We start from the raw sequence: 288,358 nt of genomic DNA, 5'->3' as shown, positions 1-288,358 counted from the left end.
TCTTCACCTATTCCATAGGTTTCCTTTTAGGTTTGTTGATAGTTTTCTTCACTGTGCAGAAGCTTTTTATTTTGATGTAATCCCAATAGTTTATTTTTGCTTTTGTTTCCCTTGCCTCAGGAGACATATCTAGAAAAATCTTGCTGCAGCCAATGTCCAAGGGGTTACTGCCTGTGTTCTCTTCTAGGATTTTTACGGTTTCAGGTCTCACATTTAGGTCTTTCACCCATTTTAATTTATTTTTGTGCATGATGTAATAAAGTGATGCAGTTTCTTTCTTTTGCATGTTGCTGTCCAGTTTTCCCAACACCATTTGTTGAAGAGACTGTCTTTTTATCATTGGATATTCTTTCTTGCTTTGTCAAAGTTTAATTGACCATAGAGTTGTGGGTTTATTTCTGGATTTTCTATTCTGTGCCATTGATCTATGTGCCCATTTTTGTGCCAATACCATACTGTTTTGATCACTAAAATTTGTAACATAACTTGAAGTCTGGAATTGTGCAACCTCCAGAGATTTGTGAAAAATGCTGTTGGCATTTTGATAGGGATTGCATTAAATGTGTAGATGGATTTGAGTAGAATAGACATTTTAATAATATTTGTTCTTCCTATCCATGAGCATGGAATGTCTCTCCATTTCTTTGTGTCCTCTTCAACTTCTTTCATCAGTGTTTTGTTGTATTCAGAGTACAAGTCTTTCACCTCTTTTGTGAAGAATCTTTTTTATTTTTAGTGCAGTTTTAATTTCTTTCTGCTGCTTCATTATTAGTGTCTAGAAATACAACAGATTTCTGTATGTTGGCTTTATATCCGAAGACTTTACAGAATACATTTATCAGTTCTAGTAGTTTTTTGGTAGAATATTGTAGGTTTTCTGTATATAGTATCATGTCATCTGGAAATAATGAAAGATACTTGTTTCATACAAATTTGGATGCCTTCTAAAATTTTTTTCTTTTTCTCTTTTTTTTTTTTTTTTTTTTGTCTGACTGCTGTGGCTAGGACTTCCAGTACTATGTTGAATAAAAGTGGTGAAAGTGGACATCCCTGTCTTATTCCTAACCTTAGGGGAAAAGCTCTCAGTATTTCCCCACTGAAGATGAAGTTAGCTATGGGGTTTTCATATATGACATTTATTATGTTGAGGTATAGTCTCTCTCTAAACCTACTTTGTTAAGGGTTTTTATCATGAATAGATGTTACACTTTGCCAAATGCTTTTCATGTGTCTATTGAAATGATCATATGGCTCTTCTTATCCTTTCTTTTATTGATGTGATTTGATGTATCACATTCACTGATTTGTGAATACTGAACTACTCTTGCAACCAAAGAATAAATCCCACTTTATCATGGTGAATTTCTTACATGTATTGTTGAATTAGGTTTGCTAGTACTTTATTGAGGATTTTTGTATCTATGTTAAACAGAGATATTGGCCTGTAGTTCTCTTTTTTAGTGGTGACTTTACCCAGTTTTGCTATTATGATAATGCTGGCATCATAGAATAAATATGGAAGTTTTCTTTCCTTTTTTATTTTTTTCAAAATAGTTTGACAAGAATAGGTATTAACTCTGCTTTAAATTTTTGGTAAAACTACCTGTGAAGCCATCTGGTCCTAGACTTTTGTTTGTTGGGAGTTTTTTGATTATTGATTTAACTTCTCTGCTGGTTACTGGTCTGTTCAAATTTTGTTATTTCTTTTTCAGTTTTGGTACTTTATACGCTTTTAGGAATTTATATAGCCATTTCTTCAAGGCTGTCCAATCTGTTGGCATATGGTTTTTCATAATATTCTCTTAAAATATTTTGTATTTCTGTGGTGTTGATTGTTATTTCCACCCTCTCATTTATAATTTTATTTATTTGAGTCCTTTACTTCAGAAGTCTGGATAGAAGTTTACAATTTTATTGATTTTTTTCAAAGAACCACCTCCTGGTTTCATTAATGTGTTATATTGTGGATTTTTGTTGTTTTTGTTTGTGTGTTTGCTTGTTTTTAGTTTCTGTATCATTTATTTCTGCTCTAATCTTTATTATTTCCTTCCTTCTGCTGGTTTTAGTATTTTTGTTTTGTTGTTGCTGCTGTTGTTCTTTGTCTAGCTCCCTTATGTGTAAGATAAAGTTATTTATTTGAGATTTTTTCTTGCTTTTCGAGGTAGGTCTGTATTTCTATAAACGTCCCTCTTAGAACTGCTTTGCTGCATCTCAAATGTTTTGGACCATTATGTTTCCTTTTCATTTGTTTCCACATACATTTTTTATTTCTTCTTTGATTTACTTGTGGACTCGTTCATTGTTTAGTAGCAGTATGTTATTTAACCTCCATGCATTTGTGGTATTTCCAAATGTTTTCTTGTGGTTAACCTCTAGTTTCAGAGTGCTGACACAGTCTTGATTCTATTTTTCCTATGGTAGTTTTCCCATACCAAAATATGATATAATTTATTTATTATGCTTATTATTAGAAGTCTCTATGTCCTACTTCTAGTGTGATCATTATCTTTTCTCATTTTGCTTGGTAATATATGATGGGACCCTAGAACATTGTCTGGCATAGAGACATTCAAAAATGTTTGTTGCACACATGAATGTAGTATTTAATGGCTTTCTGAGTTAGGATCCAGAATCATAATGCATATCACACTTCGATCATTTCTTTTCTCAATGTCAAAGGCATCCATTAATATACAAAACATTTTTTTGTTTGTGTTTGTATCTGGAAAAAGAATGATGGATATATGATGAGGACAGTGACAAAAGAGGGTAATGTGGCTTTTATACTGGTTTAGGCTGGGATAAAAAGATGGTTTTGACACTCACTACTTCCATAAAAATAATTTCTTCCTTTTGAAAGATATGGTCTTTTTTGTATTTATTCCTACTCAAGTCTTCTGCATGGCAGATCTTGCACTTGTCATCTGATCAAAACCATTATCATTGACTTTTACATTTAACAGCTAGGATATTGAATTAATTGTGTGAACAGAAATTTGCTTTATAGAAAAGTTAAGAGTGCCATCCAGTTTCCATGTAATAATGAACATCTTTACTTATATCATAGGTTGGTACCTGACCATGGTTCTTTGAGCTCTCCAGAGTTTAATCTCTACCTTCCTTTTTCTTTCAAATTGGAAATGAGATAATAAGTATGCTCTCAGACCCAGGGTGATTTGAGGTACCTTAAAATTATTTAGAATAGGCAAAAAGGAAAATAAATTAGGAACCATGATGCCATCTGTGTGCTCTTTTACTCAGCCTCCCTTTGCCTGTGGGGCAAGGTTCAGCAAAGTCACTTGGTACATTGGTATGTTCAGGTTCATAGCTGATGGCTTTGGGTTTCTGTTCTCACTTGATATTGTGAGTAATAAGCCCCAGTTTACCAACTGATGAGTGACTTAATAGAAAAAGGGAGAACAAGTGTCAACAAAATTGAGAAGCTACCCACAGAGAAAAGAAGCACTTTTCTTTTTAAGTCTAATTTGGGTTCTATATTTAAAAAAATTGAGTGAGAATCTTATCCCACTGCTCTCAGCTCAAGAAAGAAATGAATGCCAAGTGGCAACAATTCTCCTTAATTTTTTTTTCCTTTCTTTACATCGAATGGGTGAAAATTACCCAATTTGTACATCTATTACAAGTTGCTTGAGTGATTTCCAGAGAAGTGAGCTATATTCCTCTTTCCCTGCACTATTGCACAGTGTTTCAAGGCAGTACAGATGGATCAAGTGAAGATCTTTGACAAAAATACTTGCACTGCTAAGAGTTTATAGAGGTAGCTTTAAGCTGCTTAAAAGCATGCATATGATATGAGCTTTGACTAATTAGAGTTATTTGGCCAAATGCCATGACACAGGGAAAAAATAATAACTTGTTGTCTAACCCATGACTTTACATAGGAGAAAACTGATTTACAGATAGCTCAATATATATAATAAGAGTTTTGTAGATATATACAAATAGCATATTCCACCCCTTTTCTGTTATCAAAGGAGATAGTGTAGCGCAGTAAAGGAGCATGAACTTTAGGATCAGAGTGAGAAAGAGTTATGTCACTATTCTCCAATTTCACCGAGAGGGATTACTGAAGATCTCTTACCCTCATCAATAAAATTAAAGTAATGATTCTTATATCTTGTGATATGGCAGATAACTACAATAAAATTAACAACAACAAAAACAATAATAATTAAATAAGTACATATTCCAGGCATTCTCATAAGTGTTTTACATGTACAAATGTCCCAACAACCCTAAGTCTATCATGTTATTATTATTCCCATTTTATAGATGATTAGCTAGTCATGAAATTAAATGGCCTATGTAAAGCAATAGGTATAGTTCCTGATATATAGTATAAGAAGTTTAAATTGCCATTCCATCATTGCCATAATTATCCTCATTGTCATATTATTATCCACATTTTATTAATATTATTTTTATTATTATGTAGTAAGCATTTTTCTTCCGTTTACACACTCTCACACCATAAATGATCCCAGGCTCTGGAGCAGAAAATTGTGGGTTTGGAGAGGAATTCTCCATTTACATCAAAGTTTCCACTATAACAAATACAACACCTACTCATTAGTAAATAATCATTGGTTTTAAATTATTCATCTCCTTTTATAATTTTTTACTCTATAGCTTTTATTCTAGGGAATAAGATGTGACTCAAGATGTCTCCTGATACTTGACTTCATACACACACACACACACACACGTTCCTTTCACTTCACATTACAGTTGTTTCTTACAGGATAGGTCATATTCATGATGGTGCACAATGGGATGGCTAATGTAGATTTGTGCAGTTCTCTTGGGATATGCATGTTCTCAGTGAACATAGGACCGTGCTGAATGCTATGTTCTAGAAACCTTTTTGTAGGTCTCCTCTTCCCTGTCAACCATCTACAATTGATCAAAGATCAAGATATTGTGGTGGAGAAGAGGAAATAAATACATTATCAAGCCATTCTTACTCATTAATTTGGTAGACAATAAAAGCACATGTCAAAATCTTAACTTTCATTCCTTCTCTTCCTCTAAGAGTTATTAGAGTTATTTGGCCAAATGCCATGACACAGGGAAAAAAATAATAACTTTTTGTCTAACCTATGACTTTACTGAGGAGAAAACTGATTTATAGATAGCTCAATATATATAATGAGTATAGAACTTTGTAGATATATAAAAATAGCATATTCTACCCCTTTTCTGTTATCAGAAGAAGATATGTGTGCTTCAGACTTCATACTTATCATTATCTAGGGCCATTAAAAGTACACAGAGTGATCAGGACAGAAAAGTATTGATGAAATGCTATTTAACTTCCAAGTGACACATCTATTTAAGCTGTGAATAAAACTATATTTCACACTTGATTTTATTTTTTATATCTTTTTAAAGGCTATTTATTTTCAGAGAGAGAGAGAATGAGCAGCAGGGAAGGGGAAGAAAGAGAGTGGGAGAGAGAGAGAGAGAGAGAGAGAGAGAATTCCAAGCAGGCTCCACACTGAGCTTGATCCCATGACACTGGGATCATGACCTGAGCCCAAATCAAGCATTACTGAGCCACCCAGGCATCCCTCACACTTGATTTTAAATCTGCTGTTGTTAGGTTCACATTTCAATTATTCCTCATTTTCCTAAAATGATACATTTGGCTTATAAATTTCACAAGCTAACAGCTTTTGGAAACATTTTAATTAAAACCTATGTCTCAATACACTTTCTAAGACAAGCAGAGGGAACATTTGGGAAAAGTTTATCTGATTCTCTTTAAGAGTACCAGTTTTCTTGGGGTGCCTGGGTGGCTCAGTCAGTTAAGCGTCAGACTTCGGCCCAGGTCATGATCTCACAGCTCATGAGTTTGAGCCCCGTGTCAGGCTCTGTGCTGACAACTCAGAACCTGGAGCCTGCCTCAGATTCTGTATCTGCTTCTCTCTCTGTCCCTCCCCTGCTCATGCTCTGTCTCTGTCTCTCAAAAATAAACATTAAAAAAAATTTTTTTTAAAAAGAGTGTTAATTTTCTTGTAATAAATTTGGACAATGCAAAATTCTAGTAGAGACCAGGGTGATTTGACCAAAATAACCCTAATTATTAGATTAAAAAATCAAGGAAAATATAAAGAAGCAGTAAAGCTACATTTTGACAATTTATATGTAGAGGGGAATTAAGTCATGTTAATTACATAAAATGGCTTCTTTCTAAAAAAGAGAAGATATCAAAACTTAAAAGGGACCTAAAAGATTAAATCCATCCATTATATACAGGAGAGGACACTGGAAAGTTTTTCTGTGCCTTGACAGGCATGATCTTCTTAGTTCTGAACAAATGTTAAAGAGGGAAAACAAAATACAGAGGAATGAACCTAGATTTTGGCTCTGACATTTCACAATTCGGTTAGGTTGAATTCTAAAGCTCAGTTTACTCATCAATAAATTGGAAAAGAAGCACACTTCATAAATATTTGTGAAGCTGAAAATGATATATACCATACATTTACTGGAGTCTCTGTGCAGAATAAGCAATAAACATATTACTGCTGCTGTGGGTTATCACTTTTGTTACATTAATCATCTCATCCTCCTGAACTGAATCTTGTATATTTCTTTTGTTACCAAGTCAATAACAACATTGTATTTTCTTCCCTAAGGATCTAGGATAATATTACAGGTACTGTTCAATGGAGAAGGAATGGAAAAAAGTAAAAAAAATTCAAATGTTTACAATGTTAATGTTGTATGTTGAACGTTCAATGTTTACAACCTTAAGGTCAAACACACACACACACACACACACACACACGCACACACACATCTCACAAATTTGCGAATCAAAATAGTAGAAAGAAAAGACCCTATCACATGGGAAATATCTTCTGTTTATACATATATTTATTTTTTTTTTTTAATTTTTTTTTCAACGTTTTTTATTTATTTTTGGGACAGAGAGAGACAGAGCATGAACGGGGAGGAGCAGAGAGAGAGGGAGACACAGAATCGGAAACAGGCTCCAGGCTCCGAGCCATCAGCCCAGAGCCTGATGCGGGGCTCGAACTCACAGACTGTGAGATCGTGTCCTGGCTGAAGTCGGACGCTTAACCGACTGCGCCACCCAGGCGCCCCGTGTTTATACATATATTTAAATACACTAGAGGAAACTACAGAAACATGTTGAGTAAGAAACTCCAGGCAAAAAAATAGTATGTTTATCATTTTATTTATATGAATTCCATTTTTTTATATCATGTATTACAAAAACTACCACACAGTCTTACATGTCAAGGAAATGATTGCCATAGGTAATATTATAACTAGAAGGAAGCATGAATGCTCAAATATTCTTTTTCTTCATATGCATAGTGGTTCTGTGGGAAAATAGAATTTTTTATGATATGTGCATTTTTTCATATGGCTTCACCAAAAATGTTACTTAAAATTATGTGAGAGGAACTAATAAAAGTGAGGCCCAAGAAGTTATCAACTGATTGACCCTCTTTGAAAGTTACTAAAATATTTACTAAAGCAGGGGAAACACAAAGCAGGAAAGGGAACTGAAAAAATAGAAGATGGTGAAAAAAAAAAAACAATAGACATATTGAAAATGTAACAGAAGAAATGTTCATACCATACTGAAAACTCTTTTTCAAACAAAGACTTTTGACATCTTTATTACAACAGGACAAAACAGGGCCCAACATTAATTTAATGTTTGGATTATATAATACATGGTTTGATTTAGTCAAAGAAACAATTTATGTGTTTAATGTAGTGGTGGATGCCGAAAGTATATTAAAGAGTTTTTGAAATACAGAGAAGTGTGAGCTTAATTCAAGGAAAGAGTAACTGATCTGGCTGGCTAATTCTTTGGAAAATTTTCTAAGTCCCTGGCCCTTAGTGTGAGGGCAGGTCTCACTCCAATACCATTTATATCACTTGATTGTCAGAAAGAGGAAATTCTGGGGCGCCTGGGTGGCTCAGTCGGTTAAGCGTCCACTTCAGCTCAGGTCACGATCTTGCGGTCCGCGAGTTTGAGCCCCGCGTCGGACTCTGGGATGATGGCTCAGAGCCTGGCGCTTGCTTCTGATTCTGTGTCTCCCTCTCTCTCTGCCCCTCCCCCGTTCATGCTGTGTCTCTCTCTGTCTCAAAAATAAATAAACGTTAAAAAAAAAAAAAAAAGGGGCGCCTGGGTGGCGCAGTCGGTTAAGCGTCCGACTTCAGCCAGGTCACGATCTCGCGGTCCGTGAGTTCGAGCCCCGCGTCGGGCTCTGGGCTGATGGCTCGGAGCCTGGAGCCTGTTTCTGATTCTGTGTCTCCCTCTCTCTCTGCCCCTCCCCCGTTCATGCTATGTCTCTCTCTGTCCCAAAAATAAATAAAAAACGTTGTAAAAAAAAAAAAAAAAATTTAAAAAAAAAAAATTAAAAAAAAAAAAAAAAAAAAGGAAATTCTGCCATAAACCTAACAGGCTATCACTTACTAGTCTTTCAAGATTTTGTTGGTCCTTGCTGGGTCTCTGCTTAGTTCTTGAGTTCTCAGTGCAAACGGCTCAGATAGCCCTCAAGGATTTTACTGCAACCTGGTTTGTGTTTGTATTGGTTTTATTATCTTGAACTATGAAGACAAAGCAAGTTTGATTGTTTAAAGCCCATTGTCTTTCTTGAGCCACAAGCAAATATTGAAGAGCTGTTTGATTTTGTGTGTTTTCTCTAATCAGTATGTAGATTCCTATTTCCCTCAAGGTGTTTGTAATAAAATTTGCCAGCTATTTAATAGTAACTAGGATACCTTGTAGAGCTCTCTCTGTTCTTTTATTTTAATCCTGGTATTAGATTTCTAAAGGCCTTTGGAAACCTAAATTGCTATTTTTTGAGGCCTGGTAGGTCTTTATGCTATGATTTTTTTTTTTTTAGGTAATTCTAAGCAGGACAGATGAAGTCCTCAGAAAATCTTCAGCTGTCATTTCCCTAGCTAGACTTCTTATATTATTATCAGTAAAGTCAATTGTTCTGTATACATAGGACTAACGTAATTTAAAAAAAGAAATTATATAACATTGGCATTTACTGATAATTACATTTTACAAGTTTTATTATATTTAATTATTTTCAATGATTAAATAATTCTTAAATTATTATAAGATTATATAGTATATAATTATATATAATTATAATTATAATTCTTAAATTATTATATTAAATTAAATAACTCTGTTAAAAAGGTAAAAATATAATACTGCTTTGGGTTTATACTTACATTAATAATTTACTGTTAGTAAGTCTGAGGATGGCCTTGATGATGAGTTGGGTGAACTTCCAAAGTTAAGAAAACACATACATAACATATCCACAATAGACGAAAAATAAAAATAGAAAGCTCTTGCAGAGATCAAAACTCATAATTATTTCCCCTACAGACAGTTTTGGATAGCATGCTGCTAAATAGGTTAAAGAAAGAACTTAGGTGAAAGAATTCTAAAATACCATCTAAAGCAGACTCCAGCCAAATATCTCAGGCTGTGAATTCATCAAATTGGAGCCAACGAAGCAAGACTGAAATAACTAAAAAGAACCCTGAAAAAACTGCCTTTTGGCAAAGGTGACTTTGCATTTTTTTACTTTCTCTAAATCAACAACCACTTGAAATTTAAATTTAAAGAAAAATTAAGATAAAATAAAATAAAATAAAAATTCAAGGTTTAATTATTGAAGTGCTTTTACAAATAACATACGGTTTGTTACCTTCAAAATAAGCAATAGTAAATGATTAAATGTTAGAATTTTCCTACAGTATCTTTTGCAATTCTTGATCTCAAAGTATATTCTTTTGTGAGATATTCAATACATTGTTACTCTATAAAATAGTTAGCTTTTGATGTTTCCAGAAATTTGAAAATTCATATTTGACTAGGAGCAATCTGTTGAGTCTTGGAATCCTTCAAGAGAGATGTTAAATGGCAAAAGTTTTATCTCTTATTCATGACTTGTGGTGAATGTTTTAATGATTTCAATATTTTCTACACTGAATTTCAAATACAAAGTCTTTAATCTATTTTATAAAGAAATGCTATTCTATTCTATTTCCCATTTTTTATTTGATTTCTTATTCCCTATTTTTTCCATGATTACAAAATAAAACTAGGTACAAAATGTCCAGAATATGATGAAAAGAAACAAAGTAGAAGATAAAAGAAAGGAAAACTTACATTTTCCCTTCCTACCATATATTAAGTGTAATTGCTTGCATTTTTTTCACTTAATTCTCACAATAGCTCATAATAAATCAATTTTATTTTCATTTTTTACATGTTAACACTGGCACTTAAAGCAGGGAAGAGTAAAAGTGACTTGTTCACTTTATAAAACTGTAAAGAGGGGAACCTTGGAGTCAAGATCAAGTTAGTTTGATAGCAAATTCTTATACATTTCACAGCACTGTAATCTGTAGTTTCTGAAGTAAATTTTGGTAAATGTTTATTTGTTTGCTGTAAAACAAACAAACAAAATCTAATAAAATCACCTCTGCTACATTTTTGAGAAATATTATTTTAATTTCCCTTTGGTAATAGAACAAAGAGGATCGAATTCCTGCTTAATTTATTATGGTTTGTGTAGAGAAAGAGTATTAGAGAAAATCTGACAAAAAGTTAATTTATTTTAGAATACACTGGTGTCAAAGGAGATGAAACCACATAACCTTTTATATTTGATGTTAAAAATGGAAGGGTGGTTGATGTTCACACTTAGTGTCTTGAATGCTGAAGATATGAGGAATAAAGATCCAGCTAAGTTACAGTAGATTTTTAGGTAACAGAAAGAAGTAAATGCTATTTAAGTAATAAGAAGAAGTAGAAGATGAAGGGGTGAGGGAGGAGGAGGTAGAGGAAGAGGAGAAGGAGAACAGTAAATGCTATTAGAAGATGGTTTAGGAAATTTTTGGAAGTAATTTTGGAAGTAACTAAATTTCTGGGTTTTATTTGTCTACAGCATGCCATTCAAGGGAATAACTGAAGATTCCTTTAGTATCCAAGCATAATAGTAGGATGTCAGAATTATAGAGGACGGCTAAATCAATCAAATCTTTACAGATTAGGTAGGGAAGTTAAGAAATAACACATGTTTACTTACATGTGTGTACTTTGTAAGTACACAATGGATTATAAAGTGAAGGCACAATCACAAAGCTGATGTCCTCATAGTAAGATGGAAATCTTTTTGACATTCAACAATGCAAAAATAAACAGAAGACAGGCAAGCAATGAGGGATGGTGTTTTCAGAGGTGACTTTGAGAAATAGTGATGGGCAAGGAGAAATGAGTAGAAGACGAAAAGAGGCCATGCCAAGCAAATGATTCCTTATCTTGAATTGCTTATATCACTGCCTGAAAAAAAATGTGATTTTCCGTTATCTGTGTTGTCAACTAGAACCTGAGATTAACTTTCAGAAAACCATTATGAAAATGGCATCACGAATCGTAGGCTTTCATTACTATAAATATATTAGATAACTAGCATCTATAACAAAAATTACATGACGTGGTCTTTTTAAGTCTAGTACAATTATCCACACATCAGTGCAGAAAAGAGGTATCAAAGCATACCTGAGATAAGCGAAGAAATGGAAAGACAAGATAAGCAAAGAAAAAGAAAATTTTGGAGGAGCACATTAGGAAACATATAGCAATTATAGTACAATGTCAGGTTTTACCAATTGACAAAAATAAACAAGCCAAACATACAATGAGAGAATGCTACATGAATGTATTAGTTGAAACTGGAATTCAGTTTTAAAGGGTAATTTCTGGAAGAGTAAAGAGTGCAAGGTGGGCTTTAGGAATAGGAGTGTGATGGAGTGGGATGTTTGGAGAGGCTTTCTTCCATAATTTCTTATTTTCAAATATACGGGAGTAGATAAATGGCATTTACATTAAAAATATGTCAAAATGGCATCTAGCCCTAGGATAAGAAAATAGTCGTTTCTCCTCTGGAAAAGAAACCAAAATTGACAAGAAATGACATTTCACAGATACCAAGTGCAGCCTAGTTACAGGCTGGGCATATTAAGTGAACAAAAATGAGACTTTTATAGGAAAGATGTCGTGTATTAGATACAGACAATTTCATTCAAATGATTTAAATCCTTTGCCTATGCTTAAAACAGTGTCAGATTAAACAAAAAAGATACCTAAAATCTTAAATATTTCACACATTACATCCCCAGAAAACCCTTGTCACAAAGAGATCACACTGAAGGGAGGAAAGGTCCCAACTTTACCACTATTCTTAGAGTGCGCCCCTTAAAAATGTAAAAGAATAAGGGTATTTTTGCAGCATGGAATGGATAAAAATGTAATAAATCTCTCTCTTTCTTCATATATAATGTGGGTGTTTTTCTACAAAATATTTAAATAGTAATGGGGGTATTTGCATGTTCCATTCTAGAGTTATCTTAACAATTTTCTTAAAGTAAATGATTACATGCAATTACATATGATTTTTTTAATTTCTTGATTTCATACTTTTTTTTTTTTTTAAATACACAGTCAAATAGAAAATACTACAGATTGGAATCCATACAAATTGCTGTAAACCCCTTTCTACTCATTGCTCTTGGACCTTTCTTGTCATTAGGGTCACATGTATGAAATGTAATGGTTTGAGGTGTTTGCTAATTTATTAGCTGTCAAAGCAGTGCCTACCAATATGATTATTTTGGATTAAAAAATTAAAATATTTTTATTGCCCTTAGGGCAACATGACATAGGAGATAGTTGTTAAGGTCTAGCCCAGGCCACTGGTTGAATGCCAGTGGGGGTCAGAGGCAAAAGAAAGCATCCTATATGAGAGTTGAAAATACACAGTAAGAAAAAGAAACATCTAGTTCATTTTTTGAGCCTGAATCTGTAAAGACAATTTTATTGCAGTGATAATAATCAATAGTAAAACAGCACTCAGTAAACTATGTGATTTCTCAAGGGGTAGAAAAAAGAAAGGTTAATAATGGTGAAATGTGGGAATCTTTATCCACCCCTTTCTAGTAATTTTGATTAGCCCTTGAACATTATATCGGTGATAACAACAATGACCCTTCTGCAGGAATAATTAAAACATTCAAAAGAGAAAACATTTTACTAATTTCTTGCCCTGGCATCTGAGATGGCCCCTCTCCCATACTGCATATATCATTCATCTCAAAAATCTCTTTACAGAGTTCTCTCATTGATTCATTATAGCTGATTCAGCAAAATGTTAGCAAAACCAATGTTCAGAAATGCCTAAGACTTGAGCATATAAAACTCTCTCGTGCACAAGGACACACTGAACTCATTAGGCTGGCGATTTTAACCTCAATCCTAGGCATAAATTACCAAAGATATAGTTCAGAAAACATTAAATAGCATATCAGAGATTCAGGGTTCATAATGACTCATAAGCTTTCTAAAGAATACATCTGGTAAAATTAATCTTATTTCCTTCATTGAGAGATAAAAGAAATTGTCTAGAGAGACTATGGCTTCAAAGAATTGTGAAGTTCTATTCCGGTATCACTGGGAATAAATCAAAGTATGGGCGGTTATGTCTGAGAACTAGTAAAAAATTATAAACTGATTTACAAATATTAGTATCACAGTTACTATTAATATAACCCTTAATATGCATGAAATGCATTTTTACACGTATCTTGAACCAGAAAGACCTTGTGCCATTTAAAATCTGAACAGGGTTTCTGTTGAGTCTGTTGAGAGCAGCACCACCATATGTAAAGCCATTTGTCCAGGGGTAGGGGCAGGGAGAACAATACTGTCCCTATTGTAACATTCAATACATTCAATGGGTGCTTTGTTGAAATCAAAGGCTATCTTTGAATGGCAAAGTGCGAGTGAGAGAAATAGAAATAAGAATGTCCATGTTGTATTTATTCAAACATGATTGAACACTTACCTTATGCTAGGTTTTGCTTTCATAGCATTACTTGAGAATTGCCTAATTACCTCTTGAAAGGAAAGGAGATGCCTTGTTTATAGATTCTGCTGGTACTTTTCTTTGCAAGGCAACACCTATCAATGTATTCATCTAGCTAAGAAATTCAGGTCTGACTTTAAATTCAAAGCTTTTTCTAAATGTCTTTAGCATTTTTCTTTAGTATCTGAAATATCTTAAAGGCTGTTTATTGTAATTCTTGAAAGCCAATTAAAAGCTCTCCTGTTGGCTCCCATAGAGACCTCCTCTGTGCCTCCAAAAAGTTCCTGGTTGAGGAATACTTTAATGAGAAAACAGCAGCGGGTTTCTAACTATTACAAGTGACATTCACTGGGCAGGAAGGAAGGGTCATTGCTTGCAGGTGTAAAGGAGACGATCTGTTTCATCTCTAGTAATTTTTTTTAAATTTTTTTTCAACGTTTTTAATTTATTTTTGGGACAGAGAGAGACAGAGCATGAACGGGGGAGGGGCAGAGAGAGAGGGAGACACAGAATCGGAAACAGGCTCCAGGCTCCGAGCCATCAGCCCAGAGCCTGACGCGGGGCTCGAACTCACGGACCGCGAGATCGTGACCTGGCTGAAGTCGGACGCTTAACCGACTGCGCCACCTAGGCGCCCTCTAGTAATTTAATATTTAGTTCATGTCGTATAATGGTGTTGAGCAGATTGAGGGGAAAATAAAAACCATTAGAGTTTTTTATAAAGCTAAAAACTAAGAATTTCAATCACAGGCACTATACCCCAGAATTACATTGGTCATTTTAATCCATTTTATAATATTCCAAAATGTTTTCATTTCACTGTGTAATTTACTCTTTCTTGAAGACCCAAATTGCATGCACATTATCATATTTATTGCAGTGAAGTCGTAGTCAAAGAAGGTTAAGGTTTTTTTTTAAACCAAATTCCTAGACTTTTTAAAAATACCAACCTGTGATACATTCTATTAAGGAAATTTATAAAGATGTACACGATAAAAGGAGAGTCCGATAGCAACGGAATAGGAAGTGTTGGCACAGAGGTGGGGCAGGGAGTGGAAACAAATGAGGTTTAAAAGAGAGATGATGCTAGACTAGTCTGACAATTGTCATTACCTTTATCTTCATGCAAAGGACAAATGGAAGTTATTAAACATTTTTAAAAGGGTGTAAAAAAACCAAAGTTGAAATTTAAGAAGATTGTTCTGGCTGAAGTGCAGAGAATACTTTAGTAGCTAGAGGGGAAGACGAGGAACTAATTAAGAATGAAACCTTGGCCATGGCTGGGAAAACTGAGTGAAGAACTTAAGAAGAGAGGGCCTAGGAACGAGTATTGAAGAATCTAAATATTTAAAGTCTAAAGAGAAATAACTAAGAAGTGTCCATAATTATGGTAGAAAAATCAGGGGAGTGTGGTTTCGGTGAATCCAATGGAAGAGAGTGTTTTTACCTTGTGAGATTTTAGGAGAAAATAAGATTTAGGGATATATTCATCTTATTGCACTCATGGTCTTGCTCACAACTTGTCCCCTACTTGCATCTCTTCCTGAAATCCATTCCACACTGCTGTCTTTGATTTAGCTTTCTCCTATCCTGTTTTCAGGACCGCAGAATTCATCATTGAATCAGTTCACAAACAATTGCCAGATGCTAGCTAGCTATGTGCCAAACATGAAGTCAGACAAAACAACAGTTTCAGACTTGAGAGCAGTATATGTCCTGACCCCAAGGTGCCTACAGAGAATTGGGAATTCAGACACGTTTTTAAATATTTATCTATGTATCTGTTTATCTATTTGACAAGTTTTAAAGTAGTTTTAGGTTCCCAACAAAATTGAGAAGGTACAGAAATTTCTCGTATATACCCTGTCCCCACATGTATACAGTCTCCTCCATTATCAGTATCTTCCATCAGAGTAAAACATTTGTTATAGCTGATAACCCTTTATGAACTCAAAATTATCACCCAAAGTCCATAGTTTGCATTAGGTTTCACTCTTGGTTTTGCACATTCTATGGGTTTAGACAAATGTATCTACAACTATAGTATCATACAAAGTAGTTTCATTGCTCTAAAAAAAAACCCTCGGGGCGCCTGGGTGGCGCAGTCGGTTAAGCGTCCGACTTCAGCCAGGTCACGATCTCGCGGTCCGTGAGTTCGAGCCCCGCGTCGGGCTCTGGGCTGATGGCTCGGAGCCTGGAGCCTGTTTCCGATTCTGTGTCTCCCTCTCTCTCTGTCCCTCCCCCGTTCATGCTCTGTCTCTCTCTGTCCCAAAAATAAATAAACGTTGAAAAAAAAAATTTAAAAAAATAAAATAAAATAAAATAAAATAAAATAAATAAAAAAAAAAACCCTCTGTGCCCCACCTATTCATTTCTCTCTTTACCCTAATCACTAGTAACCACAAATCATTTTATGGTCTCCATGGTTTTGCCCTTTCCACAATGTCACATAATTGGAATCAAACAGATTGGCTTCTTTCACTTAGTAATATGCATTTAAGTTTCATCTATGTCTTTTCATTGCTTGATAACTCATCCTTTTCAGTGCTGAATAATATTCCATTGTCTAGATGTACCACAGTCCTTTTGTCCATTCTCCTACTGAAGGACACCTTGGTTGTTTCCAAGTCTGAGTAATTATGAATAAAACTGTTGTATTGATTAATCTGGGTTCTCCAAGTAAATAGAACCAACTGGAGAGATGATGGATGATGACAGATAGATAGGTAGATAGATAGATAGATATAGATAGATCTACTGAAGTGAGGGATATTATGAGAAATTGGTTCACCTGATTGTGTAAATTAAGAAATTACATAATCTGCTGTCTGCAAATTGGAGACTCAGGAAAGGTAATGGAGTAGTTCAGTCCAAGTCTGAAGGCCTGGGAATTAAGAGATGTAATTACTTAAATTCCAGTGCAAGGGCAGAAGATGAGATAAGATATACTAGTGCAGCATGGAGGAGGTAGGACAAAAGGGGCAAAATCCTCTTTCCTCTGCCTTTTGTTCTATTCAGGCCCTCAGTGGTTTAGACGATACCCAACACACCAGAAAGGGCAATTTCCTCTACTCAGTCCACCAGTTCCAATGCTAATCTCATCCTGAAACACATCCAGAAATAAGGTTTATTTAATTTGTTCCCTACCTAATGCCCATAGTAAATTCAGTGAGTTATCCCCATACTTAGTGTCATAAATCCAATCTCAAAGTTGTACAGTATATGGAATCTCAATTTATCATCTTGGTAATTATACTTTACCTAACCCCACATACAGTCTTATCCTATGTATGTGTATGTTAATGTTTAAGTAAAGATTTAAAAAAATTTCTGGTTGGATTTCAGGAACTCCTTTTCTGCATGGCTCTGGTATTTTTTGTTGTTGTTGTTATTCTGTCCCACAAACTTAAAAGTACCAGTTTTTCTTCTCAGTTCAGGGTTACCAATATTAGCTACTTAAGTATCCTTGTTCCCAAGCTATGGTGTAAAGAATGCTACCTGGTAGAATGTCGGAGCAATCTGGGTAGGATGATGACCTAACTTGTCTCCTTTTTCTCTGAGATTATAATCTTGTACATTCTGTTGTCCAATACCTGAACACATTTGTTTTATATGTTTTGTCCAAATTTGGGATAGCTAGTCCAAGAGCAGATACTATTTTTATGTTTCCTGTTAGAATATGATCATTCATACACACTTGAGTAAATTTAGACATCGTGTATTAAAGAAATTATCTTTCTTACCTCTTCTTTCTCAGAAAACTCTTTTCACATATCTCATTTATAAATTATATAACACAAACCAAAACTCAGTGTTTATCAGCTGGTCATAATCTTACCTGATCATTAGTTTATCTATGAAAAGGCATTTATTATGGTTGATTCTAAAGAACAATTCCATTTTCAAATTCTAATATCTAAGCTTCTATCCCTTGACACCATATCTGACATTTAGGATAGAATAGAAAATGAGAGGGGCACCTGGGTGGCTCAGTTGGTTAAATGACCAACTTTGGCTCAGGTTATGATCTCATGGCTTGTGAGCGCAAGCCCCACATGGGGCTCTGCGCTGACAGCTTGGAGCCTGCTTCAGATTCGGTCTCCCTTGCTCTCTGCCCCTCCCCAGCTTGCACTGTCTCCCTCTCTCTCTCTCTCTCAAATATAAACATTAAAAAAAGAAAAGAAAGAAAAGAAAAGAAAAGAAAAGAAAAGAAAAGAAAAGAAAAGAAAATGAGACAATATGCTAGTATCTACTTGTTCTAATTTTGTTGAAATCTAATATCAGCACTGTCCATCATACCACACCTCCCTTTCATTTTCCCAATATATCTGGACACACAGAGCATAGCACAGTGAATGAGATCAAGAGTTTTCAAGTCAGTTAAAGCTTAGAATCAACATTATATATTTTGCCAATTGTGTGACATTGAGAAATTATTTAATCTTTCTAAAAATAGTTACCTCTCTATAATATTGATAATTAATCCTAATCCTTATGATAATTGTGAAATATAATTCAATTAATTTTATTCATTTTCTCTCATGTAACGCCTCAATAAGGGATATCAATTATGATCATTTATAGCTATGAACTTAACAAAACTTTACCTCAGTTTAAATACTTGAAAGAGGCTCCGATTCTTTATTACCGACATTTCACCTTGTTTGGAAAAATGCCAGGAACACTGTTCTTCATATTATTTAATAGGAGGGAAAAAACAAAATGATTTAGAAGGTCAGCCTTTTCCAGACATGGCTATGACTTCCAGTATACACATATGCAAAAAAAAATTTTTTTTGATTTGTTCCTATTGCTAACAACTCAATACTGTAGAGGTTGTTTAATAAAGAAGGCTTGTTATGCAGAGAAATAAGTGGAGGTATTTGGATAAAGGCCAAATTGGTTCATTTGATACTTTTGTATGAGTTGTCAAGTCACAAAAAAGTCAGTAGAAAAACTAGAAACCTCTTTAGAATCAATCACTAGCACCTCAAGTACTTGACTTTAGTCATGACCTTGACTATGGAACAGTTTTCACTGCAAAGACCGTGAAACTGGAGATTTCAGGCCGTGTGCTTTTTGTACTCCAAATGTGATTTTCTAATCACCTATTGACTGTCATTTCCACCATTTGGTGGGAGAACAAACATGAATCAGGCAGAATTTGTATCCCTAGAACACTAATGACTGTATTGTAAGGAGATTATTAGCAAGAGCACATTTGTTTCTATGAACCTTCAGACCCTCTCAATTAAGTGTTTTAAAAGGAGATGATGAAATCTGCAATGTTAAATTTTGTTTAGCCCCATCTCTTTAGTAATAATCCAATAAACATGGCAAAATCGCAGGACACTGATAACAACACCTGCTGGCCAGCTTAGGCTGTCTGTGCTAATAAGAGTTATTTTCAAACCTGCCTGACGTCCTGCCAATTTTGAAAGTGTACCTCCCTTCAAACACATCGTTAAATTAGTGGAAGTAGAATTCTGAGGTACAACTAAAGACGACAGGTTGCCAGGGCCCATCACTGTGAATTTGACAATGTTCTTTGAAGGGGCTCATCTCATTCCCAAATTAAAACCATGAGAAACTTCATCTTCAAGGATAAGAGTTGTAGAAGACCATTTAACTTTAGGAATATGCTTTATGTCTTTAACTGCAATAAAATTTTGAGAACTACATATGGGATTATATCCCTGGGAGCATATAATTTACATTCATTCTTTCCGATCAATCTGGAAATGAATATCTATTTTTCCAATGAGTTTAAAATTTGCTTCCAATCTCCTCTGTAAATAAAATTTGCACAAGTCAAATAAAATTTGATATACTTGAGATACTCACTGTCATTTGATGCACTCTAAATATATGTTAAATTTAATATACTTTTCTGCTCCAGATGAAAGCCATAATTATTAGAGTGCATGCAGCTGTATGAACTAGCTATGAAAATAAATTATATTATTATTTATAAAAATAGTAAACTTGGAAAGTGCCTTTAATTTTAAGCAAGTCTCTCACTAAACATATAGACTAACATATAGTTATAGACTTTGGGAAATTTATTTATTGTTATTAAAATAATCAAGGTAAACTAAGAATTATTTTTAGTCAGACATATAGTTCACCATTAACTTCATTTTTACCTTTCTAAAAAAAAGATTAGTAAACATTTTGTGGGAAAATATCTAATTTTGTTTAAAGCACATTTTAAGCCCTTTTTTCATGGTCAAATGATACAAAACATGGGGGGAAACCTGTTCTAAACTGATGTCACATTTATGACTCTTAGGTTTGCAAAGAGTAGAAAATACTACTTAAATTATGACACAGTAGGAGTTTGGGCAAGAAGTTGCTTTATTGAATAGGTAAACTTGCACTAGCAATAAAATGGAATAAAATCATTTTTAAATATAAATTAAATCTAAAAAAAATAGATAAAATAAAATAACATAAAATCAAACATGCAAAAGCATAACACCAAGCTTCCTTTCTAATTTTTCTCCTCCTTTCTGGTATGTTATTTACCCCCATGTACTTTTTCTGAGTCTGCTAGAATTTCTCTCACAACTCAAAATGGCTTCCTTAACTTTTGAGTGTGAAATAGAGCCTCACAATTAAGTGTCAACACCATTTCACTCCCAATTCTAATTCATGAGAGGAATCCATTTGGAGCACTCCATCACTACTCTAGATTAAGAAATCCTTGTTTCCTTAGAGCCTATGGATGAAATTCTTTTCAGTCAGATTCCTTCTATCCAATCACCCAGAAGTTAGATGTGGATCATTTTGTACAGGTTCCAAAGTATGGAGGTATACATTAAGCAGGACTACTTACAAGGGTGAATTCTCTTCAGAAATTGATGAGAGTTCAATGCACATCTAGGATGTTTTATTTTTTAATTTTTAAACAAAGGACAAAAATCAAGCAAACTGTCTAGGAGTAAGGAATTGTTGTTGTTGTTGTTGTTGTTGTTGTTGTTGTTGTTGTTTTTAGTGATGCTACCAATACACAATGGAAAAATATTTAGTAGCAATGCAGATTAAGTATAAAAATTATGAAGGGACGTAGAAAATTATCTGTGGCTAAAATAATCTCATATCTCAGTTTGACTAGAATAGGGACCAAGATGATTTTAAAGTTTCCCTCAGTTTAACCAAATTTTGGGCAGGCTTCCTCGTGCCTCTAGGCTCTTGATCTCCATTTCCTTAGAGCATTTACTTTAAGAAACTTATAATTGCAAATTCTTTCTCTTCCACTTTGAGATGTAAATTGAAAAAAAAAAATCCTTTTGCCAGTTTTCCAACAAGGACTGTCATTCTCTAGGGCCCAAGAGCCATCTCTTTGAAATGTAATCATCAAAGAAGATAACACCCCTATTTCTCAGTCTCTGTGGGAGGGTAGGAACCTGACTTCAGAGGGTTCCCTCATTCATGTTGTACATCTACCTTCTTTCATGAAGATATGATACAAGAAACTTTACTTCTCTTTTGGGTAAGGCCAAATAACAAACATGGCAGCTTGTGATGCCCACACCCCCCACTCCAGCTCTTAAAAACTCACTTTGTTTCAGTGGAGTTGAGTTTAGATTCAGTTCTGGCCTCTCATCCCTATTGCAGTAGTTTTGTAAGAAGTCTTCCTTGTAAGGAATTCTCTTTTTAATTCTAATTCAAAATCCATTAGAGATCTTAAGCTTAAGTGTTCAAGAAATGGAGTATAAAAAACTTTAGCTTTGAAGATTTAATTAAGGGAATTCAAATAGTATATCATTAAAATTTATGCTTACAAAGTCAATGTAGGAGGCAAAAAATTAAATTATAGAACATTCAAGTGATTACACTTTTTATTTTGAAAATTTAAAATATATTGAGTTGTAGAGTATACTAGTCAGGGTTCTCCAGAGAAACAGAACCAATGGGATATATATAGATAGATCTATATATACAAGAGGAGATTTATTATAGGTCTTGGCTCACAGGATTATGGAGGCTGAGAAATCCCACAATCTGCTGTCTGAAAACTGGAGAACCAGGAAAGTTGATGGTATTACTTAGTCTGAGTCTGACGACCTGATTATCAGAGGAGCCAATGGTGTAACTTCCAGTCTAAGGCTAAAAAGGTTTGGTAGGTGAGGGCCAGTGGTAAAATCAGTGAAAATATTTGTGCTAAAATACATATACATTTTAATGTAAAAGAAAGTAAAACTGAATGTATCTTCCAGTTAGCAAAATCCAATCTGTGTTTACAAAATACCACACCAACAGTACAGACAGAATTATTTCAAGTAAAAATAGTATACGGTCTTAGAAGTAATTTTCATCAAGCCAAGAATCCTGCAGCAACTAACTGGAAGAACAAAAAAAAAATCACAAAAGTTTCATGATTAATGATGTTAAAGAGCTGAGGAATGGATGAGCATTAGAACAAATAAAATTCAGAGAATGGAAATTATTTCAAGTTTGGCTAATGGTCTGTAGGCTTTGTTTTTTTTCCTGAGGACATTTTCCAAATTACTGTGGGGTAAGAATTTGGTCTTTTCAGGTGGAAAGCTTCTTCTGGAAGGAAAACAAAACGAAGACAAAAACAAAAACAAAAACAGAAACAGAAACAGAAACAGAAACTGAAACTGAAACTAAAACTAAAACTAAAAACAGCAGACATTTGGGGCTAGAGTGAAAAGTTGAAAACCACAGAGGCCTCAAACAATTCCTAAACCTGTGGTGAGTTCAGGGCTTTATGGGGAAAAGGGGATAGAGTTTAAAAGCTTCTAAAGAGTGGAGTGAAATTCATAGAGTCCCAGTGCACAGAAAATGAGATCCTGCTGGAAGTGGGTCCACATCAACCACACCATGAATATCCACTGAATTTTTTTTTTCCCAATTTTTTCTCTTGTTTGCAGTGATAGTCTGGGCTGGAGTCTCTGGGTTGGGTTTCTCACAGGTTTTCAGGGCTGAAAAGTCTGTAACCCATCATGCTCACAGATAAAATGCTAGATGGGGGAAATTCTACATAGCATGAGTTGTATTAAGCCTGCAATTTAGAGTTTCAAGTTAGGTCCTGATTAGATCGGGGTTGCTAAAATCTCCTGATTTGCTTACCAGAAAAGATAACCTCACTTAATGCCACTATAGTTTTTTTTTGTTGTTGTTGTTGTTACACAATGCTCAATGTACAATAAAAGACAATACACATGTAAAGAGACAGAGATACATGATTTGCAATCAATAGAAGCAAAGAACATATGATTTAGATACTGGAGAAGGAGACTTTCACATTGATGATCATGCTAAACATAGTATAAGAACAAAGGAGAAGGTCAATGTAAAGATTTTGAATTTCACTAGAGATTTTAATTTTGAAAAATAATAAAAAGAAATTTCTGGAATTGAAAAAATGCAATATCTGAGATTAATATATTAATACATGTGTTTAAACATGTTGGACACAGAAGAACACTGAATAATTAAAATTAAACACAGACTTATAGAAAATACACAAAATGAAACATAGACACATGGAGAGAGCAAGAGCGAGAGAGAGAGAGAGGGAAAATAGCAATGCAATAAAAAGAAAAGCATAGACCAGAGTTTAAGAAGCATGTGGTAGATGTTTGTAGAAGAAAAGAGAAAATATCAATCCACAGATGTAATGAACATAGCGAAGCACAAACAGGATAAATCCAAAGGCAACATTTTTTAAGCACATTATAGAATAAATGGAGAAAATCAAAAACAAGGGGAAAGAAACTGAAAAGGCCCTAGAGAAAACAAGACATATTGCTTTCAATAAATTAAAGAATAAGATTGGCAGATGACATTTCAATGGACAGGAAGAAAGACAAAAAGAAATGTAATGATATTTTTAAATTGCTCAGAGACTGTAACTGCCAACCTAGAATTGTATACCTATAGAACATATCCACCAAAAAGTAAGGATAAAGATATTTTCAGATAAACCAATAAGAAGACGATTTGCTGCCAACAGTTCTGAGTAAAAGATAGAAACTCATTTCAAATAGTAATGGGTATGTAGAGGTAATAAAGAACAATATAAACATTAAACCGATGTACACATGTAACTTGTCTGTACAACACAATTGTAATGTCTTTTAAAAAATTAAATGATGCAAATAAAATTAAAATGGATGACAAAATGATTCAAAAATAGTGGTTTATACATTTTAAGGGCTCTAATATTTGTGCAGCCTAGAGATGGGAAACTAAATTATTTGTATTAGACAACAGTAAGTCAAGAATGTACATGCTAATCTGTAGGGTAACCATTAAAAGTATAGTAAAAGCTTGCATAACAACAACAAAAAAATTTTAAAAAAATCATAGAAATGTTTGATACTGTAAAGAAGGCAGGAAAGCAAAAGCAAAGAAACAAAACAAACAAGCCTACACAGACAAAAATAATAATATGGTGCATATTAGCTAAATTTAATAGTAATTGCAGTAACTAAATCACATGTAATGTGTAAATGGAATATGTGCACATGTATATATATATGTGTGTGTACACACATATATAGTTGGGTGTTTATAGTTATACACATCAGATAGATAGAACTTCAAACATCATTATATTTTATAACAATATAAAAAGGCTTATTTCTTGAATGCCCACTTGAAATACAGCTTAAATTTAATTGAATCCATTTTTCATCACCCTCACTCAATGTTTTGTGTTTTAGGACAGTAATTTCATTTTATTTTGATCTGTCTCCATTTTTATCCTGCCTCAAAGGATTCTCTCACATATTAATGATTAGGGATTGGAGCATTTGATATTCATCCACTCCATTCCTTTAGTGATCATATTCCCTTTTAGTTTCCATCTATAAAGACTTATAAATAATGGATTCTGTTTTTTGGTTTAATCATGTAAAGGGAATTTTGGTTACTTCTTCAGCTGTTCACTGCATTTTTCTCCCACTTAGGCATAAGAGAAAATAGTCTTGAAACTTAGAGCATATTACAGAAATCTGGGTACATATGCTGTGTTTAAAACCATGCACTATCCAGTACTGGATGATTCTTTTTATCCATTGTGGCACACATGATCCTTAGTTCCCTCTCATGGGTTATAACTAAGCTCGGAAGCTCTTATTTTATAAATATAACTTAAATCATTTAATAAGTATAATGGCCTTCATTTCATACATTTCAATTGATTCATTTCATAATGAATTCTAGTTGTCATTCTTTTATCTACTTTATCAGATAGGAAGCTATTCTTCCTTTTTAGCCTTAAACATCTTGGGAGTTTCACTATTTCATACTGAGGGACCCAGGCATCTCATTAGGAACACAGTCACTAGTTTGTGATATAATGAGAAGAAAAATTTATATATGTTAAATCACTCAAATTTCAAGGTTGGTATATTACATTGATTAGTACATTGATTCAAAAGAAATTAAAAATGTATGGATTATTAATCAAGAAAACACATTTTCATATGATTTCATCTTACCCACATCATCTTAAAGAAACTTAGTCTCATCCTTGCTATGCTTTCGGTAATGCTACATTAAAAAACACTTAAGATGTTTATTAAATGGAAAAGAATATAAAGTATTATATGTTTATCTCTTAGTTAAATAAATCATTCATTTCATATATATGCTGCATTATTTCAGCCATATTTCATGGTGATAATTATTACTACTGGCCCAAAGTTAATATGACATGCAAAATCTCTAGATTGAATTGAGGGAACAAAAACTAAAGGAGATAGGATATCTCTGCATGTGTGTCCCAGGACTGTAAAAGAGTCTCTGTGAGTTCTAGCCCTGCATCGGGCTCTGTGTTGACAGCTCAGAGCCTGGAGCCTGCTTTGGATCCTTTGTCTTCCTCTCTCTCTTCCCCTCCTCTGCTCGTGCTCTGTCTGTCACTCTCAAAAATAAATAAACATTAAAAAAAGTTTTTAAAACTGGGTAAGTAATATGTTTAGGCAGAGGAACTTGAAAATGGGGCTCACAGAAATCCTACTTTTCCCAAAAGTAATCAGAAAGTAGTGCAATAATTTCTCACATGTTGTGTAAGTGTTGGGAAGTTCCTACTCTAAGTTCTCTAAGTTCTTGTAGCCAAAGAGAAACACATGAACCACTTGAAAAAAATGAACTGGCCTGGAGAGACATAGAGGTGAGGCAGAGAGGGATGAAGTAGTAACATTTACAGACCAAAACATAGAGACATAATAGGGACAAATATTAGGTACCAGAAAGGGGAGAGAGACATGGACCATCCAAGTCAGATCCCTGCCACAACCTTGCAGGATGCAGTACAGACAGAACCCCAGGATGGTAGAGAGAATGCTGATTTAATTGACATGTAAGTCTTGCCACATATTGAAGTTAAAAAGTACTTCAGTTAGCTAAAAATAAAAACAACCATACTAACTGAACTGAACTGAAGGAATGTGTACTTTGAGATTTTCTCCTATCCACAGTTAAGTAATTAGGGGAAAATGGAATAGTTAATATATGCATCATTAATCAATAAGGGAAAGATACCACTAGGGTTTCATGGTGGAAGAAAATTATTGACACTCAGTCTTTTAATCATTATTGAGATCAAAATACGTTCTTAAGATGTATATATGCCACAGTCACTTACATGAAACATAACTTTGTCAAAAGTGATAGATTATAAATATATGAAAATTATTGTCTATAGTAAGAATTTTTGTTTTAGCAGTGTTTAAATAATGGTTGTATATGTAATGGGGTATAAAATTTAAAGATACCATTTTCTTGATAACTTTTATAACATGAGATGTCAATTATGATCAAAAAAACCTGCAAAATGCATTAGATCAAGTAATTTTCATAATAAAATTAAACAGCACGTCAAACATTAAATCTGTAAAGTTAGTATTTTAACATTCCATTAAGACATACACAGTCAGAGCTTGGTTGGTATGAATTACACAGCAATTTACATATTATAAAAATTATCATTAAAATATGATTGCAAGGATACAAACTTTAACTGTGGTATATTTTACCTATTTATTTTGTTAGATTTTTGCCATAGCTCTATGACATTTGAATATACTTTAATGATTGGTTTTATTGCAAAGTTAACTATGTTCATTGTTGAGAATTTGGAAATGCAAAAAGCAAACAAAATGAAAACAATCATAAATTTCTATCACTATCTACATTTCGCGGGCAATTTTTTGGGAGATACTTGGGCAAACAATTTTACTTTAAGCCCAAGATTTTCTAACCCAAAATGTAATAGTATAAACATCTTATGAGGTGACATAAATAGCCTGGGAACTCGTGTCTGTTGACAGTCCTGAGCTCTGGGGTTCAGTGCATAATGCTGTAGCCTCTGTAGTCAGACTGCCTGGCTTCCATCATGGTTCCATCACTTACTCGCTATATGACTTTAGGCATATAACTTAATCTTCCTATGCTTTGCTTTTCTCATTTTGAAAACAGTGGTAATAATATGCCTAATTCATAGTGTGTGTGCAATCGCTAGAAATTCAATATTAGAATTTTGTTAGAATGCCAAGTACACACTACCATTGTTCAGACAGGGATAATAATATAACAAATAGGATGCATGAGGATTAATCACAAATTAGATGTTAAGAGTTTATGAGTGCTTAGTACATAGTATAATGTTCTGTAAATGGTTTTAAAAGTTCATACAATTTCTGTTATGTAATTAGTACCATTAATATTAATATTATTAAAGTTATACCCTAATCAGTAGACATCTACCAAAATAGCCTGCTTATCTCCAAATACAGTGAACATTAGAACTCCAAATATCTTGTGCTTTTGGCACATTTCTTTAGAAATTATTCATACTCTCTTTCATATTTTAATCATTTGGATATTTAAATAATTCACTATTTAATAATAAGAAGAAACCAGACTTTCAATGTCCAAAATCAGGGAAATTAAAATTATGTTTGTAGGTTACCATAGACTCTCACTTTCTATTTTGAGAAAAAGATAAAGAGGGATAGACCATTGTTTACTTTTCAGCACCTCTTAATCTGAACATTATTATCTTAGCTTTGAAGAATAATCATGAAGCCTTTATCATCTGTTCTTGGTCACTCAATGAGAGATGCCCTGACAACCATTCAGCAGATTAAAAGGTCCACAAATGTCTGGAAGCAAGGCCATGATTTTTGGATATTGCTCAGCCCTGCACCGAATAAGGAAGAAACTATTTATAAAAACCCCTGACTGGTTTCATGGCATCCTTTTATTTTTGATTTAATATAGTCTGAAAACAATAGGTTTAACAAACTCTAAAATATTATTTTCCATGTATAAAATATGTTTTATTGGGGTGCCTGGGTGGCTTAGTTGGTTAGGCACCCGACTCTTGATTTCAGCTGAGGTCATGATCTCACAGTTAGTGAGTCAGAGCCCCACGTGGGACTCTGGGCTGACAGCACGGGGCCTGCTTGGGATTCTCTCTCTCCATCTCTGCCTGCCTCTCCCCTACTCATGTGCTCTCTGTCTCTCTCTCCAAATAATAAACTTTAAAAAATAAATGAAATGTTTTATTATGTGCTCTGTGTATGGATAACACATACACAGATACATACGTTGCAAAATTAATTTTGATACATATTTTACTTATATTTATATGTCTTTATATATTTTGAAAAATGGGTGTGTATATACCCATTATACAGCATTATGAATAGTTTGACAAACAGTACCTTTCAGTTGATTATTTGAAAAAATCTTCAGAATGAAAACCATTCAAGGATAAAAGTGTCCATACAAATTCTGAAACTATACAAATGACAGGTCTAAATGATGTGACCAACTAGCTAAGTGTCCCTCAGTGGAGTTACTTAACCTCAGTCTACTTTTCTATATGTGTAGATTATTTGGTTCAAATGACATATACCGTCTTGGTTAAGAGAGCAGGCCCTAGTTTTAGACTTGTATAAAAGCTGAATAATATGATTAATTTTCCTACTAATTGTGTAATCCTGTTTATGTCAGACCCTGTGCTTCAATTTCCTCATCTAAAAATAGGGAAGGGGTGCCTGGGTGGCTGAGTCAGTTGAGCCTCCGACTTCGGCTCAGATCATGAACTTGGGGTTTGTGGGTTCGAGCCCCGCGTTGGGCTCTGTGCTGACAGCTTGGAGCCTGGAGCCTGCTGTGGATTCTGTGTCTCCCTCTCTCCTGCCCCTCCCTTGCTCTCTCTCTCTCTCTCTCTCAAAAATAAACATTTAAAAAAAAACAGGGAAAATAATAGTGCAGGTGTAATACATGTAATATGCTTAGAGCATTCATTAAAATGCTGTTAAAGTATTTACCGAGAACAATGAACTATTTTGCTCAAGGTCACAGAGCTTCTGACTAAGTCCTAGGACTAAATACCAAACTGTTAACTTCCATTCCATTCCATGCAGTTCCCATAATGCCTCACACAATAGTCTATATACTATTTTTTTGTCTCTAAAACTTATTAACACCATTAAGAAAAAACAAAACAGTGTTTTAAATTATATAGTAAGGTCATCAGTAATCAATAATCTAAAAGTTTAGCTAATCATTATAGATAGATTGTTTTTTCATTGCTTCTGAGGTGATTTAAAGATGTCAGGCTCAATGTACTTTTTTCTTAGCACTTATTTGAAAAGTATCTGAAACTGTTTTCTCTTAAGGATTTATTCTGATTCTTTTAGGAGAACTGCTACATTTTAGAAGCTCAAGTCTTATCCAGTTTGGGAAAAAGAGAAGACTGACAAACTGATTCTTCAAATAGATTCTCTAATACCTTTCAGTGATATTCAGCATAAAATGGGTTTATGACACAGGCTAAGGCCAGAAATCAACAACCGTAAGCCAAACACGAAGTAGAAGAGAAATTCCCTGGGGGTATCACTATGGAAACCAAAGAAGCTCAAGTTAACAATACTGAGAAAGGAAAGTACTGCACAGAAACAGAGCCACAAACAAATTAAACCAAGCCCTGTAGTTGCAGCTAAACTGGTTATTTATAATCCCTTACAATGCATGCCTTCATTTCAAATTTTTTATCCCAAGATGGTGCTAGGCTCTGTAAACACCCCTGGCCAGCAAGACTAGGCATTCCAACTCAGAATCACTACTTCATAACAAAACTTATTTCAAGCTACATTAGGCTTCCCCAGCTGGGCTAAACACGACTGTAATATAATGTTTGTTTCTAAAAAATAAAAAAAGGACCTTTCATTCAGTAGCCAGTGAGCTGAGACTGCTGTCTCTTAAAATCTCCAGTGAACTTCAGAGTTATAAATTAGCCCTCGGTCTTCAGAGTTATAAATTAGACTCTGGTTTTCCCTTTGCCTTAAGAGAATTCAGGAGAAAAGACTCAAATAATTTGAGGTAGTTTTAAGGAACACCCATACCCTGAGAAATGGTTTTGGGAAACAATTTGTGTCTAGAGATATCTTAAAGGGGTAAATAAAGATTTTGATTGCTGGCCTTGTATGCAATTCATGTTGGCTGGCATTTTCACCAAGGTCTGTGCATTCTATAATCCTAAAATCAGGGATACTGTATGACTCTATTAATTCCTAGCAGTAAGGTATGTTGGTACATACTCAATTCTAAAATAAAAACTTTATCTGAAACAGCAGTTTAGGAAAAATATATGGTATGCTGTGCCTTATTTTAAAAAACTATCACTCAAAGTCAACACTTAATCTTTCTATTAAACACAGCTGTGTGTTTCTGTGCATACGTACTTGCATGTATGCATGTTTAAATGTGGAAAAAATATTCTGAAAGGATAGGCAAAACACATCAATGCAGTTATTTTTATAAAACAGTTGGGATTGAGGATATGATTTAAATCCCTTCTTAGTGCTATGTGTAATGTTTCAAAATATATAAGGAGAATTCTGCGATGGATAACTTAAGGAATTATCTCTCTGAAAAACTAAAGGGCCAGTGTACTTATAACCAAGCTCTGTGGGCATAAACTGCCACACCATTCTCTATTAGCTGTATAGTTCTGAAAAATTCTTGGATAACTTTTTCCTCTTGGGAGCAAATACAAACAATTGTATTTACTTCAATACTGCTTCAGTTTCTCTACCTTGCAACCCTTACATCCTCCTGAGAAGTCTGCACACGTAAAATTATTTTCTCAGATCTCATTAGTCTCTCAAATTACTTTATGATTGGGTGATCTATAGCAGAACAATGAATTCACCATGTTAAGGATCCCGGGGTGGCTGGAGAAGTGAAATGAGAGTTTAGTTGGAAGGCTTAACGACCAACTTTAGAACACAAGTAATGTTTCTCAAAATTGATAGTATTGCCTGGTGCATATAATAAGTACTTAATTTCTAAGGCAAAATCTCATTATTTTATAAGAATAAACAACATCTCAGCTATTATCTAAGTATGCTGTATATTCACATACAACCAGAGTATATTGTAACTGAACATTATATGCAAAATCTCTGTTTTGCATATTTTTTCATATATACATTATTCCTCTATAACTGATATGTGTCTAGTCACACACATCTGGGTATATAACATATATAATGTGTTAAAGGCTCATGAAATAGACCAAAGCATGAATCTCAGCATGTGTTGCACACAGTTTTTGTCAAGTTATCATATATGTCCCTTTTAATTACTGGAAAAATCCTAAAAGAGTACTGCTTCCAACAGAGGGGTTACAGAAACCCAACATGATCACAGAAGATTTTGAAAAATGGCTCAAGAGCTTTGAATATTTGTGTTAGATTCATTTTTCATCTAAATCATGAAAGGACTGGAATAGAGCATCTCTAAGACCTAATCTTATGCATTGTCTGTGAAAGGAGATTCCAGAATTGAAGCATTCACACCTTCATTCACACAGGTTGAGGACACTGAGGAAGCAGGGCTTATACACACCTCCCTTTTCAATTCTTAAAACATCAGGAACTCTTGACTTCTGTCAGTTACAACTTGTCAAATGCATCCCTTGATCACCTCCTAGAACACATCCTTCTACTCTGCACTGAAATGGAGATAACGTGACATCTGTTAGCTGAATAGCCAATCCTGTATCAGATAGTTTAACACTGTCAGCACCAATCATAATTATCTCAAACAAATTATGTAACCTTATGGGTTTTACCTTTGAATTTCAGGCAACTCTGTGCCTCCACAATTACAATCCCTAACCACAAATAAACACGATTAGCTGCTTTACTGCCTCTTCTTGGTTGACCTCTAATTCCAATAGATATATAGTGCAGTGTTAATTAAACAAGGAGTCCATTAGACTGAGCTGACTCTAATGTTGTTTTAAACAGAATTTTTATTCCAGAATAGTTTCAGATATACAGAAAAATCGCAAAGACGTTCAGAGAATGTTTCCATATATCTGTCACCCAGTTTCCCTTATTAACATCTGACATTACTGTGGTACATTTGTCATAGTGCATGAACCAATACTGATACATTATTATTAACTAAAGTCCATACATTATTCATATTTTTGTTTTTAGTTTTTATCTGTTGTCCTTTATTCTAGCATAGGATCCATGCTAGAATATAATATCATTTTTGGTTGTCCTGTCTTCTTCAGCTCCTTTTGGCTATGACAGTTTCTTACATTATTTTGTTTTTGATGACCTCACCAGTATGACAGCTAGTAACCCCATGGGAAACACCTTCATAAAATAGAGAATATTAAATATATACATTGTGTTTACTTTTGGTCTCATTTCTAAAGTTACTTAGGATCAGCAACTTGTTTCCCCCACCTCTTTCAGCGAGACAGCCTCATATATTTCTAACAAATTAGATTTTCTTTGTCACAGTCTATATTCTAGCCTGGGACTCCCTAACCTCCTACATAATTTTTTCTTTCAATTTGCATATTTTTTACAACTTTACTTTTTTTAATGTTATTTATTTATTTTGAGAGAGAGAGGGACACAGAGCACGCACACATGTGCATGGGGGGAGGAAGAGGGAAAGAAGGAGGAACAGAGGCAGAGTGGGAGGAAGAGAGAGAGAATCCCAAGCAGGCTCCACACTGTCAGCACAGAGCCTGACATGGGGCTCGAACTCACTAACTGTGAGATCATGACCTGAGCCGAAATCAGGATGCTTAGCAGACTGAGCCAGTCAGGTGCCCCTGAATTTGCATATTTGGATGTATACTCTTTGTGTTGTCAAGTTCTCTCTAGTTCTTTGTCAAGTTACTTTCACAAATCCCCCAAATTTTCTCTGCTTCACATTTTAAACCTTACTACCTCCACACTCCTAAACCTCTGGTAACCAGTTATTTCTGGTAACCAGAAAACATCTCTACTGTTTTCTTTTTACAGATTCCATATAAATAATATGATACAATATATAGCCTTTTCAGATAGGCTCCTTCCACTTAGCAATGGACATGAAGATTCATGTCTATTCATGGCTTGATGGCATATTTATTTTCTAGTGATAAATAATGTTCCATTGCATAGATGTACTACATTTCATTCATTTATTCAGGAACCTACTGAAGGGCATCTAAGTAGCTTTCAGTTTGGGGCAGCTATGAATAAAACCGATACAACATTCATGTCCCAGTGTTTGTATGAACTTAACTTTTTAAATAAATTGGGTAATATGTAGGAGAATGATTGCTGGATCATCTTGTAAGACTACATACCTTTGCAAGAAACCATCAAGCTCTCTTCCAAAATGATTATAACATACTGCATTTTTACCATAAACAATCATGCCTTCTGCAAACAAAGATCGCTTTATTTCTTCCATACTAATGTGTATACCTTTCATCTGCTTTTCTTATTATATTAACTAGGACTTCCACTACGATGTTGAATAAGAGTAGATAGCTTTGCCTGGTTCCTACTCCTAGAGGAAAAGCCTTCATTTTCTCACAAGTAATTATGATTTTAGCTGTTTGGTGTTTTGTTTTGTGCATGTTCTTAAACAAGTGGGGGAATTTCCTATGTATTCCTAGCTTTCTGAGAGTTTTTAATAATAAACAGATGATGGATCTTTTTCAAGTGCTTTGTAAGTGTGAATTTATATAATCATACTTTTTTTTTATCTTCTTTTAAACTATAAAACTATACTCTCTTAGAGATCATAGGGAAAATTAAAACCAGACATAATTTTTAATAACTCACAATTAGTAAAAACAAATAAATAAAAATAAATAAGTACTATTGACACAGACCAATGAAAACACTTATACATTATGGATGGGTGTATAAATTGGTACAGTGCTTTAAAAAATAATTTGACATTATCCAATGAAGATGAAGGTTTAGCAATTTACTCATCAAAGAAGCCAGATGCATAATTTCTGTAGCAGCTGTGTCTATGAAAATTTCAAACTTAATATCCATCAGAAGTAGAATGAAAATGAAGTACAACTTTGAGCAGAAGCACGATGAATCTCATGAACATAATGTTGAATGAAAAAAATTCAAGACACAATTAATTGTCAACTTGATATAAAACTCAAAAACATGTGGAACTGAAGAGTACACTTACCATGATGAGGACTGAGTAATGTATGGAATTGTTGAATCACTACATTGAAACCTGAAACTAACATAGCATTGTCTGATAATTATACTGGAATTAAAATTAAAAACAATATATGTAAATGCTTTTTTATCTTCATGATATGGTAGACTGCATTAATTGATTTTTGAATGTTAAACCTGTCTTACATACCTAGAATAACCAACTTGGTTATGGTATATAATTATTTATCTATATTATTGGATTTGTTATGGTAATATTGGTTGATAATTTATGCAACTATGTTTATGAGGGATATTGGTCTTTAGAGTTTCTCTTTTGAAATGTTTTAAATTTGATTTTGGACTAGTGTAATGCTGGCTTCATAAGAACGAGGTAAGAAGCATTCCAGTTGCTTCTATTTTCTGGAACAAAGTTTGGACAATTAGGATGATTTCTTATTTAAATATTTAGTGGAATTTGTCAGTCAAGCCATCTGTGCCTTGTACTTTCTTTATTGAAAGGTTATTAATATTTTATTCAATTACTATAACAGAACTATGTAAGAACTTTCTGGTTATCTATTTTCCCTTGTTTGAGTTTTGATAGTTTGTGTCCTTCAAGAATTGTTCCATTTCATCTAAATTACCAATGTGTGGAAATATATTTGTAGAAAACATTCCTCTATTGTTGTTCTAATGTCTGTGAGGTCATCCTTTAATTTCTGATAATCTGTGCTTTGTTTTCTTCTTTCTGTCTCTCCTGATTTTCTCTCTCTCTCTGTCTCTCTTCTTTTCCCAAATGAGTAACTTGAGTACAGATACATCAATTTTATTGATCTTCTCCAAGAACTAGTTTGAGTTGTTAATTTTCTCTATGGTTCTCTTGTTTTAAATTTTGTTGATTTCTCCTCTAATTTCAGTATCTTGTTCTTCCCACTTACTTTCGGCTTAAATTGCCCTTCTTTTTCTAGTTTCCTCTGATGGAAACTTAGGTATCAATTTATGTATTTCATCTTCATTTTCTTAAGTATGCATTTAAAGGAACAGATTTCTCTATAAGCAATGCTTTTATTTCATTACACAGATTCTGATAAATTGTGTATTCCTTTTCATTTGGTTCAAAATATGTATTTTTAAATTTCTGTTGAGAATTCTTCTTTGATCCTTGGGTTATTTAGAAATATACTATTTAATTTCCAGATATTTATGTATATTCTGGCACTCTTTCTCTTACTAATTTCTAGTTTAATTCCATTGTGATCAGAGAACACACTTTGTGTAATTTCTATTTGCATATGTTTCCTAGGAAGGCTATAACAAAGTACCACAAACTGAGTGGCTGAAAACAACAAAATTTATTCATTCACAGTTTTGGGGACTTAGAAGTTCAAAATCAAGCCATGCTTCCGCTGAAAACTCAGGGGAGGAGTCTTCCTTGCATCTTCAAGCTTCCAGTAGCCCCTGGTGTCTTTTGGCTTGTGGTTACATAACTCCTATCTCTGCTTTCATCTTCACATGGCTGTTTACTCCCTATATGGCTCTATCTTGTACCCTTCTTATAAGGATACTGGTTGTATTAGATTAGGGCTCACCCTAGTATTCTTATCTTGATTTGGTTGCATCTGCAAATCGCTATATCCAAATAAGGTCAAACTCATAGGCTCCAGGGGTTAGAGCTTCAATATGTCTTTTCAACCCTAAACATCATTCATTTAAATGTGTTAAAGTGTGCTGAATGACCCATTATGTAGTCTAGTTTGAGGGACACTCCATACAATTTTAAGAAGCATGTGTATTTTTCTATAGTCAGAAGGGGTATTGTATAAATGGCAATTAGATCAATTTAATTGATGGTTCTGTTCATGTAATTTATATCTTTATCAATTTTCTGACTACATGATATAGTAATTACTAACAGTGTGGATTTTGTGTCTCTGTAATGGTAGATTTGTCTATATTTCCTTTCAGGTCTGCCAGTTTTTGCCTCCTATATTTTCATGCTTTCTTGTTAGGTACATACACATGGAAGATTTTTGCGTTATCTTGGAGAGTTGACTCCTTTATCATTATGAAATGACCCTCTTTATTTCTGATAAGCTTTCTTGTTCTGAAGTCTGCTTTGTCTGAAATTAAAAAGGCTATTCCAGATATTATTATTCTTACAATTATTATTATTAGTTGTAACATAGTATGTCCTCCTCCCTCTCTTTACTTTTAACCGAGGTCACTCTTTATATTTAAATATACATTTATATTTATATGTTAATATGTTATATGTTATATATTTATATTTGTATAATATTTATATTTATATGTGTTTCTTGCAGAAAAACATAGTTGTGTACTATGTTCTAATCCACTCTAATGATTTCTGTCTTTTAATTGGTGTATTTAGTCAGGTCATGTTTATAGTGATTATTGATGTAGCTGGATTATTATCTCTCATGTTTATAATGTTGTATACTCATTGATTTTAGGATTTTCTTTTATAACTTTATTATTCTTTTTTTCCCATCTTATCTGTTTTTAGTTGAACATTTCCTTCCTCGACCCAAATTCTTGATAAAGAGCTCTTTAAGTGAAGACACTCTCTTTTGTCTTCTATATAAAACTTGAACAAATAAAGACAAAGAACTGTAGAATGTTGCCCATGGCTATGGAAACTGTGTCTGCCCAGGCTCCTTTTACTGTCCAGGTCATGAAAGATTCTTGTTCATGAACTGCCTCTTCACAAAGCAAGTCCAGTATTTATTGGGTTTATCATTCTGAGGGTCAAACACTTTCTCACAATCTTAGTCCAGTACAAATGTTGGACTCTAATCCCCAGTGTAATGATATTTGAAGGTGGGGTCTTTGGGAGGTGATTAGATATGAGGGTAGAACATTCAAATGAGATTAGTGCCCTTATACAAGACACTCTAAAGAGCTTCCTCTCCCTGTCTGCAACGTGAGGACCCAGTGATACGACAGCTATCGGGAACGAGGAAGCAGGATCCCACCAGATACCAAATCTACCGGTGCTTTGATCATGTACTTCCCAGCCTCAACAAATGTAAGAAATATGTATTTGTTGTTTATAAGTCACTCAGTTTACGGTCTTTTGATATAGTAGCCCAAGCTGACTAAGACACATAATTTATAACATAACTTTCTTCTTCTCCTTCTCCTCCTTCTACTTCTTCTTCAAGTTTATTTATTTTGAGAGACAGAGAGAGAGAGAAAGGGAGAGAAAAAGAGAGACCACATGGGGGAGGGGCAGAAGGAGAGGGAGAGAGAGAGAATCCCAGGCAGGCTTCACACTTTCAGCATGGAGTCTGATGCAAGGCTCAAACTCATGAACTGTGAGATCATGACTGGAGCCGAAATCGGATGCTCAACTGACTTGAGCCATCCAGGCATTCTTAACATACCCTTCTTCTTAAGAATTTAAGAGACTTACCCAACTAAAGCCACCACAAGAAGTTCAAGCTAAAACCCAGGCTTTCTGCATTTCCAACCCCATTACTTTTCCCTGTGGAGATATCACATGGCTAACTAAAAAGTGTATGATACCATCAACCATTTCTACCACTTCCTTAGCTCTTACATCATTAATGAATACTGTGTCATCTTTAGGGTGATCCATTCAGAGATAGCACTCAAAATCTCCTCAGGATATCTAGCAAACTGTTCTTTATAAGGTGAAAAGTTTGCTTCATAACTGATTGTATGGGTATAAAGAATGGGGATATGCAAAGACAGCCCCAAGGACTGAGTAGCTAGTTAACTGATGTCAATAAATCCATTGATTGGGGCCAGGGGGGAGGCTGAAAGGATAAAAAGTTGTGTTTTTTTGTTTGTTTGTTTTGTTTGTTTTAGTGTTTATTTGTTTATTTATTTATTTATTTAGAGAGAGAGAGAGCAGGGGAGGAGCAGAGAGAGAGGGAGACAGAGAATCTGAATCAGCTCCAGGCTCTGAGCTGTCAGCAAAGAGCCCAACATGGGGCTTGAACTCACTAGCCATGACATCATGATCTGAGCCAAAGTTGGATGCTCAACCAACTGAGCCATCCAGGTGCCCTAAGAATAAAAAGCTTTAAAAGGGTGATTTAACTAGAGAAAAAAAGAGGGCTCAAATATAATAATGCATATATGGTCAGAAAAGAATTGTCTGATTCTAGTTTTATTTAAACCCCACATTCTGAGCATTTAGTTTGAGTAACTGAGTTGTTTTAACGAGGCTGAATTTGATATAGGTAAGTTTATGCCTCCTGCTTTCTGAAAACCTGGTTAAAATAATAAAGGTAGAACTCTTTGAGCTAACCATTTAGTAATATGTGAATAAAGGACGGTTATTTTATAAATCTTTGTGGCTTTGCTTTAATTTTTATATGCCTTAATTCTGTCATTTTGAGGTTATACTCAAGGGTCTTCAGAGTTAAGACATATCTTGGGTTAAGCTGTTAGCAAAAGGACCTCATTTAAACAAATGCACATTCAGAAAACAGAAAAATGTGTATTAAGTTTTGTTGTGTAACTCGAAATTAATTTTGTACAGTGTTTGGTCATGTTTTAAATTGGGTTAATAATCTCAACCTTAAATGATAATATAGAAACAAAACAACTGATGATATTTCAGCATGCTTAATATCTCAGAAGAAGTGGATTTCCATAAATAAATCTCATGCTTGATGTTATAGTGAAACCAGCAATGACCACTGGTGAATACTTCTTATGTACTAGGAGACCATATAGCATATGTCACTCACATTTCTGCACGTCCTGGGATCAGAGGCACTGACAGCCTTTTGTTCTGGTTGATCTTTTCAAGGATGTCTGTACAGCAAATAGCCTTGGAAGATAAAATAGTGTTTCTTTCTCTCTCTCTTTCTATATTCTATATATATAATTTTCTTGGCAAAATTTGGGCAGATGGGCAGGTTTATTTGTAGCCAGTTATAAAAGATTATAGATTCTAAGCTCAGGATTGGAAATGCAGCCCACTTTGGAATTGTGTGTGCAATACTGAAATCCTTTATTCCTTAAATGTTTATTAGTATAAGAGTTGTTATTTATGGATTATATGTACAAATCAGAACAGTAGTTTTTTCTCTAGGTAAATTTCATTGTTCCATTTCTTATTTGAATTGGTAAGTACAATTATTTATTCTCTTTCTATTTTTATAAGCATTAAGTATTTATAACTACTTTTATAAGTATTCAAGAATTAGCAAAACTTATTATAAAAAAAATAAGTTCCATTTACCCCCTGTACTTATTCACTTCTAGGGAGATGTTAACATATTGAAGTTTTGAGGATATCTATAATTTCTCTTTTAGCTTTATTTAGTAAAAAGTGAACCTTTTTAAAAAAAATGCTTTGTCTTGCAAATATCTTAATGCCTGAGCTATGTAATTCTCATTTAAAAGGATAATGACTTTACTTAGAATCAATTTTTATTGCCTCTAATATAATTTAGGGAAGATGAACAAACAATCTCAATCATAAAAATGAAGAAAAGTAGCTGTGATTTACTGTGTTAGCTTTTCAGCGTTCAACAACCGATCCTGTAGATGAATGTGTTTAAGCACCTCACTCAAAGGGCAGCCAATTCCCTGAAAACTATTTCTTCAGCATTTCATGAGTGGATACCAGTTTCTTTCTTCTTTATTTCTTCTTTCTTTCTTTCTTTCTTTCTTTCTTTCTTTCTTTCTTTCTTTCTTTCTTTCTTTCTTTCTTTCTTTCTTTTTCTTCCCTTCCTTCCTTCCTTCCTTCCTTCCTTCCTTCCTTCCTTCCTTCCTTCCTTCCTTCCTCTCTTTCTTTCTTTCTTTCTTTCTTTCTTTCTTTCTTTCTTTCTTTCTTTCACTTTCTCTCTTTTTTTTTCAGGAGGCTTCACATCCAGCATGGAGAACAACTTGGGGCCTGAACTCATGACCTGAGCTGAGATCAGGAGTCAGATGCTTAACTGACTGAGTTACCCAAGCACCCTGAAGCTACCAGTTTCTTGAACGTAACTATCCTCTCTGCTGTTTTGCACGTAGGGCCAATCACCACTCCTCAAACTCACAAAATTAATGTGTGTGTGTGTGTGTGTTGGTGTGTGATTTACATTGAGCCTTTATTTATAAAGATATTATAAACATATACCATATTATTATTCTCCATTTACTTCAATATAATAATATATTTAAAGATTTAGTCATATTAGAGAATTTAAATATATATAAACTATGTTCCTTTTGAAGCTGTACATGGCAGATATGTGGAACTTACTACAAGAATACCTATGTTTTGGTTACAGTATATTTAAAGAATTTATATATTTTGTGCATTTTATATGCCCATGACAGTATTGCCAGAGTAATTTTTCTAATATACAAATTATATTAGTCTACTACCCTACCTAAAACTTTTTTGTGATTCCCCATTGCATTCAGTACAAATACCATAGTTAACATAGACTGTGTCCCAAGAGTCATGCTCTCCCTGCTTTTACCAGCTCATCTCAGCTCTAACTGCTGAGAAGATCCCAAAACACCGACCCCCTGGCAACAAGGAACATACCCAACACCTAGACAGTGATTTCTAAATACCTTCTTTCTCAGAGGAACAAAGGTTCCAGTGATAAAGGGTTCCAAATTACTGAGTGTTAAAAATTAATACTCAGGTTTGATAAATGAAAAGAGGCTTAATGGCAAAGATCAAATGAAGCCTGTGGAGATAAGTGTTTCTTAAGAACTCTAAAGACTTAAGAGTTAAGACACACACACACACACACACACACACACACACACACACACACTTCTAAAAATCTTAAAGGAATCCTCACAGCATCCTGCCATGTTCAATAGAGATATAAGTTGTCTCAAGAGAATTGAGGGGACATCTTTTTTGTTTGTTTGTTAAATGGAGTAAACTATAATTTGAGAAGCAGAAACACCATAAGAGTGTTATACTAGCAAAGCACCATTAACATGGATGAGAGGGGGCTGAGACCTTTTAAATTTTAAAAATATTACTGGATCTCCAAATTTTGAAGAGCAGGAAGAAGATTAGATGGGAGGACTCGGATGAGGATCATTTTCTTCTTTAACCCGAATGTCCGGTCTCTGACACTTTCAATGCCCCACCTGGGAATCATCTTACCATGGTTTCCAAGTATATTAAGTACACGGTCTGTCTTCAAAATTCCTTAAGGCAAGAATTTTACAAATATTTTTCACTACCAATACCCAATATTTTATCATCATTTCCATACATGAGTAATGCCATTGTGCTCTAGTTGATTTCAAGATTTTATCATTATTTTGTACTTCAGCTTTTTTTAAAAAAATTATTTTAGAGAGAGCACAAGTGGGGAAGAGGGGCAGACAGAGAGACAGAGAGAATCTTAAGCAAGCTCCACACTCAGTGCAGAGCCCGACATGAGGTTCAATCTCAGGATCATGAGATCATGACCTGAGCTGAAATCAGGAGTTAGATGCTCAACCGGATGAGCCACCCAGGCATCCCTGTATTTCAGGATTTTGACTATCATGTGTCTAGCTATGGTTTTCTCTGTATTAATCCTAATTAATGTTTGCTGAGCTTCCTGAATCTGTGGATTTAATACTATATATTTATATTTAATATTTTATGGAATATATAGTACTATTAGCCATTGTTTCTTTAATGTTGACTGTCCTAGTCTTTCTCTAATATTCATCCAGTATTTCGCTCCGACATATGCTTGATGGTTTAATACCATGACCATGGTTTTAGAGTTCTCAGTATTTCCAACCCACAATTTCTAAATCAACTTGGGTAATTTCTATTGTCCTGTCCTTGAGTTCATAGACCTTCTTTCTGCATTGTCCAATCCACTATCAAATCCTTCCAATTAAATTTTTGATTATTGAATTTTTCAGGTTTAGAAGTCCTTTTAAAGGTGCTCAATTTTTTAAGGTAAATGCTAATCCCAACGTGGGGCTCAGATTCACAACCCCAAGATCGAGAGTTGTATGCTCTACTCACTGAACTAGTCAGGCACCCTCAGGTTTGGAATTTTTATTTTACACATTACACAATTTTTATTTTACACATTATTTTAGAATTTCCATTACTCTCCTGACATTTTCATGCATTTGAAAACTCTGATCTCCCAGTCCTCAGTCCACTAAGTTTGCCTCTTTCATCTTGAGCTCTATTCCTCATTAGACTCGTGGACTGTAGAGTTCCTTCAGGGAGAGGTGAGATAAATGCAGATCTCACCCCTTGCGTTTCCTTCATTTTAAGAGGTGCTTCACTTATTGCTTTTGTCTCCTTTTGTGTGCATTCCAGTGCCTTCAAACAATTTGTTTGATTCTTCCCCAAAGTTTATATATATATATATATATATATATATATATACACACACACACACACATATGTGTGTATGTATATATACATATATATGTATACGTATATATATATTATATATATGTATACATGTATACATATATACATGTATATATACATGTATACATATACATGTATGTATACATATGTACATATATATGTATATATGTACACACACACACATATATATATATATATATATATATAATTTTTTTTTTCATTTTTGAGAGACAGAGAGAGACAGAGCACCAGTGGGGGAGGGAAGAGAGAGAGGAAGACAGAATCTGAAGCAGGCTCCAGGCTCTGAGCTGTCAGCACAGAGCCCAATGTGGCATTCAAATCTATGAACCTTGAGATCATGACCTGAGCAGAAGTAGGATGCTTAACCAGCTGAACCACCCAAGTGCCCCATGATTCTTCCCCAAAGTTTCTAGTTATTATAGGAAGAGGGTGAATCTGATGGAAAGTACTTGTTGAAAGCTAGAACTTTAGAGACATATATTTAACTTTTCCTTATTTTTTGAATATTAATTTCTTCACATTTGATTAATATAAATAAATTTTATAGGAAGGCGTTTGCCTATTTATCTATATGCAGTTTTTTTTTCTTAGAATACATAGAAGGGAAACTGCTTGATTAAAAATATAAATATGTAAAATCATTTTGATACATACTGTTACATGTTGCTAAGTTGTTTTCTATAAAGAGTTCATGAGTTTGCATTCTCCAACAGCAATTTAATAACTGCTTACCTTTTCCGCATTACATGAAATATTATAATTTCATTATTTTTCCTAATATTATAGCTAGATTATAATTGCTAATAAAATTGGCTTCATATTAAATTTCACCTACTTTATTATTAATAAGATGAGGTTGCTTTCTTGCCTGCTTCTACTGATTACTGAGGTAGAACTGATTGGCCAAACCAGATATTTCATTCACACATTTGCTTTAATTTTTTTTTTTTTTTTCAACGTTTTTTATTTTATTTTTGGGACAGAGAGAGACAGAGCATGAACGGGGGAGGGGCAGAGAGAGAGGGAGACGCAGAATCGGAAACAGGCTCCAGGCTCCGAGCCATCGGCCCAGAGCCTGACGCGGGGCTCGAACTCACGGACCGCGAGATCGTGACCTGGCTGAAGTCGGACGCTTAACCGACTGCGCCACCCAGGCGCCCCCACACATTTGCTTTAGACAAGGCATGCTGTTTTTAATCTTTTCAAAATTGTAAAATTTTCACAATCAATCCAGCTGACAACATTTCACTTTGGGTTTCTATGAAGGCCTTTCACAATGGGGAATCATTCAGCAACTGTAACCTAACAGCTACCACTAGGTCAGATGATTGAAACAAAAGACCTAAAGAGTGATAAAGCAAGACCAAAGTTGCTAAATAGTCAGTCATTATTTCCACAGCTGGTTAAACACAGTAAAACAAAAAGATGCTTTTGATAGGAGGTGTGCAGAAAACAGGACACAATGTGACATTTTTTTTTTACTACCATATTGGGTTGAATCTACAGAGAACAGTGATTTATTACATGTATAATGTTTGTTAAGTTGCCGATGGGTTACAGAATGCCTTAAATCATAGGATACAGGCCAAAGAATTAAGTGTTTTTCTAGGTGAAAGAAGCTGAAATAATATTAAAGCAACAATTTTATTTTTTTTATTTTTTTTTTCAACGTTTTTTTATTTATTTTTGGGACAGAGAGAGACAGAGCATGAACGGGGGAGGGGCAGAGAGAGAGGGAGACACAGAATCGGAAACAGACTCCAGGCTCCGAGCCATCAGCCCAGAGCCTGACGCGGGGCTCGAACTCACGGACCGCGAGATCGTGACCTGGCTGAAGTCGGACGCTTAACCGACTGCGCCACCCAGGCGCCCCAAAGCAACAATTTTAATCTTCAGTACCTTTAACATTAAATTATAGGTACATTAATTAAATAGCCAGATAGTGAACACCAATTATGTGTCAAGTATGTTTGCTTCATAGTTTTCTATATATGATTTCAGTTAATCATCACATTGAAGTAGTTATCAGCATTATTAGTATTATTAGTACCTATGTATAGGAAAGAACTGAGGCCCTAAAAGTCCTTAGTCACTGCTATCACACAGATAATGGAATTTCAGGATTCCATCTCAAATCAGTAGCTTTGAAATTAGAATCTGGGGCGCCTGGGTGGATCAGTCGGTTGGGCGTCTGACTTCAGCTCAGGTCAGGATCTCGCAGTCCATGGGTTCGAGCCCGGGTGGGGCTCTGGGCTGATGGCTCAGAGCCTGGAACCTGCTTCCGATTCTGTGTCTCCCTCTCTCTCTGCCCCTCCCCCGTTCATGCTCTGTCTCTCTCTGTCTCAAAAATAAATAAACGTTAAAAAAATTAAAAAAAAAAGAAATTAGAATCTAATAGCAACTTTATTATATGATGCATAAAAATATAGCTTAGAAATACAACTTTCTAGGTATAGACTGAAGCTGTTCCTCAATTAATATGTGAGTGACCTTGAATTCTCCCCCTGTGCCTGTATGTCTAATTATATAAGTACTCATAAATGTGTGTGTGTGTGTGTGTATATATATATACACACACACACACACACACACACACACACAATGAATATATATGTGTAATATACATCTAGCATTAGGTATTTAAGTGAAATACTTCTAGATCTACAAATCTGTCAGCTCATGGATACAAATGGGATCAAATTTGGAATCATAAGTCAATTTTAGATGTATTGGAAACCCTCTGCCTTACTGCACAAGTATATACCTGTCTCTCAAAAATATCTGAGGGCTCAACAGGAGGACTTACTGGTCCTAATAAAGGACTTTGTGTCAGCCAAGTGCTGTTGCTGTCCTATCAACATCCTAAGTATCTTCAAGCTCTTGAGGGCACTCTACCATATCTGCTCTCTATGATTTCTGCTTAGTATCAATCTCTTAAAGCTGATAATTCTTAAAATAGCATGCAATGCTATATTTTCTTCAATCCTTCCTACTTTACTGATGTCATTTAATTTTACATTTAATATAGTAAAATGTTCTCTTTCCCCTTTCTTTGGACAACTTAAAATTTGTATTTTCCCCACCCTGTATCCAAATATAATCTATAATACTTTTATAGATGTTCTTCTCCTCTAATTTCTCCCCCATTCACTATTTTAAAATATCACTATTTTTCTTAGGTTTTACCTTTCTACTAATTCAATATTCAAATTTTCCCTTAATTTTCCCTTATTTCCCTTAAATTTTCAAATTTTCCCTTAAATTTTCACCTTAAAAGAACCTTAATTTTCAGTTACTAGAGAGGAGATAATTTTTGAACTATTCTATTTCACACCATCTCTCTCTTGACATCTTGTATTTTGTAAGTTATATTATTCCTCCATTTAGACCACATAACATAATGTTTGTATTCTATCTTGCCAACCTTATACACATTACTTGATGCCTTAGATTTACCTCTAAAGATATCCATTGTTGAGGCACCTGGGTGGCTCAGTCGATTAACTTTAAGCATCTCTCAATGTCAGCTCAGGTCATGATCTCATAGTTCTGGAGTTCAGGCCCAGCGTCAGGCTTTGAGCTGCTTGGGATCCTCTCTCTCCCTGTCTCTCTGTCTCTCCCCCGTGATCTCTTGCTCTGCCTCTGTCTCTCAAAATAAATAAATAAACTTAAAAAAGTAAATATACCCATTGTATATCACTAGTACTTTTTAAAAAAGGTTTCCTCTGTCGTATTTTGTTAACTTCAAATTTGTCCTCTGGGAGTTTCTTTAACAATGACTCATGAAAAATATTCCCCAAGCTCTTCTGTTTTAAAAATAATTTTTTAGTAGTCTTTTTACTTGAAGGTTAATTTTCTTTGATATAAAATCTCTGACTCACGTGGTCTTTTTTGTTCATATTTCTAGTGTTTCAGTATGGTGTGAGTGTGATACTAACTTGACTTATTTTTAAAAGTCAAGCCACCACACATTCTGTTTTATGCCTGTTATTCACCATAATTATCAGTAACATGAAATTTTAATATCAATAGTTTCCCAATTAGATAATAAATAATATGGCCATGCTATTACTTATTCATTTTGCCCACAGGATTTTTTTTTGACTCAGATGTTTTTCTTAATTTTAGGGAAAAATAATACTAAAAGCCTGTTTCTCACTGCTTACTATTCTGGGTCTTGTTTAAGTAAAGTTAGGAAAAGTTATGCTTAAAAGACTTATTCTATGGGTTTTGTATATCTCATATGAATCTATTACTAAATGTTTTTATATATCTTTACTTCAATTTTTGTTCAACTCAGTATATAATTATTGTTGTATAAACAAAACATGTATTTTGCATATTAATTTTATGTCCTTCTGCCTTACTAAATGTCTGTATCACGTGTTACTTTCATCATTTATTCTTTTGACTCTTCCAGATATGCATACTTATGATAGACAGAGACAGTCGTATTCATTTTTCAATTATTACTATATATCTCTGTTTTCTCTTATATGATCATATTGGTTAATATACAATATGATGTAAATTATCGTGGACACAGTGGAATCCCTGCCATGTTCCTGACTCAGTGGAATTGTGGTGGTTAGTTTTATGCGTCAGATTGGCTAGGTCTTTGGTCAAACACTAGTTTAGAGGTTGCTGTGAAGATATTTTTTGAATGAGGTTAATATTTAAATAGGTAGATTATGACTAAAGAAAATTACTCTCCATGATGCAATGGCCTCATCCAACCAATGGATGGTTTTAAAAGAATAGAAGACTGATGTCCTTCCCAGAAGAGGGAATTCAGATTCCAGTCTGCCTTTGGACTCACACTGCAACAACAGCTTTCCCCTGGCTCTCCAGACAGCTGACCTACCCTGAAGATTCTGGATTCAGCAGACTCCTCACAATCACTTGAATCAATTCCTTGAAATAAATCTCTCTCTTTCTCTCACTCACTCTCTCTGACCTCTCCTTCTTCCCTGTATCTTTGTCTCTGTTTCTTAGGTTTCTGTGGTCTGAAGGTGCACCCCAAATTCATATGTTGCAACTCTAATCCTTAATGTGATGGTAGTCTCAGGTGGGGTCATTGGGATATGATTACTTCCCAACCTCATAAATGGTTTTCTTGTGTGTAAAAAGAAAGGTTAGATATGATACTCATGGCTTGCTATAGGCTTTGATAATGGCTAATAATTTCCTTTTTTTTTTTAAATTCCTTTACCTTATCTGCACAAGATTTAATAATACAACAGCCAAAACCCAAAAATGACAAAACAAAGATTTGGGATATTACTCCATAGTTTCTACATTGTTTGTGTTATGATTTCAAATCCACATGTTTGTGACCTAAGTGAAGTTGTTTTGATCTACACGAAGTGGATGTGATTTGGTTATCACTTAAAGTTTTTTCTTTAATCGAGGGGTGAATTTGTTTACATTCAGGAGGCTGTGTCAGCATGCTGTCATTGACATCTGTTATTGTTGATAAGCACTCAGTAGCTCAACTGTTGACAGTCACCACTGGGTACTTATTGATAAACATAGGGAAGAGTAGCTATAATGTAATGGACACTTAAACTTTAAATATCAAGAATTTGTGGGGCACTTGGGTGCCTCAGTCAGTTAAGTGTCCAACTTGGTATCAGCTCAGGTTGTGATCTTGTGGTCATGAGATTGAGCCCTTCGTGGGGCTCTGCACTGAGAGTGGAGTCTACTTAGGATTCTCTCCCTCTCTCTCTCTCTCTGCCTCAGCCCTGCTCATGTGCACGCTCTCTCTCTCTCTCTCTCTCAAGATAAATAGATAAATGTAAAAAAAAAATAAATACCAAGAATTTGTGAGGACTTACCAAGAGTGTTCAGTCTGTGCAAGGCTACCCTTTGATGATTTAAATAGGTCTCTGATTACCTTGGGCATTAATTCCTGCTGTGCCAGCCTACTATGCCAGCAGTGCAGAAAATCACAAAGTGGCCCTATGAAGGAAGTCATCTTGCCTGTTAACGCCAGCCCCTCCATTCTTCTGGCAACGTGCTGTAGCAAAAAGGGACTTTTGCTTTGGGCTGGTAGTTGTAGACATCAGCTTTTAATTGACTAAGCTAACGCTTCTGAATATGAACTCCTAGAAAGGTATACCTCAGTTGAATTTGGACTTTATTTCTTTCATTTCTCTTTGGTTTGGAACAGTATAATCAATCTGTCACTGGTTTGGAGTATGTTACTTCTTCACTAACTTATTAAGTGATGTTATACTGTATGCTATTGGTTTGTGAAATATTATTATAATAAATTATAATTCCTGCAGTGAACCTGTGCTAAATAAATTATTGGCAAAGACAATCTCAGTTTCTGAGCATAATTTGCCTAAAATAAAACACAAATCCATGAAATTGGACAACTCCCTGACAGTACCTCTTTCACAGATGAATCGATGAGTCTTCACTCAGCTTGGTTAGGGGCAGTATGTGTTTTCACACCCTAGGAGTCAAGTGATTAGCAATCCCAGGACAGTCTAATGGGCCATTTGACTCATTAATTTTAGACTGAAGAGAAGAAATTCCACTGTCAACATAGTTTTCCTTAGCAGATGAGTCATGAAAAACTAGTGCTATATATATCACTTTCTCTTTTATAAAGGAATAGAATTAAGTGGAAATAATATATTCTTCAGTGTAAAAAATATGATACCAATTCATGTACTGAGGTTAGAGAAGTCCTATGACTTCTCTGGGTCCTAATTTCCCATTCTGTAAAAATGGATGCTCTGAATATCAATGATGGGGCTGAGTGACTGATTCATTGCTTGGCATATAACAGAAAAACAACTTTCTGAAAACTGCTGCCATTTGATGCAAAGGGAACATTAGGAATAAATAAGTAGACAAGTACATACTCACTAAAGCATGGAGTAAGGGGGGGATAACTACTCCCTATTCATTTTACAAATTCTTCACTAGTTAGTAGCAAATGCTTAGTTTGAACCAGGAATCAGTTTCCCCTCCATTTTCATTATGTATGTATGTATATATGTATGTATGTGTGCATGTATGTATGTATACAGTATACATATGTATGTCAAGCAAACTACAGAAGGAATTGGTGTTGGTGGCAAGACGTCAAAATAATGTAATCGAATATGAACCAGACCTTAGACTTGCACCTCCTTTGAAAGTTTAGCAATTTTCCTTTGTTAATGTTTGACAAAGGGTGCAAAAGCACACAACTTCAGAGGGATGGAGAAAACAGTGACATGACTGCAAAAGAGGGGGAAAAAAGTCTAACATTTGTGGTTGCTGAAAGGCTAGGAAATGCCCAACAATGCCTGAATAAAGATGAATTTGGGAAAAGCACATGGGCTTTGATGTTGCACTCACTTCAAGAAATCTATTAAATGTTGGCTTTGTCAAGGCAGAAAAGATAACAAATAAATATTTTGTATCAGACACTTTCAATTCCCAAAGTCAAAAACAGTATTATTACATTGGCTTATAACATAAACCAAGGAAAAGATAAAATAAAGAGTCAGAAAAACTTTTTATTATTATGTTTTTGGTTCTGATTTGGGTGTGTCTCTTTAATAAATTGTGTCTGAAAGGAAGAACAATATTATAAATGTCCACCCACCTGGCTCAGAAGAAAGAGAATGAAACTCATTTATCTCAATTGCTCGATAAGCCAGAGATATTTTAGGCAGAAGTTATAAACTGATGGGATTTTTTTGTTTATCTGATGTGAATAATAAAAGGAAAATACTAGATGCCAGGTTTGCATACAGAAAGAAAACTATGTTAACCATTGGTTTGATGCTAGGGCTTTCAACAAAGATTTAAGAAAACATAACTCTGTTCTGAGAAATGAAATAAACATCACTATTTCAGGTAAATACTTTTTGAAGCAAGTGGGGTGATTTCTTTTTCATTGTGTGACAAGGGTGGATGAAATAGCTTAATTCAGGGCAAGCTGCAAGGATATAGCTTTTGAATGGTTTGCTAGAGTTCAGACAGAGAATATTACATAAATCTTACTGGATCTTCAAATGTCAGGTCTAATCACACCTCACTCCTGCGGTAACAATCTCTTAAAGAGGATATTCCTCTCAGGTAAGAAAGAACCCTATTTGATGGTGGACTAGTACTATCTTCTTTAAGAAACATGATTTCATTTTTCTATTCCTTGGTTTGTAAAAGAATATCTAGGGAGTGACATTCTGCAAGATTTCTGTAAATAAAATGACACCATGGTCAAATGATTTCAGAAACTAGTGCATACTGTCCCTCCTATTTGGGGAGTCATAATGCCTGGTATATTGAATGCTCTAAAATGTCTTATGGTCACTGCCTATTTAAGAGGTTGTACAAGACATTAGTCCAAAGGATATATTTCTAAAAGTGTTTTTCTTATGTTCTGTCCATAACACAGTTTCAGCACAAGCCCCTTTTATTCCAAAAAGCATGATTAGATAGAACACAAAGGAATTCCAAATAAACCTTGAATGGATTTGAACATGAAGTGAAAACACTCTTCCTTTCTTTAAAGCTACAAGGATTTGTGAAGGACTGACATGTGTAGGATGTGATGATAAAAGACACTGGAGATCAAAATAAGGAACTGGGACGACGAAATAAATGTCCCAGTATTTATCTCTCTTGTCAAAAAGTCATGCTAGTGGTTTCTATTACTTCAGGGAATCTTTGTATTATAGATAGAAAATGTGACTGTTCAGAATATAGTAATTTACCCAGAAGGCTCATCCCTGCTAAGGCTTATCCCTGTCTCTCAAAAGACAGTTTGGGATTAAATGCATCAGGCAAAAAAACCCAAAAACACAACTTTTCAAAAAGAGAAGCAAATGGTTTGTTAAGGGCTACAAAATGTACTAGAGGGTTAAAGTGAATTAAATTTTACATCTTTTAAGGGAATAACTAAATTTGAATTTATTTTGCAGTATAAGATGGCTAGAGAATAAAACATCAAAGAACTGAACAATCTTTTTTTTTTAAAATAGGGTTTATAGTTTTTGAAAAGGCACAGAAAACTTCAGTAAATACACTAGACAAAAAGTATAAAAGGAATAATTATTCAGTGTATCTTATGGTTGACAGATGACAGGTATTTGGAGCTAAAAGTCTGAAAGAAAACATTGCTTTAAAAATTTAAGGAACTTACTAGGAAGAAATTATAGTCCATTAAATAGCAAGGTCTTTTATAATTAAATTTATATTCTCACAAAGTTAAAAGCATAGATTAAAATTCAATATGTTGGAACTAAATATGGCTTAGGAGGTTTCTTCATATTTATGTAATGTCTTTAATTAGCAATTGTTCTCGAATCTACACATGAAGTAGATTATTACAATAATATTGTACCTTGTATACTATAGATAGTATTTATAATTTATAACTGATGAACTTGAGAGTAACGAACTTGTTAGGTTGATTAAATCTGCATGATGCATCAGTTAAAATAGGCTAAATTATGTTGACATAACTAAGGATCACAAAATATGAGTGGCTGAAAACAACTGAAATTTATTTCTTCTTTGAATTGCATACTCATCTTGGGTTAGCTAGAGACTACTCCACATCATCTTCAGTTGGGATCTCTGACAGAACAACTCCTACATGGAATGAGCTGGTAAATAAGGAGAAAGAAAAGAAAGCAACATAGCTCCTCCCCAGAAATAGTACAGGGCACTTCTGCCCACATTCCCCTTGCTCTATCAATCTCATGGCTGATTCTGAGTTATCCAAGGTCAAACCTTATAGTCTTATCTCAGACAAGAGCACTTCAGAAAAGAACCAAAGTATGTGATGTTCAAAAATTAAATCTAGCCAACAGCTAGTAGTAAAAAATAGGGTTATTAGGGTTGGAATCAAAAAACATTTGACAATTAATTTGGGTAATTCAGAGTGTTTTGCCTCACTACATGTCTATCTCAATATTTCAAGTATATTGTTATATGTTATTTGGTTTTATTAGATGCATTTAATACGTGTCATATGAATTAGAAACATTAGTAAAGTGCACATTAATTTCACCCTACCAATTTGTTGCATTTAACATAAAGTGGGGACATTTTCATTTATATTCATGAAAGATAATGTGTAATGATAAGTGCCCTCCTGCTCTAACAAATAAACAACTGAACAAAATATATGAAACGGCTATTTGGGGACATTGGATAACAGCCATTGCAAGAAAACAATCTCAAAGGGAAAACCCACAAATGAGGTAAACCCTACAATTTCTCTAGCTTATTGCCTGAAAGCACTTTCCAGCTTCAGCAAAACATGGGGAAGCTAAGCAGAGACCAGAAGACTCATTAAGACAAGGGTACATAGATAGGTCAGCAAGGAAAAGACAGGTGAACTATTGCAGAGAGGAGTCTTGAACCGAAAGTCAATATACATGTATGTCAGAAAGGACACAAGTTGGTTAAGAAAAAATGTGAAGAAAATAACAGTTAGAGAAAAGCTGTAAGTTGAATAAATTTCTGAACTTCCACAGGTCTGGGAATCATTCAATTCCCTGTAGCAATTACAGAACTATCAAATATGAACATTAAAATTGTGCATACACAAGCATATTTCAAATGTTCAATGAAAATGTGAACACAGTGAAGAGTTAAATGGAATTTATTAAAACAGACCCAAACAGAATATCTAGAGATATAAAATACATATTTAAAACAAACAAACAAAAATATATGCCAAGTGAGATTTAACAACTGAGTAGAAATAGCAAAAGTAAAAATTAGTGAACTTGAATATAGAGCAAGGGAAATTATTTGAAATGAAATGCAAAGAGTGTAAAAAATTAAACTGCATATCAATGACCTGTGAGCCAATATTAATGGGACTAAAATAAATGCCAGAAGTAAGAGAAAGTATATATTAATTAAGGGCAAAAAATTAAGCAAATAAAGCAGGAAGGAAGAAAAAGAGAAATAGAGCAGATAGTATAAATAAATGAACAAATTTTAATTTAAGTGGTAAACTTGAACCAAAGTGTATTGGTAACAAAGCACAATCTATTTATATGCTGTCTACAAGAAACATTTTATAAAATACATATATAGGATGAAAATAAAGTTGGAAAACACATGCCATGCTAATTAAGAAAAACTAATTAAGAAAAACTGGATTGTGTATATTAACATTGAAGTAGACTTCAGGAATAAGGACCATTGTAAGTAAGTGGTAAAGAGACACGTCATAATGATAAAGAGTCAATTCAACAAAGAATATTACAATTCTAAATGTGGATGTATCTAATAACAGAGAGTCAATGTACATGCAATAAAAAATATGAAACTGAAGGAGAAAGAAGGAAAAAAAACTATGTAATGATTTGAGATTTCAAAACTGTCTTCATTAACTGATACAACAAACAGACAATATGAATGTTTGCATGTCACTATCAACCACTTCTCTTCAAAATTTATGGTAGGTCCTGGATTGCAAAAATAGACAAAATGTATAAAAACTGGGGAAAAATAAAACCTTTTTTATTTGTAAGTGATAGGATTTTTTATGCAGAAAATATTAAGGAAACTACAAAAATCCTATCAGAACGAAAACATGTACTTAACACTTCAGAATACAAGGTCAAAATTTTGAGAATCAGTATTATTTATATACAGTAATCGATAATCATGAGGAAGCTGAAGCAGAAAAAGAAAAGATGATGTCATTTACAACAGCACAAATACTGTATGCAATGATATAAAAAATGAAATATAGGTAAGTTTAAGAGAATACCTGGAAAACTACACATTGAAAACTGCACATGATATCTGGGAGAATTTAAAGAAAGCCTAAATATATGGAGGAATGTGCTGAGTTTATATATTACAATACCAAAATATTGTAAGATATCAATTCTCCCCAAGGTGATTTATAAATTCAACATTATCTACCTTCTTTCTTTTCTTTCCTTCCTTCCTTCATTCCTTTCCTCCCTTTCCCTTCCTTTCCTTCCCTTCCCTTCTTCCCTATCCTTTTCCTTCCTTCCTTCCTTCCTTCCTTCCTTCCTTCCTTCCTTCTCTCTCTCTCTCTCTCTCTCTCTCTCTCTCTCTCTCTCTCTTTCTATCTAGAAAGTCAATTTATTTGTGACAAATAGTTTAAGGTAATTTAATGGGGGAACAATAGTCTTTTCAAACAATGACACTTGAACAATGTGTTATCCAACTCACACCAATCACAAAATTGTTTCAATAAACTTCAATTTATTGAATCATAAACCTAAATGTGAAAGTTAAAACTAGCAAAGTCTAGAAAAAAACCTACCGGGATATACAAGTGACCTTGGGTTAGCCCAAACTACTTAGAGCACCAAAAGAACAAATACTTTACACCAATTTGGGTGAAATTGGAGTACAATTTCACCCAAATTGATAACTTGTACACTTTGTGAAACGCTGCAAAGAAACCCAACAATTTAAACCACAAAATGGAGGTGGGGGACTTTCGCAGCACATAAATCTGATGAAGGACAATATCCTGAATATATAGCATATCCTTACAACTCAATAATAAGACAAACAACTAGACAAAAATAGGAAAATTATTTGAACAAAGACTAAACCAAAGAATGAGCAAATAAGTACTTGAAACAATGTTCAACCCCAGTAGTCATCAAATAAACACAAATTAAAACCACAGAATAATACCAGAAAGCACGTACTAGAATTGCTGAAATGGAAAAAGCATGGCAAAACTGAGAGGCGTTGTGGTACAACCGGATCCTTATATACCACTTGTGGGAATGAAAAATAGTTCCATCACTTTTTAAAACAGTTTGACAGTTTCTTATAAAATTAGACACATAATTACCAGGAATTCTATTCCTATGTGTTTACCCAAGAGAAACAAAACGTGTCCCCGTGAAGACCTATATACAAACGTACAACACCTTTTTTCATGATAACCAAAATCTAGAACATAGAAAATCTATGTGCACTAACAAGAGAAAGGCTAAACAAATTGTGGTATATCCATATATGAATATTATGTCCATCCAAAAAGGAATGGACTATAATATGTGCAACTATATGGACGGATCCCAATATCATTAGAATGACCAAAAGAAACCAGATACAAATCAAACTCAAAAGGACATAAAGTAGATGGTTGCCAGGACAGGGCATGATTTGCAGGGAAGGGGATGGACCCTGAGTGGGAAATTCACAGATAAACTTTTCTTTTTGAGAGAGAAAGAGAGAGTACACACTTGACATGAGCAGAGGAGGGGCAGAGGGAGGAGACTCTTACACAGGGTCCACTGCCAGTATGGAGCGAACTTGGAGCTCCATCTTATGATGGTGAAATCATGACCTGAGCCCAAATCAAGAGTCCGATGCTTAACTGACTGAGCTGCCCAGGCGCCCCATGGAAAAACTTTTAATGTGGGAGAAATGTTCTATATCTTCATGTGTGGCAGTTGTTATACAAGTGTATAAATTTGTCAACATTCTTAAAAACAGATGTATTTTAGGGGCGCCTGGGTGGCTCAGTCGGTTAAGCCTCCGACTTCAGCTCAGGTCACGATCTCACAGTCCGTGAGTTTGAGCCCCGCGTCGGGCTCTTTGCTGATGGCTCAGAGCCTGGAGCCTGCTTCCGATTCTGTGTCTCCATCTCTCTCTGCCCCTCCCCCGTTCATGCTCTGTCTCTCTCTCTGTCTCAAAAATAAATAAACTTAAAAAAATGCTTTAAAAAAAACAGATGTATTTTACTTTTTTTCAACTGTACCTGAATAAAGTTGATTAAAAATAAAATATTAATAATGCAGGATCTAAACTTAGGTATTTAACAGTTAATTATAAGAAATGTTTTAGTTCCCTTAGTGTATGAGAAAAAAACACCTGTGTTTGAGGCCTCACCTCATTGCACTTGCTTTCTCTGAAGACAGTGTCATTTGGGAGATCACACCCATTTTACTCATTAAGTTGTAGTTAGTTAAGCCACATTGTGCAGATGGAAAATTAAGCCACAACCTTTCCCACCCCCCATTTTATATGGCTATTAAAGACAATAGAGCAAATTTAAAATGAATTAAATGCCCTTATTAATCTTTAAGAACTTGTTTATCAAAACAGTTCTTCAAGAAAATTATAGGGATTAGAGTCAACAGGGCAGAGAAGTAGGGGGAATACATACGTCCCCTGTCTCTCAAATAAAGAAGTGTAGAAGCCAAAGGACTTTGAACACCAGAGCCTGGGAGGAAAAGAGATTGAATCTATTAGGAAGAAAATGGGAAAGCTGGAAAAAAGATAGGTGGGTAACTGTGAAATAGGGGAGATTAAAAAAAGGCTGCATGGGCACAGAGGGGAGGAACCCCCTTCTGTGGAGAGACAAAGGGAAGAGAAAGAGTGGCTAGGGAAGTGCAGGACCTTATCTGGACAGGAGAAAGACCTCGGACTGAGACTGAGTGGGATCTGATCTCTAACTGCAGGGCTTTCTTCGGACTGGAGCCGACTCCCTATTCGCGTAGCTGGTGAGGAGAGGAGCCAGGCCTGGGTTAGAATCTGGTCAGAATCTCAGTCCGCAGCTAGAGAAAGTGGTTCCCTCCCTGGAGGGCTGTGCAATACACAGAACCTGCCTGCATCTGCCACCCCAGGGAGCAGTGGCTGGGCCTTGAGGGCACAACCTGCAGGAGGAAAAGGCAGCTGTCTCCCTGGAGTACTATGGAAAAAGACAAAGACTGCCTGCATCCACCACCCTGGGGTTTGCGGGGGCGAGGGCGGCTACTCTCAGTCCACAGTAGAAGGCAGTCCTCCCTGAAGTGCTATGGCACAGACAAAGCCAGTCGGGACCACAAATTGTGGTACTGAGAGGCGCATCCCCAGGTCCAGAGCACATGGAGTGGGACTTTGAATCCTAGCCAAGGGCAGGGTCAGGGGAGTTGGCAGAGAGAGAAACCCCCTGCCCCCCCCTGAATCTGCACCTGTGGCACAGTGAGGACAACTCAAACTGAGTCCACTGGGTCCGGCTCTGTGGAGAAGACACTGGGGGATCACGATTTGCCCCGACCACCACCACCACCAAGGTGGGGCCTCAGGGATCACTCCCGGGCCCATAGTGGAGGTGGGTTCGGAAAACATCAAGCCACACCCCTTTGCACTGGGTAACTGTGTATGCACCAGACCGGCACAGACTCTGTGGACAGCTCCTCCTGACAAGCAATGCAGCATTGCCTGGATTAACTCTAGGTCAATTCTGGATAAACAGATATATTCTCTTCCCGCCCCCCCCCCCATTTCGTCTCCTTATCTCTTCCCACCCCTAGGCTGATTACTCTGGTTATTGGTCTGTCTAAACAGACATATTTAATCCATTGTCTTGATACATGTTCTACACCTCCTTCTTTACACTCATTGCTCTCTCTCTGGAAGAATCTAGCCATATAGTTTCTCTGTCTCGGTAATTTTATCTTCATTTCGTTTTGCCCGCCTCCTTCTTTATTTTCCTTTCTCTCTCTCTGGATTAAGCCTTTTAGTCTCACTGCCTAATCAGTGTTTATTTTTTCTTCCTCCCCCCACCCCCGCTCCTGTCATTTCTCTCTTTGTATGTGCCCTTCCATCAGCACCGCCTCCACCCTCTTCTTTCCTTGTAGTCAGAGTTTTGGGGTTGTTTTTAGACTTAAGGTTTTGTTTTTGTTTGTTTGTGTGTTTGTGTGGTTTTGTCTCCTGTTTGTCTATCTGTTTTCCTTTACGGGGCTACTCCAAGGAACAAATCAAAGCACACATGGTAGTGGGTCCAAAATATTACTATGAGTAGGGTAATAAAATAACCAAAGTCACAACAACAGAGAACAAGTAACAATCCCCGAAAAAAACACCTCCTGAAGGGCCAGGCCCTGGACAGTGTATGACCCTCCTTTAATATAGCAGTGCTTTCAGGTGCAGAGCACACAAGCTTTTAAAACACTTAAGGGACAGAAAACTAACCAAAATGACAAAACCGAAGAATTCTACTCAAAAGAAATTTCAGGAAGTAACAACAGCTAACAAATTGATCAAAACATGTAAGCAACATAACGGAACAAGAATTTAGAATAATGGTCATAAAATTAATCGCTGGGCTTGAAAAAAGCATAGAGGACAGCAGAGAATCTATTGCTACAGAGATCAAAGGGCTAAAAAATAGTCATGATGAATTAAAAAAATGCTATAAATGAGGTACAAAATAAAATGGAGGGAGCCACGGTGTGGATTGAAGAGTCAGAGAAAAGAATAGGTGAATTAGAAGATAAAATTATGGAAAAAGAGGAAGCTGAGAAAAAGATAAAAAAAAAAAATCCAGGAGTATGAGGGGAGAATTAGAGAACTAAGTGATGCAATCAAACAGAACAATATCCATATCATAGGAATTCCAAAAGAAGAAGAATAGAAAGGGGCTGAAGGTGTACTTGAACAAATTATAGCTGAGAACTTCCCTGATCTGAGGAAGGAAACAGGCATTGAAATCCAAGAGGCACAGAGAACTCCCTTCAGATGTAACTTGAATCAATCTTCTGCATGACATATCATAGTGAGACTGCCAAAATACAACGATAAAGAGAGCATTCTGAAAGCAGCTATGGATAAACAGGCCCTAACATACAAAAGTAGACACATAACAGCAGTAGCAGACCTATCTACTGAAACTTGGGAGGCCAGAAAGGAATGGCAGGAAATCTTCAATGTGATGAACAGAAAAAATATGCAGCCAAGAATCTTTTATCCAGCAAGTCTGTCATTCAGAATAGAAGGAGAGATAAATGTTTTCCCAAACAAACAAAAACTGAAGGAATTCATCACCACTAAGCCAGCCATACAAGAGATCTTAAGGAGGACTCTGTGAGCGAAATGTTGCAAGGACTACAAAGTACCAGAGACATCACTACAAGCATGAAACCTACAGATATCACAATGACTCTAAACCCACATCTTTCAATAGTAACACTGAATGTAAATGGACTAAATGCTCCAACCAAAAGACACAGGTATCAGAATGGATAAAAAAAATAATAAGGATAAAAAAAAATATTTACTGTCTACAAGAGACTCATTTTAGATCTGAGGACACCTTCACATTGAAAGTGAGGGGATAGAGAACTATCTATCATGCTACTGGAAGTCAAAAGAAAGCTGGAGTAGCCATACTTATATCAGACAAATTAGACTGTAAATTAAAGGCTGTAACAACAGATGAAGAAGGGCATTATATAATAATTACAGGGTCTATCCATCAGGAAGAGCTAACAATTGTAAGTGTCTATGCATCGAATACGGAAGCACCAAATATATAAAACAATTAATCACAAACATAAGCAACCTTATTGATAAGTATGTGGTAACTGCAGGAGACTTTAATACTCCACTTATAGCAATGGATAGAACATCTAGACAGAGAATAAATAAAGAAACAAGGGCCCTGAATAATATATTGGATCAGATGGATCTGACAGATATATTTAGAATTCTGCATCCCAAAGCAACAGAATATACTTTCTTCTTAAATGCACATGAAACATTCTCCAAGATAGATCACATACTGGGTCACAAAACAGCCCTTAATAAGTATAAAAGAATTTAGGTCATACCAGGCACACTTTCAGACCAGAATGCTATGAAACTTGAAATCAACCACAGGAAAAAGTCTGGAAAACCTCCAAAAGCATGGAGGTTAAAGAACGCCCTACTAAAGAATGAATGGGTCAACCAGACAATTAGAGAAAAAATTAAAAACTATATGGAAACAAATGAAAACAAAAATACAACAATCCAAAAGCTTTGGGATGTAGCGAAGGCAGTCCTGAGAGGAAAATAGGCCTATCTCAAGAAAAATCCCAAATACAAAATCTAACAGCACACCTAAAGGAAAAAGAAGCAGAACAGTAAAGACACGCAAACCAAGCAGAAGAAGAGAAGTAATAAAGATCAGAGCAGAAATAAACAATACAGAATCTATAAAAAAACAGTAGAGCAGATCAATGAAAAAATGAGTTGGTTTTTTGAAAAAAATAAGCAAAATTGATAAACCTATAGCCAGGCTTCTCAAAAAGAAAAGGGAGAAGACCCAAACAGATAAATTCACGAATGAAAACAGAATTATTAGAATCAGTCCCTCAGAAATACAAGCAATTATCAGGGAATACTATGAAATACTATATGCCAACAAACTGGACAACCTGGAAGAAATGGACAAATTCCTAAGCACCCACACACTTCCAAAACTCAAACAGGAAGAAATAGCAAATTTGAACAGACCCATAACCTGTGAAGAAGTTGAATCAGTTATCAAAAATCTCCCAACAAATAAGAGTCCAGGACCAGATGGCTTCTCTGGGGAATTCTACCAGAAATTTAAAGCATAGATAATACCTATTCTTCTCAAGCTGTCCCAAAAAATAGAAAGCGAAGGAAAATTTCCAGACTCATTTTATGAAGCCAGCATTACTTTGATTCCCAAACCAGACAGAAACCCAGCAAAAAAAGACAACTACAGGATAACATCCCTGATGAATATGGATGCAAAAATTCTCAACAAGATCCTAGGAAATCGAATTCAACAGCATATAAAAAGAATTATTCACCATGATCAAGTGGGATTCATTCCTGGGATGCAGGGCTGGTTCAATATTCACAAATCAACGTGATACATTACATTAATAGAATAGATAAGAACCATATGATCCTGTCAATCAATGCAGAAAAAGCATTTCACAAAATTGTAATAAAAACCCTCGAGAAAGTCGGGATAGAAGGAACATACTTAAACAGCATAAAAGCCATTTATGAAAAACCCACAGCAAACATCATACTCAATGGGGAAAAACTGAGAGCTTTCCCCCTGATATCAGGAACACGACAGGGATGTCCATTCTCACCACTGTTGTTTAACAGTGTTGGAAGTTCTAGCATCAGCAATGAGACAACAAAAGGAAATTAAAGGCATCAAAACTGGCAAAGATGAAGTCAAGCTTTCACTTTTTTCAGATGACATGATACTATACATGGAAAACCCGAAAGACTCAACCAAAAGTCTGCTAGACTTATACATGAATTCAGCAAAGTCGCAGTATACAAAATCAATATACAGAAATTGGTTGCATTCTTATACACTGATAAGTAAGCAACAGAAAGACAAAGAAACTGATCCCATACACAATTGCACCAAGAAGCATAAAATACCTAGGAATAAACCTAACCAAAGATGTAAAAGATCTGTATGCTGAAAACTATAGAAAGCTTATGAAGGAAATTGAAAAAGATACAAAGAAATGGAAAAGCATTCCATGCTCATGGATTAGAATAAATATTGTTAAAATGTCAATACTACCCAAAGCAATCTATACATTCAATGCAATCTCAATCAAAATTGCACCAGCATTCTTCTCGAAACTAGAACAAGCAATCCTAAAATTTGTATGGAATCACAAAAGACCCCAAATAGCCAAAGCAATATCGAAGAAGAAAACAGAAGTGGGAGGCATCACAATCCCAGACTTTACCCTCTACTACAAAGCTGTAATCATCAAGACAGCATGGTATTGGCACAAAAAAAAGACACACAGACCAATGGAATAGAATAAATACTCCAGAATTGCACCCACAAATGTATGGCCAATTAATCTTTGACAAAGCAGGAAAGAATATCCAATGGAAAAAAGTCTCTTTAACAAATGGTGCTGGGAGAACTGGACAGCAACATGCAGAAGAATGAAACTAGACCACTTTCTTACACCATTCACAAAAATAAACTCAAAATGGAGGAAGGACCTGAATGTGAGACAGGAAACCATCAAAACCCTAGAGGAGAAACCAGGAAAAAAACCTCTCTGACCTCAGCCACAGCAATTTCTTACTTCACACATCTCCAAAGGCCAGGGAATTAAAATAAAAATGAATTATTGGGACCTCATCAAGATAAAAAGCTTCTGCACTGCAAAGGAAACAATCAGCAAAATTAAAAGGAAACCCACAGAATGGGAAAAGATATCTCCAAATGACATATCGGACAAAGGGCTAGTATCCAAAATCTATAAAGAACTCATCAAACTCCACAACCAAAAAACAAATAATCCAGTGAAGACATGGGCAGCAGACATGAATAGACACTTTTCTAAAGAAGACATCCAGATGGCCAACAGGCACAAGAAAATATGCTCAAGGTCACTCTTCATCAGGGAATTACAAATCAAACCACACTGAGATGTCACCTCACGCCGGTCAGAATGGCTAAAATGAACAAATCAAGAGACTATACATCCTGGAGAGGATGTGGAAAAACGGGAACCCTCTTGCACTGTTGGTGGGAATGCAAACTGGTGCAGCTGCTCTGAAAAACAGTGTGGAGGTTCCTTAAAAAATTAAAGATAGATCTAGCCTGTGACCCCACAATAGCACTGCTAGGAATTTACCCACGGGATACAGGAGTACTGATGCATAGGGGCACTTGTACTCCAATGTTTATAGCAGCACTTTCAACAATAGCCAAATTATGGAAAGAGCCTAAATGTCCATCACCTGATGAATGGATAAAGAAGTTGTGGTTTATATATACAATGGAATACCATGTGGCAATGAGAAAGAATGAAATCTGGCCTTTTGTAGCAATGTGGATGGAACTGGAGAGTGTTATGTTAAGTGAAATAAGTCAGGCAGAGAAAGACAGATACCATATGTTTTCACTCATACGTGGATCCTAAGAAACTCAACAGAAGACCAGGGGGGAGGAGAAGGGGGGAAAATGTTACAGAGAGGGAAGGAGGCAAACCATAAGAGACTCTCAAATACTGAGAATAAACTGAGGGTTGTTGGGGGGGGAGTGGGGGGGGAAAGTGGGTGATGGGCATTGAGGGCACCTGTTGGGATGAGCACTGGGTGTTATATGGAAACCAATTTGACAATTAATTTCATATTAAAAAAAAAAACATTATAGTGCCCCAGAACAGGATCAACAGAAATAAAAGCTGGATGATACACTCAGCTTATGGTTTTTCAGCCAAGATTATTCCCCTCATAACTATACATATACTTCACGCCTCTGAAATATGTAAGGTATAGTCATCAAACTCTCACATTATAGTTTTGGTTAGTTTTCACTTCAGTTTGAGACATACTGCCTCTTTCCCTCTTTAAATGTATCTATAGCTTCATGTTTAACTCATTTCTGCTTTGTTACATTTAAAGAGTTTATTTTCTTAAAATCAAAGAAATGGGAAGTTAATATATAGGCAAAAGGGTGTGAAGGAAAATAATAATTAAAATTTTGGTGGAAGAAATATAAGAAAAAAATGGTATCATTATAGGCTAATTCTTTTTTTAATGGACTTTTTATAATGAAGGGGAAAGTGAGGTATTCCAAACAAAACCCTCTTCCCTCTCTTCATATGCCTGAAGCCTTGATTGCTCTGAAAACCTCACTGTTAAACCACCACCAGTCACCACTCTAAGTGTTGTCATCATATTGTTTCAAAGGTATAGGGGAAGCGCACTCAGCATAGAGAACCAAGATCTGATTGTGTCATCCTGGATATGCGACCTTACACATTGGTTATATGACACCCTGCTTATTCTGCTTACATCATGAAGTTGTTAAGTGGGTCTACTTAAATAATGAATGGGAAAGTGCCTCTTCTGATGCCAAGATTCCTTCTGATCTGCAAACACACACATCATACAGAGACAGAGGCACACATAACACTTCATAAGAATAATTATGGTCATCTGACAATCAAGGAATAACCACTGGCCACAGGACAACCATCAGGCCATGGGATGCAGGCAAATCCCTGTGTAAGCCTGACATGGAAAGAAGGGCTTAGCAAAGATTTTGGAGCCTAACTTTCACTGTTGCCTCTTGTTATCACCATTTTCTATCCCACATTGAGCAGAATGACAAGTTTCTGATGAAATCTTGTATCTTAGCCTTGTCTCCTGCTTTGCTCATCCAAAGTAACAAAAGATTGTCCAAGGTAGCAGTAATTTGAGTATGTTGCTCTGATTATTTGTTTCTTTTTATTCTTGTGTGGCCAGAAGATGCATGGCAGACAGACCCTATAGTGCCTCCCTCGTGCCTCAAAAGTGTCTATTTCCACCATGATTTAAATTTTATTTTATTTTAAACTTTTTAATGTTTATTTTATTATTTTTGCGAGAGAGAGAGAGATACAAAGAGAGAGAGAGAGAGAGAGAGAGAGAGAGACAGAGACAGAGACAGAGAGACAGCATGAGCGGGGAAGGAGCAGAGAGCAAGAGGGAGACACAGAATCGAAACAGGCTCCAGGCTCTGAGCTATCAGCACAGAGCCTGATGCGGGGCTTGAACTCACAAAATATGAGATCATGACCTGAGCTGAAGTCAGACACTTAACCAACTGAGCCACCCAGGCACCCCTCCACCATGATTTAGATAGGTCACAAAAAACCCTTTCCCTCTATACAGAGATCACATTCTTCTTTTAGCGTCTACCACTCACTGCAGAGCTAAGCCAGATGCTCTGCTTCTCTTATGTGATAATCTTCCCTCTCATGTTTTCCCTGACTTCCACACATTTAATCTCAAATGCTGACCACTGTCTGTACTGCCTCCAGGATAGAAGGAACAAGCCCCTACTAGATGTCCTCATAGTCCTCATAGGACTAGGTGTCGTGCATTTATCTATGCAGTGGCTTTATCACAGTTCATTGCCTGGTTCCTTGACCACTTCCTCCATCTGAAACTGAGTTCCTTGACTATAGGAACTGTATCTTATTAACAGTTACACCCCTAGCCTCCCGCACAGACTTGATATATAGTAGGCATTCAATAAATGTGTTGAGTAAACATATAAATAAATGAACAAAGTCAAACTACAAGTATTTGCTCAGTATTCCAAGATTTATAACATCTTTTGAGCTTTGCAACAGTACTAAAAATACATGATATTCCCATTAGAGATGTAAGGCTTAAGAGTTAAAGAGAAAAAGTGACTCACCCAAGAGCACTGTTATAGTTATGGCTGCATAATAAATGAATTATTTTGTGGCTGAAGCCAGCAACCACTTTATTTTGCCTACAGTTTTATGGGTCAGGAATTTGGGAAGAGCTGAGCTGGGCAGTTTTTGTTCAGAATCTCTCATGTGATTATAGTCAAATCCCAGGTGGGCTGTAGTCCTCTGAAGATACAACTAGACTGGACTTCCAGAATGGCCCACTGGCAGAGCTGGCAGTTAATGCTAATTTTTGGCTTGGAGCTCAGCTGTGGCTGTTGACTGGTGCTTTGATAATGGTCTCTCTGACATGATAGTCTCTGAGTACTCAGACTTAGGTACTGACTGGCTTTTTTCAGTGCAACCCTCCCAATTGAATCAAGTGAAGTTGCATGACCTTTTCTGATTAAGCCATGGATGACATATAGCCTCATCTCTACCATTTTCTTTTGAAGAAAGTAGTAACAAGCCCACGAGGATTCAAGGAAACTCCACCTCTCAATGGAAAGCTATGTTTAAAATCCCCATAGGATTATAGAATTAAAGAACTAAGACTTGGGGCACATAGGTCGATCAGTGAATCAGTAAGGGTCCAACTCTTGATTTCATCAGGTCATGATCCCATTGTTCATGAGTTCAAACCCCACTTTGGACTCCGTGCCGACACTGTGGAAACTGCCTAGGATTCTCTCTTTCTCCCTCTCTCTCTGCCCTATCCCCCACTCTCTCTCGCTCTGTCAATAGAAATATATAAACTTTAAAAAATAATAAAAACCAAGACTCAAACTTAGGTATCCTGACTCTAAATCTATTTTTTTTTCTTTAAGATAGAATACAATTCAGAGCTAATGCAGTATATCAACGAGGACCTCAGTTTTCAATGGGCTAATTCTAATATCACAATGTTTTGATAGAGTTTGCAGAGTTTACAACAAACGAGATCCCTTTTAAGGCAAATTCACTTACAATCTATCTAAATGAATACATGCTACTCATTATAAATATTTTATATTCACATCGTATTTTAGTTTATTTGTCCTCTTCCTCTGCTGAAATCCTTGATAGCTCTTGCTTTTGCTGACCCTCAATAAGAGTCTGAAAAATAGTATATGGAATTAATGAATGAATAGACAACTAAAATGCTTCATGTCAGAATCAGGCTACCTAACTGGGAATACAGGAATGAATCTTCTGTTTCAGAGGTGGTTTACAGAGGAGACACTGACTAAAAGCTAACACTTAGGGGCACCTGGGTGACTTAGTCAGTTAAGCATCCCAGAGCTTGGGACTCTCTCTCTCTCTCTCTCTCTCTCTGCTTCTACCCGACTTGTGATCTTTCTGACTCTCTCTCAAAATAAATAAATAAACAATTTTAAAAAAGCTAACATCGAAATTTCTGACTTAGGTCTTCCCCATTTTGTGCATTTAAATCCATCTTCCTATCTAAGTTTCACAGAAAATTAGCCTCCTGTGGGATGCTGATGGATGTTTTGTTAAGTAGTGATCATGGTCAAGTTCGATGGGGATATTCAGATTATCAACAATTATAATGAAAGTTAGAAAGGTTATTTGCAGTACAAATTGTCAAACTTTTTTTTTTTTAATGTTAAGGTACCTTACAAATTTTTCAAGTGAGACATTATACAGAGCAGTACTGCTCAAACTTTAATTTGCCTATGAATCAGCAGGGAACTTTGTTAAAACATAGATTCTAATATTATCCTGTATAAATATATACATATTCTCTCTATTGACAACACCGTGGACTTGGGCATGATTTATGAGGATAGCAATTTTCATAAACATTCTGATCTTTTTTTTACAGAATTTCCCCCTGACTTATGATAGTTCAATTTATGAGTTTTTGACTTTGTGACGGTGCAAAAGGGATAGGCATGCTGTAGAAATCATACCTTTAACTTTGAATTTTGATATTTTCCCAGGCTAGTGATATGCAGGATGATCCTCTCTCATGGTCCTGAGCAGTGGCAGTGAGTCTTAACTTCCAGTCATCCATGAGATCACAAGAGTAAACAACCAATACATGTACAGCCATTTTGGACCCAGACAACCATTTTGTTTTGTTTCTTTGTTTGTTTTTTCAGTACAATGTTCAGTAAATGACTTGAGATATTCAATACTTTATCATAAAGTAGACTTTGTGTTAGGTGATTTTGCCCAACTAGAAGTTAAGGTATGAGTTCTCTTCATAGTTAAGGGGGGGGCAAGACTAAGCTATGATGTTCTGTAGGTTAGGTGTATATTTTCAATTTATGATGGGTTTATTGAGGAGGTAACCCCATTGTAAATCCAGAAAGATCTGTATTCCTGGTTTATTGGGGAGGTAACCCCATTGCAAATCCAGGAAGACCTGTATTCCTGAACTCACATTTTGTTTGCTGCCTCTTCTTTTCACCTTAGAGATTTAAATCATGTAGCAGAGGCACCAATAAAATCACTGTCTTTGACACTGGACCCAGATCTAGACCTAATTTCCAGGCCTTCCTTGCAGTTACAAGGGTCCTGTGACTGAGCTCTCATCAATAGAATGTGAGCAGAAGTGATGTATTTTCCTTCCAGATCAGGCATCTAAACAAATTCCTCAGCTCCTTTATGCTTTCTTTTTCCCTTCTGCTGTCTGAATGCAGAAAATCCATCACAGCACTCCAAAACCCAAGGGGACGAGGGGGCCAGGAGACAGGAAAATGCAGGGCCCTGGAATCACCACTAAATGGAGATGCCCAGGAGATCCAGTAGAATGGGCATACCACACCACCATATTATTTGATTCTGTGAGTAAAAAAACACTTTTCTCTTGTGTTGAAACACTGGAATTTTGGCACATTTACTGCAGCTCTCCACATACTTGATTAATAAAAACAATTTGAAGTTAAGCAGTATTTTACTCTGTTCTGGGTACACAGTGTCTCACTGCCCTATAATGGAACACTTTCATATGAACTGGCTTTCTTTGACAGTAATCTAGATTCCTGTCGTTGTTGTTGTTGTTGTTGTTGTTGTTGTTGTTGTTTGTTGTTTTGTGTGTGTGACACTAGACAGTTAACCTGCCTTCTGCCCCTGATTATATCTGTTTGAAGACTTATTTGGGGAATACCGCCATCAGACTTTTCCATAACTTTGCCTAAATGTATACTTGCAACTTAACAGAGAACTAAAACCATCTGTTACAATAAACCAAGGTTCTTCTACAGCTTGGGAAAGAACAATGGGTTTTTCTTTTTAAATAGTTTTATGAGTTTATATTCACACAGTGAATTATGTCCTTATCTATTGTTCACCTAGCTGGTTACATCATCAATACTGCATGTCCAGTCACATTACAGGAGGAAAGAGAAATCAGGAAAAATATTCTTTCTTATTGATGAACTCAGTAACTCTTTTTATGAGGCAACTTAATATAGACTAGTATGCATTATAAACAAATTCGTCCCCAAAGCTGTCACTTCCATGTAAGGTAACTATGGTTATTAAATCCAAATGCAATGTTACAAAACACCAGTGTAATTAGAAAATGATCCTGAGCTATTTTTCATATTTACATCCTGAGTGCAAACTATCAAGTATATAGTATCATTCTAGCCTGTTGGCTTAAGTTTAACTTTAAATTTTAAAACATCATCACAAAATGGCTATACTTGAATCAAAACAACACTGTAGGGTCTGAAAATAAATTTATAAATGTGATCAAGGTAAGCAAGATTTTTTGACCATGAATCTTTTTCAAAAATATTTTTTGAAAGACTTTGATATTTTCTTTTTTCTTCTTCTTTTTTTAAAATACAATTTATTGTCCAGTTAGCTAACATACAGTGCATACAGTGTGCTCTTGGCTTGGGGAGTAGATTCCCCTGATTCATTGGTTATATACAACACCCAGTGCTCATCCCAACACTATGATATTTTCAATAGTTTATTTGGACAAATGTTCACTGAATATTTGCTACCTATAGATCATAGAAAATATTTTATTATTGAGGTAAGGTTAATAATTGGGACAAAAGGTGATACTAATATACTAGATATCTCCCTGGTTCTTTCCATCTTTTTTTTGTTCTCTATTGTCAAATATAAAATGGATAATGATGTATGAACTAATAACTTGTACAAAACAATTTAAAAGATTGAATACACCCATTTTGAGGTATTAACATGCATATACATACACATAAAACTCACATGTAATGAGAAAAACTCCTTTTCTTTTCCAGAATATTATCAGGGTGATTCGAAGGGGAATTTTTTCATATGCTTCCTATAGTGCATTGTTCATTAAAAATAATATTTACATTTAAAGTTTGAAATCATTTTTTTCAAAAAATTTTAACAAGTAATTCACATTTTTCTGATATAGGGACCTACTAATCTTTCTCTAGTTTTTCTCCAAAGAAAATAATGAAATAAATGACTCTTTGAAAATTTAAAGTAATTTTAATATGTAAATTTGGACCATCCTTTTAAGTGAAAAGCAGACATTAGTTTATTTTTCTTACACTAGATCTTATATAATTACTATTTTAGATCTAAAAGTCTTTGTTTTATTTTGTTTTTTTCTTCATATAGTCCTTAAAACCTCATTCATTGTTTGATCTCTAGCAAAACTAAATTACATTTTACCAAGGTTGATAAAATTTTGTTTTCATATCTATTTTATTTCCTTATCATTACAATGATTCTGTAAGTGTGCACCTTTACTGCTTTATACACCAAGAACAAGTCAAGGTAAGGGAATTTCCCAATGACAGACAACTAGGATATCTCAAAGTCTATAGTAGACTGGCAAAATTACATCCAGCTTCTTAGATTTCTTTAAGAAAGGTATCATATTATTTTTACAAAGTTAAGGAAAACTTTTCTTTAGCATTACCCGCCCCCCACCACACACACACAAATTTAGATCATGTGTAACCACATTACTTCTACTTCTCCAGTTCTAGTCATTAAACTTCTCTTAATAAGATCACCATAGGAGCCTCCTCCCTGACATTTCTGCTATTCTTGTGTCCACATTTGTCCTTCTGCAATAATTATCTACAAAGTGGCCATGAGGATCATTTTAAAATCTAAGTGAAAACATCTCACTCTTATGCTCAAAATCTTCCATTTTCTCTCATTTCACTCAAGGTGACGTCAAAAACCTTACAGTGGCCTAGAGAACCCACCATTTATCTAACTTAGTTTCACCTGCTCAAGTTATTCTGCTTCTGTCATACTTGCTTTCTTGCTATCCATACAACATACCACTTACCCTCCTGTGTCAGAGACATTTCCCAGGTTTTTGTCTTGGGCTAGGGCCCATGTCCCCCATACATCTGCACTTTGATCACTTCCATATAGTCTTTGATCAAATGTCTCTTTCATCATGAGGCCCAACTGTGTTGAACACCTTAATGAAAATTACAGCTGGACCCAGGCAACCCTCCAGATCACTATTACCTTTGTTCATTTCCTTTTATTGTTTTAATTAACAGGTTTATTGAGATGTAATTAAAAACCATAAAATGTCTGTGCTATAAGTTTATAATTCAGTAATTTTTAGCATATTTACACATGTGTGCAACCATAACCACAATTTAATTTAAAAAGTTTTTTATAACCCAAAAAGAAACCTTGTGTCCACTTACAGTCATTTTCTATTTCCAAACCCAGCCCTATAGACTACATTTCTTTTCATCCATTCACCACTTGATGGAATTTGGGTTGTTTCCACTATATTGGCTATTATGAGAAATGATGCTGTGAACATTTATGTGCAAGTTTTTGTGTGGACATATAGACTCATTTTTCCATACTCCAGTTTAACAGCATCCATTACCTTCTTACATACCATGAATTTTCTATTTTTTCTGTTAATTATTTGTTGACTTTCACCAACAGCTAGAATCTAAATTCAAGGATCTCTGCTGCTGATTTCTCAGAGTGCCTAGAATAGCTCTTGGTATATGGTAACAACTCAAAATGTCTGTTGAATTAATAAAGCAGTATTCACATATAGAATATATATTTCTGTTTCTAAGTAGGACATTTTTAAGCATCATATTTTTTCATGCTTCCACTTTTTCATCCGATATGTATTTAACCTCGTCTACATTGTAGGATTTATATTAGGATCAATGTGTAAAAAAATGGGTAGGGTAGAACATTATACTCAAAAGGTGCACATTTGGATAATGAAGACACATGTAAGGAAATAATAGCCAAGTAACAAAAAAGGAAATGTGGTAGACAGAACAGACCTCTAGAGACATCCATACGCTAATCCCCAGGACTTTTGGTATGTTATGCTACATGGATAAGGTGAGTTAAGGTTACAGATGGAGTTAAGGTTGCTAATCAGATAAACTTAAAATAAGAAGAGTATCATGGTTTATCCAGGTGGACCCAATATCATTACAAGGGTCCTCTGTAAATGACAGAGGGAGAAGAGTCTGAGTGAGAGTAGGAGACAGGTGATGGAACAGAGCGTCACAGTGATGTGATATGAGAAAGACTCAATCTACCATTGCTGGCTTGAAGAGAGAAGAGCAAAGGAATATGGCAGCTAGAAGCTGTAAAGACAAAAACATGGATTCTCCCCTAGAGTTTCCAGAGAGGAATTCGGCCATGCTGATCCCTTCATTTTAGCCTGGTGTGATCCATTTAAGTCTTCTGACCTGCGAACTGTCAGATAATATATTTGCATTGCATTAAGCTACTAAGTTTGTGGTACAGCAGTAATAGAAAACTAATAGAGAAATCATATGTCCTAACTACACAGGAAAATAAGAGGAAGGGCCTGAATCCCCATTTTGTTTATCAAGCTCTTGCTCTCATGTGTACTATACCCAGACCAAAATAAATTTTCAAAGAAGTAGGAGTCATGGTCTTTGCTCTTGAGGAAAAAGTTTACAAACTAGTCAGATTTTCCAATGGGAAAACACGACCATATGGCAGAGATGTTAGAAGCACAAAACCGTGCCAACAGGATAATCAACCATCATTTACATGGCCAGCCATCCCAGAGAACTGGCAAGCAAGGAGCATCAGTGTAGCAGCTGTTGCCATGGCCCCAAATCCTATGATAGTGACTGAAAAAGAAACAAAACAAATGAGCAAATAGAAACCCTCTGAGATCTTGAACTTGTAAAATTGAGAGGCAGCATGGTGTAATCAAAGGGAGCATGGAGCTACCTTAGACCATCTGGATACTGATCTCTACTCTACTCCACAATAGACTTGTGACCTTGGGCAAGGTACCCAGCATCATCTTTTTCCTTATCTCTAAAATGAAGTTGAATGCTTCTAGCTATTCTCTGAGAACTGGCTGAGATCTCTTCCAAAATAAGCCAAATATTCTTTCTTTATTCATTTTTTTTAATATAAAAGATATAAACAAGGACAATTTTAGTATCATGGAAAAGCTTATGTGCATGAGTTACTTAAAATATTCAAAAATGCTTATTGACTACCTACTTTATGCCAGGCTGTTTCATGTATATAAATACATATTTACATATGTTTATATACATAAAAATACAATATAATTTATCTAAAGAATATGCACATTTATATGAAGAATATTTTCATATATACAGAGAATATATATGTAGAGAATATATTTAATAAAGTACCAGAAGAGTTTTATAACTAAGCCAGTGTATATATAATTGGAAGAATAAGATAATAAGATAAATTTTGACACAATCACAGTATTGGTCAGGCTTCCCCAGAGAAATAGTATCAATAAGATATACATATATGTTTTATATATACAATTTATGTATTTATAAATATACATATTTTGTGTATTATATATATGTATATATGTATATATACACACATATACACATATGTGTATGTATATATAAATATGTATGCATGTGTATGTATTTATATATATGTATGTGTATGTACATAAATGTGTGGTTGCATATATATTTGTGTGTGTGTGTGTGTATATATATACATATATGTGTATATATATGTGTGTATATATATATATATACACATATATGTATATATATATATATATACACATATGTGTGTATATATATGTGTGTGTATATATATATAATTATCTCAAAGGATTATGGAGGGTGAGAAATCCCAAGATCTATAGTGAGCCAGCTGGACATCCAGGAAAACCAATCATGTATTTCCCAGTCTGAGTTCAAAAGCCTGAGAACCAAGAGAGCTAATGGTATTAAGTTCCAATTCAAAAGCAGTCAGGCTAAAGACCCAATAAGAACTTACGTTTTTATCTTATTTTTCCTTCCCTTCCCCTATGTTCATCTGTTTGTTTTCTTAGATAAAAACAGATGGAGGCAAAAAAAGAGATGGAGGCAAACCAAAAGAGACTCTTAAACACAGAGAACAAACTGAGGGTTGCTGGAGGGGAGGTGGGGTGGAGTGATGGGCATTTAGGGCGGCAATTATTGGGATGAGCACTGGGTGTTGTACATTGTTAATGAATCACTGAATTCTATACCTGAAACTAAGATTACATTGTATGTTAGCTAACTGGAATTCAAATAAAAACTTGAAAAAAAAAGAAGCATTAAACAAACAAACAAAAAACAACATGTAGCTTTAAAAATATTAGAAGTTGTAAAAGAGGTACTTCTCAAGGAGAAGAAATGAGAAGAGTGCATAATGAACAACTGCAGGACATGAAAAACTATGACAACTCATAAGTATCAAAAAAAAAACCCCACTTTATTTTATTTATTTATTTCTTGAGAGACGGTGGGGAAGGGCAGAGAAGGAGGGAGAGAGAATGTTAAGCAGGCTCCACACTCAGTGCAGAGCCATCAGGGTACCCCAGTTTTTCTTAAAAAAAATTTTGAGGGGTTGCCCACGTGGCTCAGGTGGTTAAGCAGCTGACTCTTGATTTCAGCTTAAGTCATGATCTCAAGGTTTGCTTGATCGAGCCCTGTTTTGGGCTCTGTGCTAATGGCTTAGAGCCTGGAGCCTGCTTCAGATTCTGTCTCCCTCTTCCTCTGCCCCTCCCCCACTTCTCTCTCTCTCTCTCTCTCTCTCTCTCTCTCTCTCTCTCTCTCTCTCAAAAATAAAAAAAACATTAAAATCCATAAATAAAAAGAAAAAAAGAAATAACCTTTGAAATAAATAAGCATTTACTGTATCTCTGCAAGTATATGTGCATAGAGTGCACATATTTAAGAAAATCTATGAGTCTCTCATTCAGATATTACTTTACTTTTTATTATTATTCTCAAATATTTCTTAAAATGTTATGATCTTTTCTGGTAAAATCGATTTGTTTTCAAAATTATGACAATGATTGGGGTGCCTGGGTGGCGTAGTCGGTTAAGCGTCTGACTTCAGCCAGGTCACGATCTCACGGTCCGTGAGTTCGAGCCCCGCGTCAGGCTCTGGGCTGATGGCTCGGAGCCTGGAGCCTGTTTCCGATTCTGTGTCTCCCTCTCTCTCTGCCCCTCCCCCGTTCATGCTCTGTCTCTCTCTGTCCCAAAAATAAATAAAAAACGTTGAAAAAAAATTTTTTAAATTATGGCAGTGATTATTGAAATATGAATGAATTAAAACTGTTTAACCATTATTGCTTTCTTCTTAACAGAGTTTAAATAGTTAATAGAGTTTAAAGTATCACTCAATTACAGAATATGTTCCCTTGTCTTCTTTTTAATTTTGTTAAGGTTTTTGGATTTATTTTTAAAAGAGAAAGAGAGAGAAATGAGAGAGAGCAGGAGAGGGGCAGAGAGAAAGAGAGACACAGAACCTGAAGCAAGCTCCAGGCTATGAGCTGTTAGCACAGAGCCCAACACAGGGCTTGAACTCACGAACCATGAGGTCATGACCTGAGCCAAAGGCTTAACTGAGCCACCCAGATGCCCCATTCCCTTGTCTTCTGAATAAAAATTTTTAAATGTAACTCCACAGTTGTATGTGTACTTTGGCTAAAGCAATAAGGAAAGAAGAAAACATTTTTACAGAAAATAAATAATATATTAACAAGTACTTAAAATACCCATATCCCAAATGCTCCTACGTGGTAGTGTTTTATTCTGATTGGAAGCATGAAGGATTATTATTCTTTAATAAACAGCATTTATTAAACACTCTGTCATGTATTCTGCTACCTCATTATTTATATTTTATTTTATTTTATTTTATTTTATTTTAATTTTATAATCACAAAATGTCCTAGTGATTAAAATTTACTGTCATACTTTTCAAGTAATAAACTTATATGAGTTTAAGTACCTGGTGATGGAAATAGAAATGCAAACTCAGATCTGTCTTATCACAAATCTACAGCCTCAAAAATTCACTCTAAGTTTTTAAAGTGATGTATCTTTTGAAAGTCTTTGTTTTCTCGTCAATAAAACTGGAATATTAATGGACTTGTATGTGTATGTGTGTGTGTGAGGTTAAAGAATATGTAATTAGATAAAGACTGCATGAAACCCCACAGTGCAGTTTCAAGCATATACTAGGTACCAGACCCAACTGTCATCTAGCTGGAGAATCTTGGACACACACTACCCATCCGGGTCTCAATTTTTTTTTTTTAATATTTATTTATTTTTGTGAGAGAGAGCTAGAGTGTGAGTAGAGGAAGGACAGAGAGAGAGAGGGAGACACAGAACCCAAAGCAGGCTCCACGCTCTGAGCTGTCAGGACAGAGCCCAATGGGGCTTGAACACATAAACCCTGAGATCGTGACCTGAGCCAAAGTCAGACACTTAACCAGCTGAGCCACCCAGGCGCCCCTGGGTCTCAAATTTTTTATCTTCAGAAAGGTAGCAATGCACACTTTGCTAAGCTAAAATCAGAAGTATTTGCCATAATCTATATGGAATTCTTGATGATGCATAATGTATATATATACACACTCACACCCATTTGTCCTATATATATGTATAATCCATGTGACAGCCTTTTATTAAAGCCCTTTATAGTTTTCAGTTTACAGAAGACTCTGAAAGTGTTTAGCAGTAATATAATTAATCCTTCACGTTTTACATTATTTTCCCTAAGTACACATTGAACATTGAACTTACACGTAGTAAGCTACTTTTCTTCTTTAAAAATGGCACATCTAGGATGGGGGGTTTTGTTTTGTTTTGTTTTTTTAAGGAAGAAGGAGATGATAGTTCCATTCTTTTCTAGGTTTGAGCTGCAGCACCAGTGACACCAGCATGTTAGTGATAAGTCCTCTCCTCAAATTCTTTAAAAGTGTATTGAAAAACAAACAAACAAACAAACAAACAAAAACGGCATCCTTTTGCTTTACGAATATTAAAGGAAAACTGTTTTTCCCAGCAAAACTGAGACATTTTTTGCATTGGTTGTTAAGTCAGTGGTTGGGATTTTAAAATCTTTATTATTAAAGACTGTAACTTTAGGGTTTTAAGAATATTATCAACCTGATTCCAATCCAATTAGACACCATTCAACATTGAATTAAAAAAAAAATAGGTGCTTTTTTTTTTCCTCATGAATATTGGGCACTAGATTGCCACAGACAAATCAGGCTTACCTAATGACAAGTAGGGGCTCAAAAATTAGAGTCAATGATTAGATTTCAAAAGAGTATCAAGTGGTAAGTGCTACCAATAAATTTTAAAGACGAATATTCATTGAAGTAAAATAATCAGTTGGTTTAGATCAGGGATTTTGGATCTTAAGAAGAGACATTAATAAAATCAAAGAATGTTTTGAGATACACATGGGATAAACATTGGAACAATTTGTCTATAAAGAGTAGGTCTGCATTGTCTTAGCATAAATTGCTAAGGAAAACATTACAAAGCTGCTTTATGATTTATGTACAATAACTCTCTTAGATATTAAGCAAAGCTCTAGATCTTATGAATGAATTATTAAAGCCCCAAACTGAAAGAACTCCAAGAGTCCATTGGAATCCAGGCAAATTGGCATCTAAAGATTTCTGCTGTCATTCTCCAGGTAACAGTGACAACTTAAAGACCGATCACTGCTTATTTTTATTTCTTGACATTTCACATACACTGAACACTCACCAAATGCACTACCAAATATTTCACTTTAAGCTAATTTCCTTTTTCCAAGCATATATGCAAGTATACCACACACATCCAAAAACCCACAAACCTTAAATGTAAACACTCATAAGTTATCAAAACATGGATATTTGTGAGATCTCAAAAAAGGGCAATGAATAAAACATTGCCAGCATCACAGATGCAACTGGTGCCCTGGTCTTACTTCATTCACTAGCCCTTCTTCTTCCTATAGGTACTTAATGTCCTAAATTTTAACAGTGTAGATAAACTTAACAGTTGTAAATGAACTTTTATATATAGAAGGACTCTTAGATATATGGATAGATAGATACATGACAAACAGATTTTACATTATGTAGATTTATTTTTATATAATATTTATGTTTTAATTTTTCCTTATTTATCCTATGGAAATAGCGTATTGTTGTACAGTTCTTCTATAACTTTTCTGTTATGCTTTCCTCTCAGGTACACACAAAAAGTAGAATTGCTGGATCATGGGAAATGTGTAAGTTCAAATACAGTAGATGATTCCAAAGTGTCCTGCAAAGTATTGGTAGTAATTTTTTTAAGCTTATTTATTTATGTTGAGAGAGACAGAAAGAGTGTGCGTGAGTGCGTGCAAGCAGGGGAGGGGCAGAGAGAGAAGGGGACAGAGGATCCGAAGTGGGCTCTGTGCTGGCAGCAGAGAGCCCCATGTGGGACTCAAACTCATGAACCATGAGATCATGACCCGAACTGAAGTCTGACTGATTGAGCCACCAGGTGCCCTAACAGTAATTTTTTGAGTATTTTCCCTAGCCAAGACTTTATATAAACAAATAATCAGCTATAAGATACTTAGGTCTCCTTTTAACTTTAAACTGTTTAAGTAATAATACACAAAGTATAGGAGAGTGAAAACTTTAGAGTAGTAATACTGATAAATAACTCTCTTTACTCCATAAATATGTGTTACACACACACTCTTTAAACTAAGTAAAACTAAGTGTTATGGGTCATAGTCTATGACAATGCAGCCTGATGTTTCAAATCAATGGAGGCATTCCAGGGTTATCTGCCAAATGTGGATCTTCATCAACCGATATAATTTTTGTTCAGATCCAACACTTCTGGGTGAATGTTTTTCTTTTTGAACTATATTAGCCATATAGGGACTGTGTGTTTGTTAGAATCGACTTCTAATTTCTGTTTGTTTGCTTCTTTTGTTTGCTCTCTGCTGATGTTCAAGGTATTTTTCACAGACCTGGGTGCTTTTCTGCCACCTGTAATTACTTCTGTTTGGGGCATGATTCCCAAATACCCTGTTGTCTGAGATTTTCTAGCAGAGCTGCTTTAAAGTTTGACTTCTGTAGGAAGTGCAAGCTGAAATGACTTTTCTTTAGCCATTATTCACACATAGGGTGATTGAACATCAACATCAATCACATTTACCTATAGACAGCAAGATTCAGGATGATCTGGTTATGTCTTTCATCATCTTTCACAGAGAAGTTAAGTGTGGGGTTCATTTATTTTCAGGGATTTTCCATCTTCATTGATCAAAGTTCTGGTGGTTTCCCTTTCTTGCTTGTAGCACATAATTTTTCTTGGTCTTTCCATTATTTTTCCATCTGTCTAAGAGTTTCCAATGTAGACTAAGAAGGAAACTCAGAGGTTACACCAGAATGCTAGGTCTTCTTTACTTTCATCTGACTTCTTTTGATTGAGTTCCATTTCTTCTATTTCTAGCATCTGGTGGTCTTTGTTCTTTAAAGATGATAGGACAGTAGTGATATCTGTGCATCAATATCTGGCAAAACTGGGTAACTTTTCTTCTTGTCTATTTTTATGCTATTTTTGAAGTCTCTTCTGAGCCACATGTTTCTATCTTGGGCACATTTGAGACAATATGCCTTTCCTGCCCAATTACTGAATACTTCTGCAATTCCTGAATCTTTTCTGAACTTCCTTTATCAACCCACATTTTAATTGCTGAAGAATTGCCACCAACATCTTCCTGTATCCTTCAAAGTCAGCACTTGGGTTATACATGCAAAAGAGCTCCTTCAGATAGATGCTGTGCTGCAGGGTTTTTCTGTTGATCAGCTCTCCAGTGAAATTCACATTCAAGGTAAATTTTGTAGACCCTTCAGTCTTTCCAAATTCTTAATTTTTTCAGGGTTGTTAAAAGTTAAATTGAAATATTCAAGTTTCTTGAGTTTTCCAAAGGCATTATTTTGAAGGTAGATAACTTTTAAAACATGGCACCACTGGTCAAGATGATCTCTATTTCTTGTTGATGCAAGGAGAGTTCCGCCACAGGGGAAAATTACACAGTCACTGCATTTGGAATTCTGGCTTTCTGTCTAGTGAAGATCTTCTGTAATTTGCCTCATGGCACCTTTCCCGTCTGTGGGCCTATGAAGCCTGATTGGGACCTCTAGGATTGTTGGTAATAATTTATACTTTAATATCTAAGAGTTCTTTTTGTGCCACATCTTTTGTGTTTGTGCTGTCTCAGTAGAGAAATAGAAACCACAGCAGTTTGTATTGTCAATCTTTTGTTTATTTGTTTGCTTTAATTTTAGCCATTTGGTGGGTGTGCAGTGGTATATCACTACAATTTTAATTTAAATTTCCTTTATGACTACTGATGCTGATCCCCTTTCCTATGTCATTGGAAATCTGAATGTCTTCTTTTGTCCAGTGTCTGCTCAAATCTCTCAGCCACTGTTCTGTTACCTTTTTGTCCTATTGATTTCTAGGGGTTCTTTACCAATTCAGGACATAGCTCATTGGCAACTATATGCATGGCAAATGATTTTTCCTACTTTGTTGATTTCAGTATTTTATTGTGAAAATTTTCAAGCACTTAAGAGAAAATTGGCAAAGTGAACATAATGAACGTATGTCTATCATTATCCAATTTCAAGAATTATTACTCTATGGACAATCTAGTTTCATCTCTATCCCATCCAATTTCACACACAATTGAATTATTCCAAGATATATATATATTAGATATAGATATAGATAAAATATATATATATATGTGTGTATATATATATGTGTATATATATGTGTGCGTGTGTATCTATCTATCTATATCCTTTTTTTTTTTTTACTGGTAAAAATATAAGCTTCCATCTCTAAAGATCAGAACTAACTTCCAAAATGTAACTAAAACATCCTTATTAGATAAAAAGGTATCTGAGGCACCTGAGTGGCTTAGTCGGTTGAGCATCTGACTTCAGCTCAGGTCATGATCTCATGGTCCATGTGCTCCAGCCCCATGTCAGGCTCTGCGCTGACAGCTCAGAGTCTAGAGCCTGCATCAGGTTCTGTGTCTCCCTCTCTCTGCCACCACCCCCACCCCCCACCGCTTGAGCTCTGTCTCTCTCTCTCAAAAATAAACATTAAAAAAAAAATTAAAAAAAGAGAAAAGGTATCAAGAGAAGTACAAGATTTTTTATACTGTCTGCTTTATTAATTTTTCCCATATGAACAGTGCTTTCTTACTCTTGTTTAATTATTTCCATACTTTAAGGAGTTAACATTTTCTTTTTTTTTTTTTTTTTTTTCAAAATTTTTTTTAATGTTTATTCATTTTTGAGAGAGAGAATGAACAGAGGAGGAGCAGAGAGAGAGGGAGACAGAGTCAGAAGCAGGCTCCAGGCTCTGAGCTATCAGCACAGAGCCCGACACGGGGCTCGAACTCACAAGCTGCAAGATCATGACCTGAGCTGAAGTCGGACGCTTAACCGACTGAGCCACCCAGGCGCCCCAGGAGTTAACATTTTCTTATAAAATTGTTTAAAAATCTTATAGTTTTTTCCCTTCATATTTAAATTTAAAATCAACCTGGGCTCTACTTTCATGTATTGTAGGGGTCAAGTTTGTTTATTTTTTCATGTATTGCTACCTACACAGCATCTTGATTTTTTTCTTCTTAATACAGTGCTCTGGATTGCCACATTACTGTATATCAAATTTCTAAAAATGAGTGAGTCTATTTCTGAACTTTCTATTCTGGTCTGTGTATTTATCTAACCTAGTAGCCATATCACATTATCATAATTGTTAAACCTTTTAAAATAATTCCTGCTAACTATTAGACCAGATATTCCAAAGGTGTTCTTCTTAAAAGGTATCTTATCTATTCCTGAACCTTCATACATTTCAATTTGTATTTTATGAATCAGCTCATCAACTTTTACAAATGAAAAACTAAAGTGTTGGGAATTATTAAGATTGCATTTTGTTTATAAACAAATTCAGAAAGAAGTGAAATGTTTATACAAGTCAAACTTGCAACCCATGATCATGTATTATTTGGTACCTATCCATCTATCTTATTTAATTATTCTCAATATTCTTCCCCAACCAGAAGTCTTGTGCAATGTTTGTTAAATTAATTCCTACCTATGTGATATATTTTGGTGCTTTTATAACTGGTTTTATATAATATGATTTTTATCTGCTTCTTATTTATTATTATATGGAAATACTAGGGTTTTTTTTCACTACCTTCATGTTGTTCTACCTTGCCTAACTTATTTATAAATATGTTTATGCATATTCTTTTGAAGATTTTCTACATACTCTACATGTTCAATCATATAATCTGTACACCTATTTTTTCCTTATTATTTTAACATATTTCTTTTTTCTTGGATCATGGATTATTGAAAGGAGGGATTGTTTATTACTCTATTAAAAGCAGATGTAATGATTATGAGTTTCTCTTTTATAAAAACAGCTCAAACAGCTAATCTAACTTGATATCAAAGAGAAGCACCTAAAATTTTTTCTTTTTCCTTACTCAATTAAAAAAACCACAAATTTATATTATAAAATAGGTCTATTACCTTTTCTCTAATGGTGTTCACTTAATAGGTTTTCTGTACTGAGATATTAGGTATATAACCTTCTATCTTCTCATTGTCTGACTGTCTCTCTTCTACCTATCAACCATGCATTGTGTAAATGGTAGAATCAAAAATAAACATAGGAAATAGTCAACCTTCAGGAAGCACTTTCTACATAGTAGAAAATATGATCATCCCCAAAATGTTTATATATATAACATGTATAATACATATGTCACAGGATGACCTTTTTAAAAAAATCAGTGTAGTTGCCATCATACTCCAATTTTAAAAATAAATAAAACTAAATCTTCGGGAATTTAAGGAATGTAACCTTGGAAACCCACTAGTAAATAATGTATTTCACATAGAAAACATGATTTAGCGAGTTATCTAGTCTTTCTCAGCTTATACATGCATTGCATGTTTACACATGTTTAAAATATAGTAGAAAATTTTATCTAATATTTATTTTTAAGTGTTAAAGAATATGACTTTCCCCCCAAGACACAAAGAATCAAATCTGAACCTTTAGAATTTTTAAGAATAAAACAAAACAAAAAAATCCTGTTAATTATGTCTACCTTTTAAAGATGGAAACATTGACACAATGGCCTGTATATGCAAAAGGTCTTTTAAATCTAAGTTGTTAAATTTTTTTAGATTTTCATGATGTAATTTATTGAGCAAAACAAATACCACAAGTGATGAAAACTATCATCTTTCCAACAAATACTTTTCTTTAAAAATAAGTTCTTAATTCACATAATGAAAACATTTATTTCAACATTTTACCTTAGCTTCTCCACTCCTGTCATACATCTTGTATGAGTGTGCATATAGAGAATTATAAATCTCCTATTATTGGATTCAGTCTTAGCTAAAATACAGAACCGGAAGCCAGAGACTACACAGCTTAATAAGGAAATTAATGTGGAAATAGTGGCTATTATCTAATACTCTTTCTTTGAGAAGACAAAGGATTCGACCAAGAAGAAGTGTGCAAACTGATCAATGTTTGGTTATTAATGTGTTTTCCCAATAGTTCACATGTGATTTGAACACTTTGTTTTTTACCCCCCTTTGGGCTTCAGAATTTTGTATCTAGAAAAAAATAAATAATTTAGATCAAGGACTAGGAAACTATATGGTCTAGGAACCCAATCTTGCCCACAAACTAAGAATGTTTTTTACATTTTTAAATTGTTTATTTTAAATGGCTATGTAAATATGTAAACATTTAAATGATATCCTTGATTTTGCTTCTTGGCCCATAAAACTTAAGACTAACTTGGACAAAATGTTTGCTAACACTAATCTAGATAATTCCTAAATTGTTTTCTTGATTAAGAGTTCTTTACCTCAAATAAAGATATATTTGATTCACTGTCAGACAAGGTTAAGTAAAACAAAACCAAACAAAACACCTAAGTGTTTTCAATTGGAAGACAGCTAAAAGAAGGAACTTTATAAAAGTGTGAGAAGGATTTGGATTTCCAGGTCAGTAAAGCTTCTGGTAGCATTCTGTTTATCAGAAACCCAAAGTTATGGGCTGGGTAGTATCCCACCCAAATTCACACACTGAACCAGTATCTTAAAATGTGGCTGCATTGGAGGAAGGGCCTATGGATTTGTTTAAATTGAAATTAGGCCTTTAGGGTGGGTTCTACAATGATCTGACAGCTATCCTAATTGGAAGAAATCTGGGCACAAAGAGAGAGAGAGACACCAGGGATGTGCATCCCAGAAGAAAGGCCCTGTGAGAACCCAGTGAGGTGGGCATTTGCAAGTCAAGGAGAGAGGCCTTAGGGGATAGGAACCTGACCAAACCTTGATCTTGGACTTCCAAGCCATCAGAACTGTGAGAAAATACATTTCTTTTGTTTAAGACATCCTGTCTCGAGTACTTTATTATGGCAACGCTAGCAAATTAATACAAGACATTCAAAAAACTACAGCCAATGATGTCTGGTCCTCTCAGAACAATTGCGTAATTTTCAAGAAGGGGAAAAAAAAGAAGAAGAAGATACCCAAATGCTTCCATCAAAACATAATGTTTATCATGTCCTGAAGTGCATACACCAGCAAATAACCATATTTGCTTCTCTTCTATTTTTCTCTTATTCTGTGAGCACCTTTTACTAGTATAAACCGAAGTTTGAAACTACTGCTAACAAAGTCTGAGTAATGTAGTTTCTAGCACCTAAGATACTGATGCGTGCAAAAAAAAAAAAAAAAAAAAAGGAAGTTCAACAAACAAAAGGAAATTAATTACTATGGAGAGCAAAGTAAGTAGAGGTGTCGTCTCCTATGGTCATCTGTACTGGGTCTAACTCCAATTAACTCTTGAACAATACAAGAACAATATTGTACTTTCATCAAACATGATGTAGCTGTCTCTTACACTTAAACATGCTCACTTTCTCCCTGCAAAAGAAGCATAAAGTGGACTAGTCACTATATTCATCTTTTTGATACATATTTATTTTAAATCACTTAATATTCCCTTTAGATATATTGAAATTAAATAAATATTTTCAAACTCCATTTTCGGTTAGGAAGTTTTAGATAGCAGACCAGTGCATCTTCATGGAACAACTAGAAAATTTACATAAAAATTACACAAATTATCTACTTGAGGGCAGTGGAAAGCTTCAGAGGCAACTAAAGGGCTTAAGGCACTAGAATGTGGAGAATCTCAGAAACTCAGAATCTCACAGGGGGTGAATAGACCACAGAATCTTCTACCCTTAAGGACACTTGCTGGTAATTCTGAGAATTGTAAAACCTGAAGAAACTTCCCAGGGAATTATGAGGACAGAGAAACCACAAGTACATGATAGGTTTTCAGCTTTGGACATTTATCAAATGTAAATACAATACTGAATTAGAGTTTAGGATCTATTAGGAAGAAGAACCCTGCCAGAGACATCAGACTGTTGGTTGGAAACCCTGCAGTGCCAGAGTATTACAAGGGTAAACTGAGTAAACTGAGCCTGATGTAGCATAGCTCTTGCTTGAATTGTCCACTACTACATTTTGCTAATGACCAGTAACGTAAATTCTTTTTAGAGGAAGTTAAATCATTTGTTATGATAGGAGAAGATAGGATTCAGTAGGCTGAGAGGGAAAGATTAGGGCCTCAAGTCCCTGGGTGGGGAAAAACACTGATTTTTGAATGATGCTGGGAGTGTCTGACTACAGCAAGCCCCTCAGGCATAAGATTCCTCTCAAGAATGTTAACAGACCCCACCTACTCCCCTCAGGAATTCGAAGAGAACTGAGTATGGCCATAGACCACCCCTTATACAATGTAAACCAGTCAGGAATGGACAACCCAGCACCTAGAGCTTTCAAGCCATTAAGAGTAGAATCTGAGAAGGAATAAGGGGGAAGTTAGGGGGAGGGCTGACCAGAACCTTATACAACAAGGACCCTTGCCTATAGTCCTCAGGCATTTACTTTCCAATGTCCCCTCTCTGTAAAGAGAGCTTCCCTACTAGTCTTCCTTTCTAATCTTATATTCTAATAAACTTTTGTCTTCTGCTCATTTTGTGCCCACCTCTTCATTTTTCGATGTGGCAAGACAACAAATCTCAGGTTTTGTGGTAAAAAATCCTGGCAACACTGTTATACTTTTCATACTCAGTATCTGGGATTCCTTTAAAAATAATTATGTTTAAAAAACAAAACAAAACTAGGAACACCTTGACCAAAAGTCAAGAAAAAAAATCAAAATATAAGGGAAAATAGAAAGTGCCCTATAAATGGTACATATATTGAATGAACTGACAAGGACTTCAGACATTTATGATTGTTGTATTCAAGAAATGGAGAAAAATAGGGAGAAAGACACTAATTGAAGAATCTCACAAGAGGACTGAAATCTACAGAATTAAATTAAACAGGAATGCAAGAAATTGAAAAGTACAACATTTGAACTCAGACATTTATCCGATGGGTGAGACAGAGCAGAATTTATTATAGGCTGCCACTGAGTCCACTTTATAGTCAACCAACAAATAAATTACTAAAGCCATTGACAGTTGCTCAAGCTAACACAGTGAATCCAGACTATCTGATAAGTTGTACCCACATTGATTAATTTGGTTCAATTCAGTGTGATGTCTCTTATTCTTTGATTTAAAACCTTAAAATTTATTCAATCAATCCCTAAAAACATTCCCCAGGTCTCTCTTTCTCTCTCACTCTCTACTTCTGTATGTATGTATATATGTATGTATGTGCATGCACACACACACACACACACACACACACACACAATCTTTCAGTTCTTTCAGTGTTCATGCTATATTCATGGAATCCAGACTTTGTTCTTATCTGCATGGGGTATTCTGACTGCTGCTGTCTGACTCTAGTTATGTGTCTGGGTTTTGTTGTGGACCTTGTGGAGAACAGTATCCTCTTAAAAAGCCTTTTCCTCAGATGAAAACATTATAGTCTCTACAAACATAGATGCTCAAAGGTATAATGAAAGGCTGCCCAGCTAGCAAGGGAGTCTCAATGTATTTGTGAGTTTATGATTTTTCATTCATCTTCATTCACTCAAATATCCCCATTACAGTGTACTGCATTCCACTCTTTCTCATTGCATAGTCTTACTTACACATATCATACTTAATGAAATTGTTAATTTAACTTATTTTCTAATTTAAGCAACAGAACTATTTGCTCACGGCTTACAGATAATGGACACTGTTTCTATATGATAAGCAGTTATTTTAGAGTAGTTCTATAAGTTTGCTGGGTCTCTAATGGGTATGGAGCCAAGATTTTTAAGCTCTAAAATTGTTATTTTGTATCTGCAATATCTTTAGTGAAGTTAGAGCAACCATTCAGTCTGTTGGCATTTGGTCTCATTTCTAGACTAATATTCCGTTGGATCAGCACCTTGGTCCCCCAAACATCATCTCAATAGGTATGCCATTCTAAGCAATTGTGTGTAATAAGTTCCTTTGTTTCCATTGCATATAACTGACTACTAGTATGATATGTTCTCATTAATTACAAAACTAATCTTAGATTGCCATTATTAGGGATATATTTTCTAAAACTATTTCTAGTAGCAAATATAATATCAGTCTTTAATCAGTCAGGAAAACAGAAACAACTGTAAATTAAAGCAAATGCTTTCATAGAGTGAGTTAAAGACTTAAAAATACTTTGGAAAGTGTGACTGAGCAAAGGTTACTAAAACTGTTACTGAAGCTTAGGGAATTGGAAAACACAGAAAACACAGGATATTGCCTTTTTTTAAACGTAAGGTAATTAATTACTATGAATATTTAAAATAAATCAAGAAAGGGTAAATTAACAATGGATAAAATAGGAAACGAAAATTAAGCTTTGGCTCAAAGCTAACTAGCAGTAGTGACAAAAGTATTTACCGAAACAATTATTCAAACAACTAACTAAAGATGAAAAACCTTAAATGTCACCATGCAGTTATTGACAGAACAATGCTCTTAGACACCACCAAAGAACACCTTTAACATAGGATACAAGAATTTTAACTGCTTCTGGACAGCTGTGTACATCAGGAAACGTAATGATAACTTCAATCAGAGAGGTATACTTTCTTGGTCATCAGATATACACAAAGACCTTCAGCTGAATTAATGAATCACCACCTGCTTTGATTAAAAGTCCTGCACTGATGCTTTATGCAGATATCTGTGATGTCCAAGAAAAATAATAAAAGAATATGAGGAAAAGAATAAAAAAATATATGTACCATAAGATAAAGATAAGGAGGGATCATAATGATAAAGAGAAATATTTTATAATGATAAAGGATCAATTTGCAAGAATATTTAACAATTTTAAATGTGTAAGCATCTAGTAACAAAGCTTCAAAGTGCACAGAGCAAAATTGAGGAAAAAAAAAAAAAAACAGAACCACAGCCGGCAATTTTAACATTTGCTTCCATTGGTTGACAGAGCGAATAGCAAGCACACCAAATGTCTGTAAAAATATACAACACTTGAAAAACCCTATCAAGTAACTTGAGATAACTTATACCTAAAAAGGGCCTAATAACTGATCTTTACAAGTGCATATGAACATTCAACAGGGAAGGTCATATTGTGAGCCATAAAACAAGTTTCAAAAACTGAAATGCTTGAAATAACGCAAAGCATATTCTACAACTACAACCTTGACAACAAAACCACAAAATATATAAGAAAGGCAAAAACCAATATTCTTCAAGAAAATAGACACAAAATTCTTTTGTAAAAATGTAATCATCTATATATAAAAATGAATGTGCCATGATTAATGGGGTGTGTTCCTGATATGCAAAATTGATTTTAAATTCATATATCAATCCATGTTGTTTACCATATCAAAAATATAAAGGAGAAACAGTACATGATATTTCAAAAGATGTAGAAATGTTTTTGACAAATTGATGGGGTGCCTGGGTGGCTCAGTTGGTTAAATGTCGGACTCTTGATTTCAGCTCAGGTCATGATCTCATGGTTCATCAGATGGAGCCCTGTTTGGGTTCTGTGCTGATAGCACAAAGCCTACTTGTTATTGTCTCTCTCCCTGTCTCTCTCTGCCCCTCCCTAATTTGCTCTCTCTCTCTCTCTCTTTCTCTCAAAATAAACATTAAAAAAAGAAAAAAAGAAAAAAAGTTTTCGACAAAATGATGACTCAGTAGTAATATGTCTATTATTCCTAACTTGGTCTATAGACTTAACATATCCATGTTAATGCTTGTTACATAATAAGAAATGTATTTTTGGTCTCTGACTCCAAGTTATTTGATATAAAGATAGATATACTGAATGATAGAAAAGAATGGAGCACCCAGAGAGAATTCTTCACAGAGATGGTCAATGAATAATGGTGCCAAGGTAACTCAAATCAAATTGTATTATATTAATTATATTATATTATATTATATTATATTATATCAAGTTATTTTAATTATTATACTACGATATAGCATAGTATATCAAGAACTTAAAATAGATCATGAACCTAAATCCAAAAAAGTAAAGCAATGTGACTTTTATAAGAAAATGTAAGAAAAGAGTTCTATAAGTTTGGGATAGGCAAAGATTTCTTAAAGAATATAATAAAACAAGCATAAAAATAATGAAAGCAATAATAACTTGGACTTCATCAAAGTAAAACTCTGGTCTTTACAGGATGTGGTGAATAAAATATCATTAATAAAATGCTATTAATAAAATTAAAAGGAAAACCACAAAAATACATATGCATATATGATAGATACATAACAAAGACACATCCATAATATATAAGTGAAGAAGTTTTAAAACTTAATAATAATAAGAAAATAATAATAATGGTTACAGGATTTTAAAACATAAGAATGCCTAAGAAGTAGTGAAAAGATGCTCAACATCATTAATTATCAGGGAGATGGTGATTAAAACCCCAAAAAGATAAGAATACTTATATAAAAGAAAATATACAAAAAAAAAAAAAGTTGTTAGCATTAAATTTAGGCAAGAATCTTGAGTAACTAGAACCCTTACTCACTGCCTGTGGGAGTATACAATTGTACAATCATTTTGTTTCAAAGTTCACCGGTTTCCTTTATGTTAATTATACATTTATCAGAGATCCAACAATTTCACTCCCAGGTATGCCCAAGAGAAAAGGAAAAAAAAAATGTGCATAAAAATATGTGTTCATGAATGTCTGCAGCAGCTTTATTCTTAGTAGATCGAAACTGAAGGTACTCAACTGTTTACCAAAAAGTAAACGAGTAAACGAATCAACAGGTATTCATACAATGTATACTATCCAGCATTAAAAAGGATAAACTACTAATTATACAAAAGGATTTGCTGAACGAAAGTAGTGAGACATAAAATAGTACATATTGTATAATTCTATTTATACTGAATTCAGTATAAGGTAAAATTAACCTAATGTCAGATTAGAATCAGAAATCAGATGCTAGTTTCCTATGTGGTGGGATTAAAAGGGATTTATACGTAAAGGATTATTCTTAGGTAATAGATATGTTCTATTTCAAGATGGGCAGATAGTTACACCAGGGAATAACTATCAAAAACTTAACAAATATATACTAAAAATGAATTGGATTGATTTTATGTAAACCATCTGTCAATGAGGTTGGTATAAATTGATGGAAGAAACTAGATTTATAGAAAAGTAATGAATTCTGTAAACTGTAACAAAAGTAAAAGCTCAATACTAGTATTAGCACAACTAGTATTTGGTCAATTAATTTCAAAAGTGGTCAAAATATACCACCAAAAGCAATGCATATATACTTTAAATATCTTATTATTAAGATCTTATCTGTTACAATACAGAGAGTTTTTGATTAGACGGTATTTTTAAAATTTTTTAACGTTTTTATTCATTTTTGAGAGACGGGTGAGGGGCAGAGACAGAGGGAGACACAGAATCTAAAGCAGGCTCCAAGCTCTGAGCATCAGCGCAGAGCCCAATGTGGAGCTCTTACCCACACACTGTGAAGTCATGACCTGAGCCAAAGTTTGACGCTTAACTGACTGAGTCACCCGGGAGCCCTAGACAGTAGTTTTCATTGTGGGAACTAGACCTTTCCAACGCACATGGTACTTCTGACTTGAGTTTTACTTCACTTTCTTACCTGGTATATATTTGTAATTTTTCTTAAGATTATTAATTTTATTTTTTTTTCAAAAGGTAGCAAGGATTTAAGGATGTTACAAACTATGGACAGAATCCTTCCAAATCTTTACAATATTTCCCTTAGTATTTTATTTTACATTTACTTCACCCACATCTAATTTATAAGCTCTTTAAAAAAGGTCTTTACTTTTAACTTGGTCTTCATAGAAACAAAAGAAATTAAAACTTTTGATACATATAATTCAACATTGTGAATAATGTTTTACCAACTATTGGATTACAGTGAAAAGTACAACAGACATTAACTTGTTTAGAAATTAATAAAATTTAGGGTGCTCAGTCAGCTAAGTGTCCAACTCTTGATTTTGGCTCCAGTCATGATCTCATGGTTTTTGAGTTCGAGCCCCACCTTGGGCTCTGTGGTGATAGCGTGGACCCTACTCGGGATCCTCTCTCTCTCTCTCTCTCTCCGTCCCCCTCCTGCCCTCTCTCTCTCTAAATAAGTAAATAAACTTTAAAACAAAAATAAATTAGTGAAGTTTTTTTTTTTTTTTTGGGGGGGGACAAAAGTACACACATGTACTAGAATTGCAGTTTTCAGTTTTCATACCTTTTGGCCTCAGGATCCATTACAGTCTTAAAATTGACTAAGGATCCCAAAGAGCTTGTTTTATGTGGTTATATCTAGCAATATTATCTGATACGAAATCAAAACTGAGAATTTCTGAAGCACTAATTGATTTACCTGAAATAATAAACCCATTCATGATTAACATAAATAACTGACATTATGAAAATAGTTGCATTTTTAAAACAAAAATAATAGTGAAAAGAGGGGTATTCTTTAATTTCTTTCTTTTTTTTAAATCTCTTTAAGGACTTACTTAACAGAAGATAGCTAGATTTTCATATTTGCCTATCCATGCAATGTATTGTGCTGTGCTACTTTGGCTGAAATTTGTTTTAAAAAAAATCCAGCTTCATATATAGATATATAGTTGGAAAGTACTTGAAAACCTGTTAATATAATTTTGTATATATTTTTCATGTTATAGGAAAACACACCAAGGGACAGTTTCCTTTTTTTTTTTTTAATGTTTTTTTAAATTTATTTTGAGAGAGAGAGAGAGCAGAGGAGGGGCAGAGAGAGAGGGAGTGAGAACCCAAGCAGGCTCCACCCTGTCAGTGCAGAGCCTGACGTGGGGCTTGAACTCACAAACCATGAGATCATGACCTGAGCTGAAACCAGGAGTCAGACACTTAACCATTGAGCCACCCAGGTGCCCCAAGAGACAGTTTCTTAATGTCAGTTGCAATGTGGAGTTTCAGCTCACATCCATGAACTTTTCTTACTATATCACATTCAAATCTATTGAATAGATCTCTTACTCTTGAATAGATTTGTACCAACATGAATTCATCAATTGAAAAACACTGGTTCACTGAATTATGCAAAACTTTCAAATGTTGATCCAATTCATTAAACCAAAAGTTGCATTGTTTAAAAGCCCACAGTTATCAGCAGATACATTTTTAACTGAGCTGTCAATCTCATATAACAGATGTAAGTCTTCCCAAATCCTAATTCTCACTTGAAATTATAATATTCTATGATTGGTAACAAATTGTCTACCTTTCCATACAGTGATAACCTTACTTTCTGCCTTTTGGGGGGAAAATCCAAAAAGGCCCATCTTGATATCGTAGTTCATCTGTCAGACACCGTCAAGTAAAAATGATGTTGCATGAAAAAGAGCAGCTAATGAGCACAATTCGACCAACTATAAAAGCGTTGTCCCTAGAGACAATTTACTCCGGTTTTAAGCAGAAGTGCTTCCCGTTTGGTAACACAGAATACAAAATAAAGGTGTACTAAAGGATGGAAATTTAATAAAGTTATTATTCATTATTTCATCAAGGACATTCTTGCCCTTGTCCTGGCATGGTTTTTATGGTTCGTGTGTGATGGTGAAGGGCACAGTGATCACTAGTGCACCCTGGCGTCATGGCCTTGATTCTTTCTGTGGCACTTTTCACCAAGTTTGCTTTTGTAACCTCAGTGTAAATGCTGACACCATGAAAAAATGTCATTAATGTCTTAGTATTATTATGAAAATAGTTTGACCTCACAGAAACCCTGGACGTATGTTAAGGATCTCTGAAGCTTCCCAGACCACAGTTTGAGAACCATCGCTCTAAAGGGTAATCAGCATGTAACTTGCCATAAGTTCCAGTGTGCAGTGTGCTATGAGCATCAGTTGGTTTTCTAGAAGAGCTCTTATTTTTCAACTAGACTTGGGTTAAGAGAGTCTCTCCTACTTATATGAGTAATATAGAAAAGCATATCATTTTCTTAAGGATGATTATTTCCAAATTCATTATTAATTCTCGCCAGCATTTGTATAATATTTTAAAGAATGAGTATTATTATTAGCCTCACTTTACAGATTAAGAAATTGAAACTGTATATGCTGGAGACATAATAGGCTTCAGTTCATATGACTAGGATTTTTTAAAAGTGTTTTAGTTTCACATAGGAATTGAAATTGAGGGAATATATTGTCTTAGCTCTATTTTCACTAAGAAACATAATATTCACATTTATGAGCTCATTATCTCTTACTGATCAACACTGATGTCAGTAAAATATCCAGGAGACCTCAGTTCAAACAAACAGCCAACATCACTTAACTAAGGGAGGTTAGCGTTAATCCTAGTCAATGAAGCGGCATTAGCCCTTTTTAAAGAAACAAACTCAAATTCAGCCTTTGAAATGACATTTTTGCCTGAAAATCTATAAAGAGCAAAGAAGAAGCCTTAAAGGTTTCTTTTTCTTAAATATTTCTTTAAAGAAATATTTTTCTTTAGTTTTTATACTTAATGTAACCAATTTTGTTATTTAGGGTTTTTTTAATGTAGTTTTCTCCAATACAATGCATTACTTCATTAATCTCATTGTTTAGTATTCTAAACCAATATTCTATTATTAGGTTTGCTTGCTCTGGTGCCTACTTTGGGTAGAAAATTAGTTTTTGAACAAATTCAATATATCTGGAAAAAAATTAAATGTCATGAATTACCATTGGTGATTCTTGCTGAATTTTATTTTTCTGCAGATGATCTTTTTAAGTATCACTGTCTTGAATTTGGGGGTTGTATCACAACCTCTTCAACTGGAAAGTGATAGTTCATAGAGATGTAAGTGCTTATTCATTGGTTAGAAGTTTGGCCTTTTGTTCTTTCCTATGTTATATTCTGAAACGCAAACACAGGATGGGAAACTAAAAGTTTAGTTCTTAAAGAGAAGACACTTTGCATTATGTTCATGATGCTTGAACTACTGCACCCCAAAGTCAATCAGCTGGGCTATACAACATCCTATGAATAAAGTAGCCAACGTGCTTGTCTGAACATCTCATTTCATAATTGCTGTCTTGGCAGAACTGAAACAGCTCACATACTTTTATATGTAGATTCAGCCTTGAAATAAAGTGTAATCAGAACCCTGGCATCCACGTGAACATCAAGTTGTTCTAAAATTCAGAATGTCCTCACAACTTTATGGAAACAAATTGCTCTTTAATGTACTGAGAGTGGTATGTTTCCAATTATATAAATAACATTAGACTACTTAAGACTCCCTTCTGCTGACTATTCAGTTATCTTAAAGGGCCAGTCCCAACATCCTTCACGTTCTGTCTGGGTCTTCCTTTTCTTCCCATAGCCTTTTGCCTACTAGGTTTTGTTGTTTTGTTTTGTTTTGCTTTGCTTTGTTTGTTAATAAAAAGAATGTTCACTCACTTTTCTTTATGCATCTCTCTGTAGGAACAATACATCTATCTGCTTCTCTGAAGTATTGGAAGCCATGCCTGGAAGGCAGCTTGGGTAAAGCCTTAAGATCTTACCATTAACCAATGTAAACTTTTGAACTATTAAGTGAGAGAGGCCAAGTCACAAAGCAACAGTTGCCGACACCAGGGAAGTGGTAACTGGATAATCATGCACTGTGTGCTTTGCTAATGTGCAGTATCCATTAAGGATACATTGGTCAGCCCTAAAGTATATAAAGATACAATTGACAGAAGCTGGACCGCTGTTTCAGTGGTTTTATCTACAATAACAACCTCATCAAAATCCAATGTCAATTCTTAACATTTTACTGGGAAATTAAATTGAAGACCAGGTAATTTGTTTCAACCAAACTGTAACAGGAACATCACTTTCTTTCCATTTCTCTTAGATTCATTCTGCTTTATTTTTTTTTTCTGCTTTGTTATTTTGAAGTTAAAATCCTTTGTTCCTTTTAAAAATTGTTTCATTCACTTATTTGTTACTTTTCAAATTACGGGACACTAAAACCTACGGATATAAGAACTAATAAGATCAGGCACTTGCCTTCTAAGAGTTTTAACCTATAATCTATAGACAGTATAAGGGCTGTATGAAAATGCAATTGTGCCAATAGCATCTTTTTCATGTTTTTTTTCAGATGTGATCTTTGGTATATCATGTCTATAAATTTACCTAATTAGCTTGTTTGGAATAAAGAAATGAAATTTCTAAAGCATTAGTGTCAATATTATCCACAACAGCAGATTTAGCTCCCTGGAAGTGGTCTGTTTTTAAAAACCCTCTGAAATGCATCTTTTTAAATCAGTCACTCAACCTTGCTAGCCCCACCTCCACTACCTGAAGAAATACAGAGAACAAATTATTGAACAATCTCCTTGACAGTTCGTATACTTCCAATGAATGGATGCTTCTGCGTCCTCATTGTTTGCCATCTCCACAGACAAGACTCGGTTAATGAAATAGCTAATTAGATTTCTGTAATCCTGTAGTCATTGTGTCTGAGGTGACATTTGTCGGTATTTCTCTTGTGACTCCTTCAGTGTGATAGGGAACATTTTCCCTTAGCCAACTTGGCTTTTGTTATTTTGCTGGAATGGCAGTTCCCCTGGTTGGTGTAATGAAATCATTGCCCTCCCAAATACAGCTCTGCCACTCAGCATTTAAATAGAAAAGAATAGGAAAATGATCATCTGATTAGTCAAACAGGCCCATGTTCAAAATCCATTTCCAAAATCAAATAATAGAATTGGATTGGGTTCAGAGTGGAGGAATGACTTAGGTATTATTACATACTGTAGTACATATTCATTGACCAGCAGAATGTAGGAGGGCTTAAAGCTTTAAATTCTTATTCTTATGATCCATAAGAAGTAAATTCTTCAAAAAAGGTGGGAGCAAGGGGGCTTTTTTAGGCAGTTTTTTGAAGCCCAATGACTGTATTAGAGCCAAAGAGGGAAAGAGCAAGATCAAAGCCCCAGTTCAAGCACCAAATAGAAAGTATTGAAAATACTGGGATGGTAATTACAGTTACAATTCAGAACTTGATCATTATTAAATATAAAAACCAAAGGGATTTCATGTATTTGAATTTTAATTTATATGTTTATTTTCTATAAATTCTACTAATTTCTATTTTGAGACACCTCTCTACCAGGGTGGAAGAAATTTGGTATTAATCATTTTGAGAGTTATTCCCACACTTTTCCAGGAGATTGTATCTAAGTTTATACTTTTTAATTTGATTTGGGGCTGTAGGTTGGGTACAGTTCTTGAAGTCAGCAATTAACTAAAGCTTCCAGTAGGATATCTTTAATCTATACAGACTTCAGACCTAGGTCCACAAAGGTCACACCTGAGATATTCCTTCAGGTCCAAGAATATCCTCTGCTACTTCTGTGCTGTTCAGGTACATGTGGGTCATCTACTTGTCTCAACCAGGAATAGGAAATATCTTTGATTCTAAGCAACCGTATCTACCTAAAGACATACACAATAGAGTGCTTTCCCACCCAGATGTGTCAGTTCTTCTGTATAGCATTACCTAAACTGAAGGTAGAACTTCGCCTTCATCTTAAACTCATACAGGGTCAGGCCAGCTCTTCAGTGCATTACCCAGCATGCCTTCTGTCCTGTAGTTACCTTGCTTACACATCCATCACTTCCACTTAGTCTCTATTTCCATCTCTAGTTTACCCCCAACAAATAATCTACATTCTAGCCTGAAGGTAGAGGTAATAGACAGTAATGAAGTCTAATCATACATATGATATGTTCTCTAATATTACTTGTGTCTTCTGTGATGCTTTCATTTTCCAAAGGGCCTAGGGTTTTGAAAAGAAAGACCAGGAACAAAGTGATTTTCCTTTGACTTATTCTATGCCACATACATTCCTGGATGCAGTAAGTGAAGTATAAAAAAGTTGTGAGGTATAAGGAAAGGGGACAATTAGAGAAAGGAAATAGTGGAAAAGATTGATAAGAATAACAAAAGTTCCCACAAATGAAAAGATTTTCTCTCTGGTCACAGAAAATTTGTGTGATAACTTTATGGTGGTTCATCTTGGATAGATCCCCCAAATTCCCTTCCTAGTATGTTTTTGGATAGGGTGGGCTATAAGAGATAGTATCTCACAAAAGTTGAAGGATGGAAGAGAAGAAATGGATATTTTATACCACACACACAACTTTTCCCCCTTATCCAATCAAACACTAATCCAGGTGTTGCCATGAAGAGATTTTGCAGATATAATTAAAATCCATAATCATTTAATATTACACTTTATGTTAACTATACTGGAATTAACATAAAAAATTTAACAAAAGAAAAAAATCTGTAATCAATAGACAATAAACTTGAGAGATTATTTTGGGTGGGAATGACTGAATCAGAATTTCTCAAAAGAGGGCTTAGGCATTCCCTAGAGATAAAGAGAGACTTCCACTTACAAAGCAGAATCGGGAAGGAAGGAAGGAAGGACGAAAGAGTAGACAGATGTGGGTATAAATCTGTATATACTGATGTATACACATTCCCATTATGCTTCTCTTTTTGAACCCTGACAAATACAACCACTTCAACAAACATTAATCCAACCAATTAATTTTGGCCTCTTGCTTTTGAAAGTCAGCCAATCAACAATGAACTATCTCTTAAAAATATGTCCCTGAATTCCAACCAGTTAACAACAGTGTCATCCTTCTATAGCGTCATAATTCTACAAATTATGTTTGCCTACTTACACGTCTAGAAGTAAAGTTAGCCAATTGTTAAGCACCATGCTTCCCTGAATCCTTGTATAAGGATGACCTAATATATGACCTTGTACGCCTGACCAGCATAGCTCTCTCTTATTATAGCAAACAATAAAGTCAGCTTTGACTTTTTATTTCAGATATTGAGTGATGGCTTGACCATCTTTCAAATCCTACTACACACATTTATTAGGGCTTTCCAAAGAAATAAAGCCAAATATATATCTAGATCTATACATATAGATACGTATAGATAGATAAATTTTTCATATCCATTCATCACTTCCAGTTAGTCTCTATTTCCATTTCTAGTTTACTCCCAATAAATGACCTATATTCTAGCGTAAAGGTATAGGTAATGTACGATACAGACAATTTGATCATACACATAATGCCTTCTCTAATATTACTTGTCTTCTGTGACGCTTTTCATTCTTCAAAGGGTGTAGGCTTTTGAAAAGATATATATATATATATATATATATATATATATATATATATATATTTCAGATGAAAAAATATATATATAGGAATTTATTATAGGAATTCCAAGAAGTTCCAAGATCTGCAAGCTGGAGAAGGAGGAAAGCCAGTGGTGAAATTTAGTCCAAGTCCAAAGGCCTGAGAACCAGAGGAGCCAATGATATAACTTCCAGATGGAGTCCAAAGGCCCAAGAATCAGGAGTCCAAGAGTGTAAGTTTTAGGCCAAATCTTTTTTTTTTTTTTTAAGTTTACTTATGTATTTTTGACAGGGACAGGGGCAGGGAGAGGGGAAGATAGAGAATTCAAACAGACTCCACATTGTCAGCAGAGAGTCTGACACAGGGCTCGAACTCACGAACCATGAGATCATGATATAAGCCAAAATCAAGAGTCAGATGCCTAACTGACTGAGCCACCCAGACCCCCCTAGGCCAAGTGTTTAAACCCCAAAACCCAGAAACATTGATGTCTGAGTGCAGAAGATAGATATTCCAGCTCAAGCAGAGAGCAGACTTGCCTTTCCTTTACTTTTTTGTTCACTGTAGGGCCTCAAATGATGGGGTGATGTCAACTTGCATTGGTGAGGATGATCTCCTTTATTCAGTTTATAAAACTCAAATGCTAATCTCTTCCAGATACACCTCACAGATACACCCAGAAATAATGTTTGCCAGCTATCTGTTCATATGTTAGCTCAGTCAAGTTGACACAAAACCTTTCTGTCTCATGTCCTCCCCTTGTCTTCCTATGTATCTCCTTAAACTATATTTAATCTTCAAATAAATACAGTAACGAGGTCATAATTTCACTTAAGATGATACAACTGTGCTGCATACAACTGACAACACACTTCCCCAGAAGAGGAGGTTAAGTCCCTAACTGATGTTTACTCTTCTCTTAATATCTCCTAACTTAAAAATGATGATGAAAAATTACCAATACTTAATAGTGATATAAAGTCAAGTATTCTTATGTTACATGGTAAGATAATAAGAGAAATAAGAGGACAAATAAGTTTGCTTATTATATTTGCATATATACATGCAAATGTATTCATAAAGAAAATAAGGAAGAAATACTCATGACAATTATAGTCCCTTTTTTCCTGGCAATTGATCACATGGTCATAGATGGTATTTATCACTAATTTCTGCTACTCATTCTGTTATCCCTTTGCCTTCAGCAAGCATTTAAACTGGTCATTGTCCTTTAACTGGTAGGATGACCCAAACTCTCCTCCCTGAAGGGTCTGGATTGCATCATTATAGTTTCTCATTAGCCTTAATCACAAGGCATGTAACACAAAGAGATTACCGAAGGGATCTCCTGAATTCCAGACATACCCTTCCTTACCCTCATTATGGAGTAGTATTTCAATTTCCTCTTGGTGCTCAGGATCACTCACCTTAGTCAAAACACTGTAACTCCCTTTATTTGCCTGTTGATTAAGAGGCAGGAGGAAGTAGCTGGATGACAGTCCTAAATTCCAGTTCAATAAAATCATTGTTGTGTAGAAGCATTCTTCCCACTGCAGCTAAGGACTCTTGGTTGCAAAGCACAAAGTCACAAAAATGGGAAGCACAAATTGTGCCAGTGGATCACCAGGGTAACGGTGAATGGTACCACTTCCATCTTCATCTCTTAAACCATAAATCTCAACTACCAGAGAAACAGCACCATGCTGGATGCTGATCTAGAGCATATACAGCCTTCTGGAAAACCCTGCTCTAGCCCTTCAAGCTATTACCACCTAACTCATACTGTAACCAAGTTTTCGGAAGCCATTTCACCATTCTGTCAAGCCAGCTGCTTCAAGATATTGGAGAACAAGGCTACAAATGAACCCATAAAGCATAAATCCATGCTGTATTTTTTTTCTATGAAGTGAGTTCTCTATTACAAAGAATGCAATGTAGAAAACCATAACAATGAATAAGACATTCTGTAAGTCACAGATCGTAGTTTTGACAAAAGTATTGCATGAAAGGAAGGCAAAACCATATCCAGAGTGTCTATTCTAGTAAGGACAAACGTTGCCTCTTCTATGTTGGAAGCTGTCCAATCTAATCGACTTGCCAGCAGATAGCTGTCTGATCATCCAAGAGAATGATGCCATATTGGGGGGCTGAATATTTATCTCTGCTTCTAGTAGATTGGACATTCAGTGGTGGTTGCAGCCATCTCAGTCTTGTTAAGTAGAAGTCCAGATTGCTGAGTCCATGTATAACTTCCAGCCCTGTCTCTATGGCATCTTTGTTCATGAACACATTGGGTGATGACACAGATAGTTGAAGAAGGACTGGTATCCATAAAACAGGTCATCCTACCTACTAGGTTATGAAAGCCCTCTTCTACTAAGGTCATCCTCTGGTGAACAGTGCCATAAGACAGAAATATCTTCATGTGTTTTGCCCATTCAGAGAGGTCTATCTGCATATCTCTTACCCACATTTCTTTATCACCAATTTTCTAAACATGTTCCTTGCAAGCCCCTGGCCATCAGCCAAACCATTGGCTACAGCATTTTAATCAGTATGTGACCGCGTATCTGGCCATTTCTCCTTCCAAGCAAAGTAAACCAGGTTCAGGTCCCAAAGTTCTGCCCACTGGGAGAATTTCTTTCATCACTGTCCTCCAGGAATGCCCCAGAGAAGGGTTGTAGTGGGATACGGACAGCTGTCCACTTTTGGGTGATGCCTACATGTTCTACAGAACCACCAATAAACAGGCGTTCTCTTCCTCTGTCAAATGATCACAGGGAATTTCCCATAAGACAATAGGTGCAGTCTGGGAGAGAAAAGCAGGAGCGGTGACCACAGACATTTGGGCCACTTTTTCATGTTACTAACTTATGCCTTTAGAGCCTACTCAGGCCTGTTCATTACGGAGGGCAAAAAGTTCCATGATCTTTTGTCTGGAAGCTGGAGAACCAGTGGTATAATTCATTCTGAGTCCAGAGGCCAGAGGACCAGGGGAGCCCAAAGGTATAAGTCCAGATCCAAGGTGAAGGTCTAAAAACCAGGAGGGCTGATGTTGTAGAACAGGGGAAGGTAGATGTTCCAGTTTACACAGAGAGCAAATAGAGTCTTCTTCCACCTTTCTGTTTTACTTAGTCTACCAATTCAAATCCTAATCTCTTCCAGAAACATCTTCACAGACATACCAGAAATAATCATTTACTAGCTATCTGAACATCACTAATTCCAGTCAAGTGAACACATAAAATCAACTATCCCAACACATAAAAGTATATTATTTCAAAATCCAGTCAGTCCTCATAATCTGTATTGGAATAATCCACGATAGCTCCATGTTGCGTGGATACAACCTACTTCAGGTCCATTATTTGCCCATGAATGTTCTATGTGCTCTTTTTTTAGCACTATTGAATTTTTAACTTTATATATATATTTTAAGGTTTAAAAAAATGTATTCAAAAAATAATGTACATTTAAGTGAATTCTCACAAAATATTTTGCTATTATTGTTTTCTTATATAGTAATCTACACACACTTATAAATAAGTATATTTTCTGGTAGGATGACTTAAAAAAAATTGCAAAACCAAGCAATGAAGAAAATAATCCATATCAAAGGGGCTTAGTAAAAGGTCTGAAACAAAATAATCATGTAATAAATTATTACTAGTACTACTATTATATTGTTAAATAAGAATAATTTCAATGAAAATAAAGCTGCTATATTCTGTATCTTGACAGAGAAAACTCAGAGAATTCTTTCCTTTACAGTGACCAGAAGGAAGTAAGAAAGAATAACAATTTTTTCTAAAAGAATGCATATTTATTTTAAGAAGGCCATCAAAACTGCTTTAAATTCCAAGTGGAATTCTCAACATTAGCAAGGAAGGAAAAGTATCCATTTATTTCAAAGGAGAGTAAATATAGTGTCAGAGACACTTGAGAAAATCACTTCAAAATTCTAGTACACTATTTGACAATCACTTTTCAAACTACAATCACACTTAAGGAGAATTTTAAAGAAAGTAAAAGACTTCAATTAAGATCATTAATATTCTATTCAAGTTTAGTAGTCAACAATAATTTCTATGTTGATGTATTTAGCCCTTGATTCACTTGTAATATTTCTAAATAAGCTGAAATAGACCTGCAAATAACACAAAAGAGAAGGTAATTTAGTATCTGCTGAAGTAAGAATTTTTTTTTAAATGTCAATTAAATGATTATTAAATGTCTTAATTTCTCTGCAATCATTATAGTCTCCAATTCATATAAGATAGAGTGTGAATAATAAAGCCATCTCACCATTTGACATTTTTTCTAAGCCATTAACACCATTTTTCCTGTTGAGATTACTCCCATCACACTGGGGAAAATACTATTTGCAAATAAATAGCATGTCCTTTAAACCTCTATTGCTATGCAATTTAGGATAAGGAAATAAAGAAATTTATCTCAAAAAATATTAATGGGTCTCTACTAGATCTTATTTCAGATAAATTCCCATTACTTGCAAAGAGTTTTCTGATTTCTCTTAGGATAGTTTTAAAAAACATGATTATCTTTTTTCTTTGTGACAGATTCATCTGTCAAGCAGTATCCCCAGTGACGGTATATACACTGAATACCTTAAAAACAGACCAGAAGGAAAATCACATGCAATCCCTTTTTTGCAAACTGGGTTCCTTTTAACTAACTTTTCTTCCTTCCTTGATGTTGTGGCTTTTAAAAAAGCTTTACAAAAGCAAATAACTGGTCTTATATTTTTCACGATTTTTTAAAAGAGCATTAATATCTTTATTTAGGCTCATGCCTAAGACCAGGGTATAAAAACATTCTAATGTGCAAATAAGTCAAGTTATTCACACAATCTTCGCCCTAAATATAGAACAAGTTCAGGTGTGAATAGTTTTATGATTTAAATACTCAGGGTATGTATTAAAATTCTTAACCTTTTGTGTTGATCCAGACCCAAATAAAGATTTAAAATAAGAGAGCCTAAAGGAGCACCAAAAAATAAGAGAGAAAGGAAGAACAACTGTGCTAGTATTAAATAATGTTGAACTTGGGGCGCCTGGGTGGCGCAGTCGGTTAAGCGTCCGACTTCAGCCAGGTCACGATCTCGCGGTCCGTGAGTTCGAGCCCCGCGTCAGGCTCTGGGCTGATGGCTCGGAGCCTGGAGCCTGTTTCCGATTCTGTGTCTCCCTCTCTCTCTGCCCCTCCCCCGTTCATGCTCTGTCTCTCTCTGTCCCAAAAATAAATTAAAAAAAAAAAAATAATGTTGAACTTACTCAACTCATCATTTTTGTGTGCGTGATTCTACCCAAACTCCAAACTCTTATGTATAAATATTATATTTGATTTCATGGAATGAGAAGAAACAATAGAGCAATGTGGAGCTGAATTTGAATGCAGATGGGTCAGACACTGAGCAAAGTCATTAGCCTTGAAAAACCTACTTTTTCTCATCTACAAAATGAGTGTAACAATGGCTATCTTATATATTTGCCATTAACGTTGTATGAGATAAGCATTAACACTCCTGGAATGAGATTAATGGAATAGAATAAAGAGCCCAGAAATAGAACCACATAATACAGCCAACTGATTTTTTAAAAAGAAGGCCATGCAATGGAGAAAAGATAGACTTTTCAACAAATGGTTTTGGAACAACTGGACAACTGTTGCAAAAAAAAAAAAAAAATCTGGACATGGACTTTACACCTTTCATAAAATTGACTCAAAATTCCATAGACCTAAATGCAAAATGCAAAACTATAAAACTTGCAGGATATAACAGGAGAAAATATAGGTTACCTTGGGTTTGGCAAATAATTTTTAAATACACACTGAGGTCACGATTTATGAAATAAGTAATTGATTAAGCTGGACATCATTAATATTAAGAACTTCTGCTCTGTACAAGACACTGTCACGAAAATAAGAAGACAAGCCACAAACCTGGGAAAAAATATTTGCAAGAGACATATCTAACAAAGGACTGCTATCCAGAATATACAAACAAGTCTCAACAAAAGGAAAACAAACAACTCAGTTTTAAAAAATGGGCAAAATATTTGAATTGCCCACCAAGGAAGATATACTGGTGACAAACAAGCATATGAAAAATATTCTACACTATACATTATTAAGGATTTGAAAATTAGAACAACAATGAGATTGTATTACACACCTATTAGAATAGACAACAAACAAACAAAAAACAAAAAAAAAAAACCACTGGCAATACCAAATGCAGATTAAGATGTGGAGCAATAAGAACTTTCATTCACTGATGGCTGGAATACGGAATATAGTGACATGGTACAGACACACTGGGCTTTGTTTGTTTGTTTAGTACACACATTTTGGAAGACAGCTCGGCAGTTTCCTATAAAACTAAACATACACGTATCAAAAAATCCAGCAATCCTGCTCCTTGGTATGTACCTAAATGAGCTGAAAACTACGTCCATACAAAAAGCTACACACAAATGTTTATAGCACCTTTATTTGTAATTGCCCAAACTCAGAATCCACCAAGACATATATACTTCAGTAGGTAAATGGATAAATAAACCGTGGTATGTCCAGACACTTGAAAACCATTCAATGCTAAAAAGCAATGAGCTATCAAGCCATGAAAAGACATGAGGAAACATTCATGCATCTCAGTAAGTGAAAGAAGCCAATCTGAAAAGACTATATGCTCTATGATTCCAACTATATGATATTCTAGAAAAGGCAAAACTATGGAGACCGTAAAAAGACTGGGTGGTTGCCAATTCTATGTGACATTGTAATTGTGGATATATGTCAAGATACATTTGTCAAAACTCATACAATGTACCAAAAATGAACTTTAATGTAAACTGTGGACTTTGAGTAATAATGATGAATTGATGCAGGTTCACTGATTGTAATGAATGTACCACCTTTGTACAGGATGTTGGCAGTGGGTAAGGCTGTGTATATGTGGGGACAAGGAATATATGAAAACTCTCTTCTTATGTGGATATAGAAACTTTCTACTAGAAGATATCATTTGGCTCATTTATTTGTAGGAAGGAAGAGATTATGATTTTCTTTGAGAGAGACCATAGACATGGATCATCTTTCCAAATTTAGGAAAGTTTGCAGTCTCGGGGCACCTGGATGGCTCAGTTGGTTAAGCGTCCGACTTTGGCTCAGGTCATGATCTCATGGTTCGTGAGCTTGAGCTCCACATCGGGCTCTGTATTGACATTTTGGAGTCTGGAGCCTGCTTTGGATTCTGTCTCCCTCTTTCTCTGTCCCTCCCCCACTCATACTCTGTCTCTCTGTCTCTCTCTCTCTCTCAAAAATAAATAAAACATTAAAAAATTTAAAAAAAGGAAAGCTTTGAATCTCTAATCTCAAAAAGGCATTATGAATTTTCAGTTCAGTATTATTTGTATGGTTTGCATGGGCAATTGGCCTTTTGCTGATATGCCTTTAAGTGTTAGTGTAACAAAAAATGTAGAAGAATGCAATAAATATTTGATATGAGGAATATTGCGAATGGGAAGCCAAGGAAGGACAGGGAGAAAGTGGAGGGAACCAAGAGCAATGGTTTCTAAGCAAGAAGATTGTCCCCCCAAAAAAAGACTTTGCCTCAGTTGTGCTGGAAGCCAAGCTATCCCAGCCTGAGTGGCAAGGCCCGGGCTGTGGATGGATTGGTGACTGCAAGGCGGCCTACCAACAGTGAAGCTTCTTGTACTCCCGCTTTTAGGTAATTTGGCTTTATTAAAGTACCTCGGGTATTGTCTGTTAGGGAATTGTCCTTGGTAGGCCTCCTGGGAAAAAAACCATTAGGGAAGAAAACGAGGTTCCGCAAGAAATTGTGCGGGCTTACGTTTAGCCCTTGCTATCCCCTATGGAGACTCCTCTACTTACAGGAAGGATAGCCTCATACATTTGCCAGCAAAGAGGGCCTGTAAAGGAGACACATATGGATCTGAAAGCCTCACTCCAGCAACTAAGGAGTGTATCTCTGGGCACAGGTGACTTCAACCCCTAGGCCCACCTGGCCCCCTGGAGGCATTCCAGATGATGACTAAACCTAGTCGGTTAAGGTACGGAATGGCTCATTAGTTCCTAGGTGCATTGTCTCTCTGAGAACGTGTGAGGCATGGGTTTCTAAGGCCCTATCGGCCCCTTCCCGGCACCTCAGACTGAGGCAAACACATTGTTCTTCTGGCCTCATGTGGTTAGGAGGCCATGTCCCTGTAACTGTTCCACTTGAGGCATCGAGAAATGGAGGGCCTTTCACGAGAACAGCAAAGCAAATGCTTTGTAGATTATAGATAAATGCAGATGTATAATGGAATAAGGTAAGAAATTAATCAATAATCAAAGGGTATGTGGGAACTTTATGAGAAAATCGCCATGTTATTTCTTAAACATGTAGGAACATTTTTAAAACTAGGCGATGTTAGAAAAACATAGATGATGTATGCTACAAGGAAATCACTAGCATATATAATGCCACGTTTGCTACAATAAATTGGCCAGTTCAACACACTGCTGTTGTCTGTGTCCATTTTTATTTTTTGTTTTTATTTTATTTTTGTTTTATTTTCACTTTTTCACCGACACCGTTCATCCTTCAGGAACCCCTGGACCTGCTGGAGCTGGACTCTGGCACAGTTGGGCTGAGTAAGAATACTACAATATTCCCATGCATAGCAATATTTAATACTCCCAAGATGTAGTAAAATTGAAGTCCTCACAAGCCATCAGTCTAATACATAAACCGGAGGATCTTATTATACACAGAGCTCTCACCCAATTATCAGTTTTCCTGGGAGTGTGACTCATGTCCTACGGCCTTATTTTTTTAACTATCTGTCAACCCCTGAGAACCAATGATTGTTAGTGTCCTCCTAGCAAGTGTAAGATCAAGGGCATCCACGAATAGTAAGTGACAGGCTCCATATTTGTTGTTGGGAGTTCACCTGAGAATGCTAGAGAATTTCATACTGTCAGTATGAATACAGATACCAGGTGAAGAAACAGCACAGAACCTAGATGAGAGTTCACAAAACATAGACAACTTTGTACGGGGCAGAAGCTCACTCCAAAAACTGGTGATATAAGCATGGGTAAGAAAATGTGCTCTTTGGGAAAGGAGTACTGTATATGGATTGGAATTACAGCTCTAAGACTTATTAATTGATGTCTCTATTCACTCAATCAAGAAGGTATGTTCAATGTTCTACCCACTTGATTAGGTGACTTTGAGATAATATTAATTACCTTTCTAATACAGTTTAGAAGAAGGAGTTAATAATATTACCTGCCTTAATCAGTACAGTTGAAAAAATTAAGTGATACAATATGTTGTCAACCTCTGAAAAATACATACCGTGAACATGATAGCTATTATTAAATAATAATAGCCAGGTTTTCTTTTGTTGTGGTACAAACAATTCACATGTAATCTTTGTCTTTCATAACCTGAATAATTCACATGCAAACTGCATTTTTCCCAGTGATGAAAAATCACACTCTCTTCCCCAACTACCTGAAATTGAAAGACTTACTACATTTTGATACTCAGAATTAGCCAAAGTTCTTTTAATTTTGTGGAGGAGCGAGGTGTGGTCAGTTGTTTATTAGCATCCAAGCCCAGCACATACCATATTAAGAATGCCACAGTTGGAAACCAAAGTCCTAGGAAACCAAACTCTAGGCTATTGGGAAACAAAAGGAAGTGAAATTAAAGATTACAGGCTGACTGGTTACTAAACTGCAGAACACTCCTTGTACCAGAGATGAAATGATTCAATTCAATTCTACTGCAGAATGATGTGAAAATGAAACTGATGGGAAAGCAAATGGAAACAGCTGTGTTTTACTGCAACACAGGCAGTCTGCACATTTTGCTGCTTATTTATAATGAAAACGGAAATTGTAAGTGACAGGTTGAGGGTAGTTTATAAAGCAAACATTTTGAAGCCTTGGAGGTGCTATTGCTTTATGAAAGGCAACCAGCTGACCCACCTTTTCCATTATGCATGGTCACTGAAGTCTCTTACAAGGAATGGAAGCACAACATTTTCATACCAAAAGGAAAGTGCTTGGGTCTATAGTAAAACAAAATTTTGTAGAGCCCAAAGTGTATGTTATGATTTTCTAAATTTTAATCTAGAATACTGATCAGAGCATATCTGGTTTGGAAGCTTTGGAAACTAGAACGTGGACAACATGGTATCTTCTGCCTATGAAATGAAGTGTCCAAAAGTAAGCATAACAATGTTGATGCCATGGTTCAATGGTCTGGATAGTGATATGGGAAAGTGCTGCGTTTTCTTCTTCCCATGTGGATTTTATCTTCATGTTCCCCCATTTGCTATTGCACCTTCAAGCTCATGTCCCAACTGACTATGCCTGAAAGAAGATAACTAAGGGGGAAGGGTTGAATCTGGGATGAATCGGCAATCAAACAGGATTAAATTTCCATCAGTAAAAGTAACAATACTTTCTGCATCTCAGGGATATTATTTATATGCCTAAGGAACACTGGCATATAAACATTGTGTTCTGATGGCACATCTTTTTTTTCAGTCTGGGAACAAAGTATTTTCTGCTATTATGGCCCTGTTATTCCAAGGATACAAGGGAAATTTGGCTCAGAGGTTGGTCACCTACAACCTTGCACTGAAATTGCCAACCATTTTCTGTAACAGTCAGGCTTGAAGCTGAGTGTGGATGCCTTCTTCCAGAGGTCTATTCTACATGATTGTTTTACAAAGGCCTGCTTATTCCTTCCTACTCTATTACAAAAGATAGGAGGCTTCTCTGCATCCCCTGCCCCCGATCTAGGTGGTGATATCTACTCACACAGTGACAATATCTGAATCTATCTTATGAGAAAGATGATGCTTTGACAAATTTAGTTTTCTTTCTGAGGTTGTGTAAAAAATCTGTTATCTTGGCCTTATGATAATTTGAGCCTGCTCATTATAAGTGTCCACAATGGGATTCCTTTTAATACTTAAAAGCAAACTGGCAAAATGGTATATAGTAAGCCCAGCTGGAAAGAAGAAGTTTATTCTTCCAAAAAGAAATTTTAGTTCTGTGCCAGGCTAGAAATTGTGATAGGTGAAGAATAAGTATTTCAAACTCTTAAGCAGGAGGCAGACTCAAACAGAAATAGTTACAATTTAGGGAAATGACAGGCTAAATTAGAGAGAGAGAGGAGTGACATTAGTGAGATGTAAGATGGTGGAACAGGAAGTCCCATTTATCATTACCCCACAGAAATAACTATTTAAAAGCCATTTACAAAACAAAATACGTTTATGAAAAGTCCATAATCAAGTTAAGAAAATGCAGTATCCTAGATAAGCACAAAACCAAGAAAATGAATAGGAAGAGCAACTTCACTTTACCCTTGTCAGTCCAAACTGACCCAAGCTGTTAATCCGCTCATTAGGAATCTATATGCAAAAATTCAGAGAAGGCAAATTCATAGAAAATGTCTGAAAGACTCTCAGCATCTCCAGACAGGCTAATTAGGAAAGATCTTACCCTGCCAAAGCCAGTCCTTAAAGATTGGGAAGCATGACTGTTTCTTCAAATGTCTAGGCATGAATGCAATGCTTCAAGAAACATGAAGAAAAGGAAAAGATGACATGATAAAAGAAATAAAATAAATCTCTAAGAATTGACCCTAAAGAAATGGAGATGTATAAATTCCCTGATAAATAATTCAAAATAATTGTCTCAAAGAAGTTTAATGAACTAGAAGAGAACACAGATAAACAACTAAACAAAATCCAGAAAATGATACATGAACAAAATGACAATACTAACAAAGAAAGAGAAAGTGTAACAAATAAACAACCAAAAACAAATAAAAACAAATTGTGGACCAGAAGAATATAACTGAAAAATTCTTCAGAGGGTTTTAACAACATACTTGATCAAGCAAAAGGGAAAATCAGCCAACATGAAGATAAATCATTTGAAATTGTCCAGTTAGAGAAGCAAAATGAATAACACAATATGAAAAAAGCCTAACAGAATTACAGGACATCATCAAGCAAATTAATATGTGCATATGTGAGTCCCAGAAAGAGAAAAGAGAGAGCAGGGCAGAAACCTTAATTAAAAAATAATGGCTAAAATGTCTCAAATCTGGGGAGGGAAAAGGACATCCAGATTCATGAATTCCAGAGGATCCCTTAAAAAGATGAACAAAAGGAATTTATACTCAGCTACAATATAATAAAATTATTAAACATCAAAGAGAAAGAATTTTGAAACCAGCAAGAGAAAACTAATCATCATGTACAAGGGAGCCATCATAAGACTATCAGTGAATTTTTCAGCAGAAACCTTGCAGGCATGGGATAGTACATTCAAAGTAGTATTCCTCAAGTTGAAATGAAAAGATCCTAAACAGTATAGAAGTTACTGGGAAGAGTAAATAATAGACAAATACAGAATACTCTAATACTGTATTGGTAGTATGTAAGTCACCTTTAATTTTAGCATAAAAATGAAAAGACAAATGTGTTAAGAATAACTATAACTATAAAAACATTTTAATGAATACATAATATAAAAATTTGTAAATTTTACTATTTAATATGTATTGTACAACAAATTCTAATACATTGTAATTGTAATGAGTACAAAAAAGATATAATCAATAACAAAGTATGATAGAGAAGTAAATGTAAAACTTTTTATGCAATTGAATTTGAGTTTTTATCATCATAAAAGAGGATAATTAAAAAAAAAAAGAAAAGAAAAAGGCCAAACCATGTTGGTAAAAGAATCACCAAATTAGAAAGGAAAACAGTGAGACAAGAAAAGAACTTTAAGATAGAAAATGATTAACAAAATGACAATAACAGATACTTACCTACCAATAACTACTTTAAGTATAAATGGATTAGGCTCTCTAATCATAAGACATAGAGTGGCTGAAGGAAAAAAAATGAAAAGAGCCAACTATATGCTATCTATAAGAAATTTAGTTTAAACTTAAAGGCATACACAGGCTAAACCTGAAGGAATGGAAAAAGATATGCCATGCAAATGGAATCCTAAAGGGTGGCTATGATTGTATCATACAAAATAGATATTAAGTCAAAAACAGTCTCAGGAGACAAAGAAGGATGCTACATAATGATAATAAGTTCAATTCACCAGAAAGACATAAAATCATAAATATATAGGCACTGAATATCAGAGCACTTCATTATATAAAACAAGCACTGACAGACCTGAAGAAATAAATAGAAAGCCATATAATAACAGTAATACCTACTTTCAGCAATGGATAGAACATGTACACAGAAAATCAATAGGGAAACAGAACTACAGACAAATGGACCTAACATTCCACAGATAATTCTACCCGAAAGCAGCAGAATAGACTCTTCTCACGTCTATTGTCAGTAACAGTAGAAAACTGAAAAATTCACAAATGTATAGAAATTAAACAACATACTCTTAAACAAACACTGGATCACAGAGAGACTAAAAAGGGAATTTAAAAAATATATTGAAGTATGAAGATGAAAATATAATTTGAATATGAAAATAAATATTAAACAAATTAATATTAAAATACAAAACTAATGGCAAGCTGCAAAAGGATGATTATAGCTATTATAAATGCTTGCCTTAAAAAAGAATATCTCAAATAAACAACACAATTTTACACATCAAGGAACTAGAAAAAGGAGTACAAACTAAGTTCAAGTTTAGCAGAAGGAAAGAAATAATAAAGATTAAGGCAGAAATAACTGAATAAAGAATCGTGAAACCAGAGAGAAAAATCAACGAAATCTAAGTTGGTTTCTGAAAAGATAAACAAAATGGACAAAACCTTCACTAGACAAAGTAAAGAGAAAGCAGACTCAAATAAATAAATCAGAAGTGAAAGAAGAGGCACTACAAATGACAGCACAAAAATAAAAAGGACCGTAAGAGACTACAATGGATAATCATACTCCAACAAACTGGACAGCCTAGAGGAAATGAATACATTCTAGAAAGATACAACCTGCAAAGACTGAATTATGACCGACAGAAAATTTGAACAGGCCTGTAAATAACAGAGATTGAAGCTGTAATCAGAAACCTCCGAACAAAGAAAAGCCTGGGACCAGATGGCTTCACTGGTGAAATCTACCAAACATTGAAGAATTGATGCCAATCCTTTTTAAACTCTTCTAAAACAGAAGAGGGAGGAACACTTCCAAACTCATTTTATGAGCCCCGCATTACCCTGATACCAAAGCCAGATGAATACACCATAAAAAAAGACAACTACAGTCCATTATTCTTGATGAGCACAGATGCAAGAATCTTTAATAAAATACCAGCAGGACAAATTCAGTAGCAGAGTAAAAGGATCATATACCACCACCAAGGGAGATTTATACTGAGGATGAAAGGATGTTTTCACATGAAAATCACTTAATGTGATATACCACATTAACAGAATAAAAGATAAAAATCCTATGATCATCTCAATAGATGCAAAGAAAGTAACAAAATTCAACATCCTTTCATGATTAAAAATTCTCAACAGGGAATTTACTTCAACATAATATGAACTATATATAGGAAGTCCATAGTTAACAACATACTCAAGAGTGAAAAGCTGAAAGCTTATCCTATAAGATCAGGACAAAAAAAAAAAAACACTAGGATGCCCACTTTGCCACTTGTCATCACCATAGCACTGAAGTTCAAGCCAGAGCAATTAGGCAAGAAAATAAATAAAAGACATTTATATCAGGAAGGAAGAAATAAAGTCATCTATGTTTTTGCAAATGACATGATCTTCTATGTTGAAAACCCTACAACTACACACACACACACACACACACACACACACACACACACACCACACACGTTAAAACTAATACATTCAGTAAAGTTGCAGGATACAAAAACCGGTTGTATGTCTATACATTAACAAAAAACTATCTAAAAGGGAAATTAAGAAACTAATCCCATTTAATATGGCATCAAAAAGAATAAAATACTTAGAAATATACTTAAATTAAGGGGGTAACAAAGACATGTACACTGAAAGTCATAACACACTGATGAAAGAAATTAAAGAATCACCAAAAAGTGAAAGACATCCTGTGTTCCTGAATTGGCAGACTTAAAAATTGCTAAAATGTCCATGCTACCCAAAGCAATCTAGGTTCAATGTAATTCTTCTTTTAAATGCAATTATTATCAAAATCCCAATGGCATTTCTAAGAGAAATAGAAAAATCAATCCTAAAATTCATAGGAAACCACAGAAGAACTCAAATATCCAAAACAATCTTAAGAACAGAGTGGAATTCATCTCACTTCCTGATCTCAAAATATATTACAAAGCTACAAACAATATTAAAATAGTATGATACTGACATAAAGACAGATATACACACCAATGGAACAGAATAAGGGATCCAAGAAATAAACCCACACCTATATGGTAAATTTCATCTCTAAAAGGACGGTAAGAATACACAATGGAGAAAGGTTAGTCTCTTCAACAGATGGTACTGGGAAAACTGGATATCCACATGCAAAAGAATAAAATAGGATCCTTATACACATAAGAATCAACTTACAACACATTAAATATTTAAAGAACTGAAACTTCACAAATCCTAGAAGAAAATGTTGGCTTCAGCAATTATTTCTTTGGTATGACACCAAAATCATAGGCAACAAAAGCAAAAATAAACAAGCAGGAGTACTTCAAACTAAAAAGCTTCTGCACAGAAAAAAACAAATCACCAAATGAAAAGGAAACCTATAGGGTGGGGGAAAATATTGCAAATCATCTATCTAGTAAGTAGTGAGTTTCTAAAATATACAAAAAAACTCATACAACTCAATAGCAAAAAAAAAAAAAACAAAAACAAAAAACCAATGTGTACAATAACTTGATTGAAAAATGAGCTAAGAATTTAAATGGAAATTTCTCCAAAGAAGACATACAAATGGCCAAGAGGTACCAAAAAAGTGCTTAATGTCACTAATCATCAGAGAAATGTAAATCAAAATTAGAATGAGATATCATCTTATACCTGTTAGGACAGTATTATAAAAATCAAAACAAAAAATGACACATGTTAAAGATGTGGGGAAATTGTAACTCTTGCACGTAACTGATGGGAATGCAAAATGGTACATTTATTATGGAAAACAGAATAGAGGTTTTTCAAAAAATTAAAAAAAAAATAGGACTACCATGTAATCTAGCAACCTTAATTCTGGATATTTATCCAAAAGAATTGAAATTAGGATTTGAAGAGATAAAAGAACTCCCATGTTCATTACAGAATTATTTGCAATAGCCAAGACATGGAAACTGCATTAATGTCCATCAACAGATGAATGGATAAATAAAATGTAGTACATGCATACAATGGAATATTATTCAGCCTTTAAAGAGAAGAAAACTAGGAGGGTGTGGAAGGATTAAATAGGTGATAGGGATTAAGGAGTGCATTCATCATGAAGAGCACTGGGTGATATATGGAACTGTTTAATCACCATATGGTATACTTGGTACTAATATAACACTGTGTGTTAACCAAAGAATTAAAAACTTAAAAAAAAAAGAATGAAACTATACAATATGCATCAACATGGATGCACCTGGAGGACATTATGCTGAGTGAAATAAGCCAGTCACAGAAGGAAAATTCTGCATGATTCCACTTATCTGAAGTATCTAAAATAGTTAAATTCAAAGAATTTAGTATAATAGTTATTGCGATGGGCTGGGGAAAGGAGAAAAGGACAGTTGCCGTTAAAGTTCCATTCATACACAATGGATATTTATAAAGATCTCCTATAAAATGTTATGTCTATAGTTAGCAATACTGTATTGTACATTTTAAAATATTTACGGAGGTATATTTCATACTATGTATTTTTGTCATGGTAAAATTAAAAAAAATACTAACAGAGTAGATTTCATGTTTTACCACACACATATACAAAAAGAGGTACAAGGATATTTCTGAGCTAAAGGCAACTTGGATAAGAGATGGAGGTTTAAAATATAAGAACAAAATTCTGTGTGACTGGATCAAAAAGTTTTAGGAAATAGTGAGTAGGAGAGGTTAAGATGGAGAAGTTGAAGGATGTGAAGAAAAGTCAGGATAGGAAGGACTAGATAGAAATGCAATTTCATGCCATGCTAATGCATTCATCATCACACTCTTCTCCCAGATAAGTGGAAAATTTTGTGTGCTTTCATAACTTATGAAATTGGGTTAGATACAGTAGATAATGCCGAACTGTATGTTATATACACACAAATATAATATATATTACATGTAATAGCCAACAATTCAAAAACTATGGCCATGGGTCAGTCTTATGGGGATAGAAAGATTGGATTTATTTTACTCGAGAAAAAATAAAATAACAACACCAACAAAAACAAAGATAAAAGAAAAGACTAAGAAGAAATGCTGAAGGCAATGAAAAAATAATTTGAAGTTTTTAAAACTTATTTTCTTGTTGGTGCTAATGAATAATGATCTACATTCAGAATATTTCAATTTAGGAGATAACATAATCCAATTTGGACTTTTCTCTTTTAAATGTTTATTTTTATTTGTGAGAGACAGACAGAGAGACAGAGAGCTAGAGCGCGAGAACGGAGAGCATGAGCAAGCAGGAATGTGCAAGGGAGTAGGGGAGGGGCAGAGAGAAAGAGGGAGAGAGAATCCCCGGCAAGCTCTGTGCTAAGAGCTTAAAGCGGGGGCTCTGTCCAGGAACCATGAGATCATAACTTGAGCCAAAATCAAGAACTGAGTGCTTAACCAACTGAAACACCCAGGCACCCCTCCAACTTGGATTTTTGAATTCCATCTCCCAAAGCAATGTGGATGGTTTAGAAGGTCTCTGGTGTTTGAAGTTTGGAATATCTGTTAGGTGATTATTCACAATGAATGTTTTTTAAAAATCCATTGTTCTAGGAAAGAAACATTTAAAACAAGGGGTATAAAACTTTCATCTTCATGCCATTTTAATGAAGTCCCATGTAGTTAAGAATATAACCATGTAGGAGTGTTTTCTAAAAGAGATTTTTAAAAATTGTAGTTTATAACACACTGTGTCCAATATTTTCTGTACACTGAAAAGGATGAAACTGGATATTATGTTACCATCTTTTCCCATATTCAGAATTTAATTATTTAATCAATACTACTTTTCCAAATAAAGTAGCCATCCTTACAGGGTAGAAATGTTATTGTAGGTACATACTGTTTTTTTCTGGTAAATTAAATCCCTTTTAATTTTGGTCTCCATATAACTCTGGGACTAAATTATGAGAATTCAAAATGGAAGTGTGAAGCTGTCATCAAGAGGAGAAGATTTTAACCAAAAAAAAAAAAAAAAGAGAGAGAGAGAAAGATTTCAAATAAATCCATTTTGATTAATAAATATAGGAAAATAATGTTATATTATAATTTAAATATTATATAAGAGGGCCTCCTGGGTGGCTCAGTCAGCTGAGCATCCAACTCTTGATTGTGGCTCAGGTCATGATCCCAAGGTCACTGGATAGAGCCCCATGTCAAGCTCTGCACTGAGTGTAGAGCCTGATTAAGATTCTCTCTCTTTTTCCCTCTACCCTTCTCCCTGTTCTCTCTCTCTCTAAATAAGAAAAAAAAAAAAAAAGATATTATATCAGTAATTAGGGGAGCTGAGTTTCCATAAAAGGACTGTTCCTAACTGGCTGGGAGACTTTGGACAACTCATTTAACCCAAGTGGATCTCCATTTCTTCCCTTGTAAAATGAGAGTTTGGAATTTCAGAGCAAAAACTGCAGTTCCGCCAAACTTCAAAAGATTTTCCCTCTGAGAACAGAGATAGTCTTACAGTGTTTCCAAATGTTCTGAGCCAAGTATTCACTACAAATCAATTAAAATAGGCAATCTAAGCAACACTAATTTTATTTCGTAGCTGAGATAGGATCTAAGGAAACTTCCAATTTAAAATATACATCTAATTCTAGGAAACTTGCTTCCCTGTACTAAGCTTTTTTTTTTTTATTTAGTTAACAAACAAACATTTACTTAAAACCAATTATTGATACAAAGTATGCAGGGTATTGGGACAAAGAGAAGGAGGAGGAGCTGGAAGAGGAAGAGAAAGAGAAAAGTTGGTCATGGCTCCTTGTTTCAAGGAATTTAGAGACTAATGGTAGCAGAAGTGGAGAGACACATATAAAGAATGACCACGTGGGTTCCAAAGAGATAGCCAAAGAGAATATATTTAATATTCATGTTTTTCCTTTCTTCAAAGATTCATCTTGTTTTGTTTTTTACTTGTTTTTTGATTTTAATATAAATATCAAAAATGTGAGCTAGAAGAATGCTTACAAGACAGATACTAGTGGAAAAAAAAAGACAAACACTAGAATTCCCATCAGTGGCCATGATAGGGGGTATCTGTGTCACTTATCTGCTATTATGAAACCTGTCTCAAATATTAAGCCATCTATATATAATTTATTTTATTAAAAAATTATTTTGAAGGCATCTATAGTTTAGAGAAGTCATTTCCACCATGTCTATCAACACTACACATGGAGGAGTGAAAAGACAGGGTAGGGTAGCCTGACGATTGTAGTGTTGCAGAGAAAGGAACATATTTCTAAACCAACTAAATTAGTCTGAGGGCATGAGTGAGTTATAAAACTGCCAACAACTAACTATATATTAAAATATGGTACAATAACTGTTTGAGCAACAGGGGCTCAAACTTTTAAACATAAAGAATATAAAACAGAAGTTCTCAGTGGAGAAGTAATTTTAAAAACACCTAGGCAATATTTTAAATATATGTATTAAAACATACGTGTTCATATCATTATGCTTAGAATTAACTGTGATAAACCATGTAGAACTGGCCTAGGGTGAAGCTATCCATATTTTTTTTACCTATGTCACTTTTAGGTCTCTGTATCCAATCTTACCCATTGAACTGACAAAACCATAGGATTAAAATCTGCATAATTATTGTGTTTGGTTTAAATATAGTATATTGGATTTTTTTTTTTTTTGTTTTTGTTCTGGGCAATTGAACTTACTACACTACAAAATTTCTACACTTGAACTTTTTTACAATCCTCTGGACTTACTATGTCTTGTCTTTGCAATTCTGATACATTTTTCTTAGTGGAATGGTGAAAATAAATCACATTAAATATGCTATCAGGGTCTATTGAGGTAGTGACTATCTTCACACTACTGAAAGAAAAAGAAAAAAGAAAAGGAATAATAAATGAGATGCATGATAGCAAGACATATAGTAATTAGTTTAATCTTTGAAGTTAGATACGTATGAGTACTAATTCCTACTCTATTACTTAATAGTATGAATGAACTGGTTACTCAAACATTCCAAATATTAGTTTTCTCATCTATAAATGGAGATAGTTACATCAACTCCAGAAAATGTTTTGTGAGGTCTATTTGGTAAACTGTGCAGAAGATATTAATACACTACACGTTCTCAAGAGTGATTACTGTAACCTGCCCTCCAATAATGCACCACCCAATAATGGAAACCTGGATATAACACAAATGGCATTTGGCTCTCATCTCTGCAGTTACTCAAAGTGATCATTTTATCAACCTTGACAATGTGTGGTATGTTATTGAATGTTTGAACATGACTCATAGCCTGTTGGCAGGATTTCATTCCATGCAAGATCCACTGGGTCTTTGAAAAGAGCCTGTATTGTTGTTGTCGAGAGGCTAAATTCACTTAGATCTATCATGAGCAATGTATTTTTGGACAACATATCTATTAATTCTGATATTGTTTCTTAGTCTGCTAAATGAGAATGGTTATACTTACTAAACTGAAATGGGCTGTACAACAACTGATATAATGATTTTCCACCAACAATTCCCCTTTAGAGCAAATGGACTGTAACTTCCCAATATTATATTTTTACTATGAAAAGACGTTCTGTGGATTCTTAGATTTACAACATAACTAATTAGTCATTTAACACATAGGAAGTGTTAACAAGTTAAAAGGACAGTATCAGCACTGTACCTCATTTAGCAGCTGGTATCTTGCTGCCCTACAAAAAAAGAAAAATACATAGATACATATGTATATTTTAGCTTTGCTAGACTCTCCACAGAATTTTGTAGAACCAGTCTGATTTAACTTTCCCTGAATTTTCCTCTCCAGCTGAATGAAAGACAATTCATTCAAAATACCTATTGAGTACAGGATCATGATTTTTGAAGCCTTAGCATTAAAAACAACAGGTAACATAAGGCTGAATCAACTAACATGGTAAAAAAAAAAAAACAAAAAAAACAAAAAAACAAAAGCCAAAAACTCACAATTGATTAGGAAGTTATTCAGTCTTTCAAGAACATATTTTTTTCCTATAACTTCATAATAGATACATATTTTGACAGATTTTATAGTGTATGTATACGTTGTTGTTGTTGGTTTTTTTTTTTTTTTTTTGCGTATTCATTAAGCAATCAGCATTCCCCTGTTATTTTTTCTTCTTGATTTAGTCCACTGATACCATATCCATAGTGGATATATCAGGTTGATGAGAACAGCTGTGGCAAACCACTATCTATTTCTTTCTCATTTTAAATTTACTGATTCAGCCAACTGCACTGTATGATTTAGAAAAGAAAAATACTCTACGATGAATCTAAGAGTGCTTAACAAACATCACTGCAATTCTGAAAATGCTTTTACTGTCTGTTTTATATCAGCCTCTGCCAAGAAAACCTATAGAGCAGGTTTAATCCATTATGGTATTATCTTAAAGCTCGACACAATGGGAGAAACACTGCAGCTTAATATTGAATGAGACTATATTGAATTCTTTGTGTCTATTACAATTCACTTTTCTACTGATGCATGCCTCATAAATTTTATTTCATTTTTTGGCCTTTAACAAAAAGGGATTTTGATTGTTGCCCCCTTCAGATGAAGCTGCATTTTTACCTCTACTCCACTAGCAAGTGATTCAAAATATTCCTCAAAAGAACTGAAACTTTCAGAGGAAGAAATAGGAAATTCAAGGAAAGGGTAATAATAACTAAATTTAGGCACATCCTCATACACACACAACATACAATTTTTTGCTTTATTAATAAGCACTACTTTTCAACATCATCAGGTGTTAAATTTTCTACAGATACATTTGTGGACTTGGAAGCTTCACTATTTATGAAAATTTTGATATTAAGAAGGCAACATTACTATGATACAAATATGAAAGCTTCTACTGATTAATATCATCAGTGTCTCTGCATAAAGCCCTCCATGAGATAGAACTTTATTTTTTCACTCAAGTTTCCATTTAACAATTATTCATTAAAGGCCTATTCTGTTCTATGTGCTGCACAAGATCCTGAGCATAGACAAGTAATAAAAGAAATATTCTTCATATTCTCCTAAAGTCCTATTCTTTGGTAGGATACACAAATATTAATCTACTAGCCATAGATATATAGAAGTACAGATGGTAGAAAATGCTGTGAAGGAAGGCAGTCAGTTGTGTAGGAGGATTTAACAAAGGAGCCTGACAAGGGCATGAGAAATGTTACCGAAGGAAAACAAAGAATATCAATGAACAGAAGTATATGCGAGTCAGAAGGACAGGGAGACTGCATTCCATGTGCAGAACTCCTATCGACTTACATTTTTAAATGTCCTGTAGGAGAGAAGTGATACATTTGAGAGATAGGAAGATGGCTAGCATGGGGTTTGAGAGAGAGATAGACGACCCATAGTGGAATTTAAGAAGGTGACAGAAAGCAAATAATACGGGAACTTAAAAGCCATGAAAAGCACACTGTGTTGATCCGATAAGTAATGAGAAAGTATTGAGAGGTTTGAATCAGAGTGTCCAGTTTGGGGTGATTTATATGCATATATGTATTTGTATGTGTCATAGTATTTGTTTTATGCAAAAGGTATTTTTGTTTTTTCGTGGGGGATATGTTTATTCCTAACAAATTCAAGAATAATGATTTTTTTTCACATTTTAAAATTCCATTATAATCTCTTTCCTATTTGAAAAGGTTTCGAAAGCATGATACATTTCAAAAACATGTATTTGTAACAATAGGAATCCGTACATAATGATGTGCCCAAACACAAAGCACCAGACCCATATGATTTCAAAGGTGAATTTTATCATTAAAGGAAGGTGATATCAATTTTTTTTTCCAGAAAATAGAGGCAGAGGGAACTCATTCTATAAAGCCTGTGTTACTTTAATACCCAAAGAAGGAAAAATGTTATAATAAATTAAAACTACAGACCAATATCTCTCATGGATATAGATGCAAAAATCGTCAAAAAATATTAGCATAATTGAGCCCCACAGTGTATAAAAATAATTATATGACCATGTAGGATTTATTCCAGGTATGCAAAGCTGGTTCAACATTTGAAAATCAATGAATGTAATCCAGCACATCAACAGGCTCTATAGAAAAATCTTAAAATAATATTAATAGATACAGAAAAGGCATTTGAAAAAATCCAATATCCATTCAAGACAAAAATCTCAACAAACTAGCAAGAGTGGCAAACTTCCTCAACTATGTATTACAGGACATCGGTAACAACAAAAAACAAAACCATGCTAACATGATACTTAATGGTGAGAAACTAGATGCTCTTCTAAGATTGGAAAAACAGGAGACATCCCTCTAACCACTCCTATTCAACTTAGTACTGAGAATTCTAAGTCAATATGAAAAGAAAGGAAATAAAAGCTACACTGACTAGAAGGGAAGAAATAAAATGTCTTATCAGCAGATAACATGACTGCCTATTTAGAAAATCCCAAGGAATGAAAACAAAACAAAACCAAAAAAAAAAAACAAACAAACCCAAAAACACACTTTGGAAACTAGTATGTAATAAAGGAAGGTTGTAGGATATACAGTTAACATATAAAAAAATTACTTCCTGATTATCATCAATGAACAATTGGAATTTGAAATTTAAAAAAAATCCCACAATACCACTTACATGAACACTCCAAAATGAAAAGCTTACATAAAAATCAAATGAAATACATAAAAATCTATCTAAGGAAAATCAAAACTTTGATGAAGGAAAAAAGGGAGAACTATGTAAATGGGGGAGGGATTCCGTGTTCATGGATAGGAAATAACAATATCGTGAACATGTCAGTTTTTACCACCTTGGTCTATAGATTCAATGCATTCCTAATAATAAAAAAGAAATAGCAAGTTACTAAACTGATCCTAAAATTTATATGGAAAAACAAAAGACCCAGGATAGCCAACAGGATATTAAAGAACAGAGGACTGGTATTACCCAAATTCAAGACTTAACTGTAAATCTACAGTAATCAAAACAATGTGGTGTTGTTGACCAAACAGGAAAGTCAATGGGTCAGAATATAGAACCCAGAAGTAAACCCACACAAATATAGTCAACTGATCTTTGACAAAGGAGCAAAAGCAATCCAACACAGCATGGGTAATCTTCTCAATAAATGCTGCTGAAACAACTGGACATTCATATGAAAAACAAAACAAAACAAAAAAAAGAAGCTAGATGTTGACCTTACACTCTTCACAAAATTAACTCTGAATGTAAAACTATAAAATTCCAGAATATAATGTAAGAGGAAATTTAGGTGACCTTGGGTTTGGTAATTAACTTTTAGGCACAATATCAAAGCCATGACCCATGAGAGGAAAAAAAAAATAAGTTAGACTTTATTATACAGTAAAACCTTGGATTGAGAGTAACTTGTTCTGAGAGTGTTCCACAAGAGGAGCAAACATTTCTAATAAATTTTAACATGATAAATGAGCGATGCCTTGCAATACTAGTAGTAGGTGATGCCGAATGTCACATGATCACAAGTGAGCCAATGGTTCTTCTCTCTTTCTCTCTCTCTCTCTCTTTTGCTGCAGGATTATGGGTGATCATCTCCCATGTTAGGATGCTCAGTCTCAGGCCACAGTGTTTGGAAGAATTCGGTGATTTTTCAGAACCTTGACAGGTACTTCAAAGTACCTGTGGACTGTCCTTTGCTTTTCCATACAAGAGTAAGCTTAGGAATGCTTTGCTACATTCTAGGTCAGGCTGCCTGCAGATATATACCCTTTCCTCTACTGCCTTATTGCCGATTACATTAAATACAGTATATGAAAAGGGTTTATTAACACTGTACTATAGTCAGCATGTTAGTGATAGTGAAAGTCGTCCCACACAATAACCCTCCTCTCTCTTGTCTCCCACACACCAGCCATGAAGGTGTTCAAAGGTTAGTTCAAGGTTAGTTTATTTTTTCTTTACATTTTTGTATTTTCTTTATTATTTTATATTATATTACAGTATTGTAATCATTTTTATATGAATATTTTTGGGTTACGGAATGAATCATCTGAGTTTCCATGATTTCTTATGGGGAAATTTGCTTTGGTATACAAATGCTTTGGATTACAAGCATGTTTCTGGAACGAATTATGCTCGAACACCAAGGTTTTACTGTAATTAGAAACCTCTCCTCTGTGAAAGTCATGGTTAAGAGAATGAAAAGACAAGTTACAGGCTGGGAGAAAATCTTTGTAAAACACACATCTGATAAAGGACTTGTATTCCAAATATACTAATTACTCTTAAAATTTTAAAATAAAGGGGCGCCTGGGTGGCTCAGTCGGTTAAGCGTCTGACTTCAGCTCAGGTCATGATCTCAAGTTTGTGGGTTTGAGCCCCACATTGGGCTCTGCGCTGACAGCTCAGAGCCTGGAACCTGCTTCGGATTCTGTGTCTCCCTCTCTCTCTGACCCTCCCCTCCTCATGCTCTGTCTCTGTCTCAAAAATAAATAAAACATTAAAAAAATTTTAAATTTTATAATAAAGACAAAGAAACCAATTAAAATTAGATAAAATACCTGGACACTTCACTGATGAAGATATTTAGATAACAAATAAGCATATGTGAAGGATTTGCAAATAGAAACAATAATGAGATACCACTGTACACCTATGACAATGGGTAAAGGCCAAAATTCTGACAATATCTATCCAATAGCTGACGGGAATGTAAAATCGTACAGCCACTTTGGAAGACAGTTTGGCAGTTTCTTACAAAAGTAAACATACTCTTATCTTATGATCCAATAAGCACATTCCTTGATATTTACCCAAATGAGTTGAAAAGTTGTCCATTGAATGTTGATAGCAGGTTTATTTGCAATTGTCAACCACTGGAAACAGCCAAGGTTTCCTTCAGTAATTGCTTGGGAAAAAATGTCATTTATTCTTTTTTTAAAAATGAATAGAAAAAAAATTAGATTTTGAAAGAGAAGCAAGTATCTTAAATCCTATCATTGTAATAAAAGTACTTAATATGCCAGTGGTTTTCTGGAACATGAAGATTCAAACTTGAAATTAATTTTTAATATAGAATACAACTTTATTTAAAACAGAAAATTTTTATAATCAGGTAAGGGTAGTACAAGTATTATATAAGTATACAATGTCCTTCAATTTATACTTCAGTTTTCTTTTTAAATTTTAAGTTTATTTATTTTTTATTATTTTTTAAATGTTCATTTACTTTTGAGAGAGACAGACAGACAAGGTATAAGCAGGGGAGAGGCAGGGAGAAAGGGAGACACAGAATTTGAAGCAGGATCCAGGCTCTGAACTGTCAAGACAGAGCCTGATGCAGAGCTCAAACCCACAAACTGTGAGATCATGACCTGAGCCAAAGTCGGATGCTTAACAGACTGAGCCACCCAGACACCCCTAAATTTATTTATTTTTGAGAGAGAGTGTGGGAGCAGGGGAAAGGCAGAGAGAGAAAGAGAGAGAGAGAGAGAGAAAATCCCAAGCAGGTTCAGCACTGTCACTTCACACCCTGACAAGGGGCTTGAACTCATGAGCTGTGAGATCATGACCTGAGCTGAAATCAAGAGTCAAACTCTAAACTGACTGAGTCACCCCAGCCCCCCTATACTTCAATTTTCTAAGGAAATAATAAGACCTATTTCTTAGAGTCACCTTAATGAATAGAGGAAATGACGTATCTGAATAATATGTGATAATTCTTGCTTCCTCTCACTGCTCCTCTGTATATTCAAACACATATAGACGTGCACTTTCACACCCAAATCCAAACTTACATTTCTTACAGTTTCAGCACTGTGGCTAGGGAAAAAAGCATAGCCCTTTTCTGAAGTAGAGATCAGGTTAATGTGAATGTGCTGGAGTTAGACTCAAAGCCCTGAGTTCTTAGACAATCACCTGTAGCAGGAGGTTATAAATCAATCGCTCTGAAAATGCAAAACACCTCACAGTTCCATACTAGGTGTGAAAATAGTGAAATCAACTCCTGCCATTTTTCTATTCACAGAGGCTTCAGAGAAATGGAGGGGGTGAGTACAGAGGATGACTGAAAGCAAGCTAGAGGCAAAGATCTACCCAGGGGTGGTCAAACACTTTCATTTCCGGGAACAGTATAAAAAGATTTTGCAATCTAGATAAGCCTCTTTTCATAGAGTGAATCCTCTCCAAAAGGCATGTGAACTGTTGATACCCATCAACTCCTTGAGCCAGTTTATTTTCTAAATTCCAATGCCTTGTGTGTGTAATATCTACTTTCATTTTCTACTCTTCATGGAAATAATGTTGATATTGTTGTGCTGTCAGTAAAAATGTGTACATGGAAACTTACAAGGAAATTTCTTCTGACACTACAAACAGTAAATAATTTTATTCTGTTTATACTGATGAGGAAACTGATGTGTCTTCCTTGTCATTTTCCTCTCTCCGCTGTTATTACTGGCATCTAATTTTGAAAGCACAGTCTGTGAAAAATGATTGCAGTTGCTGGCATGTTTCAGAGGAGAGGTCAGTTTTTCATTTTTAACTGGGCATGGACCTGAGGTTGGCAAATAGCTTGATGGTATTGCAAGGCACCACCCAGCCCTCTGTCTTCTAGGGTGTAAAAGAGCAGCTCTCTCATTTGTAAATCCAATTGTTCTTTTTTTGTTTTTTTCATACACCTTCTGTGTAGATCTCTTCTCTCACTGTTCTCTAACCCCACATATTCAGATAAAAAACATCACAGGAACTTCACCTCAAGATGAATAATACTCCATACCCTTTGCAAGATCCATTAATTTTTTTCAACCTTCAAATATATATATTTGGGAGTGTGCAACTTCCAAATAGGCAATGAGTTTAGCATCAGAGCTACAAAAATGACTAAAACAAATACAAGCTAACCGTGGAAAGTTTACATTCTAAAGACAAAAATAGATGATGAATGAATGTGATTATTGATATAATGATTAAAGATTTCATAAATGTTACAAAGAAGAAAACAAAGCACCAGAAGAGACAATAATGGCTTGAATTGGGGGAGGAACCAAGATGGTGGAACAGCACGGAAGTTTTTGTGTGTCTCGCGTCCATGAAATCCAGCCAGACCAACACTAAACCATCCTGCACAACTAGAAAACCGGTTTGAGGATTAACACAACAATCTGCACAACCTGAACCACAGAATTCAACAGGTACATAATGCGGAGAGGTGAACTGGTGGAAAGAGAAGCTGCGGAGGGTAGGCAGCAACTTTTGCATGCCGACAGAGGATGGAGATGGGGGTGGAGAATACGGGAAAAGCAACCCCACCAAAAGCAGCTGGAGAGAAAGTGGAAAAGTGGAAACAGCCATGGGGACTCAACTAAAAATGGAGAAAGGAGAAAGGAGAGTGTTTAAATTCCATTAAGTCTGTAAACATGGGGAGCACAGAGTCTGAAACCCTGCAGCTTGATACCCGGTGGTGCTCTGGTGGGAAGGGCAAATCCCCAGGAGCAGAGTGGAGTCCAGGGTTCTTCAGGCCACATGGGGAGAGGCAGTTCCCCTGTTGAGAGGACACCTGGTAGAGGCTGTGTGGGTCCCCCAAAGGCAAGGCCCCGGTGGACCCCCGAGAAAAACCACATTCACTGGTACTAGAACAAGGTCATTAAGGGTGAAGCCTGGTGCCAGATGTGTGTTGTGATTTTCCATAATCCCTGAAATGCTGTTGCTACACTGCTCGCAAACTTTTTCTGCGGTGGGCTGGCACCTGACCGCAGTCTCTGGCCAATGGCAGTAGCACGGTCCCGCAAATATTCCTGGGTGCGGCCGGCACCTGCCATTTTTTGGTGAGACCCTCCTGCAGAGGGGCAGAACAGATCAAAGCCACAGTCCTTCAGAAGTAAGGGGTCAGGAAAAACAGCCATATCTGAGACAAAACTCAAGAGGGAGGTGCTGCCTGGGGCTTGGTCACAGACTGTGTAAAAGTGGGGAGTGGATGGAAGCTGAAGACAAAGGACGGGTGCGTGATTGCTGTTCGGGGAGAACAGAGCTCTGATACTAGAGACTGGGTAGCTAGGTGACACCATTTTCACCAGTCCCGCGCATGCACATGTGCACCTACAAGTGCCACGATCCACCCCAGTAAGCTAAGCAGTGCCATCTAGTGGAGAACGGGGCTGTTACACTGACCCCTGCCCAACTGGGTGAACCTTGCTCTTAAGGAACACAAGTCTCTCCTCCTGCTTAGTTCATGGACTATAAAGCGCTTCATAGATTGACTTCTAGGGGAAAACAGTAATTTCAGATGTATTTCAGTCTCTTTGCCAGTCCATCTATTCAATTTTCCTTCTTTCTTGTTCTTTTTTTCCTTTTTCTTTTTTCTCCTTTTCATTTCTTTTCTTTTTCTTGAATACAAAAAGAGAAAAAATTCATTTTCATTTTCAGTTTTTATTAAAAATATTTTTCTTTATTTTTTTCTACTATATTTTTTACTTTTGTGTAAATTTTTTCAAATTCTATTTTACTTCCACGTTTCATTTTAGTCTATTTCCGTGAATTCATTTTTTCCAATTTTCAAAGGATTTCCTTTTTTTTTTCTTTCCCCTTTTTTCTCTAATCTATCAAGCCTCTTTCAACACCCAGACCAAAACACACCTAGGATCATTTATTCAACTTTTTTTGTGTGTATGTTTTTAATTTTTTAATTTTAATTTTTTTAATTCTACTTTTTTAATTTTAATTTTTAAATTTTTTTACCTCATTAATTTCTTTTGTCCCTTCAAAATGACAAAACAAAGGAATTCATCCCAAAAGAAAGAGCAGGAAATAACAGCAGCCAGGGACTTAACCAACACAGATACAAGCAAGATGTCTGAACCAGAATTTAGAATCATGATAATAAGAATACTAGCTGGAGTCGAAAATAGACTAGCATCCCTTTCTGCGGAGATAAAAGAAGTAAAAGCTAGTCAGGATGAAATAAAAAATGTTATAACTGAGCTGCAATAATGAATGGTTGCCACGGCAGCAAGGATGGATGAGGCAGAACAGAGAATCAGTGATATAGAGGACACACTTATGGAGAATAATGAAGCAGAAAAAAAGAGGAAGATTAAGGCAAAAGAGCACAATTTAAGAATTAGAGAAATCAGTGACTCATTAAAAAGGAATATCAGAATCATAGGGGTCCCATAAGAGGAAGAGAGAGAAATAGGGGTAGAAGGGTTATGTGAGCAAATCATGGAAAACCTTCCATGGAAAACCTTCCTAACCTGGGGAAAGACACAGGCATCAAAATCCAGGAAGCACAGAGGACTCCCATTAGATTCAACAAAAACCAACCATCAACAAGGCATATAATAGTCAGGAAAAGAGATAATCACGGAAGCAGCAAGAGAAAAAAAAAAAAAGTCCTTAACATACAAGAGAAGACAGATCAGGTTTACAGCAGACCTATCCACAGAAACTTGGCAGGTCAGAAAGAGTGGCAGGATATATTCAATGTGCTGAATCAGAAAAATATACAGTCAAGAATTGAAAGAGTTTGTGACCATTAAACCAGCCCTCCAAGAAATCTTAAGGGGAACTCACTGAGGGGGAAAAAAGATGAAAACAAACAAACAAAGAGCAAAAGTACAAAGACTAGAAAGGACCAGAGAACACCACCAGAAACTCCAACTCTACAAGCGACATTCTGGCAATGAATTCGTATCTTTCAGTACTCACTCTAAACGTCAATGGACTAAATGTGCCAATCAAAAGACATAGGGTAGGGGCGCCTGGATGGCTCAGGCAATTAAGTGTCCGAGTTCTGCTCAGGTCATGATCTGGTGGTATGTGAGTTTGAGCCCTGTGTCGGGCTCTGTGCTGACAGCTCAGAGCCTGGAGCCTGCTTCAGATTCTGTGTCTCCCTCTCTCTCTGCCCCTCCCCCACTCACACTCTGTCTCTCTCTCCTTCAAAAATAAATACACATTATAAAATTTAAAAAAAGACATACGGTAACAGAATGGATAAGAAAATACCATTTATCTATATGCTGTTTACAAGAGACCCACTTTAGACCTAAAGAAACCTTCAAATTGAAAGTAAGGGGATGGAGAACCATCTATCATGCTAATGGACAAAAGAAAGCTGGAGTAGCCATACTAATATCAGATAACCTAGAGTTTAAAATAAAGAGTGTATCAAAAGATGAAGAAGGGCATTATATCATAATTAAGGTGTCTATACACCAAGAAGACCTAACAATTGTAAACATTTATGTGCCAAATGTGAAAGCATTCAAATATATAAATCAATTAATCATAAACAAAAAGAAACGCATTGATAATAATACCATAATAATAGGGGACTTCAACACCCCATTCACAGCAATGGACAGATCATCCAATCAGAAAATCAACAAGGAAACAATGGCTTTGAATGACACACTGGACCAGATGGACTTAACAGATATTTTCAGAACATTTCATACTAAGGCAGCAGAATATACATTCTTCTCCAGTGCACATGGAACATTCTCCAGAGTAGCTCACATACTGGCACACAAAGCAGCCCTCAACAAGTACAAAAAGATTGAGATCATACCATGCATATTTTCAGACCACAACACTATGAAACTCGAAATCAACCACAAGAAAAAATTTGGAAAGGCAACAAATACTTGGAGACTTTTAAATAACATCCTACTAAAGAATGAATGGGCTAACCAAGAAGTTAAAGAGGAAATTAAAAAGTTCATGGAAGCCAATGAAAATGATAACACCATAACCCAAAACCTCTGGGATGCAGCAAAGGGGGTCATAAGAGGAGAGTATATAGCAATCCAGGCCTTCCTAAAGAAGGAAGAAAGATCTCAGATACACAACCCATCCTTATGCCTTAAAGAGCTGGATAAAGAACAGTAAATAAAACCCAAAACCAGTAGAAGAGAGGAAATAATAAAGATTAGAGCAGAATTTAATACTATCGAAACCAAAAAAACAGATCAATGAAACCAGAAGCTGGTTCTTTGAAAGAATTAACAAAACTGATAAACCACTAGCTAGTTTGATCAAAAAGAAAAAGGAAAGGACCCAAATAAATAAAATCAAGAATGAAAAAGGAGAGATCACAACCAACAGAGCACAAATAAAAACAATAATAAGATAATATTATGAGCAATTATATGTCAATAAAATGGGCAATCTGGAAGAAATGGAAAAATTCCTAGAAACATATACACTACCAAAACTGAAACAGGAAGAAATGGAAAATTTGAACAGACCCATAACCAGTAAAGAAATCGAATTAATAATCAAAAATCTGCCAAAAAACAGGAGGCCACGGCGAGATGGCTTTCCAGGGGAATTCTACCAAATATTTAAAGAAGAGTAAACATCTATTCTCTTGAAGCTGTTCCACAAAATAGAAATGGAAGGAAAACTTCCAAACCCTTTCTATGAAGCCAGCATTACCTTGATTCCAAAACCAGACAGAGACCACACTAGAAAGGAGAACTATAGACCAATTTCCTTGATGAACATGGATGCAAAAATCCCCAACAAGATATTAGCCAACTGGATCCAACAGTAAATTAAAAAGTTATTCACCACAACCAAGTTGGATTTATACCTGGGATGTAGGGCTGGTTCAATATCTGCAAAAAAATCATTGTGATTCATCACATCAATAAAAGAAAGGACAAAACCATATGATCCTCTCAATAGATGCAGAGAAAGCATTTAACAAAATACAGCATTCTTTCTTGATAAAAACCCTCAAGAAAGTAGGGATAGAAGGAGCATACCTCAAGATCATAAAAGCCATATATGAACGACCCAATGCTAATATCATCCTCAATGGGGAAAAACTGAGAGCTTTCCCCCTAAGGTCAGGAACAAGATAGGGATGCCCATTCTTGCCACTGTTATTCAACATAGTTTTGGAAGTCTTAGCCTCTGCAGTCAGACAACACAAAGAAATAAAAGCCATCCAAATCAGCCAGGAGGAAGTCAAACTTTCACTCTTCACATACGACATGATACTCTACATGAAAAACCCAAAAGATTCCACCAAAAAACTGCTAGAACTGATTCATGAATTCAACAACGTTGCAGGATATAAAATCAATGCACCGAAATTGGTTGCATTCCTATACACCAACAATGAAGCAACAGAAAGAGAAATCAAGGAATCAATCCCATTTACAATTGCACAAAAATCATTAAATACATAGGAATAAATCTAACCAAAGAGATGAAAAATCTATACACTGAAAACTATAGAAAGCTTATGAAAGAAATTGAAGAAGACACAAAAAAAAATGGAAAAAAGATTCCATGGTCCTGGATAGGAAGAAAAGTATTGTTAAAATGTCTATACTACCAAAAGCAATCTACATATTCAATGCAATCCCTATCAAAATAACACCAGCCTTCTTCACAGAGCTAGAAAAATAATACCAAAATTTGTATGGAACCAGAAAAGACCCTGAATAGCCAAATCAATTTTGAAAATAATACCAAAGCAGGAGGCATCACAATCCCAGACTTCAAGCTATATTACAACGCTGTAATCATTAAGACAGTATGGTACTGGCATAAAAACAGAAACTCAGATCAATGGAACAGAATAGAGAACCCAGAAGTGGACCCACAAACGTATGACCAACTAATCTTTGACAAAGCAGGAAAGTATATCCAATGGAATAAAGACAGTCTTTTTAGCAAGTGGTGCTGGGAAAACTGGACAGCAACATGCAGAAGAATAAACATAGACCATTTCTTACACCATATACAAAAATAAACTCAAAATGGATGAAAGACCTAAACACAAGACAGGAAGCCATCAAAATCCTTGAGGAGAAAGCAGGCAAAAACCTCTTTGACCTCAGCAGCAGCAACTTCTTACTCAACACATCTCCAGAGGCAAGGGAAACAAAAGCAAAAATGAACTATTGGGACTTCATCAAAATAAAAAGCTTCTGCACAGCAAAGGAAACAATCAGCAAAACTAAAAGGGAACCAATGGAATGGGAGAAGATATTTCAAACAACATATCAGATAAAGGGTTAGTATCTAAATCTGTAAAGAACTTATCAAACTCAACACCCAAAAAACAAATAATCCAGTGAAGAAATGGGCAAAAGACATGAATACACACTTCTCCAAAGAAGACATCCAGATGGCCAACCAACATGAAAAAATGCTCCACATCATTCATCATAAGGGAAATACAAATCAAAACCACAAGGAGATACCACCTTACACCTGCCAAAATGGCTGACATTAACAACTGAGGCAATAACAGATGTTGGCGAGGATGTGGAGAAAGAGGATCTCTTTTGCATTGCTGGTAGGAATGCAAGCTGGTGCAGCTTCTCTGAAAAACAGTATGGAGGTTCCTCAAAAAGTTAAAAATTGGACTACCCTATGACCCAGCAATTGCACTACAAGGTATTTATCCAAGGGATACAGGTATGCTGTTTTGAAGGGACATGCACCCCAATGTTTATAGCAGCACTACCAGCAATAGCCAAAGTATGGAAAGAGCCCAAATGTCCTTCAATGCATGAACGGATAAAGAAGATGTGGTATATATATATATATATATATATATATATATATATATATATACACACACACATATATGAGTGAAATGGTAAGATTTCACTCTTTTTGATTGCTGAGTAATACTCCATTGTGTATATATATATATGTATGGATATATATTGTATACATTGTATGTATATATATGGATATGTATGGATATATATATATATATATATATATATATATATACACATACACATACAATGGAGTATTACTCAGCAATCAAAAAGAGTGAAATCTTGCCATTTGCAACTCTGTGGATGGAACTAGAGGGTATTATGCTAAGCGAAATTAGTCAGTCAGAGAAAGACAAATATCATATGACTTTACTCAGATGAAGACCTTAAGACACAGAACAGATGAACATAAGGGAAGAGAAGCAAAAATAATATAAAAACCAGGAGGGGGACAAAACACAAGAGATTCTTAAATATGGAGAACAAACAGAGGGTTTACTGGAGGTATTGTGGGAGGGGGATGGGCTAAATGGGTAAGGGGCATTAAGGTATCTACTCCTGAAATCATTGTTTCACTATATGCTAACTAATTTGGATGTAAATTAAAAAAAAATAAAATTAAAAAAATTAAAAACAACAACAAAGGAAAAAAAGTAATGGCCTGAATTAGGCAAATGTGATTCAGGTAGGGGCTCACTAATAGTAAAAGTAACATTTAAGCGGACAAAGAAAAAAGAGCAAATCAGGCTAACAGGGAAGGGAGTGGGGAAATCAATCTAAGCAGATGTAATATCAAACAAACAAGTGCTGAGCTAGGAAAGAGTTTAATATACTTCAGAAACTGGAAGAAAAAAAAAATAAGACCAATAAGGCTGTGAGTGAGTATGGAAATCATGCAACATGAGGTTGAAAATATAACGGGTCATGGCACAAAGGGCCAGCCAACCTGAAGGTTTAGGAATGAAGTTTCATACTTCTACTTATTGCACTGGTTGACCCAGGAAATATTTAAATAGGAAGTGGCACATTTAGATGTTCAAAAATTCAGTCTTCCTACCACATGGCAAGCAGATTAGGGTGATATTTAGATAAGAGACATTCAATTGTGAGAAAATGCTGGCTTGGATTATGATATTGGATAGTGGAGGTGCGAAGAGGAAGACCCATTGAAGACCTGCTTAAGAAAGTGAATTCGTAAGCTTTGCTGCTGGATTGGATGTAAAAATAAGGAAAATAATGTAATTAATTAATTAATTAAAATGCTACATTTGAAAAAAAAAAAAAAAACAAAAGCAAAAGCAAAACCACCATATTGGGGCACCTGCTGGCTCAGCCCGAAGAGCACAGGACTCTAGATCTCAGGGTAGTGGGTTTGAGTCCCACATTGGTTGTAGTGATCACTAAAATAAAGAAACTTAAAACAAACACCATATCAATAAAGAGTATTTACTAAGAGTTTATTGTGCATGTAACAACAGTTTGCAAACTAGGAGTTTAGCAATTTAGAAGTGATGTGAAACTCATGAGTATGAGGTGACAGGATGGTTTACAAGGTGAAAATGAAGATATTTAACCTTTATGTGATTGGTTAGTTTCTGTAGATGGCAGAGGATTGCTTAACAGGGATTATCTTTTAATATTTTTAGGAAGATGACTCAAGTTTCTTTTATGATTTATAAGAGGCATTTACAAGAGGCAACCTAAGTTAAGTTCTGCCTGCATTCATGAAACAAGCTAGATTTAGCTTTGCTTATGTGGCTCAGATGGTTTTGTCTTCTCGGGGAATTCTCAAGTCTAGTCTCCATTTTGCATTTAATTCTAACAATTTCTAGATTTCAGGCATATGCGGTTCAGATATGGTGTCTTATTTCCCAAGGTTGGAAAGTTTACGGCTGAGCCAATAGGAATCGAAGTCATTTCACAGTCCACTGAATTTTGGAGTGACTCTAAAACACCAACAAGAATAGCCAGTAGAGTTGCCTATCTTTGTAACTGGAATATAAAGTTGAGGAACATTAGTTAAAGAGATTATGTATTCACGAGTAGATGAGATCACTTTGAGAGGGGGTGAAAAAGAAAGGCACATGACCATACTCTGAGCAACTTAACATGAAGTGCTTGAAAATAGTTTAAATTTGATGTCTTATTGATTCATCCAGGTACAGGGAATGTTTTTGTTAATGTGTTTATGATAAAACACCCTTTAATTCAGCTTACGTTTGTCTTTTACAGCTGTTCAAATGCGACAAACAGATACCATCCTAAGTTTAAACCCATATTACTTTAAGGGGAAAAAAACCCCAACAGCTTACATTTTATGAAATCACAGCACTGTCCAGATTTTTCTATTCAACACTTGCATTTTCACTGAATAATTAATTGCACAATGTTTAGTTTCCTTTGGCTAGTGGAGGCAAAAATTCAAATTTTAAAAGGTGGGATACAGGAGAAGAAAGGTGTTCTTTCTCTAGAAAAAATATGCATAAACCTAATTTTGCTTTGCAATTTTTATTTGCCTCTGCCAAAGGCACAGTTCTCAGGAATAATACTGTATATAAATCCCTTTATAATGTTAGTGCTTGAGGTAAGGATGTTCCAGCCAGATAAGTAGCAGGAGCCAACCTTGTTAGGAGATCAATGTGTTATAACAGATTTTAACTGAATATGGTAGTTATGTTTAAGGGGGAAAATAGCATCTGAGTGTTTTTTTAAGGTAAAAAAGAAATTTGCAGTCCATCTAATCTCAATTGTACAGAAAAAGAAACAGAAGTCTGCTAAGGTTAAGTCAGTTTCTCAAGGTCATACAAGTAGCTATAGAATAGCTGTGGAACTTGAACTCAAGTCTCCAGACTGGAACCCCCATAACATACAAGCTGACCTGACTTAGCATGCATGTGCATCTGATGGTGCAGCTATTTCATCAATGAGCTATATTGGGATTGTCTTTTGGTGATACTGTTGCTTAATTACAGTTATAATCCTTGCTATGACCAATTATCTCTAAGGGGCTAAGAGAGGTCTCTTCAGAGTTTGGGGCAGATCCAAAAACGTATTTAATTTCTTCTACTCCACTAGTTGCCATCTCTTCTGGGTTTTGAGCAGCTGCCCCTTTGCCATTGTAACACTGAGGTTTAAGAACACCAGGGTTTAGAAAAGCACAAAAATCAATCATCTCTACTTCACACATTGCTGAGAATTCTCTGTTACAAAGAGCTTTCTGGAGTTGGATTTTGTTCTGCCTTGCCTACAAAACTTAGAATTCTTAATTTGCTGAGCATTTAATTCAATTATTCATTCACTCATATATTCAGCATTCTTTCATTCAACAAATATTGTTATGCATGAATTTCGTGGTAAATTGAGTAGAAGAATGCAGAGAATCCATGAATGCAGAAGGGAACAAACCAGTCCCCATGTAGCTTATAGTATCAAGTATGAAAAAAGAAACTGTCAATTAAATGTATAAGTTCATAATTGCAAATTGTGATATGTACTATTTGAGACAGCCCCAAGTGCCATGAAGAATTACACTGGAGGCACCTGAGGGGCTCAGTTAGTTAAGTGTCCAACTTTGGCTTGGGTCATGTTCTCATGATCCGACTGTGAGTTCAAGCCCTGCATCAGGCTCTCTGCTGTCAGCACAGGGCCTGCTTCAGATCCTTTGTCTCCCTCTCTCTGCCCCATCCCTGCTCATGCTCACTCGCTCTCTCTTTCTCTCAAAAGCAAATAAACGGAAGGAAAAAAAAAAAAGAATTATAGGGGCACTTAGGTGGCTCAGTCAGTTAAGTGTCCAACTTCAGCTCAGTTCATGATCTCATGGTTGGTGGGTTTGAGCCCCACATTAGGCTCTGTGCTGACACCTCAGAGCCTGAAGCCTGCTTCAGATTCCATGTTTCCCTCTCTCTCTCTGCCCCTTCCCACCTTTCCTGCCGCCCCCGCCTCAAAAATAGGTAAATACACTTTTTAAAAAGTTTAAAAAAGAAGAATTACACTTAGAAAGTATATTTAGATAGTAGGTTAGGGACAGTCTAAATACAAATGGGGCTGGAAACAAACATACTAAGCATTCAGGCAATTGAGTAAAGAAAACATTTTGAAGAAAACCTGGAATATTAATTATTAAAGGTAATCATACTGAAGCCTTTCATAAAGAAATGTAGGTTTTTTAATCTGGGTAAATTTTTAAATTTTTATAGATACACACATCCTCAAATTACAAACTTCCTACAAACATACACACACAGTTAGTCTTTCCCTTATGATTTATACAGTTGTCTGAAACATTAGTAAGTCGTCAATTTCAGAGTATAACAGAGTTCACTATTGCAAACCATTATATATTCACATACTGTAAGTAGTCAAAATTTGGAAGGTGTTTTCTGGAAGAGAATTTTTCTTAAATCTGTGTATTCTCTGCTTCTTGAATCATAAATGGGTGACCTTCCTAGATACAAGGACTGTTGGATTTGAAAGAAAAAAGAACAAAGCCTACTTTAACTATGACCACTTGCATGACATTTGGCAGGATATTTATCCTTTTTCAGCCTAAGTATCCTTACATCTATAATTTAAAAAATTGCATCCATTTTATAAGGCTGCTCAGAGGTTGATATAATGCATAAAACAATGAACACAGAGGCGCCACCACAACATAAGCACAAAATATATAACAACTAATATCATATCACCTCTATTAAAGAATTATCATATTGCATTTTAATTGTTCACTTATTTTTCTCCTCAACTGGTCTATGAATTACTTGAGGGCTGCAGCAACTCTTACAGCAGGGATTTATTTCTTTGGTTTTGAATTAAGTACCATAAATTTTAAAAATTTAACCATCTTAAAGTTGCTAAAAGGTATTAAGCATTTCCCTGCTTTCTTATATGGAGTATATTAGACTTAACAAACCCCCTTTGGAATTCTTCCAGTCTTTTGTGAAAGCCTGTTTTTTTCTCTTAATATGGTTAACATCTCCATATTCACTGAGCTCTTTGATTCCTTTTGCCTACTTTTCTTTTACTCCTGTCTTTTCTTTGACCGTATGCTCTTATTTCTGTTGTACTGATACACCTGCATATTTCAGTCTTTGTTCTTCATGATCAATTATTTCTTCTAATCTTCTCTACACACACAAGCCAGATTATAAATCTTGAAACTATGATCTGTAATATATTGTATGGATTCTGAGTTAGATGTTCCTATATATGCCAAAAGCATAAGGTTTATCACATAATCTTTTAGGCACCTAATTTTGCAATTAATATGTCCTTGAAGTTGCTTTCCTTATTATGCTTTGTTGTAACAGACATACCACTTAGTATGGAAGATTGTTACAACAGAGGTGAGATATTCATTACTTATGCCATAATTGTAGTAAAAGAGACATATTTTTTACCCAAGCAAGGATACATACTGATACTTGAAGATATCCCAAGATTCATCTCCTCCAACTTTCTCATTACAGACATGAGGAAACAGACAAGTTAACTGATTCATGCAAAGTTACACAGTAATTATGAACAGATACAAAATTTGAGCTAAAATATTTTAATTCTATGTAATTTTTGTGTTATCTTGTATCTAATAACATTTTCTAGTGTCAAAAACTTATCTAATGACAAATTTTAATTGTATATGATGGTGAATAAAACATATTTCTAAAATCTAAAGGAAATATAAGTTGTCAGTAAGATATGGCATTTATCTAGACAGACAGACCTAGATAGATAGATAGCTATCACAATAAATATGAAAGAGGAGTTCTTTAATCTTATTTTCTATTTTTTGGTTTTGTTTTTGAGATTCTAGTGTCAGGTCAGCCATACTTTTCTAAAGTAAAATGGTCTTCTCATTTCAAAGTCCATAAACACTTTCCTACTTTCTAATTCCTTGGTTCTTATTATGCCAAAAACTATGGGAGGGAAGAAAGAGAGGTTCTTAAAAAATGCCTAGGATATTTGTGACACTTGAGCTTACCTCTTCAATGCCAGAATTCCTAAGAACATGGAAAGTATACACCTTGTGGTGTGGTAGGTTTAATTTACTAAGATTTCAAGTGGTCTCATTGTGCCTATTTTGCCCAGACGCCTGTAGATTATAACAAAGTCAGGAATTGGAGATTTATTTGCTTCTCACTCTTCTTCATAGGATCCAGGGTGTACTATTCCATTCTGTGTCATTTTTATGTAATTTTAGTTAGCAATGTGTAAAATTTAAATTGAACACTTATCAATATGCTACTTCTATGTGAATTCTGATAAGCGAGGGATATGAACTATGCATGCCAACCTGGATTTGCAAACCAAATCATGGACAAGCAAATCACATTTTCTATAAAGGCAGCTAATCATTTCATTGGCAGAAGAGAGAATTTTTTGGAAGGTAAAGTGTGGCATACCATTATAAGCCTTTTATTGGATTTTGATACAATATTAGGCTTTTAAATGTTTAAGGAAAAAGATACCGTATATTTTAGGTGTTTTACAGAGATTTTCCAGAAACTAAAAATAGTAGGCGTCATTTGCAAATTCCAAGAAACTGACCTAAATGTATTAGCATATAAACAATAATTACTATTAAAAAAAGAAGATAAGCATGTATTATGGGCTAGTACCATATTCTGAAAAAGTTAAAACCTTGAAAATAAAGCAGCACAGAATTAATGGTTTTATTCAAGGAAAGGACAATCTGGAAATCAGTCACATAGGCAGCATGAATGAACCTAGCAAGAGATAGCATAATGACTTCCAGCAATGGTTGTCATCATAACTTAACATTTGCATAACTTAAAAATATCTGTGGGGTACTGGCTAGAATGATAATTCACAATACTTACTACACTTTCCAAAAAACAAAATCCACATTATCGCATTTGATCCACTCAATGATGCTGTATTGTCCAATGACAGCATGGCAGTCTCTTATCATCCACAGAGATAGTATATATCGAGAGCTGGTTGATGACAGAATTTGAACTTGAACCTGTGTCCTTTGGGTTCAAACCTCATGCTATTGTATTCTATACTTCTCTATCTCAAAAGAGAACAGTAACTATATTCTAATAACTCAAATTAAGTAATCAAATTTAATTCCTTATTGATTTGTAATGTCAAATACATATGCAAACATAAATACATATTGATTTTTTAAAATAAATTTTAAAATAGCAAATATTTTCAAAGTCAAGGTTAAAAATATCAAAAAGCACCAAAAAGTCTTCATACTGAAAATCAAAGTCCCCTGACACACCCTCATGCCAGCTTTGTTCTTCAGAGGCAAACATTTTTTAACTATTTGAGTTTAACTTATTATTCTCCCCCCTCTCCTTGCAAGGTGCATTTGTGCCTAGATCATCCTCATTGACATTTAATTTGGGTTACTGCTTCTTATTAGTTTTTATTATTTTTAAATGTTTATTTATTTATTTTGAGAGAGAGAAAGTGGGAGAAGGGCAAAGAGAAAGAAGGAAAGACAGAATCCCCAAGCAGGCTCCGCACTGTCACTGCAGAGCCCAGTACAGAGCTGGATTCCATGAGCCAAATGCTGAGTTCATGACCCAGCTGAAATCAAGAGTTGAATGCTTAACTGACTGAGCCACCCAGGCACCCCAGGACTGCTGCTTTTCAAATGTCTTCCTTAGTTCCATGCATTTAAACCCATGGACCAGTAACACCCTAAGCCCTTGCGTGGCTCACATTTCCAGCAAGCCAAATTCTAGCCAGTGGTGGCCTTAGCCACCTCAGGTTTCTCCTGTTAAAGAAAATTTAGTCCTTTGTATATTTCATCATTTGTTAATCTTGACTATACATAACATTTATAAGGCATGCTTAGTACTTGCCCACAAATTCTTCAAAGGCAACTTGAATAGACATCTACTTACTGAAAAGGTGAGTCTAGAAGCTCTGGAATTGGGTTTGGATATAATGGCGGTACTTATGGTTCTGAGGTGGTGTAAAATTCAAATGTACATGAAGGTGGCTTGGCACTGCCCTCTATCCATATACTTTATATTTTTCTACAGATTCTACCTCTTGTTAGAAAACACTAGGTGCTAAGGAACTATAAAAAGAATTAAGATGACTCACGGGGAAAATAACCCTATGCTAGTCTTTTATTCATCTCTGACCTTTTTTCCTCAATCTTGCATGTCCTCAGCACAGAGAGCCATAGATATACAAGGATAAAAGGCTTTAAATACAGAGCCCAGTGCACATTACACTGAACCTATTATCACATACTCTAACCACAGTTTCCCTTATATCACAGATGTCTCAAAATCAAATTGAATTGCTTTGCATCTTAAAGTCATTTCTTTTCTTATCCTCTCTTTGACAACAAAACTATTCAAGATCCACTCACGACAGCCTGTTTACTCTTTTGCATTTCAGTCTCTAGTAACAGAAACCCATTCTCATACTTTGGAAGGTGTATGCTAATATTGAAATACATTTATCAGTAGATAAATCGCCTGTTCAAATGAAAGGCGATTTCACGAGGATCATCATTTAGCCAACACAGCGGGGTTTCCAGATGTAGAAATGTAAAAAGTAGGACAAAGGATAGATGGCTTGTTCTAGGGCAATATATAGCAATGTGCCATTGGACCCTCTGATATATCTACAAATCAGTTGGAGGTGATTCATTTCTAGTAATGAGTAACATGGGGTTCATGCCATAAAAAGGCAGACGGGCCTAAAAATAAAAGCACCATATTTTGAACTCACAGGTAAATAAAGTTAGCAATATATGGAGTGTGTATTTCCATCGAAATAAAACCTAACACATATTATTTTTCCATGTTTTTTTTTCTATCTCCTTTTGAAATCTCATAATATTGAAGGAACTACAAAATCACCATTAGACCAATACCAAAGTAATTGTTATAGGCAAGATTGATCTGGCAGGATCAATGGAGGTAAGATACATGGAAGTTCAAATTTATAGGCGAAAGTTCTAATAGAAAAGCAACACTTGTGGGGTGGTGTCTGGGTGGCTCAGTTGGTTAAGCGTCTGACCGGCTCAGGTCATGATCTTAAGGTTTGTGAGTCTGAGCCCCACGTCGGGCTCTGTGCTGACAGCTCAGAGCCTGGAGCCTGTTTCAGATTCTGTGTCTCCCTCTCTCTCTGCCCCTCCCCTGTTCATGTCTGTCTCTGTCTCAAAAATAAACATTAAAAAAATTTGAAAAGCAACACTTGCGTATTCCTAGCATCTCCTCTGAAATACATATTAATTACAAAGAAAAAAAATGGCAACTTTATGGTGAAGACTTAAGCCAGCAGTCACCACTTCAAGTGATCAAGGTTAATACCAGCAGGAGTAAGATATATTGACATTATGTCCCCCTTGATAAAATGCACAGAGAAGGGCATAATACTTTATGGCATTCAATCTAATCATGAGAAAATCAGACAAACCCATTTTTCTACACATCTGACCAGTACTGTTCAAAAGAGTGTGATAGTCGTGAAAGACAAAAAGAACAGAGAAGCTTTCCTAGAGTAGAGGAAACACAGAATACTTGGTAATTAAGTGCACTGTATCTCAATTAAATCTTGGAGACAAAGAAGAACATTAACAGAAAAAAATATAAAGTCAATAAGACATCAGCAAAAAAAGACGTTAGTAGAAAAACTACTAAAATGTGAATAGGGTCAGTAATTTAAGTAATATGGTTGTATAAATATTGATTTTATGGTTCTAATGATCACATTATAGTTTCAAATATATTAATGTTAGGGACTCTGGGAGAATGATATAGGGAAATTCTCCGTATGATCTTGTAATAATCTATAAGATTCTATACATATAAAACTATTTCAAAATAACAAGTAAAAAATCATTTCCTAAATACTTGTAAATAACAACATAGTGACCATCAGAAAATCATTTTAATACTCTTTCCTATGAAGAGATATTATATATTTAAATAAGTGTAGAAATCATAAATATGCCTTTAAATAAATCACCCCAAGTGAGCATATTCGTACAATTACCACTGGGCTCAAAAAATAGAATATACCAACAACCTAGAAGTGTGCCATAAGGCTCTTCCAAAAAGTTCCTTTGTCTCTTACCCCCAGTGTAATCCCTGTACTGTCTTCTAATAGCATAGAGTTTGTTTCTGAATTTTGTATCAGAGAACGTAACAATTCATAGACTACGCAGCAAGAAATGAGAGTTTTCTTTGTTCCGCATCCTCACCGACACTTGGCTTTGTCATTTTTATTTTAAACATTCTGGCATGTGCAAGAAAGTACAGAGAGTTTCTGTAATACTTTTTCGTTTAATCCCAGTGTTCCAAATGGCTGAATTATGGCTGTGCAAAAACATTAATTAAAAAAGGAGTTCTTATCAGAATTTTAAAATATTCAGCATAATATAAACTACTTTTATATTATTAATCACATTCTAAAGTCTCATTTACAGATCCCAGAAGAAGCCAGATCTTTCTCAGAAGATTTGTCTTACAGAGACAAAATGAACAGCACTGAATACGGTGACTTGAAATTGTTTAGGTGTTGCGTGCTTTTATTTTACCATAAAATTATTTCAACTATTTAAGTTTCAAGCACACACATAAAAGCATAACATTCTCTCATGAGAAAAAGGACTGATAGCTATTTTAAAGATACAGATATTTTGTATTAATTTCATTTCAGGCTTTGACTTCCTTGATTACTATACATATCACATTTTTTCCAAATAGAAATAGGCCATTTATCAATACCATATATTGATAATTTCAAAAAAATTTATAAAACATTGAAAGACAGTTGTAAATGACTTAAACATTCCCTTAATAGCCTGCTAACACCTGCATGAATATATTACAATGATTTTCTATAAAAGAGAACTTTTAGTAAATAAAATTGCCTCAGATATAGCAAGAGTGATTGATAAAGAATAACAAGTAAAAATGACAATGGACATTTTGGTAAATCTTATACAATTTATAAAATTATTTTTGATTATTTCTCAATAGTCTTATGAGATTTTTTGTTATGTTCTCAGTTGTTCATTCAACCCCAGAGAGAGTTATAAATGTCAATATATAATGTGATTCCATTTATTTATGTTTTTTGAGTTTTTATAGCTCTATACTCAGAGTTTGTCCATCACAGTGTGATTTTTGCCCCCAAAAATAAAAAAAAAAAGAAGGAAAGAAATCAATTTATTGGTGCTTCACTTTACTCTTATGTGCATCCTATAGCTGAGAAAACAGATCACATGTAAGAGGCCACATTCCTAGTATATCGCAAAGCTTTCAATTCAAAGTAAACTCTGAATTAAAATCTATTATAGTATTTCCTCCTGCTTATCACTACATTATATTCTGTAGAATATGTACTTACAGTTACATTCCTCACTCAGGAAGTAAGGAGAAACCAAACCAGTGGTTTTGAAATACAATAAAACGTTTGTGAGCAAAATTCATTCTGGAAACATGCTTGTGGTCCAAAGCACTTGTATACCAAAGCACACTTCAAGAACCATTGGCTCAGATGTGATCATGTGCCGTTCAGTGTCACAGAACTATTCGTATTGCAAGACATCACTCATGTATCAAGTTAAAATTTATTAGAAATGTTTGCTCATCTTGCGGAACACTCGCAGAACAAGGTACTTGCAACCCAAGGTTTTACTGTAACAGAATCAATTGTGAACTTCATTAGACTTCTAACAGCTAAAACCTTGCACTTTCTTAAGGTCTACAGTCTACCTCTCTCCTCCTACTTTTCCTTTCCTCCCCTATTGCTCACTCCCTTCTACTTGCAGTCTTTCCCTCTTTTTTCTTCTCAAGTCATTAAGAAGTAAGCATTTGAGATAAGAACCGTTGACTATTGGCAATGATCTCAAGCATTTTTAGGACATAACTTTGTTAGGGTTACCAAACCAGAAAGAAATTGGTATTTCTCTGCTCAGTTGCACAAGAAGATACATACAGGAATTTGAGTCCCATCCTGATCTTACTGTAGGTACAGAGCCAGCTCAATACTAGAATATGAAAGAGGTGAAAGTAAAGTTGAACTTGCTAGATCAGGCAGTTGGGGTTGTACTTGACTTCTTTATGTGTCCAACTATCAGAATAAGATTTGGCTATTAGTTGCCAACCTGGAACCAATGGTGGTGAACCTCCTGTCACTACTGCTTCAGCCAAAATAACAGGTTTTTATTTGTGAAAACTTGACACCAATGATCTACTTCTGTTCTTACTTGCACCACTTTATTCCTGTGTATGTATGTATTTTGTTTAACCTTGTTTTCTTTTTATTTGAGAAAGGGGATTTATGAATTTGTTTTGTGAGTATGTAAGTAAAAATCAGGTTTGACTACATGTATTAGAAAACTCCAAAATGAACAAAATGAAATTTTATTTCTCTCTCATATGTAATTGGCAATCAGGGGTTGGCATGGCAGGTCAATGATATTAACCAGGACATCTCCTTTTAATATCATACACTGCTACCCTAGAAGCCATCTCATAGTTAGCTGTGACTGGTGAAATGACAGCAAAAAGAATAAAGATGAGGAATCATGTGCTCTCTCTCTTTAAGGAATCTCTTTTGGAAATCACAAACAAAAAACCCTTCTGCTTATATTTCATTTGCCAGAACTTGCTCACTAAGCCAAATCTAGCTCTAAGGGAGAAAAGAAAAATAATCATAATTGGATGCAACAATATATTTAAATAGGAACTGTATTTGACAAAGTTTATGATTTTATGTCTATGTATATATAATAATATGTGTGTATAATATACATGCACATTCCAAAATGCAAATAAATTGGAACGTATATATCTTACATTTGTGTTAGTGTTGAGGGTAGAAAGACCTCTGAAGGAGGACCTCTGAAGAGGAGCACTCCTCTGAAGGAGTGCTCTGAAGGAATATTTCCTTAAGTCAAAATATTATTGTCTACAGAGGAGAAGCAGTTGAGTACCAAGCATTTCAAACTGGTTAGCTATAATATTCACCTTTTCATAACTTTAAAATTTAATAATAGAAACTAAAAATTATATTCTTAAGAAAAATACCAGTGATTCAGTGCTAGATGACACAGCTTAAAAAAAAAAGGATAGAGATAATAATTAAACCTATTTTAATTATGAGAAAAAATAAATAATATTTTGCTGGGGTACCTGGGTGGCTCATTATGTTAAGTGTCTGACTCTTGATCTCAGCTCTGGTCATGCATGATCTCTCGGTTAATGAGATTGTGAGATCAAACCCCACATCAGGCTCTCTACTGATAGTACAGATCCTGCTTGGGATTCTCTCTCTCTGCCTCTCCCCTGTTCAAACTCACTCTCTCTCTCTCTCTCTCTCTGTCTGTCTCTCTCTCAAAATCAATAAATAAACTTAATAAAATAATAATATTTTACCTATTTACAAAATCCAAATAATCAATAATTTTTGTTTATGATATTATAATATATAGATGTTATATTTCAAATGCATGTATTATGTGGAAAATAATTTTGAAAATAACTTCTAGAAAGCCATCAACATAATAAAAATATTTTGTTGTTCAATAGGGTTTTTTTTCAAAATTTATATTATTTTATTTATTTTAAGAATAAGCTTCCACTCCCAGAAATGTCCACATATGGATAATAAATTGTATGGTTCTAGCTATTGTTCAATGATAGTATTTTGAGTCAAATTTTGCATTACACCTATTTTGACACTTTTCCAAAGAAGACATCCAGATGGCTAACAGACATATTTTGAGTTACTTTCACATAATTAAATGAAAAACCATATTATAATTATGTCATTTCTATAATTATATATGCTTATAATTATACAAAATGAGGCAATTAATCCTAATAATGGACTTTTATAAAAAAGTCTGCTTAGACACTCCCTGTTGACCATTTACCCAAGAGAACAAACAAACCTAACATAAATTAAGATAGTATACAAACTCTGACATTCCACCTATACACCCATTCAACTTTATATGTTTGGTCATTCACTTTAAAAATATAATGATAGGATCACCTGGGTGGCTCAGTCAATTAAGTGTTTGACTCTTGATTTCGGCTCAGGTCATGATCTCACAGTTTCATGAGCTGGAGCCCCACATGGGGCTCTCTGTACTTTGGGTAGATCCTGCTTGGGATTCTCCCCCTCTCCCTCTCTCTCTGACCGTCCCCTGCTCATGCTCTCTCTGTTTCTTTCAAAATAAACAAATAAATAAATGGGACACCTGGGTGGTTCAGTTGCTGATCATCTGACTTTGGCTCAGGTCACAATCTAACAGTTCAAGCCCGCCATCGGGCTCTGTGCTGACAGCTTAGAGCCTGGAGCCTACTTCAGATTCTGTCTCCTTCTCTCTCTGCCCCCTCCCCTGCTTGCTCTCTCTCTCAAAATAATAAACATTATAATAAATAAATAAACAAACTTTAATACACACACACACACACACACACACACACACACACACACACACACAAAGAGGGTGCCTGGGTTGCTCAGTTGGTTAAGTGTCTGACTTCAGCTCATGTCATGATGTTACAGTTTATAAGTTTGAGTCCCACATCGGACTCTCAACTGTCAGTATAGAGCCTACTTTGGATCTTCTGTCCCCCTATCTCTCTGCCCCTCTCCCTTCTCAAAAATAAATTAACATTTTACATATGTATATATATATTCCCAAAATATGCTAAGTACTAAAATAAAGTAGGTTAAAGATGAAGACATACAAAATACAAAAAAAAGTAAAAAGAATAGATTTTAGGCACAGGAGCAAGCTTCTTTTTGTGTGTGTGTATAGGATGAAACAAGATAGAAATGAGTTAGTTGGCTTTCTGATTATTACTTACATGTCATATTATTGCTTACATCAATGGAGTTTGTATTTTATCAGTTTCTTAGACTATAGCATAGCCCTTTGTATATAAAACTGAAAAGACCCACTCTTGAAAGAAAAACTAGAGAAATAACAAGAAAGCCCACACTTTTGAAGTTTACCCATTCGTATTGTAGTAGCTGCAGACTTTATCCACTGCTTTGCTATATCATACATTCTATTTGATATCATTGATATCATATCATATGCCATAATCATAAAATCCCCCCAAATAAAATATTTTAGGTTGAATCTAATTATATTAAGATGTTTAAAAAATTATTTTCCTAAATTAAATGTAGGACCTAATTTCTTTTTTCTCAACAGAACAAACAAAACACAATGATATTTTCACTTGATAGCACTATTTCATAACAGTGGGCATAAAAGGTACCTGTACAAAATTAAACCTGAAAAATTCTGACAAAGACGAAAAGGACACTAACTTCAATTCAGAAACCTGAAAGCAAAAGGCCAGCTTTACCACTAACTATATAATCTTGGTCTCCATACTTTACCTTATAAGCCTGATATTTTTCCATAACATACACAGAAAATAATATTTACCTTTCAATATTGGTTTGAAAATTCAATTAAAATTATGTGTGCATTTGTACAATTTAAACAGGGTGCACTCTATAAAACTGAAATATGAATATTAATAATTTAAAGAATAATGGTAGGAATAAAAATAAACACTATTTCAAAAAACAGAAGATTCTACAAAATCAATATACCATTTTCCCCACTTAAGTAGTAGTATTTTTAGCAATTCTGTTTCAGAGAAAATGTGTACAAAGAAACTCCCTTAGGAAATTCTTTGTTGTTATTTTTAATCTCAGAGTAATTATCTAGGAATACCCCTCAGAGTCATGTTTTCTTTAATTTGACATTTTACATATTAGAGATGATGAAAGGCAAGCCATGCCCCAGAGTTATTTAACTATATGTATCATTGTAATTTATCAGAAGTTTCAGGAGTAATGGCGATCTCTTAAAAAATAGTAATTATCCTCAAAAGCAGAATGTCATTTAAAATGCAACTTTCCCTGCTTTCCCGGCCTCTAAGTCCTCACAATGAAGAGTAGCAGTTGGATTTATGTGATGATGTTGCTGATGATCTAGGAGAGAAGAGACAAAGCAACACTCTCAGAGTCTTCCTGGTCTGTATCAAACTCTGCTATGCCAACTCCAAGGATAAAAGCACAACTTGTTTTTGTTGGTAAAGTCAGCAAATGTGACTTGAAGATAAATAGGGAGCAGATGTGATGAGTTAGATCGTTTGCTTTTACATAGACAAATGTGGCTGTAGCCATCATAACTGGGAAATGCTTCAGCTGCAGAATCCGCTTTGTCTCCTAAGTACCAAGCTTATGTTTCTTACTCTCTCGGCGGTTCTAAAGGAAACATAGAGAACGCACCAAACCTCTGAGCTCTCATCGGAGAACATTAACTAAAGCAACATTAATTTTGAAAAATGATTTAAAAGGCATGTGTTGCCTTTTACACAGATTACAATGAAATGCACTCTGTTGGCGTTTTTGTTGTTAAAAAAAGAAAAGAAAGAACAAGAACATAATGGGGAAAAAAGATGTTTGGCTGAATCGACATGGAAAAAGATTAAAAATGCAGCAGTTGTGATGGAGTTGGGAGATAAGAAAACACACACACACACACACACACACACACACACAAACAACCTGTTATTAGATTTGGTGGGCCATTTCTGAAGGTGATATTTCTTTCCTTGAAAAGTCCAAATGCTCAGATATCGAACTTCTGACCTTTCCTTCTAAACCTTGCAGGAAGTTGCTAATCATCTGTGCCTCTGTTGTGGATGTTTAGTGCATTTTTTTAAGGCAGAGAAAAGGGAAGGCATATTCCCATTGCATTTGGAATCTCTCAGCTCAAATCTTAAAATCTAATGGTAAAATTCTATCAATTCTGAAAACCAGATCTGCTATTAACTTTTACCCCAGTCCTTCATTGTATCTGAGTGATACCTTAGGCAGGCGGCTAACACAGTTAACAGCGTAGCGGTGAATTACTTTTCATCTTTTCCTTTTTTTTTTTTTTAATGTTTATTTATTTTTGACACAGAGAGACAGACAGAGCATGAGCGGGGGAAGGGCAGGGAGAGAGGCAGACACAGAATCGGAGGCAAGCTCCAGGTTCCGAGCTGTCAACACAGAACCCATCATGGGCTTGAACCTACAGACTGCGAGATCATGACCTGAGCTGAAGTCGGAGGCTCAACCGACTGAGCCACCCAGGCGCCCCTTCTTTTCCTTTTTACACATATAACCTATAAACCTAAACAATAATTAAAACATGAACATTCATTTTTTTCTATACTCAGCCTATTTTTTTTATTCTGGATGTGGTTAAGTGAGATTCCTGCTGTTTAATAATGCAAATTATTCTGACATTCTATTTTACTTCTACTAGCCCCAAAATGAAGTAATCCTTTGCATCCATTTATCTTACTATTATCTTTGATGTATACTGTCAAACTCCGTGTAAACATGCAGCAACTACAACACTATCCAGAGACCTAACTTGAACTGACAATATTATTTTCCTAACGTTTTTTAACATTTATTTATTTTGGAGAGTCAGAGCAAGACAGAGCACTAGCAGGGGAGGAGTAGTGAGAGAGGGGGGACACAGAATCCAAAACAGACTCCAGGCTCTGAGCTGTCAGCCCAGAACCAAAACCAGAGTTCTAACTCATGGACTGCGAGATCATGACCTGAGCCAAAGTTGGACATTTAACTGACTGATCCACCCAGTTGCCCCTGACAATAGTATTTTCTAATGCAAATTGCATGTGCATTCCAGAAGGATTTGATAGAACAATCTCCTGATATATGACTATGCTTAATTTCTGTGACTAATGCTAAAATTTAAATGAACCATGATATCACCTAGTCCATAAAGGTGGCAACAATGACATTTTCTGTCTATCCTGAACTCTGACTTAACCTGTTAGTTTTGCAGGCCTCCAGTTCTCCAAATGTAAAATGAAAATTGTAATATCTAACTTGCTGGGAGTTGAAAAAGATGAAATCATGTCATACTGGTATAAAGCTTCTAGTCCATAGGATTACTCCGTGTTTAGTTGTGCACACATATAATCTGATGGTCTGATTCTGACTCTTCCTGCCTGTGTAACTGCAGAAGCTCCTTAATCATCTAAGCTTCAATTTCTTCATCTGTGGGATAATAGCTACATCTTATAATGGTTGAAAATTAAATAAGGTAACAACTGATGAAGTGGTTACAATGGTGCCTGGCACCATAAGGCTTGTTAAATAGTAGGCTTAATAAATGTTAGTTGTTAATCTTAATTCTCCCTTTCTATAATTCTTTCATCTCTATTAATCTGCAGAATTTACAGTGAATATTACAGGTATGCCTCATTTTATTGTGCCTTGCTTTATTGCACTTCACAGATGTTGTATTTTTTACAAATTGTAGAAAAAATTTTGTTCCAATGTGTTGCCACAATGTTTCATAAGCTCTCTGCTCAACTCCACACCTCTATAAGTATAAGGCCGATACATGTATTCAAAGTCCTTGTTCTATTCTCCTAGCTTTCAGAGCCCTGTTGCTTGTTCTGAACCTAAGAGAGATTACACTGTAATCTTAAACAGCCCTTACTTACTTTGTGACTACATTTAAAATATAACTTTATAAAGTTAACTCTGAATCCATTGTTCTATTTTATGGGATACGGGGCACAAAGAGCCACAGAGAAGAAAATATTCTATATTTGCTCTCCAATCCATCCAACAGCCTATATCACCCTATGGGAGTCACAGCCCCTTATACATATGTAATTAATTTTTTAAATATATAAAGACCTTTTTCACATAATAAGTCTAAGAAAGTACTGAATTTCTAAGCTTCCTGGATATATGAGATAGTAGAAATTAGAAAATGAGAGCTTTCATCCTGGGTTAGCTAGTTTAGAAGCAAGTTACTCAGAATAAGTTACATAGCTGCTTTGAAACTCAACTTGCTTATCTGTGAATTTGAGATGGTAAGACACCTCCTGTAACTTCTTCACAGTATTGTTTCATTGAACATGTAAGAGGCTGTTCTACTTCTTCTCCCCACTAAGTACACCCATTATCTTTACTGACTTCACCTTCTAATGAGGTCATCTCAAACTGTATTCTTGCTCCTCCTTCGCACATCATCAGCGATTGCTTTCTTCATCATTCCAGATGAGTTACATTTCATTTTGTCCTCGTCCTGGATCTTGTCATTATCTGAATTTTTGTAACTTCCATAATCACTGATTAAGTCACATGATGCTTTCACCACACACTGTATTTCTTCCACACATGGTGACTGTTAGTCCATATGTACAGAACTCAGTCTTCTGAAGTCTCTTCTTTGTATTCCATGATTCTTCACCTTTCTATACTTATTTTCCCAGCTCAGATCCCACAGCTTGTTATTTCATGAAGATTTTTGCCAATACTACAGCTCACCTTGATATTTTTTTTTTTAGTTTATTATTTTTTTTTAGTTTATTTATTTATTTCGAGCACAAGTAGGGGTGGGGCAGACAGAATCCCAAGCAGGGTCTGCGCCAATCAGCACAGAGCCTGATGCAGGGCTCAAACTCACGAACTATGAAATCATGACCTGAGCCAAGATCAAGAGTCAGACACCCAATTGACTGTACCACCCAGACTTGATACTTTTAATTCTCATACCCATCTAGCAAAATACCAAACCAAGATGCAATTATTTTACACTCTTTATGTATATATTTCAATAGCAAGAGCTACTGGATAAGTCACAATTTGTTACTATAAATTCATAATTATGAACTTCAAATACACTCCCAGGTTATGTGCAAATAGTACTTAATTCTACAGAAAAACCCAGTCATAAAAATAAACACAACTAATATTTTCTGATAATCACCACCCTATGAATATATAATACAGAGAAACAGATGATAGGTAGATAGATAGACAATAGATAGATACATAAATACTTAAATTCATACCACAGAAATAATTTTAGAAAAGTATAGTCAGGGGCATCTGGGTGGCTCAGTCAGTTAAATGATCAACTCTTGATTTCTGCACAGGGCATGATCTCCTGGTTCATGTGTTCAAGCCCTGCATGGAGCTTTTCGCTGGAAGGAGGAGGCCTGCTTGGGATTCTCTCTCTCCCTCTCTGCCTGTACCCACCATTTCTCAAAAATAAGTGAACATTTTTAAAAAAGAAAAGTACAATCATGCTACATACTACATTTTAGATATTATCAAACTTAAACATATACAAATTTAGTCAAAGATGAAGAACACTTAATGAATTTGAATGCCATTTGAGATTTTAAGAAATTTTCCTAAAGATATGGCTGTCATCCTGGATTTTACATTATAAGATTTTTTTTTTTTTTAATTTTTTTTTCCAACGTTTTTTATTTATTTTTGGGACAGAGAGAGACAGAGCATGAACGGGGGAGGGGCAGAGAGAGAGGGAGACACAGAATCGGAAACAGGCTCCAGGCTCTGAGCCATCGGCCCAGAGCCCGACGCGGGGCTCGAACTCACGGACCGCGAGATCGTGACCTGGCTGAAGTCGGACGCTTAACCGACTGCGCCACCCAGGCGCCCCTATAAGATTTTTTTTAAGGTTATTTACTTTTGGGAGAGAGGGAGAGAGAGAATGAGTGGGAGAGAGGCAGAGAGAGATGGGGACAGAGGATCAGAAGCAAGTGCCACACCATCAGTACAGAGCCCAATGCGGAGCTCCAACTCATGAACCATGAAATCATGACCTGAGCCAAAGTCGGATGCTTAACCGACTAAGCCACCCAGGCAACCCTAACTGCAGTTTTAAAGTTTAGATATTATACGTGTAACTTCCCCTTCTTCACAAACCACTCACTTCATGTTAGTAATTTTGCTGTGCTCTGTTTGAGTGTGTTTTCCTAACCATAATTCCCCAGTTGCTTAATTTCAGTTGTACATTTATATGGATTAAACCCTCGGCAGTTATCTCTTTATCTTGGTGGCTTTATTATTAAGATCTTTATTATTCATATACCTTTGCCTGGATTTTGTTGTCCAGAGCTGTTATTTGTTGAATTTGGTTTCGTTTCGGTTTTGGTTCTATATGTCAAATGTGTTGAGTGTTACAATATCTACATTCTTCCATTTTCAAAAATTGATTTCATTAACATTCATACATTGTTCATATTCTCACTTAGAATAAGTTTCAAGAAGGCAGAGAATTGTCTGATTAAGTGCTGTTTCTAAGGGCCATAACAACAATTGGACATGTTAGGAATCCTGTAAATATTTATGTAATGAATAAATAAAATAGAACCACAGTTAGAATTTAGAACTAGATCAGAGACATTTCCCAAAATGTTCAGAATGACTCAAGGCACATGGGATAGGGCATGGGTTATTTCATTAAGATATTAAATGACAAAAACCTTAGTAGTTATTGTTTGAAGTTTATATGGTTAAAGTTATATTGTTTAAAGTTTCATGGTTAAGAAAAAGATACCATCTTAAATACCCTGTTACGTTCAAAGTGGCTCCTGTTTACAGACAACTGCCGACAGTGAAGTTACCCCAGAATTTATAGAAATATTGGGAGTAAGAAAGAAGCAGAGACATGAAGGAGATCTTAGGCACACAAGGCAATTGAAAAAGTCCCACACCTAACAACATGTATTTTCTAATTTTACAATAGTTAATAGAGGTAACATCAGACACAATTCAGATGCTATTTTTCCATGCAAATAAGAAATTATAATGGCAGCTTGCTGGAGTAGCTGTCCCTTGTTCTAAAAAGGAAAACACTTAGAAATAATGTGTACTATATTACATATTCTACATAAACCCATGAAATAAGGAAAAATATCCCTGGTATTTGGTCTATAATAATACATTTACATCTCTGTGGCACTTTTTATGCATTGAATATATATTTATAGACATTTTGTTTATCCAAACATGCCAGGTAGAATAGTTACCAACATTTCAAAAGTAAAGTTATCGAGGCTAAAAGAGCTTTATATTCTTAGTGGGGAAAATGTAGCAGAAAAGTATGAGAGATGGATTTCATACTCAAGTCTTCTGACTGCCTATCAATTCTTATACCTCTGTGAGCTTTCTCTTCTAGTTAATAAGTAATTGATGCCAGTGTCATACATTTATAATACTCAAGATTGTCCTTGAATGCATACTCCAGATGTTCCTGATAAATAGCAAGCATACTAAAGCAACCTTAAGACAAAAGAAATAGTAGTCAATATTAGACAAATAGCAGAATTTAGTCAGAATCATTTCAAAATAATTAGGAAATACTCCATTGTAAATACATGCCTGAAGTGATTTTTTTATTGAAGTAAAGTTGACATACAATATCCTATTACTTTCAACCGTACATCATCATAGCGATTTGAAATTTTATACATTATGAAATGATCCTCATAAGTCTAATTACCATCCATCACCACGCAATGTTATTACAATATTATTGACTATATTCCTTATGTTGTAATTTACATCCACACAACGTATTTATTTTATAGTTGGAAGTTTGTACTTCCTAATCCCCTTCATCTATTTCTCTTGTCCCTACCCTTCTCCACCCTGGTAACCAACAGTTTGTTTCTTGTATCTATGAGTCTGCTTCTGTTTTGTTTTGCTTGTTGTTTTTTTGTTGTTGTTTGTTTTTTAAGGTTCTGTATATAAGTGAAACAATATGGTATTTTTCTTTGTCCAATTTATTTCACTTAGGATAATACCTTCTAGGTCCATCCGTGTTGTCACAACTGGCAAGATTTTATGCTTTTTTATGGCTGATTAATATTCCATGTGTGTGTTCATGTGTGCATGTATACATATACAATTCATGTTTGAAAAAAAATAAGTCGACACGTACTTTTGAGTGTTTATCTTGGACCCCAGTCCCCTTGTCCATCTGTGTCTATACCAAGAGATTTTATAATCCACCTATAGAATCTGGAAATCTACCTGCCAACAGAAACTCTAATTGCAGGCACATGCCTCTAAAAGAATGTTCCAAATCTAAGAGTTATTAATCCAAAGGGACTTTCTCAGTTATTTTGAAATGAGGCTGACTATATTCCACTATTTATCTAATATTAACCACCTTTGTTTTAAGGTTGCTTTAGTGTCCTTGATGTTTATCAGGAACATTTGAGATATGCATTCAAGGACAAGCTTGACTTGTATAACATGAGCAATCATAAATACATGATATCAGCATCAACTACCTGTAAAGTAGAAAACCCACAGAAGTACAAGAACTGGGAAAAGCAACAGGGTTATCTCTGGCTTTAAGTGGACCTCCCCAAGCATCTTTATTTAGAGGATTAATTTAATATGTTCCGAGAGAGAGAGAGAGAGAGAGAGAGAGAGAGAGAGAGAGAAACTAAGATGATCTGAAATTGGTAGCATCCTATGATAGAGAAGAAATTCTTTGAGATTATTAGGATATCCAGAGCTACTAAAGTGATCATCATAATTCATTGTTTTTCATGATATATCCACATCCTTCATCTTTTGCTAATAAGTGGGGAAAAAAAAAACATTAGCTAATGGCTTACATGTAGCCCCACCTCCCATGATAGATCAAGGCTATAACAACATGGTCTGAGACTCTTGTTACTGTTTTCATTTCTCTCTTGCAGCACTATTTTGTTAGGAGTTATCAGTAAAGCCTGGAACTGAAGGTTTCATTTTACTGGAGTCAGCATCAGTGGAATCATTCAAATAGAATAGGAAAAGAGACATCCACGTCAACGACTTCATCAAGGTTTATTTTTCATTCCTTCCACTGTGTTTGCTGCTGAAATATGGTCTGACTGCTTTGCTGTATCATGGGGAAAAGCAGCAACAGAATGTGATTCAAAGCAAGCAGTTTCACAGTCTCATTGATGTAAAGAGCAGAAAAATTTGTCTTAGGTTGTTCACTGTTCTGAATAGCAATCAGTAGTTTGCACTTGTAGGTAAAGCCATCTGTTAAATATATCATAGATGTGTTCCTTGTTAATATTTATTGAAAAAAAATAGATCCTAGAGTCAGATTTCGTCTCTAACAAGTTCCTTAACTCAATCTGGACTTTATTTTCCTTAAATGTATAAAATGAGAGCCCAACCCTAAGATTCCTTCTAGTTTTAATATGGCTAAGGCTCTATATAGATATATATTTTTTAATTTTAATGTTTATTTGTTTTTGAGAGAGAGACACACACAGAGTGTGAGCAGGGGAGGGGCAGAGAGAGAGAGAGGGAGACACAGAATCTAAAGCAGGTTCCAGGCTCTGAGCTGTCAGTACAGAGCAAGCACAGTGCAGGTCTTGAACCCACAAACCAGGAGATCATGGCCTTAGCTGAAGTCGGAGGCTTAATTGACTGAGCCACCCAGGCACCCCTGTAAAGCCCATTTTTTAAAGGAAGTTGTGTATAAGATCTTCATTTTACTTTTAACTTTAGGGCTGAAGCCACATTCCTGTGACTATCCTAAACTTCTCTGATAACTATTGATTTTATAAGCCAATTTATTCACCCTCCTGTAGCAAACCATGTTTCTATTGGTTTTGTACTGATGTTAGCCAGACTCCCTACTACTAGCCACACGTCCACGTCAATCCTGACCAAATTTAAGGTTGCTTCTGGTGATAGTGGGTCACTTTGAGAAGTTGCTTGGAATTATTTGTAGTTTTCATAGAGAGACTAAGTGAGCGAGAAGTAGTGATATACAGAAAACAGTATGGGCAGTGCCTATCACATCACATCACTTAATCAACAGTACCCCATATTATTATTAATATTATTCTTACACCCTATTTAGCAATAACTTCAAAAAAAAGTCAAGGTAGTTTTCAAAGTAATCCCCTTCCTCTCTTGCAAGTCTTTTGTTTTTTTTAACTGATAGACCATTACCATGAGATTTCTCAGTATTCTTGCAATCCAGAGATTAAAGGCAGAATCAAAAGTAAAGAATAATTTTTTAAAAATGGCCTACATTTCATTACTCAATATGCAAACTTAATGTGAGCTTAGTTTATGAGTACAAAAAATAATTTGTGGGAGAATATATTTCAGAAGATAAGTATTATAAATGTCAAAAATCATTTCCTGTGTAGACACTCTCAGGAAAGTACTAGAGGATGTTCAACAACAACAACACAACAACAAACAGAGAGAGACTAAAAGGTGAATTAGTGTGGCTAAAAACTAGGGCATCCAACAGAGGAAATATGTAAACGAATTCACAGAACAGAGGCAAAGGACAGTCTTAGTAATGTGGCCATGCGAAAAGTCTAGAAAGTGGTCAGAAGAATCCAGGAGGGATATCTCAGGGGGAGGGGTATGAGGGGTGCAGATTTAAATTTAAAACATAATATTCTGACAGATTTGACAGTGGATACTAAGTACACTGATACCTTTAACAAAGCTCTTGGAAGGATATATTTTACTTTAGAAAGGAAATTAACTTCCTCCTTCCCTCTCTCCCTTCTTCCTTTCTCCCTCCCTTCTTTCCTTCCTTCTTCTTTGCCTCCCTCCATTTTTTTCTCTCTCCTTTTCTTCCTTATTACTTCTCTCCTTTCTTTCTTTTCTGTTTTTGGTTTACACTGTAAAGGGAAAATTAACATATTGTGAATTTAAAACTAATTCAGATTAACCAAAAATATATGTACTTGCCTGAAAAATAAAACAAAATTTATATTTTCAGCTATACAATATCTCTATAAAATCCTTAAACCTCAGTCTCTATGGCTTACCACAATTTTCCTTGTTTTACTAAATTGCTCTAGTAAATATGTTAATATAATAATTCATATTTTCCCAAGGCAATTTACTGTATTCAATCCAAGTGAGCCTTTGACTATGCCAACACAAATAATTTTAAATGGAATTCTCTACCTTTTTTTAAAAAAAAATTAATGTTTATTTTTGAGAGAGAGAGAGAGACAGACAGACAGCATGAGCAGGTGAGGGGCAGAGAGAGAAAGGGGGAGACACAGAATCTGAAGCAGGCTCCAGGCTCTGAGCTGTCAGCACACAGCTTGACATGAGGCTCAAACCCACAAACTGTGAGATCATGACCTGAGCCGAAGTTGGATGCTTAACCAACTGAGCCACCCAGGCACCCCTAAATGGAATGCTCTTCTTTCTTGTGTTTCATTTATTACATTTTATATTTAGCAATGTAATTCTGAGAATAGTTTATTCTGGTGTAAATGATATTTTATTCTGATTTTATTGCCATCAGACACAGTTTTAGCATCACAGTTGCCATTTAGACACAACACACTATCTATATATGTAATTCTAAAAAATATCATGAATTTCAGTTACTTCAATATGGATTCATCCTCATGTATTCTGTTCAAACCCCTCCCTTCCCTTCCTTTTAAAGTTTTCTGCATTGGTTCATTGCCCAATTTACTTCATTTCCGTGTCTTTATCTTAGTTAATATTATTTTGATTCACTTATGATACTATGATACCACAACATAATTTTACATTCTCTTTCACTTCATTTTGGTCATTATGGGTTACATTTTCATCATCTCAAATCTAATTCGTATCATTTTAAAGCACGCACTAGTCCTTGTGTGCTTGTGTGTCCAATTATAATTGTTTTCTTTTATTTCCTGTTATCTTGAATTCAATTACCCTTTTTATTCATTTCTCATCTGTTTATATTATTCTCAATTTGATTTTCTAAGGCTCTGGTTCTGCTAATATTACTTTACAATATAGTGTTTCCCTGATTTCATGTACTTCCTTTTCATTTATACTTGTTCAGTGTACATACACACACACACAATTTCTTCTAGAGAAAATTGCTTCACCTCATTTTATGCCTTTTGGCATTACTTATCATTGTTTTCAGTGAAACAATACTTTTAGAGTTTCACTTTTAACTTCACCAACTTTTTAACAGTGGTTTGAGTGCATTTCCCTTGCTAAATTCATCTGTTATTTTGGTCATAATTTTTTTTAATGTTTTTATTTTATTTTATTTTTGAGAGAGAGAGAGAGAAAGAGAGCGCAGGGGAGGGGCAGAGAGAGAGAGAGAGAGAGAGAGAGAGAGAGAGAATCTGAAGCAGGCTCCAGGCTCTGAGCTGTCAGCACAGAGCTGGATGCAGGACTCGAACTCCCGGACCATGAGATCATGACCTGAGCAGAAGTCAGACGCTTAACCGACTGACCCACTCAGGCATCCCAGTTACTTTGGTCATAAATTCTGCTATTACAGGATTTGTATAATGACACTTTTTCTTCATTTACAACTTTGAGTTGATCTTTATTCTATATTCTGTTTCTACTAGTGCATTTGGCTAAACTTCATACTGGCTAATCACTGGTGAAGATATTATTCTACTTCTAATTTCTAAATCCTCCTTTCAAATCATTAAGGAGAAGTCTAATGGTGAATTTAGATTCCATTTGTAGTCTCCCAGTTTGCAACACATGAGTAAAATAATAGCTTTTCACTTTACTATTCACAGTAAAAGTTTTTAATCATGCTTGACTTCATAGCCATTTACGCAATATTATGTGTCTCAAAATAATGGCAAAATGTTAGATTTGTGTAATTATTAACATAATAAGCATAACTTCTCAAATTCTGATGCAAGAAAAATTAATTGAAAACTTAATGCACTTACACAGAATCTTATCTTTTCTCATGTGTTTTTTTAATTAATTTATTTATTCATTTATTTTTGTGGGATTCTTGAAATTCCCTATAGAAAGTGCTAGATATTCATACACAATTTAAAATAACTTTGTCCTGGGTCACCTGTGTGGCTCAGTTGGTTGAGTGTCTGACTAAGGCTCAGGTCGTGATCTCATAATTCATGAGTTAGAGCCCTGTGCTGGGCTCTGTGCTGACAGCTCAGAGCCTGGACCCTGCTTCAGATTCCATGTCTCCCTCACTCTAGGCCCCTCCCCCACTCATTCTCTCTCTCTCTCTCTCTCTCTCTCTCTCTCATAAAAATAAACATTAATTTTTTAATAAAATAAAATAAATTTGTCCTATGGCTATAACATATATATTCTGTTTGTTGGGACTTGTCAAAGACAAGAGATTTGTTTTCTTCACATTCTTTCCTTTTCAAATGGAAGTTCTGATAATTCATTTTTCCAGAAAATGGGCCTGAGTTCTTCATGTAAATTATAAGACCCCACAGAACCCCACATCAGTCTCTGTGCTGACAACTCACAACCTGGAGCCTCCTTCAGATTCTGTGTCTCCCTCTCTCTCTCTCTCCCCTTCCCCCTCCCCTGCTCATGCTCATGCTCTGTGTCTCTCTCTCTCTCAAAAATAAAATAAAATAAAAACATTAAAAAAATTATGACCAAAGTAACAGATGAATTTAGCAAGGGGAATGCACTCAAACCACTGGTTTATCAACTGGTTTATAGATAGACTGGTTCATCCAGAGCAGTGCTGTTCAATTTATGTGACAATGGAAATATTCTCTAGACTGTCCAAGATGGCAGCTACTAGTGACATGAGCACTTGGAATGTGTCAAGAAACATGGGGGATTCATTTATAATGTTATTTAATTTTAAGTAATTTAAATTTAAACATACATATAGCTAGTGGCTTCTATAAACTGAACTATATTAAAGAAATACCCCTTATATCATTTAGGATCCTCAATATCACTATTCAGTATGTATTATTGCCAGCACATCCAAGAGGATCAAATTACATGAATCCAAAGGAAGATATCAAAATTTAATTTTTCAATAAGAAGAGCAAAACTTACAAAACAAAAATGGGGCACCTGGGTGGCTTAGTTGGCTGAGTGCTGGACTCGATTTTTGCTCAGGTCATGATCCCTGGGTTGTAGGATCAAGCCCCACTTCTCGAGCATCTGCATTGAGCATGGAACCTGCTTGGGATTCCCTCTCTTCCTCTCCCTCTGCCCCTCCCCTGCTTGCTTGTGTGCTTGTTCACTCTCTCTCTAAAAACAAAAAACAAAAAACAAACAAACAAACAAAAAAACAAACCCATAAAAACAACAAAACTCTATGAGTGTGTTTCAGAGACTTGAGTTGTTTGCTTGCTTTTTTATTTTTAATTCAACAGGTAAGAATATTTATTGATTAACTATAAGGTAGGGCATTTTCCCTGAAACAATAAGATGGAATGAGACAAGCGCAAAAACAAGTTGTATTTATGAGGGGAGTGACAATTTAAATCAATATTTCATAGCTGGACTGAAGTGATGGTACATTTAAAAAAGTAGGGAGAAGAATCCAGGGAAGGGACATTTCCAGAAAATATCTATACTGCTTTCAGCTCTACTGGTAAGTTACTTTCGTCAGTAGGGGAGAAGAGAATCTGTACCTGCAGCTGAGTCACGGAAATGAACTAACTTGGATGCTACTTTTTAAAAGTATTATTGTTAAGCTTTCCAGTTCCATAACATGTACATGGTATGTATGGAAAATTCTATTTCTACACAAAAATGTCAAAAAACAAATAAAGGCAAAACTGCCATTTCTAAATGAAAACTAGTATATTTTATGCTTTCACAATTAATATAAAGCTAATTATACTTCCAAGTTTTGATATGCCAATATGATCCTTCTAAATGCAAGCAAAGTGTAACATGGGACAGGTATATTACAAGTTTGTAGCCAAATATTCAGAAAATTTGCTAAATGGCTCAAATGGAGAAATAACAAACATTCTCATCTAAGAATCAGGCAAACTACAGCAAGTAAAGAAAAGGGTTCCAAATGGCCACCTAGGACACCTGAGAAAAATGAAGGACTTCCAAAGTTTAGAGACAGACTTCTGGTTTCAGCTATACCCTATCAAGAACTTTGACGTTATCATTCCATCCTCTTAAGAAAAAGATGAAGAAACTGAAAACCAATGATTTTTGTTAGATTCATCAAGAACTAAGCCTTCAAGGCAAACTGTCGCCCTAAAATCTGAAGAGGGGAAAATCCAGGGTCTGTCTCATGATTTGCTTAACCGGAACAGAAGCTGAAGGAGCCATAAACTTATAGGAACACTTGTAGGTAATTAAAATTGCTGGAGGCTGAATGTTGAGGACCCTGAGACTGAGAAACTTCTGGGGCACAGTATTAGGAAGGCACTATCTTTCCATGGGCTTTACCTTCAAGGATCCTTACTAGGTTCTCAGAATGAAGATCAGAGAAAAATCTCCTTAGGTCATGGCAGGAGAAGAAAAAAGGGGGAGTGGCAATCTTTGTGAAATATGCTCAAAGCCTTCTCCATAACAAAGGTCTGCTCTTCAGGGTGAAACTCTTCATCAAAGCCTCATCCAGGCTGGAGAGGGAACTGCCCACACCTCAGCCTCCTGGAATCTTTCTGTCTTATCAGAGTGAAGAAAGAAATGCTTTACTAGTGAAGAAAAACACTTATGCTGTCACAAGCCAGAGACAAAACCCACTGAAAATAATGATATAATCATCATATTATAGGATGCTTCCTCTCCTCAATACCTGAGCATACACAAATAAGGCTTCTGTCTAATAACAGTGGATTGCCAATAAAGAGCTGCAAGGCATAGACTCTCTCCCTGGAAGAGTACCTAGCAAAACCCGAAGTCAAGAGCAGAAACAAAAACAGACACTAGAGGAAGTAGACCTACTACTTACTACTACCTACTACTGTAGGCTCGGACCTACAGCTACAACAAATATTTGAACATAGCTCAACTCATAGGTTCACATAAATTCTCACATTAAAGTCCTACTTACCTCAGTTTCTATTACCTGACACAGTAAGTCCAGCTATCAGCAAAAAGTGAAGAGGCATACCAAATTGTAAGAAAAAACATTAAAGAAACAAAGGAAGAGTTAGAACCAAACTCAGAGATAGGACACAGATGTTGGAATTATCTGAGAGGGAATTTTAAATGACTATGGTTAATATGTTAAGGGCCCAATGGAAATAGTAGACAACATTCAGCAACAGATGGGTAATGTAAGCAGAAATGTGAAAACTCAAAAGGTTAGGGATGTCTCATATCTTGCTGGCATAACTTTTTATCTATAAATTAGTTGTGCAAATTTGCATAATGATGCCTTGAGAATGAAATAAGATATGCAGAAGATGATGTTGCCTAACATTTTAACAGTATTTTGGAGCTCACAATATGTTGTTGCTTATCTTATTTCATTAGGCCCTAACCACAGTTCTGGGAAGAAGAACATCAGGCATTATTGTTGTCCTTGATCAAAGCAGGGTTTAGAGGTTGTATCAGTCTGTGTAAAGCAAAGTCATGCTGTGATAACAAACAGCATCCAAATCTTATGTCTCTTAGATTACTGGTTAATCAAGTGTGTGACTTTGACTCTTTAATTCTAAGAAACAAGCTGCAAGAACATTGCTTTTGTCATGTTAGTGGGGGAAAAGAAAAGCATCGACAGAAGTAAGTGATGCTTCTTAAAGTTCTTTTGGAGAAAGAGTATATACCATTTCCTCTTATTTTGCATTGAAAAAAACAAATCATATGACCACATTTGTTGTCAGTGGTGAGCACTTTTAATCTACCCACAGACCATGGTTCAGTAGGAAAGAACCAAGAGTCATAGGCAGGAATTATTTAGACAGTAATATACTCTACAGCAGATATCAGGGCTTACTCAAGATTGTGTGGTGGCACTATGTGATTATAAGTTCTCTGATTCCAAATTTAGTGTTGTTATAATTTGTTCATTTAGAAAACAAAACAAAGGAAACTTAAAACTTGAAATTGAATACGTAATTTTAATAGTGTTAATTCAGTAAGCAAATGCATTCCTTCACATATCAGTTAGGAGTAGCATCAGCTACATGCTTTTTGCTGAATAAGTGGGAGTTTTATTTTCCTACCTAGTAAGAATTTCTAAAAAGACAGTCCTATGCCTGACACAGAGTTCCATGTTGCTATCAAAGACACAGGCATTTCAAAGCTTTTCTTAACATATGACTTTTTTCTTTATACCTATGGTCTCTAGTAACTCGCCCATAGTCATGTCTGTATTCCATGTAAAAAGAAAGACACATTTAAGAGATAGAAGTTTTCTAGCAAATGAAAACTTATTGTCCTTGACTGAATTTTAATAAACATTATGTTTTTCAATAAATGCAAGCTTATTTTATCTAATACTTACAAATTTGATTTTGTACAAACTATTGATATTAAACAACAGAAGAAAAATGGAGTAAGAAAAAATATATAATCAATTTTTTTAAGTGAAGGCCAGAAAGGAGATAAAAGAAACATTAGAGATAAACCAAATAATGTAAAATAAGATGATAAATACGAAATTCAAATGCAGTAACTAATTATGTGTGATAAAAATGGACAAGTAATCTTGTAAAGGCATCAAGACAGATTTAAAAGAAAGGAAAAGAGAGTAAATAAAATCTAATGCTACACTCCTTACAAATGACTCATTAAAAGCATAAGGACCTATAAAGGATAAAATTAAAAGAATAAAAGCAAACAAAAATACTAGACAAATTTAAACTAAACATAGTAGATATAGCTATAATAATGCCAGGTAAAACAGACTTTCATATAAAAGCAGTTAAAAGTATAATGAGGACTGGGGCAGCTGGGTGGCTCAGTCAGTTAAGCATCTGACTTTGGCTCAGGTCATGATCTCACAGCTGGTGAGTTCGACCCCACGTGGGGCTCTGTGCTGACAGCTCGGAGCCTGGAGCCTCTTCAGATTCTATGTCTTTCTCTCTCTCTCTCTGCTCCTCCCCCTCTTACTCTCTGTCTCTGTCTCTCAAAAATAAATACACACCAAAAAAAATTTAAGTGTAATGAGGATTACTTCAACATGGTTAATTAAACAAGAATATATTATACTTGTAGATTTGTGTGCATCTGATAAATAGCTCCAGAACACGTACAGTAAAAATTAATGGAATTACTGGCAGAAAGAGAGACAAAAAATGATACTTTCATGTAACTTTCTCAGTAATTGGTGGAATAAATCTATAAAATAAGCAATAAACAGGGGTGCCTGGATGGCTCAGTCGGTTAAGTGTCCAACTTCCGCTCGGGTCATGATCTCACAGTTTGTGGGTTTGAGCCCCGTGTCGGGCTCTGTGCTGACAGCTTGGAGCCTGGAGCCTGCTTCGGATCCTGTGTCTCCTTCTCTCTGTTCCTCCCCTGCTTAGGCTCTGTCTCTCTCTCAAAAATAAATAAATATTTTAAAATTTTTTAAAAAAGCAATAAACAAAAAATTTGAGCAAAATTGTTGACAAAACCGAAAAATGCAAGTTCATAGAATCTCAGAAACAACAATTTCAGAATATGCTTATTTCACACATATAGAAAGTTTATATGAATAGGACCACAAAATTCAAAACCTGTGATAACAAATATCAAAGGATAAAATACTATACTCCATAATCTTATCCCAATTCAAAAAAAAAAAAAAAGAAGCAAATGAAATATAAGTAAAAAATTCCCAGGTCTAATAAGTTAAAATAAATAACTCATTTATCAAATAAGCAATTATAAAGGACACTTAAAGCAATTTTTGGAAACCAGCGAATAAAAATATTAAATATCAAGAAGTCACAAAGTCACCATCCAAATATGGAAATACATAAAAATGGGAGTTGCAGATCAACAAGAGTTAGAGTTTTCAATAAATACTGCTAGGAAAATTGCTTATTTAGGTGGGAAAAAATGTCTATAAGGAAATGAAATTCCTTCCTTACAGTGTACAATTTCAACTGGATGCAAGACCAAAATGTCAATGGAGAAATCTTAAAATCCTTGAAAATGTAAAGAATATCTTCTCCAGTAAATGTTTTCTAGTAAAGAAGAAATTCTTAAACCAAGCTTTAAGAAAAACACTAGTAAAAACAAAATAATTGATAAATTTAACCATATCAAAATTAAGAAACTGTGTTCAGTAAATGCTCCAATAAAAATTCTGAAAAAGATAAGCTATGAACTGAAAGACAGTATTTGCAGAACACAGAACTATCAGTATCTAAAATACTCAAAGTCCTAAGAACCAGTAAGAAAAAAAGAGGTAACTCAAAACAAAAAATAAAAATAAAGAGGGTAAAAAGCTCACATAAGCTCCTCAACAAAAAGGAAACTTAAGTGGTCTAGGAAGATATTAAAAGATGTGCCAATATATCAGTTTCAGGCATACCCAGAATAAAATTAAAATGAGATACTTTTTTTAGCCAAATTTTTATTTAGGCAAAATAAAATTTAAAAGCATAAGCTAACAACTGCTAGTGAGATCACAGATCAACAAATACTTCCTTGGCAATTGTTAGGGGTAAAAATTTGTACGCTACTGTGGAAACTACTAAGACAACCCCTAATAAAATTAAATATGCATGCATCCTTCACTCAGTAATCTCATCCTTCAGTATAAACTTAATATGTGTTGCATATTTCTGCCACAAGAAATACACAAGGCATCCACAGTAATCCAAATATCAATCAGTGGTAGACTGTTGCTTATGTTCATAACATAGAATTTCATACAATAACACAGATGAATCCTACAGGCTTAGTAATAATAAATGAAATAAGCAGGCATGATTTAATGCATGCAAAGTTAAAAAACAGGCAATAATAAATAATGTAATTGTATTATTTTCACAAAAGTCAGGATGGTGGTTACCTTACTTTGGATGGGGAGCATGTGATTTGGAAAAGGCAGACATTGGGCTTCTAAGGTATTGGCAATAATCTACTACAAACCAGGTTATCCTCTGAGTATTTACCACGTAATAACTCCTTTAAGTGCACCCACAGGTTTTATATACTTTTCGATATTTATGCTAAATTTTTATAATAAAGTTACAAATTATAAAGAAATTCTAAATTATAAAGATTGTAACTATTCTCTGTGCATCATACAACACATTATGAAAGAATGCAGATGTGGAGCTAGATCGAACAGCCTTCAAATCACTTTTCTATTACTGTCTAAGCCTGGACCCTGGAGGGCACTAGCCTCCCCTATTTATAAAAGAGGCATAGGACCACGGTTAGGATTAAATGAGATCATCTAACATGTTTGTGTTTTGTTATGCTCCCAAACGTACCTGTTCTTATTCTTAACATTTGTTAATGGCACCACTACTTATTTCCTAATTTCTTAAGCCAGAAATTGGCTGGTCAGCCTTTTCCCCATTAGCCCTCATTTTTCACTCCAGTTCCAGCACATTGTACATCCTCAAGGTCCTACACATGTCTTCTCTATGCCACTTTATGTTTAGGCTTCTGTGATCTCTACCCCGAAATTATTTCTATGGCTTTAATTTTTATGTTCTTGGCTGAGGTCTTATCTACCCCCCCTTTTACTTATCCCTCACAGATGAACAGAGCGACCCTTCCCAAATATATGAGCATGTCTGTTCATATGTCTGCCATCCTTAAACAATTTCAATTACTCATCATTAACTAATTGATAACATACAATTTTCCCTCTGTTTGTTTATTTATAAATATCCATGTATCTGCCTATTCATTGTTCAACTTATGCATTCATATATGCATCCATCTAAAATATTATCATCTCTTTAAGTATATTAGATTTTTTTAATGCAATTACTGAGGCTGCCATAGTCTAATGAAGGATACTTTCATACTGTATAATATTGTCCCTGAAATCTTATATTTATTTTCTCTTTAACACTTTTTTCTCCCAGAATACTGAAATATGAGTATCTGTTAAAACATACTTTGCTGTACGATTACGTTGTGATGTACCCTCTGTATCCATAGCCCTTTCCTGATGGTAAACACATTCTCACAATTAGTTCTGTATGATCTCATCTTCTGTAGGATGCCATCTTTGATTGCCTTGGATAACGTCAGTCATACTCACTTCTATATTCCTTTAGAGATTTCTGTCAATAAATCCATTTTATTATGTTTACATATTATGTTTACCTATCACAAGCTATTGAGAATAGAAACTGCCAAACTTAACTCTATAGTCTCATAAACTACACAGAGAGCTAGATCATCAAAGGCATTCAGTAGAAGATATGCATTTTGATGATATAATTTTGATGATTATAAGATTTTAATTCTTTTTTTCCCTCATATATTGTTCTATACTCTTGACTTGCAATTGCTTATTTTCAAGCCTCTGCATTTTTCTATCTCTCTCTTGTGAGGATTGTGCAGCCTACTTTGTTTCCTGTACAGTCTGGTAAATCTGGGAAGCTTAATAAATATTGGAATAATAATAACATATAGTGAGCCAGAGTCCCTGTTATTTTTATTTCTCTGCCCAAGACAACTTTATAGGCAGGAACTTCAAAGGAAATAATTTCATTATCAATGACAGTTGAGTTTACACTTTATAAAACTTTTTCTATTTTCCCTGTCTGTGAAATTTATGAGATACCCAAATGTGTTTAGGAAAGTAATTTGAAGTAACACTCTGGCCTTAATATGAGAAGTACTAAAACCTCTAATTGCATTTCAGGTAGTAGATCAACCCGACCTTCCATAATAGGAACCTGAAAGATAGGAGGAATTTGTGTATTGTTAACATTCAAATTCAATATTATCTTTATTTAAAATGCCTATGTATTGCTACATTGTGATAAGACAGCCTTCATTCTGACTCTACCAAATTCATACTCTTATACCCTAAGTACAGCACCAGTAAAGTTACATTATCTGATTTGGAAGCACTCTATGCTGTGGATTACCCTTACCAACAAGCAAAGAGTTGTGAATAAAGTCCATTTGTCACCCACTGTTGAAATTTCAGGGTTGAACAGATTGGAGAAAATCACCCTTTCTTTTCTGCCTGTTGCATTTTACTATGAGTACTTATAAAATTAACTGGAAGAAGAGCACAATTTAAAAATATATATTTTCTATATTGACATGGTTCTCTCTTGTACAGGCAAATCATATCATTATCCACTCTGTCATCAAGTGGATTTTCTTCTGATTCTTAGTGTGAGCTTATTTTTTAAAGTTCTATTTCGAAAAAAAAAAACACTTCTATTTAGAAAATTGAAATAGCTTTCTATTGCTAACCACCTATACAGTGCTGTTTATTTCAGCAGCTTTTTTTAACAGAAAAGACAACCTGTCTTTCCAACCTATTCCTTGGAATATTAAAACACTGGTAGATAACCTGTATTGAAATACGGTGTCGGGTGGGGGGTGGGGGGTGGTGTGTAATGTAACCTAGTTTGGATTCGCTATCCACCTGAAACATATTTACTTTCTCTATGAATGAAGCAAGGGCTCATTTCCTCATTCCACCTTGATGATTATGAACTTTTTACACAACCAAATTTTCTACTGATTATAATTTGATGAAGAAAATGTCAGAAACATTAAATCAAATCAAATGGCATTCCTCAGGAAAAACATACACACACACACACACACACACACACACACACACACACACACATTCATACACACATAAAGTGCCATATCCTGCATCTGTTAGGTTGCCAAATCAAGGATTCTGGAATAGAATATAATGTTACTGTTACCATGGCTTATGGGTATAGAGAAGATCACCTACTCTTTGTGTCTTTTCAGAGCCTTTGCAAAGGCATTTGTCACTGTCAAATCTATGAATATGCATGCTTTGGTTGTGGATGAGCTATAACACAGCCATTCACTGTAGTTATAAATCAGCCACTCCTTGGAATATCATTTCTTGCTGCTACATAGAAGGTTAACAGAAAGGAAAAGTGTTCCCCCTACCATTTCTTACTTCTCACGGAAGTCTGTTCCCTCAGGTGACATTTATGAAAGAAACTGCGGTCTTGTTAATGCTTGTGAAAAGCATTAACTGTCAGCATATCTGTCCTCAGTTGCTCAATCTGCTTCTATTAATACAATTCGTCTTTAATGTCCCAACCCTCTAATTATCACCTGTGCCATCTAAAATTTAATAAGCGAAATCATGGGCTTTGGTTTTTATCCTTCTTTGAGTCTTTATTAAGAGTGGAGGTAAAAGTCTAAATAATTTGCATGTGTTTTTTTTTTTTTTTCTTGATTTCCTCAGTGGATGAAATCCCAAAAAGCAACTTATGGATTCTCTTGTTTAAATGTATAATTTCATCAATTCTGCTGCATTTCTGGATCCCAAATATGTATATGACAAGTAAAGATGCATTATATTCAAAAGAAATATTTAGGGAGAAGCAGATTTTGACTAATTGCATCATTTGGAGATGTATTTGCCAAATTCAGTGTGTTATTATATCACAAAAATGGAGAGCTCAGCATTCAAATTCCATATGATAATAATACTTAACAGGATACATTACGAATACACATGGCCTTTTTTTCTGTTATTTAAATATGTGTATAGGAAATTAGATTATTGTATTTGGCAAGGCAAGAGTTAACATATAAAATATAAACTTCTCATTTCAAAGTGTATGGCAAGATGGACAGCGGAGGTGTGAAAGCTTTCTCTTGTTCAGGGACAAGAGACCGGGGTGGTGCCAATTTCCCCCCAACACCAACACAGTGGGACTTTAGAGAGCAACACAGCAGCCCCCAGTGGAGAGAGGACCCACTTACACCAAAACCTGCCCCACCCCCCAAATCCTGGCAACTGCTTATTTACCTGGGCAAGACTGACTCTGAGCCAAAGCAGTGGGTCTCTTCTCCAGAAGACCAGCACAGACAGAACCCCACAAGCTGAAAATCGAGTGCTTCAAAATGACACCTGCAGTTCTGGTGGAAATAGGATCAGGCTTACTTTAGGTTTTCTTTTCTTCTTCTTCTTCTTCTTCTTCTTCTTCTTCTTCTTCTTCTTCTTCTTTTCTTTTGAAATCAGGCTGATAGTTTCTTGTTTTATGTTTTGTTTTGGTTTGGTTTTTTTTTTTTCATTTCCTTTTCTCTCTCTTTTGGATCAGGCTTATTTACTCTTTTTCTTTCTTTTTTCTTCTGTTAGCTTTTTTTTCTTTCTTTTTCTTTGGAATCAGCCTTATAGTTTTTTTGATTCTCTGATTTTTGTTATTGTTGTTGTTACCATTCCCCTTCTTTTTCTTTTTCTTTTTTTTTTTTTTTTTTGGAATCAGGCTTTTCTCCCCACCTTTTTTTTCCAGGCTTATTTTAACGAACAAATCAAAGCACACATACTTAAAGGTCCAAATATTCCCCACTGCAAGCAAGGAGGAGCTCTGCAGAGGACGGACCAGTGGGAAAGTGTAGCCAAAACACAACAGCAGAGTGCACACAGCATACATCAGAAACACTTTCTTTTTTTTTTTTTTTTTTTTTTTTTAATTTTTTTTTTTTTTCAACGTTTTTTATTTATTTTTGGACAGAGAGAGACAGAGCATGAACGGGGGAGGGGCAGAGAGAGAGGGAGACACAGAATCGGAAACAGGCTCCAGGCTCCGAGCCATCCGCCCAGAGCCTGACGCGGGGCTCGAACTCACGGACCGCGAGATCGTGACCTGGCTGAAGTCGGACGCTTAACCGACTGCGCCACCCAGGCGCCCCTCAGAAACACTTTCTGAAGTGCCAGGCCCTAGACCGTGTATGACCCCTTTTTAATATAGCAGTACTCTCAAGTGCAGGAAACATAACAAGCTTTCAAAACAAGGCAAAGACAGAAACTTAGTCAAAATGACAAGACAGAGGAATTATCCCCAAAAGAAAGGTCAAGAAGATATCACATCCAGGCACTTGCTGAAAACAGATATAAGCAATATATCTGATAAAGAATTTAGAACAACAATCATAAGACTACTAGCTGGGCTTGAAAAAAGAATAGAAGACACCAGAGAAATGCTTGTTGCAGAGATCAAAGACCTAAAAACTAGCAAGTTGAAATAAAAAATGCTACAGCTGAGATGCAAAACTGACTGGATATAGTCACAATGAGGACTGAAGATGCAGAGGAGATAATAGGCATATAGAAGATAAAATTATGGAAAATAATGAAGCTAAAAAGAAGAGGGAAAGAAAACTATTAGATGACAAGAGGAAATTTAGTGAACTCAGTGATTTCATAAAACAAAACAATATCTATATCACGGCAGTCCCAGAAGAAGAAGAGTAGGTACAAGGGGCAGTAGAAAAAAAAAAAAAAAAAAAAAGGTTTATTTGAACAAATTATAGCTGAGAACTTCCCTAATCTGGGGAGGAAACAGGCATTCAAGTTCAAGAGGAACAGAGAACTTCCTTCAAAATCAACAAAAACAGGTCAACACCATGACACCACCATGGTGAAACTAGCAAAATACAAAGACAAAGAGAGAATTCTGAAAGCAGCTACAGACAAAAGGTCCCTAACCTACAAGGGTAGACACATAAGGTTAGCCACAGACCTGTCCAGTGAAACTTGGCAGGACAGAAGGGAGTGGCAATAAATATTCAATGTACTAAATGGGAAAAATATGCAGCCAAAAATTCTTTGCACAGAAATGCTGTCATTCAGAAGAGGAAAGATAAAGAGTTTTCAGACAAAAACTACATCAGCCCTGCAAGAAATTTTAAGGGAAACATTTTGAGTGCAGGAAAAAAAAAAGAAGAAGACCAAAAGCAACAGAGACTACAAAGGGCCAAGGAACACCACCAAAACAAAACAAAATGAAACAAACCAAAACCCAACAAAACAAACAAACAAAACAACAACAACGAAAAACTCTACAGGCAACACAATGGCACTAAATTCATATCTTTCAATAATCATTCTGACTGTAAATGGACCAAATGCTCCAATCAGAAGACATAGAGTATCAGAATGGATTCAACAAAACAAAACAGCTCAACAAAACAGCAAGCCAAGATCCATCTCTAGGTTGCCTATTGGAGACTCATTTTAGACCTAAGACACCTGCAGATTGAAAATGAGGAGATGGAGAAGTATCTAGCATGTTAATGGATGTTAAAAGAAAGCCAGAGTAGCCATATTTATACCAGACAAACTAGATTTTAAAACAAAGACTGTAACAAGAGATGAAGAAGGGCATTGTATCATAATTAATGGGTCTATTCATTGAAAATACCTAACAATTGTAAATATTTATGCCCCCAACTTGAAAGAACCCAAATATATAAATCAATTAATAACAAACACACAGAAACTCATTGATAATAATACCATAATAGTAGGGGACTGCAACACCCCATTTACAACAATGGACAGATCATCTAAACAGAAAATTGACAAGGAAAAAAAATGGCTTTCAATGACACAATGGACCAGATGGATTTATATTCAGATATATTCAGAACATTTCATCCTAAAGCAGCAGAATATATATTCTTCTCGAGTGCACATGGAACATTCTCCAGAAAAGGTCACATACTAGGTCATAAATCAGCCCTCAACAGCTACAAAAAGATCGAGATCATAACATGCATATTTTCAGATCACAACACTATGAAGTTTGAAGTCAACATAAGACAAATTTGGAAAGCCCTCAAATACATGGAGGTTAAAGAACATCATACTAAAGAATGAATGGGTTAAACAGGAAATTAAAGAAGAAGTAAAATGTACTAAGCGAATAAAAATGAAAACACAACAGTCCAAACCCATTGGGATGCAGCAAAGGCAATCCTAAGAGGAAAGTATACTCCAATTCAGGACTATCTCAAGAAGCAAGAAAGTTTCCATTATGCCATCTAACCTTATACGTAAAAGAGCTAGAAATAGAACAGCAAATAAAGCCTAAAGCCAGCAGAAGAGGTGAAATAACCAAGATTAGAGCAGAAATAAACAATATAGAAACAAACAAACAAACAACAACAACAACAAGAACCCAGTAAAACAGATCAATGAATCTTAGAGCATCTGAAAGAATAAACAAAATTGATAAAGCCCTAACCAGACTTCTCAAAAAGAAAGGAGAAATGATTCAAACAGATGAAATCATGAATGAAAGAGGAAAGATCACAACCAACACCACAGAAATACAATTAAGAGAATACCATGAAAATTATACATCGACAAATTGGGCAGGGGCGCCTGGATGACTCAGTCAGTTGAGTGTCTGATTTCAGCTCAGATCATGATCTCACAGTTTGTGGGTCTGAGCCCCACGTTGGGTTCTGTGCTGACAGCTCAGAGCCTGGATCCTGCTTCGGATTCTGTGTCTCCCTCTCTCTTTGACCCTCCCCCACTCACACTCTGTCTCTGTCTCTCAAAAATAAATAAATATTAAAAAAACTTAAAAACAAACAAACAAAAGAAACAAACAAAACAAACTGGGCAATCTGGAAATAATGGACAAACTCCTAGAAACTCACAGATTACCAAAACTGAAACAGGAAGAAATAGAAAATTTGAACAGACCCATAATCAGCAAAGACATTGAGTCAAAATAAAAAATCTCCCAACAAACAAGAGTCAGGGGAAAGCAGATTTATACTAGCCAAAGCAATCTACGCATTTAATGCGATCCCTATCAAAATACAATCAACATTCTTTGCAGAGCTAGGTTCAACAATCTAAAAATTTGTATGGAGCCACAAAAGACCCTGAATAGCCAATAACAATCTTGAAAAATTGTATAGAAAATGTATACAATTGTACACAATGTACACAAAATGTATCATGTATACAAAATGTATACAAAATTGAATACAAAAATGTTTACAGCAGAATTACCAAGAAAAAGAAAAAAAAAACAAAACTGGAGGCATCACAATTCTGGATTTCAAGCTGTATTACAAACCTGAGGTCATCGACGCAGTATCGTACTGGCACAAAAACAGACACATAGATCAGTGGAACAGAATAGAAAACCCAGATCCACAACTATATGGTCAACTCATCTTTGACAAAGAAGGAAAGACTATCTAGTAGAAAAAAGATAGTCACTTCAACAATTGGTATTGGGGAAACTGGATAGCGACATGCAGGAGAATGAAACTAGACTGCTTTCTTAAACATCACACAAAGATAAATCCAAAATGGATGAAAGACCTAAATGTGAAACAGGAAACCATCAAAATTCTAGAGGAGAAAATGGGCAGCAAGCTCTTTGACCTCAGTCACAGAAACTTCTTACTAGACACGTCACTGAAGGCAAAGGACATGAAAGCAAACATGGACTACTTGGACCTCATCAAGATAAAAATTCTTCTACGCAGCAGAGAAAACAATAAACAAAATTAAAAGGCAGCCTACTGAATGGAAGTAGATATTTGCAAACGACATATGTGATAAAGGGTTAGTATCCAAAATATATACAGAACGTATCAAACTCAACACCCAAAAAACAAACAAGCCATTTAAGAAATGGGCAGAAGACATGTATAGACACTTATCCACAGGAGACATCCAGACGACCAACAGACACATAAAAGATGCTCAACATCACTCATTATCAGGGAAATACAAATCAAAACCATGATGAGCTATGACTTCACTCTTGTCAGAATGGCTAAAATTAACAACACAAGAAACGACAGCTGTTGGTGAGGATGTGGAGAAAGAGGAACCCTCTTGCACTGCTGGTGGGAATGCAAACTGGTACAGCTACTCTGGAGAAGAGTATGGAGGTTCCTCAAAAAACTAAAAATAGAACTACCCTATGACCCAGCAATTGCACCATTAGGTATTTACCCAAAGGATACAAAAATACAGATTCAAAGGCATACATCACCCAATGTTTACAGCAGAATTACCAAGAATAGTCAAACTGTGGAGAGAGTCAAATGTCTATCAACTGATGAATGGATAAAGAAGATGTGGTATATACATACAATGGAATATTATTCAGCCATCAAAAAAAAATGAAATCTTGCCATTTGCAATAACATGGATGGAACTAAATGTATTATCCTAAGCGAAATAATTCAATCAGAGTAAGACAAATGCATGATATCACTCATATGTGGAATTTAAGAAACAAAAGAGATGGACATATGGGAAGGGGAGGGGAGAGAAGAAAGGGAAACAAACCACAAGAGACTTTTAATGATAAAGAACAAACTGAGACTTGATGGAGGGACGTGGGTGGGAGATGGGCTAGATAGGTGATGGGCATTGAGGAAGGCACTTGTGACAAGTAATGGATGTTGTAAAGGAATGCTTAAACTTTATGAACACTATTTGGCAGTGACATTATGTTAGTTGAATTTACCTGCCTAAAGTCTCTTTTCTTATCAGTACTCTGATTTGTCTTTCCAACTTGCCTCCACTTCCTTTCTTAACAACCGTAAAAAGAGTAGTAAAGATTGAATTATAAATTTATTTCTAAATGATTCCTTGCATAAAAATGCATGTGATATTTCTGAAGACTAATGATCTTATGAAAGAATGGGGTTCTCTTTTGTAAGACTCTATCTTGTACACACATGACTTTAGGATTATTTTATGCTGCATTGAAATTATTTTTATAATCAAGAGTCTATACATTTCTTAGACCATGAGGGATTCACCTTTTTTACTATATTTTTAATTACATGACTTCAAATTCTCACCAGTGTAGTGACTGGACTGATGCCTTTGTCATCAGATGCAACCTTATGGAGTTTTACTATCGAACTGCTTTAAGTCCATGCAGTTAGGAAGTATTTCTTTCATTCATTCATTCATTCATTCATTCATTCATTCATTTTTAGGAGAGAGAGTGGGCAAGGGAGAGAAAGAGAGGGAGAATCTTAAGCAGGCTCTAAGCTCAGTGTGAAGCCTAACACAGGTCTTGATCCTACCACCCTGGGATCATGACCTGAACTGAAATCAACAGTCAGATGCTCAACCAACTGAGCCACCCAAACACTCTGGTAAGTACTTTAAAGTACTTTATTACATTGGTTATGTACACTGCCATGTGTGTGCATATTTGTGTGTGTGTGTGTGTGTGTGTGTGTGTGTGTGTGTGTATGCATATGTAATAGGAATCTTACTTATGGAAAATTTTTCAAATTATCTTTCACTGGACTCTATACATCAAGACATTTATTTCCTAGTTCTTCTCCTATCACATATATTGAACTTATTCCTGTATTTGTTTTACAGTCATTCATCTGACGTAAGCTTTGAGTTTGTTTGCTACACAGAACAAATATTGCTAACTCCATGAAGATCTTCCTGGCTTCAAATTTAAGGAGAATTTTATTTTCCTATACACCTACAGGGTGTATTGCCTTCCCAGCTAGAATGTATACTATGTAAAGATTATTTTAAAATTACTTTTATAATATAGCACAGTGCTAATAAATATTAGTTGATATGTTAGGAATAAAAGAAACTATAAAAATATTCTTTTAAAAATAGTATCAATTATTTGTCATTCACATCAAAGAAAAGCAGATGTTGAATTCACTGAGACTAAAAGTTTTACTAACCCACGTGGAAACACCAAATTAATTTTTCTCTCACCTCAGTAGCAACTGTAGTTGCTGAATACTGATAACCTTGAAATACAGCTTTCTAATTTTAATAAGACAGGTAATTAAGTCAACTTCAAATGTGAATTTGCACCATAAGACAGTGCCAGGTTCAAGGGGAAAGTCCTTAGTTGCACATTAAGCATATTTCTTTTTAACTAATTAGCTGAAACATGTTTTCTTCTATTTGTTTAATATTTTTAATAAATTGCAAGTAATCAACTTTCAGTTAGAGAACATGTGTGAAGTGAGTTGTCGGCTTCTTCACTAATGAGATACTTGTTCTGATTTGGCCAAAGTGCAAAGTCCGTGGTCTCTGTAAAAATGAAGGACAGATGAAGAATGCACAGTCCATTTGTTGATTAGCAAGAAAATTCTACCTGACTGATATCCTTAGTCCAATCTGAAGCTTCTCCAAACCACAACTCCCCTCCTTAAGTCATATCCTAAATGTAATGAGCAAAGTACTTTCTTCTTTGGCTACCACCTTATCCTACCTGTCATGCTTTATATTTCTTCTTGAAGAAGACCACCTGAAAGTCAATAAATATTTACATTTTTAAAGATCAATAAAATTATATATTATTAGGAATAATTTAATTTACTCCAGGGACTATCCAAAATGACCAAACAGAAGAATTCCCCTCAAAACAATCTCCAGGAAATAACAACAGCTAATGAACTGATCAAAAAGGATTTAAACAATATAACAGAAAGTGAATTTAGAATAATAGTCATAAAATTAATCGCTGGGCTTGAAAACCATAGAGGACAGCAGAGAATCTCTTGCTACAGAGATCAAGGGACTAAGAAACAGTCAGGAGGAGCTGAAAAATGCTTTAAATGACATGCAAAATAAAATGGAAAGGACCACGGCTCGGATTGAAGAGGCAGAGGAGAGAATAGGTGAACTAGAATATAAAATTATGGAAAAAGAGGAAGCTGAGAAAAAGAGAGATAAAAAAATCCAGGAGTATGAGGGGAAAATTAGAAAACTAAGTGATACGCTAAAAAGAAATAATATATGCATAATTGGTATTCCAGAGGAGGAAGAGAGAAGGAAAGGTGCTGAAGGTATACTTGAAGAAATAATAGCTGAGAACTTCCCGGATCTGGGGAGGGAAAAAAACACTGAAATCCAAGAGGCACTGAGACTCCCTTCAGATGTAACTTGAATCGATCTTCTGCACGACATATCATAGTGAAACTGGCAAAATACAAGGATAAAGAGAAAATTCTGAAAGCAGCAAGGGATAAATGTGCCCTCACATATATAGGGAGACCTATAAGACTCGTGACTGATCTCTCTTTTGAAACTTGGCAGGCCAGAAAGGATTGGCATGAGATCTTCAATGTGTTGAACAGGAAAAATATGCAGCCAAGAATCCTTTATCCAGCAAGTCTGTCATTTAGAATAGAAGGAGAGATAAAGGTCTTCCCAAACAAACAAAAACTGAAGGAATTCGTCACCACTAAACCAGCCCTACAAGAGATCCTAAGGGGGATCCTGTGAGAAAAGTACCAGAGACATCGCTACAAGCATAAAACCTACAGACATCACAACGACTCTAAACCCATATCTTTCTATAATAACACTGAATGTAAATGGATTAAATGCGCCAACCAAAAGACATAGGGTATCAGAATGGATAAAAAAAACAAGACCCATCTATTTGCTGTCTACAAGAGACTCATTTTAGACCTGAGGACACCTTCAGATTGATAGTGAGGGCATGGAGAACTATTTATCATGCTACTGGAAGCCAAAAGAAAGCTGGAGTAGCCATACTTATATCAGACAAACTAGACTTTAAATTAAAGGCTATAACAAGAGATGAAGAAGGGCATTATATAATAATTACAGGGTCTATACATCAGGAAGAGGTAACAATTATAAACGTCTATGCGCTGAATACCGGAGGTCCCAAATATATAAAAAACAATTACTCATAAACATAAGCAACCTTATTGACAAGAATGTGGTAATTGCAGGGGAATTTAACACTCCACTTACAGAAATGAATAGATCATCTAGACACACGGTCAATAAAGAAACAAGGGCCCTGAATGATACATTGGATCAGATGGACTTGACAGATATATTTAGAACTCTGCATCTCAAAACAACAGAATATACTTTCTTCTCGAGTGCACATGGAACATTCTCCAAGATAGATCATATACTGGGTCACAAAACAGCCCTTCATAAGTATACAAGAATTGAAGTTATACCATGCATACTTTCAGACCACAATGCTATGAAGCTTGAAATCAACCACAGGAAAAAGTCTGGAAAACCTCCAAAAGCATGGAGGTTAAAGAACACCCTACTAAAGAATGAGTGGGTCAACCAGGCAATTAGAGAAGAAATCAAAAAAACATATGGAAACAAACGAAAATGAAAATACAACAATCCAAACACTTTGGGATGCAGCGAAGGCAGTCCTGAGAGGAAAATACATTGCAATCCAGGCCTATCTCAAGAAACAAGAAAAATCCCAAATACAAAATCTAACAGCACAACTAAAGGAAATAGAAGCAGAACAGCAAAGACACCCCAAACCCAGCAGAAGAAGAGAAATAATAAAGATCAGAGCAGAAATAAACAATATAGAATCTAAAAAAACCATAGAGCAGATCAACGAAACCAAGAGTTGGTTTTTTGAAAAAATAAACAAAATTGACAAACCGCTACCCAGGCTTCTCAAAAAGAAAAGGGAGAAGACCCAAATAGATAAAATCATGAATGAAAATGGAATTATTACAACCAATCCCTCAGAGATACAAACAATTATCAGGGAATACTATGAAAAATTATATGCCAACAAATTGGACAACCTGGAAGAAATGGACAAATTCCTAAACACCCACACTCTTCCAAAACTCAATCAGGAGGAAATAGAAAGCTTGAACAGACCCATAACCAGTGAAGAAACTGAATTGGTTATCAAAAATCTCCCAACAAATAAGAGTCCAGGACCAGATGGCTTCCCAGGGGAGTTCTACCAGACGTTTAAAGCAGAGATAATACCTATCCTTCTCAAGCTATTCCAAGAAATAGAAAGGGAAGGAAAACTTCCAGACTCATTCTATGAAGCCAGTATTACTTTGATTCCTAAACCAGACCGAGACCCAGTAAAAAAAGAGAACTACAGGCCAATATCCCTGATGAATATGGATGCAAAAATTCTCAAGAAGATACTAGCAAATCGAATTCAACGGCATATAAAAAGAATTATTCACCATGATCAAGTGGGATTCATTCCTGGGATGCAGGGCTGGTTCAACATTCGCAAATCGATCAACGTGATACATCACATTAACAAAAAAAAAGAGAAGAACCATATGATCCTGTCAATCGATGCAGAAAAGGCCTTTGACAAAATCCAGCACCCTTTCTTAATAAAAACCCTTGAGAAAGTCGGGATAGAAGGAACATAATTAAAGATCATAAAAGCCATTTATGAAAATCCCACAGCTAACATCATCCTCAATGGGGAAAAACTGACAGCTTTCTCCCTGAGATCAGGAACACGACAGGGATGGCCACTCTCACCGCTGTTTTTTAACATAGTGTTGGAAATTCTAGCATCAGCAATCAGACAACAAAAGGAAATCAAAGGCATCAAAATTGGCAAAGATGAAGTCAAGCTTTCACTTTTTGCGGATGACATGATATTATACATGGAAAATCCGATAGACTCCACCAAAAGTCTGCTAGAACTGATACATGAATTCAGCAAAGTTGCAGGGTACAAAATCAATGTACAGAAGTCAGTTGCATTCTTATACACTAACAATGAAGCAACAGAAAGACAAATAAAGAAACTGATCCCATTCACAATTGCACCATGAAGCATAAAATACCTAGGAATAAACCTAACCAAAGATGTAACAGATCTGTATGCTGAAAACTATAGAAAGCTTATGCAGGTAATTGAAGAAGATATAAAGAAATGGAAAGACATTTCCTGCTCATGGATTGGAAGAATAAATATTGTCAAAATGTCAATACTACCCAAAGCTATCTACACATTCAACGCAATCCCAATCAAAATTGCACCAGCATTCTTCTTGAAACTAGAACAAGCAATCCTAAAATTCATATGGAACCACAAAAGGCCCTGAATAGCCAAAGTAATTTTGAAGAAGAAGACCAAAGCAGGAGGCATCACAATCCCAGACTTTAGCCTCTACTACAAAGCTGTCATCATCAAGACAGCATGGTATTGGCACAGAAACAGACACATAGACCAATGGAATAGAATAGAAACCCCAGAACTAGACCCACAAACGTATGGCCAACTAATCTTTGACAAAGCAGGAAAGAACATCCAGTGGAAAAAAGACAGTCTCTTTAACAAATGTTGCTGGGAGAACTGGACAGCAACATGCAGAAGGTTGAAACTAGACCACTTTCTCACACTATTCACAAAAATAAACTCAAAATGGATAAAGGACCTGAATGTGAGACAGGAAACCATCAAAACCCTAGAGGAGAAAGCAGGAAAAGACCGCTCTGACCTCAGCCGTAGCAATCTCTTACTCGACACATCCTCAAAGGCAAGGGAACTAAAAGCAAAAATGAACTACTGGGACCTTATGAAAATAAAAAGCTTCTGCACAGCAAAGGAAACAACCAACAAAACTAAAAGGCAACCAACAGAATGGGAAAAGATATTTGCAAATGACATATCGGACAAAGGGCTAGTATCAAAATCTATAAAGAGCTCACCAAACTCCACACCTGAAAAACAAATAACCCAGTGAAGAAATGGGCAGAAAACATGAATAGACACTTCTCTAAAGAAGACATCCGGATGGCCAACAGGCACATGAAAAGATGTTCAATGTAGCTCCTTATCAGGGAAATACAAATCAAAACCACACTCAGATATCACCTCACGCCAGTCACAGTGGCCAAAACGAACAAATCAGGAGACTATAGATGCTGGAGAGGATGTGGAGAAACGGGAACCCTCTTGCACTGTTGGTGGGAATGCAAATTGGTGCAGCCACTCTGGAAAACAGTGTGGAGGTTCCTCAGAAAATTAAAAATAGACCTACCCTATGACCCAGCAGTAGCACTGCTAGGAATTTATCCAAGGGATACAGGAGTACTGATGCATAGGGGCACTTGTACCCCAATGTTTATAGCAGCACTCTCAACAATAGCCAAATTATGGAAAGAGCCTAAATGTCCATCAACTGATGAATGGATAAAGAAATTGTGGTTTATATACACAATGGAGTACTACGTGGCAATGAGAAAGAACGAAGTATGGCCCTTTGTAGCAACGTGGATGGAACTGGAGAGTGTGATGCTAAGTGAAATAAGCCATACAGAGAAAGACAGATACCATATGGTTTCACTCTTATGTGGATCCTGAGAAACGTAACAGAAACCCATGGGGGAGGGGAAGGGAAAAAAAAAAGAGGTTAGAGTGGGAGAGAGCCAAAGCATGAGAGACTCTTAAAAACTGAGAACAAACTGAGGGTTGATGGGGGGTGGGAGGGCGGGGAGGGCGGGGGATGAGTATTGAGGAGGGCACCTTTTGGGATGAGCACTGGGTGTTGTATGGAAACCAATTTGACAATAAATTTCATATATTAAAAAAAAAAGAAATAATTTAATTTCTTTGCTTTGAAAATACTGAAGTTCCTGAACCAAAGATGTATGTCCAGTTTTCCTCATCATGGTGTTTCTCTCACTCTCTTTCTCCCTCTCTCCTTCCTTCCCTCCCTCCCTTTCCTCTCCTCCCTGCTTACTTTTCTTTCCCAAGTGATAAAGAAAGAAGAAATAGGAGTAAAATTTCAATAGAAATTTTGTTCAAAAAAAAATCAGTCATATTTAATGATGGAGAAAATGTATTGTAACTTATAAAAGGGAAAAAGCTATCCATTTATAATAATAGTTATGTTGAAAATATGCTTCAATGTAAGAGACTAAAACAACTCCCCAGTGTAAACAACTATATTTGTCCTAAAATTCAAATGAGAGGAAAATATACAATGGAATCATTAACATTTCCATCTTAGTGAGCCACAATAATAACATCTTTTACTTAAATATATTCTATTTCTCTATTAAAATATGTTGTTACTTTTACATGTGGTGATTTTCATATAACTTAGTTTCCTTTTTTTTTCAATATGTGAAATTTATTGTCAAATTGGTTTCCATACAACCCCCAGTACTCATCCCAAAAGGTGCCCTCCTCAATACCCATCCCCCGCCCTCCCCTCCCTCCCACCCCCCATCAACCCTCAGTTTATTCTCAGTTTTTAAGAGTCTCTTATGCTTTGGCTCTCTCCCACTCTAACCTTTTTTTTTTTTTTTCCCTTCCCCTCCCCCATGGGTTTCTGTTAAGTTTCTCAGGATCCACATAAGAGTGAAACCGTATGGTATCTGTCTTTCTCTGTATGGCTTATTTCACTTAGCATCACACTCTCCAGTTCCATCCACGTTGCTACAAAGGGCCATACTTCGTTCTTTCTCATTGCCACGTAGTACTCCATTGTGTATATAAACCACAATTTCTTTATCCATTCATCAGTTGGTGGACATTTAGGCTCTTTCCATAATTTGGCTATTGTTGAGAGTGCTGCTATAAACATTGGGGTACAAGTGCCCCTATGCATCAGTACTCCTGTATCCCTTGGGTAAATTCCTAGCAGTGCTATTGCTGGGTCATAGGGTAGGTCTATTTTTAATTTTCTGAGGAACCTCCACACTGTTTTCCAGAGTGGCTGCACCAATTTGCATTCCCACCAACAGTGCAAGAGGGTTCCTGTTTCTCCACATACTCTCCAGCATCTATCATATAACTTAGTTTCCAACGTGATTAAACATGTTCCAACAATTAATAGACTCCTTTCCTTCCACAGGAGCTAAGATTAATAATCTGTCACAAGGGATCATTCATTTAGGAGTGACGTATCTCTGTACATTGCAGAGTTAAACTTTATGAATAATTCACTTTGCCTTTTATTAGTTATTTCTGATTCCATATTTTATTAACTTTCCTGGATATATTTTTGCATTCCATTGAGAATGTTACCTACACATGATCCACCAACAAAAGAAATGTGAATGTTCTAGGTTAAAGGAAGAGTAGAGATCCAGTTTCAATTTCATATTCTGCATTCAAGGATGAAGCTTAGATTTAATGGTTTTCCCCCAAGGTCACAACACAAAGTCAAGCTAGGATGAAATTTAGAAGAAAAACAACAGGAAGGGATACTGTAAAACGTGAGCCATATTTCAAAGTCATTTCAATGATAGCTACTGTCTGAATACAAGATAATCTAGATGGCATAGATGAAATTTTGAAGAAATACTTAAGAGTAAAGTGAATTGTGGTGATCATTTCCCAATATATATGTATATGAAATCATCAAGTCACATCCCTTAAACATATACAGTTTTGGTCAAGTATATCTCAATAAAGCCAGAGAAAAATGGAGAATAAAGCAGATATGATTTATATTACATCATATAAAAGGTGGGAATTATAGAATATACAAATTACGTGATAAGATCTGGCAGTTTAAACGAATATCAAGGTATTCATTAGAAAAGTTTAATAAAATATATAGAAGTAACACCGATTAAACAACAATGGACGTCAGAAGGAATATATGAAGAAGAATGGAAAAACTAGTCGTCTTTCAGAAAACTACTAAGAACTGATACTTTTTTTTGGGATAGTTTCTACTATTATTTCTTTGGTAATTCCAACCCCAAATTTATTGCCTCAATTTAATTTTCGGTCTCCAGGATTTATTTCCCAAATCCTATCATTTTATTTGTTTGCTTGCTTTTTCTTGTTTTTCTTACATTGCTTGATTATTCTTTCTTGGAAAATTCTTCAACTTAATCATTAAAAAAGTTAATGCATTTTGGAGGATGAGTACAAGGTACACATTTTGTTTTTAGATACTGTCTTGTTTTTTGGATATACATTCTAATGTTTATACATAGTAATGCAGAAGAGGAAAATAATATTCTCTCTAAACTTCCAGGCTCATGGCTGAGAGCTCCCAGTAATAAAAGACAGATTATCAGGAGAAAAACAGAAATATTATAATATGTATATCTCCTGTTTACATGGGAGAGACCCAGGAAACCTGAGTGCCTCCCCTAAGTGCCCCAAACCACCACCTTAAAACTCATCTCCAGCTAAAAACTAAAGATGTGGGGGTAGTTATAAGAGGTTACTAGGTACAGCTCTGTAACCAAAGGTAAGGTTATTATGTAGGTTAAGCCCACTGTCTTCCCCATTGGTAAGAGTGTCTAGGTATTGTCATCCTTCTCCTCCTGATACATAGTGGGGGATACTGGTTACAGAGCTTTTCCTATGTCTGCTGTTTCTTAAAAATAATCAACCTAAAATAATCCTTATGCCAAAGACACATATTTTAGGGTGGTGAATTCCATTCCCTTCACTAACTTTACCAGCATCTTCTTGTCTATATATGTATATATATACATATACATACATATATGTATATATATATATGTATGTATATGTATATACATACATATATATATATATATATATATATATATATATATATATATGACACATTTTCTCTTTTTGCTCTGTGAATATAAATAGCATTTTTAAAGCCTTCTATTCCTTGCTCTATTTCAGCTTCTCCAGTTCTTATATCATTTATTAGGCTCTTTTTTTCCCCCCTACCGGCTCCAGAACCTCCTCCCCTTTACACACTTTTCTGATTAGACTCTGGTTTGTTCTTTGATCCACCACCATGGGGCGCTAGAGGGAACTGGCCCCGAAAGCAAAGAAGAAACTGTCAATGACCCTTGGATGTCCTTTCCAGCATCACCTTCACAATGTCTCCTCATTTTAGCAAATGCAGTTTGTCCAGGTTTCCTGTTTGTTTTATATTTATTTCCTCACATATTTGACCCATCCTCATCCTGTTCCTTCCTAGAAACCAGTAGCAGCCAGACAGCATTTCCTCTTCAGAGATCTGAGTCCCAGTTCCAAGTAGCCTTTTTTCCTGAGCTCTAGAGTTAACACCCACTAAGAACAGCTCTCTTCGGTCTTCAGAGTCCCTCCTCCAAAATTCTAGGTATTCATAAACCCAACATCTTTCTTTTTACTCCAGCCCTGTGAAATGGTCGTTGTTTCTGTTATTGCTACCTATATTACATCAGTGTTTTCTTTTGGCCATTTCAGTACTGGTAAAACCTGCATAACCCATTTTTCAGTTTCCCTTTTCCTGATATGAACCTGACTGTTACTGGGTTTTTCTCTGTGGGTCTTTATTTTGGTTATCTATGAACATTCTAAGAAACTAAAGGATTAGGACTAAGTTATCTACTTGGTGCTATGTCAACTGGTGGGCTCCATCATTATTTAAAGCTTGTTCTTGGAGGCAACCATTTCACTCGGGCACCCAATATCTTCATAAAGAGGTACTCTCTCTGGTCAAGTCAGACTTCCTAGAGATTACCCTTCTCATCTTCTGCCTGACGGATACCCTCTCAGCTACTAGGTGTGCAAAACTGAAGAAGAAAAAGATGGAACCACTTTTTTCAACATGGAAACTCCCAGTTAACACAAACATTTCCTGATCTTTACCTCAACCTTGCCCCTCTTTGGTACCTGATACTTCTAAGTCCCATAGTAACTGGCATTCAGAGGACAATTTGACCCTTTTCTCAATTTATCTACTCTAAGAAGCTATTGACTGTGGTTTTTCTCCACTGAGGTAATGGTTATTCCACATATAATCTGTTCTCTGATAAAACCATTGTATAATACTTGCTGTATCATGCTTGTTGATGCTCTTATTTTAATTAATTTGCTATTATTTTAAATTGTTCTTTCCATTTGTAGGATCCAAAGATCCCCCTCCTCTCTCTTTTTGTAGCATCAAATGTTTGATGGTGTATGAATATAAAGGCATACCCATGTTATGACAGTGAAAACAGGAGTGTAAAATAAACAATAATTTGAAGAGCAATTTAGCAATATAAAATCTACTCCCCCAAAAAACCTTTTAAATATAATTTTTCTCTACTTTAACGTAAGCAAAAATTAAAAATACACACTCATACACAGATATGCTCACTCTCATAATCTTTATAATAATAAAATGTTTACCCCAACCTGAATAGATTATATTTAAACCATATGATAAAAATATAAGCAAACATTTGAAAAATTAAAAATAAATTCTCCAAAAGTTCATACGAGGCAAAATCACTATATATGATTCCACTCTATTAAAATCAGAATAATTAATTCTGATATATATACATATATGTATATATGGAAAATAAACTGAGCACTAATAAAACATTTTTAAAAAGTGGTAGGAATGCATATTGTGTTATTTTTTTTAAATATTCATTTTCTGTAATGTAAATTTAAAATATATATTCATGAGTGTTATTATTAAAATATATTTTAGAAAACTAAAACCACACATTTAATTATAATGAACATACCTCCCACTGTACTTCTCAAGTAAGATTGTTTACTCAAGAAAAGAATAGGTTAAAAATGATTTCATCCTGTGGTTTCCAACCTAATTTTTGCCTTCAACCTCTCAATGTAAAATGTTAACTTAATAATAATAATGAACAAAGTAAAATACTAAGACCCAAATAATGGTCATAATAGAGGTAGAGAGTTGCAAATAATTAACCATTTAAGCAAAGTGCATCCATTTCCTTGCTTAATTAATTCTTAACAACACACAAGAGATGCACCATTTCTGTCCCCATTTGATTGTTCAGACAACTGCACAAGAAGTTAAGATTCTGGTCTTGAGAGAGTGCCTCTTCTCATCATGCTGCATAAGGTGCCCAATGCATGGCAACTGACAACTGCTGATTTCTACTGATTTTAACTAGTAGAAGAATTAGTTATTTCAGTGACAACATTGGAGGAAAAAAACAACAACAGGTTTTTCAGGCATTTGCCTTTAAAATGTTAACATTTGATTTGAGGAATGTTTTTTTTTTAAATTTTTTAAATGTTTTTATTTATTTTTGAGACAGAGAGAGACAGAGCATGAGCAGGGGAGGGGCAGAGAGAGAGGGAGACACGGAACCCAAAGCAGGCTCCAGGCTCTGAGCTGTCAGCCCAGAGCCTGACGCAGGGCTCAAACTCACAGACTGTGAAATCATGACCTGAGCTGAAGTCAGACACAACCGACTGAGCCACCCAGGTGCCCCAGGAATGTTTGTTACTCAGAGTTAAATGATAAAACAACATATTTAAAAGCTGTAATAAGAGGATTAAACATGAAGGGAAAAATTTACTGTCAATGAGAGCTGTTCACAAGGACCAATTATAAAGTTACTCCAGGTTTAATATTGACATTTCAAATAATCTGTTAAAGTTATAAGACAATGATAAAGAATGCTTAATTTCTAAGACAAGATTATAACATTAAATTTGTTTAGAGCTATGGTTTCAAATGTAAATATCCTTGAGAATGGTAGTATATTCCTTCTGAGGCCCAAAATGTCTGATACCAGATATTTGGTAGAAAGTAGCAGAAAGCTTGGTACTTTTTTTTTTTTCAACAAACAGTGTCTATGCATATTATACATCAAATCATTTGAGTTCAAAATTGAATACAGAACGATCCATACCCTACAAAGTTAACTGTCTGGAAAATACACACTTGCAAGGAACTCATTCCATTGTATTGTGAAAGCATTATCATTCGACCAAGGTAGAAAATGTAGTAGAAAAACCATAAGCAAGTGTACGGCTGATACTCTGGTACAAATTCACAAAGGTGTTAACATTTATGCTGACACATGAAAAAAAAAAAAGAGTAAAAACAAGCCTGGAACAGGAGATTTGGAGAAGGGTATTCACGGCAAAAGAAAGAAGGGATCCAAACATTCTAGGTATGCTCTATTTCTTTTATCTCAGAATGAAATGGTGAAGAGTCAAACTAGAAAGTTCTCCTGGGATCATAGTTCATGACAAATGTGAATGTGGATCACTGAGCACTTGAAAATAGACATCTTATAGTAAAAGAAGGAAAAGAGCACCCCAGGAGCAGAAGGATAGCACAACAATGAATTCTCTATTAAGTATCTTAAGGTTGGTCACGATACTTGAAAGTCTGCATTGTGACTTTAACATATATGTTATGTATTTTTAATTGTAATGGCAAAGAATGTTTGACAGGCACATGATGACATCCTAATTCATAGGCGGAGCAAGTAATCACAGCAAGGAGACCATAATTGTAAAAATAAAAGGAAACACAATTTTCTCCAATGCTGTTTGCCATATACCTTTTACAGAAGAAACACAACATGTTAGAACATGAATCTATCAAGTTGTAATGCAGTAAATAAGTATGGATTAAGCTTCAAATCACATATAATAACAAGTTTAGAATGTTGGTCTTTTATTTCAAACAGAAAAAAAAAGTGAAGTTAAATAGCAAAGCTTTTGCTTTAAAAAAAAGCTTAAAATTGTAGTAATTGGTCTCTTACTGAATGTCACCGATATCAAAATAAGGCCTCACAAGGACATCAGGGGAGAAGAAAAAAAAAGGAAAGAAAGAAAGAAACAGTAAAGCAATTAACTTGACTTTCTTCTCATTAAGTTCTCATAATTACATTTTCAGGATTAAGTGCATTTATGTGAGAGTCCTGCCATTTTATTTGGATAGTAAAAGTGACTTTGTTCCATCTGAAAAACATTGGACTATTCATATAGAACATTAAATTCAAATAAAAGTTTCCATGAAAATGATTAAGGAAAACACAATCCACAAATCTGTATATTTTAATGATTCATAAACATTTTATATTTTTTAATATATTAAATTGCACATATATTTACAAAACAAATAAGAATAAAAAAGTCTGGTGATTTTTTTTTCCCCTGTTGGACAGTCTGGAATTGTGAGAGTAGTTGATGTAAGTAAAGCTGTTCAGTCATGTGATTAATTTTAAAGAATCATTTGATATTTGTGTGTGTGTTTGTAAATGAAAGTAAAATCAATTAGTTGAGCACTTAACATCCAACACGATTCTATCTTAGGTTTTATTGGAAAGTATTACCATGGGGGGTCTGAAAGTACACCCTCTGAGTTTTGAAACCAGTAAAATGTAAATGAGCCTGACTGAAAACCCAGAAATAACGCATCAGGGAAATGCCACGTTCATTTCTACTGAAGCTAGTATTTGAGAACTTGCATTAAAGCTGAGAAAATGTGCTCTCCAGCAGAGAATTCCAGAATATGAGTCTCTTGCTTACAGAGCCAACTTTTACGTTCATAGCAAGGAGCAGACACAACATGGGAGGCAGGAAATGGGCCAGAATTCCTCTTATGGTACAGCGTCCCACAGATGGGAGAAAAAGATAGGGCTAGGGGGAAAGACCTCACACCCTTGCAAATATATGCCTTTAAACTTAATACCTTTAAAAATGAGGATGTCCCAAACATGTGTAAAGTTGACGGAAACAGGGTTTAAAGTCAGTCAGTAGGTTAACATACTTCATGAAATTGAGAACTTCATGCAAGAAGAGTTTTGGAACTCACATTCTAAAATGAGGAGCACTGAAACAGTAGTTTTAGTGGTTTTCCTGCCTCTAGTTTTCCCAGCTCCACAATCCACCATCAAGAAGAGTCAGAGTTATAGTTCTAAAATATTCTGTCCCCATTTCAGCTACACAGCTCACAATCCTCCTTAAGGTAAAATCCAAATTCTCCATAAAAGTCTCCATAATTTGGTGATTCATCCATTTCTGTGAACTCCTTCTTATACTTCTTTCTATGCATTTTAAACTCTACCCATACATGAGTTCTTTCATTTTTTATTTTTTTTTATTATTTTACAATGTTTATTTTGAGAGAGAGAGAGAGAGAGAGAGAGAGAGAGAGAATGTGTGCGAGTGAGCAGGGGAGAAGCAGAGAGAGAGGGAGAGAGAGAGAATCCTAAGCAGGCTCCATGCTGTTAGCACAGAGCCTGACATGGGGCTTGAGCCCACAGACCATGAGATCATGATCTGAGCTGAAATCAAGAGTCAGAAGCTCAACTGACCAAGCCAACCAGACACTCCAGAAGTTCTTCATTTTTAAAAATGGATCATGCCCTTTATAACTTTCAAGGCTTTGAGTGTGCTAATCCTTGGGAGACAGAATGATGTTCTGTGGCTTCTTTACTTAGCTACACTCTATTTATCCTTCTTTCCAAGCTTAGACATCAATTTTGTTTTGAAATAAGATACAAGCAAAAGGAAGAAAGGAAAAGAAGTGCTAGTCCTTGTCCCAGTTTTGTTTATTCTGCCCTCATCTACTTCTCTGACACTTTATATTCCCACTACTAGCTTGCACGACATTCTGTACTGTAATGCTCATTTATTTGTATCTTCCCTCTAAAGTTTTATGACAGCAAGATGCATGTCTTTTTGGTTCAAAATTTAACTACACAGTATCCAAAAGTGTGTGAAATATAGCAGGATTAAATAAATAAGTTTGAAATGAGTCAGAAACTGAGGAAATACTTACAAAAATAAATGAGGGAGGAAACATTTAGAAATTATTGCAGCAGAAAGTTGATTTCAAAATTTAACTACAACAGACTTTTTCAAAACACTTAATTTTTTATATGTGACATTTTAGGACATGGGTGTTCATGAACAAATTAAGTACGTGGAAATCTGATGGATTGGTAAAAGCTGGCACCCAGCCGGCATCACACACATCCAGTGAAATGTGGCAGTCTTGTGGGAAGCATATTCATTTTTGTGTTTTCTGAAGAACATCTATGTATCTGGTAAAAATCACTAGACAATGAATTCTTGGCTTGGTTGCATCAACTGTTTGTAATAAAGAGCACTGGGGCCCTTGCCAACAGTTTTTACATGCAACTTTATATAAGACTAAGAAAACATTAGCTGATTACCAAGTACTATTGGAATTTTTAATAGGCATTCAGGGAAATTCCAACGGCAGCTTCTAGGAGTCCAGCCATTTGGGGGATACAATTGTAGATTCTTCAGCTACTGAGGGTGAAGTTGGAAGCAGATTATATAAAGACAATCATTCAGAGAAGATAAAGGAGAAATTATAATCAGTAGCACCAGGACAATCAGTGGGCCATGGGACTTGAAAGTAGGCAGATGTTATTTAAATGAATATGGGCACAGGATGTGTGACATATAATGGACAGGAGGAAAAAACAAGAAAGAAAGAAAAGATCTGGTCCTCAAAAGGGATCATCCTGAATATATATATGAACATGTACCTATAAATCTCATGTACAGAATAACTGTCACTGGTTAAATGCACCAAGAATCCCCAGTGCATTTTCACATTTTTATACTCAGCTAAAAGGATACAACCTCTCCATCTTTCTTCAATGTTCCTCTATCCCTTTCCCATTTAATGTTACCTTCTCTCACATTCATTTAAACCAGCTTTTAATCCTGTGGACCACAAGCTCTCAGTTGGGGTGATTTTGTCCCTCTGCTAATGGACAATTGGCAATAACTCAGAAGTTTTTATTTGTCATAGTGGGATGTTGGTGCTTCTGACATGTAGCGGATAAATGTCAGGGGAACTTCTAAACATTCCAGAATTAAAAGACAATGTCATTGTAACAAAAATTTCCCAGCTCCCAATATCCATTATTTCTGAGGATGATGAATAGTGACTAGCCTACCAGTGAATTTTCTGGGGTTTCAACCATATCCCCATGGAATAAATGGCCTTATGTTGAAAATAATTTGATAAAGAAAGAGAATAGTTGGCATTTGAGAACAGTGTTTAATAATAATGCTTCTAAAGCTCCAAATCCATTGAATTGCTTAGTTTATCATGAAAATCTCAATATCCAAAGCTATCAATAAAGAGAGTTTGAGTCAAAGCTTTCACATCTTTTGCCACATATTTATCAGTCCATCAAATAGTGACTTTCTATCAGAGGTACCAGCTAATAATTTCACTAGATAAAAGGTTTTGCCATACAATGGCATTATGAGAAAAACCCAAACAATGACAGAGAACAAAGAATAGTAGTAATAGAGCAATAAAAGAGAGGAAAGCATAAATAAGTATAATAAAAAGAGAATTACTTTCATCTATGTGGATCAAAAATCATCTGCCTGGTGCTGATGTTTGCACTACACCAGCTGGAATTTCCAGACAAACTGCCGCATCTTTCACATGTTAAACTAATGCTCCTGACTGAACGAATGCAGTTTACTGCCAGGGCATATGATGTAGAAATACTTAAACTATGGAAATCAGACAGATGGCGTGGCAAATTAATCCATAAGCAGCACGCCATAAGGTCGGTCAGTGACAGTGATGGAAGACTGTGGTTGTTGAGAGGGATAACCACAGGAAATTCAAAGGTGAAAAAGATCATGAAAAGGAATGGAGAGGTTGCCATTTAATTTTTATTATAAAGCCACTAGATATGTCAATAAATGTACTTTATTTTTTTTAAAGTGCTGAAAGAGAAGAATTTTACTATTCATAAACAAACGAGTGAAACATGAGATAGCTAAAACTTTGGGACCGTAGAGTGTTGTCCTTGCCCCAAGTGCCACACTAGAGTTTAAAACAGAGGCTCACTGTGGGGATCAAATATAAATCACTATGCTTATTAGAGGTATTGTACAAAATTTAAACTGTCACTTGTAATCTGTGACCACCTTTATCTCTTTTGAAACTCTTAAGAGTTTGTGTGATTAAAAAACCACATTCAAAGACTAAAACATAAAACCACATATGTACTAATAAGTGAGGACAATCACTACTAATTGTTTCTGAAGATCGTGTCTATGTCAACCAATGTGATCATGCAATATATACATCAAAAGAAAGGTTGTCACCTAACTATATATGGAAGAAATGACATACAAAGGCATTTAAACTAAGTATACTAAAATAAATTTCTATGAGATATTTTCTTTTTTATCAGTGAAGTATGAAGTGAGTCCATTTTTCGAGTGTGAGAGGAAAGTTATCAGCTTTGGAAATTAATGAGAATCTTACATGCAGACTGAGAAAAATGGCTTTTTTTCTTTAAAGGGAAAGAAATCTGAAATGAGGCAAAACCTATCATATGTTAATTATTTTTCCAGAGCTATGTGTACATTGCATGGTATCTGAAACATAGTAAACATATGCCTAGTGAGAACACTGTATCAGCTTTTGATGCAAACCAATGCACCCCAGAACTTAGTGACTTAAAACAACAAACACTTAGGGGTTCCTGGGTGGCTCAGTCTGTTGAATGTCTGACTCTTGATTTGAGCTCAGGTCATGATCCCAACATTGTTGGACTGAGGCTCTTATTGGGCTCCATGCTGAGCATGGTGCCTGCCTAAGATTCTCTCTTTCTCCCTTTGCCCATCTCCCCTGCTCACTCACACACACTCTCTCTAAAACAACAACAACAACAACAACAACACCCCCAAAAAACAACAACAAACATTTATAATTGCTTACTAGGTTGAGGATTTTTTTTTTTTTCCTTTGGGCCAGCTTGGCTTGGCCTGGTCAAAGTAATGACCAGGTCATGCAACATTTGGTAATTGGCTCAATGTCAGCTAAGCAAAGAGATGAGTTAACTATTTATATCGTATTATAATTTAGACTAGTTCTGGTGTGTTTAGGGGGAATTCTCTAAAGGAGCAAAAGAGAACAAGTCCCAAGGTTCAAGTACTGTTCTGCCACTGTTTGCGTTACATTTGCTAAGAGCCCATGGCCAACTCCAATTCAAGATAAAAGGGGGGGTCTCTCTAAAGCAATAATCATGTAAGAACAGATATTTTATCCTAAATTAAGTCTAAGCTACTTCAACTGTGAAGAGCCTACTTTAATACATACTGATGTTGCCTTAAATAAACACATATAATTTCTGATACATACATAATTTCAATACATATATATATTACAGTTAATTTCTTGCATATACTCAGTTCTCTAAACCAAATTTTACAAAAAGATAACAAAACATTTCTTTGTCTTAATTTGCATTGTTTTTGAGCAACACCCATGTAATGTCCATGAAATACTGATCATATCTACATGTAATGATTCTCTACTTTAGAAATCATTATGTAGTAGGTGAAAACATATGATGTAGCTCACAGTAACAAATTATTACTGATGAATTAAGGGACATAAAAACTTCAAGGTATAATTGAAAAAAATGACAGATTTAAAAAAAAAACATAAAATAAATTTTCTGAGTGAAAGGATACCACTGACAAAGTCAAAATCCAAAGATAGAGCAGGAGGAAATCTAAAATAAATAAATAAACAAACAAACAAACAAACAAACAAAAAATATGGAAAACTATTACCATACATAACACAGAGAAAACTATATTAAAAGGCAAAACTTACAACACACTCAAAACAAAATAAACAAATCAATAAGCAAAATGGGAGAATTTTGGGCAAAGAACATAAGCTTTCAAAGAAATGAAAATACAAAAGGGAAAAAAAGAAAGGAGGAAGGGAAAGAGAGGGAGGGAGGACAGGAATGAAGGAAGGAAGGGAGAAAAAAGGAAAATTAAATAATAAATATTAAAAGATACTCAACTTCACCTGAATTCATAAAAGACAAATGAAAACAATTCTAAGACAATTTTCCATTCTTTTGTTTGGCAAATACTGGAAAATATTTTAATAAAGTTGAGAGAGGACTATGTTGAGAGAAAATGGGTACTTTCATGTAATTTTGGTGGGATATGAATACAGACTCTACTTGGGGAAAATATGCTGAAAGTATGGCCAAAAATGAAAGATGAATATAAAGTTTGGCTTTTTGCTAAAGTAGCTTGCAATAGGCAAATAGTCTTCCCCAAAAAAAGTAAGGTTGCAAAGCTATATAAAAGCATGCAACAACAAAAATCTATATGAAGTCATCAGAGAACTGTCAAAACAATGGGTTTAGATAGACCAAGATTACAGAAAGGGATAATCATGGTGCATTTTGGCTAAAGATTGTTTTCTGATTCTGGCTTCACTCAACAAGTTGAGGATCTGGGTCTATCCCTGAAAGAGGGCTACTTCAGGGACACAGGAAAACCAGCTGAAATTTTTGCCAATTATGATGGGAAAAGAAAAAAACTTCTTCTTCTTCTTCTTTTTTTTTTTAGAGCGTAGGTGGTCAAGATCCAGGGAAAAGAGGATTAACTGAGCCTGACACAAGGCAATTCTCCCCTCAAGGCATTGACTAAAATCTGCAGCTGTTTAGGAAAGGCCATATAATGTAAAGGTGAAAGCATGTGAAAAAGTGGAATACAGATTTTGAGAGTCTGGCCAAACTAGGAAGATAAGAGATTAGTGTTCAGGAGGAGCCATAAGGAGAGGCCATAATGAACAAACTAGATTCTTGGTTGGAAGCCATGGAAGCTTATCCTCTAAGAACTGATAAAAACAAACAAACAAACAAACAAACAAACAAACAGACTGACCCTTACCAAATCTGCTACCCATTCTCAACTGGGCTTTGTCTCTTTGATTTAAAGTAATCAGTCACCTTTCATTCTCTATAGCAAAGGGGATGGGCTTTTGCTGGAAGATTGTCCTTTTGTCTGGAATCTCTACAAAGATTTCTTCAAAAAAAAAAAAAAATAGACTACAGAGAATCCAGATATAGACAGAACAAAATGAACACTGATCTCCCATAGCCACAGGGTTGAGATTTCTGAAAACTAAACCCCAAATTCTATCTTTCAGATGACTGGATTATAAAAAAAAACTAAAATCACAGTTTCATAAGTATCATATGGTGAAGTTAAGTCACTGCTTGTAAAACTACTTGTCTAGACAGAGAGATACAGGCAGATTCTGATGAAACAGTAGACTTTGAACCCAAAATGTTTAGTAAGACTTTCTTACAAATGAAAGCAGGGCTCAAATTTCTCCCTTGTCTAAGGAGGACAGCCTCTCCTTATTTAAATCCCTAAAGTAACATCTCTTGATATAGGTGCCCTGCACTACAATGCTGATTTCCCTAAGGACCCACTCATATGCAGCTAGCGCCTTCTAAGTGTATAACCACATTTAAGTTTGATCCAGGAGGAGATATCAAAAACACCAAAATATATGCAAGATTCTGCCAAATAATATATGCAGGAACCTCAGAGAATATATACTTAATGGACTTTTAGAGTTTTGTACCATTTTGGAAGGAATGCAATTTTGGATGGAGTTAAATTTATTATTGAAACTATGGTAACACGACAGTCCAGATTTAGTGTGTTACTTTGAAGTAGCTGGAAGTGACTCCGACAGTTGATACTCTGAAGACTGGACACCAATGGTAGAATACAGTGAATTAAGTTGAGATGTCAAAATTTCCTTAGTATTTTGTAGGAAAAACAAGTAATAATAATTAAAAGGTTTGGGGAGGTGGAAATGCTGAAATGGATTTATTATGGATTCTCTGCTAACCTACCTCCTCATTATATACTATACAAAGGCCAGGAGGATACCTTTTTCACAGACAGTTCTAGAAATATACAAATCAGGGAGTAACAGCACCTTTAAAGGTCCTATTGTGTCTATAATCTGTAGCCCAGGAGTCACAACAGAAAATGCCTCCACTGAAATGGGCTCCCTGACATTAATGGGGATGATGAGATACCAGAATGGTAGAGGCCACATATTTTCCTCTAAAAAGAAAGAATATGAACAAAGTTACCATAATGGGCCATTATCAGAATTGTTTGACCAATAAAAATCCTTGGTTATGAGAATTTTCTAAGTCTGAAAAAATGGGCAGTTTACTAAAGTCTTAATTTATATAAGTGAAAATATCTTCTGGGCTGTTGAACTCATGGCAATAGAAAATCATGATCCCTCACAAAACTCCCAGATTTAACAAATTCAAAGATCCAGGGCCCTGTGAATGCAGGAGAAAATAGGTTGTCTTGAGGAAGAAATTTGTTATACCATTGCTCATTCTATGGTTATTTTCCAAGTTCCAGAATATACTGTAGAAGTCAACATATTTAGCACCTGAATATTCCCCATGTTGGTTTAGTAACCAATTTAGCAAGGTAACAATAACACATTCTGGAGGAATTTCAGAGCTTTGTGTCCTTTAAACATAAAAGTTACAAATGTCAGGGCTGCGGGGGAGGGCAACCTGGGTGGCTCAGTTGGTTAAGTGTCTGACTTTTGGTTTTGGCTCAGGTCATGATCTCATGGTTTGTGAGTTTGAGCCCTGCATCGGCCTCTGTACTGACAATGCAGAGCCTGCTCGGGATTACCTCTTTTTCCCTCTCTCTGCCCCTCCTCCACTCACACTGTCTCTGTCTCTCTCAAAATAAATAAATAAACTTAAGAAAAAGTTACAAAAGTAGTGACTTTATTATATCTTTCTTTAATACCTCTAAATGGCCTATACATGGGGCGCCTGGGTGGCGCAGTCGGTTAAGTGTCCGACTTCAGCCAGGTCACGATCTCGCGGTCCGTGAGTTCGAGCCCCGCGTCAGGCTCTGGGCTGATGGCTCGGAGCCTGGAGCCTGTTTCCGATTCTGTGTCTCCCTCTCTCTCTGCCCTTCCCCCGTTCATGCTCTGTCTCTCTCTGTCCCAAAAATAAATAAAAAAAAGTTGAAAAAAAAAATTAAAAAATAAATAAATAAATAAATAAATAAATAAATAAATAAATGGCCTATACAAAAGACAGACACTTTGGAAACCCATAGTGGATTATCATGAACTTAATCAGATGTTAATTCTTACATCTGCTATTCCAGGAGTAGGTTCTCTGCCAACCTCATCTGGTATTAACCAAAGTCTCATGAGTGGCTTAGTTCTACATCTTTGTAAAAACCACCAGATTCAGATTTCTCTCACCTGTCCATGAGACTACTTGCTGCCTTACTGTAGGACTACACCAACTTTCCAGCCTTTTGTCATAATGTGGTCTACAGGAACATTGTCCATTTTTCATTCCATAGGACAAAGTGTTTGTCTTCTGTGTCGATGATATCATATGGGTTAGGCACTGGTGAAACACATGTGTACCAAAGTGTAGAAATAAAATTTTACATAATTAAGGAACTTGCCATTTCACTGAAATACCAAGGGTCTAATGAAAGGACAAATCGATGCATGTGGCATCCCCTACCACTACCAAGAGAAACACGGGTACTACTGGGCATCTTTGGGTTTCAGAGTTAACATGTATTTCAGTTGCATGCTCCTTAAACACATTTACTGAATTACCCGCAAAGGGCCAAGAGGAAAAGGAGACTTTTCAACAGATTCAGGTTACTCCAAAAGCTGCTTTGTCACTTCGGCCATATGACTGTCAGTCGCATGGTACATAAAGTGTCTGTGACAGTAGAAATGTTGGGAAGGGGAACTCGGTAGGCCCATATGGGACCTAATAGAGAATTTCAGCCCTTTAAAAGTGAATGGACACAGCACTGTAGTCCCACTCGGGAATAGTCCTGAAAGGCGGTAGTGAAGAGAAAAACTCCAAATGGCAGAACTTTAAGCAGAGTACATGATTGTTCACTTCACCTTAAAGGGAAATGGCTACAGATACTGATATACACTGATTAATAAATAGTGTCTAGCAGTTGGTCTGGAGATTAAAAAATTTGAAAGAATAAAGTTGAAAAGTGTCAATGGCATAAAGTGTGAGGATATTTATTCTAATGTGAATGTATTCACCAACAATATCTTCCGTACAACGGACTGTCAAAAATCATGTGGCAAAAATGACTGATTCTGCTGATATCAGTGAGCCTCTTTCCTTAGCCACCCTTGCCTTTAAATAATGGACTCACTGTGACAAATATGGAAATTATCATGGGCAAAGAAAGCTACATGGCATATTACCATCAACTACAGTTGATCAGACCACAGTCTTCAGCAGGTAATAACCACAATTTATCATCAGCAGATAATAACACTGATACAGCATCACTTCCCAGGAGACCATGCAGCCACCTGGTGAAGGGGAACTGTCTGCACTTTCTGGAATAGGAACATATCTAGATAAAAACTCATGTTCAGTATTACTAATGCATCTGCCCAAACTATCATCTGGAGAGTTAACAAAATGCCTTACTTTTGTCATGCTATTCCAGACACCAATGCTTATCTCCAGGAAATACATTTTACAGAAATTCAAAAACAATATTCTCAGGCTCAAAATGTCCATAGATCTTAGTATTTTCCCCATTACTCTGAAGCAGCTGTCTTGATGGAAGGATTCGACGGCCTTTGGAAGACTGTCAGGGCAGCAAATGAATGACCACACCTCGAGGTACGGCAGTAGTGTTCTGCCAGGTAGTGTTTATGCTCTGAATCAGTAACTGATATATAGTACCTTTGTAAAAAAAAATGTCCATTTATTTATTTTGAGACACACACGCACATGCACGCATGCACGCACACACACACACACACACACACACACACACATAGCGCGTGCATGTGAATGGGAGGGGAGCAGAGAGAGAGAGAGAATCCCAAGCAGGCTCTGCACTGTCAGCACAGAGCCCAATGAAGGGCTCGGTCCCACAACTGTGAAATCATGACCTGAACTGAAATTAAGAGTCAGGCACTTAACTGACTGAGCCACCCAGAAGCTCTGATATTTGGTATCTTTTAAACCATAGCCATGATACATAGTCACAGGAAAGAAAACAAGGAAACCATATGCTTTATTTATTACCTATTATAATCTAAGAAAGAAATACTTCTAACAAGTAAAACCCATGGCCCATCTGATTGGAAGCAGAAGCTGCACAAAGAAAAGAATTACTGTGCTGTGCTGATTAATCCTATCTGTAATGAGGAAATTAGGTTGTTACTCCACAAGGAGAAAGAAGCAGCCCAGGATGTGACTGGAACCATGAGATTTTTTCTGGGAATACTCCAAGTATCCTAAGTCTTATGGTTATAATTAGCTGAAAACCACAGTAACCAAATATAACAGAGACAACTAATAGTGTAAACACTTCAATAAAGACATATGAGTTGCCCTAAGAAGTGAGATACCATAATCAGAATACAGATATACAACGGATTTTGGAATAAGAAACTTGTAATTGTCCTCTGCTACCACTTTATTAATTGCTATGTTATTTATGTATTTTCTTCTTTGCTTTGATATTATTTGTATATATCGAATAATTATTTTTTCTTCTCTTAACTCTAGTATGTGTTATTAGAGGTTAAATCTCAAACTCATATTTAAATTAAAGAACATCAGAGGGAAAGTGTAACTTCACTGGAAAGAGAATAAACATCACCCAGAAATTCTATAGGACTTTGCGTCTACCCCTTTTGGGGAGAGACGTTGGCATGAGAAAATTAGTGCTGGCATGTCTTTAGTTTTATGTGACAGAGTTCCATTCAGTTAAACTGAAAATTTGCTTAATTAGTGTCTTCATTCAGAAATTGCATATATTTATAAGGGGGATGTGTGAATGCTGCATTGACAAAGAGATGCATTATAATAAATTATTTGCTTCAAGGTAGCATCATCACTTTTGCTAATATTTCAGAACTCCCTTCCCAATATGTGTCTTGGTTAGTTTCCTCACCAGAGGTAACTGCCTAAAGTTTGAAGGCACTCATGAAGTTGAGTTATTATTCTAAACTGTTTGTAGCTGTCAGATGTCATGGTCAGAAGTGGTGATTGACACGTTAACTTCTAAAGATACAGAAGCTTCTACAAACGTTGGCAGCTATTTAGACCTAGCTATTACCTCCTTTGTAATTGTTGTAGTAGAGTCTCAGATTTCCCCAACTGGCTGTTTTTCTCGTCGCTGGAGTGCTTAAGATCAAAATCATAGTAAGAGGTTTCTGATCTTTTGGCCACAGCCATCTAGACATTCTCTCACCCAACTCTACATACATCGGTGTTACCTCTAGGTCCTATATAAAATCCTTATTTTCGTAATGCTTGATGTGGCTCTTATGTTCCTACTGAATCGAAAGAGATATAATAATTAAGTAGCTAAATAAACAAAAGAAGAACATATGTGAATGAGTGAAGTGAATATGTTATGAATCAATGATTAAGATTGACTCAAGTAGGACCTGACTGGGGTTCGGAGAAGAAAAATAAATAAATCAGCCAGATATGGCTATAAGTCATCTGCAAGTGATTCCCTTAATTGAGTTGACAACATTTATACAAAGACGATACAAGATAAAAATCTCGGAGGAGACACATTAGACACAGTCTTCTACCTTTTTTAAAATTAGAAGCAAGACAAGAATAACCACTGTCCTTACTTCTATTTGCCATTGTACTTGCATTGTTTCTCATTGCAATACAACAAGAAAAAAAATAATATCAAAAATTATATAGGTATAAATTATGGTGAGTTGTTAGATTTAGATAACAGAAAGATGGGAAGATAGTCTTAGAATTGTATACCAAGGGAATAAGAAACACATGTATAAACACATTTAAAATAGGTGAAGGGGTGTTGTATTTTTGAGGAGAGAGGCTTGGAGAAGTTCTTTGGGATAATACAAAGGTAAAAAAAAAAAAACAATCAAAATGTAGTTAGGCCTCAGATGTACTATGGTCTTAAATAAAGAGATGGCAATCACTGGGTTTCCTTTATTTATTTATTTATTTATTTATTTATTTATTTATTTATTTTTCTTTCCTCCAGTTCTATTCAACTGTTTGGATGCACATGTGGAGACATACATGTATTTCATAGGTTTTTGGGTAGGCAGGGCAAGGTTGGTGAAGAAGGGGGTAAAGTGATGAACACTGGATTCTAAATTAGGTAAGAAGAAGAGTGAGAAAACACACTACAGGGGGACAAACACACTACAGGGGGACAAACAGAGAGTAGTGGAATCACAATATGAGACTGGTGTATTTGAGGAAGTAAGGCCTAAAGACAGAGAGTAGTCAAAGAATAAGATAATGAAAAATTTTGAGTCTGGAAATGGCATAGTTGTTGGTAATGGAAATATTTGGAGCATGTATTGTGGGCATAGTCACTAGGGTGAAAATGAAAATCAGATTAGTGGAGGCAAAAATATTAATAAAAACTGAGAGAAAGTGAGTGATTTATATGGATAGTGAACTCCACAAGAATAAGGACAAAAGTAACGATTGAGGTAAAGACAGGGACACGTGCATTAAAATCTTCAGTGATTGAAGGAGAGTGACTGGGAGTTCAGTTGACTCAATAATTTTATGTCACAGGATTCAAATAACTCATTATTCATTTATTTGTGGAGTGAGGGGGGTAGTGGCAATATTTTGGATATGAAAATGAGAATCAACTAGGACAAATTCCTTAACCCCTATCCTACAGCATATGTGGTATAGAAGGAAAAAACAACAACAAAGCTTACCAGAAACAAATTATTTTACAATGTATCATATAAACTCTAACTAGAATCAAATCTGTAACAAGTAGACTCTTGACATCCTATATGAAAAACTCTGCAGTGTCAGTGTCACATTTATTTGGAAAGTAAAAAGTACATATTTATAATTCCTGACCAAAAACACTTAACAAAATTTTATACTCTGCCTTTGTAGTATGTCAATGGCTAGCAATATCCAAAAGTTTTGTTGCTTAAATTTTAATATTTCTGTCTTCTGAAAGATTTAATTCAGAACTTTTAAATGTAAATTTCTTTATCTTAGATATGTTGTAAATGAAGGTTAACTTATATTATCATTAAGAAACTTTGATCATATGGAATTCTCTAATATTAGAGAATTATTTTCAATTTTTTCTTAAAAAGTTGCTTTATACCACTCTTTGTTTTGCTTTACATCTTACTTCTACAAATATAAAAGTAAATGGAGACAACGTGTTTAAAGAAGGTGTTCTAGAAGAAAATTATAGGCCTTGAATACTTTCCAAATTGTGTCTCAAGAACAAATAAAAATTGAAGCTGAGAATTTACACAATTCAGGAAAGCAAATACTTTTCAGTCCATTTCTTTTAACATGATAGAAGTATAAACTTTGTGTGTGTGTGTATGTGTGTGTGTTTAATGGATGGATGTCATGGGGCTTATAGAATCCCCATGTAACTATTTTCCTCCAGAATTATTCTGAAATTCATTTGGGAGCATTTTGTGTTGAGGATGAGGATAGGAAAAAAGGAACATAAACATTACAACCTATGTTCCCCATTGGAGTCAAAACTTTGTAGTAAATGTCGGTTTAGCAAATCAGTTTTGTGGTCTTACCAGAATAAGGACCAATTTTTATCAGGAAATACATGAAAGCTTTGCCTAACACAGAAATGCCTGAAAATGACTATTCTGGATACACTGACTTTGTTAGCATTCTCTAAATGCTCCTGGTAAGCTGTACCAAATAACACCACTAAAGAAAAATAACAACAACAACTAATTAGGGCAATGCAGATAAATCAGACCCTTGGGTTGAAAGAAATTAGATGTTGTTTACATCATTGCTGAAAAACAGACACTCATAAAACTATTCTTCTTAAATGTTAGTTTGATAGCAATGTGTACTTCATAAAACAAATGCTTAGTATCTTCTGATAAGTAACTCACTCATAAACACACACATTTTGCTTGCCTAATTGTCACACAGCTATCTATCCCACTTGAAAGATGATATGAATGAAAATTCAAGACTTAATGAAAGCTACATTCCCTAATGTTAACTAAATTAGCTTTAACCTTGACTTCACAAAGTCTGTATAACTTTATGACAAGGATATTCTCGCATATAAAAAGATGCCATTCCCTGTCTTTCATCATACTTCAAATTACTTAGCACCTTAAAGATGGCCTTGAGAGGCTTATATAAATGGAAGAATAAATAAACAGGTACATCTATAATTACTCTCCTGTCTCACAAACTGACTTCCAAATCTACTATGATAAAGCCTTCAGGTTTTAGAAAATGTGCTGAGCCATGTTCCAAGATTCAAAAGATTTTGGATTTGACTATTGTTTTTCTGTGTGGCAATATGTTTGGAACCCCGGGGGATAAATCATATAGCATAAAAATGATAATGCAAGCAGAAGACAACAAGAAAGAAGGCTGGGAATTCAATATCAAGTCAGAATCACATCTTAAAATCCTGTAAGTAGCAATACATAGAAAATGAAAGAAGTACTGTTTGATATTTGAGGAGCAAATCATCTTTCCACTTTAAAATTAGAAATGTCAAAGTATTAGGTGTTTTAAAAATAATTGTGTGCTGTATTCTTAAGAATTTGCGCCTAGATGGTTAGCTTCTTTTGGGGTTGGGGATGAGAAGAATGTCAATTTAAAATCCTGTCACATGAAACTCTTAATATTAATGCTACCCCTTGATTTTGTAATGAGTTCTTTGTGTTCAAAGATGCAACCTTTGAGGTGATTCAATGAAGAAGTGGGAGTGGGTGAGAGTATGGATAATATAGTTCAACAAAGTAGATTAAGTAGGTGTGGGGTGAGGGAGTGATTATTGTTCTGACACTTTGGTGATCTAATCGGTGGCATAATTAACTTCAAGGAACCTCTAGCAGAATGGGAAAATGCCATAGACAACTTCTATTCCAGAGTTCTCTATACTCTCTTCATTTCTTTCTTTCTTTCTTTCTTTCTTTCTTTCTTTCTTTCTTTCTTTCTTTCTTTCTTTCTTTCTTTCTTTCTTTCTTTCTTTCTCTCTCTCTCTCTCTCTCTCTCTCTCTCTCTCTTTCTTTCTGTTTCTCTTTCTTTCTTTCTTTCTTTCTTTCTTTCTTTCTTTCTTTCTCTCTCTCTCTCTCTCTCTCTCTCTCTCTCTCTCTCTCTCTCTCTTTTCTTTCTGTTTCTCTTTCTTTCTTTCTTTCTTTCTTTCTTTCTTTCTTTCTTTCTTTCTTTCTTTCTTTCTTTCTTTCTTTCTTTCTTTCTTTCTTTCTTTCTTCTTTCTTTTTTTATCTTGCCCCTTTTCCTGGCTATTCTGACACAAATGTCTATGTTTCTGCCTAACGTCCAGGGAAGACTACTTGAAAGAATTCATTTCATCAAATACCAAAAAGCCAAGTCTTCTGAGATTCAGAATGGTCCACAAAAATAAACTTTGCAAGTTACTGAAAATTACTGTGGGATGTCCATTTTTTAAAGACAGAGAGATGTTAAAACCTCTCTGTTTTGTTGTAAACAAACCAAAAAAAATAAAAAAGGATTTTATTGAAATTAATAATATTATGTTAGGTTACAGTAATTCCTCAAAGTAGTTACTAATTTTACTTGATACTGTTTTTACTGAGAAGTTAAATATTTTTTTAAGAATCACTTGTAATAAATCAATCACAAGCTGCACAAATTAAGTTAACCAGTATCTCCTGATCTTCAGTGATTTTTCCACTAAATGAATAATTCATAACTAAGCAGTTAAAATGATTCCTGAATTAATTCTGTGCTACATGCGACACAGTCATAAACAAATTTATTAACGTGTTTTGCTCCTCCATTTTTTGCTCTTTAAACTAGGACTTGGAGGACTAGTGAAAAAGTTCTACTAGTTCTTCTCCTAAGACTTGAAGACATATGGAGTGAATAAATGCTAACAGGTTTCTAGAAAGGGACTGTCCCCCCAAGCTACATCTACTTTCCCCATACCCCTTTCATCCTGATTCAAGCTTAGAGGAAGGTAATGACAGAAACTAGTATTTTTAAAATCCAAAGGCAGGGGACATTTGCTGCCTCTCTCAAGTAAAGCCCAGGAAGGAAGCAAGTACCCCATAGTGGGAATGGCTCCACGGTCCTGGTTTGATCTCATTGAGGTTCCCCTATGACTCTAGCAAGATGTGGAGATAATAACATAATTTCTATGTTCCAAAAGACAGCATGAAAGTGATAAAGCGTTATCACAATACTAGGAATACCAGGCACCAAGGGAGAGTAGAATAGATCCCAGCAACCTAGGAAAACATAAGAAATACTGAACACTGAGCTGCATCCTAGAGGCACTCGGTCATGTGCAAGCCTTGACTTACTCATAACAAAAACAGAACATCTCAGCAGATTATCAGTGGACAATAAATTCTGTCACCTAATTATCACAAAAACATTAGCATGATTTATGGAATACAGAACTATAATTCAAACTTAGAATTCTCTAACTTCATATGATGATATCTTAATAATTCTACTATTTGAACTCCAACTCATTTCTATGTTGGTTGGTTGAGTAGAAGAATGAATAAAATTGAATGAATTTTTCTATAGAGCAAATTAAAGATTCTAATTAATTTCAACTCAGTTTGTAAGTGATTTGACAGAAATTTGATTTTGGAGGTAATACAACAGTTTAGTTCTTATTTGAATTCCTATCAGGTAGATGCTTTTCAGCTTTGTTAGGAGGGATGCATTTCTTCTGACCCAGTTCTCTTCTGAGGAAATTATGGCCACATTGTATCACCTATGACTCCATCAAAATTCCCACTTATGTTATAGTTGGTAATGCATATCTCCAATTAGCTTCCAGTATCCACATAGAACTATCCTTAAAATCTTTCTATAAAATATCAAAGCTCAACTTTGTATATGCAAGTCAATTTAATCAAGGTTATATGTTTGTAGTTATATTAAAGAAAAATTACTTGTGTTTTAGAATTATAAGAGACAAGTAACACAGGATTATTTATAATAAAGCCAGAAGCAATTGTCTTCCTGGAATGTTTTTATCGGAGGGAGGCAAGCTGTTTTTCCTCTGAGGAAACCCATAATCATGCAATAAACACAGTGCCACTTGACTAATGATTTAAGTGCATTTGAAAATAATGCACTTACTCTTAGAGATCTTCTTACATTCTTAATTTTTTAAAGATATTACCTTGAAAAGTTTACATTTAAATAAATATTCTTATCTTTATAAACTTTCATCTTAGGTCTGTTTCTAATATGCTCTTGCATTGCCCCAGGGCAAGGCATCCACTCTGTTCTAATGCAACATTGTATCCTCAAAACATTACTTCTATTATACAGAAGGTAAAGCCGAGGCTTTAGAATTTTCCTTTTCAAAAATAAACTTTGCTCACTGACAATATGTTATCTCATAAATTTAAAAGTGTATTCATTGGGGCACCTGGGTTGCTCAACCGGTTAAGTGTCTAGCTCTTGATTTTCACTCAGGTCATGATCTCGTGGTTCATGAGATTGAGCCCCACGTCTGGCTCTGCACTGATGGCATGGGGCCTGTTTGGATTTTCTCTTTCCCCCTTTTTCGGCCCTCCCCTGCTTATGCTCTGTCTCTCTCTCTCTTTCAAAATAAACAAACAAAAAATTTAAAACAATTATTTAAAAAGTGTGCTCATTATATTTTAAAATAATTATAAATTCATATCAATTATAGTTTAATTTTTTTAAGTTATATTTTATTTTTGAGAGAAAGAACATGAACAGGGAAGGGGAAGAGAGAGAAAAAGAGACATATTCCCAAGCAGGCTCCATGCTGCCAGTACAGAGCCCGATGTGGGGCTTGATCTCACAAAAAATGAGATCATGACCTGAGCTGAAATCAAGAGTCAGAAACTCAACCAGCTGAGCCACCCAGGCGCCCTCTATATCAATTACGGGGTTTTTGTTTTGTTTTTTGTTTTTTAACGTTTATTTATTTTTGAGACAGAGAGAGAGCATGAACGGGGAGGGTCAGAGAGAGGGAGACAGAATCTGAAGCAGGCTCCAGGCTCTGAGCTGTCAGCACAGAGCCCCACACGGGGCTCGAACTTACAAACTGCGAGACCATGACCTGAGCCAAAGTTGAATGCTCAACCAACTGAGCCACCCAGGCACCCCTCAATTACAGTTTTAAGACAAAACCATATGCTAATTATTTCCACATGTGCATAGAAAATTCCACGGAACTCAAATGGAAGTCTCATCCATACAATGGACTGCCATAATCTTAGGAAGTATATTTGTTCTTCAAGTACTTCTCTTATATTCTGCACAATGCGTAACCAATATAGGACTATCAGAAATATTAGTTTCACCTCCATCCACTACATAGTTAAGCATGTACATTTATGGCCAAGAAGAAGATGCAGGAACAAGTTGGTTTTTGTTACAGAGAAAATCAGAAGAGCCATGCAAGATGCATGACAAGAAGACCTGAGACATGAACTGACAAAGTGTGAAATGTAACAGGGACAAAGATAGGAATTTTGACATAAATGACAACCCATTTCTCACTTACCTCTGATGCCTCAGGCTTCAAATCAGAGGAAAGATTTTGTAGCATGGAGAATCAGCGGGGGCTACAATCCAGCATGGCTATCATCCAACAGAAGTGATAGGATAAAAAAAATAAATCAAAGATTAAGGGATTAGTATTTAATACCAGCTGATTAAAGACAGAGAAATACCACATGCACTAAGCTTCTTTTTCTATTAAATAACACATAAGTGATTTGTTATTTAATAGTTGTCTTTTTTTTTATCATTCAACTTTTGTTTTAATGGGTCTCAAGATTCTGTCTTGACCAAGAATTTTGGTCAAGTTGTTTCTATTACAAGGTACTGATTTTAAAAACTAATAACTTAAAATGGCCACATAGACACACACAGACACACACACAAACAATGGTCCACAGAACCTTCTCCTTTCCTTCTGAAGGCTCTAGAACATATTGTGATCATTCACAGTCTTTTACTTTAAACTTAAATGGCTAATTAACACAAACAGTTCTGAGACCTTTCTCCCTCCACTGATTAAGCCTGGGGTAGCAGATATTGGAGACAACATTCATCTAACCTTCTGACCTCTCTAGGCAGGCTTGGTGCCCTTGCCAGCTCCAGGTGCCTTGTTGTCCACTGCTTTGATGACACCCACAGTGACTATCTCATGTCACAAACAGTAAAACAGCCCAGAGGAGGACAGGTAGAGAAGCTCTCAACATGCACAGGCTTGCCAGGAACCATATCAAAGATGGCATCATCACCAGATTTCAAGAACTTGGGGCCATCTTCCAGCTTATTCCAAAAACGAGGATCAATCTTCTCCTTCAGCTCAGCAAACATGCAAGATTTGTGAGCTGCAGGACAACCCGGCACGGGTGCATATCCAGCACTGATGTGGCCCGGACGGTTCAGGACAATCACCTGAGCCATGAAGCCAGCCGCTTCATTGGTGGGTCGTTTTTGCTGTCACCAGCTACATTGCCACAATAAACATCTTCGACAGATACATTCTTGACACTGAAGCACACGCTGTCCCCAAAAGAGCCTCACTCAAAGCTCCATGGTTGCTTTCAACAGACTTTACTTCAGTTGTAATAAAGGTGACCACCATTCTAGGTTTAAGAACACCGGTGTCCACTCAGCCCACAGGGACAATATCAATGCTATTTTGCAGATGTCCTGGAGGGGCAGACACAAGGGCTTGTCAGTTGGATGAGTTGGTGACAGAATGCAATTCAAAGCTTCAAGCAGCATGGTTCCACTAGCACTGCCATCCTTACAGGTGACTTTCTATCCCTTGGACCAAAGCATGTTAGCACTTAGCTCCAGCATGTTGTCACCATTCCAACCAGAAACTGGCACAAATACTACTGTGTGACAGTTGTAACCAATTTTCTTAACGTAGCTGCTGACTTCCTTAATGAATTCCTTGTATATTTTCTGGCAGTAGAGTGGCTCACTGCAATCCATTTGGTTAACACCAACAATGAGTTGTTGCACACGGAGTGTGTAAGCCAGAAGGGCATGCTCATGGGTCTGCCCATTCTTGGAGATACTGGCTTAAAATTCACGAACACCAGCAGCAACAATCAGGACAGCACAGCCAGCCTAGAGGTGGCTGTAATCACATTTTTGATAGAAAGTATCTGTGTCTTGGGGCATCAGTGATGGTCACAAAACACTTGGCCAGTCTTGAATTTCCACAGAGAGCTATCAATGGTGATGCTGCATTCAGCTTTCAGTTTATCCAAGACACAGGCATGCTCGAAGGAGCCCTTTCTTACTTCAGCAGCCTCCTTCTTGAATTTTTGGATAGTTTGTCAAGCCCACCACATTTATAGATCAGATGACCAGTAGTGGTAGACTTGCCCAAGTCTCCATGTCTAATGACAATGATGTTGATATGATTCCTTTCCCTTCCCGTTTTGGTGTAGGTTTACAAAGTGGTTTTCATGACACCTGTGTTCTGCCAGCAAACCCACTGTGACAAAGTAAGAGGTGTATTTTATTTCTCACTGAATGCATGTAATGAAATTCTCATATTTACCCACCCAGGATACTCATATAACAAAAATAGTTACCAGTTCTCATATATTTGGACAGGAAGAAATTTTTCCCTCATAATCAATTTCTATCAAATTAAGAAGATGCATGTGACAAAGTGGCTCTTAACATTCTCCTCAGTTTGACTAAACTCAAGGCTTCTTCCTGACCAAAGGAACTTCCCTTTTTGTAGAGCATTTATTTTGGAAAACTGGTAACTGTGAATCATTTCCCTGTCCCTTTGAGATGCACGCAAATCTTTTTTTTTTTTAAATCATCTTGCCAGTTTTATGACCCAAGATTGTCAAGTATCTGGAAGCAATTCCTGTAATCACCAAGAAAAAATAGAGCCTGTATCATACATCTCTGTTAAGAAAGCAGGAGCCTAGGTTCAGTGGGTGCCAGTTAGAAAGGTTACTCACACAGAAAATCATTTGCAAACTCAGGAAAAATTCAATGTGGTGGACACATTCCATTAGTCAACCTCCTCTATCTGTACTAGCTCACCTTAGTGCTAAAAATGGAGAGAGAGAGAGAGAGAGAGAGAGGAGGGAGGGAGGGGGAGGGAGAGAGAGAGAGAGAGAGAGAGAGAGAGAGAGAGAGAGAGAGAGATAAAACACAATCTTGCAACTTTTGTTTCAATGGAACTGAGCCAGACTGAGTTCTGGCCTCTTTCCACTATTGGAATATTCTTGAATAAAGCCTTCCTTGCCAATTTAACTTTGCCCAGTGTAAATGTTTGTTTTGACATATGCATCCACATTTTGCATCTTCATAAGAAAACACAGCCATCATCCATTCATCATTCCTTGATTCAGAACTCACATTTATTCATTAATCTGGTGCATGCAAGAGTCTTTCGAGTGTTGGGATAAAAAAATGAAATATCATCGCTCCTTATATTTTAATGGCCAGAAATCTTAAAATTCTATTTGTAAAGTGTATGTTGGAAGTAAAGATTCCTTTGGGAGAAAAAAGCTTTACCCAATCTGGAGCCTCATGATTTACTCAGGAGTTTTTCATTTGTTTATTTTTATTTATTTATCTTGTTTGATTGTTTGATTCTGCTATTTATCTTCCCTGAGCCAGAATCCTGAAAAGGACTCAGACTCTCTTAACAAAGCCACAAACAGAAATTTCAGAAGGCTAGGTTTTTTTTACAATGATTTTGGTGTCAGGAGAAGAGAAGAGCTTTTATTCACTTCTTTTTGTGGTCGTTGAATTATTTGCTTCATTTATATTCCTTTCAGATATGAGCATGCAAATGCAAAGCTGAATAGGTGCTTTGTCTTTCTGCTCATCCCTTCTTAGAGAGGGAAATCTACTTTAAACTTTATGTGTAAGTGCCTGATGGAACAGCAGTGTGCTACCCCCAGAGATGTCAGCCACATGACCCTATAGCCCTTCATACTGATTTGGGAGGAGGCAAAGGGACCATTGTTTTGAATTTGATACAACTATACAATTAGATCCTGTCCACTAGAGCCTAAACTTCACCTCTAGGGTATATACCTAAGCCATCATATTGTACCACCAGTTAGTAAAATAACAACTCAACTCTCTTAGAGAAGGAACAGAAGTACTTTAAAGAATGTGGCAGACATCAGACAGGTATACAAAGTGAGAGTACTTTCCAGGTAGTTTTTTTTCCTGAAGATGGTATTATCTAGAAGGAATATTTAACTTGGTAAAGTACATTCATTATGACACTAATCCTAGAATAAGAAGCCACTTACCCTTTCCAAAGCCATGAGGAGAAAAATCTGCTACAATCAACCTATTAATGACAGCTATTTAATAATGTTAAGAACTAACTCAAGAACTAAAGATAGATTTTGACAGAACTCTGAAGTAAATCTACTACCCTGTATCCATGTGTCTTTATTTTGAAAGGATGAAGTGAAATCTGCTGAAGAGGCCAGAGAAATGGAGAGAATTTGGAGTCACGCGCCCTGATGTGTGACTCAGTAACTGAAAGGTAAAAAGTATAACTTCAGTGGAATCTATGAAACAGATCAAAACTTCTGGAAGAATGCATGAGAAAGAAGTAAAAGACAAAGGCCATTTACCCAGTTAAGAGTCTAACAAGGGTAAGGATGAGAGAAACCACCTCCTGTGCACATTCCGATTCTGTAGAACTTCTGGCTCAGCTTGGAGAGAACCAAAGCACACATGAAAAAAATATTAAATGAAAAATTGCTGAGACCTAGCAGTTTTATGTTGCCAATTAAAAAAAAGTGTTTACTTATCTATTTTGAGAGAGAGAGAGAGAGAGAGAGCGAGCGCACACATGAGCTGGGGGGCACAGAGAGAGGGGAGAGAATCCCAACCAGGCTCTGCACTGTCAGCACAGAGCCTGACACAGGGCTCCATCTCATGACTGACTGTGAGATCATGACCTGAGCCGAAATCAAGAGTCAGATGCTTAACTGACTGAGCCATCCAGGAGCCCTGGATTTTTTTTTTTTTTTTTACATGTAAAGAAGAGAAGCACACTATGAGTATGAAAAAATGTTCATTGTAGAATTATTATTTTTAATAACTAAAAGCTCTAAATTACCTAAATATTCAAAAAGAGAATGATTGAGTAAATAATAGTTTAGTTATAATAAAAGAGAATATTAAGCAGATATTCAAAATCATGTTTAAAAACTTAATGACATAGAAATATCCAACCTAATTTTAGGAGACAAAAGCAGCAGGCAAAATACAATTTATGCTAATCACAAGTATATATAATATTACTTATATGTACATATAGATAAATATTAAAATTTGTGCTAAAATCGAAATATTATCCTTCCCTAGGTAAGGAGATTATGTATTTTTTTCTTCTTACATATCTTTTCTACTTATTCCTTGCACAAAAAAAACACTGTTTTTGCAATCAGAAAACAATCTTCACAAATTAAAAGCTATAAATTGCTGAGACTAAAATTTTGCTCTGCATGTAAGGTAACCAGTCAGCTTGCCACAGCTTCACAGGTGTTGTCAAAGGCAAAGGTATTTATTACTCTTGACCCAGCAGCATGAGCCTCGTACTCACATTGGTCTCCTTGCCCCCAAGTCCCACAGGGGTAGGGCAGAAGATGCGGTTTAGGACCAGGGACCCAGAGTTTATGAAATCTAGATTCTGGAAGCTTCTAGCAAACCTGTCTCCAAAGGGAGACATTATCTTTATCATGCCCTTCAGGTAACAAATCTGTCCTCTGCACCAAAGGGAGATACTGTCTCTGTCTTTGAAAGCTGTTAGCTATAAAAACATCTTTGAAAAGATAGTTTGGAGCAGAACTATCAATGCCTCTTGATAAAATAATTGTGCAGAAATACAAGAGACACCTCGGAGGTATGTGCCCCACGACAAAACACATTTGCAAACTCCGTATCTACTATTTTTTTTTTATTCTAAACCTCTTTGTAAAGGAAACAGTGTCTCCAAGACCTTGTTTTTACAATTACTGATACTGCCATCATGCTCCCCTTGCCCTGAGTCTGCTTATCGAGTTCATCATAGGACAGCATTAGAACTCACTTTAAAGACCTACTAAGAACCTATAGCCCTGATTCCCACTTGTGACACTGCATTTCACTGCTAAAAAAACATAGGCTTGCCCTTTGGTTCTTATGCATAGTTTCCAGTATCTATCACTCCCCAAAGGAATCTGTGGCAGAGGTTATAGAACTCACACTACGAGGGGAAATCTTCCTACCCACCCTGATGTGTGATGGGGCCACTTTGGGTAACCAGCTCATTTCAGCCAGTCAGAACCCAAAGATACAAAATACATTTCCAATACCACTAAGATATATTCTGAGATGACTGCTCTTATCCATAAAATAAATCAAAATATGTTGTCAGACAAAATAAAAGTTTCTGATGCTGGTTCACACAGATACAGCATGCCCGTCTCCAACAAATCAGAATCTCCTACTGGTCAAATGGAGTCCACTGATACCAGAGTCACTAAATCACCATTCTTTCTGGCATTCAGGAGGTTGAAGTCCTCCTGAATTCTTGGATCTGTGTGTCTTTATTTTCTCTTTTTTCGAGAAAGAGATCAAAGTTAAGGTACCAGGAGTAACACAGGCGAATGTCACACCACCTACCCTAACTGTAATTTTGAAAAATCACTCAGACTCAGTGATTTTTCTTTTTCTTACTACCACCATGCCTAACTTTGCCAGTATCCTATTTGAAGAAAAAAAAAAAAAGATCTACAAAAGTAGCTAGAATTCCTAGAAAAGTCTAAGTAGAACTTCAATTTCCTCACAAAAAATAAATGAATAAAAGCTGTAAATAGGTGAAGACATGTTAACTTGAGGGGTGAGTGGGAATCCTTTCACTGTGTTTCAAGTCATATCATCACACTGTACACTTTAAATATAGCTTATAATTCTATTTATCAATTATACCTCAATAAAGCTGGGGCGGGGAGAAAGAAAAGCCTCTCTAGTCTGTCTAGAAAAGTTCATAAATAAAATTAAAATACTAAAATCATACAGCTTCTCTAAAATGTTCATGGCACCTAGTGATTTCTTGAAAAGGCAAGTAACAATTTACTATGATGGTAACTTGTAGGATTTGCAAACACCAATGTCTGAGAACAAAGAAGAGAATTAGTATGGTCTATGCTGATTATGAATTAGCTTTTCTCATGTTTCTGTTCATATCTCCTATTAAATAAATGCTTTGGTTTACATCCAATTAAAGATTTTATTGGTCCACAAAGCTTTCCTTTTCCCCAATCTATTATACTATCAATGGTTAAATAAATAAATAAAATTCTACACTATGAACAATGGTAGGAATACTGGTGAGTTAAAGAAAAGTTATATTTTTCATGCTGACATTTATGAAAAGTCAATAAAAGTGTTAGAGAACAGAAGCAGACAATCATATCCTTTTTTTCTTTCTTTGTCAATAGTGTAAATAGGCCCATATTTTATAAATATTTTTGTGTCCTACTTCATTTCACTTAGCCTGAACATTTTCCAATGTCATTACAAAGCTTTATTGTAACCAATTATTCAGAAGTAATATAACTTATTTAACTATTCACTTTTGGGTACTAGTTATTTTCTTATTTTTCACACTCACAAAAAATAGCTGCCTATTTTTTCTGTTACCGATATTCTAGATCATAAATTGGAGACATGTTATTTCCTAAGCTAGATTCCAAGAAGCAGATTACTGTATTATTAAAGGATGGGGTCATTTCTAAGGCTGTAGATACCCTACTGCCAAATTGCCACCCAGTATGTTGAATCTATTTGCACTTCTTTTCTGCTGCCTGGGAATTTTCATCCCACTGGAGTCTTCTCAGAACTCATCACTAGAATATTAGAAGAAAAATATTTTGTTTCTGTTAATGTTTGTTTGTTTATGTTATTTACATTTATTCATTTTTGAGCAACAGAGAGGGACAGAGCACAAGTGGGGTAGGGGCAGATAGAGAGAGGGAGACACAGAATCCGAAGTAGGCTCCAGGCTCCAAGTTGTCAACACAGAGCCCAACGTGGGGCTCGAACTCACAAACTGTGAGATCATGACCTGAGCTAAAGTCAGACAATTAACTGAGTGAGCCACCCAGGTGCCCCAAATGTTTATTTATTTTTGAGACAGAGAGAGCGTGAGCGGTGAAGGGGCAGACAGAGAGGGAGACACAGAATCTGAAGAAGGCTCCAAGCTCTGAGCTGTCAGCACATTCATTTTGGTTTTAATTTATATTTCTTTACTGAGAATTAAAATTAAACTTTTTTTCTCTCATAAAAATGTACCATTCATATTCCTTCTTCAGCAACTTCTTAGTCTTTTATGATTGCAAAGGCTTTTTCAATCTCTATTTTACTCTCCTGTTCATAGTGGTTAAGCTAAAAATCTGTATTTTTCTCTAGTCCCTTAATGTGAATTGGGTTGTACCCATCAGAAAGCATGATGGAAGTGGAGGTTGATGCCACCTCTCTGCTGTGGTACCAGCAGACTAGCGGCTTCCAGAGCATGTAGATATTGGCAGTGCCCATTTTCCAAATTCTGTTGTATACTCACCAGCTTCATCAATGTGGAGCACTTGTGACATTAACAGCAAAGTTTCTAGTAGAGCAAAATTGGGATCCTGGCCATTCTCAAGGCAAAAATCTTACTGTGGCTCTCTGCCTGAAGCCGAGCTATCCAACCAGCCTGATGGCAGGGCCTGGGCAGTGGATGGATCGGAACTGCAAGGCAGCCCACAAACAGAGAAGCTTCTTGTACTCCTGTTTTTATGTAATTTGGCCTTAATAAAAGTACCTGGGGAATTGTCTGTTGGGGAATTGCCCTCAACAGGCCCCCTGGGAAAAGAACCATTGGGAAAGAAATAAGGTTCTGCAAGGAAATTGTGCAGTCCTACATTTAGCCATTGCCACCCCCTATAAAGACTCCTCTACCTAAAGGAAGGACAGCCTCATACATTTCCCAGCCAAGAAAGGAACAAATGGATTTGAAAGCCCACTCCAGTAACTAAGGAGTGTATCTATGGGCACAGGTCACTCCAACCCCTAGGCCCACTGGGCCCCCAGGAGGCATTCCAGATAATGACTGAACCTAGTCAGTTAAGGTACAGAATGGTTCATTAGTTCCCAGGTGCATTGTCTCTCTGGGAATGCATAAGGCGTGGGTTCCTAAGGCCCTCTTGGCCCCCTCCTGGAACCTCACACCGAGGTGAACACTTTTGTTCTTCAAAACCACAAATGGTTCAGGGAAACAACTAAGAGGTCATGTCCCTGTAACTGTTCCACTTGAGGTATGAGAGATAAATGACCTTTCATGAAAACAGCAAAGCAAATGCTTTATAGATTATAGATAAACGTAGATACATAATGAAAACAATGAAAGAAATTAATCAATAAGCAAAGGGCAGGAGGGAACATTACGAGAAAACAATCATGTTATTCCTTAAAGGGTGATTACACAAAGGAACAATTTTAGAATTAGGTAACGCCAGAAAACATAGATGATGCACGCTATAAGGAAATTGCTAGCAAATATAATGCCACGTTTGCCACAATAAAGTGGCCAGTCCAACACATTGCTGTTGTCTGTGTCCATTTTTATTTTTGTTTTATTTTATTTTCACCTTTTCACTGATGCTGTTCATCCTTCGGGAACCCCCGGACCTGCTGGAGCTGGACTCCGGCAGCTCTCTGAATCCCACTTCCCTAGCCATTCTGAAAATTTTGAAAGCACCTCTCTTAAATTTCTTTCTGCTATAAATATCTGCAGTGATTTCCATTTCCTACACTGAAACATGGCTGATACATTGTCTATTCCTCAGGTCTTCAGGTTTCTGTCCTTTGGCATAGTTTACTGAAAAAATTTAGTGACTTTTTTTGCAAAGCATTGAAAAAACAATTAATATCAAGTATTTGATAATCCTCTTCATAAAGGGTTTTTAACTACTATACCCTAGTATTAGTATTAATATATCTATTAGTATTTATTCATTCCAGGATCTTTGATTTCTATATTCTGGATTCCAACTTTTCTCTAGACTATTCATTAATTCCCTTTATTATTACTTTTTAAATTATGAGATACATTTTAGCTTTTGATACATTTAGAAAATATAAAGGTTATAGTTATTTTAGATTTTAAGTGTTTTTGTTTTTGTTTTTTTTATCATTAGTGTGTTTTCTTACCTGTCAAAGAAGAATGTCCTTATTTTTCTTTAACATTTTTTTGGGTACTCATATAAATTATTTTCTTCAGATGAACGTGAGAAATGTGTTGTCAAGTTCTAAAAACTAAGTCCTAAGCTAGTTTTAGAATGGTTTACATCTTTACATGGCTGAAACTCTCCATCCATATTCTTCATTTATCATTTATTCAACATTTTCATGTCTTAATAAAATATCATATTCCTAATTTTCTTAAGATATTTACATTTTCTTACTAAGATTATTCACAATATTTTCTTTTTAATTGTGTATATATTTTTTCTTTTTAATAATTCTTTATCCATTTCTCCCAACCCCCACCTCCCACCTCTAGCAACCACGAACTTGTATCTATAAAACTGTTTGTACTGGATTCTACACAGAAGAGAGATTGTATGGTATTTGTTTTTCTGTCTGATTTCACTTAACATAATATCCTTGAGGTCCATCTATTTTGTTGCAAATGGCAAGATTTCATTTTTTATAACTGAATAATATTCCTGTGTGTGTGTGTGTGTGTGTGTGTGTGTGTGTGTACCACATCTTCTTTATCCACTTCCATGACAGACACAGGTTTTTTTCATAACTTGGTTATGTAAATAATGCAGCAATGAACACAGGGTTGCATATATCTTCTTTTGCATTTATGCTTTTAAATCACTATTTTCATTTTCTTTAGATAAATACCCAGAAGGAGAATTGCTGGATCATAAGATAGTTGTGCATTTTTTGTAATTTTTTGAAGAACCTCCATAGTTCTTTCCATAGTGGCTACACACATTCCCACCTACAGTGCACAAGGGTTCCCTTTGGTCTACATCATCATTTCTTGTCTCTTTGATAAAAGCCATTCTGACTGGCGTGAGGTAATATCTCATTGTAGTTTTGATTTTTATTTCCCTGATGATTAATGATGCAGAACGTCTTTTCATGTACCTGTGGGCCATCTGAACATCTTCTGTGGAAAAATGTCTGTTCAGGTTTTCTGTCCATTTTTAAATCAGATTGTTTTTTGTTTGTTTGTTTGTTTTGGCTATTGAGTTGTATGAGTTCTGCACATATTTTGGACATTATCCCTTTATTAGATAAGTGATTTGCAAAAAAATTATTTTTTCTCAATTAGCAGACTGCCCTCTCATTTTGTTGATAGTTTCCTTCAGTGTGAAGGATGTTTTAGTATGATGTAGTCCCACTTATTTTTGCTTTTGGTGTCAGATTTTAAAAAAATAAAATAATCTCCAAGACCTATGTCAAAGATCTTACTGACTGTATTTTCTTGTAGGAGTTTCTAGTTTTCATGTCTTACCTTCAAGACTTAATTAATTTTGAGTTAATTTTTGTGTATGCTATATGACAGTGGTCCAGTTTTATTGAAGAGACAGTTCTTTGCCCATTGTATATTTTTGGCCCCTTTGTCATAAATTACTTAACCATATATGCATGGGTTTGGTTCTAAGCTCTCTATTCTATTCTATTGACCTATGTGTCTCTTTTTATGCCAATACCATACTGTTTTAATTACTATAACTTTGTAATATAGTTTGAAATCAGGGACCATGGTACCTCTAGTATTGTTCTTTCTCAAGATTGCTTTGGCTATTTAGGTTGTGTGTGTGTGTGTGTGTGTGTGTGTGTGTTGCTATACAAATTTTAGAATTACTTATCTATTGTTTTGAAAAATGTCACTGTAATTTTGATAGGGACTGCACTGAATCTGTAAATCACCTTGGATAGTATGGACATTTTAACAATAGTGATCATTCCAATTCATAAGCATAAATATCTTTCCATTTACTTGTGTTTTCAATATCTTTCATTAAAGAAGTTCCAACATATAGGTCTTTTACCATCTTGGTTAAGTTCATTACTAGGTATTTTAACCTCCTGCATGTAATCATACATGGAATTGTTTTTTGTTTTTTAATGTTTATTTATTTATTTAGGGAGACGGGGAGAGAAACAGAGAGAAAGAGAGAGAGAGAACAGGGTAGGGACAGAAAGAGAAGGAGAGAGAGAGATAATCTCAAGTAATAATCTGTGCTGATAGCACAGAGCCTAATGTGGCATTCAATCTCACAAACTATGAGCTCATGACCTGAGCCAAAATCAAGAGTCAGATGCTTAATTGACTGAGCCACCCAGGCACCCCCGGAATTGTTTCTTTATTTCTGTTTCAGATAGTTTGATTATTGGTGTATAGAAATGCAACAGATTTTTGTGGATTGATTCTTTATCCTGCAACTTCATTGAATTAATAAGTTCTAATATTTTTTAAAATTTTTTTGATGATGTCTTTAGGGTTTTCCAAATATAATATAATGTCATCAACAAGTAGTGACAGTTTTACTTCTTCCTTTTGAATTTGAATTTTTTTCAAATTTTTTCTTGTCTAATTGCTCTGGCTAAGACTTCTATTACCATCTTGAATAAGACTTGGTAAGACTGGGCATCCTTGTGGTCCTGGCTTTAGATGAAGGCTTTCAGCTTTTTATTGTCAAGTATGAAAGGTTTTCAGTTTTTTACTGTCAAGTATGATGTTTAGCTATGGGCTTCTCATATATGGTCTTTATTATGTTGATGTAAGTTCTCTCTGCACCCACTTCACTGAGGGTTTTTTTTATTATAAATTGATGTTCAAGTTTGTCAAATGTTTTTTTTTTTCTGCATCTATTGAGATGATCATTTAATTTTTATCTTTCATTTTGTTAATGTGGTATAAGACACTGACTTATAAAGGTTGAACTACCCTTGCATCTTTGGAATAAATCCCACTAGATCATGGTGTATGAAATTTTAATGTATTGTTGAATTCATTTTGCTAAAATTTATATCTTCTCATACAATGATACTATTCACAAATGGGCCCCAACTTATAATGGTTTGTGATTTTTTTGATGTTACAATGGTGTGAAATCAATGCACATTCAGTAGAAACTATACTTCAGTATTTGAATTTTGAACTTTTCCCCAGACACCAATATGCAGTGTGATACTCTATCGTGATGCAGGGCAGCAGCATCACGAGGGTAAACAAAAATATACTTATTACTGTCCTGTACCCATACAACCTTTTGTTTTCACTTTCAGTATAAGATTCAATAAATTACATGATACAGTCAACACTATTTTATAAAATAGCCTTTGTATTAGATCATTTTGCTCAACTGTAGACTAATGTAAGTGTTCTGAGCGTGTTTAAGGTGGGTTGGGCTAGGCTATGATTCTTGGTAGGTCGGGTATTTTCAATTCACAATATTTTCAATTTATGATGGATTTATTGGATGTAACCCCATGATAAGTTGAGGAAGATTGTATATTGCTCCAATATTTGCCTAATAACCTTTGCCAGCATTCATCTTGTGCAACAATGGGATCATTTAATTGTGCTCTCAGAGAGTGATTTCTCTCTAGTATCACATCACTCCCAAATACTTGTAGTTGACTTTCATTTGTTTTTTTTTTCTTTAATGTTACTATCCATTGCTAAAGATGCAGTGTTTAAATTTTCTAAAAATAGATTTACCAGTCACTTTTTGTTTTGTTTTGTTTTCAAGCCCTTCTTTGCAGAACCACAGTGGTCTTCTGAAGTATTCAGAAGCAATCATACATATGACTTAGAAGCACTTCTAAAGGAAGCAGGTGGATAACCACAGGAGCCAAGTTCACCTTGGAAATGGACTCTGAAGAGTTATAACTCTCTATCACAAAGAAAATAACCCCAGGGCATCACTGCTCGCTTCCCCCAAACTATGTGATACACATATAAGATTCAGTGCCACATGGTGAGAATGAACACTTTCAGAAGTGTGAGAATTGCTGATAAAAGAGAGTTGATGGCACTGGGGAATGGATATACTTTCAAAGTAGGTAAAAGCAACCAGTGCAAATTATACCTTAGAGGATCCAGAGTTCAAAACCAGTCTTAATCTAAGTTGTGAGTGAAGAGACAGGAAGCAGTTCTGGAGGCTATGTTTTTTCACATATTCATTTATTATATTTGAATTAATAACATCAGAAAATAACTACTTGGGGGAAAAAAAGCATTTCTGTGATTTCTAAAGTCCAGAAAGAAAAAAAAAATCCAACATTCTCTCATTTAGAAGACATCTTTTCAGGCTTCAAATAGGATTGAGAATGCATTAGGTACAATTATGTGATTCTTCTTCTAAATCATTCCTTACATTAGGTGTGGAAAAAGTAAGAAATTTGCCAAAGGATCTATGATACTATTCCAGCGAATTCAATGTGCCATAACTTTAGCATATCTTGGAGCTATTTTGACAACTAATACCAACCCCATCATTAATATTTGCACAGAAATCTAGGACAGTGTTCAGGAACCTTTTTCTGTAAAAGGCCAGTTTATAAATATTTTAAGCTTTTCAGGCCATTTTGTCTCTGTTGCAACCACTCAACTTTGGCATTATAGTGCCAAACCAGCCATGAACAATACGTAAATTAAGTCAGTGCTGTGCTCCCATAAAAGTTTATTTATAAAAGTGGGCTGTGGGGCAGATTTGGCTGGGCCATTTATACGTTATCAAATCTTAGTCTAAAACATCTATTTACACTTGAGTTATAAATTGCAGACTATTCTTAGGATGAAAGAATGTCTGTTTATCTGCATTATTTTTTTTTTCCTTCTTGCATCCCTTGTGATCACTGTACACATTACTCACAGGATGCTTTTGGTATCATCCTTGATTTATCTGCATTTTCTTGCATTTGGAACATTGATCCTACCAGGAGTTCCTCACATATCTTTACCTGGAAATCTCATTCATACTTTTTTTTTTTATAGTTTATTTATTTTTGAGAGAGAGAGAGCGTGAGCAGGGGAGGGCAGAGAGAGAGGAAGAGAGGGGATCTTAAGCGGCTCTGGTGTGGAGCCCAATGCAGGGCTCGATATAGTGATTGTCATATCATGACCTGAGCCCAAATCAAGAGTCAGTCAATGGACTGACCTACCAAGGTGCCCTTCCTTCAGACATTAAACTAACTCTAAATGTGCCTCCATCTTCCCTCAGCTGTGTCATTCTTCCTCTTACCTCTTAAAACCATGTATCTGCAGACTCCTTAGGAAACCCTCAGTTTCTCCTCTATTTTCTCATTGTTTATAAACATGCATTCAGATAAGTGGATTTCAGATTTTCCCCCTTAAATTAACCAACACAGTGCTTTGCACGGAACGATACACAGTTATCCAGTGGCTAAATGCCTCAACAAGCATTTATATTAGAAGGGAAAGGAAAAGGATTTAAGGTAAATGTCATGGAATCAATTTGGCTAGAATGTTTCAAGTAAACCACAAGTCAATTAATGTTTATTTCCATGTTAATTAAACAACATAGCCTCTCCATATTGGAAAATTCCAAAATTGGCTGAGACTCTTGGGCACTTGATACAATATGTTTGAATAAGAAATTTTTGTCATTTAATGAAACTGACCCATTAGTTTTATTAAATCATTTAATTTTTCTAAGGAATTCCACATAAAATACTGTGTAAACATATAAACAGCATTTTATTATTTTTTTTTAAGAGACAGAGAGACTGAATGTCAGCGGGGAGGGGCAGAGAGAGAGGGAGACACAGAATTCAAAGCAGGCTTCAGGCTCCAAGCTGTCAGCACAGAGCCCTACATGGGGCTCAAGAACTGTTGAGATCATGACCTGAGCCAAAGTCAGAGGCTCAACTGACTGAGCCACCCAAGTGCCCCTATAAACAGGATTTTAAATAAACGTGGGTGATTATCTTCTAATGACATCTAAGTTACTAAATTGGTATTCCATTAGCATTTCAATATTATCATAGATAGTTGTATTGTTTTTTGGCGATATGAAACTAGATCACAGAAAAATTCAAATTATTAAATAAATACTAGTATATTCTTTGCAATTTCATATATTTATCCACCAACAAATTCATCAGTTGTTTTCAATTTTAAACTCAATAAAAGAGACTCAGTTAAAGAAAATTAAATTAAAAGAACATCATGAAACTCAAGGACTTTCAATCCTTTGATGGGGAAAGCTAATTCCCATAGTTCTCTTGCTTTCAGGAATTCTGTCATATATCTTTTCTTTTTTCCATTTTTTTTTCTTTTCCTAAAAATAATCTGAGTTCTTATAGCACTTTACCATTATGTAAATTCAATTGAACTTATATCAACTTTGTTTTGACAGTGAAAAGGAGACCTCTTTCATGTCTAGTGTGTTTTAGGTACAAATGCTTGGGGAGAGAGTCACTGAGGGCAGCAAAGGACAAGACAAGGTCAACTGGAGACTGCAACTAAAGAGAATCAGAAATAGCTCTTCATCCTGGATCAAAAATCATGTCTTAAAATACCACATAAGAGTACACAGTAATATTCAGAAGGCAGAATTTTAAACACAAGCAAAGATGTCTTGGGTTATTTATGAGGGTCTGGAATCTACAAATTCAGTCCAGGTATTGGAGGAACTAGTTGCCTACATTAAGTGGGATTCTGTGAAGAAGAAATAAATTAAAAAAAAAAAAAAAAAAAGGATTCTCTGGATGCAAGTATCCAAACCAACTTGACCAGGTAGAAACATAAAAGCGGAATTTATTTTAAGGATTTAGGGGCTGATTCCAATAAGATGGCAGTAGAACCTCAGCAAGGAACTAAAAATGAAAACTGAAAAATTGGCTGAACTCTTCAGCACTTGACTCTGTGCAGTGCTTCCAAGATCTCTTCCAGAACATGACCTTTCCTTGTTCTTCTTCTTATACATAACAGGTAAAAGTAGGTTACCCATCTTTCCTCAAAAACCTATACCAAAATAAATTAGAATTTCCTCATCCTAATTCCAAATGTCCAAGGGTGATAATTTCATTTGCCCAACTTGTGTCAGGTGTCAATAGTGGCCTTAGTGAACTGTACCATCACACCTGTCAGGAGACCAATCAAGGTAAGAAAATAGGGAAAGTAGGCATTATAAGCTGGAATGAAAACCCCAAAATGTGTTTACTCTAAAGTCTCAGAATTCAGATCAGTACATAGCTCAGTGTGGAGGACATTATCAAACAACGTGGATAGGGATGAAAACTGTTGGCTTAAAATTTGGCAATGGTGACCATAAGCATAAATAAATATTTTGCCCAAGAAATTGCATTTTTAAAAATTCTGAAACAGGGGCGCCTGGGTGGCGCAGTCGGTTAAGCGTCCGACTTCAGCCAGGTCACGATCTCGCGGTCCGTGAGTTCGAGCCCCGCGTCAGGCTGTGGGCTGATGGCTCAGAGCATGGAGCCTGTTTCCGATTCTGTGTCTCCCTCTCTCTCTCTGCCCCTCCCCCGTTCATGCTATGTCTCTCTCTGTCCAAAAATAAATAAAAAACGTTGAAAAAAAATTTAAAAAAAAAAAGAAAAAAAAATTTAAAAAAAAATAGAAAAAAAAATTCTGAAACAAAGGTACAAGCTTTGCATAAAATGTAGGTATAAGGATGTTAATCATACCTTGTTTAGAGAAAAAAAAAGCCAAACAATTGAGGTTCTAAAAATGATATTATATCCAGAGAGTGTTGTTGGTTACAACTATACTAAGAATTCAATATAATGTGGGAATTTTTTTTCCCAGCAAGAAAAGTAAATTTTTGGAGAATATTTATATTCTATGGCCCCGACTGAAGGTTTCATTTAAATTTCCAAAGGATCTATCTCCTGGATATAAACACTTGTGATTTATAAACTTTTTTATTTATTATCCTAGGGATGCCTATATACATACCAGAGCATTTCAAAACCACAAATTATATCACTATTTAGTTGCTGATATTCAATTGTTTTGGAAAAAGTATACATTTGCTTACATTATATTTGAATCCCTTAGCCCTTTGTGAATTTATCCACGGCCTATAAGTCAGTTTAGTCTAAAAGGTCCAAACTTTTTTCAGGTCTACGTATCTTACTGCAAGAGAGCACAAATAATAATTCTGACTCTAAAATTTTGATATTCAAATTCATTTTGAAGTTTAGGCTCTTCAGCAATCCTACAATCAGGATAATACCTCTGAGGAGGTGAAAACCAAGGTCAGAGAAATCAGCAATATATGTTTATTGGGGAGGGTACATAAGATATTTAGGCAAAAGCAAGAGTCTATGTAAAGTTCCAGAGACAGGACAGGGAGAATACATATGTGTGTGTGTGTGTGTGTGTGTGTGTGTGTGTGTGTGTGTATGACATTTAAACCCAAAGTAAGGAAAAAAAATCCATTAGTCCATACTGATAGATATAAATGATTAAATATAGAAGTAAATAATGACCAATCTCTGATGCAGAAAAATTCTGAATAATTTATGCCAACACTTTGCTTTCAAGGAGGTGAAGCAAAGCTCTCCATTACTTAAGTACAGGATGTGTATAGTGACCACCTTCCAAAGACTACAGTATGGAAAGAGAAAGAAAAAAAGAAAAAGACAGAGAGAGACAACCAACGGTGGAAAAACATGACTAACACTACTTCAAGCCAGGTGATCAGGTTTAACATCAGCACCAATATGTTATATTGATAGTATGCATCCTTGATGTGATGTAAAGAATATGGCACTTACCTCTGTGGTCTTCCTCCTCAAAAACCCATAGTCCCAGACTAACCATGAAAAAAACATCAAACATACCAAAATTTAAGCATATTCTACAAAATATCTGACTAGAACTCCTCAAAATTGTCGAAGGAAGTCTGACCAACTGTCTCAGCCAAGAGGAGTCTTACTAGATATGACTATTAATGCAATATGTTGCCCTGGATAGGATCCCAAGAACATAAAAAGGAAAAGAGGGAAAACTGGGCAAATTTTAATGAAATATGGACTTTAGTTGACAACAGTGTGTCAATATTGGTTCATTAATTGTTACAATTGTACCATATTAGTGTAAGATAATAATAGAGGAAATTGCATGTGGGGTATGCAAGAACTCTGTGCTATCTTCATACTAGTTTTGTAAATCCATGAAGCTGAAAAACTGTCCCATGTGCTTCATCTTAAGAGAGATATACCACAGCATAAGCTGAATTCAAAAGATGTGAATTCAGAAATGATTCACCAACTGCCTTCCTTTGCGATCCAGCCTGTGCAGAAAGTACTGTGGTCCTTATCCCCCTGGAGCATTAACATTTCTAGTAGGATAGTGGACAACAAGCCATTAAGCCAATAAATGAAAAAATATAATCACACATTGCAATTGTTCCCATGAAGGAAATAGGCAAAACCCCTACATGTAAGCTTCATAGTGCCCCAAATGTTATTCCCTTTTTAGTCCTTCTTCACCTGCAGCCCATCCCTCACCCTGTGCTTGTTTGTCAACTCATAGTTTGGGATAGCTGGTTGCAGATATCAAAGTGTGTGTAACAAAATGCAGTAACAAAAATGTGTGAAATGTGTTGTTGTTTTCGTTCTTACTACTTCTCTAGGATGAATTTTACTCTTCCACTATTTCCTTTATATTTTAACAACATATATTTTAGAAGCATAGCCACATATATTCTAAACAATCCTTTTAGGAGGATTTTTCTTACCATGGAAAATCATGGATTCTGGAGGACTATGGATCAAGACTGAGGGAAGGAAAGAAAGCTACCTAAACTGGCCAGACTGTGAAAATGAACCATGGCTTTCACTTAGACATTGTTAGACATTACAGTCACAAGATCCTCACGTATATGTCTAGTTGCTTTTTATTTTATTTTTTTTCATTTTAATTATTTGAGAGAGAGAGAGAGAGAGAGAGAGAGTGCTAGCTGGGGAGAGAGGCAGAGGGAGGGAGAGAGGATGTTAAGCAGGCTCAGTGCTGAGCCTGATGTGGGTGGGGCTTAAGCCAAAATCAAGAGTCAGGTTCTCAACCTACTGAGCCATCCAGGTGCCCTTAAGTCTAGGTGCTTTTAAGATATTTGAGTTTGTTGACTGAGATAAAATTAGGCATTCATTTTCATTTGTTTTAAACTTAGTTTTTATTTGAAACTTTATTTCACATAGTCAACTTCGGTGCCTACCTGAAATTTTTCCTTTTTAAAATTTAGTTTCACACAATCAACAATATAAAGCAACTTTGCTTAGATTAAGATATAATTTTTGAAAATTAGTGGACCAGCTGTAATTTTTCCACAATTGTTCTCTTATTTAATGGTGCATTACAGTTGTCTTTAGAATTCTCATGTTGAATAACTATAAACAGAGTGAGCATCCACTTTCAGCGATACATCAGGTCAACAAATTATCGTGTGAATCTGTGTTAGGATTTGAACTGATCTCAGGTTTAAAGTTTTGTTGCCATTTCATTTTTCTTCATTTCTTTAGTTTAGAGGTCAAAGGTCATACCAAAAACACTGAAGCTTCTGGGTGTCATAACTTTCTGGACTTGAGACCATGGAGTTCCCAGAACCATTTAGATGGAAGAGAATTAGCTAGAAAGCACTGTTTCATCTTTGAAAGTGTCGACTGTATAATTCCAGAGTCATTATGAAAGCAGGACAAATTTCCTAAGGGTGACCAAGCACAGGTAAACATCTTTGTGAGTTAATTCTTATGACTGTTAACCCCCAGGTTACAGGGCGACATTGGTTCAATGATTGTAGAGCAATGAAAAAGAGAGAAAATGTGATCGTTATTTAAAATACTTTGGAAACTATATTTTTAATGGTTATTCAATTTGAAAAGATGAATGAGTTAAAATGAGCATAAGAGAGGCTTGTGTGGATAGAGCTATTTCGAAATGGTTTCATACAAAGAATAACATTCTTATTCACACAATTTAATTTGTATGGAAGAAAATGAAAACCCCTAGAGCAGACATTTGAGGATTGTCTGACCAGCGTCCATCCAGTCTCTTCTGAGAACTTCTCCTTTATTTTTTTATCTGATGAACTCAGATAAAACCTGGGACATAGTCATCAAGGAGTGGTTATTAAAATGAGCAGTCTTTAAGGTTTTCAAACTGGAAAATGGTTGGGGGGGGGGAGATTAATTGGTGGTAGGTGATTCTTGAATGAGAAAAAAAATAATTGATTATATAGGTTCTTAGAAAAGTAAAAGAAAATAGCCTATCTTTAACAAAAAATCATTTAATGCTAAATAAGAGAAGCTGAACATACAAAAACAGGGAGACAGTATGTTAACAGTTAAGAATATGCTGTTAACAGTAGAATCCCTGTTCCCAGATATTTTCAGAGTCTTACTGGAGTCTTACTCCATGTTCTTCCAGTGGCTTTGTGGTTTAGCATTTCCTTCTTCAGAGATTCAATAAATCAATCGTATTTTATATTTTGTGAGTGTTGTTCCTATTTAACCATCTCTTCTTCAGTATTGGAATTTAAGGTATCTGAAGTATCTATTGTACAGATCCATTTCAGTTTATTAAACTTCACTATTTTTCAGGGCTGGGAGGGTCTTTATTTCATTGATAATATAAATAATAATTAATAATATAAATCATACCAATGCTTTTTCTTCTCATGTCTTTATTTTTTTAAAGTTTATTTCTTTATTTTGGGAGACAGGGAGCAGGGAGGAGGGTGAGGAGCAGAGAGAGGGAGAGAATCCCAAGCAGGCTTCAAACTGTGTGCAGGGAGCTGACGGGGACAGGGGGCAAACTTGCAAACCTTGAGATCATGACCTGAGTGGAAATCAAGAGTTGGACATTTAACCAACCACCCAGGCACCCCATAATTACTTTATTTTTATTCTATTGTTTTTTTTCCCCAGATCCTTTAGTTCAGCATATGTTATTTAAAAAGTAAACAAGGGGTGCCTGGGTGGCTCAGTCGGTTAAGTGTCCGACTTCGGCTCAGGTCATGATCTCACGGTCCGTGAGTTCGAGCCCCGCGTCGGGCTCTGTTCTGACAGCTCAGAGCCTGGAGCCCGTTTCAGATTCTGTGTCTCCCTCTTTCTCTGCCCCTCCCCTGTTCATGCTCTGTCTCTCTCTGTCTCAAAAATAAATAAACATTAAAAAAAATAAAAAAATAAAAACTAAAAAGTAAACAAAAAACTAGTATTATTTGTGATCATAAGCTATTTATTTATGTTTAATTCTGTTTTAGCAGTATCCTACATTGACATGTTTTTCATTAACATTTCATGTATTATTCTTGCATTTGTTAATTTCTTTTATAATTTCCTGGATAACTCAAGTTATATCATAATAGTTGGTTTCTAACACAGATTTTTTGTTCTCTTTTGATTTACTATCTAGTTTTTCTATTTATATGTATTTTTTATTTTATCAGATTAAGATCTTTTAACATGTTTCATGAATATTCAAAAGTATGCATATTATCAGGTGTAGAACTCTAAATAAAAATAAAGTCTTAATGTTATACTGCTATTCAGATCTTTAACCTCCCCACCTTTTTTCTTCTCCATCCACTAGCTTCAGAGAATGTTGTGTTAAAAATTTGTAACTATTTCAAAGTTCTTAATTTATCTGTATTACCCCTGGAGCTTTGTCTCTTGATGCTTTATATATGAGATAATATTTTGTTAATTACAATTATTTTTATGATGATTTTGTTTTATTTAGTTCTTTCTTTTACTAGGTTCTATTTCATTCTTCCCTGATTTTTTCCCTTTTTATCTGAATAAAATAATAACACATGATACAATCAGAAACCCAGATTTGTTTTGTTTTGTATTGTCCACCTTTATACTATTTTCTAAATTTTCAGTTTTTATCAAATTTTGTTCTTTTTTTTCATCTTTGAGAACATATTGTTGAAGCTTAAAATTAATTTGAAAGACTTTTTAGTACATAAATTTGTTTTTTCTGTATTCATAAAAGGACTGATATATCAAAACTCACTTTGAACATGTTTGGTTCTGTTCCCTTGCTTTTTTGTTGTGTTTGTTGTTTGTCTTTTGTTTTGTTTTGTTTTTTGTCTTCATTAGGTCAAGTTTTCTTCTATCTTAGGTCTATATTATTTTTCTCTCAGTTACTCTCTTAATACTTACATAGTCATTTTACCCACTGATATTTATACTGTGTAACAATATAGTTACAAGAATATTCTCTCATTTCACTTATAACTTTCATACTGAAAAATTTGAGTTTTGTTTTTTGAGTTGTTGTGGACATAATTTCTTAAGATCATTTTGGAATCAGAGGTTTTAGGACAACAACAATACGCTTTCATAAATTATTAGATCAACCTTTAATCCTATATCTTTTTTCACACTTGAATTACTGGTTTTTAAAACTTCATATTTGAGTATTTTCAAAACAGGTTTCTGTTTGCCAAACATTCAAACATGGGATGACTTAGAACATCTTTATTACCTTCTCAAATTTAAATGAAAATTTGAATGTTTTAAAATTGTAGAATTACAAATTATTTTTCATTCCTATATTAACCAGAATGAGCTATACTATGTTATTATAATAAACTACCCTGAAATATCACAATAAAGTTTATTTGTTGGTCATGTCTGAGGCAGATCAGGCTGCCCTCCATGGAGCCCTTTCCATGCGGTGACTCAGGAATCAAGGATACAGAGGACTGAAATCTTTGCTTTGTTTACTAATATTTCATGAGCCTAGAAGAATGCCATGCACTTAGTGAGTGCTCAAGAAATATTTGTTACATCAATTAAATAATGACTAAAAAGTAGAGGAAAACATGGACAGAAAAACAGAAAATGTTTGTAGCATTGTACTACTGAGGAAGTTGATATTTATAAAATAATACGTAGTTTGTTTAATGTATCAACATATGCTAAGAGGAATTGCTGTAGGACTTTCTTCTTGGTTTTTTTTTTTTTTAATTTTTTTTCCCAACGTTTTTTATTTATTTTTGGGACAGAGAGAGACAGAGCATGAACGGGGGAGGGGCAGAGAGAGAGGGAAACACAGAGTCGGAAACAGGCTCCAGGCTCCGAGCCATCAGCCCAGAGCCTGACGCGGGGCTCGAACTCACGGACCGCGAGATCGTGACCTGGCTGAAGTCGGACGCTTAACCGACTGCGCCACCCAGGCGCCCCAGGACTTTCTTCTAATATAGAATACAATTCATTTGCATCTGTAACTGGGTGTGAAAGGATGCCCAGACACATAAATATGGTGGTGTTTTTCTTAAGAATGTGAGCAAACTTCCTAAAACACTAATTTAGTATTAGATGACAAAAATTAGTGAATGCAGAGCTTGATGAATCTTATTAGTTCTCAATTTCTCCATTGTTCCCCTGTTCCCTTCATCACTTCTTCCTCTAACTGTGCCCTATGATTTACTGTCCAATACATTTTCAGTAGAATTATTGCGTAATATTTGTTTTGGGTTACAATCCAAAATGTAGTCAATCAGTCATTTGTGATTGTTGAATCTACTCGCTTTTATTTCTCATTGTTGTAAATTTAATTATCATTTTTAAGGGAACATTCCATTTTATGAAATATATATTCACATAAAGAAATTTGTTAGGCCATAGAAATCTGCTATCTAAAAAGAAATTACAATCTTAACCATCAGACTCTTGGTTTCTATTCATCGCTGTACATTAGGAAGCTCAAAATGGAGTTAAGGGACCAAAAACAAATTGCAGTTATATTTTCAAAGAATATTCTAAGAATTATTTCCACTCCATGTCCTATTAATGTCATTGCCCAAGGAAGCACGGGCATGCCCTGTAGAGGAAAGTTTCCTCCCTTATACTTTTGATGCTAGCCCCCACCTTGCTGCTCCTTTAGCAAGGTGACTTTTCTGACATTTCATATGTCATTAATTATTTTTCCATTTTGCTTAATCTTACCACCCTCAGTAATTTGTCATATCCTTTGAATTCAGACACATGTGGTTGCATGCTAAAGGGACTGAAACACATCAGGAATCTAATTTTTCTTGACAACTACATTATGTTACCTCTAGCATTGGCATATTTTAAATTTCTATGTTTTCTCCTGATTTGATTGACACATAGCATACTAAATGGCCTTAGCTCTCAAATATACTTGACTATAGCCCCAAGAACTCCACCCTCTGATAAGTGAGTATGCTCTGATTTTTAGAAGCAAATATTCTTGTAATTAAAGGAAACCTTTCTTTTATCCTTACTTAGGATAACACCTTAAGGAATAGCTTTCAATTTGGGATTGGGGCTTCAAAACTTATTGGCTTATAAATACTATAATTCAGTTTGACGTTTGGAGTAACAAAATATCTCTATTCTATAGTATTTAGCTTTTAGTTTATCTAAAATTCCACAGTATTTAGTGTCTATAAGCATTACTGACTGTAAGTTTCTTACTTTAAATTTTTTTCTCATGTTTATTTATTTTTGAGAGAGATAGACAGAGTGCCAGCAGGGGAGGGGCAGAGAAAGACAGGGAGACATAGATCTGAAGCAGGTTCCAGGCTCTGAGATGTCAGCACAGAGCCGGACATGGGGTCTCGAACTCACGAAGGGTGAGATCATGACCTCAGCTTAAGTTGCTAGACCTAGAGCCTGACCGGCTGAGCCACCCAGGTGCCTCAAAGTTTCTTTCTTTTAACTGTGCATCTGGGGGCACTTGGGTGGCTGAGTCAGTTAAGCTTCTGACTTCGGCTCAGGTCATAATCTCACGGCTCATGGGTTGGAACCCCATGTCGGGCTCTGTGCTGACAGCTCAGAGCCTGGAGCCTGCCTTGGATTCTGTGTCTCCCTCTCTCTCTGCCCCTCCCCGACTCACACTCTGTCTCTCTCTCTCAAAAATAAATATTAAAAAATATTTAAATGTGCATCTGAAAGAAACCTAATTAATATACTGAATTCCCTTTGCCATAAGCCATATTTACACCATACATCATTTTCCTGAAGATAAGCACAGTGATAAGGAAACTACATTCATAATAACATTTGGCAATTTCTTTAAAGATAGGAAAACAAGACTGTTGTCTTTTTCCTTGAAATGAAAACAATGTCTAAAAAGGGACACAAATTCAAATAATTTGGCTTTAAAAAATAGCTCATGGCCTTTCTACTAGTTTCCTATGACTGTCATAACAAGTTACCACAAACTGGGTAGTTTTATTTATGTATTTATTTATGTGTTTATTTAACTAAAAAAATATATATTTTCTTAATGTTTATTTATTTTTGAGAGAGAGACAGAGCATGAGCAGGTGAGGGTCAGAGAGAGAGGGAGACACAGAATCTGAAACAGGCTCCAGGCTCTTAGCTCTCAGCACAAAGTATCACATGGGGCTCAAACCCACAAACCATGAGCTATGAGATTATGACCTGAGCTGAAGTTGGAGACTTAAGTGACTGAGCCTCACAGGAGTCCCAAACCAGGTGGTTTTAAACAACAGAAATTTATTCTTTCTTGGTTCTGAAGACTAGAAGTACAAAGTCAAGGCATCTTTAAGGTCATGTTCTCTCTGAAGGCTTTAGGGAAGAATCTTTCCTTGCCTTTTCCTGGCGTCTGGCAACTCCCAGAAATCCCTGCATTCCTTGACTTGTAACCACCATCAAGCTAAATCTCTGCGTCTGTCTTTACACAACCTTCTTTTCTATGTCTTTATGTGGCTTTCTATTCTGCATGTCTCTCTTTCTGAATCTCCCTCTATTTTCTCTTCTAAAGAACGTGTCATTGGATTTAGGGCCCACTGAATCCAATAAGACCTCTTCCTGACTGGGCACATATGCAAGCACTGAATGTCCCCAAGATATTGCATTCTAAGGTTCTAGGTAGACATGAATTTGGGGGGATACCATTATAATCTGCATCTATAAAGTAGAAGACTATATACGGAAACACTTCTGAAAATGAATCTTACAGACAAATCGTTTTAAAAGCTAATATTAATTCAATCGTCCATTTTCCACTAAATCCTAGTAACACTAGGATTTGCCCTCACCAGATATGCCCATATTACCTATGGCAGCACGTAAGAGACACCCTAGCACTCCATGTGCTTTAGCTGGGACCACCCCTTCCCTGTTGTTGACACTTCCAGCTCAATCACTGCAAATCAACCACTTACAGGACCAATTACAAAAAGGAATCTATAATTAGAGTTGATTACCACTTATTTCCAAAAGAGTATCAGCACAAATCTTACTAGGTTTTTTATTCCTGTGTATCTCACTCATTTCTAAGTATAGCAATCTTATACTTTGTCTTCCAAATGAGGCCACTTTGGAAAGTGGAGGAAACACTATCAAGAACTACAATGAATAGGCGCAGGCATAAATGGAAACAGACATATGTACATTCTACCAATAATGGCCCCTCAACAAATGGGCCTTTATTCCTATGTCTCTAGCCACTGAACTAAATACCTGTGGGGCTCTACCCTCTGGGTTTTTCAAACCCTTCTGCTATGCCCTCTAGAGTGTATGTGAGCCGTCATCAGTGAACTGTATCCTATACCCCAAACTCTGCTGCCTTCACCATTTTGTTCAATCTGAAACCTACCTGCAAACACCTCCAGTGTAGATTATTCCAACATTTCTCCTACCAGGGAGCCTGGGGTCGACTAGGTGTCTTCCTTGTTCTTCAAAATGCCATTTCCTTTCTAAAAGGCATGACTTCACACTATACTACTGAGACACTGTATGCTTTTGTGGTTATCTGCTAATCTCCAAATCATTCCCCCTCCTTTCTCAAAAATTGTATTATCCAGTTCTCTCTCCAGCACTATTTTTGTTGTACTTTTAGTGACTCATAATTTCAACTGTATCACCCACCCAACACCTTAGTGATTCAGTTCCTTCAGTTGACCACCTTTAGCAATATTTACCTCCACCGTTTATCATCCACCTGCTCCCATGTGAGACAGCACTATGTGTCATACAAGCAGTTTTAAGTACCCACTAAAATTACCACCCTCTATCTCTCCAGTTTATCGTTCAGCTATCTTCTACTCCTCCTGTCATCAGTGCATCCACTGTGACTATCCTTACCATCATATAAACATGCTGCAATATTTCTCATGTAGAGGAGAAAAACACTCTTAGTTCTCATAGAATCCCCTCTAGCTCCTATCTCTTTATTTAGTACAATTTATAGCAACACTTACTGAAAGTGTTGTCTACCAACCTGTCCAATTGCTCTCAAAAGTCAGTTGCATTATGCTTCCATCCCAATAACACTACTAAGCCAGGGAGAGCTCTTCTAATTGCAGCCAAGAATTTTCATCTTGCCAATATGTTTGGACCTCTCAGCAGTGATGACAAATTGATTTCCTTCCCCTTCTTGAAACACCTGCTTCACTCAGCATCCTGGGCACTACACACTCTTGTCAGTCCTCCTTTGCTGTCAGCTCCTTCTCAATATCTTTTGCCCTTTTTTCTTCACTGTCTGTGTTCACTCTCTGAGTCATCATTTTCATTCCAATGGCTTTATGCTACTTGTACATGCTATTGATTACCACATTTTCCCCCTTCTAACCTGGATGTCATTGCCCAGGCCTCCAGGCTCAGGTGTGCATTTACTTACCTATCATCTGTCCTCAGAAGTCTAACACATATCCCAAATTGAACATAGCCAGGACAGCTCTTGAAGCTACCCTCAAACTATTTTTTCCCTCGTGGGTCTTCTGTTAATCGATAAAGATAACCATCATTCACCTGGTGACTCAGTCTAAACACTTAGGAAACACTGTCACATTTTGTTCTCTCCTTCTCATACCCCATCCAATTTTTTGACACGATTGGCTCTTCTTTCAAAATATACCACAAATGAGACCACCTCTTTCCATGTATTACCACCCTAGTCTAAGACACAACCACAGTTCTTGTGAAATACAAACATAGGTCCCTATGGGTCTTTTTTCTTCCGCTATTCTTATCTGAAATCTATTTTCAGCACAGTTTTCCTCAGTGATCTTTTTCAAAGGCAAGGAAGATCTAATCCTTCCTTTGTTCCATCCTATCACAGGTAGAAAATGCCAATTCTTTATGTTGGTATACAATGACTAGCTTGGCCTAGCGGGTGCTCACCTCTCTAAAACCATCTCCCTACTTTTGTTTTTTATGGTTTACATCTCTTCCAACTGACTCTTTCCTGATGCTTCTCAAGCATACCTATTTTTTTCTACTTTAGAGTCTTTCTACTTTCTAACTTCTTCCTTAAATGTTCTTTCCATAGATATCCACATAGTCCACACCCATTTCTTGTAAATCTTTACTCAGCTATATCTCAAACCATGATCCCGCCCTCCATTCATACTTTTATAAAGACTTTCATAAAAATATAAACTATAAAAACTTGTCAAAGATTACATTTAATTCATTAATTAGGGAGGGATCAGCAAAATGTTATAAGCAGTTCAAAGGAGAATTTAAATAATCATACATATATATGCAATAAGGAATTCTTAAATAAATTTATAAATAGATGCCAAACCAGTCTACCCATGGGGCAATGATCAATAGAACTGTGTCACATATGATTTATTTGCATTTTTATGAATGCAATTTTTATTATTACCAGTTTTTGACATTTTAGAGTTGCAAATTAGCTCAAAGGCAATGAAAGGAAGAGATTACTTGGAAGAATACACTAGATGGGACACTCAGTAATCTTTTTTATTTTCCCACTTCAAAGTCTTTAATAATGTTTACTGACACTTGCTCTCCTCCTATCCTTCTTTACTCTCCCTCACTAAACTTATTACTAAATTAAAATATATTATATTTTTGCATTTTTATCATCTGTCTCTCTCATTAGAAAATAAGCTCCATGAAATCATAAAATCTTAAAATTTTGTGGCATATAGTAGCTGTTAATGATCTGTTGAAGGTTGAAGTCATGCATATATTTCATAATAGCTCCTAGATATTATCTATTCATACCATATATTTTTTAAAAGGTAAATAATGACTCTGGTCAAACCAGAAAGTGAATATATTTCAAAGATTGTGTTTAACTCTTTAGTTACCTAGTAAGAAACTAGTTAAAATTAAAACTATACTGTTAAAACTAGGTTGAAAGATAATTCAAAGTAAGCACGCATACATAGAAAATCAGGAATGGTTTCACAAGAAATAAGTTGGTTATAAATTCAAAACTGATGTGAGAAGGGCCAATCATACCTCAATTGGACACATCCATTTTCATTTTTATGAAAACTAATCACTGGCATTACTATCAATTTTCTACAACTTACAGAGTTTTGAAATAGCTCAAATATAATGAAAGGTATGGATAATTTGGAATATTAGAGAGAATACCTGGTAATCTTTTACTCCATTTCAAAATCTTTCACGGTTTTTTTTCTAACATAGCATGGAATATAAAAATATAAGAACATTAGTGTCAGAAAAAAAAAAGAACAAAAAGAACATTATTGTGAGAAATATTCATAATAGGGAACATACCTAAATTTTTTGTATTCCCAGTACTGCATATAAGTTATCAGCCAAAATTTAAGCAAGTTGTAAGCCAACAAAATGTGATTTTTTTCACCATTAATCTTGCATTTTGAATGTATGTTTTTCTAATTATCTTAGCTGTCTTAGTTTACAGAGCAATTAAATCAGGTGTGCTAGTTTGGCCTTCTATATGGACTAGTTAGCTTTTCTCTCTTTCTTAGTCATATTAAATCCTCAAGTTAAGTTTTTTTCTCTCCTATATAATAGAGTCTTGGCCACAAGAGACTGTGGAAAAAAGATTCGAATATTTAACACGAATCTTTGTTCATTGCTTTAATTGTAACTAATGCTATAATATGTTGTACTGAGAAACAATTCTGAAATGTTCTCCTTACCTGTTTAGATGAGCACCAGAATCTTAATTCTAAAAAGAAAATGGGTACCATCCATTCTATAGATTTTCTTAATTTTATTTTGTTAATGTTTGTTTATTTTTGAGAGAGAGAGAGAGAGAAAGAGAGGGGGAGAGAGAGAGAGAGAGAGAGAGAGAGAGAGAGAGAGAGAGAGAAAGCGTGAGTCGGGAGGGGCAGAGAGAGAGGGAGACACAGAATCTGAAGCAGGTTCCAGGCTCTGAGCTGTCAGCACAGAGCCCGACATGGGGTTCAAATCCATGAACCTTGAGATCATGACCTGAGCTGAAGTTGGATGATTAACCAACTGAGCCACCCAGGTGTGCCTAAAGATTTTAATACTACACAGTAAGTATGAAGTTTGGTTAAACATCCATGAATTTGATTGAAACATTATTATACATTTGACTGTCCATAGCTATAGATTACTACCTATAGAGAATTTCTTATCAATGCTATTTCTCCCTAGTGTATATTTCAAGTACCTATTGATAACTCTGATCCATTCTGGATATTGATTTGTTTCTCATGCTAGTTTTGCCCATGTGGCCTGTCTGAGAAATCAGTATATTACTTCAGACCCTTCTTTCTATGTCTTAGACTTTATCTTTACATTGACTCAAACTAGAACTTCCAATCACTAACTATAATAGTCATAATGGCTGCTTTATGACATAAATCTGCCTCTAAATGTAAACTCTTCAATGAACTCCATTCTTCAACTAGGCCACCCTCTGTTCTCATAGCAAGCATTACAATGCTAAGGTGCTGAAACAATTTGTGAGAAGACTATTTTCCTGATTAGAGGCAAAAATGAAAAAATGGGAGCTGTATCAAAACATTTCCTTTACAACACCATTAAGCATGTCCCAACCAACACCCATAAGTCAGAACGTTGCAATTAAAATATTTTACACTCAGTATAGTATAGGTTATACTAGCTTATCTTACAGTGCTGGTCATTAACACAATATGAAAAGAGGACAAATTATCTTGTAGAACACACTCAATATATCCTGAAATTTTGACTTTTTTCAGGACCATATGAATTTATATATTTCAGTAATCTTTCTATATTGTTTTAGATTGCTACCCATGTCTCTTATATATTGGAAAGAACATCAATATCAATAGAAGATTTTCCTTGGCCTTTGATCTGTTTAACATTGATTTCAACTAACATATGATACAAAATTAAACTGCACAAATTACCATCAAACAGTAACTGATCTAGGCCAAGTGTATTCAGAGCATTTCAGCTTTGGAATATGATCTCTATAAATCAGTAACAAAACTCATGAATGGCCAGTATCTAGGTACCGACCTGTATGTGTGTACATGTGCAGTTGTGTGTGTGTGTGTGTGTCTATGTGTGTGTGTGTGAGTGTGTGTGTATGAGCACATGTGCTCATGCTTTTCTTTGTTTTCTGTTTTACCGTTTGGTCTTCATAAAAAATAAATGTGCAACAGTGCCAACGCATTTACCTAAGCACATGTTGATTTAGTTTTCTTTTTTGTAATCAATAATATTTTGCATAGACTTAAACTGTGTAAGTGTACATGTAGATACATGTGTGCGTAGATATTTTAGATGGCTATGACTGTACCTATAGCTATAGATACAGTGGTTCAGAGTTTTTAAAAGTGGTTTTCTGGGGCGCCTGGGTGGCTTGGTCGGTTAAGCGTCCGACTTCGGCTCGGGTCATGATCTCACGGTCCGTGAGTTCGAGCCCCGCGTCGGGCTCTGTGCTGACAGCTCAGAGCCTGGAGCCTGTTTCAGATTCTGTGTCTCCCTCTCTCTCTTCCCCTCCCCTGTTCATGCTCTGACTCTCTCTGTCTCAAAAATAAATAAACGTTAAAAAATTAAAAATAAATAAAAAATAAAATAAAAGTGGTTTTCAAAATTTTCAACAATGATTTATCTAAAACTCTTAGAATTTACCTGGAAGACATTTAAATGATAAAGTCAGATACTAAAAACATGAAAGAGCATCTGATTTTAATGGTACAGTTTTCAGACACTCCTGTTTCTTCCACTAGCTTTTGTCCTTCACAAAAAGAGTTGTAACACTACTAAAAATAACATCATCTGATAAAAGATGCTCTGTAAGTAAAAACACCATGGTAATAAAATAATCAACTCCCCTAGGAAGCCTTAACTGACATTTTCTCCTAGGTGATATCATGCTTTTTTTTTAAACATAGAATTGCTTGCCTGTGGCCCTCAGGAAGGCAAATCTTTTGGGTGTGTAGGGATTGGACTTTTATATCTATTTCCTTAGTTCCTAGCATGCTGCCTACACCAGAGCAGGTGCTCAGTCTATATTCTCTGAATCAGTAGAAAAAAATATCACAGGAAAAAATAGCTGAAAACGATTTCCCTAAAGAAAATTATCATCAAGACACAATGAGAGCAACCATTAGAATTGATAAATATATATCTCCATTAAAATATTCTGCTTCACAATCATTTGAACAAAGAGAAAAAGCAACAGTTGTTAAGATTAATATAAATGGGCTAGGTGCTACACAGGAACAAGGATGGAAGGTTGTTCCTGGTTCAGAATGAAATATGGCGTATTACATATTAACTCTGTAGTATGTATTCTATATAAGGTGTACACCTTATGGAATAGAAGACGAGCCATGGTAACTATGAACGTCAGAGGAAACAGATAAAGGCACATTGAGCGAGCAGAGCATACAACCAAATATAAAATAAACAGTGGAATTTGGGGAAAAAAGGGTGGACCAGAAGTAACTGAGTTGGGTCTTTGTCATATTACCTACTGATTTGATTACTTAGGGAGATTGTTAGACACATGTATTTTATCTAAGTTAATAGAGAGATGGTGGTAACAAATTATAGTATGAGCATTTGAAAAAACAAATGTATGAGTGGGAAAACCAAGTATTAGTTCCTTGATTTGATGTAGAGAAATGTAATTTTCTAAGAAATAGAATGTGAACCTGATTCTGTGATGTTTCTAAACTATAGCATTCTGCTCTGAATTGTGATAGATTTTTACAAGCTTTAGTTAAGCAACAATGATGTATCTAAAATTATCTACATGTATTCCTTTTGTCCTTTTAGGTTTCTATATATCTTTTGTATTGTATTTTTATATCACTATCTTAGCATCTTCTTTCTAATACCTTTTATATGTATATATGTATACACACATTTGCATATAAAAGGTTACATGATACAATTGAATTGCATGTCTCTATGTAGACATTCAAAAATGTATTTATTAAATGTGTATTATGAACTAGAAATAAAACACATAAAAGAAAATGAGATATAGTCTTGCCTTGTGGAGCTTGGTGTCAGGGTGGGGAGATGAATACATTAAAAAGTATTAGAGTATACAATAAACAATCTTTGATCAAGATTTATATAACAATCTATGGCAGTATAGGAAAAGGAGTGTGCAGGATATTTATTACAGAGAGGCAAGGAAGGTTTCACAGATGTTAAAATACTTGAGTGCAGTGTCTAAAATAAAGAACACACAGGGCATAAAAAAGAGAAGAAAAGAGGCAATGTCAGAAAGAAAATAGCACTTGCAAAGGCACAGAGGGGTACAAGAGTGAAACACACTGAAAATCACATGCAGATCAATCTGACAATGTGTTACAAATATATACAGATATGTGCGATTTGAATAAATCCAGGCATATTGCTTTTTTATTCTGTTTGGACACATACTAATTTTTCCTTCTCTAATTTTCCCCCAGTAGTAGTAAGAAAAAAAAATCCTTCTTTTTCAAGGACATACAGAAGAAATCTGGCTAATACTTCCTCAAAGCAATAAAGCAAGAGTAATGTAATTCAATCCAGCAGCTACAGGACACTCTACTCCTCTTCATTACTCCATAAAACAGTTTGCCTATTTGTGAGGAAAACATTTCACTTTTAAATTGGGATTCCAAACTACTCTCATAAAATGGAGGTTCTTCAGGCCCAAATTTTATTTATTTATTTATTTATTTATTTATTTATTTATTTATTTCTGATCATCATAGTTGTCATTTCTTGCTTGTCCTGGGAATGGGCTATTTCCTCCCTCCTACCCCAGCCTTTGTAAAAAAAAAAAAATCACACAAGGGAATGAAATAAAATAAAATCATGATTTACTGGTTTCAGCTCTAGTCAGAGAATCATTTTGTCAATTCTTTCTAAACACCTTATAAAGCATTTACATCTTCAATGATACCCAAGGTCATGTGAATCTCTGAGGCTATTTTTGATAGAATATTTTTACCAGGTCTGACAGCAGAGAACATAGCACTGAAGCTCACACTTCACAAATGTAATTTGGAGTGTTAATTGGAAAGGACCTAGCTGACCCAGTGATTTCTACTCTCTAAGAACTCATGACAAGATATCGAATCCTTCTTTCTGAAGTCTGGTGGACAGGAAAGGTGAAGATCATGTGGGATTTTGTTGAGGGAGGAAAAGGTACAGATTATGGAAAATAGGAGAAGAAAAATAAAAAGAAAAAAAAAAACGTTTTGATTGCTTGGTAAAAATAATGAAAACAAATTATATCACTTTGGAAAGTTGAAGCAAATGATCTAAGAATGGTTGGGACTAGCCCAGTTTCTATTCGGAATGTCTTTGAAGTAAAGTCAAGAAAGATGCCCAGAAGTTTTGGGACAGAAAAGTCAAGCAAAACCACAAGGAGACTTGTAATTTCTCAGTAGGAAGTGTAAGCCCACCTAGCACACTGTCAGGCCATCTTTCTCTCATAATCTGCACAGCTAGATTATGTGTACCACTTAGGCCAGGCAAGCATGAGGAGCTTAATTTCAAAATCCTATAAAGCATGTTCTGAGGCAGAAGTAAACTGGAATTTCTGGGGACCTAAGAAGTACCTTCTATACAAACCAAAAATGTATGAGGGCACTGGGGTGCCAGGGATGGGGGTTGGGGTCGAGTAGAAGTCACAAATAAGGAAAAGTAACTTAGGCACAGAGAGAGGCGTGTGCCATTCCCTCCCCTAGTGAACACTTTTCTCACTCATAAAACTAGTCTGTTTAGGCAAAGAAAATTTAGTCTGTATTAAAATCATGGCATTTTCAAGAAGAAATGTACTTGTTTAGATCATATGTTATGTAAAATGAAGAAATTGACAAATTTTTTTCTTAGAAGACTTCTATCAGTACTGACTACTAAATAGATTGAGAAAATCATCTCTCCTGGTCTTAAATTTTTATAGATGTTCCTAAAATGTTCATTTAGCTCACCTCTGGTAACAGATTGAGTAGAATGATTTATGAACAGGGCTGATTTCCATACCACTGATGGATGCTTTATTCACTTAATGATCACTGGCAAGTAACAGCTACTATAAAACTTCAAGTGTCATTAATAGGACTTTTTAGCTCTTATACTGTAAAACACAATTTGTGAGCTTTTTTTAAAAAGACATAAAGTCTTAAAAAAAACTTTACTTTTCCATGTACTAAGCATTTTAACCTCAGATCATATATCCAACTACTTTACTGTTATGTTTTCAGGCAATATATATAAAAACCAGAATGAATAATATATTAAGGATGGATAATACACTAAACTACATATCATGAAGAAAGAGAATCTCCAACAAAAAATAGGAATATCTCCTTTTGAAAAATTATCTACATAAATGATAAATCTAATGATAAATAAATGATAAATCTAAGTAAATTATTTTACTAATACTATCAAATGCAGGCTGCTTTAACTGTATACTGTATACTATATGTTATTTTCAGGTGTTGACATATGTGTGTGATTTTAAGGAATTTGGTATTAGAAATATTTTTAAAATATTTTCTTTATATATGTTGCTGTTTTTATATAGAGGATATAAATCTGTGCAACTTTAAAACTCCAAGGGACCTACTGGATATCATTCTCTAATTCAGTAATTCAAAGGCTTTTGTCAAATTTACTCCTATATCAGTGATTTATGGTAGGTATGGTGAGGAGGGCTGGTGCTTGAAATTGTTTTCCATTTGATAGAGGGCATCATGACACCAAAATCGGTTATGTGGGTCTTGATGTCTCAATATTCTCATCTGGGTACTGAGGGGGTTAGACTAGCTGATCTCCAAGGGCTCTGACATCTCATACATTATTCATTTCTATAAACCCAGAACATAAAAGGAGACACTCTGCAAATTTAAAACAGTAAAGTGTACGATGACTGACATCCCCTCAAAAAACTTATTACATCCATTTTAAAACTACAATCTTTAGGGAGTATATAGGGATTTTGGTAAAAATCTTGTATTAGTCCGAAAATACAAGACATAGACCACATCCTGCTTCTAGCGTACATCTTCTTAACTATAGCAGAGCATGGTTGTATATTCAAGCACGATGGTCACTTAAAAAATTTACTAATATAAAAAAAAGATCACTTTCTTGATGCAATGTCTCTTTCAAGGTGAGGGGTTAGGGGATTAGAGATGCTGACTTTATGCATTACAGATTAAACCATCCCTAATGAAACGAGAAGGTTCAGTTTCCCACTCATGTTACCATTCATCTTATAATCATTTTAAACTTCCAGGTACCTCAGGATGCATCTGTTGGGAGAAATAACTTTGAACTGAACATTTTGTTGTTGTTGTTAAAACTCCATCTATAATCTGGCTTTTTATGTTTTATCTGAGTGAAACTGTTCTTTGACATTATGAGGATGGGAAAACACAATTTAACATCCAACTGGAAACCAGAAAAATTAGAAATCACTTCCATTTCTTTATATACACACACACACATACATATACATATATGTATATATATTTTTTTCCTGTTTCACTAAACTTCAAGAGTTACATGTCAGGAGACTGGACTCTATTTATTTAGGGAGAGCAACTAAGAGACAAGTTCACCTCAGGAGCCTGAAGCACATAGGCAAGGCAATTTATCACATAAGGTTTAAGAGTAGATAGGGCCTACTTGAAACAAAAGCAAAATGTCACCTCAGTGGACTTGATGAGAAAGGAGGGACAGAATGTAAGGAACTGAAAGAGGTTCAAGTCATGAAAGGATTACATTGTAGATATCTTCAGTCAAATCCCACTCTATGGGCCCTTAACTCCTGCCTTGCCTTGTAATAGTTTCCCTACAGGAGCCACTGTGTTAAGCAAGTTATACTAAGTTACTTGGGCCCACTTGCAGTGATCCGTCCCCCAGAGACATGACCATGGACTGAGCTCTCCTTCTCTGTGCCCTTCCCACTTGCAAATGATGCACACCACCTCTGAGGTCCAAGATAGTTGTTTTTATTACCAAAGAACCATTTAGCAACAATTGGGAAACAGGTGTAATTTGAATGTTTTTTAGCATTATGTTTGTTAAAAATAGAAGGAAGTGGGGCAACTGGGTGGTTTACTCAGTTAAAAGTCCAACTTCAGCTCAAGTCATGATCTCAAAGTTCATGGGTTCGAGCCCTGCATCGGGGTCTGTGCTGACAGCTCGGAGCCTGGAGCTTGCTTCAGGTTCTGGGTCTCCCTCTCTCTGCCCCTCCCCCACTCATACTCTGTGTCTGTCTCTCAAAAATAAATAAACATTAAAAAATTGTTAAAAAAAGAAAAACAGAAGGAACAGCCAACTACTTTGGCTGAACTTGGAAATGTGGGTCCTGATATTTTCTTTTCACATTACTAAAAAAAATGGAGGTGAGATTTTCTTTTGTTTTTTTTTTGTTGTTGTTGTTTTTTTAATAAAGGGTATTATACCCTTTGGAAGATGCATCTTTTGCATTGTTTGCAAAGTAAAAACAGCCTGTTATTATAGACTAAGAACATTAAAAAAAAAAGTATAGAAGCTACAAACTATAAAATCTAATCAGCAAGAGAGTTGTATCAGTTAATGTTATACTTACCTGCAAGTAATGGAAAGTCTTACAAAATTAGCTTCAATAACAATTAATTTCACTTGCAGGGCAAGAAGCCCACAGGTGGTCTGTAGATGATGAAGCTGATTAATGACTTCATCAGAGATGCAGTCTTTATAAACCATTCCTTACTTAATGGGAAAGCACATTCCCTTGTGTCACAAGATGATGGCTCTACTTTTAAGCATCACCCCAGATTCCAAGCAGGAAGAAATAAAGAGGGCTAAATCAAAGGGCCAGGACAGACAGGTCTGTCTCATTTTATCAGGGAAGCAAGAACTTTGCCAAATGCCACACCCAGGAAATTCCAGTTATATACCATTGGCATGAAGTAGGGTTCATGGCTACTAACTGCACAGCTGTTAACAGCTGAATTCCTTATGTGCACTAATGCAAGAAAGAGGGTAGCCCCATTCTTCAAGAAGAAAGTCAGAGCAAATAATAGGCAGACAATGAACTTGAGGGTTATTTTTTTTAAGTTTATTTAGTTGTTTGGAGCAGGGAAGAGGGTCAGAGAAAGAGAGAGAGAGAGAGAGAGAGAGAGAGAGAGAGAGAGAGAGAGAGAGAGAAATCAAACAGGCTTTGTTTGTGTTTCTGTCATGCATAGCCCTACTCGGGACTCGAACTCATGAACCGCAAAATCATGACCCGAGCCGAAATCAAGAGTCTGTCGCTTAACCGACTGAGCCACCCAGGTGACCCTAATCTTGAGTTTTTAAACTCCAGCTAGCTTATATTTTTGTATGTGTGTGTGTGTGTTTTTGTATAATAAGAATTCCCTGACAGTATGTGTGTGTGTGTGTGTGTGTGTGTGTGTATACATACATATATATATATATATATATATATACACATATATATACATACATATATATATATACACACACACATATATATATATATACACACACACACACACACACACATATATATATATATATACATATATATATACATATATACATACACATATATATATATAGGAAATTGTCATTTTCTTATGTTTGTTAGTTATATATTTTTCTTTATAAAAATATCAAAAACAGTTACTCTGTACCATCTTAGCCTTCAGTTAAAAACCAATATAATCTTGGCTTTGGAGCTCAAAGCCAAATTGAACAATTACATTGGATACAAGGCAACAAAAGCCACAGACAGCATTCTATAACAGTACATGAGAAGGAAACAGAACTTCCCCTGGGAGATCAAAGAAATCATTTGTTTTGTTAAAGACACTTAGGCTTCCACAAAATACAGAAATATTTCTGGTGACACTAAAAATTAATATAAATAAAAACCTGACATGGAGAAACATACTTTAAAAATAAAAGAAATGTGAAAAAATATATGATTAAGAAAAAAACCCAAACATCTATTCAGAGGAGTCTACCAAAATGGCCTAAATTAGATTACATACGAGTTTATATTACCAAATAAGGGATATGAACATCCCGGCCTCACTAAATATATTTCTGCCTAAGACTTGTGAATTCTAAACTCCAAAAGTGAATTGTAAACTCCAAATCACTTTACAGTAGGTGCTCTTTAAATTGTCACCAATTTGTTCTACATAATAAGGGTAATGTTGTGTTTTCATATCTCTATGAAATGATCACCGTGCTGACAATACCAAGATCATTTTAAGTAGAGAACAAGCCCTTAATTTGCTGTTTGAAACAAGATGGGCATAATTAAATAAAATATCGGTTTCATTAGTTCATCAACTTAAATGAGCAACTACAGTGTGTCAGCATATCATCAGATAGAAGTATTAAGATCAATACATTATGGTTTATTGTGCTTATGGAGATATGGGATAATCAAATAAGACAACAGTTATATATTGGGCTTTGTTATTTTTAAATAATGTAACTCCCTTAATTAAAGGTAGCAGATAATTTCACAGATACCCACACAAACAAGAAATAGAAGTAGCCAGAAAGCTGTCAGAACAGAGCCGAACATGGAGCTCGATCTTGTGATATCATGACCTGAGCTGAAAGCAAGAGTCAGGCACTTAACTGAGACACCCACGGGCACAGGCCACCCAGGTGCCCCTGCCAGATCCCTTTTTAAATGCCTGGAACAGGAAAGAAAGAAGGGAAGCAATCAGTGGGGAGGGAGCAGGAGGAAGGAGAGGAGAAGAAGAGGCCACAGGGGTGGTAAGAAGTGGATGCAAAGAGAGTAAAAGCAAAGGGAAAGAAAAGCTGAAAAGATGAGGAGCAGAGAGAGAAGGGGAGAATAAGCAGAAAGTCACTGTATTGCGACACTGCAGAACTCATTGAAAAAGCCCTGGGCTGGGAGTGCAAATGAGCAAACAGAGTGGACACATAGATGCACTAGAGAGGGCCAGCATGGTGGCCACAATGGCCACGCTCCTAACAGGTCTCCCCACTTCCACCCCTACAGCCTGCAGTCTGTCCTCAATAAAATAGTCAGAGTGAACCTTGCTGACTGTGGTCTGGGTCATGTTTCCCTGCTCAGCAACTTTCCATGGTTCTTCATTTTATTTAGGGTAAAAGTCAATAGCCTTTTAATGGTCTACAAGGCCTTCTGGATTTTTCCCCTATTTTTAAAATTCTCTGACCTCATCTCCTACTGCTGTGCCCCAGATCACAAGCTTCCTTCCCCCTCTGGAATATCCCATAAGGGCTCCTAGCACAGAACTCTGCACTGGCTCTCTTCTCTTCTAAAAATCGCTCTTCCTAGCTACCTTCTGGCTCTTTCAAGTCTTTGCTCACATGTCAACTTCTCAGATGCCTATCCTTAAGCGAATAAATGGTTTGCAATCCCTTTCTGACAACACTCTCAATCCTCCCCACTTTGTTCCATTGTTTCTCCTTATCCAGAACACTTGCCAAATCAATTGAATTTATCACATTTTCTGTTTAATATCTATCTCTTACAATAGAATATAAACTCTTTGAAAAATATTGTCAAAGATTTTATTTTTTTCTTTTTGTTCACTTATAGACCCTTAATATTCTATCTTATCCTGAACAGCAGACAGCTCATAGTCATGAATATATATATATATATATATATATATATATATATATATATATACACATATATATATATATATACCTACACACACACACACATACATACATACACTTTAATAAATAAATGACGTTAGTTCTATACCCAATTTTCTTTAGGGATTCATATCAGAGCATCAATTTATTCTTAAATTTTAAATTTCAAAATATTTCTTCTATATAGATTACCAAATGTTGATGTGATTCCTACAAACATATCGTTAATGCATTTTGATGGATACAAATACTTTATAGCTTATTCTCATTCATAATAATCCATGTAAAAATAATCATCATTTCACAATCTTTTTGGATGCCACTTTCAAGTATGTGTGTGTGTGTGAGTGTGTGTGCACACGTACCACACTTTCTACCCTAGTCACACATATATGGAAAAAGTCTTGCAAAAGGTACTAGAAAAGCTCAAAAGAAGCTGTATTAAACAAGGAGGTGTTAGGAGGAACATTTTGAATGATTTCATGAGTACATAATGGAACATATTATAGTCATTCTGAAATTATTTAGGCAATCAAGACAGGATGGGGTGTTGTGAGATTAAGAATGGAGAAATTATACAAAAGTGTAGTATTTTGTGTGAATTTCCTATGTGGATTTTCATGTAGCTATATTTAAAAAGGCATCATGTGAAAAGTGATGGGAGATAAAAAATGACCAAAATACTCAACTTCTTTCAAAATCCAATGTTTTCACCTCTCTATCTTACCAATTAACACCTCCTCTAACCCCTCTCCTTACCATTCTAATAGTCTCCCTCCCTTCTGTATTCTTCCATACAGAAGAATAAAATTTTTTAGAATCAAAATATTTTCAGTTATAAAAAATCAATTTTAAAATTAATTGTTATTTATTCCCCCTAAAATTACAATTTTCTTATAATTTCAATCAATTTCTGCCTTTCCTATTGGTTTACTGTTCACTTGCTTGGTTCCTCTGTTAGAAATTATGTTTTCCCCAGATAGTTGTAACCTGTTATTTACCTTTGCAAGTGCCATGATTATTTAGATATGAAGGTATTCAATAAAGAATTCTGATGAACTTCTGAATTGAATAACTGGTGACCTTGTACACCGGTTTGCCAGAGACAATCTTAGTTTATGCTATGACAACAGTGTAATTATTAATAGAACCACCTCTTATTCTTAACAATGCTGCCATTTGGATGAACAGTTGTGTGAACTTCCTCTTTGTGACCCACACTAGAGCAAAACCTATAATGTAGCACCACTGTGGCAATGCAAGTTGTAGTAACTGCACCAAAGCACTCTAAACTTCCCAGTAGTTGGTAGCACTTGCTTGGAGTCAAAATCAATGTCTTTATTCCATTCTTATGTAAACTCCATCGTGGGTCTTTTTCTGACACTTAGAAACTTGTACCTATAATCTCAACTCCTATCTCATTTTTTTCTTTTTTTTTTTCCCTCCTTCCCCACCCTTCTATGATGTTTAGTTAAATTCTGACTTCATTTCTCTGTATTTTTTAAAGTTTTTATTTAAATGCCAGTTAGTTAACACACAATGTAATATTAGTTTCAGGTGTGCGATATAGTGCATTTCTCTGTATTTCTAATGTGCTAACAGATGGGATTGGCATCCTTGCCATGGATTCACATCTAATACATAATATTGTCTGTAAACGTTAGATTTTATAGTTGTCAATTACTCAAATTATTTAAAAAATAATTTAGTATAAAAATAATTTATTAGACTGACCCCAGGTTTATTACTGAATGTCCATAAACACTGGAACTAGGAAATGCAATAACAAGTGGTCCCAGATATTGGCCGATTAAGATCACATCACCGGTACCCTTCTTTTTCATTCACTTTCTGCTCAGATGATTTGTTTTCTTCCATATTTCTCTCGCCTCGATGGTGTAGCAAAAACATATTCCCCTTTAGTGATCAGGATCATCACTCAAACCAACACTCGAATCCCAGTCTTGACTCATTCATGGAATAAGGAAGCAGAAAAGCCTATTAAGCAGGTTTAGTTTTCAGTTCAATGTAGGTTTACTGTCATTATTTTGGAAATATTTTTCCAAGTCTTTAAAGCATGGGCCTCAGATTTGCAAGGACACAGACATATTTCAAGTGGGCCAGTATGTCCAACATCAGAAGATACCACCCCAATGCCTCCTAAATGACTCCGATTTAGTTTGGGACTCACAACCATATCCCATTGCTAGAACTTTGTGAATGTTACTTTACATGGCAAATTTTATGTTGAGATGGGAAGAGTATATCCCAGGGGACCCAATCTAATCACAAGAGTCCTTAACCATGGAGAGTCTCTCCAGGCCACAAAGAACCAGAGAAATAGCAATCTGAGAAGGAATCATCTTGCCTCTTCTCCTCATTACTGGCTTAGAAGATGGAGAAAAGGGCCGCATGCCAGTGACTGTGGGTCGCCTCTTAAAGTGGAAAAATAAGAAAACATTCTCCTCCCTTGAGCCTTCTGAAAGAAAAGCAGACCAACTGACATCTTGACTTTAGCTCAGTGAGGTGTGCACTGGACTTTCAGTAAACAGAAGTATAGCACAGTAAGTTTATATTGTTTTAATTCACTAATTTTGCAGTAATTTGTTACAGAAGCAATAAAAATATTTTATGCTTGCTATAGGGAAACCTGCACATTTACAATTGCTGGTTAACAGTATGAAAAGAATGATTCTGACTTGACTGCACATTAAAATTACCTGGAGAGCTTTTAATATTTGCAATGCCCAGGAACCAGTGTCCAGCCCAATTAAATCAGAATCACTGGGGCTGGAATCCAGGTAACAATATTTTCAGAGCTCCCCAGATGATTCCAATATATAGTCAAGTTTTGAGAACCACTCATACTTGGCATTCTGCAGAAGAGTATTTATCTGCTCATACTGTGACTGAAATACTAGTACATTTTTTTCCACAAACCTGTAAATATTGGCTACTTCTAGATGAGAAATTATATACAATAAAACAAGTGAACCCCGCTCCCTGGTAGCAACTAATTACTTTATTTCAAATATGCAGGGACCTTCCCAGAGAATGCTTCTTTGCAGAACATTAGATAATATAGTGTTTTTCCAAAATTTTCATTCTAAGCTAGAGGTCTTGAGTAAGCATCACCTGTTTCATATTTTTGATGAGATGAAAGTAATTTGGTGGAAGGATGATTTTAACAAAAGAGGGAAAGGACAAACATTTGAAAAGTGAATGGCCTTAGAATGGTCATGTACTGCTGCATTTTAAAGGTCAATCCAGTCATCAAAAGGAGGGAAGCATACTAGGTTTATTCTTGATGAAAATTACTAAGCTTACAGTTGAAAATAAAGATGTATTTTTAGAAAGGTGCATTTTTTTCCAAAAAGTAAATTTATCCTGTACTTCATGACTTCAATTACCAAAGCAAATAGTTTACACAGTTAAAACTACATCTTTTCTACTTGTATGGTTTATTTTTACATGTATTGAAAATACAATTGTTATAAATGTGATTGTATTATATTACCACAAGATATAAGAGCTAAGGATAAGGGAAAATGATAAACAAAAACAGTTTAGTAAGCTGGCAACAGGGCAAGAAGTTCCATAAAAAACACTGGGCTGTGACACAAAAACAGGCACACAGATCAATGGAACAGAATAGAGAACCCAGAAATGGACACACAGATGTATGGACAACTAATCTTTGACAAAGCAAGAAAGAATATCCAATGGAATAAGACAGTCTCTCCAGTAAGTGGTGCTGGGAAAACTGGACAGCGACATGCAGAAAAATGAACCTGGACCAATTTCTTACACCATACACAAAAATAAACTCAAAATGGATGAAAGACCTAAATGTAAGACAGGGAGCCATCAAAATCCTCAAGGAGAAAGCAGGCAAAAACCTCTTTGATCCTGGCTGCAGCAACCTCTTACTCAACACGTCTCTGGAGACAAGGGAAACAAAAGCAAAAATAAACTACTGGGACCTCATCAAAATAAAAACCTTCTGCACAGTGAAGGAAACAATCAGCAAAACTAAAGGCAACCGACAGAATGGAAAAGTTATTTGCAAACAACATATCAAATAAAGAGTTAGTATGCAAAATCTATAAAGAACTTATCAAACTCAACACCCAAAAAAACAAAGAATCCAGTGAACAAATGGGCAAAAGACATGAATAGACACTTCTCCAAAGAAGACATCCAGATGGCCAACTGACACATGAAAAAATGCTCAACATCACTCATCATCTGGGAAACACAAATCAAAACCACAATGAGATACCACCTCACACCTGTCAGACAACAGATGTTGGCAAGGATGAGGAGAAAGAGGATCTCTTGCACTGCTGGTGGGAGTGCAAACTGGTGCAGCCACTCTGGAAAACAGTATGGACATTCCTCAAAAAAAAAAAAAAAATTAAAAATAGAACTACCCTACGACCCAGCAACTTCACTACTAGGTATTTATCCAAGGGATACAGGTGTGCTGTTTTGAAGGGACACATGCAGGGGTTGGAGGGAAGATGGCGGCGTAGGAGGATGCTGGGCTCACTGTGCGTCCTGCTGATCACTTAGATTCCATCTACACCTGCCTAAAGAACCCAGAAAACCGCCAGAGGATTAGCAGAACGGAGTCTCCAGAGCCAAGTGCAGACAAGAGGCCCACGGAAGAGGGTAGGAAGGGCGGCGAGGTGGTGCACGCTCCACGGACTGGCGGGAGGGAGCCGGGGCGGAGGGGCAGCTCGCTGGCCAAGCGGAGCCCCCGAGTCTGGCTGGCAAAAGCGGAGGTGCCGGACGGACTGTGTTCCAACAGCAAGCGCGACTTAGCGTCTGGGAGGTCATAAGTTAACAGCTCTGCTCAGAAAGCGGGAAGGCTGGAGGACAAAGGGAGGGAGAGCTGCTGAGCCCCCGGACGGCAGAGCTCAGCTTGGCGGGGAACAAAGGCGCTCGCCAGCGCCATCTCCCCCGCCCATCCCCCAGCCAAAATCCCAAAGAGAACCAGTTCCTGCCAGGGAACTTGCTCCCTCCATGCAAACACCCAACTCTGTGCTTCTGCGGAGCCAAACCTCCGGCAGCGGATCTGACTCCCTCCCGCTGCCACAGGGCCCCTCCTGAAGTGGATCACCTAAGGAGAAGGGAGCTAAGCCTGCCCCTCCTGCCCCCGTGCACCTTGCCTACCCACCCCAGCTAATACGCCAGATCCCCAGCACCACAAGCCTGGCAGTGTGCAAGTAGCCCAGACGGGCCACGCCACCCCACAGTGAATCCCGCCCCTAGGAGAGGGGAAGAGAAGGCACACACCAGTCTGACTGTGGCCTCAGCGGTGGGCTGGGGGCAGACATCAGGGCGGACTGCAGCCCCGCCCACCAACTCCAGTTATACACCACAGCACGGGGGAAGTGCCCTGCGGGTCCTCACCACTCCAGGGACTATCCAAAATGACCAAACAGAAGAATTCCCCTCAGAAGAATCTCCAGGAAATAACAACAGCTAATGAACTGATCAAAAAGGATTTAAATAATATAACAGAAAGTGAATTTAGAATAATAGTCATAAAATTAATCGCTGGGCTTGAAAACAGTATACAGGACAGCAGAGAATCTCTTGCCACAGAGATCAAGGGACTAAGGAACAGTCACGAGGAGCTGAAAAGCGCTTTAAACGAAATGCAAAACAAAATGGAAACGACGACGGCTCGGATTGAAGAGGCAGAGGAGAGAATAAGTGAACTAGAAAATAAAGTTATGGAGGAAGAGGAAGCTGAGAGAAAGAGAGATAAAAAAATCCAGGAGTATGAGGGGAAAATTAGAGAACTAAGTGATACACTAAAAAGAAATAATATACGCATAATTGGTATCCCAGAGGAGGAAGAGAGAGGGAAAGGTGCTGAAGGGGTACTTGAAGAAATTATAACTGAGAACTTCCCTGAACTGGGGAAGGAAAAAGGCATTGAAATCCAAGAGGCACAGAGAACTCCCTTCAGACGTAACTTGAATCGATCTTCTGCACGACATATCATAGTGAAACTGGCAAAATACAAGGATAAAGAGAAAATTCTGAAAGCAGCAAGGGATAAACGTGCCCTCACATATAAAGGGAGACCTATAAGACTCGTGACTGATCTCTCCTTTGAAACTTGGCAGGCCAGAAAGGCTTGGCACGATATCTTCAGTGTGCTAAACAGAAAAAAATATGCAGCCGAGAATCCTTTTATCCAGCAGGTCTGTCATTTAGAATAGAAGGAGAGATAAAGGTCTTCCCAAACAAACAAAAACTGAAGGATTTTGTCACCACTAAACCAGCCCTACAAGAGATCCTAAGGGGGATCCTGTGAGACAAAGTACCAGAGACATCACTACAAGCATAAAACATACAGACATCACAATGACTCTAAACCCGTATCTTTCTATAATAACACTGAATGTAAATGGATTAAATGCGCCAACCAAAAGACATAGGGTATCAGAATGGATAAAAAAACAAGACCCATCTATTTGCTGTCTACAAGAGACTCATTTGAGATCTGAGGACACGTTTAGATTGAGAGTGAGGGCATGGAGAACTATTTATCATGCTACTGGAAGCCAAAAGAAAGCTGGAGTAGCCATACTTATATCAGACAAACTAGACTTTAAATTAAAGGCTGTAACAAGAGATGAAGAAGGGCATTATATAATAATTACAGGGTCTATCCATTGGGAAGAGCTAACAATTATAAATGTCTATGCGTCGAATACCGGAGCCCCCAGATATATAAAACAATTACTCATAAACATAAGCAACCTTATTGATAAGAATGTGATCATTGCAGGGGACTTTAACACTCCACTTACAGAAATGGATAGATCATCTAGACACACAGTCAATAAAGAAACAAGGGCCCTGAATGATACACTGGATCAGATGGACTTGACAGATATATTTAGAACTCTGCATCCCAAAGCAACAGAATATACTTTCTTCTCGAGTGCACATGGAACATTCTCCAAGATAGATCATATACTGGGTCACAAAACAGCCCTTCATAAGTATACAAGAATTGAAATTATACCATGCATACTTTCAGACCACAATGCTATGAAGCTTGAAATCAACCACAGGAAAAAGTCTGGAAAACCTCCAAAAGCATGGAGGTTAAAGAACACCCTACTAACGAATGAGTGGGTCAACCAGGCAATTAGAGAAGAAATTAAAAAATATATGGAAACAAACGAAAATGAAAATACAACAATCCAAACGCTTTGGGACGCAGCGAAAGCAGTCCTGAGAGGAAAATACATTGCAATCCAGGCCTATCTCCAGAAACAAGAAAAATCCCAAATACAAAATCTAACAGCACAACTAAAGGAAATAGAAGCAGAACAGCAAAGACACCCCAAACGCAGCAGAAGAAGAGAAATAACAAATATCAGAGCAGAAATAAACAATATAGAATCCAAAAAAACTGTAGAGCAGATCAACGAAACCAAGAGTTGGTTTTTTGAAAAAATAAACAAAATTGACAAACCTCTAGCCAGGCTTCTCAAAAAGAAAAGCGAGATGACCCAAATAGAGAAAATCATGAATGAAAATGGAATTATTACAACCAATCCCTCAGAGATACAAACAATTATCAGGGAATACTATGAAAAATTATATGCCAACAAATTGGACAACCTGGAAGAAATGGACAAATTCCTAAACACCCACACTCTTCCAAAACTCAATCAGGAGGAAGTAGAAAGCTTGAACAGACCCATAACCAGCGAAGAAATTGAATCGGTTATCAAAAATCTCCCAACAAATAAGAGTCCAGGACCAGATGGCTTCCCAGGGGAGTTCTACCAGACGTTTAAAGCAGAGATAATACCTATCCTTCTCAAGCTATTCCAAGAAATAGAAAGGGAAGGATAACTTCCAGACTCATTCTATGAAGCCAGTATTACTTTGATTCCTAAACCAGACCGAGACCCAGTAAAAAAAGAGAACTACAGGTCAATATCTCTGATGAATATGGATGCAAAAATTCTCAATAAGATACTAGCAAATCGAATTCAACGGCATATAAAAAGAATTATTCACCATGATCAAGTGGGATTCATTCCTGGGATGCAGGGCTGGTTCAACATTCGCAAATCGATCAACGTGATACAACACATTAACAAAAAAAAAAAAAAAAAGAGAAGAACCATATGATCCTGTCAATCGATGCAGAAAAGGCCTTTGACAAAATCCAGCACCCTTTCTTAATAAAAACCCTTGAGAAAGTCGGGATAGAAGGAACATACTTTAAGATCATAAAAGCCATTTATGAAAAACCCACAGCTAACATCATCCTCAACGGGGAAAAACTGAGAGCTTTTTCCCTGAGATCAGGAACACGACAGGGATGCCCACTCTCACCGCTATTGTTTAACATAGTGCTGGAAGTTCTAGCATCAGCTATCAGACAACAAAAGGAAATCAAAGGCATCCAAATTGGCAAAGATGAAGTCAAGCTTTCGCTTTTTGCAGATGACATGATATTATACATGGAAAATCCGATAGACTCCACCAAAAGTCTGCTAGAACTGATACATGAATTCAGCAAAGTTGCAGGATACAAAATCAATGTACAGAAATCAGTTGCATTCTTCTACACTAACAATGAAGCAACAGAAAGACAAATAAAGAAACTGATCCCATTCACAATTGCACCAAGAAGTATAAAATACCTAGGAATATATCTAACCAAAGATGTAAAAGATCTGTATGCTGAAAACTATAGAAAGCTTATGCAGGTAATTGAAGAAGATATAAAGAAATGGAAAGACATTCCCTGCTCATGGATTGGAAGAATAAATATTGTCAAAATGTCAATACTACCCAAAGCTATCTACACATTCAATGCAATCCCAATCAAAATTGCACCAGCATTCTTCTCGAAACTAGAAGAAGCAATCCTAAAATTCATATGGAACCACAAAAGGCCCTGAATAGCCAAAGTAATTTTGAAGAAGAAGACCAAAGCAGGAGGCGTCACAATCCCAGACTTTAGCCTCTACTACAAAGCTGTAATCATCAAGACAGCATGGTATTGGCATAAAAACAGACACATAGACCAATGGAATAGAATAGAAACCCCAGAACTAGACCCACAAACGTATGGCCAACTAATCTTTGACAAAGCAGGAAAGAACATCCAGTGGAAAAAAGACAGTCTCTTTAACAAATGGTGCTGGGAGAACTGGACAGCAACATGCAGAAGGTTGAAACTAGACCACTTTCTCACACTATTCACAAAAATAAACTCAAAATGGATAAAGGACCTGAATGTGAGACAGGAAACCATCAAAACCCTAGAGGAGAAAGCAGGAAAAGACCGCTCTGACCTCAGCCGTAGCAATCTCTTAGTCGGCACATCCCCAAAGGCAAGGGAATTAAAAGCAAAAGTGAATTACTGGGACCTTATGAAGATAAAAAACTTCTGCACAGCAAAGGAAACAACCAACAAAACTAAAAGGCAACCAACGGAATGGGAAAAGATATTTGCAAATGACATATCAGACAAAGGGCTAGTATCCAAAATCTATAAAGAGTTCATCAAACTCTACACCCAAAAAACAAATAACCCAGTGAAGAAATGGGCAGAAAACATGAATAGACACTTCTCTAAAGAAGACATCCGGATGGCCAACAGGCACATGAAAAGATGTTCAACGTCACTCCTTATCAGGGAAATACAAATCAAAACCACACTCAGATATCACCTCACGCCAGTCAGAGTGGCCAAAATGAACAAATCAGGAGACTATAGATGCTGGAGAGGATGTGGAGAAACGGGAACCCTCTTGCACTGTTGGTGGGAATGCAAATTGGTGCAGCCGCTCTGGAAAGCAGTGTGGAGGTTCCTCAGAAAATTAAAAATAGACCTACCCTATGACCCAGCAATAGCACTGCTAGGAATTTATCCAAGGGATACAGGAGTACTGATGCATAGGGGCACTTGTACCCCAATGTTTACAGCAGCACTCTCAACAATAGCCAAATTATGGAAAGAGCCTAAATGTCCATCAACTGATGAATGGATAAAGAAATTGTGGTTTATATACACAATGGAATACTACGTGGCAATGAGAAAAAATGAAATATGGCCTTTTGTAGCAACGTGGATGGAACTGGACAGTGTGATGCTAAGTGAAATAAGCCATACAGAGAAAGACAGATACCATATGGTTTCACTCTTATGTGGATCCTGAGAAACGTAACAGAAACCCATGGGGGATGGGAAGAAAAAAAAAAAAAGAGGTTAGAGTGGGAGAGAGCCAAAGCATAAGAGACTGTTAAAAACTGAGAACTAACTAACTGAGGGTTGATGTAGGGTGGGAGGGAGGGCAGGGTGGTGGATGGGTATTCAGGAAGGCACCTTTTGGGATGAGCACTGGGTGTTGTATGGAAACCAATTTGACAGTAAATTTCATATATTAAAAAATTAAAAAAAAAAGGGACACATGCACCCCAATGTTTATAGAATCACTATCAACAATAGCCGAAGTATCGAAAGAACCCAAATGTCCATCGTTGGATGAATGAATAAAGAATAAAGAAGATGTGATACACACACACACACACACACACACACACACACACACGCTAGAGTATTATTCAGCAATCAAAAAGAATGAAATCTTGTCATTTGCAACTACGTCAATGAACTACAGGGTATTATGCTAAGCAAAATTAGTCAGAGAAACACAAATATCATATGACTTCACTCATATGATGACTTTAAGACACAGAACAGATGAACACAAGGGAATAGAAGCAAAGAAAAAGTATATGTATATATATAAACAGGGAAGGGGACAAAACATAAGAGACTCTTAAGTATGGAGAACAAACAGAGGGTTATTAGAGGGGCTGTGGGAGAGGGGGTAGGCTAAATTGGTAAGGGGCATTAAAGAATCTACTCCTAAAATCATTGTTGCACTATATGCTAACTAACTTGGATGGAAATTTTAAAAAATATAATAAAATAAAATAAATTATAAAGAAAAACACACACACAAATATCAACACATTTATCCAAGAAAATGAAAGACCTGTACAATGAAAGGTACAAGGCTTTTGATAAAAGAAATTGAAGATTACACAAATGGAAGGACATCTACATTCACAGATTAGAAGAATTAATATTGTTAGAATGGATTCCCATACTATCCAAAGCCACTTACATATTCAATTCAATCATATCAAAATTGCAATGGCATTTTTCAAAGAAATAAAAAATCAAAAATTTGTATGGAAACACAAAAAATCCTGAATAGTAGCCAAAGCAACTCTGAGAAAGAACAAAACCAGAGGAATCACACTTCCTAATCTCAAACCATACTACAAACTGTAGTTATAAAACAATATGATTTTGACATAAAAATAGATACATAAAAGAAAGGAACAGGGTTGAGAGCCCATAAACAAACTCATGTATATACAGTCAACTAATATTTGATAAGGGAGCCAAGAATACTCCATGGAGAAAAGGTAGTCTTGAGAAGTGGTGCTGGGAAAATTGGATATTCACATGTAAAAGAATACTGAAACTTATGATTCAGATGGCACTGAACTTCATGGGCAGCGAAGAGAAACATGTGGTACAATTGGAAGCCACGTAGGACTATTCATATCTTAATTGTGATGACAGAAAAAAAAACCTGTATTGCGATTTTTGAGTTATGATTTAATCTGGTCTTCACCATTAAAAAAAAAAAAAAGTAAAAAAAAAATTCTTCTTATCAATAAAATACTGTTTACAAAGAAAAAAAAAAAGAACACTGGGCTGGAGTTGAGTGACCTGAATATTTACCCTGATTCCAGAGCTGACCCATTCACATATCACTCCGGGTAAAGAGTCACTCAGAGAAACAGCATCAGCCAAGCAAATGAGATATATTTGAATATATTCAAAGGCTAAGTTTAAAATTCTATTAATTGAGATCTGGACGTAATGCTAAAAATAAATAAAATACAGTGTTGAAAGAAAACCCCACTAACCTAGAATTCCATAGCTACTGAAATTATCCCTCAAGAGTGAAAGAGAAATAGAGACTTTCTCACATGAAACACTGAGGGAATGTATGGCTACTGGACCTGCTCTACAAGAAATATTAAAATAATTTCTTCAGGGAGTAGGAGAATTATATAGGTCAGAAATTCAGATCTACATAAAAAAGAAAGAATGTCAGAGAAGAAATAAATGAAGATAAATAAAATATTTTCTTATTAATAGACCAAATTAAAGATTCCTTTCTCAAAGGAATAGCCAGTAACAATGTATCAGGTGAATATACTACATGGGTAAGTAAAATGAATGACAGCAATGCTATAATGGATGAGAGGGGAGAATTAGGGCTACTTTGTTATAAGGTATTTGCACAAATTGTGAAGAGTAGTAGTGTTATTTGATAAAGGATTTAGATTAGTTATGAATGCATAGTGCAAAGCCTGACAAAATTCCTAATTCAAAATAAATAAATAAATAAATAAATAAATAGGCAATTGACATGCTGAAACAGGAAAAAAAAATGGAATCATATAAAATCCGGAACTAAAAGTAGAGAAGGCAGAAAATGAGAGAAAAAGAATACATACAAGTAAGAGAAATAAGGTGCTAATATGGTGGTTAGTAAACCAAATGCATCAATGACCACTTTAAAATTACTGTAAGTTTATTTACTTATTTTGAGAGAGAGACAGTGCAAATGGAGGAGAAGCATAGAGGGAAGAAGAGAGAATCCCAAACCGACAACACTGACCCTGATGGAGGTGTGGAACTCATAAACCATGAGATCATGATCTGAGCCGAAACCAAGAGTCAGATGCTTAACCAACTGAGCCATCCAGGTGACCCAGTAATCACTTTAAATGTTCATTGTCTAAATATACCAATTTAAAGGCAGAAATTGTCAGAGTGAATAATAGAAATTCAAAAATCCCATAAGGTACAGCTATGTATTTTCTACAAGGAACTCACTTTAAACATAAAGAGATGGATAGGTTAAAAGTAAAGAAACAGAGAAGGTACACCCTGATAACAATAATAAAAAGACAGTTGGAGTAACTATATAAAGATGAAACAAATTTCAGAGCAAAGAAAATTATCAGGGATAAGGAGAGACATTTCATAATAATCAAGAGGTCAGTTATCCAAGAAGATACAAAAGTTCTTATCACTTATGCATCTAAAGACAAGGTGTTAAAATCTGTGAGACAAACACTTATAGAACAAGAATGAAAGGCAAACCCACTACTACAGTTGGAGACATCAATACCCTCATTAATAGTTGATAAATTAAGGGGGCAGAAAACTAGTAAGAATATAGTTGACCTGAACAGAAGTATCAATAGGCTTGATTTAATTGACATGTATGGAAGATTTCATTCCATAACTTAGGATACACATTCTTCTCAGACCTATATAGAACACTAACCAAGAAAAACAACGTTCTATTCCCCCCCCCAAATACACCTGAATAGTTTTAAAAGAATATAAATCATACAAAGTATGATTCTCCTCAGAACACAATAGAATTAAAGCAGAAATCAGTAACAGTAAGATAGTTAGAAATGCCCCCCCCCAAAATATTTGGAAATTAAGCAATATAATTCTAATAAAATATTGATCAAATACTACTCAGGAAAACTTTTAAAGTATTTGAACTAAATGTAAATGAAACGTCCAAATTTGTGAGATGCAGTGAAAGCAGTGCTTAGAGGAAAATTTATAGCACTAAATACATTTAAAATAGAAAAATCTACAATCAAAATCTTCCATCTTAGAAAAATAGAGAAAGAATAATAATTTAAGCCTAAAGAAAGAAGAAAAAAATAGCAGAAATCAAAGAAACTGAAAACAGAAAAATGATACAAGAAAGCAATGATATCAAAAGCTTTTTTAAAAAGATAAAGCAAATGAATAAATCTTTATTTAGACTAGCAAAGACAAAAATTCCTAACAAAAACAAATTACTAACATTAAAAAATGAAAACAAGACCATCATTATTAATCCCATGGACATCTAAAGAATAATAGAAAAATGTTTAAAAAAACCTCCATGACCATCGTTTTAAAACAAATAAAATGGAACTATTTTTTGAAAGACACAAGCTACCAATACTCACACAAGCAGATAAATATATAATCTGAATAGACTTATACCTATTAAAGAAACTGAATCATTAATTACATAAGTTTATAAGAAAGAAAACATCAGGCCCAGGTGGTTTCAGTAGTGATTTCTGACAAAAAAATTTAAAGAAATGATGCCATTGCTGTACAATCTCTGCCAGAAAACAGAAGCAGAGGAACCACATCCTAACACGTCTGTGAGGCAAGCATTACCCTAAACTACCGATCAATTCTCTCATAGATACAAAAATACATAAACATATAATCCCTGGACAAAATGTTAAAAAATCAAAATCAATAATGTATAAAAAGAATTAAACACCTTGATCAAGTAAAACATATTCCAGTAATGTAATCTACCCCATGAATAAGCTAAAGAAGAAAAGTCATGATTGTATCAATTGATGCAGAAAACTGTTTTATTCTTGATGAAAATTTTAAGAAAAGTAGAATTAGACAGAAATGTTCTCAACTTGAAAAAGTCTACAAAAACAAACAAACAAACAAACAAAAAACCCAGAAAAACCCTACAGCTACAATCTTACTTGATGGTGAAAAACTGACAGCTTTTTTTCCTAGAATTAAGAAGGCAAAGATGTTTCCTCTCACTACTCTTACACTGAAAGTACTAGCTAGTATAAGAAGACAATAACTTAAGATAATTAATAAGACAAGAAAAAATTAATAAATGATTAAAAAATGATTAATAAATGATTGTAATGAGGTCAGAGTTTGTTAATATGGAAAATCAATTGCTTTCTTATATATCAAACAATTAAAACTGCAATTTGAAATTAAAAACACAATACTATTTATAAGAGTACTTAAAATGAAATAATCAGGTATAAATCTAACAAAATATGAACAGGATACACATGTGGAAAAATATAAAACTCTGATGAAAGAAATAAAGAAAATCTAAATAAATAGATATTCTGTGTTCATGGATTAGAAATCTCAGTATCATTGAAGTATCAATTATTCCCAATAGATGTTCAACGTCGCTCCTCATCAGTGATTTATATATTTAATTAAATCCTAAGCCAACTCCCAGAAACCTATATTTTTTATATTGACAAAACTGGTGATATCAAAGAAGAAAAGACCCCAAATAGCCAAAACAAAAACAAAAACAAAAACAAAAACAAAAACAAAAACAAAAACAAAAACAAAAACAAAACAAAACAAAACTATGCTGAAGAAGAAGAAAGTTGGAGTACTGACACTACGGACATCAAGACTTACTATTACTCTACATTAATGAAGGGACCATGTTATTGGTAAAGGAATAGACACATAAATCAATGGAACAGAATAGATAGCCCAGAAATACACACAAAAATATACTGGGCTGATATCTGACAAAATCAAGAGATTTTTGACAAAGGAGCAAAGGGAATTCAATAGAGATAGGAGTCTTCTCAACAAATTATAGTGGAACAGCTGGTTATCTATATCAAAAAAAAAAAAAAAAAAAAGGATCCAGATAGAATTTAAAGGTTTCATAAAATTTATGCGAAAAATGTACCATAGACCTAAATATGAAATGCAAAACTATAAAATTTACAGAAAACATGGAAGAAAGTCTAGGAAAGTCTAGGGTTTGACAATAAGCTTTTAGATAAAACACCAAAAGCATGATCTGTGAAAGAAAAGCAAATTTGATAAACTGTTAAGTAAAATTAAAAATGTCTGTGAAAGGCAATATCAATAGGATGAGAAAACTAAACACAAACTGGGAGAAAATATTTATAAAACACATCTGATACAGTGGTTATATCCAAATATACAAAGAGCTCTTAAAACTTAGTACTAGGGAAGAAATACCCCAATTTAAAGTGGGCAGAAGACCTGAAAAGAAACTTCACCCAAGGGGATATATTCATGACAGATGGTAAACAATCAAATGAAAAGGTGCTTATCATTATTTATTAGGGAATGCAGATTAAAACAACAGGCTGATACTACTACGCACGTATTGAAGAGACTGAAATATCTGATGATTAGCAATGTTGAGTACTTTCTCATATGTCTGTTGGCCATTTTCTTTGGAAAAATGTCACTTCAGGTCCTCTGCCTGTGTGCTAATTGGGTTGTTTTGCTTTGGGATTTGGTGTTAAGTTGTATAAATTCTGTCTATATTGTGGTTATTAGCCCCTTATTGGATATATCATTTGCAAAGATCTTCTCCCATTCAATAGGTTGCCTTTTCGCTTTATTAGTAATTTTCTTCACTATGCAAAAGCTTTTTGTTTTGAGGTAGCCCTAATAGTTCATTTTTGTTTTTATCTTCCTTGCCTTAGGAGACATATCTAGAAAAATGCTCCTGTGGCCAACGTCAGAGAAATTTCTGCCTGTGTTCTTCTCTTCTAGACCTAAAGGGTATTATGTTAATGAGTCAAACTGAGAAAGACAAATACTATATGATTTCCCTTATATGTGGAAGCTAAAAAAAAATGAATAAACAAACAAACAAAAAGCAGAATAAGACCTGTAAATACAGAGAACTAACTTATGGTTTGCCAGATGGGAGGGAATGGGGGGATGGACAAAATGGGTGAAGAGGGGTGGGAGGTACAGGTTTCTAGTTACAGAATGGGTAAGTCACAAGAATAAAAGTTACAGCATAGAGAAAGCAGTCAAAGGCATTGTAATAGCAGAGTATGGTGACAGATGGTAGTTATACTTGTGGTGAGCACAGCATAATGTTTAAACCTGTCAAATCACTGGGGCACCTGGGTGGCTGTCAGTTAAGCGTCCGACTTCGTCTCAGGTCATGATCTCACGGTTCATGGGTTCAAGCCCTGCGTCAGGCTGTCTGCTGACAGCTCAGAGCCTGGAGCCTGCTTTGGATTCTGTGTCTCCCTCTTTCTCTGCCCCTTTCCTACTCAGGCTCTGTTTCTATCTCAAAAATAAGTAAACACAATAACAAAAATTCTTTTAAAAAAACCCTGTTAAATCACTATGTTGTACACTGAAACTAATGAAACATTGTATGTCAACTACACGTAAATTAAAATTTTAATTTAAGGGGTGACGGGGTGGCCCAGTCGGTTGAGTGTCTGACTTCAGCTCAGGTCATGATCTCAATGTTGGTGGGTTTGAGCCCCGTGTCAGGCTCTGCGCTGACAGCTTGGAGCCTGGAGCCTGGAGCCTGCTTCGGATTCTGTGTCTCACCCTCTCTCTGCACCTCCCCCCTTGCACTGTGTCTCTGTCTCTTGAAAATAAGTAAATGTTAAAAAAAATTAAGTTAATTTAAAAAAACGGAAAAAAATAAAGTGACTTAAAGTTAAAAAAAAAAAAAAAAAAGGACAAGACCAAATGCTGCTAACAATATGGAGGAAGGGGAACACTGATTCGTTTTGGAGAAAAATATAAAATGCTATAGCCACTTTTGAAGACAGGCTGGCAGTATCTTACAATGTTAAACATATTCTTTTCATATGACCTAGTAATCAAGCCTTACTAATTTATGCAGTTTATTTGAAAACAGATGTTCACCCAAAAATCTGCACACAAATGTTTACAGCAGCTTTATTTATAGTCACCAAAAAATGGAAGCAAAAAAGATGTCCCCCAAAAGGTGAACTGATAAGTAACTGTGGTACATCCATGCAATGGAATATTATTCAACAATTTAAAAAATGAGCCATTAAAATGCAGGGAGTGAGCACAGCATAATGTTTAAGAGAGAACCATTAAATGCACAACACTAAGTAAAAGAAGAGTATGAAAATATTGCATTTTTTGAGACTGCATTTCTTAAGATGCATTTTTTACATCTATAAGAGACTATAGATGCTGGTGAGGATGCGGAGAAATGGGAACCCTCTTGCACTGTTGGTGGGAATGCAAACTGGTGCATCTGCTCTGGAAAACAGTGTGGAGGTTCCTCAAAAAATTAAATAGATCTACCCTATGACGCAGCAATAGCACTGCTAGGAATTTACCCAAGGAATACAGGAGTGCTGATGCATAGGGGCACTGGTACCCCAATGTTTATAGCAGCACTTTCAACAATAGCCAAATTATGGAAAGAGCCTAACTGTCCATCAACTGATGAATGGATGAAGAAATTGTGATTTATATACACAATGGAATACTACGTGGCAATGAGAAAGAATGAAATATGGCCTTTGTAGCAACGTGGATGGAACTGGAGAGTGTTATGCTACGTGAAATAAGTCATACAGTGAAAGATACCATATGTTTTCATTCTTATGTGGATCATGAGAAACTTAACAGAAGACCATGGGGGAGGGGAAGGGAAAAAAAAGAGGTTAGAGAGGGAGGGATCCAAAACATAAAAGACTCTTAAAAACTGAGAACAAACTGAGGGTTGATGGGGGGTGGGTTATGGGTACTGAGGAGGGCACCTGTTGTGATGAGCACTGGGTGTTGTATGGAAACCAATTTGACAATAAATTTCATATTTAAAAATAAATAAATAGAAAGAAAGAAAGAAAGAAAGAAAGAAAGAAAGAAAGAAAGAAAGAAAGAAAGAAAGAAAGAAAATATTGCATTTTGTAAGATTCAAATGATGTTCTGGAAAAAAACAAAACTGTAAGAGACAGCAAAAGAATCCGTGTTTGAGGTCAGAGTAGAAGGCTGAAGTAAAGCCCAGGAGAGTTTTAGAGCAGTACAATTATTCTGTTCAATACTGTAAGGGTGAATAAAAGACCTTATGCTTTTTTCCGTATCCTTAGAACTTCACAGCAGAAAAAATGAACCTTAATGTATGCAAAATAAAAAAAATCATTTAGGAAGTTGGGGTGTCCCCAGAAGGGAGCCAGACTGACAGGAGAATCTAACTGTATTACAAATATATGGATCAGCTTCACTGATGGGAAAGGGGAAAAGGTACTGACCTAAATAACTCTAGAAATGAGTACAATCTGTAAAACAAAAAGGAAAGGATTTGTGCATAACGATTTTTTTTCAATTTTTGATAAAATTGCATCCAACAGGAGTCTAGGTGAACAAATGTGATACTTCCACCCATATACATCAGACTAAAAATTTAAGAGCCTGAATCTTATGAGCCAGGTTCCTCACTGTTTAAAGAGAAGTTTCCAGATAAGTAAGGAAAGGAGGCCAAAAAGATTCATGTGGTTGGTAATAGGTAAGAGTTAGAAACATGAATATCAACTCCATCTTAACTTAATATAGACAGTTAAATATGGAAATATGTTTAGATATCTCTATATACAAAAGTTGGTGCAAATCCATAGAGTTATTGCTTTGTTAGCTAAGGGCGCCAAAAGAAATGACACCCCACTAACAAGGAGAAAAACTTGTGTCCAGATCTTGGTTTATACCATTCTTTTGAAGAAAGGACTGATTCTAGGGCTAGGACCAGAAATAAAACCCAAAATAAAAATATACTGGAGTCAACTGAAAGAACTCCTAAGGGACAAAGCCAGATTCATTAGATAGATAGATAAGTAAATAAATAAATAAATAAATAAATAAATAAATAAATAAATAAAGTGGTACTAGATTATAACTTCAAAGTATTAAATAACTATTATTCTCTACTGATATAAATAAATGATTTACTAAATTGATAAATTGGTGTGTGTGGGGAGAGACTAATCCTCCATGCAGAATTCTAAATAATTTAAGTAGATGTTCCTCCCTCAAGGGGATGGGGACATAGATACCCACTCCTTTGATTTGAGCTATTCATCATGACATCTTTCCAAAGTGTATAGGGTTGGAAGATGGAAGAGAATATAGCCTTATGGTAGAATACCTGACAGACGCTACCTTGGTACGTGATTATGGACAACATCAATAGTCATAAACCATGTTGACAAGAGGTAGCATTGATATAATAGAAAAATGGCTTGTCTGTAGTCTTTCTCCTAATAACTCATACACCAAGTCTTATCATGAGAAAAAACATTGGATACATTTCTATTGCATGCCATCCCATAAAACATGTGGCCAATGTTCCTCAAAACTGTTACAGTCATCATAAACAAGAAAAGTATGAGAAACTGCCAGTCAGAAGTGGTCTAAAGAGACAAGGTAACTAAATGCAATGCATGTATCCTGGAACTGAAAAAGGAAATTTGGTAAAAACCCAGGGATTCTAAATAGACTATGGACTTTAGTTAATGATAATGTAAATAAACAAAAAACAAATGGACCTGATGCCTTTGCTTAACTGCAAGCCAACATCACACAGTATCTGAATAGTTGGGAAGTCAAATATTTGTAAAGTTTATATATACAATAAAACACAGTTGACTCTTGAACACTGGGGATCAGGGATGCTGATGTGTAACTTTTGACTCCCTGGAAACTTTACTTATAGTCTTATCAATAACATAAACAGAAGTCTTTACCAATAACATAAACAGTTGATTAAAATATATTGTTAGGTTATATATATTATATGCTATATTCTTATAATAAAGTAAGCTTAGAAAAAAGAAAATATTATTAAGAAAATCCTAAGGAAGAGAGAATACATTTACAGAACTGTACTATTAAAAAACTCATATATAGTAGACCTGTGGTCCAAATCCCTGATGTTCAAGGGTCAACATGTAAGCAAGTAAAATATTTATGAATGATTACACCCTACTAACACAGTGTTTGCTACTGTACTAAAAGCATTTATTTAAACATGTCAATATCCTTCAGTAAGATGGAAGACATAGGGGCTCATTTCCTTTTTAAAAAAAATGTTTATTTATTTTTTAGAGAGAGCAGGGGACGGGCAGAGAGAGAGAGAGGGAATCCCAAGCAGACTTTGTGCTATCAGCTCAGAGCCCCATGCAGGGCTCAAACCCACAAACTGTGAGATCATGACCTGAGCTGAAATAGGATGCTTAACTGACTGAGACACCCAGGTGCCCCAGGGGCTCATTTCTTATGTTACACAGTATATGGTTTCAATAATAAAAATCCTATGTTACACGGTATATGGTTTCAATAATATACTGATGGTGAAAGTACCATCAGTAGCCTAAATATAAAGTTGAATTTTGGCAAAAACATGAATGCTATAAAGAATAACAGAGCTAATAAGGAAATACATAGGTCTACATCATTTGTCCATATCATGGCCCTGCCTCAGTTCACACTTCCCTTTGGAATGGGGAGATATAATCCTGTTCAAAATTACTATAAATTTTATATATGTGGTCTGCTGACTTACATTTATTTTTCTCTAAATTAAGTAACATACCTGTGGAAACTATACTTTAAAAAATTTGAAACATGTTGAATTTGCTGGTTCCTATGAGTAGAGAAATATGTGAGTAAAGAAAAGAGATCTTGTATATTATAAATATGATGTTAGTTACAATCTGACCAAAAAATTTCCACTAAAGAGAACAGAAAAAGTCCTTGTTACCATCAGTTACCTAGGGTACATAGTCAGTTCCCCATTATTCTCATCAAAGAGCTGCCCTAGGCAAATGGAACATTCTTTACAGATAATGAACTGGTTTTTGCCATATGAATGGCAAACAAAAGTTACTCCAGCACATTACAAAATATAAAGCACTAGGGAATAAAGCCTAGGTCCTCTACCTTAGACACTACTCCAACATACCACAACATGTGAGTTATTAAGCTTTATATAAACCAAAAAGAAGAGTAAGTAAACATCTTAAAATATTGCTAATAGATGGGGAAGAAATATTGCTAAAAGTGAATTCTTTATTTGAAAAATTTATAGTGGATGTTCTGATTACTTCATTACAAGAATAAACTGCTATTTTCTTAAAAAAAGTAAATAAAATTATTTTTCATAATAATGTTATGTCAGAGATACATTAGTGTTACATTAGAGATACATCAGATGAAATTGTGTTAGAGATACAGGAGTCATTAGAATTTTTGTTTCAGTATCATATGTAGATTTTATGTTTTTCAGATTTTAGTAATCAAGCAATTATGATTACTGCAGTGCCAATTTTCTGGTTTGGGTCTGGAACTTCCAGAGCACTAAGGGTGTTTAAGAAACCCCTGTGCTCAGTTTTCCCAGACAATCATTGTCAATAGGATTATTTGACCATACTTGGTCTTGAGCTGAAGATTTTTTTCTTTGATCCAACTGTGAGTACTTTAAAATTGAAAGATTTAGAGACAATTAAATCAACTTTAAACATTATATCTATATCTATATCTATATATCTATATCTATATATATATATCTATATCTGTATCTATATCTGTCTATCTATACATAAAGTTTGCCAACAAGTGTTGTCATTTATTTTTAGATTTACCATTTAGCAGAAATGAAACTGTCCCGCAGCTCTACGTCTGTTGTATTTGTAGTGTATATTCATGTGTGCATGCATTTCTTAATCTTTATATTTTTGTAAATTCAGCTCCTGGAAAATAGTCCATCTACTTTTTATCCCTCCTTGTAATAAAACATCTTCCATGGGAAAGTTCTTTAAATCACCACAGCACCACTTATCCTAAATATTCTTTTGATATCAAAAACATTACTTGATAACTTCTTTCTAGTAAGTGCTTCACTTCCTTTTCATTACCCTCTTTCCTTAATACTGCAGTGCCTTTTCAGCTAATGTACTGCCTCTTCCAGAAAGTCTTCCTTGACTCCTCATTGAGCATCAGATTGTCCTTCCCTGTGCAGGCATACAACTGGTAGTCCGTGTGACCCAGCATCACTACCTCACAATATATTCATTTGCTTCTTTAACTGCCTTGGCCTTCTTGATTTATCTCTTTCTACCTACCACTCACTTTAATGCCCAGCGGACGGTAGACTCTTTGAACTGGTAAATGATTTCAGCAAAAGTGAACGTTTGAAAAGAACTTTTTCTGATTTACATTGATCTGCACGACATAATATTTAAAATGAAAAGTTTTTCAATGTAATTTTACCTTGTATATCATAATTTATAAATATAAGTAGAAATAAATTAGGAATTCACTGGCATTTGTTAATAGAAATGAATAGATGCTCGTCAATAAAGTCACAAATGATTCTCCCTTCCATTTTTTCCTTCTTTTTGTCAAACTGCACTTAAAGTGAACTTGCTGGTATTACTAAATGAGTCACTTGAGCCAGGTACACTATTTTGAGTTAAGATATATTCACTCTGGGAATGTGAATTTACTGGAGCAGAGGAGTGTCAATTTCAGGCTGCAGATGAGGTGCTGTTTTTTAGCACTGAATAATATCATCACTCACACTTATATATATATACACACCTACATAAAAATCATTGAGTATTTTATTTATGTGTGTATCAAAAGAATTATGTAAGCCTTACATTTTTTGGAAATGACAGAACAACTTAATCATGAAAATAATACATATTTTCAAGAGAGTGTACCTATAAATACCTTAGATAAATGTATTATTCAGTAAATGAAATCATGGCAATTTGCCACTATTATGCCTTAGTGGACCCTGTATAATGAATGTCTTGCTTTTAGCACTATTAATAATTTACATCAGTACGTTTACATGAGACATTTTTGGCTTTAGGTAATAATGCCAACAAGAAATAAATAAATGAAGTCTGTTTTGGAAAGCTCCATAATTTCTAAAGATCAGATTTTGTTACTGATATAATTTGATGCACTGGAATCTCCTTTTACATTGGTGCAAAGATTAAAAAAATGGTACAAATAGCAGGTTTGGGTGAAGCAACAAAATACACAAAATACACATAATGTGTTCTTCAGTGCAAACAACAGTAATAGATTCTACACTCCAAAACTGTGTATCTCTACTGGAAGATAGATACGGAACTTTATTTGAAGTCAACCTAACCAAGCCCTTGAGGCTAGAGGGATATTATAGCTATGCAAATTCTTGGTGTGTGTGTGCATGTGTGTGTGTGTGTGTGTGTGTGTGTGTGTGTGTACACTCACCAGAGTTGACCCTCCTATTGATCCTACTATTGTTAGAGGAGATCTAGGGAAATTCCTCCAGCACTCTCCTTCCCCATGTGTCAGTCTCCCCATAAATAATATTTTCTGATTTAAATGTGAATTTACATTCATTAACATGGATGCATAGTCATGATATACAATGGGAATTTTTTTTTAAGTTTATCTATTTTGAGAGAAACAGCACAAGAAGGATTGGGGCAGAGAGAGAGGGAGAGAGAGAATGCCAAGCAGATTCCACACTGTCAGCACAGAGCCCAACAGGGGACTCAATCTCACAAACCATGAGATCATGACCTGAGCCAAAACCGAGAGGTGGACACTCAACCAAATGACTCACCCAAGTGTCCCTACAATGGGAATAGTGGACGCACATCAGACCACATATAGTGTGTGAGTATACATTTACATGCAGATATGTTTATAAGGCTATAGAAAAAAACTGTTAATAATAGTTGTCTCTAAAGAGGACTTAATGTCTCTGAAGACCAGAGTGAAAGACTAGGTTTTGGGTGTTTTTGTTTTCACCTGTTTGAACTTCTTTGAATTTTGTAACATGCAAAAGTATTATCTATTCAAAGTTTCAAGTAAATTGGGTCTGTGTTTATGTGTATGTGTGTGTGTAAGAGAGAGATATAAAGAGAGAGAACGACAACTACAGCCTAAACCTAATATTTCACTGGTAAAAAGACACTATTAATTATAAAAACTAACTAGCATCCATCTAAGGTTTTACTTCTTCATATCAAAAGCCCAAATTAAATAACAATTTTGGCATTTAAAAAGATGTTGGTTTGAATATATATAATATCACAACTTCACAACTTCCAATTTATCTCCTGGCAATTCTCTTGTCATTGTCCCTTGGATAGAAATATCAAGACAATAACTTTGCTTTGACTGTCAGAAGAGATCTGCAGACTCAGCTCCTTTGAGGTGTTCACGTCTCATCTCTGGTAGGATGATATATTGTCCGCAAATTTGGCCAATAACTTCTTTTTGTTTCTTCCTGTTGAAATATTGGGATTACTTAATCCCCAGTATCCTCTGTTTGGATACTACTTCAAAGACTGAAAAATATATATATAAATACTGCTCAGCAGTGAGTGTGGAGAGGGAAGCATCATTATATTTGGATATTGAGGATGACCTGGAGAAAATTCAGGAGTTATTTCAACAAAGCAATTCAAAAACACAAGAAAACAGGAATTCAGACAAATAATTATAATTTTACTGAACATGTAATCTGTTAGGGAATAATTTAGATGATAGCTCAATGTTCCTTTTCAGGCATTGACATTAAGGGATCTTTACAAGATTGCATGGTAGCAGACTTCATTGACAAACTCAAAGGCAGGTCACCCTGAGTCAGGGGTCTCTAATAAAACTCTGTTTCTGAATGGGAATGTAGCATCTGGACAAGGAAGATAAGACAGTAAAAGTTTATCTATCCGGTGGGTGAAGAAGGAGGAACAAATTTGTTGTAAATAGCAATATAACCTTACCAAATTGGCAGACTCATCTGGGATATGTGACATTATTTACAGAAAACAGTGCAGTGATTATCAGAGTGAAATGATACCTTCCGATTTGGGGACCACTTTCAGATGTAACAAACTGTAACTTTTAAGGCTAGGTAGATTCTACTTTTGTTAGCCTTCAAAACACCAGAGCTAACAGACCTGTTAGCAATAGGATTTCTAACATTTATCCAATGTGCCCTATAAACTAACTACCTGAAAAACACGGCCATCTTTAATTTTCATAAAAAGCCCCTATGGAAGTGCTGTTATTACAATATTCCACAGTCCAATAAGGAAACTAACATACAGAGAACTTAAGAAATTTTGACAAAGTACACACAACAAATAAGTGATCAACACCCCACGTTACTATGCTATACTGATACTTGGTGTTTCTCAGGTTGCAAATCCTGAGCCTAAATAACAGGCTTAACAGTTTCAGCCTTTCTTAAGAGCAACAGCTTTTCTCAGTTGATAGAGTACAGATCTCTGATAGGTCAAATCTCAACTCACTAGCCCAAGATTGCTGTTTGTAGATAAGCTGATCATTTGAACTCCAGCCTCCTGTATTTTCAGACTAACCAAAACTGTACCTACCCATATGTATCTCTAACCAGAGCTGTACCTATCCACATGTATCTCTAACCAGAGCTGTACCTACCCACGTGTATCTCTAACCAGAGCTGTACCTACCCACGTGTATCTCTAACCAGAGCTGTACCTATCCACGTGTATCTCTAACCAGAGCTGTACCTACCCACGTGTATCTCTAACCAGAGCTGTACCTACCCATGTGTATCTCTAACCAGAGCTGTACCTATCCACGTGTATCTCTAACCAGAGCTGTACCTACCCATGTGTATCTCTAACCAGAGCTGTACCTGTCCACGTGTATCTCTAACCAGAGCTGTACCTATCCACATGTATCTCTAACCAGAGCTGTACCTACCCACGTGTATCTCTAACCAGAGCTGTACCTACCCATGTGTATCTCTAACCAGAGCTGTACCTGTCCACGTGTATCTCTAACCAGAGCTGTACCTACTCACGTGTATCTCTAACCAGAGCTGTACCTACCCATGTGTATCTCTAACCAGAGCTGTACCTGTCCACGTGTATCTCTAACCAGAGCTGTACCTACCCATTTATATCTGAGTCCAGTTTATGCTGCAGCTACAGCTAGATCTTAGCTGATCAGCCTAGACACCGCTGCCCATCACAAGTTAAAGCAGAAACAGAGATTTGAGTTCTAAACTCTCTCATGTATAGAATTTTACCAAAAACTGTGGAATCGGAACATGATATCATTTTGGGCCCAGGGAATTTTGGCCCAAATATTACCTTCGAATATGGGAGTGGAGGAAATTCTTGACTATTTCGTTATAATGATCCGTCTCTCACGTGGGAAAAAGATTAATTCAATCATACCCTACTAGGAGTTCATGATACTGCATGGTTTGGACCATTTCATTCCCAGAACATCATTTATTTGTTTCTGTAAGGGTAGGAAACTAAAGCATGAGATACTTTAACATTTTTATAATCACTTAATAATTTTACAGGTTTGTTACTTGGTAATAATTCAGTCAATCTCGTGTGTGTGTGTGTGTGTGTGTGTGTGTATGAAGAGACTTACTCATCTCATGGGGGAAAACTATGACTAAAGTAAATTAACAAAGTTACATTGAAGTTGTGTCTTCCAGTCTTCCTTCCTAAGATGAAGAAAGACATACGTAGTTGAGAAAAAAAAATACAAGAAGAAAATCTTACCAGAGGAATGTTAACAAGCCAGTGAAAATAAATGTGATTACTAGTTAATATTATCATAGAGGCTGATAAATCATTTTGACTTATTTCCTGGTAGTTTGAACATTTCACACAGGACATTATAAGAATAAATAAATTAAATACAAATGGCAAGAGGGTGTTTTCTCTCCTCATCGGCTCTACAACAGCAATTTGTCAATATTTATAACATTCCCCAAGAAATAGGAAGTAAAAGTTCACAATTTAATTTTTAATGTAAATATTACCCAATATACATTAAATTCATCCTGGAATTTTTATTAATATTAATTCATTAATAAACAACAGCAGCAACAACAAAAACTTAGAAGACACTGTAACCTAATAAATTATACGAGGCTCTAAAAGGAATTCTAGCTGTAAAATAAATAATTCATATAATAGAACTTGACAGATGTCATTGAAAATAGTTGGATAAGTGAAGAAAGAGAATGAAAAAGTTTAGGGAGATTGTTCTTGGCAACAAGGCTCAGAAGCTGTAGATCTAGAATTTGAAGCCAACATTTTCTGATTAAGCAACCAATACCCACTTTATTCCCCTAAGTTTAGAGGTAGCGCCTCTAAACTTCTATAGAGAGAGACTATCTACCACTAAGTCAATCATAAATTAAAGAAAAAAAAATCATATGAAGGTTGACTGTCAAGCCGATATTTCACTCTGAAATGAAGAGCTGAAACAGAAGATCTGAACATTTTTCTGCCTTTTTAACAAATTATAATTCATCACGGGCTGTTGAGAGAAATTTCTTTTTCACAGATTAATGATGTCTAATAAATAGCATAGAAATCATATACTTTGAAAATCCACTCTTCTGCAAAACCCAACGATATATTTGATTGTAGCATATATAGCCAATGGACGATAACATTATTGGGTAAGAGGCATTAGGTGAATTTGTTTTTGGAGGATGAGTTTCATATGCCAAATTATGATCCCCACAAATATTGTTTGCTAAATTCAAAGGGGAAACTACTCTTTATAGTGGAGCGATCTATTGGTCACAACCTTAACCAAGTAGCTAAACTCAGCATCACTACTAGTAAGATCAACTAGTATTATGTGCAATATGGGGTGTTGCATAGTCTCACCTGTGAAGTGTTCTTGTTGAAACTTTAACCTGAATCTAATCTGGGCATTAGTTCTAAATTCTGGTTTAGAAAAAGCACAGGAATAGAGGAACAAATTAAACAACGTTACAAGGAAACAGCAAGAGAAAGCAAATATGGGAACATTCTATAAGATAACCGACCCAGAGTATTACAACATTCAGTGTCATGAAAAATAAACACATGAAAGAAAATGGAACTTATTTAAAATTAAAATAGGCTAAAAAGATGAGAATCAGATGCAATTAATAAACTTTAACAAGAATCCATGTCTTAAAACAACAGTTATAAAATAGTTATTGTAGTCAACTTGGGACATTTGAAAATAAACTGTATATTAGATGAAATCAGGGTGTTATTCTTATTTTTCTTAGGTGAGATAAAAGTACTAGAGTTATATTAGAGAATGCTCTTGTTTTGGCAGATAATGTTGGAATATATAGGAGTAAAGTATCATGACACATAAAAATATTAACAAGTATGAAATTTACAAGGAATCTACACAGCTCATTCTTTTAATTTTTCTGTATGTTGAAAATTTTATAACAAGGAACTGGAAAAAATATTTGGTGATAAAAATATGCCAACAATATATTGCCTCATCTCTTGTTTAAGAGCCTTTCAAATGTCTTAGTCAAGAGGTGCCTGAGTAGCTCAGTCGGTTAAGCATTCAACTCTTTATCTCAGCTCAGGTCTTGAGCTCACAGTCCTGAGTTCAAGCCCCACATTGGCCTCCATGCGAGGCATAAAGCCTACTAAAATATGTCTTAGCCAACTTAAGGAGAACTACTTTTAAAAGAAGAAGAGGGGCGCCTGGGTGGCTTGGTAGGTTAATTTCGGTGCAGGTCATAATCTCAGTGTCATGACCTCAGGGTTGTGAGATTGAGCCCCAAATCAGTCTCCACGCTGACTGTGGAACCTGCTTAAGATTCTCTTTGTCCTATCCCCACTCATGCTTGCTCTCTCACACTCTCTCTCTCTCAAAAATAAGTAAGTAAGTAAGTAAATAAATAAATAAATAAATAAATAACAAAAGAAAAAAAGGGAGAATAAAACAGATCAAATAAAATTTATTTCAAAGGCAGACAGACAGCAAACAGTCCTCTCCAAAACTGCCTGTGTCTAAAGCTGATTTAATTTTTGAAAAAATTTAAAAAAGAAGAATCTTAGAGGACTTCAAGAGAAAAATTACAGTACATAAATTTATTTTCTAATCTGCAATGTGTTTGGGACCAACCTTCTTTGTTTAGCAGCAGCAACAATACTACTACCAACAGCACAAGCTGGAAGTTGGCCAAAATAGGTTTTACTACCCTAATTCATCATGAGTTACAAAAGTCACCTCTTTTTCTCTCCCTGGGGCTTTTGTAGCCCTGATATTTCTCTCCATCAGTGATTTTGGTTAGCACAAGATGAAAAGGTACTGCATTGAAAATGAACTTACAATTTACTCAGAAAACCAGATGTATTTTACCCACTGACCCTGGGTTTTGGATAAGATCTTGAATGTTTCTTTAGCTATAAAAGGAAGAGAATAATGTGAAGCACCTACCCCATAGGGTCATTCAATAATTTTTCTTTAAAGAAAATTTATTTGAGCATGTACTAGCCAGATTCTGGGCTGGGTGACTCAAAGAATTTTATGGTCTAGAGAGACAAATCGATGGTAGCCCTTGAAGTAGACCTAAGAACTATTTCCTACGGGAATACAAAAATGGACCAATAATCCTATAGGCATTAGGATAGGTCTCTTGGGAGTTAATATCTCAATTGATTCTTGAATAACTTGTAGGAGCTAATTAAGTGAAGAAAGCCAGGAAAGCCACTCTGGGAAGATGGAATAACATGGAAAGACAATGAAATTTAAGAGAGGATTGTCCCTCCACTAAAGTCATTTTTGGAGTGAGATGCAAAAGTTTTGGTAAAACCCAGGTCATCGGCGTAAGAAATGATGAGATATGTGGCCAGAAAAGTACACAGCCAACATCTCACAAAAGGCCTTCTATCTCTGGACTTCTATTCTTAGCAATGACAGTTGATGAAGAAAATTCAGTGCAGAATGATTTACGTTTTAAAAGTCCTATGAGTCAGACAGCAATACTGACAAACTACCAGTGATAAAATACAGCATTCAGGATTCTTTCCCATTTGTATCCTCAGCACTAAATACAGTTCATAACTCACAGTAGGTATTCAACCCCAGAATTGGAGGCAATAATTAACTGAGATATCAAGATCAGTGAAGCACTCTGGAGATACTAAATATTATTCTTCACATTGAATGTAAGCGAGACAGATTTGTTTATTGTTCCCCTTGGAATCCTCACTTGCCTCCTATTCATTTCCCTCCTCCCCAGTGGGCTGAATATGGCAACGCCTCACTGCTCTCCGCACCTTCAATACAATTCTGAATTCAGAGCAGACTTTGAGGAAAATAAAATCTCTCTATAATATTCATAACCTCTTGCTCACTTAGGTGACTTGGGATTGAGAATGTCAATTCAAATAATCAATTTCGCTCTTAGAAATACAGTCTGAGAGTGAGAAGTAGCTGGGGGCTTCACTAAGCCCTGATCAGTCTGCTGCTGTGCAAAAGCAGACATGATTAATTCATGGAAGTATTATATTTGAGCATTAGTTACTGTTCACTTGCAAATGTTTATTGATACAGATCTAATTTTCTCAGCAATATGACAGAAATCTTAAATGTTCTTATTATTTACTTATTTTTTCACAATTGTATTCTATATAAAACAATATTCTTTTTTTTTTCTGACTTAGTATCATATGTAAGAGGATTTAAATTAGTTTTATCAGGAGCTTTATGAAAATGAAGCTGATACAGTGTCATGGAGTCATTGAGACAGAGGTTCCAGAGATGTCTATGCCAACAATGTCATTTCTAAGAAAAGCAATCTCAGCCCAGAAACCTCAATCACTTGCATAGAGTCACATATACCCAGTCATTCCAAGAGCTGACATTAGAATGTGTTCCTGGGACGCCTGGATGGCTCAGTCAGTTAAGCATCCGACTTCGGCTCAGATCATGATCTCAGGGCTTGTGAGTTAGAGCCCCGCGTTGGGCTCTGTGCTGACAGCTTGGAGCCTGGAGCCTGCTTCAGATTCTGTGTCTCCCTCTCCCTCTGCCCCTCCCCTGCTCATGCTCTGTCTCTCTGTCTCTCAATAATAAATAAACATTAAAAAAATCTTTTAAATAAAAAAAAAAAGAATTTGTGTTCCTTAACTTCTAGTCCAAAGATCATTCAGTATACCAGCCACACACGCAAAAAAAGGAAATTATTGTACTTTAAAACTTTACATTAATGTACTGCTTTTAAGAACATCAGGTCAACTGATTATGTTTATTTGTTGTGGCATATCTTTTACTCTAAGTGTCTAAAGTGTCTAAATGAAGAATGAAGGCACTAAGAATTCTTTTTTTAAGTGCTGAGGGTGGATGGCCGAGTAAACATTTGGTTTCACCCTACTTTTGTTTCATCCTCATTTAGACCAGAGAATATGAAGGAGGCTATTAAAGAAGAAACAATACAATGAATAAAGAAAACCACTTTGACTGTCAAGAAAATTCTCTTTGACTATATACACAGAGTACAGACAGCCCTTTGCTTGGCCATCAGATGAGCAGACAGGAGAAAATTTCAAATTCCCTAAGAAACGACATGGAGCACCACATCATAGAAATCACGGTGATCAAGATTAGTAGCAAGATGATACCCTTCTCTACCAGCCTATACAGATGATTCTTATTTGTCACAAAAGGTTTATTTTCTAGGAGTTCTGTTAGCTGACACCTAAAAAAAGGTTTTAATATTAAAATCTATTTCTTGGGAGTATGCCCTGGGCAGAAAACACTCTGAAAGTACCCCCATATCCCATCAAAATATTTTTAAAGCACAAAAACGAGCAAACAAGAATTTAGTGCCTCTCAAACTTAAATTCAGATTATTGTTTAATGTGCCTGCAGTGAGATCTGAGATTCTACAGCTGTAACAAACTCTTGGTGATATCAACGATGCTGTTGTGCAGATAACAATTTGAGAAACAAGGCTATTAGTCAATAAGTTATTTTGCAAGTATTTCATGGAGACCTCTCCAAAGTGGGGCATTTTACTCTTACATCTCTTTCCATTACTTAAAATATATTCCTGAATTTTGGAGAGACGTTACAAACCATTTATTTTTTATAGAAATATGATAGAGATAAGAACAATTTAAAAACTGTATTTTTTTAAAAAGAAAACAAATTTGATTTAAACTTACAGTTTGCCAATTAGTTTTGGCTGAATGATGAAGCCAGTAAAATATCAACTACTTCAGATTACTTTTAGAAAGCAAACTAAAATATTTATTGGACAACTTATGATGTACCAAGATCTATGCTAATAGTAGCAGCTGACACAAAAAGATAAAAAGAACTTTGAAAAAAAGGTGGGGGCACCTGAGTGGCTCAGTCAGTTAAGCATCTGACTCTTGGTTTCAGCTCAGGCCATGATCTCACGGTTTTATAAGTTTGAGTGCCATGTCAGGCTCTGTGCTGTAGGCACGGAGCCTGCTTGGGACTCCCTCTCTCTCTCTCTCTCTCTCTCTCTCTCTCTCTCTCCCTCTTTCTCTCTTTCTCTCTCTCTCTCCCTCCCTCTCCCTCTCTCTCTGCCCCCAACCCCCACTCATGCTGTCTCTGTCCCTCTTAAAAGAAACAAACAAACAAAAAAGATAAAAGGAGACTCTTTGCTCTCGAGGAATTTAATTTTACTGAGAAGATAGATAGGTGTATAGATATACGCATGCACCCAGTCATAGATTCATTCAATACCTATGCAATGACCATTTTTTTCTTTTCCAGGCACGGTATGAAGACAGCACGACTGCACCTTCATGGCACTTATACACACCCAACCTGCAGCCCATGTATTTCAAGTCTACTATGAAATATGTGAAGATATAGATATAATGAGTAGAATGGAAGACCAAATAAAATCTTCCTTTTCTACCTTTGAGTTGCTTACACAACTATTTTAATCAAAACTTTACACTTTATCAAATTGTCCTTTTGATACCTATAATAGTTTCTCAAAATGGACTATATGTAAACAATTGCAATAATTAACAAAATAAATGAAATGATTCAATTAAATAGCAAGTGGCATTGTTTCTTTTCCTAATGAGAACATCAAAGGAGATAATGAATGACTTGTGACAGTTTTCCAATATTGCAATGACTGTACTCATAAAGGCATTAAGGGATTAACACTATTCTCTTGACCTACAATAAGAAATCAATTGTGTAAGTCAAAGGAACGTTTTCTTTTTTTTTTTTTTTAATTTTTTTTTTCAACGTTTTTTATTTATTTTTGGGACAGAGAGAGACAGCATGAATGGGGGAGGGGCAGAGAGAGAGGGAGACACAGAATCGGAAACAGGCTCCAGGCTCCGAGCCATCAGCCCAGAGCCTGACGCGGGGCTCGAACTCACGGACCGCGAGATCGTGACCTGGCTGAAGTCGGACGCTTAACCAACTGCGCCACCCAGGCACCCCAAAGGAACGTTTTCTTATTGCTAGGAAAGCTTCTTATCGGCACAAAGACCAATGAGGATAGGTAAATAATCCTTCTATCACCAAGGAATACGTTAGTAATATGTTTCATGTTGGTTAAATTGGACATCTTGTAATATGATCTTTATCATAAAAATCAAGGGCATATTAACATGTGTGTTCTGTTGACAGATTCAAAAGACTACAATTTGTCAGATACTGAGTTTCTCCTGAAAAACTTTAGGTACATTGGAATCTCCAAAAAAGATTAAACTACTAATGTGTAGAACCTACCCTTCAGGATTCTGACTTAACTATTTTAGTCAAGTACCTAACTATTGCTCTTTTTAAAAGTGATCGTAATGTGCTGTCTGGATTGATAACAACTACATTAATCTGTTAAAGGGGGAAAAGTCCGTTGTAAACCTTACTTGAACTCTAAGTCTTAGTTTCCTCCTCCATAAAATGTGCAGTGAGTTTTTGCAGATTATTGCTAATTTATGTAAAGTGTCTTTTGCATAGTTGATTTCAGTAAATCAGTTATGAATCTTATCTGTGGTGCTGCTGGTTGTGGATAATATAGTAGTGGGAGTAGAGTAAAAGCAGCAGTAAGACTCTTTAGGGAGGATTGGCTAAAAGCATTCTGAGAACTTTGCAAATGTCATGGTTAAAAGCCCAAACACCACCACAACCAAGGAAGAATCAGTGTAAGAATCACTAGAGAAATACAATGATATACCCAAACTATAATGATATACTACCTCATACCTGTCAGAATGGCTAAAATTAACAACATAGGGGGAAAAAACATGTTAGTGAAGCTGTGGAGAAAGGGGAACCCTCTTATACTGTTGGTGGGAATGCAAACTGGTGCAGCCATTCTGGAAAACAGTATGGAGATTCCTCAAAAAGTTAAAATTAGAACCACCAAATGAACCAGCAATTGCACTACTAGGTATTTATCCAAAGGATACAGAAATACTGATTCGAAGGGCACATGCACCCACTGTTTATAGCAGCATTATTAATAATAGCCAGTTTATGGAAAGAACCCCAATGTCCATCAACCGATGAAACATGGATAGAGCTAGACTGTATTATGCTAAGTGAAATAAGTCAGAGAAGGACCATAAGTTTTCACTCATATGTGGAATTTAAGAAATACAATAGATGAACATAGGGAAAAGAAGGAAAAAAAAAAAAAGAGAGAGGGAAAGGCAAACCATAGAAGAGACTTAACTACAGAGAATAAACTGAGGGTTGCTGGAAGGGAGGTGGATAGGGAGATAAACTAATTGGGTAATGGACATTAAGGAGGGCACTTACTGTGATAAGCACTGGGTGTTATAAATTCTACTCCTGAAATGTAATATGTATATATATATATTATATCTATGTAATATACAGTATATGTAATATGTAACTAGAATTTAAATAAAACCAAAAACAAAAAAAGAATCAGCTAAAATTACTTTGTTTCTGGTAATGAAGGCACTAACTAAATAGATTCTAATGGATCAATGAAACAAATTTATGGACAATTAACATTTGGATAAATAAGCATCTGAAATTTAACATGTTCAGAATTGAAATCTGAATTTCTAGAGAATATTTACAAATTGAGATATAATTCACATATCATAAAATTTACTTTTTTAAAGTGTTTGATTCCATGATTTTTAGTACAGTTGACCCTCAAACAACACAAGTTTTAACCTCATGAGTCCACTTATACATGGACTTTTCTTGGTACAGTACAGTACCATAAATGTATTTTTCTCTTCCTTATAATTTTCTAAATAACACTTTCTTTTCT

General features: G+C 35.5%; 2 pseudogenes; both read right to left on the bottom strand.

Annotated features, from left to right (window-relative positions):
* Positions 1 to 78,821: 78,821 nt before the first annotated feature.
* Positions 78,822 to 203,849, bottom strand: LOC131486639 (dynein axonemal assembly factor 11-like; annotated as a pseudogene).
* A 7,947-nt stretch (positions 203,850 to 211,796) lies between these two features.
* LOC131486638 (elongation factor 1-alpha 1-like) lies at positions 211,797 to 249,605 on the bottom strand (annotated as a pseudogene).
* Positions 249,606 to 288,358: the final 38,753 nt, after the last annotated feature.

The sequence above is a fragment of the Neofelis nebulosa genome, chromosome 10 (genome assembly GCF_028018385.1).
Source record: "Neofelis nebulosa isolate mNeoNeb1 chromosome 10, mNeoNeb1.pri, whole genome shotgun sequence".
Lineage (NCBI taxonomy): Eukaryota > Metazoa > Chordata > Mammalia > Carnivora > Felidae > Neofelis > Neofelis nebulosa.
Note: the sequence above shows the minus strand (reverse complement) of the source record. Positions and strands in the feature narration are given on the sequence as shown.